The sequence below is a fragment of the Nuphar pumila genome, chromosome 9, assembly GCF_984573655.1.
Source record: "Nuphar pumila chromosome 9, dmNupPumi1.hap1.1, whole genome shotgun sequence".
NCBI classification, from domain to species: Eukaryota; Viridiplantae; Streptophyta; class Magnoliopsida; order Nymphaeales; family Nymphaeaceae; genus Nuphar; species Nuphar pumila.
Window position 1 is genome coordinate 4,945,745 of NC_143257.1, and position 288,358 is coordinate 5,234,102.

At 37.6% G+C, this 288,358-nt stretch overlaps 4 protein-coding genes and 1 long non-coding RNA gene across 10 annotated transcripts; 4 read left to right on the forward strand and 1 right to left on the reverse strand.

The window, feature by feature from the left end:
* Positions 1–7,360: 7,360 nt before the first annotated feature.
* Positions 7,361–13,204, forward strand: APO3 (APO RNA-binding protein (DUF794)). The gene is made up of 3 exons (XM_090016799.1): positions 7,361–7,664; positions 10,597–10,958; positions 12,322–13,204. Exons 2-3 carry the CDS (start codon positions 10,597–10,599, stop codon positions 13,142–13,144), a joined length of 1,185 nt encoding a protein of 394 aa, XP_089872925.1. The 5' UTR covers positions 7,361–7,664; the 3' UTR covers positions 13,145–13,204.
* A 49,826-nt stretch (positions 13,205–63,030) lies between these two features.
* Positions 63,031–214,710, forward strand: LOC149828280 (E3 ubiquitin-protein ligase PRT6-like). 4 transcript variants are annotated; one of them, XM_090017492.1, is made up of 20 exons: positions 63,031–63,328; positions 78,639–79,760; positions 85,163–86,448; positions 86,554–86,694; positions 112,755–112,998; positions 113,087–113,863; positions 142,186–142,377; positions 142,482–143,110; positions 168,781–168,832; positions 168,939–169,083; positions 169,363–169,566; positions 178,153–178,358; positions 178,471–179,006; positions 179,112–179,216; positions 179,338–179,404; positions 179,515–179,592; positions 197,611–197,679; positions 197,779–197,886; positions 198,058–198,200; positions 214,287–214,710. In XM_090017492.1, exons 1-18 carry the CDS (start codon positions 63,266–63,268, stop codon positions 197,851–197,853), a joined length of 5,991 nt encoding a protein of 1,996 aa, XP_089873618.1. In that variant the 5' UTR covers positions 63,031–63,265; the 3' UTR covers positions 197,854–197,886; positions 198,058–198,200; positions 214,287–214,710. The 4 variants fall into 4 exon arrangements, with proteins under 4 accessions (XP_089873618.1, XP_089873617.1, XP_089873616.1 ...); XM_090017491.1 differs by having other exon boundaries at positions 168,939–169,566; positions 198,019–198,200; XM_090017490.1 differs by having other exon boundaries at positions 168,939–169,566.
* Positions 214,711–219,846: 5,136 nt separating this feature from the next.
* On the reverse strand, positions 219,847–257,955 carry LOC149828281 (uncharacterized). Of its 3 annotated transcripts, none has more exons than XR_016434268.1 (9): positions 257,519–257,955; positions 255,936–255,984; positions 255,505–255,562; positions 249,052–249,146; positions 248,854–248,957; positions 247,618–247,746; positions 232,839–234,776; positions 232,022–232,125; positions 219,847–220,079 (listed from the first exon to the last, which is right to left on the reverse strand). XR_016434268.1 is itself a non-coding variant. In XM_090017494.1 (8 exons), exons 1-7 carry the CDS (start codon positions 257,659–257,661, stop codon positions 232,859–232,861), a joined length of 2,496 nt encoding a protein of 831 aa, XP_089873620.1. In that variant the 5' UTR covers positions 257,662–257,955; the 3' UTR covers positions 231,856–232,125; positions 232,839–232,858. The 3 variants fall into 3 exon arrangements, 1 of the variants encoding a protein (XP_089873620.1); XR_016434269.1 differs by lacking the exon at positions 219,847–220,079 and adding an exon at positions 220,251–220,280; XM_090017494.1 differs by lacking the exon at positions 219,847–220,079 and having other exon boundaries at positions 231,856–232,125.
* A 23,833-nt stretch (positions 257,956–281,788) lies between these two features.
* Positions 281,789–285,676, forward strand: LOC149828282 (protein FAR1-RELATED SEQUENCE 5-like). Its single transcript, XM_090018150.1, has 2 exons — positions 281,789–281,921; positions 283,228–285,676. The coding sequence occupies exon 2, from the start codon at positions 283,265–283,267 to the stop codon at positions 285,674–285,676; it is 2,412 nt and encodes an 803-aa protein (XP_089874276.1). The 5' UTR covers positions 281,789–281,921; positions 283,228–283,264.
* Positions 285,677–286,125: 449 nt separating this feature from the next.
* On the forward strand, positions 286,126–286,498 carry LOC149828283 (uncharacterized). Its single transcript, XR_016434011.1, has 2 exons — positions 286,126–286,207; positions 286,286–286,498. It is a non-coding gene; the product is annotated as an uncharacterized LOC149828283 (long non-coding RNA).
* Positions 286,499–288,358: the final 1,860 nt, after the last annotated feature.

Genomic DNA, 288,358 nt, shown 5'->3' on the forward strand with positions numbered 1-288,358 from the left:
CCTTTGATACTTCTGCATGCTCAAGTTTTTAGTTCATGAAGTGGCCAACACTTCAGGACCCCCCCTTACAAGTATTCAACATTTGCTAACATCTGAGATTTCTTTTTTCTTTTCCAGTGTAAACATATTTTTGTGACTGTTAATTTTGTCCAACATTACATCTTGATAAATTAATTTTAAAATCACAAGTTATGTTTTTACGTTGAAAAAATAATTTTAAAATCTGTCTCAGTGAGTCCAAGACATCACACTCAACACTGATACCTGTATGTGATGAGGGAATGTAGCCATATAGTATGAAAAATCAGACGTGAAATAAAGAAATAGGCACACACCAATTTAACATGGTTCAGTTCTACATGAACCTACATCCTTGATTGAAAATCTCACTGTTTTTCTGTCCTTATTAATCACCTTTCAACAACTGAAGCTCACGAAGATAGGAGAGAGGGTCCTATTTTGTTGCCTTGATTTTAGGGCTTCTTTCCTTAATCACAGATCTTAGCTTATCTTCATTTCCTTTTGATTTTGATCCTGAATTATTTCCTCTTATCTTTGAGTTGGAATCCTTCCCATTTGTTGTTGTAAATCCTTTAGTTACCAAAGACGACTTCTCTTGCCTCATGCAGTTGGATTGTGATTTATTTGGATCCTTGACTGTATCCAGCGCATGGTTGTCAGTCGAGGAAGCGGGAGCGGGAAGCGAAGCGCTTTCAAAATTTTAGGAAGCGGGAAGTGTGGGACGACTTAGGATAGAATCAGGAAGCATCTCGAAACGACCTAGGAAGGTAGGGGGAAGCAAAAAAAGAGGAAAAACAAAACAAAAATATAAATACAAAAAAATGAAAAAATGGGAGAAGCGAAAAAGAAACGTACTTCCCATAAATGGGAAGCACACTTTCCAATGCATTTCGAAAGTGCGTCATTTTGCGCTTCCCCAGTTACCTAGGCGTTTCTGGTAACTCTGATTCAGCGTATCCAGCTTGGACTTATCTTTTCTATTTTTAACATTTGGCCTCAAGCTCAAGGATCTTTGGATGATGTTGAGCTTGCTAATTAGATAGCTAAATCGCTGAGATGCAAGAGTTAACATATTGGCAATCTGATCCTTGGTTGATATGTACTTTACATATAACTCGTTCTTGGCAAGTTTTTCCCGAACAAAGTGCATGTCTATTTCAATGTGTTTACATCGGTTGTGAAACATTGGATGTGCAACCAAGTATGATGCTCCTTTTATCACATCATAGGAGGTTTTTCTTCTGGAATACCAAATTCTTGCAACAAATATTTTATCCATGTAATTTCTACAGGAGTATTGGCAAGAGCTCTATATTTAGCTTTGGTACTGGATTTGGATGCAACTGGCTATTTTTTGGAGCTCCATGACACAAGATTTGATCCTATATATATTGTGTATCCTCCAATGAACCTTCTATCATCTGGGCATTCAGCTCAATCTGCATCGGAATATGCAGACACTATCCATAATTCATGAGGTTTAATGAGTAGACCATAATAAAGTGTATGATTCAAATATTTGAGAATTCTCTTGACTACAATCTAGTGATCATCTGTGGGATTATGCATGAACTGACAAACTTTGTTAACAATAAAGGACAAATCTGGCCTGGTCATAGCAAGACTCCCATAATACTTCTATACAGGGTTGGATCATGAAAGGTTGATCCAGAATGAGTTGAGAGAGGAGGAGAGGTGGCCATAGGTGTGGACATCGGCCTGAGTCCTGTCATTCCTACTTTCATAAGAAGATCAAAGATATATTTTCATTGGGTTAGAACAAAACCATCTTGGGTATACTAAGTCTCAATTCCCCAAAAATAGTGCAGTGAGCTCCCCGTGATAATTATATCATCAACATAAACTAAAACATACATGACAAGTTGAGTACTTTTAAATATAAACAATGATGTATCTATCTTGGCTCCGTGAAAACTCATTTTAAACAAGAAATAGCTCAATCGAGCAAACCAAACTTTTGGGGCTTGTTTTAAGCCATATAAAGCCCTCTAAAGTTTACAAATATGATTAGGGTGCTTAGGATTCTCAAATCTGGGTGATTGAATCATATAGACTTCTTTTGTAAGATATCCATGAAGAAAAGTATTTTGAATATCTAATTGCCTTACCACCCAATTCTTGCTTATGTCTATATAGAGAGCAATCCTGATGGTAGTGTGTTTGACAACCGGACTTAAGGTTTCGTTATAATCAATACTCTCTTATTGGAAATAACCCTTTGCTACGAGTCTAGCTTTGTACCATTCAAGGGTCCTATCAGCTTTTCTTTTTATCTTATATACCCATTTGCATCCAACAACATGTTGGACACTATGAGTCGGAACAAGTCTCCATGTATTATTCTTAATCAAGGCATCATATTATGCTTTCATTGCTTTCTGCCATTTTTGGCTTTTAGAAGCTTCCTTAAAAGTAATTGGCTCATTGTCTTGAATCAAGGTAATAAGCAAAGCTATGGAAATAAGATACTTGGTGGATAAAAGGCTCTTAGGGAAATACTTTGGATTGGGCTTCAAAATTCTGTCTAGATATCTTGTTATCATACTATGGGTTTGGACTGGCTGATTTTTGTTCTCTTGGTCAATTGACCTGGAATTGGGTGATAGGTTTTGGGTCATAGATGATGTGGATTCAGGGCTCTCATGAGTTTCGTCAGGAGGAGGAGGTCCAATCTCAATGGGAGAATATCTTATTTGATTCCTCTCTTCTAAGACTCTAGGAATGTCTAGAGATCAAATAGGTTCAATTTCTGCACCTCTCCTAGGTCCTTGCTCACAATTTTTTTATTCTCATTGACAAAAAATGATGGTGTTAAGACAATTGGCGTGTCAAGGAGGTTCAAGGAAGCATTTTCAGGCTTCACTCTCTGGACATTGAATGGAAACCTACCTTCATTAAAAACATGTCTAGAGATAAAAATCCTTTCAGTTGAAAAATTCATGCAATAATAACCCTTTTGATTGAGAGCATAACCAAGGAAAATACATCAGTTAGATTTAAAATATAACTTGTGCCTTCGATATTCCCTCAAACATGGAAACCATTCACAGACCAAAGACTTTAAGAAATTGATAATCTAATTGGATTTTGAATAATACTTCTATGGAAGACTTAAATTTGAAGATCTTTGTTAAAGTTTGATTGATTAAGTATACTGCTGAACTAAAAGCATATGACCAAAATTTTGATGGAACATGAGCTTGTGTCATCATAGATAATCTTTTTTCAACTATATGTCTATGCCTTTATTCGGCAACTCCATTTTATTGGGGAGTATGAGGGCATGAAATTCTATGCCCAATGCCATTTTCAACAAAATATTTTTATAAGACTTTAAATTTTCCACCCTATTCCGAATGGAAAAACGTTATTTTGTGGCCCGTGATATTTTCGACAAAATTTTTGAAGGCTTTGAAAACCTGTAATACATCTGGTTTGTTTTTAATTAAGTAAAACCAAATGTATTTTGAAAAGGCATCAATGAAGACCACATAGTACTTAAACCCATTTATGCTTTCAACAGGAGTTGGCCCCTAAATGTCATAATAGACTATCTCTAAAGGTGCTTGCACAAGATTAGATGAGTGATAAAAGGGTAAATTTTGAGAATTACCCTTTTGACATGCTTCACAAACATCAACTTCAAATTTTTCATAAGGCAAACCAAAAGAGTTTAAAACATGTTGAACAATAGTAAGAGCGAGATGTCCAAGATGTCTATGCCATTGACTAATTGAGGCTTTTCTCCACTAAGAGCTTCTTTATTTGATGCACCTTCCATATTTGTTGGTCCTATCTTCATCTTATAAAGGCCATCTTTCCTTGTTCTTCGCAGTATTCTCCCTGTAATTTGATCCTTCACAAAACAAGAATCTGAATGAAACTCAAAGAAGACAATATTATCCTTGGCAAATCGCTGAACAGATAATAGATTTCTAGTAATAATAGGCACATGTAAGATGTCATTCAATTTTAAATTATGTGAGACTTTAAAGGAACCAATGATTAGAATGTTCAAACCACATTCGTCTCCTATCTTCATTGCATCATTTCCTTGATATTCAAAATACACCGAAAGATTGTTGATATCATTCATTACATGAAGAGTGGCACCCAAGTCAAGGTACCAATTATCATCTCCATATGTTGGGAGAGAGGATCCAAATGCAACATGGTAGACTTGTGGTGCTGAGTTTTTGGTTGGAAGCAGATTAGTATATTGATAACAGTTGAAAGCAACATGTCCCGATTTATCGCATATTTGATAGATTGGTTTTTTCTATTGAGCTTGGTTCAGATTTGGTCTATTGTTGGGTCTGCATCCATCACAATTTTTGTAATGTGTTTGATAATTATTTCTTCCTCCGTGACCATGATTGTTGAAGTATTGATTTGATCTCTCAAAATTCTGTTTTGATGCTACATTGGTAGCAAGACTGATCAGATTCGTAGCATGATCATCACCATTGCTAAAATAATGTTCTTGAACTAAGAGCAACACATGGAGTTCATTTACCGTGATAGGATTAGATCACATCTCAATGGTTGCTTTGAATGCTAGATACTCACTCGGCAGTTCTCTTAGGATTTGCAAGACAAAATCTTCATCGGAGATCGGTTTTGAAGCGAAGGACAGTTGATGAGCAATGGCCTTCACTTTGTGAACATATTCATCAATAGATCTTGAGCCTTTCTTGAGATCCTAGAATAGAATTGAGACATAAGTTGCATGACTCTAGACCTAGAATGTGCAACATATGATTACTTGAGCGCATTCGAAATGACAGCAAAAGGGGTTAGTCCAATAATTTGACTATGGACTGATTCAGTAAGGGAGGACAATAACCATCTTAAAAGCAATTGGTCACGCCTCAGCCAATCAACAAAATTTGGGTTTATTTCAAGTGAATCACCTTTGAATTTCGGTGGTGCAGGTCTACTGCCATCGACAAAACCCATGAGATCATAGGTGATCAAAATGGATATGAATTGGGATTCCCATAATAAGTAGTTCTCACTATTGAGTTTAATAGATAAAAAATGTTGCACGTTATTGGGTGACTGCAGCAAACAGAGAATAACTCATACCAAAACTTTCATTACTTGAGGATGACATGGTTGAAGAACTTTGAGACATGTTTAGTGAGTGCTCTGATACCATATGAAGAATCAGACGTGAGAGATAAAGAAATAGAAACACACCAATTCAACGTGGTTCGGTTCTATATGAACCTACATCCACGACTGAAAATCTCACTGTTTTAATTCTTATTAGTTACCTTTTAACAAATATATATACAAGGCCAAGCTACAGTAGAAGCTCATGAAGATAGGAGAGAGGGGTCCTGTTTTGTTGCCTTGATTTTAAGGCCTCTTTCCTTAATTACAGATCTTAGCTTATCTTCATTTTCTTTTGATTTTGATTCAGAATTATTTTCTCTTATCTTTAAGTTGGAATCCTTCTCATTTGCTGCTGTAAATCCTTGAGATACCAAAGAAGACTCTTCTTGCCTCTTGCAGCTTGATTGTATTCAGAGTATCCAGCTTAGACTTATCTTCTCTATTTCTAAAACATAGTTTACTATAAAAATTAATATATATTTCCAAAACAAGATGTACAAAAAGGTTCGCAAGGAAAAATGCTAATTTAAGGGAGGATAAGTGAAATAGAATTGCATATCCAAAAACTCACTTTCTCTGAACAATTACAAGATTAGCAGCATTATATTGCTATACTGATTAGAAAAAGATCTTAAACACGAGGTTGATAACATGACAACATCCCGTAAATGAACATAAACTGTCATGAAAACATCTCTCACCAAACAACGAACTGCAACTGGAGCCCAATTGCTCTCAAACTCCTAACATCAAAAGATGGTCCAAGATTTTATTCTGTGAATTTTCAGAAAATTAAAAGGATCCTTGTACTCAACAACTAATGACACAAAACCTACCTGTGCAAGACATTTTTGATTTGATAATCTATTGGTATCTTTACAAGGATCTGCCTCATGACCACCCACCAGAAGCAGTTCAATGGTTTCTAATACTCTGAGTAGGTTTCACTGTAAAAAAGAATGCCATTTATTTCACAAACAATGCAAGCTTAATCAGTCAGACCAGATATATCCTCATACTATAACATATCCATAGTTGACATCAAACACGACAAGACAGTCATGAACATGGCAAAAAAAAAAATTAACCAGAAATGAGTGTAACCGGAGAGTGGACTCCGTAGAAAACAAACCGTGGGTAACATTAGGAATGTCAACCACCAACCGCAGCCATTAACCTCCGCCTGCTGGGTCCCACTTGAACAGAGTGGGCGGGGGTTAGTGACTGTGGTTGGTCGGTGACATTGCTCATGTCACCCACCGTTTTATATGATCCACATTCGTGTAACTGTAATCCTTACCTTTTGTTGTGAGAATCTGTAAGTGCTAACTTTCTAAAGCTTTAAGATTGATATGAGAGGCTCAATTCCCACTGTTTCCCTCAGTAGTATCTGAAATGAACTCTTATTATGAACCCTATCATAGACACACAAAGTGACCAACATATTGAATGTGCAAACCTGATTGGATTCATTATTGTGAAGGTGGTTGTTCAGTAACTCAATACAATCTTGTTTACCAATATGACCCAACCAATCAGGAGGAATGAATGTGTTTAATCTTGATGAGAAAAGGAAAAATGAGGGAAACAAAAAAGAAGGAATATTACAGAATTATTCCAAACTATAACTTAATTTGTACTATAGTGCACCTCAACCGAAGCCATCCATCACAGACTCAAGAAGATTGGAAGAAATACAAATGACACTAATTAATGCTTAACTGGCACAACACCATGAAGGCAATTCAAAACAAGTTCTTCACAAAGCAGTGACAGCTGATTTAATCAGGCAGTAGCCAATACATATTATTACAGGAATCGATGTTGACAAGGGCTAATATGGTGGCATATGAAGCCTTTAAAAAAAAAATAATTAAGGCCTGATAAAAGAAAATGGCATTAGAAGGGATGGAAAACCAGTCAGATTTGGATCTCATATTTGATCCAGCCTGAACAAATTATTACCAGATAAAAAATCAGGATCAGATTTAAACCTTGTCAGATTACTGGTATTATTTGATCAGCGCAACCCACAACGTACAAAAAATGTTCTAGACTTGAACTCAAGATTAATGTTTATCCCAAGCATTATAAACAACAATCCATTCAAAAAATGCTCAGTGTGTATATAATTATACATGAGCATACTTTTTTGTAAAGACTTAAAAAAAAAAAAACGGTGTTCCTATTTAAACCCGGGGAGGGGGGTTTCCCCCTCCCCGCTCCTCGTCTTCTCCCCCCGACTGTCACCAGAGGATCCCTCTCCGCTCCTCCCCACGCCGGACCCTCGCCGGCCACCCTCTCCCGCCTCCCTGCACTCTCTCTCTCTCCCCCTCCTCGACTCGACGGAGCCCCCCTCGCCCGACTTCTCCCCTGCGCAACCCCTCAGCCCGTCTCTCCCCTCTCTGCTGAATAACGCAGGGACCTCCTCTGCGTAGGGCACGACCCAAGCCCCCTTCGCCGGAGGCCCTGCTCGACGCCGGCGGAACCTGAACCCCCAGGTACGCTCCCTCTCGCCTCTCCTCCCCCGTTTCTCTCTCTATTGTTAGCTGCCGGCAGGAGGGTGCCGCCCTCCTGCTCCCTCTCTCTCACTCGCCGGTTACTGGCAGGAGGGCGCCGGCCCTCCTGCCCTCTCTCCGTCTCCCTGTTAACTTAGCAGAGGAGGGGCGCCGCCCCTCCTACTTCTCCACCGCCTCCGTGAGGAGCAGTCTCTCCCTCCTCCCGATGCAAATGCGCTCGAGAGTCTCGGGTCTTTGCAAAAGGAGGTCGCTATCGACGTCATCTCCGAGGTCGCCATCGGCAAGGGCAGCAACATCTCCGCCCGCATCATTTACGCGGCGAAGAGTCGACGGACCACGCAGAAATTCAACCTGCCTGGTCCATCTGCCACGCCGCCGGAGCACAACGGAGTTTTTTTGGCCTCCTCTGGTCTTTTGGTTTGTCTTCTTGGACGACACGAGTTGGAATTCTGTGGTGGGCGCTGGATTCCTCCTGATGACTGCTTCCCTTGAGTTTTACCTCATTTTTTTTCTTCTTCATTGAAGCTACAGAGTCCCCTTTTTGATCGGTGGCTCTTTTCTCCCGGAGCTTCGTTAATGGAGGAATACAGTGCTCAGTTATTCCTGAATTTGGGTCTTCCAACAAGATATATCTCAATGTCGTGTGTGTAACAGTGTAAGTGTACGAGGTCAGGTGGAGCCTGTGTTTTTTTAGTGGGTGTGATAAATGTATAGGAGTTCGAACGAGAAAGCTATTTTTGTTGTGACTAGAGGCTTCTCTACCTTTTCTGTTTTCCCTTTTAGTTATGTCGTTGTGAGTGTAGAGCCATTTGGTTCTTTTTTGAGTGAGAGTCATCCTTGCTGAGTGAATGAGATGCTTGTTGTATTTGTATGACATTTGGAAAAGTGATGAAATGTTTGGGGCCTCTGCAAAAACTCTTCCCTTTGAATCACTTAATACTCTTTTGTATGGTATCGTGCATTTGATTCGTCCATTTATGATCTTGTCAGTCCCTAATGTATTCTTTTGGTGATCATTCTTTGACTGCTGTGCATGCTCCCGTGCGTATGTGAGATCGCGAAGCTTGTGTATGCGTGCTTGAGAGTTGTGCCCTTACTAGCTCAAAGAATTAGGATATAGCAAGAGAACGAAGTCCATGAATAATTACTTAGTCTATCTTGATGCATATGATGACTTTCATGCCTAACTCACCGTGTGTATAGATGATTGGCATTTGAATTAGCATAGTTTGCTTGACCAGAGAGATGGTGCTCAGTGCTTTCTCTCTCTCATATTATTCTGATGATTTAAAAAGATTTTACTTACTAATTTTCATCAAGTACACAATTATGAAGGTTAACCACATTCTTGGAGTTTGAGAAAATGCAACGCAAGGAATTCTTGACAGCTTATTGTCCATTGTGTCCAAGTGTTGGGCTTGAATTAAGGCTAAAATGGGCATGACTCACTGGCCATGTGAAGAGTATTATGGCACTAGATCCTCTATGCATTTGAGAGATATGCGAGTTGTCGACTGTTTCTTGTATAGCACAAAAAAGGGTGGCAATCCACCAACCAAATTGGTACTCAAAATCATGTATTTGCCCGGTGAAACTTCTCAATTTAGTAGATATCTGAAACTTGGTGAATGCATTTAAGATTGGTTGGAATTCTTGAGGAAGGTATCCTCCAGTTTCCTATTTCATTGGCTGATTTTGCGGAGGCCTGGATTGTTACTTTTTGAAGCTCATGTTATCTATTATTGAGATGGTATTTTTTTTAACAAATAAATAAAATATATGTACAGAGGGTGTTTGAACCATGGAGGTGTAGTCCATTGTCTGTTTGATGAAATACTCAAACTAGCATGACTTATATAGAACCATTCACCAAACTTAGGGTTACCATTCAACTCTTCTTGAACCAATTGCATTATATTGTGTGGTTTATTGGTGAATTCATGCTATGCCTACCAATTGTTGTTGAAATGCCCAATCAAACCTCTGGCTTCAGGGACTTCAAGTGTAGTAGGCTGGTGCCATGCCTCCATGCGGATTGATCATGTTCCCTGAGATAGGGATGTGAAAGTTCGATTACTTTCTACAGATGCTTTAGTGGAGCCCCTCTATTTGAAACCATATCATCTAACTAATGGCTGCTGAAAATTTAGTGGATTGCATTGAGCTATGTCACCTGGGTACGTGTGCGGGTACGGCTACGGAGGGTACAACATGGCAATTCAAAAAAATGTGGGTACGGGGACACAGCTAAATATATACTGGAAAATATATATTATATATCTAAAATATATACTGAAAATATATATTATATATCTAAAATATATATTATATATTAAAAATATAATATATAATATAATGTTGGACACGCGAAATGCCGTGTCTGATACTCGTACCCGTGTCTACATGTGTCGACACAGGTATGACACCCAAAGTGCCATGTCACGGTATCTTAGGCATTGAGTTATTTCAGTTATACTTAAAGATTTAGAATGGTCTTTCTTATAGCTAGGGTATTAAACCTATAACGATGGTTGTTCTATGCATGCAATTGTATGTTCAAAATTTTTAATTAGTGTTATCAAAGAACAATCTTATTTGAAGATATATTTGGATCACATCAGGTTGTGTTACAACAAAACACACAAAATTAACAAAATTAATTGTGTGTGTTAAACACGCCGGTGTGCTTCGGTGTTTGCATGTGTTTGGTGCATGCATGCAATTGTGTATGCATGCAGATGTATGTGTGTGTTTGTGTGTCCATGCATGTACTGTATGCGGGTTACTTTGCCCTAGCCATTGGTGTTTAAATTTCCTACATAAATTTATCATTGAAAGATCATTTCTTCGAGTTTAAGATTTTAAGTTCTCAAAGGTGATTGGTGCTAAGAAACTGACTCACTATGAATTGCAGATGAGATGCCAAAACTGGTTTCTTGAAAGATTTGTAAGCAGCAGAGTGAAGTTTGTGCCATATTCTTGTTCTTTGTTTTCATCAGAAGCCCACAATGATTTGGAGTATGTTGACCTTCCTAGGCCAGCTCGTGATAAATCTGAAAGAAAGCCGTATCCAACACCCATGAAAGTGCTCATTCAAAGAGCAAAGGCAGAGAAAGAAGCAAGAAAATTAAACCCTTGTTGGACACTTGAACCTCCTGACAATGGTTTACTCATCCCAGAACTTGTACCCATTGCTCATCAAGTTTACAAAGCAAAAACCAACCTTCTTAATGGCTTGTCAAAGCTAGTGAATGATGTTCCTGTAAAAAAATGCAGGTAAACTTTTTTCTCATTGACATCTGAACAATTTGAGGAATTATTTTCAATGATTCTTCTTTTCTTTTCTTTTCCTTTTCTAATATGTGTGTTAATTCGTTGTAAAGTTGGATTATTGCATGCTCGGACCTACTAGAGATTGGGTTTGAAGTATTGGCTTTCATGCCCCCAAGTACCCAGAGATTATCTTCAGTTGATCTTTTTGTTGATATTTTATAATCTGTCTGTCAAATTTGTTGAAAGCTTTGTAAAGTTGTATTATTGTAGTGGTTGGTCAAGCCTGGTATACATTGGGTTTCACGTATTAGCTTTCAAGCATGGTCACAACTCACAAATATAAGTGATATTTTGAATTTATCACAGCAATTTTGTCATCATATTTTCAAAAGTTGATAAATACCCCCCAAAAGTGTTTTTTTCTTAAGTTTCCCACATTTAAATTATATCAAATTTGTTGTGATATTAACACAATAATGATGCTTTTTAATACTGTTAAAATTTTATTTATATTTTCCAAAAAATTCTGATTTTTAAAAATCTATATATGCTAACATTTACTTGAAAATTTTCTGATAAAACCAAAACTAAAATTTATTGTGAGAATTTCTTTCACTGAGAAAAATCCTTTTAACAAGATTATGACATTATTTTCAAGCCACCAATTAACTCATCCAATTATTAGGTTGATCGGGTGGCAGGAGCCCTTGTTCTTGCATTAAAGTAACCCATAAGCCGGCAAAATGGGTCCTCCTGTTTGAATTGTGGATATAAGTATGGTTTGAAACTTTTTTCATTAACACCTTAGAAGGAAAAATCTTCTTGAAAAATACCTGGCATGATTATGATGGTTTGCTTCATCTGTTTGGTTATGTAGTTTCAAGAAAATGGTGCCCAGAATCTGTCATTCTTATGTCCTGCTGCGACTTACACTTTATAGAGTATCTCTGTGAGAGTAACCATTCCTGAACCAGTCCATGATCCTCTAAAAGTGGTTGGTTTGTGATCTGAGCAGGTTATAATGCAGTTGTTGTTAGTACTCGAGTTGCTATCCATGTTTATCAGTGTGTTTTCAGATGTGCCATGTGACTGACTGGCTGAGATTTACAAAGAACAGATAAATGATTTTTTTTTCCTTTTTTTGGTTACATTATCCATTAGCTACTACAAGATTTCAAAATATTTGCTCTTAAGAGGATCTCTAGAACATTAAGAATCAAGGAACCATTATTGCACAATCTAGCTAGCAGTTAGTGCTATCAGCCAGGTGTTTATTGTTGTCCATGTTTAAGATGCACAGCTACATGTTTTGACTCATAGCAAACACTTTACAGCATTTTTGCTTATATTATTCCTTCATGTTCAGGTTTTGTTCAGAAGTTCATGTTGGGCGTGTTGGCCATGAAATCAGAACATGTACAGGCCCAAAAAGTGGTCTTAGGAGTGCCATGCATGTCTGGACCAAGGGTAAAGTTGAAGATGTTGTGGGTTTCCCCTGGTGTTTTCATCTTGATGACAGGGCGAAGAAGCCAAGAATTGTGCACGATGAAAGATCCAGAGTCAAGAGGCTGCCTGCTATTGTAGAGCTCTGTATTCAAGCAGGACTAGACCTACCAAATTTCCCAACTAGAAGAAGAACTAGGCCTGTCCACTCCATTGAAGGAAGAATTCTTGATTTTGATGATGATTTGACCGCAATCATTGACATAAAAAATGACTTGAACATGGATCTTGCTGTTAGTGAGTGCATCAATTCCGAAGCAATGAGAGATGACAAAAATGAATTGAGCATCAAGACCTTGGAGTCCTGGTTTATAATGAAAAATGGAGCAGTGGAACTTATGAAGAAGTATGCCGTCAAGACCTGTGGGTATTGTCCTGAGGTGCAAGTTGGTCCTGCGGGGCACAAGGTGAGGATGTGCAAAGCTGCAAAACATCAATTTCGCGCCGGTCTGCATGCATGGCAGGAGGCAACAATTGAAGATGTGTTAGGAATGAACTATGTGTGGCATGTGCCAAACCCCAATGGTCCTGCTCTGCTAAATGAGCTCAAGAGGTACTATGGTAAAGCTCCAGCAATTGTTGAACTATGTATCCAGGGTGGTGCTCCGATTCCTGATGAATACAGGAGCATGATGAGGTTGGATGTCATCTCTCCTGACCGGGATGAAGTGGACCTTGTTGCCTAATAGAGCCCATTCATGATTGTTGTTATTTTACCAGTTCAAATGAGAAGCTTATGTTGGCAAGAGTTGTGAATTGCCTTGATTCTTACTATGAGCTCACCTGCATAACAAATGCAGCAAAAGGTAAAGATTGTGTAACAAATTTGTAACAAATTTGTTTCATGCCTAAATGAACAAAATTGAACTTTTCTTTTGAGAAGTTATGAAAGAAAATAATTTAAATTTCCCAAGAATAATATAAAAAATCTTGAGAAGAGATTCAAATGTTTAACTCACACTTTTTTGTGAGTTCCACTTATTTTTGCTTTTGCATTCATTTAGAATTAAATATTAAAAAGTATGTGCATACATTCAGGTTAAACTGGAGTGTTGTGCGATCGTAGAATGCCATTGCGGTTAAAGGGAAAGTTTTATAGGACGACAATTAGGTCTGCTTTACTATATGATACGGAATGTTGGGCTGCCAAGAGACATCATATTCAAAAAATGAGTGTAGCTGAGATGCGTATGCTTAGATGGATGTGTGGAAATACAATAAATATAAGATTCAAAACGAGGAGATATGTAAGAAGGTAGGCGTTGCATCCATTGAAAATAAGATGAGAGAGAATCGTTTACGGTGGTTTGGACATATTCGGCGAAGGCCTAATGATGCTCCAGTTAGAAGGATGGAGAAATGGGAAAATATATTAGTTAAAAGAGGTCGGGGTAGGCCTAAGAAGACTTGGATGGAGATGATAGGAAAGGATATGAATGCTTTGAACCTCACAAAGGACATGGCATTGGATAGAAATGATTGGAGGAGGAGGATTTGACCCAGAATGGTTTTCTTTTTTGGTTCATATCGCCGACCCCAATTGTTTTGGGATGAAGGCATAGTTGTTGTATACATTCAGGTTAAAAAATATAGGTAAATAAACATGGAGGATAATATTGTAAATCTTATAAGTCTAAATATTTTGTATTTTCTTAATTTTTATTTTTTTATGTTGGTGAACTCAAATTTCAATAATTTTGACTGCTCAATGATCTTTTCTAACTTATGTGTGTGTGCATGCCTGTGTGAAGATGTACAAAAATTGCAAGAAGTAATCTCTATTTTTGGCCGGTGGATTGCTAACAATCTATGTCACATGAACTCTTCTAAGAGGGCACCGTGCCCTCGTCGCACCCGCACTCAGGTGGGTGCGACACTTGGACACAACTTCTTTTGTGTTAAGTGAAGTCAACTACATTGAGGTCCATTTCTATCCAAAAGTAGATTGAGTTAACCCAAATCAAGTCCATTTTTATCTATATTATATATATATATATATATATATATATATATATATATATATATATATATATATATATATATATATATATATAAATACATAAATGCACACAAATACACATAGTGTTAACTTAAAACTGTTATATATATCCTTCCCGCACCCGCATCCGCACCCGCACTTATGTGACATAACTAACGATTATATTGTCTGTTTTTAGTTCCTCCAACTTCTCGAAAATGAGCATAATACAGACGCCAAATGTTACCTTTCAATCATTTTGTACCATTTCATTGCCAAAAATGACTTTTTTTTTGTTTATCTACCCATACTATTTGTTAAGATACATGTATTATTTGTATAGTTTATATATATTCAAGTATACCAAGGTGTATTTAGGTATTTTTCTTGTATTTTTATTTTTGTTATATTTCCTTTTTCTTGTATTCAAAGTTTACCAAAGTATATTTTTTGTGTATACTTTTATTTGTTAGGTATTTTCTATTTGTACTTTTTAGGATTTAGGTTAAGTATACCTAATGTATACTTTAGGCTAGATTAAGTTTTTTTATCATTATTAAAATGAATAAATATTTTATTTTTGTATTTTTATTTTTTGGTCATTTTTGAATGACCAACCAGCTGTTGGGGTTTGTAGCCATTAGGATTTGCTTTAATGGCTAGCAGCTAGTTTGACTAGTCAAACTAGCTGCTAAGACTAGCTCTAACGGTCAAACTAGCTGTTATGCCTTTCTCTATATATTGTTCATCCTTTTGTTGTATAGGTGAGAGAGGATGAATGTAATATATGTTTGTGCTTGAGTGTATGTAGTGAGGATTTATTTTATAATTTTTATATTTTTTGTGATTAATAAAATTCTTTATTTTTTATCCATTGTTATTCTTTTGAATGTATGAGTTGTTTATTGTATTTAACTAAATGCATTTAGTATTTGTTTATTATTTTCATTTTTTGTCTCGAGTTTCGTGCCACGGTGTCCCATGGTATTAGAGTCATGAGATTTTTCTTGGTATAGATTTTTTTTGGAACCTAGGATTCTTTGGTTTGAGTTCGTGCTTCTTGAAGGAGTCATGATTGATGTACGGCTTGGATTCAAGGAAAATCTCAATCCAATATGTATCTTAACTTTTTTATATATATGATGATTTTTGCTTGAGTTATCTATCTCATGCCTTATGCATGAGAAAGCACTTATTTGTCATATCTTTGAAAAATTATTAAAAATTATTTGTTATTTTAAAAACCTTTTTGGAACTTCCTTGTTTTATGCTTATTAATAAGCTAATGTTTGAGCTCTTTGAAATTGTTTTGGTATATGTTTTCTTGGGTGTTATTTTTTGAAGTTTAAATGTTTCTTTTTCAATATTTGACTATTGTCCTTTTCTTGGATTAAAATGCATTCATATTGGTGTTGATTTAAAATCTTATTAAAGATTTTCATATGATTTATAATATATATTTAATTTTGTGAAATGATATTATGAGATACATGTATGTGATTCTATGAGACCTAGTTTGATTTTTATGTTTTTAACTCTATTTATTTAATATGCACTTGTGCGATCTAGTATCCTTGAGCGTGTCTTTCTTGTTGCGTTTGTGGCATTATTGTGAGATATACATGTATGTGATTCTATGAGACCTAGTTTGATTTTTATGTTTTGAGCTCTATTTAATATGCACTTGTGCGATCTAGTATCCTTTGCATTTGTGGCATTATTGTGAGATATACATGTATGTGATTCTATGAGACCTAGTTTGATTTTTATGTTTTGAACTCTCTTTATTTAATATGCACTTGTGCGATCTAGTATCCTTGAGCATGTTTTCTTGTTGCGTTTGTGGCACTTGGATGCCTTATTCAACAACAACAACAACAACTACGCCTTCATCCCAAAACAATTGGGGTCGGCGATATGAACCAAAAAAGAAAATCATTCTGGGTCTTCCACATGAATCCTTCTCCTCCAATCATTTTTATCCAATGCCATGTCCTCAGTGAGGTTCAAAGCATTCATATCCTTTCCTATCACCTCCATCCATGTCTTCCTAACTCTTTTAACTAATATATTTTCTCATTTCTCCATCCTTCTAACTGGAGCATCATTAGGCCTTCGCCGAATATGTCCAAACCACTGTAAATGATTCTCTCTCATCTTATTTTCAATGGGTGCAACGCTTACCTTCTTACGTATTTCCTTGTTCTGAATCTTATCTTTTATTGTATTTCCACACATCCATCTCAGCATACACATCTCAGCTACACTCATTTTTTGAATATGATGTCTCTTGGCAGCCCAACATTCTATACCATATAGTAAAGCGGGCCTAATAGTCGTCCTATAAAACTTTCCCTTCAACCGCAATGGCATTTTACGATCGCACAACACTCCAGTTGCACTTTTCCATTTCATCCACCCAACCTTTATCCTATGATTTACATCTCCATCAATTTCTCCATACTTTTGAATGATAGATCCCAAATATTTGAAACAATCATCCACCAGTATTTCTTGCTCACCAAGCTTCACTACACTCCCATTACTACTTCGTTGCTTACTAAACTGACATTCCATGTATTCTGTCTTACTCTTACTCAACTTAAAACCTCTTGCTTCTAATGTCCGTCTCCATAATTCTAACTTAGCATTAACCCCAATTTTAGACTCATCAGTCAAAACAATATCATCAGCAAACAATATACACCACGACACATTTTCTTATTCAAGTACCTCATAATTATATGTGTCAAAGCATGTCTTCTTTGTGTATGACTTCACAATCATGGATTTTTTTTCTTGAGGACTGTGATCTTCAGTTGAGGAGCTTGAAGCTAATTCTTTGTGAGTATGAGTATTTTTGTGGAATTTGTCTGTATACATACTCTTAAATTATCTTTTGTGTATGAGGTCTCTAGTGGTCTTATTTGATAATGTATGATGTTATGAGATTTTGTTTAAGTTTTGTATATGCATGTGGATATTTTCATGTGTGAGTATTTTATAATACTTAGTGATATCATGGGATTTTAATATTAAAAAATGTTTTCTTCATGCATAACATGTTTTCTTATGAAAAATCACACTCCTTGTGCATTTAATCCCTTAATAAAATTAATATTGTTAAGTGTTATGTGTGCTCCTTTGTGACTTTTCTTGGCACCCTTATTGGACCTTGTGCCCTTAGTGTCTTATTTGAGCACTCTTGTGCATTGTGATCGTGATCTTGGTATCGTTAGTCCTACTCTTTTGGTGATTGACTTCATTATGTGAGTGCTTCCATTGCCCTTGTGTGGCTTGTGTGTTTTCGCCCTAATGGCATTGTGATTATTTCATTCTTGACTATTTCCTTCTTAACTTGCCTTTCATTGCAATCCTTATAAGGTTTTGTCTTTTGAAATTTTGTTACATATATTTGTAAGGCTTATAAATGTCTTATATGTGGTCTCTCATGAGAATTTAAGTGATATGCTTGTATCTTGTCAGCTTGTTTTGCATATGATTACACCTTAATTCATTTGAGGTTTCAAACTCCTTTTGTTGGATTTGATTTGAAATTTTGCTTTCAAATCGGCTCTTGTTTATAACCTCCTTTTGCAAAATGTTTTCCGAGTTTTTTATTGCAATTTTGGCTTTAGTTTAGCTCATCATAGTGTCTGCTTTTGATGTGCATCATCTCTTTCTTTTGACCTATTAGAGGTAGGTTGTGTGCACCTCGTTTGTTGTAGAGCGAGAGATATTTGTTTGCTTATGTGAGTTGTGTGCATCTCGGTGTTGTGGCAGTTTACAGTGCTATGTTGACACTCGGTTTGGCTCGAACAATTGTTTGATCTCTGGCTCTGTGAGAGAGTTGTATCATCATTTATTTGGCCCATGTAATTTCTTATGATTATAAGCCTGGGTCGATCTTTATTTGTGATGGCTAAACTGTTTTTTGTGACTATGGTGGTTCATGTGAATTAAATCTCATATTATTGAAAGATTGTTAAATTTATTGTGCTTGCCTTAATTAATTTTTTTTTTCAAATCATCTTTTTTATCTTTGTGTTGACATAAGTTTGTTTTCATTACAGGATTTTTACCTCTTGTTTCTTCTCTCACCTCTTATGTGAATGACCTTTTTTTGGATGAGGGATCTTGTTTTATTAGTTTTACAACCATGTGTGTGGTGAGTTGTGTGCACTCATTATAGCTGATGGTGTTGTTTACAGTTTTACAACCATTTGTGAAGTGAGGTGTGTGCACCTCTTGTTGTTGTAGTTAGTGTTTATTGTTAGTTTAGATATCCGGTATTGTTGGTGCACGACCATTGGTATGATTATTGCTGACATTTGTTTTTGATCTCTTGCCTTATGTATTGATATACTTGGTTTTCGAGGTTGTTGAGATGGAGGTTAGTTAGGTGATTTCCTGTGGTGACCAAACTATTGTTTTTTCTAAAACCTTATTGGGTTTTGTGAACAAAATATTGAAAAATCTATGATGTTAAATTTGTTATATTTCTAAAATCCTTTTATTTACTTTCTAATCCTTTTTGCTGCTTTTTTTCCCTTGTATAAGGAATGGATGCTCTTGAGGATTTCATTTGCATGCATTAAAATATGCTTTGATTATTGGGTATGTTTCATGTTGATTATCTTGCTTCCATAATCTGTATTGGGCAATTGCTGTAGGTATTTAGAATTATCGTTGGTTCATATCTTTGTATAAAATGTTTGGCTGAGATGTTGAAATATTGTTTGTGCATGATTGTCTATAGCTTCTTGATTTTTTATATCAAATATTAATATGTAATTTTATTTAATCTTTGGTGATCCAATCTTGTTATCATCAATATTTTCTATGTTTTCTTGGAGATATATATTGATATTTCTTGTAAAATGTTGTGGTTATGATTATCTAAATTATTTGAATGGATATCGTCTCCTGCCTTTAATGGTTCATGGTTGTTATATTTAATTGATTTTTAAAATTATCCAATTAGCTTTTCTCTTGTTTATTTGTTTACAAATTAAATGGTTTATTACATTTTCTATATATTGTAATTTTCTTGTGCTTTTGGAGTGCTTGACCATCAACTATCCTTATATACTTTACCTAATATTATTATAACTATTTTTTGAGTTGTTTTTATGAAACCTACTTTATTTTTGCTATGATATCTCCTTTTGTGTAGTTGAGATTTTTTTGTGTCCACAGGTTCTTAAAAATGATCTGGATTGTGCAAATGATTGGTGGAATCCTGAAAATTTTATTGATGTGTCTCATCATGAAGATAAAGATGGCTGATGAAGGCATTTTTGTGAAGATAAGCAGTCAAGATCTATGAAGACTTGGACTTCTTTTGTATTTGCAAACTTCTGGTTAACCACAAGTTTGAAGGGGGGTGTTAAGATAAATGTATTATTTGTATAGTTTATATATATCCAAGTATACCAAAGGTGTACTTAGGTATTTTTCTTATATTTCTTTTTTTTCTTATATTTTTTTCTTGGATTCAAAGTATACCAAAGTATTCTTTTTGTGTATTTAGTTAGGTATTTTTTTTATTTGTTAGGATTTAAGTTAAGTATATCTAATGTATACTTTAGGTTAGATTAGTTTTTTGGGGTCATTATTAAAATGACTAAATATTTTATTTTGTATTTTGTTTTTTCTACTTTTTTGGTCATTTTTCGAATGACCAACCAGCTGTTGGGGTTTGCAACAGCTAGTTTGATTAGTCAAACTAGCAACTAGGATTTGCTTTCATTGCTGGTTTGAATAGTCAAACTCTAATGGCTAGTTTGAACTTTGACTAGCTGCTATGTCTTCCACTATATATTGCTCATCCTTTTGTTATATTTGTGAGAGAGGATGAATGTAATATATGTATGTGTTGAGTGTATGTAGTGAGGATTTATTTTGTAATTTTTGAGATTAATAATTTTTTAATTTTTTATCCATTGTTGTTCTTTTGAATGTATGAGTTGCATTATGATTTAGTATTTTTTATTATTTTCGTTTTTGTTTGTCTTGGGTTCTGTGCCACTTTGTGACAATATCAATGTCATGGCCCAACAGTTCTGCAACCATGGGATAGTCAGAATATATTTAGCTTACCAAAAAAGCTGCACTTTAACCAAAACATATATTAATGAAATTTCAGGTTTTGATATGTTGCCCTCAAGTAATGTCACTAAGAAAAAAGAAAAAGAAAAAGAAAACCCCTCCAGGAACCAATTTGAAGAAAGATTTTCACTTTTCATTTTCAACAATATATACACTTATTCTCATAGTCCTTATACTCGAGATATGTAAAATATCTTGTTATTGTTTGATAATTTATTGCTGCCTGGATTGAAAGATACGAGTGTTTAGAATTTAGATAGAGCCAGCCTCCCTGCTCAATTCCAATAGATGTTGGAGCTTGTGTAGACCTGAAAGGCGAAGGATCTCCTGAGGACATCCTTGTCGCCTTTGATGTTAAAGCACGTGCTGACCAGACCCCCACTGCAAAGTTGCACCACGTTTGTGACCTGCAAATCCTTCAGTCAAGTAATCTCCCGTCATTTGAGAAAAAGGACCGGGGACAACCTGTCTCACCTTCACTAGTTGTCTTTCTTTCAAATCTTTGCTGTGAAAATTCATCTCTTAAATCTTCTTGTTTTTTAGTGAGAACCTAATGTGATTTGAATTTGTTAAGCACATGTTTCATTCAGCTGCATCTCTAATGAATTGAATATAAAAACTTGATTTGTTTGTGGGTAGTTAACCTGGTTGTGAAGCTTCTTCTTGACCTAGTGTACCCAACGTGGTTATTTGCAACTTTAAGGCTATAATTGGGAGCCTTGCAATGGGATGGAAACACGGTTTCAGTGTGTTGCCAACATGTCGTTTTGCCAATGTGTGATGTTGAGAGATGGAGTTGCCAAAACATCCTCTCTTGAAACATCTTATCCAACACCAGCCCAACGCATTGTTTAAGCAACACCACTGCTCCCAAACAGCAAGAGAGTATGGGAGTATGGCCAAAACCAACAGAACCACCGATTCAAGGCTCCCAAACATGACCTAAATGTTGTAGCATTTGGTTGTGTTTGGTGTTTTTGAACACTTTTTGCTTCTAAAAGACTTTCTAATATTGCTGAATTACATTCTTATAGACTTCCAATACATGAATGAGTGAGTGAATATTTTATATATATATATATATATATATATATATATATATATATATATATATATATATATATATATATATATATATATATATATAGTGTGATTGCATATTAAATTTCTTTTGATGGGTGGTTCCTGTTGGATAAGATTTTCATATATTTAAACAGGATTGATTTTCTTTCTTAAATTTTCTATGAAAGTATTATATGTTAACAATATCATTAAAAGTTCTTGGTTGAATAAATGGCTAGGTTATTACCACATCTTGCCATGTCTTTAGGATGGTCAGTAAATTCCATTTCCAAGAGGAAAAGTAATAAGCTCTTCAAGGATTAAAAACTTGAAAGAGGACTTCCATTGTGGGACATAGCTTGTCCCCACAAACGTGAGCAACTCCACAGACTATTTCAGATCCAATTAAATAGTAGAGATTATAGGCCTAACCCAGCTATTCAAGCTAATTAGATTATACGACCCCTCTCTCAAACTAGTTGTCAAACTGCTAAATCAGTTCAGAAATAAGTTGTGAATGTTGTGTTGCCACTTCCAAATTTGTAGCTACTTTTTTTTGAAAAGTCATCTCAGCCTATACATGAACTTTTTTTATTACTCCTACGGCCATATACACACGGCTGAACCACAATGTTTTGCTTTACCTTCATATCCTTAAAACATTATCAATTTTTTCTTTTGTATAAACATGCAAGATTCATGCAAAAAGACATACACAATGTATGAATGAGATTGGTCTTGGCAAACTTTGTTTTCATAATGAATATGCTGATAGGCTGTTGAACAATTCTAAACTTTTAATACTCATTTTAAAATTTGGCCTATTATAGGTCACTTCAAGTTAATATGCCGATTGGAAATAATAGGCTTAATGCCAGCTTATCTCCATTATGCAGATTTATTAACAATTTCTCATGTAACAAAGAATGGTTGGGGTTGGTGTCATCATTGTTGTTTGCTCAAAAGTAACGTTTGTGAATGTTTTAATTTGGAAAGAATGTACTGTAAAACTGAATTTCCATTTGTTCTATTTTGCTAGATTTTGAGTGGCGCCCATATTAGCAATTATAAGTCCTTTCACCCATGTTCTCTGGAACCACAAGCCTCATCTTCGCCTTGCTTGAAATTTCTGTCACATTCATTATTGTGGTGATATTTCTCATATTTTCAGTTGCTTGGAATTGCTCAGCATTCTCAGAAGCTATTGAAATAACAAGGTCCTTTCAATTGTTTGCATTTGCGTATCATCATTGGAATCAAAAGAGAATCACCAATTAAAGCAAATACGAAGCAATTGGCTGGAACAGTACAAAGGGCATGATTTTCATGTTATCCTTTGTTGTGTACAACAGTGTTCAGTCCTTTAAAGATACAATTTAAACTTTTGGGACTTCCTAGGCTTCTTGTATGTTTTCAAAGAGGTGGTATTTAGCCTGTCATTTAAGAATCAGTTGGTTTCTATGTTATACTAAGATTTTTTTTATAGCCTCATGCATGGTAGTTGATTCTTTCCGTGTGAAGTTGTGGTTGATGGTAATGATACCTAGAATAATGAAAACTGTTGTATACTTTCAGAGTTTGCACCTGATTTATGTAACGACCCCAACTCATCCCCTTTGAAAATGCGGAATTTTTTTTTTTTTAAACAGTGCGGAAAACTTCCTAGAGATCCGGGGTCCTCATAGTTCCAATTCCAACTGGATAGCCATAAACCACAAAAGAACTCGCAATTAACATCCATAAAACTAACCAATACCTTTATTCAGGAATTAAGAACTAATCTCAGAACAAAATGTTTGACTCAACAGAACGTAACGTAACAACTGATGAAAATAAGCAAATGTCAAGAATACTAGACTGAAAAACCAAAATAAAGAGCCACTCTGTCCACAAAGAAGACTGTCAAAACTCATTGTGACTCCTACGCCCTCACAGTAGCTGTCGACTTCACTGATCACCTGTTCCTGCGAAAAACCAATGAAGTAGGGTGTCAGAATCGAAATCCTGAGCACAACTACTTCTTAATGAAACAAGTGAGATAAAGAGTTAAGATGAGATATCATGCAACAATTGAGGGAAATACATACAAAACAGTTTATAGCATTTGGAAATTTATTCATGCAACAATCATAAATGCTAAACATACAAAGACAGTAAAGCAGTAGCATGTAATAAAACTTCAGCATGCAACAAGAAATAAACATTCAACACTTACCGTCATGTATTGATTAAGGGAACCATTAAGGTATGCATGATCTAATGCATAACAAGAAAATGCATGTCTTTTGTGCAATGCATGAATCATTTTATTATCTTCCATTTAAGTCTTTTGTTTCCTTATGCATGCCCTATTAAATGCATACAGTTTAAGTTTCTCTTTTTAATTACCGTTGCCTGCGGATACACCAAACGGGTACAAACTCCGAGGTCAAGTTAGGTTCTCAGGGTAGCTTAGCACACAATTTATATTTTATTACTAGGTTTCAACTTAGCCCTCGACCGAATCACCTTCGGAACATTAGACCTCCACATCTAATGTCGGGAACACAAGAGACACCCCACGCCCACAAGTGCCACTTCCTTGGTACCAAAAACAACAGCTGTGTCAAAACACACCACCCTCAGGTAAAGTGACAGACTCTCCCTAAAATCGTGGCAAGGAGAAGGAACCTCAATATCGGGTTCATGGGACCAAAATAAGCACACGGAGTTTTGTATCCTCACAGTCTCCCCAAGACCGGATTTTCAAGATCCCCATTCTCCAGATGGGTGATCCCAAAAGGTATATTACACTGTGCTTTATTATTACTTTTTATTAAAAATTAATTTCTTAAGTTTTGCAACATCATATGCAAAAAGAAAGATAAAAGCTCGCATCTATCTCGCGAGAGCCATCACAGGACTCCGGCCTGTGGAAACATATAGAACAGTGCAATACAACTGAAATATTAATAAAACATGATCTTTGCGATGCATTGAAATGAATAAGGGAAAACAATTCCACAGCTCGGGTTTATCAAACCCTCGATGATTCATTATGATCACCGAAGCACTAATGCAATGATCATAATCATATGTATGCAGTGATATTAACATGCCTGCAAGCTATAGTCATATATGTACCAAATTAATCCATTGAAAATGAACATGAAATATGACATTCCCATATGCAAATTGAACTGCCCACGTTATACCCCCTTTTCCTGTGCATATGCATGGTATGTGCATGCATGCATCTTTATGCAATCATTACCACATATGCTTCTAACCATGAACCGTATTGAGATGGACAAAGGAGCATTCATGTATTTATGTAGATGCAATAACACACGTTAAGTTCATCAATGTGTAAGCATGTTCTAACAGGCATGTAAACCACTTCAACTCCTAACATATAGAGAATTAAAAATGTAGGTACATAATTCATTCATAAAATTTATCATGCATCAAGGGATTAAAATTCCAAACTTTACTAATCACACAACCAGGCCCTGTTTTCATATGCCAACACACTTCTGTTACTAACATGATACAATTTCCAACATGAGAGAATTTTGTATTTAACAGCCCAGCCCAGCCGACCCTGTAGGCTGGGTTTGACAGCATATACACAGGCCCAAAACAGGGTCTGTGTATGCTGTCCGGCAACATACCACGAAAGGGGAGTCATGTGTTCTTCTTATATAACTTTTTTTTTGTAAAACATCCCCTATATGTTTATACATATATATATATATATATATATATATATATATATATATATATATATATATATGTGTGTGTGTGTGTGTGTGTGTGTGTGTGTGTGTGTGTGTGTGTGTGTGTGTGAAATGATCAAACCCAGCCCAGCCGACCCTGTCGGCTGGGTCTGACAGCATATTCACAGGCCCAGTTTGGGCCTCTGTATGCTGTCAAGAAACCCCCGCCTATACAGAAAAATATATATATTTTTTTTCAATGCCCAAGGCTCCAAGCCAGCACCCAATCGACTGGGTCGACTGGGCCTGCCCCGGTCCTGCCAAAACCAACACCGCACCCAGCCAATCACTTGGCTGGGCCTGTCGGCTCGGCCAGCAGCTGGCAGTCAGCCGAGTGCCACTTGGCTGGCTGCCAGCCAACCAACCAATCAGCCGAACCCCAAAAACAGATTTCACAAATATTTTTTTTTCTGTTACAGCCCTACCCAGCCCAGCCGACCTTGTTGGCTGGACTTAACAGCATATACATAGGTCCAGTATGAGCCTGTGTAAGCTGTCAAAACGACATCATAAAAAAAAAATACGCAGAACTGCCTATTAGCAATATCATATATATATATATATATATATATATATATATATATATATATATATATATATATATATTTTTAGGGAAAACACCCAGCCTAGCCGACGACCCTGTCAGCTGGGTCTAAAAGCATGCACACAGGTCCAGTTTGGACCTGTGTAGGCTGTCAAAAACGCCAGCAAAACAGATCGCGCAAGAACTGATTTTTTTTTTGAAAGGAAAAATACCCAGCCCAGCCGACCCTGTCAGCTGGGTCCAATCAGCATGTACACAGGTCTAGTTTGGACCTGTGTATGCTGTCAAAAACAACAGCATACAGGTTGCGAAAAACTTTTTAATGGATCTATCCTCTACCCTTTTTTTTTGTTTGTTTATATTTTATTTTATTTTTAAACAATAAAAATACAACATCTATGAATGGGTAACAGTGGAAATCGAGGGTCCACTGTTCCTTTATGGATTTCCATTAAAAGATGCATGGAAAATCCAATCTTTACCCTATTTCTCATTCGTTTCAAGGAGTACTCGTACCTTGACCACAATCGTGATAATGGAGGCTGCCAAAAGCTTGGGCTGAAGATCAATGGCCTCCTCTCCTTCTCTTCCTTTCTTTCTCCTCTCCTTCCCTGTTTCTCTCTTCCCTTTTTCCTGTTTCTTCTCTCTTTTTTTTTTCTACAGCCAAATGAGGGAGGAGGGCTGCCCCCCCCCCCCTTCCTTCTCTTATTAATAGCTGGAAAGTCTTTAGAGAGTTTCCAGAATTGGGTCTCTCACTTTAGGGAGTTTCCAGATTTTTGGACTCCTCTACTTAACAATATTTTATTGACTTTTTGACCTTCCTATTCTAAAAGGTATGGAAACCTCTATACCCTTTTTAATTAGGGAAGAGGGTTAACCCTAAACCCTCTTAACCCAAATCCCGAAATTAATAAAAATCATTAAATTAATAAATTTATCTTTTTGAATTTACTTATTCTTAAATATTCAAAGGTTCCCAAAATTGGTCATGTTGACCAAGGAGACTTTTTATAAGCTAATAATCCCAATTTAAAGCTTCTAGCTGAATTTAAAGTCATAAAGATGTTGAGCTTGGATTTGGATCGGATTCGGATCCAAGATCCAAGATCCAAACTCATACTCATACACAAATTTGGATTAAGACTTATATCAACTCCAGATTTTTGTAGGACCTAACTAGGACCCAAATCCATAAAAATTTGGATCCTACACCTTGGATGCAATCCGATCCAATTTCGGATCCGTTTCAACAAACTGCTAAAATTTTAGAAAAACGTGATTTCTGAGCCAACCGGAACTCAAATCTGAAAAAGTAAAATACCATTGCGCTCAGAATTTTGAGGCGCATCCAATGATATATTACATGAATATCAAATTCCGAATTTCGCCCGAAAATAACCTGAATTTTGCTTGAATTTCGCTTGAATTTAAAGGTTGAAATTAAAACTCTTTGCCACACATCGATTGGCTTGTCTAGACCCAGATGATGAGATTTGGGTCAAACCCAAACTCTAAGACCTTGGTCTAAAATTCGAGCCTCAAACGATTTTCTTACCAGACTTAGCCAAATTTCAAAATTTTCCTGAATTGACTAAGATCCGAAAACACGAGATCTTACATTTAGGTGTCATTTTTTACATAAGAGGATTGAATTTTCATTCTGGTTGCAAAATTATTTAATAAGTTTAGTTGCATGTTTTTTGCTTGAGTGTTCATGTCACCTTCCTTTTTTTGCTTGCCTTGTTCAATGGGAGCTTTTTTTTCATAACAGAGCTGGGGAATTACGGTGCTCTTCCTTTCTTGAATTGCCTTACAATTTTTGAAATTCGCTTGATGTCTAAATTCATGAACTTTTGGCTGTAGAAGGACCTTTTTACTCTTTGTACAAGCGAATTTTCTCAAATATGTGTTTTCTCTTAAATATGTTAATTTTCTTTCATATATTTGTAAATGTCCTCTCAAACATGAGAATATGTAAGTTTTCTATCAAATATGTGAATTTCTTTCTAAAGGATTTAGCAACTCTTTTAAAACATCGTTAAAGGCTTTAGCGGAACTTTTGAAGCATCATTAAAGCATTGGTGCTTTTGAAGTGTTAAAGTTTTTTTTACCTTTAGCAGCACTTTTGCAAATACCAAGGCACGAGGACCTTTGCTTGACATTCACAAATATAGTACGACATTCACAATCATGAGTTGCAAGGGTCTTCAAAATATGTGAACTTTTACTAAAATTGCATAAAGGGAACATGCACGATGTTCATAAATGTGCGAAAACATTTGCATTTAAAGATCAGGATATTCAAATGTATCAAATGTGCAATGACATTTGCATGTCAGGACATTCAAATGTGTGAGGACATTCACAAATGTGAGAGTTTAATGGAAAAAAATCACATATTTAGATATTTAAGATGAAGTTTGCATATACGAAGGAAATTCATTTGCGCAAAGGATAAAATGTTTTTTTATAAATAAAAAATTGTGAATTTGAACATTTGATGGATTTAAAAAATTGTAGGGCATTTCAAAAAACATGAGTTTTGTTGTACAATACAATCAGTTTTCATTAACGAACAACCGTTATGCTAACCTAGACCTTAGGCTTGTTCTTACAACCACGTCATTATTCAACCACTCATATACCAGTGGTTGAATAACGACATGACATTCGCAAATGTGAGAGTTTAATGGAGAAAAATCACATATTTAGATATTTAAGAGAAAGTTTGCACATAGGAAGGAAATTCGTTTGTGCAAAGGATAAAATGTTTTTTTATAAATAAAACATTGTGAATTTGAACATTTGATGGATTTAAAAAATTGTAGGGCATTTAAAAAAATACATGATTTTTGTTATACAATACAATCAGTTTTCATTAACGAACAACCGTTATGCTAACCTAGACCTTGGGCTTGTTCTTACAACCACGTCATTATTCAACCACTCATATACTAGTGGTTGAATAACGACAGGACATTCGCAAATGTGAGAGTTTAATGGAGAAAAATCACATATGTAGATATTTAAGAGGAAGTTTGCATATACAAAGGAAATTCGTTTGTGCAAAGGATAAAATGTTTTTTTATAAATAAAAAATTACGAATTTTAACATTTGATGGATTTAAAAAATTGTAGGGCATTTCAAAAAACACATGATTTTTGTTGTACACTACAATCATTTTTCATTAAGGAACAACCGTTATGCTAACCTAGACCTTAGGCCTGTTCTTACAACCACTTCGTTATTTAACCGCTCATATACCAGTGGGCTTCGAACTTGCACCACAAGAAAAACCCTAATTAGCGACAGACCTTTGCGATGGAAAAAATCTGTCGCAAATTTCTGATGGATTAGTGAGAGAAAGATATTCATCACTAAAATATCGATTATATACGATTTTAGGGACGAAAGTATTTTGTCGATAATCCGTCGTTAATTAGTGACAGTTTAGCGACAGAATTTATTTCGTCGCCATATCCTTTGCACTATAGTGACAGATCAATGACATAACTATTTCGTCGCTACGTACTCGCCCAATAGCGACGGCGTAGCGACGAAAATAGGTCATCGCTAATTTTCCCGTAAATCCTTAATTTTTTTTCCCATCTTTCTCTTTTTCTGTTTCCTCCTCTCGTCGGACCGCCTCTCGTCGCCCCCTGGCCATCCTCTCGTCGTGGCTTGGCCCTCCTCCCGTTGTCGCCCGACCTGCCTCCCGTCGTCGCCCGACCTGCCTCCCATCGCCCCTCGGCCATCCTCCCATCGTCGCTTGGCCATCCTCTCGTCGTCGCTCGGCCCTCCCGTCGCCACTCGACTCGCCTCCCGTCGCCCCCCAGCCATCCTCCCGTCGTTGCTCGGCCCCTGGCTGCCCTCCAGTTGCCCCCCAGCCCTCTCTCTCTCTCTCTCTCTCTCTCTCTCTCTCTCTCTCTCTCTCTCCGCTATATTTTTCGACTGCCACCACCTCCTCCCGTCGGCCTCTGTCTAGTGACCTCTCAAGTGGAGACCCCCCCGCCCCCTCTCTATTTTTCTTCTTCCTCTTCGCTCTTTCAGTCCGACAAGGGCCTCTGCCCTGTCGTTCTGGATTTTTGGCAGGCAGGGCCCTTTGCCTCCTCCCGTCAAGCAGGGGCATCGGACCCTACCGCTCGGGTCTTTCCAGCAGGCAGGGCGAGGCACTGCCTCTTCCCGTCTGGTGGGGGCTTCGGCCCTGCCGTTCAGGATTTTCGACAGGCAGAGCGAGGCCCGACAGGGGCCTCGGCCCTTGCCGCTCGTGTTTTTCGACAGGCAAGGGGCGAAGCCCCCTGCCTTTGTGTGTTTCTGACAGGCAGTGGGGGCTCTGCCCCCTGCCTCTTTGTTTTTCAGCAGGCGGGGACCTTTGCCTCCTCCCGTCAGGCAAGGGCCTCAGCCCCTGTCGCTCGGGTTTTTTGACAGGCAAGGGGCGAAGCCCTTTGCCTCTGTGTGTTTCAAACAGGCCTCCTACCTCTTTGTTTTTCGGCAGGTGAGGACCTTTGCCTCCTCCCATCAGGCAGGGGCCGAAGCCCTTGTTGCTCGGGTTTTTTGACTAGCAAGGGGTGAAGCCCCCTTGCCTTTGTCTGTTTCTGACAGGCAGTGGGGGCTCTGCCCCCTGCCTCATTTGTTTTAATTTGTTTTGATTTCTTACTTTATTTATAGCATTCAACTAAGTTTTTGGTGTGATTTTCAGCAGGTTTTACTGTTCTTCAGTAAATATAAGGAGCTCTGAGCACTGTGCTTGTAAAGGATTTTTGGTAAAAAAATAATTCAAATCGGGTAAATTCCCGTGGTGAGTAAGTGATGCAAGTGCATCACATGTTATTTAATTTTTGGATGCAACACTTTTCTGTTCACACACTCACTTAGTTGTTGATATCTAGGACTGTTTTGATGGAGTTTGGAGATCATGTTGAGCATGATTTTAATGTATGTGAATAGAAGTGTTCTTATTTTTTTAGTACGGATTTTATGCTAGGCATGATAGTAGTTAGCGAGATATTGGAGTGTGTTTGCTGTAGGTACATGTTAGACTTTTTTTGATATGAATGATTTGGATGTATTGCAATGTTAGATGTGATTGTATTCATGCTTACATGTAGTTACTTTCAATTTGATTATAACTTCCATGTGAAATTATATAATGAATGCATGATTCAAATGAATGTATTGTGTTATAAATAGTTTGCACATGAAAATATTAAGTTATCAATGCATGCATCATAGTTTTTGTGATTGTATGACATTATATATATATATGTGTGTGTGTGTGTGTGATATATATATCAAATATATAGCATGCATCATATATTGCATGATAAATTTGCTATTTTCTTCATCATAAGATTCTGATGATTCTCTTTTAATTGGTTAGGATACTATTCGTAACATCATATGATAAAATGACTGCAAACCGTGAATGGATGTACCAAAGGATAGTTGACAATGAGGTATCGCGTGAATATATGGATGGTGTTGAAAGTTTTATTGAATTTGCAACAACAAATGTCAGTACAGTGGATCCCACAGGTCAGATTAGGTGTCCCTGCAAGATTTGTAAGAACAATCGATTTGTAGAACCTCATGGCGTTAGACATCACCTATACAAGAAGGGTTTTGTGAATGATTATCAGAATTGGACCTTTCATGGTGAAGAATTTAAGAACAATTTTGGCGCACGGGTGGATGTGATGCACTATAATCCATATATGGATTTGATATTTGATGTCGCAGGAACAGAACTGAGTTCTGCTATGGGTCCTAGCGATGTAACAATTGGGTAGATGAAGAAGCACCAAACGATGCAGCTAGTAGATTTTATAATTTACTTAGAGATGCTGATGAGCTACTTTGGAATGGTTGCGAGAGTCACACTATCTTGTCTGCAGTTCTTCAACTACTGAATTTAAAGTCTGAGTATAATTTGAGTCAATCATGTTTTGACCGTTTGTGCATGATAGTGAACAGTATGTTGCCCAAAGATGATAAATTGTCATAAAATTTCTATCGTGCGAAGGTTATGGTCAACGCTCTAGGTATGGGGTATCAAAAGATAGATGCTTGTCCAAATCACTGCATGTTGTATTTCAAGGATCTGGAAAACGGCATATCATGCCCATCATGTGGGCATCCTCGGTTCAAGCCAAAGACAAGAGGCAATGGTAGCACAAGATCAAAAGAAGTTTCATACAAGTCGCTCCGCTACTTTCCTATCACCCCTAAATTGCAATGATTGTATATGTCTTCAAGGACAGCTAAACACATGAGATGACATGCAAATAAAGTTCGACATGATGAAGACAAGATCATGCATCATGTTGACGCGGAAGCTTTGAAGCACTTTGATTGTACTCATCAGAACTTCGTAATGAAAGTGAGAAATGTTTGACTCGGTCTATGTACAGTTGAATTTAATCCATTTGAAAGTAGATCAACTTCATACTCATGTTGGCCAATATTTGTAACTCCACACAATCTTCCACCAAGCTTGTGTATGAAGCGTTAGAATGTATTGTAATACTTGATGTGAATGATTTGAATTATTTGAATGTATTGAAATATATTGCAATGATGTAAATGATTTGAAGGTATTCCAATGTTTGAATGTTATACAAAATTATTTTTTATTCTTTGATTATGTATCTTCGATTCATATCGAGTTATGATTTAAATGTATTGTAACATGTTTGAATGATTTTTATGTATTACAATATTTGATGTGAATGATTTTAAATTATTTGAATGTATTGCATGACATTTTTTATTTGTTAGAATATAGTTCATGGAGGTTACAGTGGTCGTTCATCCAGTGTTAGTCAGTCTCAGCCTTCATCTTCACAGGCTGCTTTGATAGGTATATCATTTAACTAATTGTATACTTGATTAGTTTAAATGTGTATTCTAAGAATTTTTAACATATTTTTTTATAGATGATGTTTCGCCTATACATGACCCACCTACACCAGTTGTTCATACAAGTCACTAGCCAACGCAGGATGTAGGGTCTTCTCAGTCTGACACAAGAAGACTCATTCAAATAGTGTATATCGATAATCGACCATAAGTATTTCATTTTCACTTATTACTTATCTTATAAATATTATATATTGATAGTTTATGTGTACCAATTCATGTGCAATGCGAGGTACGAGCCACAAGAAGTAATATGAGATATTAGAAATTCACTACTTCAACATCTACCAGGACCAGTCGCTCAATGAAAAGAGTACCCGAAGGAGGTGTTGGACAGATTGTGGTCCTCATTCACAGTATACAATTGTTTCTTATAGTTAATGTGTTTCATATTTATTTATTTTTTATAGTCATGTCTACTAACTTTCTGAAAATATTTATAGGCTTCGAATCGCTTCATGACTACGATGGAGGAACAAGATGCAAGAAAGGTATGGCAGAAGGTGACTGTCAATCGATTTGCAGACATGCTGCACAATATGAAGACTGCAACAAGAAAAACATCTGGCGGGATAAATCATCCACTACAATAGAAGGGTCATGGACCTCCTACTATCAGGTCAGATGTTAGGAATGCAATGTGCCACAAATGGGCGGGGCATGAATTTTGAAACTGCTCAGCGAAGGCTGCACAAAACCGAGCGAAAATGCCTAATGCCCATCTACACATAGGTGGATCTAAGACTTTTGGGAGCCACCTGAAGAAAATGATAACTCATCAATATATATTGTCAATTTTATAAGTATTGTTGCAAACTTGTTAAATAATTCTTTTCTCATTTAACTTCGCAGGAAGCAGAAAAAGGAGACATTGTGCCATACAAGGATGTGTTTATTGAAACTCATAAACATAAGACCACAGAATAGTTCGTATCAGAGAAGGCGAGAACGACAACGGTATGTATTTATTGTATTAATAATCATTGTAATATACAAGTTATCATAAATATTATAATTCTTAATTATTAATTCATATTGTAATCATTACTTTGTAAGAGTCATATGAGCAACAGATGATAGAGCGATATGGCGATGACTCCACTCAGCATCCACCTTTTGATCCTGCAGCATTGGTGATTGCAACAGGTGAACACAAAAAAAGTCATGTGTTCGGGTTTGGGAGTAATATGAACACCTCACCAGTCGTTGCTTTCTCCAGTCACTGCTCACAGAGTTCTCCCGTCAGCATCAGCTCCAAGCATCCGACTGACCTGCCTAATTCTTGGGATGGTATACGCCATCTCGTTAAGGACACAATGCGTAACTACTTACATGAAGCAATTTTCGACGTTGTTCGTACTGAGTTGAGTAATTTTTTTCAGAACAGGGGAACTTCATCTGCAGGTGAATCTCAGGTATGAAAGTTTCATGTTATGTATTGTATGTCGTTAGATTTCATGTTACTTTGATTGCCTTAACTTAGGTGCATTGCATATAATTTATTTCAGTATATTTTTTTTATCAATACTAACCTTTCTTTTCTTTTGTAGGTTGTTGGCGCTAATCAGCGCAGTGGAGCTGAAGGCGCAGATCGAGACAATGAAGAAGAGGACGCACAGAATCTTGGCGATGATTAGATTCATGTGTTGTATTTGTTTCACCTTCTTTTTGTTTAAAAATTTTAAATATTCAATTGTAAATAATTAGAACTTGCGAATTTTATAGTGGATCGATTAATTGTTTTAATTTCCTTTTATATGTGTTTTGATGTGTACTTTGTATTTTATTCACAGGAAATATAAATTGTACAGGAAATAAAAATTGTATTACGAGAAATTTTTTTGCAATATTTATGCTTTAAACATTTTTTTTTATTTTTTTTCCTTTTTTGCGATGGATTAGCGACGGAAATATTCGTCGCTATTTGGTACCGGTATGCAATTTAGCGATGGATTAGGAACGGATGTTAATTCGTTGCTATTTACTAGCTGGTCATTGTTTTTGCGATGGATCTTAATTCGCCATTGGGTTCATCGCTATATTAGCAATGAATATTAATCTGTGGCAAAACCAAAATCTTCGTATAGTAACGACGACTTTGTGACAGAACTTGTTGTTCGCTAATTCATCGCAAATTAGCGATGAAACTGGCGATAGATAGTTTTTGTCGCTACTTAGCGACTATAATTTTGCGATGAAAGACATCCGTTGTTACTCCGCCGCTAAACACATTAGCGACTGAGTGGGGTCGTCGCTAATTGATTGATTTCTTGTAGTGTTACAACATCTCATCACATGGTGACTTGCACAAACGGATCTTACCAGATGGTGGGAGCCCCATTGGTTGTTCAATCGGAGCATATTTCATATTTTTATAGAGCAATTTGCATATGGAGACCAAAGATATAGTGAATTTACTTTTAGCTGCCTTAGGTTTCAGATATTTAAATAAAGCACTTTTTTCAAAATTTTCTTGATTGGCCTACTTTCTAAAATTGCTTATCTCTCTCTCTCCTTTTATATATATATATATATATATATATATATATATATATATATATATATATATATATATATATATATACACACACACACACTAAAACCCATTTCTTCGGATGGGTTTTTCGTCAAACTTGGTTTGGATTCTTAGCTTTGCACTGCGCATCCAAAAAAATTGAATTTTGGACCTTTAGGTCAAAAGTGCTGCTAAAAGTCAAAAAAGCAAAAAATTGCATCGCTGATCGTGCACAAAAAATGTTCGGACACTTTACCTGTTTGAAGATACGGGTTATTGTGTGTGTGCAAAAGATGGGTAGTGCACTATGGCTGCCCAATAAGCAACCAAATGTCTTCTAAGGCCTTTATAACCAAACCTATGCAAACCTACAAAATGAAAGCCTAAATACTATTTTTTCACACACATATATAGGAAAACCCATAACTGTCACGGGCCTATTTCCTTCAATGGGCCAGCGCGGCGCGACGGTCCTTCCTTACCGCCGCAAGCCTACTCGTCAGCTCGCTTGCCGGTCGTGGAAGCTTGTAATCAGAGTGCAAGAGAGAATAGAGGGAGAGAAATTGCAATCACAAGAAGCAATCACAACGAGGGTGAACAAAAGAAAGCTCAACGCATTTAATTCATTCACAATTTTGCCCGCAGGCTATTACAATTCAAGTATACGGGCTGCCCCTTCGGGGTATTGATTCACCTGAACCGGGCAGCTTACATTAGACTCAACAAAAGCAAAACAGACTCTAAGCGCAACTGTACACTGTAAGTTGCAAGGGAACATGCTCCCCCCTTCAAATCATGCGCCGTCCTCGGCGCCATCTGTTTCATGGTAAGCCCTGACTTCAGCCGGGTAGCGGCTGTTCATTCGAAATGCAGGCTCCCACATTGGTTCCGCTGTTTCCTCCCACTGCACCAAGTATTTCTTCGCTTGCCCCAAGTAGTTGACCTTGTGGCGAAGGATCTGACTGAGGTGCTTCTCGGCCCGTTGTGCTGCCGGGGCCCTCTGCATGATGGGAGCGCGTTGCGGCACATTGCGTTCCGGGTCTCCATCATCTGGATGGAACTGCTTGAGGTTGCACACGTGGAACACTGGGTGCACCTTGAAGTCTGGGGGCAACTCCAGCTTGTATGCCAGCTTGCCCACCTTCTTTGTGATGGTGAAGGGTCCCTCATACTTTTTGAGTAGTCCGCGGTGCCGCCCGCGGAAGATGCCTGTGCGACCAGGATATAACTTCACCAACACTTGGTCCCCAACTTGGAACCCTGCGGGCCGACGGTGTTTGTCCGCCCACTTCTTCATTCTCTTTGCCTCTTTGTGTAAGAATGCCTTCGCTAACTCATTTTGCTCGTGCCAGTCGCGAACAAACTGATAGGCGAATGATGGCCTTCCCTTTTCCTGTGTGGCAAGAGTGCGCGGGGTCAGTGGTTGCTGCCCTGTGGCTATCTCGAACGGACTTTGGCCTGAAGACTCGCTCTTCTGCAGATTATAACAAAACTGTGCCACATCAAGGAGCTTCACCCAATTTTTCTGATTGGCACTAACAAAGTGCCTAAGGTATTGCTCCAGGATCCCGTTGATACGCTCTGTCTGCCCATCTGTTTGCGGATGAAAGCTAGTTAAAAACAGCAACTCAGAGTCAAGTAACCGAAATACTTCACGCCAGAACTTGCCCGTAAAGCGAGCATCACGATCACTCACAATGCTCTTTGGTATGCCCCAGTGCTTCACCACATGCTTTACAAACAACTCTGCAGTCTTCTCTGCAGGGCACTCCTTAGAAGCTAGGATGAAGGTGGCATACTTTGAGAAACGATCCACCACAACCAGAATAGAACTGAGGCCCTCTACTTTTGGCAGACTAACAATAAAGTCCATGGAGATGCTATCCCAAGGACGTTCTGGAATTGGTAGAGGCTCAAGGAGACCGGCAGCCTTCTGGTTTGTCCCCTTATCCTGCTGGCAGATGAGGCATGTCCACACATACCCCTCAACGTCGTCTCTCATATGCGGCCAATAGTAGCCGCGCTCAAGGAGTGCTAAGGTCCGCTCCTGACCAGGATGGCCGGCCCATAGTGTATCATGGCACTCCTTGAGTAGCTCTCGGCGAAGGCTTCTCCACCGTGGTACAAAGATGTGTTCCCCTTTTATTACGAGGAGGCCATCTTGTAGCCAAAATCGCCGAGTCTTCCCTGCCTGCGCCAGAGAAATAAGGTGTTGTGCGGTCGGATCCTGCTGCGTACTCTCGCGGATGCGGCTCAGCAATGCACCCTCCAAATGCACTTCAGAAGACTCCGCACGCGCGGCTGCCAGTTCAGCCCTACGGCTCAGGGCATCCGCCACAACATTGGTCTTTCCAACCTTGTACTCCAAGGCAAAGTCGAACTCAGCCAAAAACATCTGCCATCGAGCTTGTTTAGGCGTCAACTTATTTTGTGTCTGAAAATAGCTCGTGGCCACATTGTCCGTCTTGACGATGAACTCGGCACCCAAAAGGTAGTGCCGCCAGGTCCTGAGGCAATACACAATGGCGGTCATCTCACGTTCGTGCACTGTGTAACGCCTCTCTGCATCCTTCAGCTTGCGACTCTCATATGCGATCGGATGACCATCTTGCATAATAACTCCGCCAATGGCAAAGTCTGAGGCATCAGTGTGGACTTCGAAGGGTCTCGAATGATCAGGCAGTCGCAGCACTGGCTCCCTCACTAAGGCTTTCTTCAAGCCATCAAAGGCATCTTGGCACGCTCCTGTCCAGAGCCATACCCGATTCTTCTTTAACAAATCTGTGAGGGGCGCAGCAATGAAGGAATAACCTTCGATGAAACGCCGATAATAGTTTGCCAAACCAAGGAATGACCGCAATTCTGGCACTTTGTTTGGCGGAACCCATTCCTGGATCGCCCTTATCTTCTGCTCATCCATACGCAGCACACCACGCCCCACAACGTGGCCAAGGAAGCTGATCTCTTCCTGCCCGAAGAGACACTTCTCTCGTTTGACACAGAGGTCATTATCCTTCAGCACCTGAAACACTGTTCGCAAGTGCCCGACATGTTCCTCCATGTTGCTGTTGTAGATCACGATATCATCCAGGTAGACTACCACAAACTTGTCTAAGTAAGGGTAGAAGATCTGGTTCATTAAAGTCGTGAAAGTGGCTGGAGCATTTGTCAACCCGAATGGCATTACTAGAAATTCGTAAGCACCATAGCGAGTGATGCAAGTTGTTTTCGGCTCATCACCTTCGGCAATCCTCACCTGCCAGTAACCCGATCGCAGATCTAGCTTGGAAAAGATACGGGCACTGCCTAGCTGATCGAACAAGTCTGCTATCAATGGCAATGGGTACTTGTTCTTCACCGTGACCTTGTTCAAGGCCCGGTAATCCACACATAACCGTTTAGATCCATCATGTTTCATCTGAAAAAGGACTGGGGCACCAAATGAGGCTTTTGATGGACGAACAATGCCTGCGTCCAACATCTCATCTAACTGCCTGCGCAGTTCCTTCAGCTCAGCTGGCCCCATACGGTATGGAACCATAGCAGGAGGCTTCGCTCCCGGGGTCAACTCAATCTTGTGGTCGACCTCGCGTCTTGGCGGAAGATGCTTTGGCAATTCCGGGGGCATCACCCCCCGAAACTCCTCCAACAGTGGGGCTAGGGTCGGTGGCACTGTTGCTTCCACCTTCTCTTCCTCTGCGCGCACTGCCACTAAGAATGTCTGCTCCCCATGCTTGACACCCTTCTTTAGTTGCATTGCCGACAACACTGAAGACTTGCCTTTCTGCGTAAGGCACTGCACTGTGTGGGACAGGTCTGACTCCATGATCGTCAGCATGTTGAATTTTGGCAACATCATAACATTCTGGCTTCGCAGAAACTCCATACCCAAAATCATCTTGAAATCGTTCAGGGGCACCACAGAGAAGTTGGCTTTACCGACCCAACTTCCCACTTGAATAGCCACATCTCTTGCTTCACCAAGGATGGGCTTGGCCTCAGAGTTTACCGTTTTAATGGTCATCTGCTTTGGCCCATGCTTCAAGCCCAACCGCTCTGCCTCTTCCCGCGAGACAAAGTTGTGTGTGGCCCTGGAGTCTATCATTGCTGAAGTAGACTTTCCATTCATAATAACTTCAGCGTACATGAGTTCCTTACTGACCTGCATGTTTTTAGCTGCACAACTTTTGGCTGCATTAATCGATCGCATGGCGCCCATTCTCGGTTGCATGGTCTCAGTGTCGCTGCATTCAGTATCGTTGCATTCTTCCTGTGCAGCATTGGCTTGCCCGTCGTCCTTTACAAGGCGCTTTGGGCATTGCCGGGCGATATGTCTATCACCACAGAACCAACATGTCACAACCGCACCTTTGTTGCTGTTGTTATGCTTTGTGTAGTTCTGTTTCTTTTCGGATTGATGGCGTGTCGACGCCTCACCTTTATCGTTGCGCTGCTCATCCTTCTTGCCTCCGTGGTCAAGCTTCTTCCCAACTTTGGTTGATGGGGTGAAAGGCTTGCGCTGAGTGTCAACTAAGCGCTCAACCGCCACATATGCATCTTCCAAAATACGGGGGTTACTCCTTTCCACTTCAGACTGTGCTCATGGTTGAAGTCCCACAATGAACCAGTTGAGCATGTCGTCTTCTGGCATGTTAGGTATCTCCAGCATAAGCTTCTGGAACGTTCTGACATAGTCTTGCAACGAACCAGTATGTTTGAGCTCACGAACCATCCGGTAAGCCTGTCTCTGCGCATTTATTGGCATGAAGTAGTTGCGCAACTCTACTTTGAAGTCGTCAAAGGTGTCTATCACACATTGACCCCTCTCCATGTCATTGCGTTTCCGCCTCCACCAAGCGATAGCATCACCATCAAGTAAGGCCGCTGCAGCCTTGATCCTCAGATCTTCGAGGGTCACATTCTGGATATCCAAGTAGTCTTCTACTTGGAACAAGAAGTTCTCAATGGCCTTGCTGTCGCGAGAACCATTGAATTTTGCGGGTCTAGGTACATCAATCCTTGATGGTCTCTCACCATTTCCGCCATTCGGGGTCACCGTCCGCTGCAACGTACGGTTCCTCAACTCAAGATCGGTCACTGTAGTCGTCAACGAAGTAACCTGCCCCATTAGTAAGTTCACCTGCTCTTGCAGGCTCGCCACCATATCATTCAATCCATTGAATGATTCACATGCGCGTGAAATCGCTTCATCATGCGAAGTCACATCTTCCACCAGCTTGTTAACAGTTGCAGCCAACTCTTCTTGGCCCCGAGGTGAACCCATCTCCTCAGTTCCGGCAACTGCCTTGCCCTTGGTGTTGCGCAAGTGTTGATAAGGCGCCACGATGTCTTGCTCACAAATCGCAGCCTGTCGGCGTGTCTGTCGACACCGACTCCGGAGTCCCTTCCCCAGCACGAGAACGGGCTCTAGTATCACTTGTCACGGGCCTATTTCCTTCAATGGGCCAGCGCGACGCGACGGTCCTTCCTTACCGCCGCAAGCCTACTCGTCAGCTCGCTTGCCGGTCGCGGAAGATTGTAATCAGAGAGCAAGAGAGAATAGAGGGAGAGAAATTGCAATCACAAGAAGCAATCACAACGAGGGTGAACAAAAGAAAGCTCAACGCATTTAATTCATTCACAATTTTGCCCGCAGGCTATTACAGTTCAAGTATACGGGCTGCCCCTTCGGGGTATTGATTCACCTGAACCGAGCAGCTTACATCAGACTCAACAAAAGCAAAATAGACTCTAAGCGCAACTGTACACTGTAAGTTGCAAGGGAACAATAACAATGAACGGAATAAACATTGAACAACGCTCGGACGCACGTCAAAAAAAAGATATCTTGATAGCTAACTGAACTAAAGGCTTTTAACTAGTATTTTTTTTTCTTCACTCGAGTACTTTTGTGTGATGCTTCCCGTAACTTGCTACAAAATGAAGAAGACCTTATAAGCACGCTTAGATTTGGTAGCATGGAGTGGCGAAGTTGGAGACACCAGATCTGAGGCAGACGGAAGGCGAGAAAGACAACCCATTCCGACTGATGAGAGGAGCACAGGCGTAAGATAGCCAAATCTTTGCTAGCTTAGTGCAGCGTCATCCACATCCTTTGCTTGTCTTTCAGAAAATAATTGTCTGACTTATGTCTTCTTCCCTTTGCTCCCTCAATTATAAGGAAAGCACTCACCCTTTCGATCTTTTCTTTGAGTTAAGAACCATTTGATATTGGAATGATTCAAAGCAGCCAAAACCCTTAAAGGTTTGCTTCCTCCTCACCTGCGCTCTTTGGGTCGTGCCCCGGAGCTCTATCAAGAGCAGAGGGTGCATGGAGTTGAGGGGGGCAGGTTATATGTTCCCCCCCTCCCGAACATTCATTGTAGCTACAATGCGTGTTTGGGGGCCAACTGAGCACCGCGTGGTGCTCAGTCGAGTGTACAGGATGCTCCGTATACTCCCCTGCAGGTGTACAGCGGTGAATGGGACATCCTGTACACCTGACTGAGTGTCACGCGATGCTCAGTCCCCCCAAAACATGCATTGTAGCTACAGTGCATGTTCGGGGGAGAAGACGCAACACCCTCTCGGAGTTGAGAAGCTGCTTGCAACAAGTGAGAAGGGGAAACCTTGATAGTCAAAGGCAAGCACCAGATTCAAATTTTGTTTTAGAGAAAGAGTTTGTCAATGTGGTTGCTAAATCAAATTCGTCCACATAAGAAGAATAATGAAAATGAGAAGCTCTATCGGCCCTTTCTTATCCATATCTATATTTATATATTGATAATAAATGTATAATTATGCTTCTAGAACAGAAAGGACAGATGATAAGCCTAAAGCAGATGAACCAAGCAAGGGAGTACTAGAGCTAAACTAACACGTGTAGCCTAAAGGGGGATGGTCAAGAGGTAGTCCTTGGCACCCATACTAGATCTTCGGGTAACCTTATTGGTATATGGATTGGATGAAGTCAACCTCACTCCATCCTTTCAGTAATGATGTTGCAGGTTGACTGTGGACTTAGACATTGATACACATGCCTACTTTATAGAATCTACCATGATCAACAAAAGAAAAGTGACAGTTTGGTTACTGACAAATGCTTCCAAAGGGTGACCTCTCGAGTTTTCAGCTCTCTCCTAGATGGAGGTAGCATTTTCTTTAGTCGCCCAAACCAAAGAAGTCACTCACTATTAAACTGCTCGCCCTAAAGAAGTACCAAAGGTGTGCTCCGCCTAGCAATGGGTGTAGCCTACAACTCAGTCAAACTTTTTTTACGTGACATGTTGTGGATCCTCTTTTTGAAAACAAAAGTGAGGTTTTTGTGAGAAAAATATTTACAAATGGATCTGAAATACGATATTCAGATTTTAGAAATTATGGGATTAGTTTTTCAAGGTCGTGTGTCTTTTGTCCTTCTTTTAAAAGGGATCAGCCAAACCAGGAGCTCCAGATCTTCATTTTGAGGTGGCGGCTTACCTCGTATGGTATGCAGATCCTATAAGAAAAAGTGAGCTCAGCGGCAGAAGCCACCGATTAGGGCAGTTTTATCCAAATGGTGCATGTAAAAAAAAGGTGGTTGATAAACTAGGATTATCGTCAAAAAAAAGTGTGGATGACAAACCCAAACTACTAATGATAAATAGTGTTAATGATAAACCCAAACTTCTATCGAAAGATAGTGTTGATGACACATGAAAAACTACTAAAAATACATCATAAGTGCTAATGGTACATGCAAAAGTGTTAACAACACATCAGGAATGCTAACAAACGGCACATAGAAAATTGTTAATGGTAATTCATGTGTCGTCAACACTTTTGGTCAATTGCTAACAATACATGGATTAACAAAATTTGGTAAAATAGGTCCAATAGGTTAACTTGTTTCGGCCATAACTACATATCTTGGTGTTAGTGTAAGACAAAGTTTGGTGCATTGGAAACCTAACATCCTATACTTTAATTCGTCTTTTAAGTTTAAAACCAAAATTTATAATTTTGGTAATAAAAAATAAGCTATATTTTGATGTCGTATTGACCTGATTTGTGGCTCGTTAGATCATCTACTTTAATTTATCTTTTAGACAAAAAAAAACTTATGAATGTAGTTTTGGAAAAACATTGGATTTTGGTATGTGACACTTGACATAAAATGTCTTAGTCAAAATTGGGGTGTTTATATATGCCCCTCTTTGTTGTCGAGCATACGAAGTTTACCACATATTATTCCTTCTCTTCATGGAAATAAGATAATAAGGGGTAGATAATCTCATCACCCTTTCTTGGTTCTCTTTTAATAGTTATTAAGAGAGGCAAGGTGCCAAACTCTTCTATGAAAATGTAGTACCTAATGCGGAGGTCATATTTTTCTATTGGGTGAATGCCATCTAATGAAATTCATAGCTTGTCTATTTCCATTATATGTGTGCCACATTTTAAATCCCTTGTTTGTTCTTTCACAATATTTGCCATCTTGGTCTTCTACTCCCACTATAGGGGATTGGCTTTAGTTGCTTCATTTGAGTCGTTTGTTGCCCACGGAGACCACCACACTCTTCAAGATTGACCCAAGAGTGGAAGGTGGTGTGTGCGAGTTAGTTCTTTTTTTGAAAGCTTACATTCTCTACCTCTAGAAATCACGGATGGATGGTTAACCCTTGCTCATAAGTAGGACCCGTGTAGCTAGGAGTGGTGTCACAACTTCTTAATGGTGAATAGAAATGATAACGCTAGGCATTTCTATCTTTTGTTTGGCCAATTAGTGTTTAAGAGAAAAAAAGGGTAAGGTTCGCTTGAAATATCTAAAAACAAGGGATGGTTCACCGTCAAGTGTACTCTACTAAAAGAGACTACATGTTAATAAAGGTCTTTAAGTGGCCATTGTGATTCCTTCGTTATTCATATAACAAACTATTCTTGTTTTATTGAAAATCCGCTAAAGATACATTCTCATCAGGCTTGATAGAGATTTTTTCTTTTTTGGTTTTGAATTTTCATCTTGGACAACTTACTCAATGAGATGGGTTTTGTTTCAAACTCCTTAGATGGGTATGGGGAACCCCAAAATTTTTAAAACAAAATACGGATTTTCACAAAATATTTTTAGAAGAAGCAGTCTGATAATAGAATCTAAATTTGAGATTTGTGGGGTTCGTTCTGCAAGGTTGTGCACTTTTACTCCTTCGTTAAGCAGAGATCTGTCGAACAAGGAGCTCCAAATCTTCGTTTTGGGGTGGCGGCTTGTGAGTGTTCGTACCTTATACACGATCCTATAAGAAAATGAGACCTCGATGGTAGAAGCCACCAAGGCTCAGAAAAATATGAAAATAAAGAAATGTATAAATGTTAGGGCTTTCAACACTTATAAAAAAACAATAAATAGATAAAATAATTTTAAAAAAATAACTAAATCTTAGCTTGGGCTTAGGAATCTCTTTTTACATTGTTGACAAGAACAGAGAAGCAAGGATGACACTTCAAGTAGGTGTGGGCTCCAAAAAGAGGGTGAAATAACAGATCCAAGTTATAAGCTGAGTCGTTCAGAGATTTTGGCAAAGTAGGGGTGTGACTAAGGTTTGAATTCTAAATACTAAAATAGGGTGGGTGGTCTCCTATTTATAGTTTTTTTTTATCTATTTCAAATATGTTTTCAAGATATGTCATTTCATACCGAGTCCAGATTGTGATGAGTGGCTCCTAGTGGGCGGTTTTGAATGAATGGTTGTGAATTAGTCAAGGTAGGTTGCCTCAAATATAGGCCTTGGTTTGGGGAAAGAGGTTTGGGACTCAAAAAATTCTATTTTAAGTTTGGAAGGCGGGTAGGACAGTTTTCATCCAAAGAGCGCATTAAAAAAGGCAGTTGATGATAATTTTGCTTACGACAATTCATAAGTGCTAACTACAATTCATGATTTTTGGACTCTCCTGACCATACATCAAAAAAATTGTTGACAATACATTGATTGGCAATCTAAATGATACCCCCTTGGGATTTGAATCAGAGGTAGTGAGATCTAACCATTCGGCCATCTCATTCAACCCACATTCGGATCATTTACTAGCTTTACATATATGTAAAAGTAAGATTAGCTAAACTTGACTATGCTGCCAGAAATAGGGAGTGGTTGTCCCCCCTTATAAAAAGGGGGAGCCACCCAATTAAAGAGGGGGTTAAAATGTGTTGTAGGCTAAAAGTAAAGGCCCTCGTGACATGCCTCAGTGTACCCCAACATCGGAATGACCATTCAAACATAGAATGAAAATTGAGTTGATCATCACTCGTTAAGTGTGCGAGAGCACAATCGCACATGCACATGTGCACAATCACATAAAGAGAGCGGTGAGGTAAGAGAATAGGAGAAGGAAAGAATGCAAAAACTTCTATTAGTATAAGTTAACAAGTATAAATGGGACTCCAAATTCACCTTTTACCTCAAGGTGCTTGGGGCAATGCCTTTACAAGCACTTAAAGAAAGGAAAGCAGTATTTACATCAAGTAACAAAAGTGAAAAACACGGCGATCCATAACATGTTCTCCTACCTAAGTTGAAATTTCCCTCGACGATAATTGTGAGTGATACTCCTCTACAAGTTGACGATACTTCTACATGTTAGTTGCTTTCTCCCAAGTAGCTTTTACTGCAAGAATGATGGTCAATATTGTTGACTCTATAGTGGTGACAAAAAAAGTCAGCATCGTAGACTTAGCAATAATGGCGACTTTAGATATTCCTATGAATGCCTTGGCCCCGCACAAATATTGTTGTTAAAGACATGTCTATAACGTTGCCTTTAGATATCACTATTAAAGTATATTTATAACGACAATATTATATTACCGTTATATATGTCACCATTATAAACATATCTATAATGGCAACTTTAGATATCATCGTTATCGGTATATTTATAATGATGACATTATATGGCCGTTAATTATCGCTGTTAAAATTTTTTTACGGCAATATTTAATGGGCATATAATATCACCACTATTGATATATAATGGTGAGAAATAAATCTTGTCGTTATAGCCTTTCTCTATAACAATGACATTTTTGTCGCCGTTATAACCCTTCTCTATAACAACAATACTTTGTCGCCGTTATAGCCTAATATTTTAAAAGGGCTTGACGAACCCTTTTTCTTTTTCCCTCTTCTTCTCTCTCTCTGCACTCTCGTCGGACCACTGCCCGACCGCTGCCGGAGTGCCTGCTCTCTCTCTCTCTCTCTCTCTCTCTCTCTCTCTCTCTCTCTCTCTTCTCTTTTCTTTCTTCTTTTTCTTCTTCTTCCTTCTCCCTTCATCCTCCTCCCCTCGTTGTTGCCGAACCAACCCTCAGAGGGGTGGGTTGGGCTTTGCCAAACCAACCCTCAGAGGGGTGGGTTGGGCTTTGCCAAACCCTGTCTTGATTGGTCAAGAACATTTTGCTGATGATTGTAACAATTTCTCTTATATTTTCATTCTTCTTGTTTAAGAAATTGAACTTCTTTCTAGTTTATTTAACAATTGCATCATGAATTTTATCTTTCTTTGAACGATTGTGCAACTAGATTTCTATTACCTTTTCAAATGTCTCCTGTGCAAGAAAAAATCAATATGATAGGTCTCTCTCTTTTCTGGACTGAATCAAGGATCGTGGTGTGGAATTTTATGGAAGGGCAAACCTTGAATGTTCTAATTATGATTGTTTAACTGATTACCTCATTTTACTAGTTTTTATTATAAAGTATTCTTTGATTGTGTGCTTTATCATATGCACATGTTAACTTGTGATTAGTTAATTAAGCATGCGATTAATTATTTAAACTTGTGATTATTTGTTTGATTAGGTGATGATTCATTATATGCTTTTTTGTGAGTTAGAATTGTGATATGCAATATAGTGGTTTTTTGTTACTTATTCCTCTATGTCATGCTTAGTATCATGCTTTATTGTCCATCATTATTCAATTGCATTGCATACTTTTTACATAGTATATCTGCAAAAATTATAGTATTCTTCTATGCAAACTGATTGTAGTCTGACACAAATTATTTTATTATTTTCAGGAGAAGAGTAAAAGATAAAAAGCGATTGCAAGATGGTGTGTGGATCAGGATATATGATTTATTGTGTTTCCAGGATGTTAAAATATAATTTAGTTATGGTTAATTATGTCATTCAGTTATTTTGAACTCTGATCTTATATTTTAAACTTTTATTAGAAATAAAATGAATGTTAGTTGCTTCGATGATTCATGTGACGTGCCTAAAATGTTTAACCCGGTTAATTTGAATGATTCCGTTGTTATATAAAAAAATCTTAAAAAATTGGGTTAAATTTTAGGACATTACACTAGAAGCAGCAAAATCATTGTCATTGGACCACAAGGGTGGTCTGTATATCTTATGATAAAAGAGTTCATCATGAATCTAAGTGATAACTTGAATAAACGACCACTCTTTTTGCATTTATTTTTCTGATTCTTTTTCTTTTCAAGTTGCTCTTGCACTAGTGAGATCACTAATTTTTTCTTTTATGTTGCTGATGTGGTACTCTATTATTTCTTCTAATTTGCTACTGGAAACAACTATATGCAGAAACCACTTTCTCCCTTGGATGCTACATATGTACTTGATATATCTATGTACTATTATAGTGTAGTTGGCAAAGTACTTGAGATCCAGTTTTGTCGATAATATCATCATTCATAATAATAAATAAGAGAGAAAATTTAATTGCTAACAATAGAAATTTCTCATATTTTGCCAGAGAAAAAAATTTATGATGCTTAGTAGAAGCATACAGTTTTGAAACCAATGCTTCACATGTAGTATATAGGCTAAAATATGTAAGGGTTCAATTGCTTTCATCCTATTTAGCGATTCATTGGTTTTTCAAAATAATCATTGATATTTTTAGTAGTTGTTGTAATCCAAGTATTGTGATTCCTTGAAAATATTTAGAAGCAGTTGCCCCTAGTTTGGAACACAAGGCTCTTCTGGGCAAACAAAAGTATCTTCTTACACATGCTACAGTTTCTTTCTCCTTGGGATTCATCAAATTTGTGAGGGCTTGCATTATATTAAACAATGTATGCCCCATTATGATTTGGCAAATCTACTACTATCTTGAATCAGGCTCATGATTTCGTTCATGATATGATTTGGTAGAATCAGAGGCTTGTATCCTATTTGAAAGACATGTATGAGGGGTGTAGGTTCTTATTTGAAATCTGTTTACTGCATGCTTGGAAAGGATGTAAGGGGGTTGAAGATGATGCATATTTGTTTTTTGAAGTGTATGTTTATATTTGAATGTATGTTTTAGGATGCATGTTTAAAGTTAAAATATTTGAAGTGTATGTTTATATTTGAATGAATGTTTGAAGTGTATGTTTATATTTGAATCTATGTTTGAGGATGTATATTTGAAATGCATATTTAAAGTGTATGTTTGAATGGATGTGTGAGGATGTTTGATGTGTATATTTAAATTGTTTTGTCATTTTGTTGAATGTAATGTAAACAAAAAAACTAATATAAAAATTTTGTAAGCGTATTGTAAGTGCATGTGTTATTGCTTTGTCTTTTGCCTTTCTGTTATAATGAGATGTTGTAGTTAGTACAAAACTGATTATATATATATATATATATAAATTAATTTTAAATATATAAACTTATATATATATATATATTGAATTGAAGTTGATATCCTCTTGAACGTAAAATAATGTTTTATTAATATTATCTCAATGTTTTTAAGATTCTCATGGAAGTGCACGAAAAGGTGAAAGCATTATCGAGTCATCAAATGATTAAAATATATGTAAGTTATCAGACTAAATTGTCATATTGCTATAATCATCATTAACATTAGCATACTTGTTTTTTTTATAAATTTTCTTTTTGAATTGTAAGATTGTACTCATTATTGAAGTGTGTTTGTTAAATGTTTGAAAAGAATGTAGGGGAGGGGGTTCGAGAGAATGTATGTTTGTTTTTTGAAGTGTATTTATTTTTTGAAGTGTATGTTTATATTTGAATTCATGTTTGAAATTGAATGTTTGAGGGGGTTGAAAATGATGTATATTTGAAGAGGTTGAAAAAATGTATGTTTATATTTGAATGTATGTTTCAAGATGAATAAACACTAGTACATGTTTATATTTGAATTGATGTTTCAAATGTATGTTTATATTTGAATAGATGTATATTTGAAGGGGTTGAAGAAGATGAATGCTTGATGAGGTTGGAGAAGTGTATGTTTATATTTGAATGTATGTTTCAGGATGTATAAACACTAGTATATGTTTATATTTGAATTGATGTATGTTTGAGGAGGTTGGAGAGGATGAATGTTTGAGGACATTGAAAAAGTAAATGTTTATATTTGAATCTATGTTTCATGATGTATAAATACTAGTATATGTTTATATTTGAATTGATGTTTGAAGTGTATATGTTTATATTTGAATGAATTTATGTTTACGATATTTGAAGTATATATTTGAATTGTATTTGTTATTTTGTTTAATGTAAAGTAAAAAAAAAATGTAAACTAATATAAAAAAATATTTTTGCAGGTTTAAGGCTTATAACGTTGATATTTTTATGTCATCGTTATCAACCTTAACCCTATGTCATCATTACAACCTATAATATTGACTTAATTGTCTTTGTCATAGCATAGAATAGTGACTTCTTATTGTTATCGACTATAATGACAAGTTAATTCTCCCAGTTTTAGGATATAACGGCGACACAAAGATATCATCGTTATAGGGTGGGTATTTGTTATTGGTGTTCCCAGTTTCCACGAGATTCTTTGCCGGTATTGAGGCACACATTAACGACCTATAAATGTCATCATTATTGCTCAACTAAGGCAAAAAATTGGGATTGTTTTTATGTCGCTATTATAGACCTATAGCAACAATGAATAGGGCAATAGCAAGGAGAAAAGTCATCGCTATTGACCCTCATCCTGTAGTGTTCACTCTCTCGTAGACCTTTATATTATACCAGGTACTTCTTCACTTCATCAAGGTAGTTGTTGGAGTGGTTGAGGATGACTTTCGATTCTTTGTCTAAAATGTTGATTGTTGAAGGCGTGCATTGTGGGGTAGGAGCACACTGAGATATGCTATGTTGTAGATCTCTTTCATCATCATGGAACGACTTTCGGTTAGATACATGAAATACTGGAGAAAGCTGAAAATCTACTAGCAAGTCCACCTTTTATGCTAAGTTCCCAATGCACTTTGTGATGGTGAAGGGGTCATCGTATTTGCGAATGAAGCCTCAATGATGTCCATGAAAAATAGATGTGTGTTAGAAGAAGAGCTTCACCAACACCTTATCTCTAGCATGAAACTTTATAAGTCAATGTTTCTCATCACCCCATTTCTTCATGAACTATACCACCTTGTTCATATAAACTTTCATCATCTCCACTTGGTCATGTCAGTTTATGACAGACTAGTATGCATAAGGTGCCTTCTCACATACTCAAAAAGTAAGAGAGTGTGGAGTTTAAGGTTGTTGTCCAGTTGTAACTTCAAACGGACTATAACTGGATGATTCACTCTTTTGGAGGTTGTAGGATATCCACCCAATCTCTATGGTTGGTAGTAACAAAATGTCAAAGATACACTTCTAGCATGTCATTAATATGCTCAGATTGCCCATCTGTTTGGAGATGAAAACTAGTGCTAAAACACAAGTTTGTTCCCACCAATCAGAATGTCTCATGCAAAACTTTTTAGTGAAGTGAGCATCACAATCGCTGACAATGCACATTGAAATGTTCCAATACTTCACCACATGTTGTACGAACAACTTTGCAGTGTTGACAGTTGATCAAATGACAAGGGCAGGTACAAAGATAGCGTACTTCAAAAACATATCCGCAACCATAAGAATTAAAGTGCATCATTGTGCCTTCGATAGACAGACAATGAAGTCCATGGTGATACACTCCCATAGATGGCTCAACGCTGGTAATGGATCCAATAAACTTCTTGATCTCTGGTTGATAGTCTTGTCTTATTGACAAATCAAGCAAGTGCACACGTACATATTAACATTGTCATGCATCTGTGATGAATAATATGTATGCTCAAATAACGCCAATGTCCTCTATTGCCTTAGGTGCCCAGCCCAGCCCAACACGTGCTATGACACTTGCATAAAGCACCTTCGCAAAGTATCCACCGCATGATGTATAAACGACCCTTAGTGGTGTGGAGCAATTCATCTTCCAACTAGAATCTTCAAGTTTTTTCTTCTTTCACCAAAGTGATAATATGTTGAGCCATCAAATCATTCTTTAATCTTTCTCACACTAGCTCTTGAATATCACTCGTCAATTGGCTAGTGTTGGTGGCTTCCCCTTCGTGCAACATTGCAAATTTTGCCTTTCGATTTAAGGCATGACAAATGATATTGGTATTGCTTGGCTTATACTCAAGGATCATATCAAATTCTGCAAGAAATTACTGCCAACAAGTTTGCCTTGGACTTAGCTTCTTCTGGGTCTGAAAATAATTTGTCATAACATTATCAATGCACACAACAATTTGTGACCCCAAAAGATAGTGTCGTCATATACAGAGGCAATTCAAGAAAGCTAACAATGCTCGCTAGTGCATAATGTAGCGTTGTTCGACACTTTTCAACTTGTGGCAATCAAATGCAATGGGAAGTCTTTTCTGTAGTAACACTCCTCCAATGATGAAGTCATATGCGTCAGTCTACACTTCGAATAGATTTTGAAAATCTGGCAACTTTAGAATAGGCGTCTCAGCTAATATGTGCTTTAGCTTCTTGAAAGCTTACTGGCAAGCATCAGACCACACCAATGGTATGTCCTTATTCAACAAATCAGTAAGCATGGTGGCAATTAAAAAATATCCCTTAATGAATCACCAATAATAGTTAGTAAGCCCCAAGAAAAAACGCAAACTTGGGGACTTTGGCAGGCGGCTCCCACTCTTGAAATGTCTTAACCTTCTGATGATCCATTATCACCATGCTTCCTCTCACAATATAACCAAGAAAGTCTACCTCCTAGCCGAATAGACACTTCTCTCACTTTACATACAACTCATTATCCTTTAGAGTCTGAAACACAATTTGAAGGTGCTGAACATGCTTTTTTATTGAGTTGTAGTACACCATTATATTATCCAGGTAAACCATGACCAACTTGTCAAGGAATGGATAAAATATATTACTTATCAAGGTAGAGAAGGTTGCAAGTGTGTTCTTAAAGTCGAATGGCATAACAAGGAACTCAAATGCCCCATAGGAAGCCACACAGGTGGTCTTTGCTTCATCCCCTTTAACAATTCTAACTTGTTAATAACCTCATTGTAGATCCAACTTCGAGAAGACACGAGCCTTACCCAACTGATCAGACAAGTTTGCAATAAAAAAAGCATATACTTGTTCTTTATAGTCAAATTATTTAGTACTTGATAGTATACACACAAGCGCTTTGATCCATTGTGTTTCTCCTAAAATAGCACAGGCACTCTAAAGGATGCTTTGGAGGGTTGAATAATCTCTACTTCTAGCAAGTTGCTTCCACAATCCTGCTAACTTAGTAGTCGTCATGCAGTATGGTGTCATGGCAAGCAGTCGTGCACCCAACACTAACTCAATCTCATGATCTACCTCTCTCCGTGGAGGTAGCTTTCTTGGTAGTTTAACAAGCATTACATTATCAAACTTCATCAACACTAGCACTAAGGCCACTAGAATGTCAACAATGTTCCTCTCTTCCTCAATCTCATGGATAGTCATGAGGAGAGTATCATCACCTCTCTTAAGTCCCTTCTTCAGTTGAAGCATAGACACCAAATGCTCACAAAGCTTCACCACAGACAATGTGTCGATCATGCAAGGCTGCTTCTCATCCTCAAAACTCACAACATTCAAATGAGGTTTTGGCACTTGTTGTTTCATAGGAATTTCATTCTAAGGATTACTCTGAAATCATCCATCAGAGCTACATAAAATATGGCCCTTCGAGACAAACTCAGGATTTGCACTGGCACATCGCGAACAACCCCATAGATAGATTTGGCTTCAAAGTTGATTGCCTTTATCTGAGCCTCTATATTCTACCAACATTACCTCAATTGCTTTGCCTCTTCAAGAGAGACAAAGTTGTGTGTCACCCATGTCTACCAATGTCTTGATGAATCTCTCATTTATAAGTACTTTCAAGTATATCAACTTTTTGCTCATGAGTGGGTCAATGGTAGGAGTCACTTTCACCACATTTATCATCTCTATTGCTCCAACAGTTGGCGCTTATGTGACGGTGTACCTATCTTCAGATTGGATGACATTCACAGCTCTGAGCTCATGATTATTTGCATTTTCCAAATTGTGGTTCTTGTTAGAACATTCATTCACCCACTGGTTACCATGACAGACATAACAGTCACGATGACGATAATTTTGTCCCTTGTTATTTGTTTCTCTGACGATTATTATTCTACTAATTCTGTAGGCCACAATTTTGCTAGTTGTCACCTTGCTGGTTTCATTAGCAACATTATACCCATGGTCATTCATTCGGTTGTTGTTGTTGTCATTGTTGAATTATCTGCCTTGAAATATCATGTTGTGCCTATCGACCTCGATAAGCTTCTCGGTAATAGCTAGCGCTGCAATAAGAGTTGGAGTGTCATGCTGGTTTAGTTCAGTAGCGGCCCACCCCTACAATCCATGCATGAAGTGGAACAACTGATATGTATTACTCATGACCTTGATGTCTAACATCAGTGAGGTGAAAGCCTTGACATAATCATGAATCAACTTTGTTTGCTTCAATGTTGGCATCTTGTTGCATACTACTCATTCCTCATTCTTGAGCAAAAGGTAGTTGCATAGTTCTCTCTTGAGGTCCTTCCACAAATCTACTATGACAAGCTCACGTTCAACATCGCCTAGGCAATGTCTACACCAAAGCATAGCTTTATCCGCAAAGTATATCGTTGCAGTGCACAAAGTATATGCATTCTATATGATACCTCCAGCCTTGGGGTACTAGTTCATCAAGTAAATACAATTTTCTAGATCTCTTGAGTTATGAGTGCTCTTATACTTTGCAGGTTCAGGCAACTTGATATGCAACAAAATAATGATAATATTTTATTGCGATCCTAGTGCGAACATCGTTCGGGCTGACCCAAATCCAACAAAATAATGCATGGACTAAATTTTCAAATATGGTTTTGCCTGATACCGGACTTAATGATAATATTTTATTTGTTTTTTAATGCAAAAAAAATTTATTCCTAAGTCTGAACACTTTAAATTATATGGGTCGTGTAAGGCTTTATGTTTTCAACCATGCATAACTTGAACTTGAGCCCAACTACTTGTCATTTGGGCAAGTTTGAGTGCACTTTGTTGAGTCAAATATCAGGCCTGTTGACATCCCGATCCATAAGTAGACATCAAAGAGATTAGGGATGTCAACTGATCAGATATAGGTCAAATATATGACCCAAAACCGAATATGTTTAATCAGATTTGGTAGAACATATGCCATCTTCTTAATAATCGGATTTGGATCTCATACACAATATTAGATCCAAATTTGAAACCAAATCCAAATATGATGTAAAATCTTAATCCAAGCAGCATACATGAAATATATTTAGGGACTCAAACAGGTCGGATCCGGAACAGCTAAAAACATGGGAAAGTCGGATGCGGTTGGATCAGGAACAACCAAGAATTGTGAAACCACCATCCTGGGTCCAACCCATTTGCATCCCTAAATATATTTGACTAACTAGTAAAACCTGAATTAGGTAATACCTTTTCCCATCCAACTCTAAATCCAAATTTTAATCTGACTAGGGAATATCCCATTGGGTTGTCAGCAATGCCAACATCAGAACCGAATCCCACCTGTTAATTCTTTAAGAACAGATGACAGTTGTGGGAAACCACACTGATTTGCTTTCATACTTTTTAGATTATTGATGGGTCTGGATCCACATGAGGTCTTGGTGGTTGTAGTTACTGACCCACAACTGCCCTATATTGAGTGCCATCCACATCAGATGAATGAGAATGGACCCAACCCCACCAATAATGTGGTGGATCTCCTACCATATTCCTTTCTCCAGCACCCTAAGAGGCCCAGCCAACATATTCAAACCCGTGTAGGTAAGAGGGTTAAATTTGGTTTGGATATATATATTTTACTGAATCTGGCCTAATTGGATCCTGGCTAATCAAATAGGGATGGTAAGACTGAATTTGGATCTGACTAGCATAAAATAGCTATTCAGGTACATATTTACAAATAATCAGTTTCAGATTCGGCTCAGACTTGGATGTGAAACTTAAAAGTGAATCCAGGTCTGACTGTTAATCTGGTAATCTTTTATTTACTGAAACCGCTAACTGGATCTGGAGTTCTAATAGGTACCCAACACAAACCACCCTGGGGTTCGCCCGTGTGGCCAGCAGAGTGGTTGTGAGGGTGCTGAGATGAAGGCATCAGATCAAACCCCACTGGTGGATGGGTGTGTCTGTAACTTTCATAGGTGCGCCATGTAAGGCAGGGTGATGGCCCCCACCCAGGTTTTCCTTGCTTCGGCGAGGGTTCTTCGACATCAAATAAAAAAATAAAAACTGGCACCCAACACAAATCTAAATGGTGACATCTGACCGCACATTTGACCGCCTAGGCGATCAAACATCAAAATCAGACTTATAAATTATAGAGGGAGGATCAGATACAATGTAATTGCATACTTTTATTGTGCTGCTGCACCTGATCAACCACCATCTTTAGTGTGCAGCCTGTCAGCTGTGGTTCCCAACCCAACAGCAGATGATAAGTGATATGGGTTTAGGCCAAGATTCAAGGTAAATGTTTGCGACATGGACATGCATAAAAGGATATAGGACATCATTTTTGTGTTGTTTTCGACTAAAAAGAGTTTGTATCAGGCATTGGTTGGATGGCTAGGATTGAATGTAGGACGAAACTCATTCTACGTCAAATGATGGATTCCTTCAGCTAAATATATAAGAAATTTTGATCCTAATCGGGTCAGAGCAGCGAAAAATCATAAAATGCTTTTACTGGATCAGGTCCATTTGCATCCCAAAGCATAAGGGTACATGGTCGAAATGTAGGTAAGTTTACCTCCAATGCACTGGTTTTAATGCAAATTTGACTGTTGGTTGGGAGATGGTAGTTGAGTCTGAATTTTTGGAAACAGTTTGGTTCAATTCTTCATGAAGTTGTAAAAAAGTTTTTTTTTTTTAAGTTAAGCGGGTGTTAGGCAGACCCCACCAGTTATACAACATACCATTGGGTTTTGAACTTGCAATGTCCCTACACATGGTGACGTGCGCGCTAACAGCTCCTACCAAACAAGCGGAGGGCCCATTGGTAGTTGTTCTAAGAAAGGTGTTTGGGAAATGTTTGAGGAGTTGACAAAGTAATCAAACTTCTACTCCCTTAATTGTGCACTTGAAAATGCAGTTGACAAATCATATTTTAGGCTTTGTTTGAGAGTTTGGTGGCTGAAAAAGAAAAAGAAAAGAAAAGAAAAGAAGAGTTGAAGACTATTTGAAAGGTGTTAAGGTGGTAGTTGAAGATCTATGTCATAAAGATACGTGCAGGCAGGGGCGTAGCTAGGATTCATGTGTGTGTGTGTGGGGGGGGGGGGGGGGGTGCAAACAGGGTTGTAGCAAAAAAAAAATTGGCGTGATAGTCCTGGGGTTCGGGGGTAGCGCCCTCGAATTTTTTTTTTAGATAAAATAAAAATTAACTACAATTATTAATAAAAATCTAATTCATATGGACAAATCAAACTATTTGCTGCAGTCAGGACTGGGTTAAAAAAATGGATAAAAATCTATTTCATATGGAATCAGGGCTCGGCTAGGACTAGGCTTTTAATTTATTTTTTTTTTTTAACTGGGCCGGGAGGCAGGACTGGGCTACAGCACAGTTCTGCGCCCCCCCCCCCCCCCCCCCCACAAGAGCGTGCAGGCATCCCTTGCTAAGACTATTACTCAATTTACTTCTTAATAACAAATTGCACAATAGTAGCATATGCAATGTTGTTTTAAGTGTGTCCATGTGACAAATTATAAAACTGGTCAACTTAGTATATTTCAGGGACAAGTAAACACATCCAAATTTAAAGAGTTTTTTTAGATTTTTTTTTACTCTAAAAAAACTGTTTAAATTTGGATGTATTTACTGTCCAAACCGAACCTGCTCAGGGTGTGTTTTACTAGCAGGACGTGCCCGGGTACGGACTGACCCGTGCTTGCTGGAATGCTGTTCGACATTGTTTTTTTGATTGGCAAGCTGGGGTTAGGCAGACCCTTACTAGTTATGTACAACTATACCATTGGGTTTTGAACCTGTAACATCCCATCACAAAGTGACGTGCACTAGTGCTCTTACCAGACAAGCGGAGTGTGGGACACATCCCAAACAGGACAAACAGACGCCCCACCTCCCTTGTCTTCAAGGGAGCATGGTGGGACTAGGGGTCGGACCCAGTGGAACCAGATCTGGCCTCGATTTTCAGGTATGGTATCGGATCCAGATCGGGGTCTAATCGGACTCACCATAAGAAAAGCCATATCTGGTAAAATATTATTTTTTATCATTTTTACAATGAAATTTTGTGGGTCTTAATCGGAACTTAAGTCTAGGCCGAGTCTGGTATAAAAATTTACAAAGTATACCTGGGTTCATGTATTAATCGAACCTACGGGTCCAAACCCAGTTTTAATTGGTTCTTCTTATTTATCACCATACCCAGAGCCTATAGGGTTTGATACGGGTCAGGTCTGGGTAAACCTTACCCATTGACACCCTTAGGTGGGACTGGCACACCCTTAGGGCTGCAACTCACTGGTCCTAGAGAAATGTCACCTGGCATGTCCTGGTGGCATTTGTCCAACGAGTCATTGGACACCCGTTTAGGGTTTGATTGGGAGGTGGTATTTGGGAGGAATCGATGACAATGGCTTGTAGAGGATCTATGATCAATCTATACGAAAGGAATGGCCCAGTCTAGCAGCACTTTGCGTGTGAGTGTTTCACAAAGAATAAGATCCTTACAAGAAAAGGTGACCACAATTATCTGTTCCATGTGAAGGAATCCAAAACAAGGATTCTAAAAGAAATGTCTCATGGTTCTGATTCCACTAATTATAGTCTCAAGCAACCAACTGGAAAGCTCAGTTTTTTTTTTTTTTTTGGATAATCCAAGGTGAAAACCCCACATCACCAGCCATACATTGGTTGGCCTCTGGCCCTTGAGGTTCCTCCTGTCCATCAGGAGTATACTCAGCTTTGACCTTTCACCAAGAGATGCCACCCATGGGTTTTGAACTTGTGATGTCCCGTCAACTTGGTGACATTCACAAGTGCACCTTACCTTATAAGCTTCTTTCTTATTCTGCTTTTTAAAACCAAAGCTTGACAACACATGATGGCTATGCTCATCTGGTTAAGGGATAGATCAAGACCTCCCAAGTCTAAGGGGCATCACTAGACTTGGGAGGTCTTGATCTATCCCTCTGCCACGTGGAGCTTAAGAGATATTTGGTATGGGTCTGCCTAACCGCAGCTTGCCTTTCAAAAAAAAAATTTTGATTAAAGGGCATCATAAATTGAAATCTAGAGTGGGCCTCTTGACTGCAGGACCAAAATTGGGTGCAATGTTGTTAGCATCGGTATCGGCCTTGTATCGTTTGACCAACGATTTAGGTGAATTGGCCGATATCGATACTCAAGTGAATCATTTTGAATTGGCCAAAAAACAATTAAAAAATATTGCATGTCAATCAGAATATGTCACATGTTAAAACTATTAAAATAATATTAAAACATAAATTTATGCATTTTTTATAGTTATTAAAAAATAATTGATTCAAGAGTTAAGCGTATCGATTTTTTGCACAAAAAATTACTGTAATGTACTACTAATTTGACACATTTTTTGAAATGTCCTATAATTTTTTCCATTTTTTCTATATTCAAAATTGCAAATACCCAACTTCGTTAGGACCTTTTCACCATTTGCAATTGCGAATGATGGAATTGTTGCGATAAAATTGTATCGCACATAGACTAGTGCAAACTCCCATTTATATCTAGAATCAAACATCTTCTTATGCAGACTTCACAAAACTTGCATAAATTTATTTGTAAACATTCGGTGAAACTGATACTCCACACATCACAAATATCCTAGTTATTCACATATATAATACAAACCTCACATAAATTTATTTTCGATGATTCATAAGCAACACTTCATCACGACTATGCTATCGAGGTATCAGTTTTATATTATGCGAGGTTCATATTATATATGTGAATAAGTAGGATATTTGCGATGTTCGGAATATCAATTTCACCAAATTTTTGCAAATAGATTTATGCAAGTTTCATAAGTTTCACATAAAAAGTGTACTGTTCTGGATTTAAGTGGGAGTTTGCACTAACCGACGAGTGTTATAATTTTATCACAATAACTCCATTATTTGCAATTGCGAGGGGTAAAAAGATCCTAACGAAATTAGGTATTTACGATTTTGGATATGGGGATAATAGCGAAAATTGTTGAGCATTTCAAGAAACGTGTCAAATTAGCCTTAAGTGCAGTCATTTTTTGTTTTCTTCTTATATCATTGTACTAACAACATTGGTTGGGTGTACTCCTCGGTAGGCAAAGGGTGTTTGAGGCTTTATGCCAAAGATTAGCGGATTCCTGCCTAGCTATTTAAAAAAAATGATCATGACCTTTTATTTGAAATGGCTTTACATTGAAATTTGAACCAAATTAAATTTTAGTGAACATCAAAATCCAAGTCCAAGTCTAAGTCCAATTCCAATAAGCCAATACCTGACTAGGCCATATTTATTAATGCCTACATCCAAACAGAATCTGAACCATTCTCATTCCCATATTCAAGTCAGAGATATTCAAACATTTCTTTTGGACCAGATACTGCACTTCAAAGTTAAATTCGGGATCAGACCCACATAAGTCCGAACCAGATTCGACTCATTGACACTGCAACCAAGGCCTACTCACTACTCATCCTACCACACACTGTCACATGGATTCTCCAACTTGCCCTCGTGTCGTGCTCCTCTGTATAATATTCTTAATAGAAGATTGCACAAAAATGGCGTACTCGTATCTTTTTACCCGTATCATTGTAACATATCTATCATACCTATTTAATCTAAACTTCGGATCCGAGACTCGAGTCAAAATATCTGGTACATGACCGACCCAGGTCCAAAAGATTGTGGCTCAGGCCTTCAAAGGCTGTGGGTCCTAGTAAAAAAAGTTGAGGTATAAAAGGCCGAAGCAAGTTATATGTTCCCCCCCGGAACACGCAAACACGTGTTCTCGGGTTTGAATAAGCACCACGTATGTAAGCAAGTGGGGCTCGTTTCCCGTGTGTGTCGGCATTACTTAGCATCGGAGTCCGGTGTGTTTGCAAAGACTTAAGTACCCTTTTTCGCCATTAGCGCCATAAAATGATGTTTCAAGTAAAGGACAAAAAATACCCTCTCGCTAGAAAGGGTTAAAATCATCATCATTTTCGCCCTAAGGAGTAAACTCCTATGCTTTAACAGGACCTCCTCGCAATATGTCACCTTGAACATTTTTTATCACCCTTTGACGATACACCATCTGCTGTAACAGGAGCTCCCTTTAATGACACACCCTTTGCCATCGTCTGCTACAGCCGAAGCACCCTTTATCGTCGTCTGCTGTCGTCGGAGCACCCTTGACTGTCGTATGTTGTCGCTAGAGCACCCTTTGTCGTCGTCGTCATCTATTATCGTCGGATCACCCTTTATCGTCATCTGTTAATGAGAAATAGTTGAACTACCGGATGAATCAACATTCTGTCTATTGTTCATCATGATATCAGGGTGCAAGCGTCGAACTGAGTAGATAAAGAAGAGTGATTTACAACAGATATAATGGTGGTAGCGTTGAACTGAGTAGAACAATAATTTACAGTAGAAATCAGATAAGAGAATAACGATTTACAGTAGAAACTAGATAAGAGAGTAACGATTTACAATAGAAATCAGATCAGAGAGTAGCGAGTTACAGTAAAAATTAAATAAGAGAGTCGATTTACAATAGAAATTAAATAAGAGAGTATCAATTTACAATAGAAATCAGATCAGAGAGTAGCGATTTACAGTAGAAATCAGACAAGCGAGTAGCGATTTACAATAAAAATAAGACAAAAGAGTAGCGATTTACAGTATAAATCAAATTAGAGAGTAGCGATTTACAATAAAAATCAGATGAGAGAGTAGCGATTTACAATATAAATCAGATTAGAAAGTAGCAATTTACAGTAAAAATCAGATCACAGAGTAACGATTTACAGTAGAAATCAGATACGAGAGTAGCGATTTACAGTAGAAATCATATAAGAGAATAACGATTTATAGTATAAATCAGATAAGAGAGTAGTGATTTACAATACAAATCAAATCAGAAAGTAGTGATTTACAGTAGAAATCAGATTAGAGAGTAACGATTTACAATATAAATCAAATCAGAAAGTAACGATTTACAGTAAAAATCAGATCAGAGAGTAACGATTTATAGTAAAAATCAGATAAGAGAGTAACAATTTATAGTAGAAATCAGATCAAAGAGTAGCGATTTACAATAGAAATCAAATCAGAGAGTAGCGATTTACATTATAAACCAAATTTCTAATGTAAATTGCTACTCTCTTATCTGGTTTGTACTGTAAATCGCTACTCTCTGATCTAATTTGTATTGTAAATCGCTACTCTCTGATCTAATTTGTATTGTAAATCGCTATTCTCTGATCTGATTTATACTATAAACCGCTACTCTCTAATTTGATTTATACTGTAAATCGTTACTCTCTTATCTGATTTCTACTGTAAATCCCTACTCTCTGATTTGATTTATATTGTAAATCGCTACACTCTAATCTGATTTCTACACAAGGCAGTGTTAGGAAACGCTCAAGCAAGAAAACAAAGAAACAAGAACAATCAAACCACAAAGAAAAGAGACACAAATTTACGTGAAAAAACCCTCTCCTCAAACTAGAAAAAGAGTAAAAAAACCCATGACCACCAAAAGAGAAATCTTATTGAACTTTTCAACAGTTACAAGAGAGAAAGAAAAGAATTTATACAAGGCAAGGGCGACAACCCTAAACCTAAATAAGTCGGGTCCAAAAAAAAATTCTTCTGGGGGGCATTGCCCCCCCCCCCTCAGAGACCCCTCGCCAAGGGCGCCCCCCCTTGACCCCCGCCCGCTGACCGCGCAGTGGAACTCGCATCGGAGAGCCCCCGAACCTCCCTTTCTATAAGAGAAAAAACTATGAATCAGGCTCCACGACTCATCAGGCAAGAACAAAAAGGCGGTACATGTTCAAACGAGGAGCGAAAAGACATTTTTGTTCAACACATATCTATCTTACGAGAAGACATTTCCTTCAAAAACATATATAAAGTCATCCTCGGCAATATTGGGACATGAATTATCCCAAGATATTCCTCCGTAGAAACAGGAACACGCTAATTTGTGTTTCGGGGAGAACACACAACACCCTCTTGTAAAACGCGGGGAAGGCGAGCTTGTTGGTTCTATGGGTAATGCAAAGCTCGCCCGCAGAACGCTTCTCCTTGTTGTTCCAGACGTCTCTAACAGAGAGAGAGAGAGAGAGAGAGAGAGAGAGAGAGAGAGAGAGAGAGAGAGATGAAAACCTTCCTAGGGCATCCCTGAGCAGCCATCTCTCTTGATTCCCTTTCTCCCCTCCGGCAACGCTGGGGCGGCGAAGGCACAGGACCGGGCAGTGGGGTTGTTGTTGGTGGCTGCGCTTCATAGTCGGGATGGACGTCGATTCGCCTCCGCCGCAGATTATGATCCCCTTGCCAACCGAACTGATCGTTCGGGTAAGCCGCCGACCCGATCGGATAAGCGATTTCTTTCTATTCGCGTCTTCCTTTTACTTTCTGGTTTCTAATCTTCTGCTTTCGATTCCTGCGATTCATTTCTGCAATTTGTAGTATCGGAATTCGGTTTCAGTGCATCTGCTTCTGTGGGGGGCGTTTTATTTCGTATTTGAGGGTTGTTTCGGCCCTATTGCGTAGTTTGAAGACGTTATCTGGTGCGAATTTGATAAATTCACGTTTGTAGAAACTGAAAATTTAGGGTTTGGTGATGGGATGGTCAGCAGAATTACTTGTACTCGCATGGTCTGCCGTTAGTTCTCGCCGGGTTGTACTGTTTCGGTGCAGCATTTGAGCGGACTGAATCGAATATGTATGTTCTGAGTGGTTCCTAGATGTAGAATTGGACATGATTTTAGAAGACTTAATTACAGAGCAATCTTTTGCTAACTTACAGTCACACCCTTGTTTTGGAACAGCGGATCGACTAGGTCTGAGGGTGAGGGTGTCTCTTTCGTTGCCATACTTGCCTTGTGTCAAGGGTGTCTTAAGCATCGAGGTCAATGCTATGTGCGGAATGTGCGCGAGCTAGATAACACGGTAAAATGTTTTTTTTTTCCGTTGAGATAGAGCTGCATAAAACTTTCCTCTCTAAGACTCAAAGAAACACAAATAGAAGATAAAATATCAAAGGAAAATTTAGGTGTCCTTATTATGTAGGGGCTGTGTTCGGGTGAGGAAAATTGTCTCCAGATGGGGATTGTGTAAAAAGAATACAACCCTAAATATGGTTGTTGCAGTCTCTGGTTGATATATGCTAGAGAAGAAACAATTTATTTGGACAAATTCAATCTTAGTGTATCGCTTTGATTTTAATACAACATTGTATATTGAAGATAAAATGCAAGGCTTGCCCGGAGCATCAAGAGGATTTGAACGTGCCACTGAAAACTGGGAGTTTATCATCATCCCTTGAGTTGGTAACACAAAAGTCTGATCAATTATGTTAAAGGAAGATGGATTGATTCATGTTACTAATAATCACTAATCCCCAGTGGGAGAGATGCGGCACTCTGCTATGCTGCTACGTGAATGCACATTTATGTATGTAAACATATAGGTATTGCTTCTATGTTTTTATGTATATATGTTTGCATAGGTTGATTCATCTTAAAACATCACCAAGTCCCACATATATGATGCCTACTGCATGCTCAGAACTATTAATTCATTGTGTTCATAATAACATAATTTTGGAACAAGTTTCATGTTCCAATAAATTTCAATGAGACATACGTTCTTCTCATGGTTAATAAAGGACTGGGAGACTGGGAGTCATCAACTATAGAATAATATGGATAATTTGAAGCTCTTTCTCCCTTCTCCTCTAGTTGCTAGCATATGCATCTTGCACCAAATCAAGAGAAGACCAGTTAGCCACTTATTTAGTGGCTGTCTAAATTTCAGGTACTTGTCAAAATACATGGTCTGTATTTGTCATTAGCTGGTTAGTAATAATCACTATTTCTGCCTTGGATCTCACCTTTGTGGAAAGGTGATAGGTGGCTTGGAGTTTTAGGATAGTTGGTGATTCTTATGGCTGCGGTATAAGTCTAGGTCCTTTCAAGGGATTGTCTTGTTCTTTCAAAATACAAAGAACAACATGATCTACAGGTGCACGTGATTGGGGTCCTGGGAATTTGATTTCTACCTTATATTCTTGAGTTGATAAATCTAGTTATTTATGTAATGGCTTGCTTATCCGTCTGCCCCTTAAGTCCTTGTTATCTTTTTCTTTTCTTTCTTTTGAAAATCCTGACTTCTTTTAAGATAATTATTTGATACTTTGGTTTTCTTTCCAGAGATTGTGTTCCCTCTTCTTCCTCTTTGATCTCTTCAGTCCTACCTCAAGTGTATGCTTGCTATCTAGTTTCTTAATCTTCTTGCAGTGCTCTCACTCAAGCATTCCCTTTTCTTTGCTAAGAATCCTTTCAGGCCTGCCTCTGGTTTCACTTCTTGCTGCAGGTATGAAAATTCCTAGTTGAAGAAAGAATTCTCTAGTTTACTGGTTTACATTTCGACTGTGTTCCCTAACACAATTTGGTTTTACTAAACTCCGTACTTTTCATCTCTCCATCACATGTTCCTTTATTTTTTCCTTCTCTTTTTTAGATGACCAGCCCCATTTTGTGGTACTTATGGATAGAGAATTGCATTCTATGCGATGAAGATCCATGGGAATTTTTGTTTGTTATATTCAATGTGACATGATCTTGTAGTATATACTATATATACTGTGAATGCCCCATCATTAGGGAAAGTAATATTGAACTGATGTATATCGATTATGGACCAGAAGAAGACCCAAGTGCAATTGGATTGATGCTTGGTTAACAGTTTGAAACATGTGATTTATAACATGGTTAAAGAGCCCGATTGGGTTGATATGTTTTGATTAGGTTGCATTTATTCCTATCTGTACAGATCAGGCTAGTTCATGAACCAGGTTATATCAATATACATGTCTATAGAATATTATATGTGTCCATGTCCAGAAACATATATATGAATACATGTATACTTGCATGCATTTACAGTCGCAGATACATTTATGCACTTTTTGCATGTGTGTTTGTTATGTTTATGCTCATGCAGATATATGCGTGTATGTGTGTCGGTGCACACACACAAACACGTGATGCACACGTACACATCGTACATGCATAAAAACACATTTATGCATCTCTCTCTCTCTCTCTATATATATATATATATCTGTGTGTGCATATATAAACGTATTTTATACATACATATAAATGTATTTATGCATGTATTGGTACTATTGATCAGAGTTACCGGAAGCGCCTAGGTAAGTGGGGAAGTGCGCTTCGGAAGCGTGAAACGTCGCGCTTCCAAAACGCTCGTGGAAGCGCCACTTTTTAATGGGAAGCACGCTTCCCTTTAATGCGAAGCACGCTTCCCATCACACTTCCCCCATTTTTTAAATTTTTTTGTATTTTGTATTTTTTTTCGCTTCCCCCTCGCTTCCTAGGTCGCTTCTGAGACGATTCCCGGTATTAGAATGTGAAATATGGATTGGATATGGATCCGATAAAGGATCTATATCCATTCACGAGTTTTGCTTTAGTTGTATTATATTGTAACATGTGTTACTTATAAGGGGCACTTTTGTCCTTGTAAAAGATCATTGTAATCCTATTAAGACTAATGAAGCACTAGTGCAACAACTAAGAAAGTTTAGGGCTGCCGATTTCCCAAGAAGAGTTCTCTCTCTCTCTCTCTCACGTGTTTTCTCATGGTATCAGAGCACGCTGTATTTCTGGGCGAAAAAGGACCTTCCTCTAGGACGTGAAAAGCCAAGATCTGCTGCAACAAAAGCCGAGTTCTCCTCATTCCTTTCAGAACTCGTGAATCTGGTCTTCCTCAGCGACGTGATTTAGTTCACGTGAATCAGCCACATTTCTGTCATAACCCTACAAATGGATACTTCAGGCAATTCTGGTCTTTCCTCTAATTTCCTGGGGCAGCTAGTTTCGAAAAAACTGAATACAAATAACTATTTGACTTGGAAAAGGCAGATTACCCCTTTTATTCGCAGTCAAGATCTTTCAGGTCACTTGGATGGCTCCACTCAAATGCCTCCGGAATTTGTCACAACTGAAGCAAAAGGGGATGGAGAAATGTCAAGCACCATTCGCAATCCTGTATTTATTTCTTGGATGAAACGTGATCAGGCTCTCGTCGCGTATATCACTTCCACATTGTCGCAAGAAGTTTTGGTTTCTATCCCTGATGATTGCATATCTAAAGTATTGTGGGAAACTTTAGCTCAAACCTACTCTCAGATATCAGAGGCTAAGGTGTTGTTTCTCAAGCGTGAATTTCAGCTTTTAAAGAAGGGAGCAATGATCATTATTGAATTTTTAAATCAAGTCAAAAGCATCACAGATCAATTAACCATTGTTGGATATCCAGTGTCCGATAAAGAAAAGGTGCAACAAACACTGAATGCCCTAGGATCAGAGTATCATGTACTTGTCACCTCTTTATTATGGTTGCCTTCGTTGCCCAATTTAGAGGAATTACGTGCTAAACTCTTCCAATACGAGATGTCTTTAAAAAGCATATCTGATGCTTCAGCAGGGCAATCATCTACGCATGAGATTGTTGTCACAGGGACGTTTGCTGATCGTGCACGAGGAGGGCGTGGCAGAGGCAAGGGAAATCCAATCCAGGGTGGACGTGGGATACTACCTACACCAAATTCTAATGCCAATTTTTCAAAGAATGTTCCCACATGCTATCAGTGCAACAAGCGAGGTCATATCAAGGCCAACTGCTGGTTCAACCCACAAAATCGGAATAGAATGCAAAACACCAGAAATGTTGGTATATCAGGAACTGCAGGTACATTTCGAGTCAGTGAAGATGCTAAGGATCTCCTTCTATCTACTATGGCCAACTTGAATCTGAAGCAAAATGATGATGGAATATGGTATGTTGACTCTGGGGCAGCAACCCATGTCACTGGTAATGCAGGTAAGTTCTCTACTCTGACTCCCTATTTTGGAAAATCTAATATTGTAACCGGAGATGGGACTCACCACCCTATTTCAAACATAGGCAATGTCGTCATTTCTTTGTCTAAGTCATCTATTCCTTTATCTGATGTTGTTCATGCACCAAATATAAAGAAAAATATTGTATCTGTTTCCAAGCTTGTTGATTCTACCAATTCTTCTGTGGAATTTACTCCTACTTCTGTCTTTGTCAAGGATCTTCAAACGAAGGAGATGTTCGCTAAAGGAGAGCGACGTGGAGACATGTATGTCTTTAATGAAGATCCAGCCTCCAGTGTCCTGAAGCCCCAGTCTGATCTCGTCTCCAAAAGTGTCCTAAGTACATCCAAATGTAATAAGTCAGATCTCTGGCATTCTCGTCTTGGTCATTGTAGTCAAGTCTTTTATTGAAAAGTTAGTGTCCGATGGTCTTCTTTCGGAGTCTGTTTCACCTTCATTGAGGAATAAAATATGTCCCAGTTGTCAGGTCTGCAAAAGTCATGTACTTCCTTTTCATCAAATAAATAAAAAAGCTTCTATACCCTTTGAGATAATATGTTCAGATGTTTGGGGCCCAACTCTTAATCCTTCCTCTTCTGGAAGTAAATATTATGTATCTTTTATTGACAGTTTCTCTCGTTTTACTTGGATATTCTTTATGAAACACAAATCAGAGGTCTTTTCCATTTTCAGTCACTTTCATGCCTATGTTAAAAATCAATTCTCTCAAAATATCCAAATTCTCCAATGTGATGGAGGTGATGAGTATTCCTCGAAAAAATTTTTAGATTTTCTCCAAGATAATGGGATGCATCGTAGAGTTTCTTGCCCGTACACTCCACAACAAAATGGAATTGCTGAACGTAAACACAGACATATTGTGGAAAGTGCAATGAGTATGATGCATGGGAGTAACTTACCCATTAGTCTTTGGACTGAAGCTTTTCACACTGCCACTCATGTGATAAACCGTCTTCCTATGCCTATTCTTGAAAATCAATCTCCTTATTATGTTCCCTTTGGTGCACATCCCGATTATAATGAGTTACGAGTTTTTGGATGCACATGTTATGTTCATATTGACAAATCCATGAGGACTAAATTCCAGGACAAAGCCTCTATATGCCAATTTGTAGGTTATGCAGATGAACACAAGGGTTACAGATGCTATGATCCTGCCAATAAGAAGATTAGAATTTCCAGAAATGTTTTTGATGAAAATAATTTTCTGGGAAAAGAAGCAGAGGTCAATCGTGAACCTACTGGTGCAGTTGCTAATTGGTATGATCCATGGCTTAGTGCTGAACTTATTTCACATGCTGCTGAGCATACTATTCTGTCTCCTTAAAGCATACATGGTTAGACAGTTTCAGATGATGCATCACAAGCAGAGTGTCTGAGATACAAAGGAAATGTGTATACCAGGAGATCTAGAGAGCAAACGAATGTACCTGATGAAGAACACATTGCATTGTCTAATGACAGAGAAGCACCAAGAAGATCAGGTAGGATAAGGCATCCTATTGAAAAGTGGGTTAGTTATGACAACTTTTCTATGGACTTTCAGATTTTTCTATCCCAGATTGAAAAACACGATGAACCACTTGGTTTTCATCAAGCTATCCAATCCAACAAATGGATTGAAGCGATGAATGAGGAGATCGAGGCACTTCATGAGTGTCGAACATGGGAGATAGTTGGCCGTCCTCCAGACAAAAATATTGTTGGTTCCAAATGGGTTTATAAAATTAAATATAAACCGGATGGTAGCATTGAACGGTATAAGTCGCGTTTTGTGGCCAAGGGTTTCACTCAAGAATATGGTCAGAATTATGATGAGACATTTAGCCCAGTAGTGAAAATGGAAACTATTCGCATTATACTTGGCTTGACAATTGAACATGGGTGGATCCTCAGTCAGCTTGATGTTAAGAATGCATTCCTTCATGGGGACTTAAAGGAAGAGGTCTATATGGAGCAACCTCAAGGTTATGCAGAGGGAAGCTCAAAAGAATATGTATGCAAGTTAACCAGAGCTTTGTATGGATTGAAGCAAGCTTCTAGGTCATGGTTTGAAAGCTTTTCCTTAGAAATCCACAAACATGGTTTCTTTCGTTCCCAACTTGACCATTCTCTGTTCATATATAGGAACGGTACCACTATGGTTTTCTTACTCATATATGTTGACGATATTGTTATCACTGGTAATGCTCCAGACCATATTTAGCGAATTAAAGTTCTATTGAGTATGCAGTTCAAAATGAAAGACCTTGGGGAGCTGAGATATTTTCTTGGAGTAGAGGTAGACAGACAAGGTGATAAAATGTCATTAACTCAACATAAATACACTCTTGATCTTCTGGCTAAAGCAGGAATGACAGATTGTAAACCTCTACCCACACCCAATGTTGTTAACCAAAGGCTCAGTATTTGTGATGATGAGTTATATCCTGATGCAGTCAAGTATCGGAGTTTAGTAGGTATGCTACAATACCTTACCTTTACTAGACCAGACATTGTGTATTCTGTCAATCAAGTATCTCAATTCATGCATGAACCAAAGATTGGTCACATGGATGCTGTCAAACGCATCCTTCGCTATCTAAAAGGAACGGTGGGTGATGGACTCACATATACTCAATCTTCATGAAAATCACCAAAACATGACATACTGGCCTATACAGATGCAGACTGGGCAGGGGATCCAGATGAGAGGAGGTCTGTTTCAAGATACTGTGTTTTCATTGGAAGAAATCTTGTCTCATGGAGTAGCAGAAAACAGAAGGCTGTGGTAAGATCTAGCACAGAGGCAGAGTATAGATCTATGATAGCTACCACAACAGAAGTGACCTGGATTAGGCATCTTCTTTCAGAGATTAGAGAGAATATCTCAAATTCGACACTTATGTGTGATAATAGAAGTGCTATACAAATTGCATTCAATCCTGTTCATCACAGCCGGACTAAACATATTGAAATCGATCAACATTTCATCAGACAAAAGATAGCCGACAAAGAGATTGAACCAGTTTATGTGCCTTCAGAAGACCAAGTTGCCGATATGTTTACAAAAGATCTTACAAGTCACCGCTTCTGGTATCTGAAGAACAAGTTGCACATGGTTCAACCCCATGCACAACTTGAGGGAGGGTATTAGAATGTGAAATATGGATTGGATATGGATCCGATAAAGGATCCATATCCATTCACGAGTTTTGCTTTAGTTGTATTATATTGTAACATGTGTTACTTATAAGGGACACTTTTGTCCTTGTAAAAGATCATTGTAACCCTATTAAGACTAATGAAGCACTAGTGCAACAACTAAGAAAGTTTAGGGCTGCCGATTTCCCAAGAAGAGTTCTCTCTCTCATGTGTTTTCTCACCCGGTTCGCTCCTAAGTGGTCCCACACTTCCTGCTTCCTAAATATTTGAAAGTGCCTCGCTTCCCACTCCCGCTTCCCGCATCGCTTCCCGCTCCCGCTTCCTCAACTGGCAACCATGCTATTGATAGTTCCATGCATTATCTACTCAATTGGACCTTCTTGTGTTTTTCATCATTTGTTTACAACAAAACATGCTTTGGGCTGAGTTGTTTTGGTGAAGAAACCTATTTTTTTTTATCATAACCATTTGTCAGCAACATACACATCTTTGCTTTTGCAAGTTCTTGAAAAATCTGTTAACACACCAAAGTTACATGCTCTCCGGTATTTCTCGCCAAGTGAATCATCTAGATTACATCTGCAGATTCTGAATCATGGGATATCTAGTGGATGTAAGAAGAATGACAGGATTTATGCAAGAACTTGGACTGCCAACTCTACTAAATGATCACTCTATAAACAAACATAAATATGTGTGCGTATGTGTTGCATATGTCCGTGTCGCCTTTGTCCTTATTTTGTGAATTTCAAAGGTCCTTTTGTCGTTCAGATTGTCCATTTGGAATTTGCTTGTGTCTTAACTTCTGTTCTTCTTTTAATCATGTTTCCCTGTTCCTTGCTTCCCATCTGTTTGGTCCTATAGAATCTGATTTCTTATTGCGGAAGGTGAAAAAGTCATTAGGATTGAATTTTCAATCAAAAGTACATAGCAAAAATCTTTGGCCTATCTCCTTTCTCTCTCTATGTATCTCATAGGTTGAATGTTCGAGTCAGTTTTATTCTGAATGAATTATACCATTGCGTTGTATTTTTTCCTGAATGGTTGTGTCCTAAATTGGCATGTTCACGGGAGTGCATGTGCATGCTTGAATGCACAGCCACCTATACAGTTTCATGTGTTTGTGCATGTGTGTGCCATTCCAATACCCTTAGCCAAATGGTGATGAGGCCCACATGTCTGATTCTGCCCAACTTCATTTTGTCTTGGTAAATCAGTTAATCTTGTCTAGTTCAGTTTTCCTCATGTGGTCAGTACTTACAGATCAACTTCCAGCCCTATCCATAGTTTCTCTTAAAGAACACCATTTTTCTCCTCAATGTGATTTAAGTAGTAAGTACTCTTATGTTATTGTTAAATTATATGGGTCTTTGTTCATATATATATATATTCTGTTTTATGTAAACTGAAATACCCATCAGGGGTATTTCAGTCATTTCCTATATGTAATAGGTGTCAGCCTAGTAGAGACTGACTTTCTTTTATTTCTTTCTTTATTTATTGTTGTTTTCATGACTGTTGGGGCAGCAGCCTAACTAGCTGTTGGGCTACCCCCATTATCTTTTGGCTGTATTACTCTGCCCTCATTGTCTCTTGGCCATATTATAAATAGGGCCTTCCCCCTTTGTATTTTTTAATGCTTTCTAAGCATTTTCATAAGTGAAGATCTATGTTTTTTTTATGTGTTGTGTGTGCCCTTCATGGCTTTTGTATGCATATATTGTGCCTTGGTGATTGTTCTCATTTGAATGTTGTATTGTCCCATAGTGGACTATTTTGCTTGTATAATCTCTTTTGTTTGTTGTAATCCCTTTGTGGATTTGCCATTTGTATTTTTGCTTGTTTCATTACACGGTATCAAAGCCTACAACTCTTGGGATTGTGTGAGACTTCTCCAAAGATTGTGATTGCAAAAAATGTTTATTCTTCAAAGATCGTGATCACAAGTAAGGTCTCTTCTCCAACTTCTCTCTATTAAAATGGGCGTAAAAGAATCCATGACGGTAGTTGCATTCCAGCTAAATGACTCCAATTATTTGATGTGGGCTGCCGCAATGGAGCACCATATCAAGGGAATGAAGTTATTGGGGCATGCTAGTGGTATTTCATTTGAACCTCAACTCTCTCTCACCAAAATTGCTGGTGAAGAAGCAAGAGTGAAAGCACTCAAGGTTCATCTCATCAAAGTGTTGAATTGGAAAACCTAAAATGCCCAAATTCTCTCTTGGTTCCTTAATAGTATGAAACTCAAAACTGTAGCAACTATAGTTAAATTCAAAAGGCATGTGAGGATTGAAGTTTTCTCAAGAAAATGTTTATGCAAAAAGATTTGACACAAAAATATTTTCTTCAAGAGAAATTTCGTATTACTATGGTACTCTATCACCTCTTTGGGATGAGTTAGCATTACTAGAGCCCAAGTGTGATGGTCTCGCTATTGAAATGAGGCAAAAGAAACTTGAGGAAGAGCATTTGTTTTCTTTCCTATTTGGGTTAAGACCCGAGTTTGAGAAAGTTAGATAAAAAATCTTACATAGGACCGAAAGTACCTCTATTGATGATGCTCTTCGAGAGATATACCAAGCCGAGACCCGACTTGTCTTGACTACGGAAAGCGAGGAGGTTCTTGCCATGTGAAAACCGGGTAACAATGTCAAAGCATATAAACCTCCTCAAATTTGAAAAAATAACAATGGGGGAGAACATATAACCATGCAGGAACAAGATGAGTTATTTGCCATAATTACCAAGAAGCGAGACATATTAGACTGTATTTCTCCAAGCTTAAAAGAAAGGTAGCAACCATTGAAGAAACACCACCCAAAAAAGGCAGTGAAGATAACATGAAAGAAGGAGAACTTAAGGATTCTATTAAATATCTAACATAAGTATTTCAACTATTCCTTAAGAACTCCTCCAATTCTACTTCCGGTGTCGCCGTGTCTACTTCCTCTCCTCTAGGTATGCTTTCTTGGATTCTTGAATCTGGTACCTCCTTTCACATGACTCCTTTAGAATCCCTAATATCCGATTTCACAGTCTTTTTATGATTCTTGTGTTTCTACGACCGATAGAACTAATTTAGAAATCAAAACTATTGAAACTTTTTCAAATATTTCAAAAAATTTTCAAATTCCTAAAGTTAGAGTTATTCTAAAACTCGATTTAGATTTATTATCTGTTTCTCAAATTTCGGATTATGGGTATGAGGTTTCCTTCTCATAAAAAACTGTTGAGTGCCGGATCGCCAGTCAGGGAGGCTCATTGGGGAAGGACATAGGAGTTGAAACTTCTGCTACATGGACTTTGTTCATCTTCCTAAAGAATCATTTTGTAATTTTGTTAAGGAAAAAGATATTTTTGTGTGGCATCAAAGATTAAGACATCCTAATATATCTAAGTTAGCTCGTTTTCCTTTTTTGAAAAACTCTTGTTCCAAAGAGTTCACATGTAATGAATGTATTCTTGTATAAATGAAGAAAATTCCTTTTGATTCTAAAACTTTTATCTCAACCAAACATTTTGAACTTGTGCATTTGGATGTATGGGGACTGATTCCGGTCATGTCAAAAGGAGGGCTCTCCTATTGTGTTGTATTCATTGGCGATTATACTAGGTATACTTAGATCTATTTCCTTAGGCAAAAATTTGATATATTCTCTTGTTTCAAAGAATTTCATAAAATTGTGTAAAATTGTGCAAAATTAATTTCGAAGTAATATTATCATCTTTCGATCAAACTCAGGGAGGAATATTTCTCCAATGATTTCAAAAATTATTTGAAACAAAGTGGGATTTCACATAAAAAATCTTGTCCAAATACCCTTCAACAAAATGGTTTGGCTGATAGAAAGCATCGTCATATCATTGAAACTACGAAAACTTTGCTTATTTCTAAAAATGTTCCAATTTTTTTTTTGAGCTGAAGGTGCCTTAGTCACGGTATATCTTATCAACTGAATGCCTTCATCCTCTTTACAAAACATTTTCCCTATTAAAAAACTTTATCAAACGTCTCTAAATTTAAAACTTCTAAGAATTTTTGGATGTAAGTGTTTCATACTTATAGAAAAGAGAGAAATTATCTGCCAAAGCCATCGAATGTGTGTTTCTTGGTTATGCAAGTAATAAAAAAGGATACATATGTTATGATAAGAAAAATGACAATCTATATGTTTCAAGAAATGTTAACTTTCTCGAAAATGAAAATGGTTTTGATAAGACTAAGGATGGTCTTTATTTTTCCTTTTTATTTGATTTGCTGTCAAACAAAGCTTCTAATGAAGTTATTCATGTTGATATTGATCTTGATGATATGCATGTTGATGACTTTGGCGTTTCCATAGAAGATACCCAGAATCAAGATATTCAAAGCTATTCTAGAAGAATCGTTGAACACCCTCCATATGCACTAGATAAGTATTCTCAAAACCAAAATCTAGGGGAAACTAGCACTAGGAAATCTAGTAGAACTTCTAGACATCCTGAAATATTTGTGTCATATGAAAACTTTTCACCTAGACATAGAGCCTGTTTTATGTCTATCCACTCATTCTATGAACCGTTAACCTAAAAAGAGGCTAAAGAAATTCTCGAATGGATTAATGCTATGAACCTAGATTTAGGGGCACTCGAGAGAGCCAAGACCTAAAAAATTCAATCATTACCTATAAGGAAAAAGACTATAGGATGTAGGTGGGTATATAAAGTTAAAACCAAAGAGGATGGATCATTAGAAAGATATACGGCTAGGTTAGTGACCAAAGGTTATTCCCAAGAATACATGATAGACTATGAGGAGACCTTTCCTCTCGTAGCTCGTATGACTAGTGTTAAAACACTTGTTTCCTTAGCATCCATTAGAAAATGACCTATTTACCAGTTTGACGTTAAGATTGCCTTTTTGAATGGTGACTTAAATGAAATAGTGTACATGAATCCTCTTCCCGGTCTTGAGGTTGAGAGCGAGAAAGTTCCTCAGTTAAAAAAAACTTTGTATGAGCTTAAACAAGTTCCCAAAGCTTGATATGATAGGTTTAGTAATGTTATGTTGAACGTGAGATATAAGTCATGTTATTACTGACACTACTTTTTTTTGTTAAAGATACATGTACAACTATTGTCATACTTCTGTTATGTGTTGATGATATGATCATCATAATGAGTGACAAAAAGGAAATTAGTGACATTAAAAATTTAAAAATATTTTGATATGTCTGACCTTGGTTTTCAAGATATTTTTTAGGTATTGAAGTGACCTACTCACTTAGAGAATATATATTGTCTCAAATGAAGCGCACTGCAGATATTATTGCCAAATCTGAAATTTTTGATGATAGGAAGGTTGACACCAGAAGTTGTAAATGCAAAACTAAGATTGGAGGATGGAACTCCTCTTGAAGATCCAACTCCATATCGGCAACTGGTTGGATCCTTGATCTACTTATCCATCACAAGACCAGACATTGCCCATGCGGTACACTCAGCCAATCAATTCCAAAATGCACCCTCTACAGTGCATATGAGTGCTGTTTTGCGTTTTTTCAGACATATTAAGAATTCTATAACCAAAGGACTATTTCTATCCTCCTCTACTTCTTTAGATTTAATTGTTTATACTGATCTATGTCATAGGGACTCGACAAACCGGGTGTTGTCAACCCGACCATGGGTGCGTTGACCGCACCTAAGGTCATTTGTGTCCAATTTTTATATTAATTTTTTTCTTCTGAGGGGCGCTGATCCGCGCCAGGGGGGGGGGGGGGGGGGAGAGCCCCCGGACCCCCCTTTTTGCAAGGGCAAAAACTCTGAATGAGGCTCCACAACTCATCAGCTCAACCCCTCTCTTGCACAAAGAGGGCGCAGGGAGGGGGCTCGACCCCTCCCCTATATATATATATATATATATATATATATATATATATATATATTGCCGCACCCGCACCCATGTGACATAGATACTGATGTAGATTTGCGAGGTAATCCTGATGATAGTCTCAACTACTAGTTTGTATGTGTTTCTAGGGACTCTCTCATATCTTGGAGGTGTAAGAAGCAGCAAAAGATCTCTTTGTCATCCACCAAAGCTGAATACCGAGCAGTGACAACGGCAACTATGAAAATTATTTGGTTACAATGTCTTCTCAAAGATATGGGCTTAGTCATCTCTAGTTCTTCAAAGATGTGCTGCGACAATAAGGGTGCTATTTACATTGTAAGCAACCACACCTTCCACGAACGAACCATGCACATAGAGATGGACTGCCATTATGTCCGACATGAACACTCGAGAGGAACTATTGAGTTACTTTATGTGACTTCAGAATGTTAGCTGTCGGATTTTTTCACTAAGGCCTTGCCTTCACCTCGTTTTCTGTTAAACTTTCAGTGATTACACTGCAAGTTTGAGGGGAAGTGTTAAATTATATGTATCTTTGTTCATATATATATATATATATATATTATGTTTTATGTAAACTGAATTACCCATCAGGGGTATTTCAGTTATTTCTTATATGTAATAGGTGTCAGACTTTCTTTTTCTTTTTTTATTGTTGTTTTCATATGACTGTTGGGGCAGCAGCCCAACTAGATGTTGGGCTAGCCCCCAACGGTATTAGGCTGTCCGCATTATCTTTTGGCTGTATTAGGCTGCCCCCATTATCTCTTGGCTGTATTATAAATAGGGCCTTCCCCCTTTGTATCTTTTAATGCTTTCTAAGCATTTTTCGTAAGTGAAGATCTATATTTTTTTTTGTGTTGTGTGTACCCTTTGTGTCTTTTGTATGCACATATTGTGCCTTGGTGATTGTTCTCATTTGAATGTTGTATTGTCCCATAGTGGACTATTGCTTGTGTAATCTCTTTTGTTTGTTGTAATCCCTTTGTGGATTTGCCATTTGTATTTCGGCTGGTTCAGGTTGGCAACTATTGCTCAGAATAGAGAACATTTCTTTAGAATGTTCTGAAATGAAGATATTCCCCACGTCCTTCACTGTTAACCATCAGATACACAAAACCAAGTTGGCAGTTAGTCTTAATTTTGAATAGTGATGGTTTGAAGAACGCCAGTTTTTCCTTTGCTTTCACTTGGTTTAGTAAATGAACATGTGCGGTGTGCCGGTAAAGTATGTGCATTTTTTTACTTCCCCATCTTCTCTTTATATGGGAAATAATTGTTGTGCATGGTGGAGGTCTTTTCTATCTCTTAGATAGAAGGTAGCTGGTTTCTTATTTTATTAGGTTTACTATCAATAATTTGATGAGAGAGAGAGAGTACTTGCAGCCCTGCCTTCATTCAGACATGGGTAGATTTTTTTCCCTACATGTCAATGCATGTGTGCTGATGGAGTCCCCGTTTTGTGTCCTTTTACTGCTGGAAACTTGATTAATGTGTGTCAGCATACATTTATTCCTACCTTGAATTTTTTCTTCCTCATTCTTTCTTGTAGTGTTTGTGTAGGTTTCTTTCGCTTTTATGGTTGACAAAAACAATTTTCTGTAAAAATTGATCATTTTGGTTTCCAGCTATTTTTCCCTTTGAAACTTTTACTGTTTGCTTTTAACAGAGACTTACTCAATTTGGAGTTCCTAAGGAGCTGTTGGAACAACTACAACCTGGCCTTGTAAGGTTCGCTGTAAACAACAAATGTCAGTTACTTGAGTTGGTTGATGCTATCTTACCCACTGATGGGGAGATAATGGATCTTTATTGCATAGTCAAGACACAGGGTTCTCCAGGGGTCATGATGAAGAAAATTATAAAGGACCATTATCATGAAAGCATGCTGTGGATGCAGTGGCTGATGTTTGAAGGTGAACCAGGGGAGGTGCTGAAGGACTTGGCAAGGAGTAACAACAGCCGTGGTGTATGTGGAACTGTTTGGGGAAATAATGATATTGCATACCGGTGTCGAACGTGTGAGCTTGATCCAACATGTGCAATTTGTGTGCCTTGTTTCCAGAATGGGAATCATAAAGATCATGATTACTCTGTCATACAAACAGGGGGGGGATGCTGTGACTGTGGTGATGTGACTGCTTGGAAAAGGCAGGGGTTTTGCTCCAAACATGGAGGTCCTGAGCAGGTCCAAGCCCTTCCTGAAGACATTGCTAAGTCAGTAGGGCCTGTTCTTGATGCGCTACTCCTGTTGTGGAAAGATAAGCTATTGCGTTTAGAAACAGAGCTTCATGAGAATTCTGGACGAGGGGAACCCAACATGGAGTTGGAACTCTCAAAGTGGTTTTCTTCCACTGCTATTGACATGCTTCTGGAGTTTTGCAAGTGCAGTGAAAGTTTGCTCCGATTTATTGCGACTAGAATCTTTTCCGTATCGTTGGACTTATTGGGTATAGTTGTCAGAGCAGAAAGATTTTTGCCTAAAGATGCTGCAAGTGAGCTCCACGAATTGATCCTGAAGTTGCTGGGGGAGCCAAGATTTAAATATGAATTTGCTAAGGTATTTATAAAAAATTATGCTGATATTGTAAGTGAAGCTATCAAAGAAAGTGGCGAAGGGAATAACCTGGATGTCTCTGAGAATCCATTGTTATCAAGTTTTTCAGTGCAAATCTTTACTGTGCCAACCTTGACCCCACGGCTTGTGAAAGAAAACAATCTTTTAGGCATTTTATTGGGATGCTTGGAGGAACTTCTTCTATTTTGCATCAGCATCGATGGTCACATACAGGCAATTCTCCACCTGTTCCTATATGGTCGACTTCATTGTCCTCATTTGAATCTCTTTTCAGGTTAAGCTGTTGATTTTTGTTCTTTTATTGTTAATCATCCTTTTGGATTTCAATAATTGAATTTGTCGATGTTGATTAAGAGCATACAAGGCTAAAATTCAACAATGGTTCTCCTGGTCACATTGATATGGTTTCTCAATGTGAATGGTATAACAATGTGTTGGATTAATTTGCTTTGACTTTGAATGCTACTTGTCCTTATTAGTTTAAAAGACAACAGATTTTCTCATGTTATAGATGTTAGGCTGGTTAAGACTCAACTGATGATTTTGTGTAAGAAGATAAAAGATGCTCTAATTTGCAGATATTGGATCCACCAATGTGCTATCGTCATCCTATTCTCACTTGATCTATTTTGACTTTTGAGCATTTCTTGTGATATATGATATCATTTTCCAGCATTGACATGAAGCTTGTTTGTTTCAGCACTTGCATATGCCATAGATACAGAAGATGGAAAAATTACATCACCAACAGCTTTCTACAAGATCATTATCCAAACACCAGCGTGAAATGGGACTTATTCAGAATCCAGAATCCTAATCAATATGCTTGTATTTGGGTCTATGTCACATGGATACGACTACAGATACAGGGATACAACCATTTTTATGAAGTTTCTAATATAACTTGTATATAAGGGGGATACAAAACGAGAGTCAAAATGGAGTATCCATGTGACATAGATTTAGGTCTTAATGTGGCCAAAACATTCTCTTTCAGCTTAACAAAAATTTGAAACTTGGGATGAAAAACTTATTTCCATGTCACTTTGGAAAAAGGTAAATCTGTGAGGAATCATGGGCCATGTCATAGGGTATATGGTCAGATTCAAGATGTAACGACCTCAAACCGACCCTTGAAAAATAAAAAAATTTCTTTTTTATACAATTGCGAAAAACCTCGCAAGGACTAGGGGCACATTACAGATTTAATGTTCATAAACCATCAACCATGAACTGAACTTTATTTATTTAATCAAATATATCAATAAGTTCTAAATAAATTTCAAAATGAAGTCCAGCCAATCTCGTGTATGTCAGAACCCGGACCACCAGACCATAAACCTCGAGTCCTCCAGCCAGCTAATCCCATCATCACAAAGCATCATTACCTAAAAAATAATTTTTTTGAAAACGGGTAAGAACTGAAGTCTTCGTGCAAGATCCTCTAAATTTCCAACTTTAAAAAAATAACATAAAGTAAATCAAGCATAGACTTAAGAGAAATCACAAGTAATATATTATCCGAACAACTTACCATCTAAGCAGTTCAAGCAAGCAAACCACAATTTCATGTTAAATCAAACATTTAGGGATGCATGAATCAATGCAACATGCATGAATACTTTTTTAAGTTAATTTATTAGAATTGCTTTTGCATGCATGACCCTATTTAATGCACACACATTTAATTTTCACTTTCTTTCCAACCCGCGGATATTCAAAACGGACAAAGTTTCCGAGGTTCAAAGCAGTTCTTAGTCGTAGTTTAATACACATTTTTGTATTTTAATTATTGGGTTCCACACTTGTTTCCTAACCGATATCAGTTTTCATCACCATCCATTGGAACATTAGGAATTATCACATAATGTCGGGACATCAAGAAAATCATCATCCATTGATGCCACTTTCTTGGTATACCAATAATTACAGCTGAGTCAACACCACCACCTCCGAGGTAAAGTTGCTGAAAATTTCCTACAACGGTGACCGAGAACCCGAACCACATATCGGGTTCTTGGAGGGAACACATGTACACGGGTGTTTAGTATGCTTACGGTCCCTCTTGACCGCTATCTAAGGTTCCCTTCTTTTCAGAGGGACACAAGAGAAAATTTCAGCCATGATTAAAGATGCATAAAATCAATTTTAAGCATCAAGAACACAAAAAATACATAGTATATGTATGGAGAAATTTGCAGACATGTTAAGGGATGCAAAAAATCAATTTTAAGCATCAAGAACATAAAAAATACATAGTATATACATACAAAAATTTGCAGACATGTTCAGGAATGCAAAAAAATAATTTTAAGCATCAAGAACATAAAAAAACATAGTATATACATGCAAAAATTTGCAGACATGTTCAGGGATGCAAAAAATCAATTTTAAGTATCAAGAACATAAAAAATACATAGTATATACATGCAGAAATTTGTAGACATGTTAAGAGATGTAGAAAATCAATTTTAAGCATAAAGAACATAGAAAATACATAGTATATACATGCAAAAATTTGCAAACACGTTCAGGAATGCAACAAATCAATTTTAAGCATTAAGAATGTAACAAATACATAGTATATACATGTACAAATTTACAGACATGTTCAGGGGTGCAGAAAATCAATTTTAAGCATCAAGAACCTCATAAATACATAGTATATACATGCAGAAATTTTCCGATATGATCAGCCCTTAAACCCATATGATTTAAGACATGCTAAACCCTCTTTTATCGAAAAAAGAGAAGAACCCATACCTTGCTTTGTTGAAATATGTGAAAAGAATAAAAGAGGAAGAAGGTGATGCCCTTCCTTTCTCTTTCTTTTTTTCTCTCCCTCTCTTTCTTTCTCTAAATGACGTTTTGGAGTCTCTTTATATAGAAAAAGGTCCCTCCTTTTAGATAATCTTATTTGGGGTAGAGTTCTTAACTCTACCCTATCTTAACTACTTTATATATATATATATATATATATGTTTCTTAAAGTTTTAATTTTTTTTTGTTTTAAATAAGTTATTAATGAATTATGGGTTTAGGTTGGACCCATGATCCACATTCATATCCATTTGGATTTCATCCTATTCATGGGCACTAATCAATATGGATCCTGAACTAGGTCCATATCTATATTGACGTCAACCTATATATATATACCGATCTAATCCGATCCAAGTGAAAAAGTCCCAAAATAGAGGCTGGTTTAATTTGAAAAATGCATTTTTTGAACCAACACATCCAAAATCGCCAAATCAGATCTCCTATGAGATCTACGGTTCATAATGGATCTAACTAGGGTCCTAGTTCCATTTAAACTCTTGAATTTCACTTGAATTTTGCTTGAATTTAAAAATTAAAAATGAATAAATTCGTAGATGTTACATATCATATATGAATCTCTTCAATGGGCCTTGGACCATGTCTAGGTTATTATTTTCAATTTAGACATATAAAATATAATTATTAAATTGAAAATTGTATTTACAAACTTGAAATATAGGGAAACTTACAAGATATTACAGAAGATGCTCTCAAGACCTTTGCAGGAAATAAAGTTTTTTGATTGAGCTTTATACCTATCGAGCCAAAATGTAAAATGGTACTCAATGGCAATTCTTCTAGTGGTGTTTTCGCTAGTGGCGAAGAAGATAAAGTGCACATGGCTATATGTCAAAGTACAAATAAGGGAAGAACCCTGAATAGGAAGCTAGTTATATTTTAGACTAGTTATGCACTGATCAAAATTCAAGTTTGGATATCAGAATAGTTTGTTTATGTGATATGAACACCTGAAACGTATGTCATTAAGACAAATAGGAAGCTAGTTATATTTTAAGCTGGTTATGTGCTGAGCAAAATTCAAGTTTGGTTATCAGAATAGTTTGTTTATGTGATATGAATACCTGAAACCTATGTCATTAAGACACGAATCGGAAAACATATGTGGCGTGTGTGCAGGACACAGGTTTGCGAAGATTTTAAAAAGAAAAGATTAGGGCGATATATATATATATATATGTATATATATATATATATATATATATATATATATATATATATATATATATATATATATATATATTAAAGGGATATGTTTCAGCCAGTATGTTTGGGACTGGGTTGAATCAGTGCCGTGTGGACTGTCCAATTGCGCAAATCAGAAGGTCCATGTTTTCAACTTCAAAAATGCTTTTTAAGCCCTCATAAAAGTGATCCTGCCTAAAATATGGAAGCCACTTGCTTTTTGCCCTCATAAAATGAAGCCTGTCCAAAATGGTGTCCTCAGTACAAGGAACCCCGTTGCATTTTGGCCATTGTAAAACAAAGCCCACCCAAAATCTCTCTCTCTCTCTCTCTCTCTCTCCTTTGCTCATGCACCATTACCATCACCATCACCATCACCATCAGTGGGATTATCATGCGACACCAGCCTGGCTGGAAAATGTCCTGCCTTATTTTTTTTATTATTTCTTTATTTTTTTTACAGTTTTTGGTGACCAAAATCCTGAAAACTAGGTTTTGGTCACCCATGGTTGGGTTTTGGCAAACCAGTTTTGCCCCTTCATCCAGACAGGGCCTTAAGGGGTGATTTGTATCTGTTTTTGGAATTTTGCTGGTACCATGACAGTCCAGCTGTCATTCAAGTAGAAATGCTTGTTTCTCCAAAAATAGACCAGTCGTTCATGTCATATGATAACTTATCCTTCAGCTCCTTAATGTCTTGTATATAAGTTGATGTAACTTGATGTTATTCTATAATGATCCTTTTCCACCTTGTCTTGGTTGAGCATCAGAAAACAAAATGGGATTATGGTAATCAGGTAGTTTCTTATTTCATAGCTGTAAGTTCTCTTTCATCTCTAGTTTATATTCCTTTCTGCTATCAGCCATGGTTCCTTCTGGTACCCTTTTTTACAATCTGATTAATTTTTGTTATAACTAATGACTTTAGTTATTTTTCTTTTTTCTTATAACTAACCTGTCATTGTTTATAGTTACCTATGTCACATGGGTGCGGGTGAGGCGCAATTTCAAAAATTTTGGACACGGGGACTCAGCTATATATATATATGTATATATAGTTTAAAAAAAATATATATAATAATAATAAGTCGGCTATAGCCCATTAAGGGACACGGCTAAAGCCCTGTGCAATGCAGTTGCACAGACTGTGCACAGTCTGTGACTGTGCAACTGCATTGCACAGTCTGCCTATATATATATTTTAAAAAATATATATATATATATATATATATATATATATATATTTTAAAAAAAATATATATATATATATATATATAGTTTTTTGTCCTAAAAATGGACCAAAATAGACTCAGTCAAAGTTGACCGAGTCTAAAAAGTGGACGGACTCGGCCCAGGTGCGCTGACCGAGTCCGACACCTGTTGACCGAGTCCGCCCCGTGTCCGAAGCCACACCTGTGTCCGCACCTGTGTCGGGGCGTGTCGATGCGGGTGCGTCGCCTCCCCAGCCGAGTCCGTGTGACATAGATAGTTACATTTCAAAGCTGTTGACCTTGCTCAATATAAAAAGTATTCTCTGAACTCTCCTCTTATCTGCTGGCGATATAAGTTGATGTTAACTCTTTTGCCAGGGAAATAGGTGGCAATGTGTATATGGACTTATTTTTCGCGTGGTTAACGATGTGCGCTTTGTTATGAGCCATAGTGAGGTGCCCAAGTTTGTTTCTCGACAGCGTCAAGATATCTCCAGAACATGGATACAAATTTTATCTCTTGTGCAAGGGATGGATCCTCAAAAGAGAGTGACAGGTCTCCATGTGGAGGAGGAGACTGAGAATTGGCATGCATCTTACATGTTGGAACAGTTAATGGGAAATATACACCTATTGTTTGTCGCTGGTGCATTTTCATCAGTTGATGTTGATGAGATTAAGGATAAGGCTCTGTTTTATGTTGGCTTGCAAGATATAGATGATGACAGCCTTCGGCATTCAAAAGTTGGTAGGTTGTCTGAAGAAAGTTCTGCTTGTAGTGTGACAGAAAACAAACTGGGTGTTACTCCTTCGGTGGCCAAAGACATTGCTCAAAATATGGATCGTGATTTTGTTCCATGTTCTGTAACGTGGCTGATGTTTGAATGCCTAAGAGCCATTGACAAATGGTTAGGATCACCTAATAGATTAAGATCTCAGTTGATTGCAGCAAGTGCTGAAATGTGTAATGGTAATTCACTTATTAGAAGGACAGCCAGATCAAAGATAAGGAGCAGAGGTGTCATGAGAATATTTCAGTCTTCTGCTGCGAATTCCCAGGTGCATGCAGCTGGTACATCAAGTCTGTCTAGTTTGAGGTCTGGTTCTTCTTCTGGTTATGGTGAACTGACAATAAACTGTGATGTGGATGGTAACAGCAGAGCTGGTATAACAGTCATTGATGCTGGGCTGGATAATACGGATTTTGGACGTGCTGGTTTTAGCAGAGAAGTACAAATGGACATGAATAACTTGCCTAGAGATGATACTGCAGAGTTGAACCGTGAGAGTGGGGTGGAAGGATTAGTCCTTCTAAGTTTGAGAGAGTGGCCTGATATGTCTTTTGATGTTGATTCAGAAGCTGTATCTATTCACCTTCCTATGCATCGACTATTTTCTTTGTTATTGTATAAAACAATAAACAAATATCATGAGGAATCTGAAATTCTGGAGACTTCCGATAAAATTGCAACTAACTCACCTGGAAGTTTACAGAAATTTTTTGGGCTTGTATTGGGTAGTTGCCATCCATGTGGATTTTCTGCCTTCATGATGGAACATCCCCTTCGTTGTAGGGTATTCTGTTCTCAGGTTCGTGCTGGTATGTGGCGAAGAAATGGTCATTCAGTTCTGTCCCTGTGCGAAAACTACCATAATGTTCGTTGGTAAGAGGATGCATGGGTTGGTTCTTTTCGCATCAATGCATCTTTGTTGCTTTTCTTTATACATACATGGAAATATACAATTGGTTGTTTGGTTTGTTTTGTTAGGTGTGAACAAGGTTTGGAGCTTGATCTATTCATGCTGCAATTTTGTGCTGTATTAGCTCCACCAGAAGCATTTGTTCGAAGGATCATAGAAAGATTTGGACTGTTGAGCTATCTTTCTCTAAATCCTAGACGTTCTAATGAGTATGTTTTTAGTTTTGTGCTTGATATTTGTTTTTGTTGTTACTTGGTAATTCTTTTACTTTCATGTATGTAATACTTTTTAGCCCTTGGCTCTGCAAGGGTTGAGATTAGTGAGTGTTCTCTTGAGAGTGAAGGTCGGAAAATTTTGGTAACTTGCTTTTGAAGAAAACCCACATGATAAATATTTCTAGAGCTGGAGAGGTATGGTTTTGGGGATGAGCTTATGGTTGTGATTGTAGTTGTAACTTGTAAGGGAGGGCATTCCACTTTCCCTTGAGTCAATAGGGAAAATAGTCGCCAAGGTGCCCTAGACATATATGCCCAGAATCTGTCCAGGTGCTCTGGATATAAATGCTAAGAAATGTGCGGAGGAATGTGATCTTTGGGTCATAAAATGTTTGAAGTGGGTGTTACCTTTGACCTCCTTTCCATGAAATGTGGATTCAAGCTTTATCTGCCTGTTACCTGGGCATTGATATGAGTGTTGGTATTGGACATGGGTAGAAAGTTTTAAACGCATAAAATTTTCAAAATGTTGATACCTAGACACAACACACACACACACACACATATGTATAATGGGGCGCATCCAAACAAAGGAAGGTCCAAAATTTGCATCCAATAACTTACGGCGTTCCTTCTCAATTTCTCCATACTTTTGAATGATAGATCCCAAATATTTGAAACAGTCATCCACCAATATTTCTTGCTCACCAAGGTTGGGTGGATGAAATGAAAAAGTGCAATTGGAGTGTTGTGCGATCATAGAATGCCATTGCGGTTGAAGGGAAAGTTTTATAGGACGACAATTAGGCCCACTTTACTATATGGTACGGAATGTTGGGCTGCCAAGAGACATCATATTCAAAAAATGAGTGTAGCTGAGATGCGTATGCTTAGATGGATGTGTGGAAATACAATAAAAGATAAGATTCATAACGAGGAGATACGTAAGAAGGTAGGTGTTGCATCCATTGAAAATAAGATGAGAGAGAATTGTTTACGGTGGTTTGGACATATTCGACGAAGGCCTAATGATGCTCCAGTTAGAAGGATGGAGAAATGGGAAAGCTTTGAACCTCACTGAGGACATGGCATTGGATAGAAATGATTGGAGGAGAAGGATTCATGTGGAAGACCCAGAATGAGTTTCTTTTTTGGTTCATATCGCCGACCCCAATTGTTTTGGGATGAAGGCGTAGTTGTTGTTGTAACTTATGACATTCCTTCTCTAACAATCAAGTTTTTCATCGATCAACATATTGGATTTTTATCATTTATTTAGTGAGCGACATGTTTTGGATTATGAATTTTTGATGTTTAGATGCGTTTTTGAAAGCGCTAAAAATCAATGGTCCTCAGTACTTTGTATTGTAAAGTTCTAAATGCATTGTGAGTTGTCGATTTTTCACTTTTAGAAAAAATGTTTATATGTCCTAAAGTATTCATGTAAAGCATATTTCTTACTAAGTAAATTATAAAGAACAAATATATGAGGTTCGATCGATGAGATGCTTAAGCATTGGAGAAGGCAAGCCGTTCAATCGTCATTGGTTGTAGATTTTGGATTTTCTTTTGGTTGGATGGTCCCGCTTCCCTATATATCCTTTGTAGTGAAGAGGGAAAAGGTGTGATGACAGAGACGGGACAAGCTGAGATTAGGGTTTTACTTGGGTTGAGTTCGGGTCAGTTCTTGTCAGACTCATTTTGGATTGGGTCTAAGACCTGGACCAATATAGTTGGTAGTTGGGTCTGAGTCTAGTTCTTGTTAGTGTAGATCCATACTCGTATAAATTTGGTCAGGTATAAGCGAGTTAGTTTTTGAACAGACCTTTTTTTTGAATTGGTCTAAAAATTAGACTCGAAACTTGACCCAATTTGGTTCAAGTTTGGGTTTGGGTCCAGTTCTTACTAAAAGTATAGGCCCATACGGTAGATGGGCTTGGGTATTGCTCGGGTAGGGATGGGTTGGTTTTAATAGACCCATTTTCAAGTTGGTCCCAAATAGGCCATATGGGTTAATAACTTTGGGTATAAATGGGTCTAAAATTATATTCATATGGGTTAATAGGTTTAAGCATGCTTTGTTATGTCCTCTCATAACCATCACTTAGTGCCAATGTTTGAAATGCAAATGATCACTATATTTTGAAATTTGTAGAGTTCTCGCATTTGTATCAAGAAAATCCTGGCAACATAAAAATGAAACCTGAATAATTTGAAAAACATGTTTTCCTTATATTTTACCATGACATTTGTTAAATTGTGTATCTCAAAATTGTAATTATATATATATATATTTATATATATATATAGAGAGATACATATACATATATACCATGTATGTATGTATACATATCTCCATATATATATATATTGATTATAATACCTGAAAATGGTATTTCTGTAATTTTACCTTTTACGCATATTCCACTTGGAATTATGCTTGTAATTTCTCTTTTTATTTTTTCTTATTTTATTTCTTTTTATTATTTGAAATAACCTCACATTGGGGGCCTCCCATTAGAGTCGTTGGGGGCCCCAACGACTCCTTTGGGAGCCCCCCATGTTGCTCCTTTTGTAAGTATAAATAGGGGTGTTCCCCCTTGTAAATTCTTAAGCTTGAGAGTCTCAAGCATTTGCTCTTTTATATTAAATACATGCCTTAGTGCATGCTTGATATTTTTATGCATTTGTGCGTATTTGTTCAAGTGTTGTGTGAGTGCCTTTCTGCACATCTTTTGTGAAGTATTTGTGCTTGTATGCGTATTATCTTCTTGAAGACACTTTCACATGGTATCAGAGCCTCGTTGAAGGAGGATCGTGCATTTCTTCATTTTTGAGTGCCTTGAAAAACGTCACCGAGGACATGGCATTGGATAAAAATGATTGGAGGAGAAGGATTCATGTGGAAGACCCAGAATGATTTTTTTTTGGTTCATATCGCCGACCCCAATTGTTTTGGGATGAAGGCGTAGTTGTTGTTGTGTTGTTGTTGTTGTTGTTGAAAAACGTGCCTTCAAGCTATTGGAGTTTGAAGTGGATCATCTTCTTCGGGCAATATTTTAGAAGCCTTTTGTGTCAAGAAGGACTTGAAAATCTTTTGAGGTACGTATTACTTTTCAACCTCTATCCTCTCTAATGGGCGAAAATGACTCCCACTTCTCCCTTTGGTTTAAATTTAATGATTCAAATTATCATGTTTGGGCCGGTAATATGGAAGCCCATATTAAAGGAAAGGGGTTTTGGGGGTATGTTCAAGGTTCGATACCGGAACGCGAACCAAAAATTACAATCGTTGAAAAGGGGGATATTAAGATCCTTGAAGGGGAAGAAAGACAAAAGGCTCTTGAAGAGTATTCAAGAAAGCATGATGAATGGGAGATGAAGAACTTCAAGATCTTGTCTTGGATTTTTTCATTCGTTGAAGCCAAGATAAACGCCAACATCATCAAGTTCAAAAAAGCCTCCAAAGCTTGGTTATATCTTGAAAAAAATGTATACTTCAATACATTTGTCACACAAGTACTATCTCCAAAAAAGGGCGTTGACCCTTCAACAAAATTAGATGACTATTCGGGATTACTTTGCCGAATTATCTTTTATTTAGGACGAGCTAGCTATGTTTAAACCAAAATGAAGTGGAGAAACGATTGAATTAAGGCACAAACAACTAGAGGAAGATCGGTTCTTTAATTTTCTAAATGGTCTTAGACCCGAATTTGAACAAATTCGGTCCTCCCTTCTCTCCGCCTTCACATCTCTCTGAATTGAAGATGTTATCACTAAGTTAAGTGGTGAGAAAACCTGTATGGAGATTAATAAGAGTAACCCTAACATTCTTGCTACCTCTTCTACTCAAGAAGATTGTGAAGGAGTAAATGCCGTGTCAAGACCGGGGAATAATGTGAAGGCCTATAAACCTCCTCACTTCAAGAATCAAGGTCAAGGAGGAAACAATCAATATGACAAAAGAGACTATAACAAATTAAATTGCCACTTTTGTAAAGAACCGGGGCATATTAAACCCATTTGCCCTAAATGAAAAAAATTTATTGCGCTGGCTATGACATCCCAACCGGAGGAACGACCAATCATCAAATGAGTCTCTTTCTCTTTAACAAATTGTGGAAGCTTTACAACCTCTTCTCAAGGGAGGCATTTTCGGAGCCGCTATGTCAACTCCTTCTCCTCCCTGTAAGGCATCTTGGATTTTAGATTCCGGTGCTTATTTTCACATGACCCCAAGTGCTTGTTTTCCTTCCGATTTTTCTAAAAATTCTCTTCCATCTTTTGTTTCAACGACTGATGGAACACCTCTTGAAATTAAAGGAATAGGCAATTTTGAAAAACAAGATTTATTTATTCCAAAAATTTGCCTTATACCAAAATTAAATTTAAATTTACTTTCGGTCTCTCAACTCTCAGACCATGGTTGCGATATAAAATTCTCCTCTAATAAATGTTGGATACAGGATCGCCAGTCCGGGAGGTTGATTGGGGAAGGCTGTAGGAGAGGAGACCTCTACTACGTTGATTTTCTCCAAGTTCTCAAGAATCAATTTGGTAACGTTGTTCAAAACAAGGATATTCATGTATGGCATAAGAGATTGGGACATCCTAACATTGTTAAAATCTCTTACTTGCCCTTTATTAAACATCTTTTAATTTTTTTTTTATGTAATGAATGTATTCTTGGGAAGATGAAAAGTCTACCTTTTTCTTAAAGATCCATGTTTACGACAAAACCCTTTGAAATTGTTCATTCCGATGTATGGCGTCCGACTCATGTGATATCTAAAGGAGGATTCTCATATTATGTGATTTTCGTGGACGATTACACAAGGTTTTGTTGGATATACTTTCTTTAACATAAACCTGAAGTGTTTTCAACATTTAAAACTTTTCATATGATGGTTTTAAATCAATTCAATGGAAGTTTAAAAATTCTTAGGTCTGACTCTGGAGGCGAATACCTCTCAAACGAATTCAAGGGTTATCTTGAAAGTTTTGGTATCCTTCATAAAAAAACTTGTCCAAAAACTCCTCAACAAAATGGGTTAGCTGAACGAAAACATAGGCATATCATTGAAACAACAAGGACCTTGTTCATTTCGCAAAATATTCCAAAGAAACTCTAGGCTGAGGCAACTCTTACTTCAGTCTATCTCATAAATAGACTTTCATCAAAAAATTTAAACAAGATTTCCTCATTTGAAAAATTATACGAAAAAGAACCTGATTATAGCAGGTTAAGGGTTTTTGGATGTAAATGTTTTGTCCTTATTGATAAAAATGACAAACTTTCTCCAAAGGCCATTCATTGTGCCTTTCTTGGATATTCTGAAACCCAAAAGAGTTTTCGTTGTTCTGATGCTAAGAATAACAAATTGTATGTTGCCAGAAATGTGGGTTTTTTGAAAAACCTCAGTGGCTTCGAAAGTCTTGAATCTCATGATGAGAATGTAGATTATTCCTTTCTATTTGATCTACTAGGTGAAGACGATGATTCTAGTGATGATGAGTCAAATCAGAATGACTCAAGTGATATTGAAACCGAGAAAATCATTCCTCTGATCTCCCCATCTCATCAACATATTGATGAAAGACCACCTAGAGATCCCATCACCTATATTCATAGAGATAGAAACACCTTTAGGAGTGCTCTTGAAAGATATGATGATACTAGTAGGTCTGTTCCTCAAAATGAGGAGAACCTTCGTAGAACCGAAAGAAGCAGAAAAACTCCCTTTAGGTTCGTCTCATATGACTCTTTTTCACCTAAATATAGAGCCTGTCTTAGTGCCATTCACTCTTACATAGAACTTAGAAACTTTGAGGAAGCACGTAAGTGTCCTGAATGGATACTTGTGGAAAATGAACTTGGAGCTCTGAGAAGAGCCAAAATGTGAGAATTTCAAGACCTTCCTAAAGGTAAGAAAACAATAGGGTATAGTTGGGTATTTAAGGTTAAGACTAAGAGTGATGGATCTCTTGAAAGATATAAAACTCGATTGGTTGCAAAGGGATATAGTCAAGAATATGGTATTGACTACGAAGAAACCTTTGCTCTTGTAGTTCGAATGATCACTGTCCGATGTCTTATAACTATTACTTCAAATAACAAGTGGAACATCTATCAAATGGATGTTAAAAATGCCTTTTCTAAATGGAGATTTAAATGAAGAAGTTTATATGGATGCTCCTCCAGGAGTGGAGACTCCTCAAGGGAAAGTGCTTCGTCTTCGAAAAACACTTTATGGTTTAAAACAAGCCTCAAAGGCTTGGTATGATAGGTTCAATTCTGTAATGATAGAAAATGGTTTTTCTTCCTGTTTTACTGACACTGCTTTGTTTATTAGAAAATCCAATGCAGGGATTGTGATCTTACTGTTATATGTGGATGATATGCTCATCACTGGTAGCGATTCTAATGGGGTTAAGAGTATAAAATCAGTTTTGAAAGATAAATTTGAAATGTCTGACTTGGGTTTTCTAACTTATTTTTTGGGCATTGAAGTAGCTTATTCTCATAGAGGGTATTTCTTATCGCAAACTAAGCTTGCTTCTGAGATCATTGACAGGTCAGGTATTACAGATGAAAAGGTTTGCGAAACCCCTGTTATAGTAGGAGCTAAAATGAAGATTGATGTTGGTGTTCCTCTTTTTGATCCTACTCCCTACAGACAACTTGTAGGATCATTGATGTATCTGAGTATTACCAGACCAGATATCTCTCATGCAGTTCATACTGCAAGCCAGTTTCAGCATGCACCAACATCAATCCACATGAGTGCCATCTTGCGAGTCGTAAGATATATAAAGGGTACTCTAAATAAGGGAGTTTTCTTGTCCTTTTCATCTGATTTGAAATTAATTGCTTATATTGACTCTGATTGGGGAGGTGACCCAAATAACCGTCACTCCACCATTGGCTTTTGTGTATTTTTAGGAGATTCGCTGATCTCATGGAGATGTAAGAAGCAACAAAAAGTATCTCTATCCTCGACTGAAGCCGAATATCGTGCCATGACAACTACTACGATGAAAATTGTATAGATCTATCAGTTGTTAGAAGACATGGGGATCACAGTAGAAGGGCCCACCAAGCTGTGTTATGACAATAAGAGCACAATCTATATTGCTAAAAATCATACTTTTCACGAGCGGACCAAGCATATAGAGACGGACCGTCACTATGTTCGAGAAGCTTATCTGAAAAGAGTCATAGATCTTTCATATGTAACTTCAGAATATCAACTGACAGATTTCTTCACCAAAGCGCTGTGTGCTCTGCGTTTCAACTTTCTTCTTGGCAAACTTTCGGTCATCCTGCCCTAAGTTTGTGGGGGGGGGGGGTGTTAAATTGTGTATCTCAAAATTGTAATTATATATATATATATATATATATAGAGAGAGAGAGAGAGAGAGAGAGAGAGAGAGATACTATGTATGAATGTATACGTATCTCCATACATATATATATTGATTATAATACCTGAAAAGGGTATTTATGTAATTTTACCTTTTACGCATATTCCACTTGGAATTATGCTTGTAATTTCTCTTTTTATTTTTCTTATTTTATTTCTTTTTATTATTTGAAATAACCTCACCTTGGGGGCCTCCCAATAGAGTCGTTGGCCCCCCCAACGACTCCTTTGGGAGCCCCCCATGTTGCTCCTTTTGTAAGTATAAATAGGGGTTTTCCCCCTTGTAAATTCTTAAGCTTGAGAGTCTCAAGCATTTGTTCTTTTATATTAAATACATGCTTTAGTGCATGCTTGATATTTTTACGCATTTGTGCGTATTTGTTCAAGTGCTGTGTGAGTGTCTTCGTGCACATCTTTTGTGAAGTATTTGTGCTTGTATGCTTATTATCTCCTTGGAGACACTTTCACAACATTTTCATTTAAGCGATTGTATCATCATATTTTAAAAATATTACAATATATTAAACTTTTTAAATGGTAACATATTTTTAGTATGCCATTGTTATATGTGACTGGTTATTGGGGGTAATGTGTTGGGTCCATAACATCTTATAGTTACTTCATGCTGAGGTTATGAGGAAAGCATGTCTAATGAGATCTGTGCTGATGAGAAAAAAAAGGAAAGTTTTCTTTCAAGCCTTCAAGATCTCTTTCAACCATGTTGCCTGTGATGTTTTCTTGAAAATTTGTACTGCAGAGGTAAGAGGAATTATGAGAAAACATGACATAATCTCTCTCCTCATGCATTACATCCTATTGGCAACATCCATGGGGATTTTAGTTGTGCCTACTATGAAAGCTATTGCAAGAAGAAGAGGAAGAGAGCAAACAAAAAAATACCCCTATAAGAAGAAGAGACAACAATATATGGGATGGTCCCCTCTACTACACAAGACAAAAATGGTTGACTTCTACAACTAACTGAAAAATACAAGAATACCCCTATAAATAATGATATGTACATCAAAGGGGTATGACAAGAAAAGTAGAACACATATTACACTCTTCAACACTTCCTTTCAAACTTGAGATAATACAAGATAAATCTTCCCAAGTTTGGATAGAAATGTTTGAAAGTGTAATGGATCAAGGCTTTGGTGAATGTATTTGTGATTTTCTCTTTTGAGCCCACATGCTCCAAAGATTCCATCTTCATATGCCCTTCTAGTGAAGTGACAATCTATCTCAATGTGCTTAGTCCTCTCATGGAACTTTGAATTCCTTGCAATATGGATGACACTCATATTATCACAATACAAGAGGTCCTTCTACAAACTGAAACACTTAACTACTTCAGAAGCCATATGATCCATGACCCTGTACTCTGCTTCTGCAGTTGACAATGCAATTCTTTACCACTTTTTACTATTCCATGATATCAGAGAGTTCCCAACAACAACAACAACAACAACAACAACAACTACGCCTTCATCCCAAAACAATTGGGGTCAGCGATATGAACCAAAAAAGAAATTCATTTTGGGTCTTCCACATGAATCCTTTTCCTCCAATCATTTCTATCCAACGCCATGTCCTCGGTGAGGTTCAAAGCATTCATATCCTTTCCTATCATCTCCATCCAAGTCTTCCTAGGCCTACCCCGACCTCTTTTAACTAATATATTTTCCTATTTCTCCAACCTTCTAACTGGAGCATCATTAGGCCTTCGCCGAATATGTCCAAACCACCGTAAACGATTCTCTCGCATCTTATTTTCAATGGGTGCAACACCTACCTTCTTACGTATCTCTTCGTTCCGAATCTTATCTTTTATTGTATTTCCACACATCCATCTAAGCATCCGCATCTCAGCTACACTCATTTTTTGAATATGATGTCTCTTGGCAGCCCAACATTCCGTACCATATAGTAAAGCGGGTCTAATAGTCGTCCTATAAAACTTTCCCTTCAACCGCAATGGCATTCTACGATCGCACAGCACTCCAGTAGCACTTTTCCATTTCATCCACCCAACCTTTATCCTATGATTTACATCTCCATCAATTTCTCCATACTTTTGAATGATGGATCCCAAATATTTGAAATAATCATTCACCGGTATATCTTGCTCACCAAGCTTCACTACACTCCCATCACTACTTCGTTGCTTACTAAACCGACATTCCATATATTCAGTCTTACTCTTACTCAACTTAAAACCTCTAGCTTCCAATGTCTGTCTCCATAATTCTAACTTAGCATTAACCCCAGCTCTAGACTCATCAATCAAAACAATATCATCAGCAAACAACATACACCACGGTACATTATCTTGAATTGATCTCGTAAGCTCATCCATCACTATCGCAAATAGGAAAGGGCTTAAAGCAGATCCTTGATGTAACCCAACCGTTATCGGAAAATTGGTTGACACCCCTCCACAAGTGCGGACATTGGTTACTACTCCTTCATACATATCTTTAATTATACTAATGTACTTGAGAGAAACACCTTTCTTCATCATTGTCCACCAGAGAACGTCCCTAGGTACTCTATCGTATGCCTTCTCTAAATCAATAAAAACCATATGCAAATCTTTGTTCCTCTCTCTATATCTTTCAATAAGTTGTCTAAGAAGATGTATAGCTTCCATAGTTGATCTTCCAGGCATAAAACCAAATTGATTCTCCGATATCATGACAACCTTCCTCAACCTAGACTCAATCACCCTCTCCCAAAGTTTCATAGTATGACTCATGAGTTTTATACCACGATAGTTTGTGCAATCTTGTATATCACCCTTATTCTTATATAAAGGCACCAAAGTACTCTTTCTCCACTCATTAGGCATCTTATTTGTTCGCCAAATCAAGTTAAAAAGATTTGTCAACCATTCTAAACCTTTCTCTCCCAAGCATTTCCAAGCCTCGATAGGTATACCATCTGGGCCAACTGTCCTTCTTGATTTCATTTTCTTCAAAGCCTCTGCAATTTCTTTCTTTTGAATCTTGCGCATGAAGTCACGATTTATCTCATGAAAAGGAATGGAGAAGTCTCCAAGATCTTGAGCATGACTATCATTAAATAGCTTATCAAAATAATCTTTCCATCTCTCCTTAATCTCCTCATCTTTGACTAAAACCCTTTGCGTTTCATCTTTGATACATCTAACCATACCCAAATCCTTCGATTTCCTATCTCTCATCTTTGCAAGCCTATAAATATCCTTCTCGCCTTCTTTGGTATCCAACTTGTCATAAACCTCCTTATATACCTTAGCCCTCGCGTTTCGAACAACTTTTTTAGCTTCCTTCTTTGCTATCATATACTTCTCCAAATTCTCATTATCACGACTCTTACTTAGATTTCTATAACACTCTCTTTTAACCTTAATAGCTAATTTGACATCCTCATTCCACCATGATGTATCCTTAATATCAGAGAGTTCCCAACAAAACACAAAATCCCACAGTGAAGAGCCTGTCTCATGTAGATCCTCCAAAATCTGCATCATAAAAGGCTCTAAGATTTGAAGTAAAGGACAATGAGAAAAAAATCCCATGATGCATACTATGCCTCACATATCACATGATTCTAAGAACAACAAGGTGAGAAGATTTGGGAGAGCTCATAAATTGTTTGACCACTTGAACTGCATGTGATACCAGACCTTGATGCTGTCAAGTATATCAAACATCCAACCGGTTGCCTATATACAACAAGATCCTTAAGCTCAACTCCGTCTATGGCCCTCAACTTTATATTTGCTTACACAGGAGAATTGACCTTGGAGTCCTCTGCTAGCCTCACTTTAACAATAAGATAAGTTGCATACTTGTACTGAGACAAATAAATTTCTCTTCTCGAGTATGCAAGCCCAAACCAAGAACATATCTCAAATTTTCTGGATCTTTCCTCTCAATATGCTAGCTAACCTTCGTTTAGTCTTCCACCTTCTATAGATCATCCTGTAATGATCGTATCATCCACATATAAAAGTAATATACACTTTCCTTTAGAATAAGAGGAAACAAAAAAGGCAGACTCATGATTGTTCTGCTCGAATCCAAGAGTCTTAATTGCTGAACTACATTTTTCAAACCGTGCTCTTGGTGCTTAAGACATATATAGCTCTTCTCAATTTACTCACTGTACCCTTTGAGTCAGCATAGCTTTGAGGTAACTTCGTGTAAGCATTCGTCATATCCAATTGCCACAAATTCCATTGCTTTATAACAACTACTGCAAGTGAAGTCCTTTTGGTGGTCATATGAGAAACAAGAGCAAACGTCTCAGCAAAATCAATTTCAATTTGCTAACTATACCCTTTTGCTACCACATCCCGCCTTATACCTCTCAACTAATTCATTCGCCTTGGTTTTAATCTTGTAGACCCATTTGCACTCAACCATATTTTTTCCAGGTAGAATCTTTAAAAGATCCCGTGCATGTGTAGGAGTTAGGCTCAACATAAGAATAGATTAAAGCCAACTATGCATGATGTTTACGAGAGAAAAATCATAGAACACAAAACAAGTAGGAGAAACAAAAACTCTTGAGGTCCTATGTACTTGAGAAGGGGAGGATGTGGAAGGAGATTATAAACTTGCGTGCTCTGAATCAGTTGGGAGGGGATCAGAATTGGTCTCTAAGTCACCTGACTCTTCTAACACTTTGATCAAAAAATGGTATCTCAAACATTTTTCTTCCCTCCTAGATTAAGTTTGTCTAAATCTACTCTCTCTCCTTTGAATTTCCTCACCCTGCATTGCCATACACTTATTTATTTTTTCTTTCCATAGGGAATTGTACCAAGAATGAAAAATCAATTGGAACTTTCTCCTTGATTTCAAAATTACCAAAATAAGGTGTCATCATGAAATACAACATGCATAAATATCCAAATCTACCTTTCAATAGGGTCATAGCACTTATAACCTTTTTGCCAATTAGAAAATCCCAAGAAACAACATTTAACAAAGCACGGCGAAATCTTGTGTCTTTATCTACTAGGCAAGAGTACAACACAAGTGCATCTGAAAGCTTTCATCATCTTATAATTTGGAACAACTCCATACAATTTATGAAAAGGGGATATATTTATAAGAATTTTGCATGACATGCGATTAATTTGATAAATGACCATACACACTGCATTTGCCCAATAATCTTTAGGTACACATTCACCAAAGAGTAAAACTCTAGTAGTCTGTAGAATATACCTATTCTTCCTCTCAGCTACATCGTTTTGTTCAGGCGTATAAGGACATGTCTTTTGATGGTTTATTTATTTTTTCTGCAAAAAGCTTTCAAACATACCACTAATGTACTCTCCCCCAGAATCAATATGAAGAACTTTAATCTTAGTCACAAATTGAGTTTCAATCATGGCAAAACTTTTTGAAGATCTCAAAAAGTTCACTTCTATTTTTCATGAAATACATCCAAGTATATCTTGTACAATCATAAATAAAGTGACTAAATATGGTGAATCTCCCTTGGACATAATTGGTGAGGGACCCCACACATCAAAATGTACAAGATCGAAAGGACTCTCAATTTCCCTATCTCTATAGCCAATTTGACCCTTTGCCAACCTACAACTCTCACATTCCTGTAGATGACTTGATACCACTAACTTGGATCCACCTAAACTTCTTGCATACACCAAATGTTGCGACCTAGACCTGAAAATATGGCCGTCTTTGGTGTCACAAAACTGATTCATCCATGAGTGTTGCTCCTCGACAAACTTTAGATCCCCTCTGCGAACTCATATCCAACAAGTCCAGGTAATACAAGTCTCCCCTCCTATGGCCAATCCCAATCTCGTCCTGTATGATGATCTTGCACAACACAATCAACAATTGAAAATGTGACATTACAGTTAAACTTAGTGATTTTACCAACAAAAATAATATTCGTTGCAAGAAAATGAACATGATAAACTTGAGAAATGTTCAATTTACTCTCAACGCAAGAATTGAGAGTAATGGATCCAACTTTGGATGCAACCATGGGGGAGCCCTTTGTAGTGCCAAAATGCCATTGCAGAGCTGACAATTGGCTAATATGGACTTATGAATAGTCATGTGACATGATGCTCCTGCATAGGCAGTATCTGAAAAGAAGCGGTAACAAAAGAGTGGGCAACAATGGCTGAATGAGTTAAAAGCTGCAACTGCTGCATTTGCAGCAAAATCTGCAATTGGCTCCTGCCAGAATGCTCAGAAGAGCTGCCTACAGACAAGATAGAAGACTGAGTATATCCACTGTTATCTATTTGCCCATCCTTGGGCCTAGAACTGTCTCCAGTGGAAGGAGCCACAAACACTCCACCTTTCTTTTTCTTCAGGGCTGGACATGAATTTTTCATATGTACATATATTTTACAATAATGACACCGAACCGAGCTCATGTCACCTCTAATACCTCCAAATCTACCACCTCTATCCCTCCTTCTCTACCTATTGCCTGCCTAGCTACTGCAAGCACAACCTTCTCTGAAGCCTGAGGGCTGAGAGACTTGATCTTAGTCTCTTTTTTCAATAACTCTGCGAATGTCCGAACTAGAGTAGGAAAGGGCAGTGAAGAATACTGCTATGAACACTTTCAAACTCAGGGCGAAGTGCGGTCAAGAAGTCAATAACGTGTTGCTCGTCTCTTGCCTAACTATCACGATCCTTGCTATGCACTCATCACACTTGGTGCACTTAGAGTCGGGCATCATCAAGGCTAAGTCATCCGACAACTGCTGAAATCTGGTGAAGAATACTTGATTGAATCATTTCTTTACGTTAATGCTGTTAAAATGTAATCTGTAATATATATTATTTAATATTATTATATTTTCTTTTTTTATTTTCTTTTTTTATTTTTCTTTATTTTCTTTTTTAGCATCTAGTTCAATAGAAACTAGATATTTGATCCAGTCAAGTTCCTGTTGGAACTTGACTGTGCAAATAGCTGTTGGACTGTAGTCCAACAGCTATAATAAATGCTGTTGGACTACAGTCCAACAACTATAATAATAAATGCTGTTGGACTGTAGTCCAACAGCTATATTAAGAGACGTTGGAATCCAACGTCTTTTTTGGAGAGCTCAAAATGAGCTCTCCTCTCTCCCACTTTTTTGTATATATAGGGGTGAACCCCTTCAATGTAAATAACCATGCTTCTTAAGCATTTTGTTCATGAATAAAGTATTATTTATTTTTCAAGTGTTCTTCCTTTTATACCCTTTCAAGGGTCATGCTTGTAGTGTCTCCAATAGACACTTGTTTGTGAGTTATTTGTGCATTTGTTGAAGACCACCATTTCATTACATGGTATCAGAGCTACGAAATCCTTAGATCTTGAAGTGCTTCCTCCTCGATTTCTGTGCCACATTTACAAAAGGTGTTTCATCACCTTGTTCTTGGCTCAAGAAGATTTGTTTGAAGAAAGGCGAACTTGTGCTACAAAAAAAATTTGGTTTTGTATCCTCTCTTATTCTTTTGTCTACTCTTTTTCTTTTCTTTTTATTTTTTTTTCTCTCTCTCCTCCTATTTATTCCTCTCTTACCCTTGTAAAAGATGGATGACAATGATAAGATCACCATCATTCCTATGAAGCTAAATGATACTAACTATGTAATGTGGGCTTCGATTATGAAGCACCACATTTGGGGAAAAGGTTTATGGGGTATAGTGGATGGTTCCGATTTGAAACCTAAACTATTTCTTACCAAGAAAGAGGGTGATAAAGAGGTTCCTCTAACGGAAGAAGAGAAGAGTAAGGCGTTAGCCACTTATGAAAAGAAATGGAAAGAATGGAGGATAGGGTATGCAAAAATTATGTCATGGCTCATCAATAGCATACAACAAACAACAACAAACAACAACTACGCCTTCATCCCAAAACAATTGGGGTCAGCGATATGAACCAAAAAAGAAATTCATTTTGGGTCTTCCACATGAATCCTTTTCCTCCAATCATTTCTATCCAACGCCATGTCCTCGGTGAGGTTCAAAGCATTCATATCCTTTCCTATCATCTCCATCCAAGTCTTCCTAGGCCTACCCCGACCTCTTTTAACTAATATATTTTCCCATTTCTCCAACCTTCTAACTGGAGCATCATTAGGCCTTCGCCGAATATGTCCAAACCACCGTAAACGATTCTCTCGCATCTTATTTTCAATGGGTGCAACACCTACCTTCTTACGTATCTCTTCGTTCCGAATCTTATCTTTTATTGTATTTCCACACATCCATCTAAGCATCCGCATCTCAGCTACACTCATTTTTTGAATATGATGTCTCTTGGCAGCCCAACATTCCGTACCATATAGTAAAGCGGGTCTAATAGTCGTCCTATAAAACTTTCCCTTCAACCGCAATGGCATTCTACGATCGCACAGCACTCCAGTAGCACTTTTCCATTTCATCCACCCAACCTTTATCCTATGATTTACATCTCCATCAATTTCTCCATACTTTTGAATGATGGATCCCAAATATTTGAAATAATCATTCACCGGTATATCTTGCTCACCAAGCTTCACTACACTCCCATCACTACTTCGTTGCTTACTAAACCGACATTCCATATATTCAGTCTTACTCTTACTCAACTTAAAACCTCTAGCTTCCAATGTCTGTCTCCATAATTCTAACTTAGCATTAACCCCAGCTCTAGACTCATCAATCAAAACAATATCATCAGCAAACAACATACACCACGGTACATTTTCTTGAATTGATCTCGTAAGCTCATCCATCACTATCGCAAATAGGAAAGGGCTTAAAGCAGATCCTTGATGTAACCCAACCGTTATCGGAAAATTGGTTGTCACCCCTCCACAAGTGCGGACATTGGTTACTACTCCTTCATACATATCTTTAATTATACTAATGTACTTGAGAGAAACACCTTTCTTCATCATTGTCCACCAGAGAACGTCCCTAGGTACTCTATCGTATGCCTTCTCTAAATCAATAAAAACCATATGCAAATCTTTGTTCCTCTCTCTATATCTTTCAATAAGTTGTCTAAGAAGATGTATAGCTTCCATAGTTGATCTTCCAGGCATAAAACCAAATTGATTCTCCGATATCATGACAACCTTCCTCAACCTAGACTCAATCACCCTCTCCCAAAGTTTCATAGTATGACTCATGAGTTTTATACCACGATAGTTTGTGCAATCTTGTATATCACCCTTATTCTTATATAAAGGCACCAAAGTACTCTTCCTCCACTCATTAGGCATCTTATTTGTTCGCCAAATCAAGTTAAAAAGATTTGTCAACCATTCTAAACCTTTCTCTCCCAAGCATTTCCAAGCCTCGATAGGTATACCATCTGGGCCAACTGCCCTTCTTGATTTCATTTTCTTCAAAGCCTCTGCAATTTCTTTCTTTTGAATCTTGCGCATGAAGTCACGATTTATCTCATGAAAAGGAATGGAGAAGTCTCCAAGATCTTGAGCATGACTATCATTAAATAGCTTATCAAAATAATCTTTCCATCTCTCCTTAATCTCCTCATCTTTGACTAAAACCCTTTGCGTTTCATCTTTGATACATCTAACCATACCCAAATCCTTCGATTTCCTATCTCTCATCTTTGCAAGCCTATAAATATCCTTCTCGCCTTCTTTGGTATCCAACTTGTCATAAACCTCCTTATATACCTTAGCCCTCGCGTTTCGAACAACTTTTTTAGCTTCCTTCTTTGCTATCATATACTTCTCCAAATTCTCATTATCACGACTCTTACTTAGATTTCTATAACACTCTCTTTTAACCTTAATAGCTAATTTGACATCCTCGTTCCACCATGATGTATCCTTACCTAGTGGTGCACCGCCTTTAGACTCACCCAATACCTCCTTAGCTACTTTTCTCATACCACCCGCTATCTTATTCCACATTGATTCTGAATCCTCCTCGAGACACCAATCAACTTCCTTAACTACCTGCGCTACAAACATTCCTTGTTTAGCTCCTTTCAGTGCCCACCACTTAATTCTAGGATCTATCCTATGTCTATCCCTTTTGCGGCATTGTCTAATTCTAAGATCTAAAATTAAGACTCTATGTTGTGTAGCTACACTTTCTCCTGGTATAACCTTACAATCGATGCAACAACCCCTATCACTCTTTCTAAGTAGGAAAAAATCTATCTGACTCGTATTAACCCCACTTTTAAATGTTACTAGGTGAGACTCCCTCTTCCTAAACCAAGTGTTTGCTAAGATCATATCATAGGACAAACAAAAATCTAAAATCCTTTCTCCACTTTCATTTCTTTCTCCTATACCATAGCCTCCATGGATATTCTCAAATCCATCCCTACTAATGCCTACATGTCCATTAAGGTCACCGCCGATGAAAAGCTTTTCTCCATAAGATGTCTCTTGTACTACTCCATCTAAATCTTCCCAAAATTGATGCTTAATGGAATCATCTAAACCTACTTGAGGTGCATAAACACTAATAATATTAATAATATCCGTACCTAATACTAATTTAATAAGTAAAATTCTATCACCCTTCCTACGGACCTCAACTACATTATCTATAAACTGACGACTCATAGCAATCCCTACTCCATTCCTATTCCTATTTATTCCTGTATACCAAATCTTATATCCCCAAGGTTCTATCACTTTAGCTTTCTCACCTACCCATTTGGTCTCTTGAAGACATAAAATATCAATCTTTCTCCTACACATAACATCTACTAACTCTACCAACTTACCAGTTAAAGACCCTATGTTCCAAGTGGCTAACCTAATTTTATGGTCTTGGACTAACTTCTTTACCCCCACCCGTCCAACAAAGTGAGGGAACCCTTGCCTATTTGACACCACACCCGGGCGCCGGTGTGACGCGTCGCTTCTGGGCGACGACCTAGCAACCCTTGCACATTTATCACTGCCTCCGGGCCTAGAGAGTACAGCGCGTCGCTCAGTAGGGAACGCCCCAACGAAATTCTCATATTGGTTCATTTTCATAGGATATGACAAAGTTTTTATGCTGGCTGTCACAGGCCTACCGCAACCCTCCTCCTTTATCCGGGCTTGGGACCGGCAGTGTATAACTACACAGGCGGAGTTATGGCTCATCAATAGCATAGACATTAAAAAATGCTCTAGTCTAGCTAAGTTTGAGCATGCCGATAAGGCTTGGGAATACCTCAAAAACATGTATTCCCTTAAAGATATTGCACATGTATGCAATTTACAAGATAAAGTTCGGACAATGACTCAAAAAGATAAAACTATTCGAGAATATTATAATGAGTTGTCCGAACTTTGGGAAGAGTTGGCTCTTCTTGAGCCCAAATGGCATTGTGCCGAAGACATCGAGCTTCGTCAAAAGCAACTCGATATGAAACATTTCTATCAATTTGTGAATGGTCTAAGGCCGGAGTTTGAATCCACCAAATCGGCCCTTTTACATCGTGGAAAAATTCCTTCTATTGTTAATACTATAGAAGAACTCACTATGGAGGAAAATAGACTTAGAAAAAGTACTCCAAAAGTTGATGATGACTCCGTTTTAGCTGTATCTAGACCGAGGAATCATACTCGTACTTACAAGCCGCCTCATTTTGGAAGGCAAAACGGCGACTTTGATAAAAGAAAAGTTATTTGTCATCATTGTCATGAACCGGGGCACTATAGGCCTCAATGTCCAAAGTTAAAAAGAAGAGAAGAAAAAAAAGTTGCATCTGTTGAATCTGAGTCAAAAGATCAAGATGCACCTGTGTCTATGGCTCAACTGATGGAAATCCTTCAACCTCTTCTCAAAGGGGTATCCTCCTCAACCGAAGCCTCAACTGGAGCGGCAGTTGCATCTTTCTCCGGTTTAGGTAACTTTCCTTGGCTTTTAGATTCTGGTGCTTCTTTTCATATGACCCCAAATGTTAATAGTCTATCCGAATGTCTTAAAAATAACTCAAGTGTGTCAAAGGTTTTTACAGCCGATGGCACATCTCTCGAAGTAAAAGGAATAGGATGTTTTGAAAATCTTCAAAAATCCAAAAGATTTTTTATCCCAGAAGTTAGATATATCCCTAAACTTAATTTGAATCTTTTATCTGTCTCGCAAATATCTGATTATGGATGTAATATCTCCTTCTCTTCTCATGGTTGTTGGGTACATGATCGCCAGTCAGGGAAGCTGATTGGGGAAGGCCATAAAGAAGAAGGACTTTATTACATGGACTTTTTGGAATTACCCAAGAATGCATTTTGTTATAATATTCAGAAATTAGAATTGGATTTATGGCACAAAAGGCTTGGCCATCCTCATATGTCTAAAATTCAATATTTTCCAAGTTTGGAAAAATTTTGTAATTTTGAAAATTTTTCTTGTAAAGACTGCATTCTTGGCAAAATGAAAAGGTTACCATTTCTTAGTAGAACTTCTGTTTCCTCACGACCACTTGAGTTAATATATTCGGATGTTTGGGGCCCCGCACCAGTAATTTCCAAAGGTGGTTATACATATTATGTCATTTTTGTTGATGACTTTTCTAGACATACTTGGATTTATTTTCTTAAACATAAATCTGATGTCTTTGCTAACTTCCAAATATTTCATAAAATGGTTAAAAATAAGTTTCAAAATGATATTTCTATTTTTCGCACTGATTCAGTGGGAGAATTTATGTCCAACGAATTCAAAGATTATCTCAATTTACATGGTATTACACATCAAAGATCATGTCCACAGACTCCACAACAGAATGACCTAGCCGAACGCAAACATCAGCACATTATGGAAACTACTAGGACATTGCTAATTGCAAATCAAGTTCCAAAAAGTTTTTGGGCTGAAGCGGTCCTAACTGCCACCTACCTCATTAATAGGATGCCATCTTCCTCATTAAAGAATACAACTCCAATAGAAAAACTTGTTAACCTAACTCCGGATTATTCTAGATTAAGAGTCTTTGGATGCAAATGTTTTGTTTTCACCAACAGAAATGACAAACTCTCTCCTCGTGCAATCCCATGTGCCTTTTTAGGATATGCTGATAATAAAAAAGGCTACAGGTGTTTCGATTTTCAAAATGACAAATTATATGTGTCAAGAAATGTATCTTTTTTGGAAAAAGAAAGCTTCTTTGAATTTGAAAAATCCAAGGATGTCACTGAATACTCGTTTTTAATTGATCCAATTTCAAAATCCAATGAATGTGATGTTGGATGTGACCTTGACAATGATCAAAGTCCTATTGCTGTTGAAAATGATGATAATGAAGAGCAAATCCATAGGGATGTTAGTCTACAATATTCAAGACGTAGAGAGCAAAATCTTCCATGTGCATTACAAAAATACTCTGAAGTCTCACCTAGAAGAACGTCTAGAATCTCTAAACCTCCAGAAAAATTTGTGTCTTATGAATCTTTTTCACCCACGTATAGGGCCGCCATTACATTAATACAATCATATGTTGAACCATCATCCTATTCTCAAGCAAAAAATCATATAGAATGGATAAAAGCCATGAAAATAGAATTGGATGCACTAGAAAAGGCCAATACTTGGAAGATACAAGATATTCCTCCGGGTAAGAAACCTATAGGTTGTAGGTGGGTATACAAAGTCGAAACCAAAAGTGATGGGACCCTGGAAAGATATAAGGCCCGTTTAGTAGCAAAAGGATATGCCCAAGAATATGGCATCGATTATGAAGAAACATTGGTCCTGTGGCCCGTATGACCACTGTTAGAACTTTAATAGCCTTGGCCTCCATTAGAACATGGCCTATCTTTCAATTAGATGTCAAAAATGCTTTCCTGAATGAGAATCTCGTTGAAGAAGTATACATGGAAGCCCTACCTGGTATTAGTATCCCTAAGGGTAAAACTCTTCGTCTAGAAAAAGCTCTTTATGGTCTTAAACAGGCTCCAAAAGCCTGGTATGACCGATTTAGTCATGTTATGCTTGATATTGGTTTTCAACCTTGTTTAACTGACACTGCTTTGTTTGTTAAGAAATCTGATGCAGGCATCATTATTCTTCTTCTCTATGTGGACGATATGATCATCACCGGAGGCGACAAACAGGGAGTTGCGAATATCAAATCTCTTCTTAAAACTCACTTTGAAATGACTGACTTAGGTTTATTAAGATATTTTTTAGGCATTGAAGTTGCTTATTCCCCTCGGGGGTATTTGATATCTCAATCTAAATTTGCTCTTGATATCGTTTCGAGGTCTGGAATTACAGATGATAAGAAAGTAAACACTCCAGAAGTTGTCAATGTTAAAATGAAAATTGATGATGGAGAACTTCTTGATGATCCTACTCCTTATAGACAGCTTGTTGGAGCTCTTTCTTATCTTTCTATTACTAGGCCAGATATAACTCATGCGGTTCATACAGTCAGTCAGTTTCAGCATGCTCCAACCTCCGTGCACATGGGAGCGATTTTGCGTATTATTAGATACTTAAAATCCTCTCTTTCACGAGGACTCTTCTTGTCTGCTTCATCTTCATTAAATTTAATTGCATATACTAATGCTGACTGGGGAGGTGATCCCAATAATAGACACTCAACTACTGGTTTTTGTGTGTTCCTAGGTGAAACCTTAATTTCGTGGAGGTGCAAGAAGCAGCAGAAAGTCTCTCTTTCCTCCATCGAAGCTGAATACAGAGCCATAACAACTACCACTATGGAGGTTGTTTGGCTCAGACGATTGCTAGCGGATATGGGAGCTAAAGCAACGCAAGCTTCAAAGATGTGCTGTGACAACAAAAGTGCGATCTACATTGTAAGCAACCGGACATTCCATGAGCGTACTAAACACATTGAGATGGACTATCACTATGTCAGAGAGGAATACTTACATGGAACCATTGATCTGCCATATGTTACATCAGAATATCAATTAGCAGACTTCTTCACCAAGCCTCTCGCTGCTCCTAGATTTCACTTCCTCTTAGACAAACTTTCGCTCATTGTACCGTAAGTTTGAGGGGGAGTGTTAAAATGTAATATGTAATATATATATATATATATATATATTATTTAATATTATTATATTTTCTTTTTTTATTTTTCTTTATTTTCTTTTTTAGCATCTAGTTCAATAGAAACTAGATATTTGATCCAGTCAAGTTTTTGTTGGAACTTGACTGTGCAAATAGCTGTTGGACCAACTATAATAAATGCTGTTGGACTACAGTCCAACAGCTATAATAATAAATGCTGTTGGACTGTAGTCCAACAGCTATATTAAGAGACGTTGGAATCCAACGTCTCTTTTGGAGAGCTCAAAATGAGCTCTCCTCTCTCCCACTTTTTTGTATATATAGGGGTGAACCCCTTCAATGTAAATAACCATGCTTCTTAAGCATTTTTGTTCATGAATAAAGTATTATTTATTTTTCAAGTGTTCTTTCTTTTATACCCTTTCAAGGGTCATGCTTGTAGTGTCTCCAATAGACACTTGTTTGTGAGTTATTTGTGCATTTGTTGAAGACCACCATTTCATTACAAATGCTTTAAGCTCTTGTTCCAATTGATACCTTCGAGCCCAATTGGATTGATCCTAAATCTGCTTCAAGTATCCCCATGCATCCTTAGCTATCTCATATTTCATAATATATTGATGACAATGTTTTACTCCACAGATCCCAAGAGCCATGCCTTCACTTTGGCATTGTACTTTTCCCACTCTATGATATCAACATCATAATTCACATCCTCTTTCTTTGGTTTGGATTTGGTACCGTCTAGATACCCTGTATACCCAAAACCATTAACCACCTTTCTTATGAATTCTTCCCAATATGCATAGTTTGTGCCATCCAACTTGACATGGATAATCTGAATAGTTTGTTTCTTCTCCATTTCACACCAAACCCCGAAACTACAATTGAAATTGAAAGAACTTGCACAAGTAAACTGCAGCAACTTCCACCGCGAATGCGCCAAACAAGATGCAAATACAGCTATACATACCAACACACACATATATGTTCAGTCGATACCAAGAAACATCAACAAAAACCCCAAGTATCTCTCTATGGCGCCTCCTAACAGCCAGCAAGAGTTTGAAAAATCTCCAAAAATCAAGAATAACTCCGATGCCTGTGATTCTTGATTCAATAGTCTTCTAAAATCAAGGACTGATGAATCCCTACCATCAAAGGGGTAGCACAAAGAAAAGTAAAACACATATTGTACTCTTCAACACATACAAAATTTTTGAACATGAAATATCTTTGGCTAGTGGTATTTCTGTATATTATTTGAGGAATTTTAATTTTATTTGTCTCAATATAGGTGATGTGCTTATTTTAAAGTATATGCTTGTATGCTTAACATAGCGAATATTGGTGCATATGATTCACTACTGTTTGCCTGAAATGGAATAGATGCCTTCTACTGTATGGAAAAATCCGATTCTCAAAACATTGTCATGTCATTCTCATTGGTAAATTTCATAAGAGAAGCTTCTTAAAATTTGGAATCCCTTTCTTTCTTAACTAGAAACCACACACCATACATACCGAGGAGTTAGAGGCTATGCCACATGGGTACTCCATTTTGACCCCCACTTCATGTACTAGTTATAATAAAAAGAGTCATATCTCTGCACCCCTGAGACAAAGGTTAGAGGGCAGATTTAGCATCTTCTATGTCACATGGGTACGAGTGCAGGTGTGGGGACACGACTATATATATATAGAAAGAGTGGTAGCTGCTCAACCCTTAGGTGTGCAGCTACCTATAGGATCACGCTGCATGATGGATGACCAGCGCAAAAACTGTTAAAAAGCGCTAAAACATGCTTTGTGCGGGTTTTAGCGGCAGTTTTTGACCTTGCTAAAGGTCCCAGCGGAAAATGGAACCTTTAGCAGCGGTCAAAAACCACCGCTAAAGGGCAAAAACACCCAAAAAGCGCAATTTTCGCCTTCATGTTTTTTTTGGATGTCCATCACGTCCTATGATGGACGGCCAGCGTGGTTGCATAGGTAGCTGTGCACCTAAGGGTTGCACAGCTGCCACTCCCTCTCTCCCTCTCTCTCTCTCTCTATATATATATATAAAGAAAGAAAGAGGGAGTTTGGATATGGATCTATATTAAGATCCATATCCAAACCTCTCTCTCCCTTTCAATGCAACGAGAAGAAGAAGAAGAAGAAGAAGAAGAAGAAGAAGAAGAAGAAGAAGAAGAAGAAGAAGAAGAAGAAGAAGAAGAAGAAGAAGAAGAAGAAGAAGAAGAAGAAGAAGAAGAAGAAGAAGAAGAAGAGGAGCGGAGGTAGGTTCTCTATTTTGCTCTCTCTCTCTCTCTCCCTCTTTCTCTCTCTCGTTTTTGCTCTTTCTTTCTCTGGGGTTCTCACACTCTCTCCTTTTCGGTCTCTCTCTGCCAAGGGTGGGAAGGAGAGGGTTTCGAGTCTCCTTCTCTCTCTATTTCTCCCTCTTTCTGTTTTTCTTCTTCTTCCTCCTGCTCTTCCTTTTCTTCTTCTTCTCTTCCTCCTTCTCCTCTTTCTTTTTCTTCTTCCTCTCTGTCTTTTGCTCGAGATACGAAAAAAAGAAAAAGTTAGGTTGTGTGAGGGTTGGCCCTGACCCGACTCGGACCAGCACGTACCTGTGCTGCATCCGGTACCAACACCCATCTCGACATGGGTACGACTGACAATATGGTGTGTCTATGTGACATTAGTTTTATTCAGAAACAGGATATTCATTTTTTTTATCATTTTTTGATACTTTGAGATACAAAGAAAGTTTAGTAAGTTTTATAGCTGTCTTGTCTCAAATGTTGGATATGTAGTTTTTGCTTTTGAATGTTGCACATATATTTTCAAGGTTTTTTTTAGTGTTCAAGGGATTTCTTAATGTAACTTATGGATTAGTGCATGTGTTATCATAAAGTTTTCTTTTTGACTCCACACTTCCCAATTACTTCACAAACCCTACTTCGCTTCCCAAGTGATTTCTGTGCATTGTCACTTCCCTTGCTTCTCGAATACTCTTAAAATTTGAATCTGTCAGTTGGTGCTTTTGAATGACTTCCATTTCGATATCTGTGCTTTACGGTCTTGTACAGCTTCTCACCACAAGGATGAGGGTCAATAGTGGCGACTTTTCTTGCCGCTATTGCCTATTTATGGCCTCTATAGGTCTATAACGGCGACAAAAAATGGCCGCCAATTTTTGGCCTCAGTTATATGCCCGTTAAATATTGCCGTAAAAGTTTTTTAATGGCAATAATTCACAGCCATATAATGTCGCAGTTATAAACTAACCTATAACGACAATATCTAAAGTCACCGTTATAGGTGTGGGTGACATATTTAACCGCCATATAATGTCGCCGTTATAAACATACTTATAACGGCGATATATAAAGGCGCCGTTTCCTGCCCCTTCTTTAACGACAACATTTGTGTGCGGCCAAGGCATTCATGGGGATATCTAAAGTCACCGTTATTGCTAAGTCAATAGTGTTAACTTTTTTGTCGCCATTAAAGAGTCGCCGCTGTTGACTTTGTTCCTTGTAGTGTTTGTCATCAGTTCTATGTTCTATTAAGATGTCTGCTGAATTAGAAGTTCTCAGACTGTTGTTATCTGATTTCAATTTTTTTATACTAATACATTCTTTTTTTGTAGATATGAATCGGTATTGATGCGGGACATGCTTACTCTTATAATACAAATTGTGAAAGAACGCCAGCTTTGTGGATTAAGTACTGCAGATAAGTTGAAGAGAGAATTGATTTACAGGCTAGCTATTGGAGATGCAACTCACAGTCAGCTTGTTAAAGCACTTCCTCGAGGTCTTTCTATGAGTGATCAACTTCAGAACACCATTGACATGATTGCAGTTTATTCTCACCCATCTGGCATGAAGCAGGTTAGTTTCACAATAGCCACTTCTCTCTATCTCACATAAGTCCGTTTGAGTTGGGTGTACTATAGCTATACCTTTTTCCACATTTCAGGGAAGATATTCATTGCGGAAAACATGTTGGAAAGAATTGGATTTGTACCATCCTCGTTGGAATTCAAGAGATCTGCAATTAGCTGAAGAAAGATACTTGCGATTTTGCAATGTATCTGCTATGACTGCTCAAATACCTCGCTGGACAAAGATTTTTCATCCATTAGATGGAATTTTTGGAATTGCTGTTTCTAGGATAGTGCTTGAGATTGTACGTGCTGTAGTTTATTATGCTGTTGCTGCAGAACAATCATCATCTTCACGAGCTCCTGATGGGGTTCTTCTTAGAGCACTGCACCTGCTCTCTTTGGGTTTAGATATCTGTGTGGTTCATACTCTAAAAAATGGCAGTAAACTCAACCTTATAACACATACAAGTGACTCTTGTCTGTCAATCGATGAGGGAATGGTACTGCCTCTTCTAGCCTATGCTACAGAAGTTGTTGTTGTAGATTGGATCGATCCACATGTGGCATCAGAATATCAAAGTTTGCTTTCACTTTTGGTGCTGTTAATGAGAAAGTGTAAGAAAGATTATGAAGTTAATGAGCTGGGGATATTTGAGTCAGGTTTTGGTAATATTGCTACATTGATTGAGAGCTTGTTGATGAAGTTTGCTGAACTTGATGCTGGATGCAGGGCTGAACTGGAAAGGCTAATCCCTGATATGATACTGCGTTTGTCAGAAAAGTTGCAAAAATTTGATGGAGATCATGTATTGCCTTCTGATGCGGAGAAGAGAAAGGCAAAAGCTCGAGAACGCCAAGCTGCTATTATGGTGAGATGCAATTTCCTGCAACTATCAGCCTTTTTTGTTTCATTTGTATTGTATGTCATCTAGTTATATCTGTTTTCTTGGACTTGTATTGATCAAATACCGCATATCTGCATTCTTTGTTACCATGTGTACAAAGATTTTCGTTTTTGTCATCCATCTCTTTCTTTTCCTGGGGATGTACTTGTCCTCTGTAGAACTTGTAATTCTGATCGAGACATTTAGAAAGTGGCATTCTATCGATTCTCTGTTAATGGGAGAATGGTATTTAGTTAGGAATTGCCTACTCTGGCAGGGTATTTTTGTCACTGTACCATTAAACTGTACTTTCATGTTATTTCTTGTATCTTACAGGGGCAATTTTGTCCTGCTGGAAGATTATGTAAATACATGCCTCAATAGAATGAAGAATCAAATTGTATAGTTGACGACACTCTCTCTCACCCGATAATCTTATCTTCTTCATTTCTTCTCTTCATGTTTCTTCTGAATTTCGGCATCTACATCCAAAATGTAGCCTTGACGAGCTTAATATCCACAACTTTCTAAAGTCAGTTGAGGTAGCACTTTCACTAGTTTTGTGTTAAGATTCAAACTATTAGCACGACAGATATGCCGTATTTAATTGCAATAGCTTGCCTTTCTGGTATCTTGGCTTGGTTTTAGTATGAATTGCTGGTTTTTCATATCTTTTATATGGGGAACTTGACTACTTGGATAATTGTAATTTGGGGAGCAGAAAGACAAAAATGTTGTTGGAAACATCAGCAGGAATGGAGTAAATTTTAGTTGCATATAAAGTGAGGCTGAAAATGACTAGCTAGCTATCGAGGAATCAATTTGAAAGGAGAGTTACAAAGTTTTTAGAATGTCAATTGATGGTATATGGATGATGTAAGAACAAGTTTCCTTTCATGTATACATACCATTTAATTCTCCCTCTCTCTCTCTCATAAATGCCTTACTATTAATATTCTTTCCCTCATGTCATGACAAGGAAAGTTTTCATGAAAACTTTTAGTCCTATATCGATCAATGTAGAGAGGTGTGCCTCCATGCAAAGCATATAAATGGACACCCCTCCCTCTTTATACATAAAAGATAAAACACATTGGTCTATTTTCAGACTTCTAGGTTGGTTTTCCCTTGAGAGATAGAATGCAAGAGAATGCCTCTTATGGGATTACAAGAACACAATATTAAATAACACCAAGACCACTTATGGGTCAACACAAAAGCACATACACATAGGCCAGACAAGGGCCAAGATCACACTTAAAAATATAGGATTTTGTATAACAAAATGCTTTAGAAAGCATAGCCTTTACAAAAGGGGGAATACCCCTATTTATACACAGCAAAGGGGCCATAGAGCCATTGGGACACTCCCCAATGACTAGAAATAGAGCCGTTGGGGAGGTCCCAACGACTCCATGGAAGGATTACCTCAATTCCGTCAAAGACAAACTAAATTCCTAGTTTGTACAAAAATAAATAAAAAGACTATTGTGATACTAAGTCAACTGGGCCGATAGTCCCAATGACAAGCCACATGAGCTGATTAGTGATTACACTTATTCAATAAAGAGACCATGGGCCCCATACCCTGATAAGGTTGTCCGGGGTCAATATACCATCTGCCCGACCCTCCACTTGCATTTGTCTGTATGGGTGCTTCAATTTCAAATACTTCTAAATGAAACTTTTATTTGACTTTCAATGTTAAATCTGATTGTCTGAAGAATACAATTTCAAATAAACTCAAGATGGTGATAACGAAACAAACATGATATTTAGACACTATTAAAACAATGATCAAATTTATGAGAGCGGTAGCTAATTACTTTTAAAGCAAATGTGAAAATCTGATGTCTTTGTAAAAACATCTAGAAAATCAGTTTAACTTGAAGGATGTTTATAAAAATCAGTAATTTGAGAAATATTGAATCTGAAATCAATTATTGAGTTCATCAGATTAATTACTAATTCTTAAACAAAGACTAGCTTTTAAAACATTCAAAACAGAAGTAATCTAAATTCAAAAGCTCTAACAAAAATCAATTACTTACAAGAAATTAGCTTATGATGACCTTACTATGATTTTGAGAATTATTGCAACCAGTCTAATGAAGCTTAATTAAGAAAACTAGGTCTAATTGTGTAATTGCACACAACAAAATAATTCATGACCAACTCAATCTTGATAGTTAAAACTTAAAACCTTAATTACTTACAAAACTATTATACCTCTAATTTTAGAAAGCCATAGCTACTAAGCTACAACTACTTTTAAGAAAACTTAACTTTAATTATGAAAGCACACCTAATTACTCATAAGAAAGTAACCAAGGCTAATCCTAATTATTAAAACCGTAATTGATCACTTGGCTATGGGAACTATTGAGGCTCTCCTTGCCTCCCCTCCTTAGCCCCTCTTCCTTCCTTTATTCTTTTTCATATACCTAGGGAATCTTCATAGAGAGGCTAAGGCGGCAAGGGGTGGGGGGTGATAAATTTGCTTATGAACAGACGTGTTCTGCTGCAAGTACGAAAAATGATGAAGGGAAAGGAGAGAGCTTTCAGAAATCGGCAGCCACCATTAACTTAATGGCTGCAGTAATGCTACATTAGTCTTAATAGGGTTACAATCATTTTACAAAGACAAAAGTGCCCTGCATTAGTAACACATGTTATAGTAGAATACAAAACAATACTCGTGAATGGATATGGATCCTTTATTGGATCCATATCCAATCCATATTCTAATAGGGGGTAGGTCAGTTGGGCCATGACTCAAAATTACCATTTTGCTGTGAGCCTTTTATCTTATTTATTTTTATTTTTTATTCTCCATTCACTTAAGATATTACATGTAAATTAAGCAAACACTTCCTATTTGAATCCACTAAAAATAGTTTAAAATCCAAAATTTTGAAGAATAAAAAAATCAACTTCAGGGTTTCAATACAAATTTTAGAAATTTTCTGATGGGTTCAAAACTATGTCACATGGGTGCGGGTGCGGGGATGCGGCACTTCCAAAAAACTCGGGTGTGGGGGTGCAGCAATATATATATATATATATATATAAACGAGCCTATACAAGTCAAGCTGAACCCACATATTTTTAATCGGTTACTTGAACCCGATAAGAACTATATGAACCAGACCCGAATGATATTCAGTAAAAACATATTTTTTATTATTTTTACATTAAAAAATTGCAGGTCTTAATGGAAACTTAGGTCAGGGTCTGATATAAAATTTCACAAACTATACCTACGTTCTTGTATTAATCGGATCTTCTGGTCGAACTCGACTCTTAATCGGGTCTTATTATTTATCACCATACCCGGATCTTATAGGGTTTGGTTCGGGTATGGGTAACGTTGAATGCAATAATAAAAAATATGGTATTTTTCTTATGTAAAAACTGACACGATAGGTGTCCGTATGTAATTTCACATTATATAAAACGAAACTCAGTTCAGAAAATATCTTCACCGAGAGAGAGAGAGAGAGAGAGAGAGAGAGAGAGAGAGAGAGAGAGAGAGAGGCTGGGAGATTAGGGTTTGCTGCTTCCTAGTTCTTGAATTAGCCTTTTTTTTTTGCTCTATCACGTGCATCCAAAAGCATCGGCTTGGGTTCTTTTTCTCAAGGGATGGCTGGAATCGGTCCGTTGACACAGGATTGGGAGCCGGTTGTGATCAAGAAGAAGACGCCCAATGCCGCAACCAAGAAGGATGAGAAGGCGGTGAACGCCACGAGGAGCGGTGCGGATATCGTGACCATCAAGAAGTGTGAGTCCCCGCTCGCCTTTTTTCCCTTTAGAAATCGGAAGAAATACGAGTTCCTCGTCGATCACGTTCGTGTTCTGTCTTTCCTCTTTTTTTCTCACCCGTATCTTCTGATCACCTTTTTTTCCCCTTGGAAATCGTATGTCTCGTTGATATTTTCTCTTGTTTTTGGCTTCGTTAGCTCAAGAGTTAGACAATTCCATTGATAATTCTTGAATTTATTGGTTATATTCATCTTTCCAACCTCCTTTCCCCTGAAATCCATGGAACATGCTCTAATGATCCAAGATCTTTTTGTCCTTGATAAAAAATTTAATTTTTTTCAATAAAAAAATTAGACAAAAATGACCCTTGGGTTGATCGCACCCGGTGCCGCACCCGCACCCCCGTCGAGTTGCGTCGATGCGGGTGCGGCACCCTGCTAGCCGAATCCCTGTGACATAGGTTCAAAATTACACTTCTAGAAATCTTAAGTATTTCTTTGGTCATATATTTTAAAAAATTCTATCTTTACATATTGATACTTTGTGTCAAAAGTTTGAGAAAAACTATTTCCCAATTTAATTATTAAAAATATGTTTCCGTTAGGGGCATCCTTCAAAGCACATGGACAAATAAGGACCTCAGGTTGACTTTTATATAAATCACTATATTCGAAGTAAAATTAAGGCTTATAATCTAAGTCACACAAATTTGGCAAAGTAGGTGCCGCACCTGCATCGACGCGATGCATGTGCGCGTGCCGGTGCGGCACTTGATGCAGTCAACATGACTCTGGGTGCGTTGACCTCACCTAGGGTTATTTTTTGTCCAATTTTCAGATGTATTTTTTTTTTGTTTTTGCCTGATCAAAAGGGTTGCCAAAGAGGAATTTTGCCCTAATCCTCTTTCACAGCTCTCCTCTCCCGCGCAGCTGTGCTCTCTCGCTCGCCTCCTCTCCTCCCGACGTCTCTCAGGGGAGCCCGACGCCACCTCCTCCTCTCCCTCGTCGCAGACCTCCGGCGATCGGCGACGTCAACCCCACCCGCAACCCTGACGACGCCCAGAGCCACCTCCTCTCCTCTCAGGTAACCTCTCCCTTGTCCCCTTCTTCTATCTTTTCCCAACCCTTCCCCTAATCGCTCTCTATCGTTCTCTTGTTGGATCGACAGGGGAGGGGCCAAGCCCCCCTCCCTGCTCCCTCTGATTTCAGGTTGAGGGGCCGAGCCCCCCCCCCCCCCCCCCCCCCCCCCCCCCTCTAATTTCAGGGGAGGGGCCGAGTCCCCCTCCCTGCTCCCTCTGATTTCAGGGGAGGGGCCAAGCCCCTCTCTGCTTCCCTGTTTTCGCAGGGGAGGGGGGTGAGCTCCTCCCTGCTCCCTGTTTTTCCGACAGTCAGGGGTGGGGTGAGGCCCCAACCCTTCCCCCCCTCCTTGTTTTCCCTGGAGGGGCCGGGAGCTGGGCTCAGCCTGACAGACCGATCCTAACCCTCAACCCTCCTTTGTGAGTCAGAGCTGGACTCGATATTATAAATCTTGATTGTCTGCATAATTGATTTTAATATAATTTTTTTTGTGTTTTCAGGACAAAAATGAAGGATAAAGGGAAAAGACTTGCATCATCCTCATCCTCACATGTGAGTTTTGTTGCTAGTTTTGTTGATAGTTGTAGTGGGAGTGATGATGTGGGGCAACTATGGGTACATGTAGATAAGCTTGCAAAAACTGGAGAAGGAGGTAGTGGAAACAAGAGATTTCGATGCAAGCTTTATGAAAGAGATTTTGTTGGGTCTTACACAAGAGTGAATGCTCATTTGTTGAAGATACCAGGATATGACATTTCAGGATACAGAAAAGTTGATGAGGCAATGCGAAGACAATACAAGAAAATACAAGAAAAATATGAGAAGAGAAAGACAATGAGTGATTCTTGTGCAATTAGTGTTCCATTTGGAAGCCACCAAGAAGATGCTGAAAAAAAAGAAAAGTCAATGTAAGAGGTAGATGAATGATACAAGCAACATTCAATACATATGGAAGGGAGGATATGAATAGAAAAGTAGGGAGACATTTTTATTCTAGTTCACTCCCATTTAATGCGGCTAGAAATCCTTATTGGAAGGATTTAGTAACATCTTTGGCAAATTATAATTTGAGTGGCTATATGCCTCTAAACTCATAAAAACTACGAACCACACTTCTTGCAAAAGAGAGGGCAAATGTGAAGAGGTTGCGGGAGATTAAAAAATATTCATGGGAGCAAAATGAAGTTTCTATTGTTTCTGATAGATGGACAGATATTCAAAGGCGTCCATTGATTAATTTCATTGCTTGTTCGCTTAGTGACCCAATATTTTTGAAAGCAGTTGATGCATCTGGGGAATATAAAAATGCAGAGTATTTGAAATGGTTGTTTATAGAAGTCATAAAAGAAGTGGGTGATCAGAAAGTAGTATAAATCATTACAGACGACGCTCCAGTTTGTAAAAGTGCAGTGTTGAGTTTGGAGAGTGAGTACCCTCATATTTTTTGGACTCCCTGTATAGCACACAACTTAAATCTTGCCTTAAAGAGCATCTACAACCCCAAAGAAGAAAAAATTCACAAGCATATGCTTTATGTTCATGGATTGAAGATTTAGAAAGAAATGTCAAAAGCATTAGAAATTTTGTTGTTAACCACCATCGTGCTAATGCTATATTTAATAGGCATTCTGATATGAAATTATTGAAGGTCGCTGAAACACGTTTTGCGTCCATCATTGTGATGGTGAAGATGATTAAAAAAGTGAAGAATGCTTTGGTTAGCATGATGACTGATGAAAATTGGACATTCTATCGTGCTAATGATGATATCAAGGCTCAATAAATTAAGAAATTCATTATTGATGATAAGTTTTGAGACAGAGTGGTATACTTCCTTCAATTTACGCAACCTATTTGGGAAATGTTAAGAGAAGTTGATAAGGATGAGCCCATGCTTCACAAAGTTTATGAAATGTGGGATAATATGATTGAAAAAATACAAGTTATAGTTTTCAGGCATGAAGAAAAAAAATCCTACATTGGATGATTCAAAATTTTTTAACCATATTCATTCAATTTTAGTCAGAAGATGGGATAAGAGCAACACTCTTTTGCATTGCATGTCACATTCTCTTAATTCAAAATATTATGCAAATAAGTGACATGCAGGTGGTATTGGTCGTGTTCCTCCAAATTTAGACCCAGAGCTATCAAGACATAGAAATATGTATATGATAAGACTTTTTCCATAAGCATATCTTCTAAATCAAGTCACACAAGAGTTTGAAAAATTTTCATCTTCGAGATTATATGATCCGGCGTTATTCGTGAGAGAGGAGGATAATATAGATCCTATCACATGGTGGTCAACATTTGGATCAGAAACACCTCTTCTCCAACGTCTTGCATTAAGATTAAGGTTTTAAAAGCCGTGACTCGGGACTCGACTCGTTCTTTATTGACTCGTAACTCGGCGGGTCAACTCAGTGACTCAGACCGGGTTTTGTTAACTTTTGATTTTAAAAGAAAATAATATATAATTTGTCTCAAACCATGTTTTTCAGTAAACAAGAGATGATAAGCTCATATACAGGGGCTCATGTTAAGCAAAATATGTTTATAGTTGAGACTTTTTAAAATGGTCCATGCTTGGTCGGTACTGAAGTTGATGAGACCTGACCAACTCATAAATGTTGTAATGGCCAGTTCACCAGGTTCTACCTTTTGTAGGCCCAATCCACTTCAAAATCAGAGTTTGATCCTTTCTCAGAAAACATTGGACTTGTGCTTTATGAAACATGCCCACATATCAAAAGTAACCATGCACAATATAGAATTACACTTTTAAGCTGCACTAGGATGACTGCCAGAAAAAGTTGGCCACAGTATCTGATTATGCAGAATAGACTCACAAGGAAATCATCTAATAAAAGACAATATTGAACAACAGAATGAGGGGCCGAGGCTTATAGTTTTTGAGATGAAACTATGAAGGATATCCAATGTGCTTTGTAAGAGAAATTCAGCCATACTATAGGCTCAAGAATCACAGTCACAACAAGCACATGAAACTTGCTCATGTAGTGTACACTTCCAACTACACATAGCTAAAGACAAGTTCTTTTTAAAGTCATGATCCTATTCAGTCATAAAAAATAAATTAACATTATAGCCATTTCAGTAATTTGAAAAATAGAAAGATATTTGAGAGAAAGTATGGGTTACATACTATGTGAGAAAATCCATAACAAAATCAAAGAAGAAATTCTCAAGACAACCGATCAAATTATACAAGCCAATTAATTATTCCCTATTGATGCAAGAAACAATTTTTTTTTATTCTGAAATACCCAAAAAAATCAAATTTCAAACATCCTAGAACTCGCCCGAGTCAGGCCCGAGTTTTGGCAAACCGAGTTTGCCTTGTCGGGTTGACTCGCTGGAGGGCCGAGCCGAGCCGAGTCAGCCGAGTCAACGAGTTGACTCGTCGAGTTTTAAAACACTGATTAAGATTGCTATCACAGCCTGCTAGTTCATCTTGTTGTGAAAGAAATTGGAGCACATATTTTCAAATCCACAACATGAAGAGAAACAAACTCACCAGTTAGCGTGCAGAGGATTTAGTATATGTTCATTCAAATCTTCGACTACTTTCGCGAACCAATGATGAATAAAGGTACTAATTTTCTCTATTAGTTATTTGATTATTTCTTAGTTTTTCATTTAAATATACTTGTATTGTATTTAACATTTTCAAATTGGGTTTGTAACGCAGACAAGGAACATCCAAATTTTGGGATGTAAACTCAGAAGAGTGTGACTTCGAGGGAAAGCATGATTTAAACATGACAAACATGGATTTATTTGAGCCCAGTATTCCTTTTAATGATGCATTTGATGATGAAGAAGAAAATTATTAAGATCCATTACTTTATCGTCATATACATTATAGGATATACTTTTGGTATGTAATTTAGTTCTTTTTTGCTTTACTTATTTGATTGATATTTAGGTTGATTTATGTAATTGCTTTACTTATTTGATTGATATTTAGGTTGATATATTACATGAATGATATTATGACAATGTTAACTGTTTAATTATGACAATGTTAACCGTTAAAACTTCAATATATATATATATATATATATATATATATATATATATATATATATATATATATATATATAATTTTTTACATTTTTGCCCTGCCGCACCCCCGCACCCAAGTTTTTTTAAAGTGCCGCACCCCCGCACCCGCACCCGCACCCGCACCCGCACCCATGTGACATAGCTTATAATTGGGGAAAATAAAGTGTTACAGTACAGGTTTCTTGGAAGGGGCATGATTTATTTGTAGCACCTAAAGTTGCTATGGTTGAATTTGCATCAGGTGGATCATTTCCTTAGCTTTCTGCGCTGTTGGATAAGTGATAGCTAGAAGTGTGAGTTTGAGAAGAACGCCTAAAGTCCATGGAGTGCTCATTTTGTTAAGTAGGACACACGAACTTGTAAAGCAGACATACTTCTTCTATTGGTACTTTGTAAATTCTAACCTGCTGGAAATTACTATGTAGCCAAATTAATTAGAATAAAAATCACAGAATTCTCAGGCTGCCAATTCCTTATGAACAATTTATTCACAAGTGCTGAAGAAATTTTCTGCTGTTAGGTGGCTGTGGATTTGTGGTCAGGTTATGGAAGTTTGTTATAAAGCATCGTTTGACTGAAAGTAGCTGTATGCTGGGATGGTATGAAAATTCTTTTGTGCTTCGAGAAATCCTTCTTATGCTCACAGATATTGGCAGGACTCGGCTGTTTCATAGTCAAAAGTGTTAAGATGCCAATCAAGTGCTCTTTCTTAGCTTTATTGAGACAGTGATTTAATTTATCAAATTGTGCACTCAAATGAATCATTTCATAAGTTAATCTTTTAAAATTTTGAGAAAAATAGGAGACCATACAAAAATGTTAAGTTGCAAAGAAAAAAGAGAGAATACAAGTGAGACAATGGCAAAAAAATGTTTTGATTAAGAAAAAAATTAACCAAGCAAGAAAAATGGGTCGTTTAATACCTTTTGCATAAAAAAAATGATGATATAGTAGAAGGGAAAGTGATGGTCTGGGGCTTTTAGGGTTTTGAGGGCATGGGACGTATCAATTAGATGTTTTAAATAGAGGAAAGGATCGAATCATATGGTTTAATGGTGATAGGATAAAGGTAATGACCTAAGTAGTCAAAAGCGGTAGGCGGTGCGATGGTGAGCCCCTAAAAAGATTAGTCTAGGACTAGGCAGTATCCCAATTAAGAAAAACAACCCAAAGTATGCAAATGAACTGCTGAAATTAATAACAAACATGTATGCAATATAAAATCAATCAACAATAAGCAAGAGATAAAAAATAACATGTCGTTGAACACTATAAAACCGTTATATTACATAACCTACTAAAAAGAATTAAGAATTGAATAAACAAACCACACAACTGTCAATGTAAATAAAAGACAACTCTCTAAGCACAATTAAAGTCTTAATGATATTAAGTTTACATCCAAGTCATTAAAATGTCATATTAACAAAAAATCAGGCTTTTATAGAAACATGCATTCAAAGCAACATGGTATATTTCAATAGTATATGTATATATATATATATAGTGTAAGACTGTAACAACCTGAACTGACCTTCGAAAAGTAGTGGATTTTTTTTAAAGCATTTGCATAAAACCTCCCAAGGACATGGGGTACATCAAAAATTTAATATAACCAGACCACAAACCATTTTATGCATTGAATCAACTCTTAGTAATAAATCAAACTTCATTAATTTAATCAATAAGTCAAAATATTCAAAAACATAAAATCGACTATATCAATTCATGTGCTCTGGTCAAAACCCAAACACCAGTCACAAGTCTCTCATATTCTCCAGCTAGCTAGTCCTAGACAATCACCGAGCATCTATGCCTGTAAAACAATTTTATGAAAATGAGTAAAAACCAAAGTCCTCGTACGAATTCTTCTAAAAATTCAACAGTAAAGGAAATAACATAAATTAACTCTTGCATAAATTTTAGAGGAATATCACAAACAATAACTTACCACAATTATCTTACAAAGTGTTATGAAAAGCATTGAGGCGTAGCGAGGTGCTCCACCAAAAACTGAGGCGAAGCGTAAAGTGTAAGCCTCAATTTTTTTTTGAAAACGTTAAAAAATTTATAAAAAAATATCTAAAAATACAAATAAAAAAAGAAATGCTTTATTGATGAAATAACAACCAATAAGAAATAAAAAATCTCAAATAAGTACTAAAAAATATGAGATTAACATATAAAAGTAACTAAAAACTGATTACATAACTGGAAAATATATGAGATTAACCAAAAAAGATAAAATATACTAAGAAACTGATTATATAACTGAAATAACTAAAAAATATATGAGATTAACCTACAAAAGTTAAAATATATGAGATTATTCTAAAAAATATGAGATTAACATATAAAAGTAACTAAAAAAATGATTACATAACTGGAAAATATATGAGATTAACCAACAAACGATAAAATATACTAAGAAGCATATTATATAACTGAAAAATATATGAGATTAACCAACAAAAGTTAAAAAATATGAGATTAACATATAAAAGTAACTAAAAAACTGATTACATAACTGGAAAATATATGAGATTAACCAACAAAAGTTAAAATATACTAAGAAACTGATTACATAACTGAAATAACTGGAAAATATATGAGATTAACCTATAAAAGTTAAAATATATGAGATTGTTCTAAAAAATATGAGATTAACATATAAAAGTAACTAAAAACTGATTACATAACTGGAAAATCTATGAGATTAACCAACAAAAGTTAAAATATACTAAGAAACTGATTACATAACTAAAATAACTGGAAAATATATGAGATTAACTTACAAAAGTTAAAATATATGAGATTATTCTAAAAAATATGAGATTAACATATAAAAGTAACTAAAACTGATTACATAATTGGAAAATATATGAGATCAACCAACAAAAGTTAAAATATAGTAATATATTGAGAAACTGATTACATAATTGAAAAATATGAGATTAACGTACAAAAATCTTGTTGATTATGTCTCAGAAATCTTGTTATAAATTTTTTTTGCGCCTTAGGCCTGCGCCTTGAGGCACAGAGGTCCGCGCCTCAAGGCGAGCCATGCCTTTTGCGCCTCAAGGTGCGTTTTTTATAACAATGATCTTACCATTCAAGCATTCAACCAATTATCATGCAAAATCAGATATGCAAAGATGCATGAACTAATGCTGAATTGTAAAATATGCATGATTCAATGCATATATATGAATAACTTATTAAGTTATTTATCAAAGTTGCTTATGCATGCATGTCCCTATTAAATGCACACAAGTTTAATTTTCATTTTTTCTTAAACCCGCATATACTCAAAATGAGTACAATTTTCGAAGTTCAAGTTAAGTTCCCAATCATAGCTTAACACACAATTTGTATTTTAATTACTGGGTTCCACACTTGTTCCTTGATCGATATGAGGAATCCTCACATTCCATCAGAACATTAGAAATCCTCACCTAATGCTGGAACATCAATCAAAATCCTCAACCATTGATGCCACTTTCTTGATATACCAGTAACTACAACTGAGTCAGCAACACCACCCCCAGGTAAAGTTGTAATGACCCCAACTTATTCTCGTTGAAAAGTAAATTTTTTTTTACAATTGCGGAAATCAAAACCCTAAGATTCGGGGCCTAACAGACTTAACAAAATTTCAAACCACAATGGATCTCTACATTGAACCAACCAATAAAAAATAACTAACTTTATTAATCAATATTCAAAATCTAAGAATAAAATTAAATTAAAGTATAAAATTATAGAGCTACACTGTCCAAAAATAAGGGTGTACTAGGTAAGAATGAGCTCCAGATCCTGTGAAAAACATAGGGTGTACTAGGTAAGAATCAAAGATTCTTTGTACAAATCCCTTTAAAAATCCAAATAGGCAAGAAAAAATATAAATCAAATTCATGCAAGTTTTCAGAGGAATATAACTACAACAATCTCATAATTCAATCGCCATTCACGTATTTTAAAAGCAATTATCAGATAATAACAATATATCACATGAAACAGAACAAGTAAGAATGCATAAACTAATGCAGAACAATAAATATGCATAATTCCAATGTACATGTATGAATAACTTATTAAGTTATTATCAAAGTTTTTTTTTTGCATGTATGTCCCTATTAAATGCACACAAGTTTAGTTACACTTTTCATTAAAACCCTCAAATACTCAAAACGGACACCACAAATTCTCGAAGTCCAAGATAGGTTATCAGTTGTAGCTTAACACACAATTTATATTCTAGTACTGGGTTTCACACTTGTGCTTCGATCGATATCAGAAATCAACACCATCCATCGGAACATTAAAAATCAACATATAATGTCAAGACACTAGAGAAATCAACATCCACTGATACCATTTTCTTGGTATACCAATAACAACATATGTGTTTACAACACCGCCCCTAGACAAAGTGGCTGAAAACTCATGAAAATCGTGGCCGGAAGGCGAACCATCGTATCGGGTTGATGGGCACAATCACACACGGAGTTTTAGTATCTTCTCGGTTTTTCCAAAACCGCCATCAAGGGTTTGCACACTGTGAAAGAGACATCTAGGAAGAAAAACATTAATTACACTGTATGTCTCTTTTATCTTTTTTAACAAAAGTCAAATTCTCTACATGAGAATCGTTTCGCAAATCAACATGCAAAACACAATACGAAACTTTGCCCGTTACAAATTTAACAGTGCAATTAATTTAGAAAGTCAATAATTTCAAAAGTGAATTTTTGCAATGCTAATCTTAGAGCCACACATGCTCCTGACCCACATGGTCTATAGTGGTTCACATCCGACCATCGATGCATCTTAAGCAAAATTCTGACTGAACATGCACACACACAACTATTGAAACATGTTCACAATGCACATTCATTCTCACACATTCAAGAATGTACATATAACCCCGATTGCATATGTATATAAACAATTGTTTGCAACATGCATTTTTCTTTCATGATTCATCCCAAACATGCACATGTTCATGTTAATGCAACCTCAAAATAACTTTAGAAATTTCGTGCTCGTGATACGCACAACTATGCCAACATAATATTCAAATGCATGGGCATACATAGCCACTATGCACTATTACCATTCACATGAGCAAAATACACGAATATATATATATATATATATATATATATATATATATATATATATATATATATGTATATATTTGCATAAGACAACATGAGATAAATCTCAAAGCTATCTTTCTGGATAAACCCAAGTTCATACATAACCAAAAGAATCCTATCCTTAACATAGTAAAAGCAGTCAGATTGAACAGTTTACTAAAATCAAATCAGATTTATAAACAAGGTTCCAAAACAAGAATCTAGCTTTAACATTTCGGATGACAAATCATTTAAAAAAAATCCAGAATTAAGTAACACAAATTCTAGGTTTAGACACATGTTTAAACTAAGCTTAACTCACTTGATCAACTCAGATTTAATTAATTCTATCCAGATTTAAACCTACTTTCAAATTAAGCTTAATCTCACTTAATCAAACTCAGATTTAATAAATTCTGTCCAGATTTAAACCTACTTTCAAATTAAGCTTAAACTCACTTAATCAAACTCATATTTAATTAATTATGTCCAGATTGAAACCCACTTTCAAATTACCGATTTGAAGCCTGTTCAATATAAACCTAAAATCAAACATTCAGTTTTAAGGCAAACCAAGAAATCAGCTTCATAATGGTGAAAAATCGGATTTTATCTATCAACCAAAAATCAAATTTGACCAGTTAAGTAGAACTAAAAAAAAATCCTTTTTTCCTAAAGCCAGATTTAGCAATCAAATAAAAACTCAGATTTTTATTAACTCTAAAACCAGATTTAACGGTCAAGAAAAACTGAGATTTTTAATATTAACCATAGTGAAGAATCTCCAAAACACAAGGTGGAAACAGTTCTTTATATATATATATTTCCAAACCTACCAAAAATAAGACATCCTGATTTCTGTTATGGGTCAGTCCGAATCCAACGTGAGTCTGGGTTTTGGACAGATCCTGGAGTTCAATTCATACCCGCAAGAAAATCAGTCCAATCCGATTCTTAGGTTGTGTTGGACATGAACCCTCAAAACTGATTTGAAGTTCAGTCCAAGAAAACCAAACGCGGACCCTCAACCGGCAGGGCGTATTGGATCAGAACTCGGTACTTGAACCACTAGCAAAATCGATGTATAATCAATCCAAACTGCACATACACCATCCATAAAAGAATCGATGCACGAACAAATCGAAACTCTGAACATGCTTTCCTTAATAGAAACAATGCATGATAAAAATAAAAAATTGCTATGCATCTAAATCTGAAGATGCTTCCTTAATAGAAACGATACATGATAAAAATAAAAAACTGCATATGCATTTAAATCTGAACATGCTTATCAATCCAAGCAAGTTATCATGTTCATTATGCGATTATTAAAACCTGCTTAGTCACATCTGTACATACACTTAACACGAAAACTCAGTGCATGAACACATAAAATCTAAGATCTGAATCATCAGGCTATATCAAATTTGTACATGCACTTAACAATAAACATTAGAATACAACAAACAACAACAACAACTACGCCTTCATCCCAAAACAATTGGGGTCAGCGATATGAACCAAAAAAGAAATTCATTTTGGGTCTTCCACATGAATCCTTTTCCTCCAATCATTTCTATCCAATGCCATGTCCTCGGTGAGGTTCAAAGCATTCATATCCTTTCCTATCATCTCCATCCAAGTCTTCCTAGGCCTAGCCCGACCTCTTTTAACTAATATATTTTCCCATTTCTCCAACCTTCTAATTGGAGCATCATTAGGCCTTCGCCGAATATGTCCAAACCACCGTAAACGATTCTCTCGCATCTTATTTTCAATGGGTGCAACACCTACCTTCTTACGTATCTCCTCGTTCCGAATCTTATCTTTTATTGTATTTCCACACATCCATCTAAGCATTAGAATACATACATATTTTTAAACTCCGAGATTTATGATTTCCAAAACCAAGCATACATACTGAACTCTATTAAACTGAACATCCAACCTAGAAAAACGCAGATTCAAATAACTGAACGTCAAACCAAAAATGCAATTGTAAAATAAACTGATCTACAATCAGAAAAAAACAGATTAAGTTAAAACATGATAAACCCAATCTAGAAAAGAAATCTTGTTTAATTTACATTCATAACTAATACAGATTTAGATTTAAGGCCTATTAAACCTAATCAAAGAATCTGTATATGAACCATCACATAAATATGATTTAAAGTGTCTCTTCCCATTTGAATCAGAAGAGAAACCCATACCTTCGATCGGAGATGGAAAAATACCAGAAAAGTATTCGTCGGACGATCAGAATGGAAAGGGATCCTCCTTTCCTTCTTTTTTCCTTTCCTTTTCCTCTCTTCTCTTTTTTTTCCCCTTCTTCCCTCTCTCTCTCTCTAGAAAATGAATTCTAGAGAGAGGGGGCGAGTTAGCCCCTTATATATATATTTTTTTGGTCTTCTAGAGAAAGGGTGACGTCCCTTCTCTAGTTTCCCATTTGGCTATGAGATAAAGTTCTTCTAACGTAGAATTCTATCTCTAACCTCCTCTTTCCTTTTTAACTATTTTTTTTTCATTTGGTATTTTATTTTGTTTTACTGTTTTACTTTAACCCCATTTGGGCTCTTTTAGAATCCCTACATATTAGGTAGAGTTGCACAAATGTAGAATTCTCCTGCACAAAAAATAAAATTTCAAAATTAATTAATTAAATAATAAATTTTTAGAAATTTTCAGAGGGTATCTCACCCCTTTAGGAGTCTTTTTAACTTGGAAATTCACTCAATTAAACCTTTATATTGAATTTAAAACATTAAATTAGATGGACTCGAAGTTTGTATCTAGATCCGGATCTAAGATCCAAATCCATATCCAATATCCATATAGATCTTAAACTGGACAAAATCCTAATTAATATGGGTCTTGGATTGGGTTTAGATCCACATTAACTTGGATCAAACGGATCGAATCAGATCCAATCAAATCTAGAATCAGTCACATTGAGGCAGGTCATTTTTGAAAAATGCGATTTTTGGGCCAACCGTAGCCCAAATTCAGAAAAACAAAATATCAATGGTTTCAAAATTTCGAGACGTATCTAATGGTATATTACTTAAATTTCGCCTCCAAATTTTGCTTGAATTTAACCTGAATTTCGCTTGAATTTCACTGGATTTTAAAGGTTAAAAATAAAAAGTTTTACTAAATCTTAATTAGCTTGTTCAAGTCTTGTGAATGGGTCATGGGTTACGCCCAGACTCGGTTGACACCACCTAAAATCGAAGATTTCTATCGACTTTGAAAGTACTTAGTCAAATTTTCAGAAACCTCAAAATTTAAAATGATAGAAAAACACACGATATTACAAAAGTGGCTGAAAGCTCCTTAAAACCGTGGTCGAGAAGTGAACCACTCATCGGGTTCTGGGGACACAATTGCATACAGAGTTTTAGTATCCTCATGGTTTTCTATGACCTCCATCCAAGATTCACACAATGTGGAAGAGACATCAAGGAAGAAATTAATTATATTGTTTGGTCTATTTTACCATTTCAAATCAATTTCAAGTTCTTTACGCAAGAACCGTTTTGCAAATCCATATGCAAAAACAATTTCGAGCCTTGACTCACAATTTAACAGTGTAATTAAATTTGGAAAACCAATAATTTTCAAAAATTATTTTGCAATGCATAAACAATTCAACAATATTGGAGCAACACATGCTCCTGTCCTATATAGGCCCGCAGTGGTTCACACATAACTACTAACATAGCTCAACGAGTGATTTATGTCAATTTCAAAATTTCAGTGAACATGTGCACACACACAGTTTTCAAACATGTTCACAATGCACATTCAAAATACAAAAAGAATGCGCATTTAGCCAACCTATACACATGCAAATAGAAAGCTTGCAGACCATACCATTCATGATCAATTTATGCATACAATCAATAGAACATGCATATGATCACAATCATAGCAAACATCTAATCATATTCAGATTCATGTGTATGATATGTACAATTGCAAACTGATCGGTTTAGGATCAGATTCGTGTACATGATCATCTTTATGTACATAAATCAGCTATGCAGAAATTTTTCAAGTGCCGATCAGATTTATGTGCATGCTCAAATCATGTGCACAAATCGGAAAAACAAAAAATATCAATGTGCTGCTCAGGTTCATGTACATGTATCAACCATCAGACAACTATCCACAGCTGGTCCGATTCATGTACATGATCAAAATCATGTACATGTATCGACCATATTAAGAAATATGCAATCCACAGATCAGATTCATGTGCATGGATCAACCAACACCATCATAATCAATGGCTTGCCAGATTTATGTACATGTATCGATCATGCAGAAATTGCCAACCATTGGTCAGATGATTTATGTACATATATCAACCCAACAGAAAAAAAATCACTTCTGGTCCGATTCGTGTACATGGGTCGCCAGACATGTGTATACATCTCAACAGTTGTACATGATCAGATTCATGCACATGGGTTAGCCAGACATAAATACACATATTAACAGCTGGTCTGATTCATGTGCATGATCAAATTCATGGATATGGGTTGGTCAGACATCTCTTAAGTGTTAACAAAATCAACTGGGCTGATTCGTACATGGATCAACTAGACATGTATTAACAGTCGTTGGTCTAATCCATGTACATGATCAGATTCATGTATATGGGTCGGCCAGAGCTGAATCAACAATTCAATAGCTGGTCTGATCTACGTACATGTTCAGATTCATGTACATGGATTGGCCAGTCAATATATAAACATCATCTCTGCTAAAAAAAATTTAACAGTTGGTCAACAATAAATTACATCAGTGGGGCTCATCCTGTTAAAAGATGGTGTATCTTTATCCTAGACTCGATAAGGGTAATTCTGTCATTTTCCCCTTTTACGCATATTCTCATTTGAGAATATGATTGTAATTTTTATTTTCTTTTTCTTTTTGTTTTTTCCTTTCCTTTTATTCAATGTGTATCATGGGGGGGTGGGGGGTGGGGCACAACATAGACGTGGGAGCCCCCTCCAACGTATATATTGGAGCCCCCCCTTTCTCCAACTTGTATATATAGGGGGTGCTGCCCCTTATTTTTTCTTATGCTTTTGTAAAGCCCCTCTTGGGATCTCATTTATTGAAGTTCATATTTTTCATGCCTTTGTGCATGTGTATCCGTGCCTTTGTGCACTTGTGAGTGTTCTCCTTTGTGCCTTTGCGCACTCGTTGTTTTTCTTGTTTGTGTTGTTACTCAAAGTTTTTTTTGTAAGAGATTTTCACATGGTATCAGAGCCAAGTTGGTGATAGAGGATTGCGGGATTCGTAGCTTTTCGAGTGTCTCGAAAAGCGTGCTTTCAGTGATTTGAAGATTGAAGTAGTGGGTCTTGTTTCTCCAATATTTTAGAAGAACCTTGCACAAGTAAGATTTGGAAAATATCCTTTTGGTACGTATTTCACCATCTATCTTTACTCTCTAATGAGCGAAAAAAGACTCCTCCTTTGCTCTCGGCTTCAAACTAAATGACTCCAACTATCATGTTTGGGCAGGGAACATGGAGGCTCACATAAAAGGAAAGAGTTTGTGGGGTTATGTGCAAGGCACAATTCCGGAACCCGAACCAAAAATTACTATTGTAAAAGATGGAGAAATCAAGATTCTTGAAGGAGAGAAAAGAACCAAAGCGCTTGAGGATTACTCCAAGAAACATGACGAATGGGAAATAAAGAATTTTAAGATTCTTTCTTGGATTTTTTCGTCGGTTGAAACCAAGATTAATGCCAATATTATCAAGTTCAAGAAAGGTTCGGAGGCATGGCATTACCTTGAAAAAATGTATACCTCAAGAGATCTATCTCATAAATACTACCTTCAAAAGAAGGCTCTTACTCTTCAACAAGGCGACATGACTATTAGAGAATATTTCGCCGATCTTTCGTCCATTTGGGATGAGCTTGCTATGCTTGAACCTAAATGGAGTGAAGAAGCAATTGAACTCCGTCACAAGCAACTTGAAGAAGATCGGTTCTTCAATTTTTTGAATGGGCTAAGGCCCGAATTTGAGCAAATAAGGTCATCTCTTTTATCTTCTTTTACACCTCCCTCTCTTGAGGATGTTCTCATCAAATTAAGTGGTGAAGAGACCCGCATGGGTATAAGTAAACAAGGAACAAATGTTCTTGCCGTTCCTTCCAATTATGAAGAAAATGATGGGGTCAATGCCGTATCAAGACCCGAAAACAATGTAAAAGCCTATCGTTCTCCTCACTTTAAACCACAAAATCAAGGAGGAAATAGTGGGCAAGGAGGAAAGATGGACTATAGCAAAGTTTTTTGCCATTTTTGTAAAGAACCCGGGCATATCAAACCCATATGCCCCAAGTGGAAGAAGCTTCTGGCCATGGCCACCACTGGTATACCACAAAGGGAGGAGGCATCTTCAAGTGGATCTCTTTCACTAAGTCAAATAGTTGAAGCTCTTCAACCTCTCCTCAAAGGAGCTACATCCGGTGCCGCCGTGTCTACCTCTTCCTCTCCAGGTAAAGTTTCTTGGCTTTTGGACTCCGGTGCATCTTTTCGTATGTCCCCAAACATATATTCTCTTTCCGATTATTCAAAAACTATTTCCCCATCCTTTGTTTCCACTGCGGATGGAACTTCGCTTGAGATTAAATGAATAGGTAATTTTGAAACTCAAGATTCTTCTATTCAAAAAATTAGATTTATACCTAAGCTAAACTTAAACCTTCTCTCTGATTCTCAACTCTCGGACCATGGTTGCGATATTAAATTCTCCTTTGATAAATGTTTTATACAGGATCACCGGTCCGGGAAATTGATTGTGGAAGGCTTTAGGAAGGGAGACTTATACTATATGAACTCTCTTCAAGTTCCAAATTTTTTTGTAATGTTGCCCGACACAAAGATATAAATGTGTGGCACAAAAGACTTGGTCATCCTGATATCACCAACTTATCTTACTTACATTTTGCAAAAGACCTCTGTAAAAGCCCATTCTCTTGTAGTGATTGTATTCTCGAAAAAATACGAAGTTTGCTTTTTGAACAAAGAACTATGTTCTCTTCTAAACCTTTCGAAATTGTTCATTTAGATGTCTGGGGACCTGCACCAGTTGTTTCAAAAAGGGTTTTTTCTTATTATATAATTTTTGTGGATGACTTTTCTAGATATTCGTGGATTTATTTTCTCAAATATAAACATAAAATATTTTTGTGCTTTAAAACTTTTCATATAATGATCAGGAATCAATTCAACAGTAACGTAAAGATATTTAGAAGTGATTTTGGAAGAGAATATCTCTCCAATCAATTCAAGGGATATCTTGAGGATAATGGTATTGTTCACCAAAGGTCTTGTCCTAAAACTCCTCAATAGAATGGGTTGGCCGAAAGGAAGCATAGGCACATCATTGAGACCACTAGGACTCTTCTTATATCCCAAAATATTCCTAAAAACTTTTGAGCCAAAGCAACTCTTGCTTCATTGTATCTTATAAATCGTTTACCATCTAGGAATTTGGGAAAGATATCTCCTTTTGAAGTATTACATAAAACAAAACCTGATTATAATAGGTTACGGGTCTTTGGTTGTAAGTGTTTTATACTTACAGATAAGAATGACAAACTCTCTCCCAAAGCTATTCCTTGTGTCTTTCTTGAATATTCCGAAACCCAAAAATGGTTTCGATGTTATGACCGTAGAAATGATAAGTTATATGTCTCAAGAAATGTGACATTCTTAGAAAATGAGAGCGGTTTTGAAAGAAATGTTTCCCAACAAGAAAATGTTGATTAGTCTTTCTTATTTGACCTTTTGTCTAGTAATGATGATATGTCTAGTGATGATGATGTATCATCAAACCATGATGGTGAAAATGGTGTTGATGTTGGTGAATTTAACTCACCCAATATTCAAGAAGGTAGAACTTAAGTGATCTAATAACCTATTCTCGTAGACATCAAGATACTTTTAGAAGTGCTATTGATCAATACAGTGAGTCTGTTCCCGACCCAAACCACAGAAGATCTGAAAGAAATAGGAGACCTCCAACTCGATTTGTCTCATTTGATTCGTTTTCACCCAGATATAGGGCTTGCCTTAGTGCTATTCATTCTTACTTTGAACCAAGAAATTTTGAGGAAGCTAAAAAATGTATAGAATGGTAAGAAGCTATGCAAAATGAACTCACTGCTCTTAGGAAAGCTGAGACATGAGAATTTCAAACCCTACCTATTGAAAATAAAACTGTAGGTTGTCGTTGGGCATTTAAGGTTAAGACTAAGAGCGATGGATCTCTGGAGAGATACAAAGTTTGCTTAGTAGCTAAAGGGTATAGTCAAGAACATGAGATTGACTATGAAGAAATTTTTGCACCTGTCGCCCGAATGGTCACTGTTAGATGTCTCATCACTGTTGCATTAATCAACAAATGAAACATCTATCAAATGGATGTCAAGAATGCTTTCCTGAATGGTGACTTAAATGAAGAGGTATATATGGATGCTCCACCTAGAATGAAGACTCCCAAAGGGAAAATACTTCGTCTTAGTAAATCTCTTTATGGCTTAAAACAAGCCCCTAAGGCTTGGTATGATAGGTTTAACTCAGTAAAAAACAACAACAACAACAACTACGCCTTCATCCCAAAACAATTGGGGTCGGCGATATGAACCAAAAAAGAAAATCATTTTGGGTCTTCCACATGAATCCTTCTCCTCCAATCATTTCTAACCAATGCCATGTCCTCGGTGAGGTTCAAAGCATTCATATCCTTTCCTATCACCTCCATCCATGTCTTCCTAGGCCTACCCCGACCTCTTTTAACTAATATATTTTCCCATTTCTCCATCCTTCTAACTGGAGCATCATTAGGCCTTCGCCGAATATGTCCAAACCACCGTAAACGATTCTCTCTCATCTTATTTTCAATGGGTGCAACGCCTACCTTCTTACGTATCTCCTCGTTCTGAATCTTATCTTTTATTGTATTTCCACACATCCATCTCAGCATACACATCTCAGCTACACTCATTTTTTGAATATGATGTCTCTTGGCAGCCCAACATTCTGTACCATATAGTAGAGCGGGCCTAATAGTCGTCCTATAAAACTTTCCCTTCAACCGCAATGGCATTCTACGATCGCACAACACTCCAGTTGCACTTTTCCATTTCATCCACCCAACCTTTATCCTATGATTTACATCTCTATCAATTTCTCCATACTTTTGAATGATAGATCCCAAATATTTGAAACAATCATCCACCGGCATTTCTTGCTCACCAAGCTTCACTACACTCCCATCACTACTTCGTTGCTTACTAAACCGACATTCCATGTATTTTGTCTTACTCCTACTCAACTTAAAACCTCTTGCTTCCAAAGTCTGTCTCCATAATTCTAACTTAGCATTAACCCCAGCTCTAGACTCATCAATCAAAACAATATCATCAGCAAACAACTTACACCACGACACATTTTCTTGAATTGTTATCGTAAGCTCATCCATCACTATAGCAAATAGGAAAGGGCTTAAAGCAGATCCTTGATGTAACCCAACCGTTATAGGAAAATTGGTTGTCACCCCTCCACAAGTGCGGACATTGGTTACTACTCCTTCGTACATATCCTTAATTATACTAATGTACTTGAGAGAAACACCTTTCTACATCATTGTCCACCTGAGAGCGTTCCTAGGTACTCTATCGTATGCCTTCTCCAAATCAATAAAAACCATATGCAAATCTTTGTTCCTCTCTCTATATCTCTCAATAAGTTATCTAAGAAGATGTATAGCTTCCATAGTTGATCTTCTAGGCATAAAACCAAATTGATTCTCCGATATCATGACAACCTTCCTCAACCTAGACTCAATCACCCTCTCCCAAAGTTTCATAGTATGACTCATGAGTTTTATGCCACGATAGTTTGTGCAATCTTGTATATCACCCTTATTCTTATATAAAGGCACCAAAGTATTCTTCCTCCACTCATTAGGCATCTTATTTGTCCGCCAAATCTTGTTAAAAAGATTTGTCAACCATTCTAAACCTTTCTCTCCCAAGCATTTCCAAGCCTCGATAGGTATACCATCTGGGCCAACTGCCCTTCTTGATTTCATTTTCTTCAAAGCCTCTGCATTTTCTTTCTTTTGAATCTTGCGCATGAAGTCACGATTCATCTCATGAAAAGGAATGAACAAGTCTCCAAGAACCTGAGCATGCCTTTTTATTAAATAGCTTATCAAAATAATCTTTCCATCTCTCCTTAATCTCCTCATCTTTGACTAAAACCCTTTGCGTTTCATCTTTGATACATCTAACCATACCCAAATCCCTCGATTTCCTATCTCTCATCTTTGCAAGCCTATAAATATCCTTCTCGCCCTCTTTGGTATCCAACTTATCATAAACCTCCTTATATACCTTATCTCTCGCGTTCCGAACTACTTTTTTAGCTTCTTTCTTTGCTATCATATACTTCTCCAAATTCTCATTATCACGACTCTTACTTAGATTTCTATAACACTCTCTTTTAACCTTAATAGCTAATTTGACATCCTCGTTCCACCACGATGTATCCTTACCTAGCGGTGCACTGCCTTTAGACTCACCTAATACCTCCTTAGCCACCTTTCTCATGCCACCCGCTATCTTATTCCACATTGATTCTGAATCCTCTTCGAGACACCAATCAACTTCCTTAACTACCTGCTCTACAAACATTCTCTGTTTAGCTCCTTTCAGTGCCCACCACTTAATTCTAGGATCTATCATATGTCTATCCCTTTTGCGGCATTGTCTAATTCTAAGATCTAAAATTAAGACTCTATGTTGTGTAGCTACACTTTCTCCCGGTATAACCTTACAATCGATGCAACACCTATCTCTCTTTCTAAGTAGGAAAAAATCTATCTGGCTCGTATTAACCCCACTTTTAAATGTTACTAGGTGAGACTCCCTCTTCCTAAACCAAGTGTTTCCTAAGATCATATCATAGGACAAACCAAAATCTAAAATCCTTTCTCCACTTTCGTTTCTTTCTCTTATACCATAACCTCCATGGATACTCTGAAATCCGTCCTTACTAATGCCTACATGCCCATTAAGGTCACCGCCGATGAAAAGCCTTTCTCCATAAGATATCCCTTGTACTACTCCATCTAAATCTTCCCAAAATTGACGCTTAATGGAATCATCTAAACCTACTTGAGGCCCCTGCACAAGGATGACATGCACAAATCGAGAAATAGTCAAAATTTTTGAACTCCGCCTGTGTATAACTGTTTAGTTATACACTGCCGGTCCCAAGCCCGGATAAAGGAGGAGGGTTGCGGTAAGCCTGTGACAGCCAAAATAAAAACTTAGTCATACCCTATGAATATGAACCAATAGGTTTAACTCAGTAATGTTAGAAAATGATTTTTTTTCTAGCTTTACTGATACTGTTTTATTTGTTACAAAATCTAATGCATGGATTGTTATTTTGCTTCTATATGTGGATGATATGCTTATAACCGGAAGTGATTCTAAAGGTGTTAAAAGTATAAAATCAATTTTAAAGGATAAGTTTGAAATGTTCGACTTGGGATTTCTAACTTATTTTTTGGGTATTGAAGTAGCCTACTCTCATAGAGGGTATTTTTTGTCCCAAACTAAGCTTGCATCTGAGATTATTGACAGGTCAGGTGTTACAGATGATAAGGTTTGTGAAACTCTTGCTATAGTAGGAGCTAAAATGAAGATTGATGATGGTGTTCTCCTCTCAGATCCTACTCCCTGTAGACAGCTTGTAAGATCGAAGTATTACCAGACCAGATATCTCACATGCAGTTCATATGGCAAATCAGTTTCAGCATGCATCAACCTCAGTTCACATGAGTGCCGTCTTACGGGTCGTAAGATACATAAATGGTACTCTAAATAAGGGAGTTTTCTTGTCCTCCTCCTCTGATTTAAAATTAATTGCATATATTGACTCTGACTGGGGAGGTGACCAGAATAATCGTCACTCCACCACTGGCTTCTGTGTGTTTTTAGGTGATTCACTAATTTCATGGAGATGTAAAAAGCAGCCAAAAGTGTCTCTGTCTTCCACTGAAACTGAGTATCGTGCCATGGCCTCTACCACGAAGATTGTGTGGATCCATCTGCTTATGAAAGATATGAGAATTGTCATAGAAGGGCCCACCAAGCTATGTTGCGATAACTAAAGCTCCATCTACATTGCCAAAAATCATATTTTTCATGAGCGGACCAAGCACATTGAGATGGATTGTCACTATGTTCGAGAAGCTTATCTGAAAGGAGTCATAGATCTTCCATATGTACACATATTCACATGATGTCTCCACCATATTGCATCTCTGTCTCTGTTTGTTTGCTAAAAATGAGGAAGAAGAAGAAGAGGGTAGTGGAGGGACGAAGATAAAAAGGAAGAAGAAGAAGAGGGAGCGGAGGGGAAAAGAAGAATAGGGCAAGCAAGAAGAAGGGGTGAGAAGAAGAGTGAAGTGGAGGGAAGAAGAATATGGAAAAAAAGAAGAAAAGAAGAAAAAACAGAGGGGTGAAAAGGAGGGAAAGATTTCCTCCCACCTTTTTATTCTCTTTTTTTAATACAAAAAGTTGCTAGGCTTTCCCTGCACCTAGTTGGGGACAGTCTAGTCGTCGACTGGGTTACCTAGGGTTGACCTATTTGACGAAATTGGTACCTTCAGTGGTCCAGCACCTAGATACACTTAACTAGGCGCTGGACCTGTACCTAGGGTGACTAGGCGCTTAGTTGCCGTCTCTGACTCCTTAGGTAATGACCATGTCTGACAAGGTTTATTTCAGTCCAATGAAAAAAGAGAAAAACTTGAGAAAATACTACAACAACAACAACAACTACGCCTTCATCCCAAAACAATTGGGGTCGGCGACATGAACCAAAAAAGAAAATCATTCTGGGTCTTTCACATGAATCCTTCTCCTCCAATCATTTCTATCCAATGCCATGTCCTCTGTGAGGCTCAAAGCATTCATATCCTTTCCTTTCATCTCCATCCAAGTCTTCTTAGTCCTACCCCGACCTCTTTTAACTAATATATTTTCCCATTTCTCCATCCTTCTAACTGGAGCATCATTAGGCCTTCGCCGAATATGTCCAAACCACCGTAAACGATTCTCTCTCATCTTATTTTCAATGGATGCAATGCCTACCTTCTTACATATCTCCTCATTTCGAATCTTATCTTTATTGTATTTTCACACATCCATCTAAGCGTACGCATCTCAGTTACACTCATTTTTTGAATATGATGTCTCTTGGCAGCCCAACATTCCGTACCATATAGTAGAGCAGGCCTAATTGTCGTCCTATAAAACTTTCCCTTCAACTGCAATGGCATTCTACGATCGCACAACAGCAGGTGAGAAAATACTAATTATCTGTTAATTTTCTTGATGGCTGCCAATCAACTTCTGTTTCTGCTGCCAGTTATTCTGGGCTAATTGTCTGGTCATTTGGGAAAGGGACTGGTTTGATGGTTTAGGCTTTTAAGAGATCTGAGGGCATAAAAAGCCTGAAGTGCTTTAGCATATGGAAGGTTTGGAATCACATGGGTTTGGCCCCAAAATAATGGCAATGATCAAGTCACGGCTTACTTTAGCCCAATGCTAATTTATGGTTCCCACTTTTGTCCACTAAATCAACATGTTCTCTCATATATTTAATGTGAATTAGAGTTGATTTTGTACATATAGACATTGCAGATGCTATATATGTATGTGTTATGTACGGAATGCTGGCTATGTGGGTGTGGTTAGTTCCATGCTTCTCATCAAGTCTTTACAGACTTTTATGTATCTAGTCAGTCTTGATCCTTGGTGGCAGTATTCTGTTGAGTGCAGGTAAGATTTTTTTTTTTTGGTAAAAACTGCCTCCTAGTATTGTGAAAGCAGGTAGGTATGGCGACTACCTCTATGTGCACTGACTGTTTCAGCTAAAGTCTGACAAACCATGTTGTAAGTTTGAGAGACTAGTTTTAGAGGCTGTAGAAGCTCTTTGTAGCTACTTAACAACAGCAGAGAAAAGCAACACTTTAGCAGTCAGCTCTAATATTCTATGAATTGCAACTACAATGTTGTAAAATGTCCTTAATACTGCTTTCTGTTCAACGACTTTCTCTTGCTTTGCATATGTTCTTGGTGTTTTTTTGCTGATTAATTTTTTAATGTCCTTCACTTGCAGGCATGGATGAAAGATGCACAGTCCAAATTTCTTGCAAACCTAAGTGCATCAGCTGTTGATGAGTTAGATTTGTCAAACACGAAACAAGAGCTAACTTCTGATAAAAGTTCCCCTGAAGAAGCGGTTGCTGTCTGTTCTCTTTGTCGAGATGCTAATTCAAGAAGCCCTGTATCATATCTGGTACATCTCCAGGTAAGCAGTCTTTTTGTCTTAACGTTCTGATTTTGTTCCAGCTTTGAACTAACACATGCTATTAAGTACCTAAATAATGTTGCTATCACCTTAATGGAAAACAGAAATCCCGCTTGACAAGTTTTGTTGAGAAAGCCCCACCTTCATGGGATGAGCTTTGTCGAAAGGACGTGGACAATTTACTAGTCTCTAATCATATGGTAGACATGTCTAGTGGAAATATTGGCACCAACATCATGGATATGAATCCATCGATCCACTTGGAGCTGATCCGGGATTCAGTAAACGTGGTTATTCGTGGTGGAAGACGAACTGAAGTTGAACATTTTCCTGTTCTTTTAAGTATGGAATATTATGATGCTGACATGTCTTCTATTGATGTGTTGGCTGATCTCAACGATAATCCATTTCGGGGCAATACTTCTGACAATACAATGGAGCCAAGACATTTATGGGAGGGAGATCAAAATTTTTCTATTTCACATTCTGAAGAAGGTACTGCAGTTTGTTGGGATGCAGATTTGGCTTTGTTAAGAGATTATGTGCAGTCTGTATCACGATGGATTTCTGATATCCGTGAAGCTGGGAGCTATGGTTCTGCGGCAAACGGAGATGCCACTTCAAAATTTGGTGCATTTGGTCCTTTAGGTTGTGATGGGATTCATGTTTCTTCGTGTGGGCATGCTGTTCATCAGGAGTGTCGGAACCGTTATTTGCTTTCTCTAAGGCAGAGGTATATTCTTTGCTGATATTAATCCATATATTCTGTTCTTTGATATGTTGATCCTTTTATGTGCACATCTGAACTGCTATCAGAGTGCATTTTATCAACTAAATTTTAGTTTGCCAGTAATCATGTATACCCTGTGAAGGGAAATGTCAAATATATACTACCACTTCTCATAGTTTGACTATCTCTCTGTTGCTTCTTTTTTTGGCATTCTATCTTCGTGTATGCTCTGAAAGTGAACCTTTTTCTTCAATATCTGACGTTGTAAGTTGCAAGCCAAACAGGGGAACTGACAGGGAGTATCAGTTTAAATAAGTATTATGTTGAATGTTGTAGGCAAAATTTGGACTTAGAAAATGCCAACAGTTAAGACATTTTTTGGTGCATAACTAAAAGAGTGAAGGTGCCAGGAGTGAGCATGATCAACGTGCATGCTTGTACATCAGTCTGTATATGGTTGTTTTGTGCCTATCCAGTTGGAGGAAAAACTTGGCTAATCTACTTTAAGATTGTCTGCTCTGCTGAAACTAGCAACTAATGTAATCTCTGTTCTTTAAAAAGAACTACTCTGACAAAGGTGAAAGTGGTCCAAAGTCCAAACATTGTTCTGCAGGTCTGTGCAGAACTGTCACAAACTCGAAACTTGAGAGGTTAAAAGAACTTTATTTACTAGATGGAGCAGTACCTCGATGCTACCAGAGTTGAGGAAGACACAAACATATTACGTACCACAACAATGTACTTTGCGGATGAAGCAACCCTTTGGTGGACACGCCTCTTAGGCGATGTTCGATGAGGGTTTGTCGTGGTAGACTCATGGGAGGATCTCAAGAGAGAGTTATACGACTTCCTTTTGCCTGAAAATGAGGAAAAACTGTCCCACTTAGGAGAAAGAGAGAGTGGGAGAGGAGCTTGTTACCGAAGTATACGGGGGGTTGCTTAGGCCAAATGCCATTTATATAGCACTGAAAAGTGTCAAAGAGGTATACACATCAGATGCAAAAAGTAAAAAGGATGGCGGTTCAAAACACTCTCCCCCGCCTAAGTTGGTGTCGTTTTTTATGCCATTCGTTCATGGTAGTCCTCCATAAGTTGATGATGCGGAAACATGTGGGTAAATTTCTCTCAGGTGACTTCACTTTCTGGCATACCTTTCCATTGCACTAGATACTTATTGATTTCGTCGTTATAGTTGTTGGAGCGATTGAGGATAACTTCTGGTTCTCTGCTTGGGATGATGACTGTTGATGGTGTGCATTGCGAGATGGGAGCATGTTGAGGCATGCTCCGTTGAGGGTCTCCTTCATCTTCATGGAATGACTTCAGGTTGCACACATGTAAGATTGGATGCAGTTGAAAATTCAATGGGAAGTTTAGTCTATACGCCAAGTTGCCAACACACTTCATGATGGTGAAGGGGCCATCATACTTGCGTGTGAGGCCTCGGTGGTAGCCTCGAATGATGGCTGTGCGGCCAGGAAAGAGTTTTGTCAACACCTTATCTCCAACACGAAATTCGTCTAGCCGATGCTTCTCGTCCGCCCATTTCTTCATACGCTTGGTCACCATGTTCAGATACACCTTGGTCAATTCTTTTGATCCTGCCAGTTTCTAACAAACTGATATGCATAAAGTGCTTTGCCACGTCCTAGCGCGACTAGGGAGTGTGGAGTCTACGACTGTTGTCCTGTTACAACTTCAAATTGACTATGACCCGATAACTTGCTCTTCTAGAGGTTGTAGCAGAATTGAGCGACATCAAGTAAATCAACCCAATCTCTTTGGTGGACACTAACAACGTACCAAAATTATTCTTCCAGCATGTTGTTGATCCTCTCTGTTTGCCCATCAGTTTGGGGATGAAAACTTGTGCTAAAATGCAAGTCCATCCCCATCAAGCGAAATACTTCTCGCCAAAATTTTTCCGTGAAATGGACGTCTCGGTTGATGACGATGTTCTCGGATATTCTCCAGTACTTAATCATATTTCACACGAACAACTTTGCGGTATCGGCAGCTGAGCTGGTGACAGACACGAAAATATCATACTTCGAAAACCTGTGCACGACCATATAAATTGAACTGCAATCTTGAGCTTTTGGTAAGCTGACGATAAGTCCATGGAGATGCACTCTTACAGGTGACTTGGCACTGGTAGCGACTCCAATAATCTTGTAGGTCTCTGGTTGATGGGCTTGTCTTGTTGACAGATCAAGCAAGTCCACACATAGGCGTCCACTTTGTCGCACATTTGCGGTCAGTAGAACGCACATTCCAACAATGCGAAAGTCCTCTGTTGTCCTGAGTGACCCATGATGCAACTTTTTGATAAAGTATTTTAGAATAGGTTTTTCAATGAAATTCACTTGTGTAAACCATGCATCAAATTTCAAATTCCGGTTCACACTAGTGGTGAAGTCTGGGTCGAACACATGGAACATGTTTAAAAAAACTTTTGTACTCCACACAAATGCAATCTTTATTGCCTTGAATAACAAGTAATTAAACTAAAGTGTACTACCCTCTGCGGAGGGTTCAATTTTTTTTTATTACAACCCGACTTAAAATAAATGGCCATGTGGTCCTAAAAAAATAAAAAAATAAGAAAAAGAAAATTCTGCATGGCTTCTTTTCCTCGCGATCTAGCCTTCTTCTCTCTTGGATGCGACAATTGAATCTTCAGGCTTAAGGGTCCCTTTCTCAAGGGGTATGTCCCTGGGGGATCTTTGGAGGGCCCTTCGCATAAGAAAACTTACCTGCAAAACACAAACCAAAAGCATGGAACTATTTCTAAAAACAAAGGTTAGTTATATAAAGATAAGAAACAAGAATCAAAATTAAGTAAATGGAAACTAGCTAACTGACATGATCTACCAAACTAACTACAATGTAACCAACTAAAAGATTGTAACTACTACACAACAAATTAAATCAGACTTGAGCTAACTAATTAAAATCGAAGAAACAAATCAGATCTAACTAACTAATTATAAAATATTAACTGCTAACTATGAAAAATCGTTAAAACACATTAACTAGCCTATAACTTAAAACAATAACATAACACCTACTCTAATAAAGATGCAATAATAATAAAACTATAAGACAATCTAGAATAAACTAACTGATTGTAAAACAAATTCAAAACTAACTCTAACTAATTAACTATACCATTCTAAACTTATCAACTAACTATAAGAAAACGTAAATCAAGCTATCTACTTAATGACATGAAACAATAAAAAATATGATCTAAGCTACTTACTGAAAATAATTAAAAGCGAAACAACTTTAACTACTAACAATGCAATATTAAATTAACTAATTAACTACGCTAAGAATTTAAACTATTCTAACTATCTACTATAAAACAAATCAAAACAAGCTAAACTAAATAAAATGTTGAATCGATTTAACTAATTGATTACACAAATTAACTATAACAGATTCAGAGCAAGCTAACTAATTTCCGAAGAATGGAAATAAAACACATATATAATCTAATTGACCGCACACAAGGTTAAAACAAATCTGCCTAGTAAAAAACTAAGTGCCTAACACAACAAATTAAAATATTCTAACGCATGCAATTCAGATATGCAGACCTGAAGCAATATGTGATCAGCGTGATCTTGCTGAATCGCTGATCTGTCAACCAGCACGTTAGCGTGATCTGGGAGTCCCACGTGCGTGCATAACAAAAATTTACTGAAAAGAAAACTTGATACCGCACGCTATGATGCAGTCTGTGCTAGCCTGCGTGTTTCGCAAAGACTGCCGAACAGATAGACTGACAAATCAGGCTGCACTGTGATTTTTAAATCACGCTAGAACGTGATCTGCAACACCCAAAGAGAAAGCACCTCGTTGAATAAAAAAACCCAACAAAAACAAGTTGCGCAGATCGGTAGGGTTCAACCCAGAGTTACCGGAAGCGCTTAGGCATACGGGGAAGCGCGTTTCAGAAGCGCTTCTGAAACGTGCAGGGAAGCGTTTACCTTTTTTGGGAAGGACGCTTCCCCGTGCTTCCCCCACGCTTCCCCCTTTTTTTCCCAACAACAACAACTACTACGCCTTCATCCCAAAACAATTGGGGTCGGCGATATGAACCAACAAAGAAAATCATTCTGGGTCTTCCACATGAATCCTTCTCCTCCAATCATTTCTATCCAATGCCATGTCCTCGGTGAGGTTTAAAGCATTCATATCCTTTCCTATCATCTCCATCCAAGTCTTCCTAGGCCTACCCCGACCTCTTTTAACTAATATATTTTCCCATTTCTCCATCCTTCTAACTGGAGCATCATTAGGCCTTCGCCGAATATGTCCAAACCACCGTAAACGATTCTCTCTCATCTTATTTTCAATGGGTGCAACGCCTACCTTCTTACGTATCTCCTCGTTCTGAATCTTATCTTTTATTGTATTTCCACACATCCATCTCAGCATACACATCTCAGCAACACTCATTTTTTGAATATGATGTCTCTTGGCAGCCCAACATTCTGTACCATATAGTAGAGCGGGCCTAATAGTCGTCCTATAAAACTTTCCCTTCAACCGCAATGGCATTCTACGATCGCACAACACTCCAGTTGCACTTTTCCATTTCATCCACCCAACCTTTATCCTATGATTTACATCTCCATCAATTTCTCCATACTTTTGAATGATAGATCCCAAATATTTGAAACAATCATCCACCGGCATTTCTTGCTCACCAAGCTTCACTACACTCCCATCACTACTTCGTTGCTTACTAAACCGACATTCCATGTATTTTGTCTTACTCTTACTCAACTTAAAACCTCTTGCTTCCAAAGTCTGTCTCCATAATTCTAACTTAGCATTAACCCCAGCTCTAGACTCATCAATCAAAACAATATCATCAGCAAACAACTTACACCACGACACATTTTCTTGAATTGATCTCGTAAGCTCATCCATCACTATAGCAAATAGGAAAGGGCTTAAAGCAGATCCTTGATGTAACCCAACCGTTATAGGAAAATTGGTTGTCACCCCTCCACAAGTGCGGACATTGGTTACTACTCCTTCGTACATATCCTTAATTATACTAATGTACTTGAGAGAAACACCTTTCTACATCATTGTCCACCTGAGAACGTTCCTACGTACTCTATCGTATGCCTTCTCCAAATCAATAAAAACCATATGCAAATCTTTGTTCCTCTCTCTATATCTCTCAATAAGTTGTCTAAGAAGATGTATAGCTTCCATAGTTGATCTTCTAGGCATAAAACCAAATTGATTCTCCGATATCATGACAACCTTCCTCAACCTAGACTCAATCACCCTCTCCCAAAGTTTCATAGTATGACTCATGAGTTTTATGCCACGATAGTTTGTGCAATCTTGTATATCACCCTTATTCTTATATAAAGGCACCAAAGTATTCTTCCTCCACTCATTAGGCATCTTATTTGTCCGCCAAATCTTGTTAAAAAGATTTGTCAACCATTCTAAACCTTTCTCTCCCAAGCATTTTCAAGCCTCGATAGGTATACCATCTGGGCCAACTGCCCTTCTTGATTTCATTTTCTTCAAAGCCTCTGCATTTTCTTTCTTTTGAATCTTGCGCATGAAGTCACGATTCATCTCATGAAAAGGAATGAACAAGTCTCCAAGAACCTGAGCATGCCTTTCATTAAATAGCTTATCAAAATAATCTTTCCATCTCTCCTTAATCTCCTCATCTTTGACTAAAACCCTTTGCGTTTCATCTTTGATACATCTAACCATACCCAAATCCCTCGATTTCCTATCTCTCATCTTTGCAAGCCTATAAATATCCTTCTCGCCCTGTTTGGTATCCAACTTATCATAAACCTCCTTATATACCTTATCCCTCGCGTTCCGAACTTCTTTTTTAGATTCTTTCTTTGCTATCATATACTTCTCCAAATTCTCATTATCACGACTCTTAGATTTCTATAACACTCTCTTTTAACCTTAATAGCTAATTTGACATCCTCGTTCCACCATGATGTATTCTTACCTAGCGGTGCACTGCCTTTAGACTCACCCAATACCTCCTTAGCCACCTTTCTCATGCCACCCGCTATCTTATTCCACATTGAGTCCGAATCCTTCTCGAGACACCAATCGGCTTCCTTAACTACCTGCTCTACAAACATTCTTTGTTTAACTCCTTTCAGTGCCCACCACTTAATTCTTGGATCTATCCTATGTCTATCCCTTTTGCGGCTTCCCCCTTTTTTTCATTTTTAAAAATTTTTATTTTTATTTTTATTTTTTTTCCTCTTTTTTCGCTTCCCCCTCGCTTCCAAGGTCGGTTCCGGTTCGCTTCCTAGGTCGCTTCCGAGACAGTTCGTGATTCGCTTCTAAGTCATCCCACGCTTCCCGCTTCCTAAAATTTTGAAATTGCCTCGCTTCCCGCTCCCGCTTCCTCGACTGGCAACCATGGTTTAGCCTGATCGGGCTTGGCAACCTATTGAGCTGAATGCACAGGCAGATCGTGAACTTGGTTGATAGATCTGATTGCAGATCTGCTGTCGCCACCTGATGAGATCTAAAAAAAAATGTATAAAACAGATCTGGTCTGATTTTGCAGGATCAGGGCTCGGCAGATCCAATCAATCTGGGTTGGCTGATCAGGTCGTGCCTGATCAACGTAACTGGCAGATCAGTTGGATGACTCGTAGATTCGACCTGAGTTAATCTGCTGATCGGATCTGCGCTGACAGATCTGATTAGCAGATTAAATCTGGGTTAACAGATGGATCTGTCAGCCAGATTTGATTGACAGATCTGGAATTAAATTCAGCCCTGTTTTCCCTTTTTTTTTTCGTTTTCAATTAGACAAATAAAAAAGAAACTAAACTATATGCTGAAATAAATTAACTAGCAAGACTAACCTATATGCAACGAATATAAGAATAAAACCTAATCTAGATGTATGTAGAAATTCAACAAAACTAGTCTATGCTGAAAACAACTAGAATTACCTTATCAAACTAAGATGTGATGCCGAAAAATGATATGCACTCATAACCAAAACTACTCTATGTGCAAAACAATAAAGAGAAGAGGGAGAAGAGACATACCTCTGAACAGTTGCCTCCGATGGATGGGTTGAATGAAAGAGTGGTCTTTCACATTGATTGCGCATCGCGTCGCCCTCCGACGAGAGAAGAAAAGGAAGCCGGTGATGAGAAAGGGAAAAGGAGGAAGAAGAAGATAAAAAGAAAGGAAGAGAGAGAGAGAGAGAGAGAGAGAGAGAGAGAGAGAGAGAGACGTGAATTCCATGAGGAGAAAGATGCCCCTCCCTCTCTAAATTATTCTATTTATAATGAGGGCTTTAGGTTTTGGGGTGTGTTTAATAAAATTTCTAAAACACCCCCAAATCCTCAATAATTTCAAAAGGGCCTATATAAAAATAAACTATTTACAAAAACAAGGTTAGTAAAAATTAAAATTCTCAGAAACACTCAAGTGGCTCACTTTAATCAATTTTTTCTCTTATTTGAAAAATAGAAAGTAACCTACCAAAAGTTGATAAACAAGGGCTATTATTCTTGTTTTTAACAATAATCATGCATATAAATTATATATAAAATGCATAAAATTATGCATGATTAACCCACCCAAATGGTATCATGGCACTCGTGCATTAAGCGCCTTCATAAATGATCCTATCGCGTAATATACAAACGATCTCCAGTAGAACAGAGCTAATTGTCCTCCAACCAATATCTCCACGTCTTTCCTTCCTTTACCAGCGTGATCAGTTGTTGGGCTGCCGGATCATTCTTCAATGCTTTCCGAACTTGCTCGAGAAGATCGTTCGTCGGTTGGCTAACGTTGTTGTCTCAAGCGAGCAATGTTGCAAGTTCCGCCTTCCGTCTCAAGGCGTCAACAACAACTTTGGTCCTGCCTGCCTTGTACTCAAGAACCATATTAAATTCCGCTAGAAAATCTTGCCAGCGGGCTTTTCTTGGATTCAACTTCTTCTCAGTTTGAAAGTAACGTGTTGCAACATTGTCAGTGCACACAACGAATTGCGACCACTAAAGATAGTGCTTTCGTGTGCGGAGACAATGCACGACTACTAACATTTCATGCTCGTGCACAGTGTATCGTCGCTTGACGTCATTCAACTTGCGGCTCTCAAATGCAATGAGATGTCCTTCCTGAAGCAACACTCTAATCGTGAAGTGAGACGCGTCAGTCTACACTTCGAATGGTTGTTGGCAATTTGGTGACCTTAGCACAAGTTCTTCTGTTAGGGCACACTTCAGCTTTTCAAAAGATTCCTGACATGCATCAAACCATAGCCTGTCTTTAGCAGATCAGTGAATGGGGCAGTGATATGAGAATATCCTTTGATTAATCGCCAGTAGTAGTTGGCAAGTTCCAAGAAAGAACGTAATTCGGGAACCTTAGTAGGCGGTTCCCACTCTTGAATAACTTCAACCGTTTTGTGGTTCATTTTCAATCTGCTATCTTCCACAACATAGCCAAGGAAGTGAACTTCCCCCTGACCAAATAGACATTTTTCCTGCTTGACATACAATTTGTGATCATTCAGAGTTTGAAACACAATTTGAAGGTGTTGAATATGCTCCTCCATAGAGTCGTCGTACACCACTATGTCGTCCAAGTAAACCACGACAAACTTATCAAGGTGCGAGTAAAAAATCTTGTTCATCAAGGTTGAGAAGGTTGTTGGTGCGTTCGTTAGGTCGAATGTCATAACAAGAAATTCAAATAACGCGTCATACAAGTGGTCTTAGCTTCATCTCCTTAAGCTACTCTTACTTGCCAAGACCCTGATCTCAGGTCCAACTTAGAGAAAACCTGAGCTTTTCCTAGCTGATCAAACAAGTATGCGATCAAAGGAAGCCGATACTTGTTCTTTACTGTCAATTTATTCAATGCTCTGTAGTCGTCACACTGACGCTTCGACCCATCGTGCTTTGCCTGAAATAACATAGGTGCTCCAAAGGGAGTTGTGGATAGTTGGATGATCCCTGGTACAAGCATATTTCAGTTGCTTGCGTAGTTCCCTCAGCTTAGGAATTGTCATACAGTGTGGAGCCATTGTGGGTGATCGTGCATCCAGCATTAGGTCAATTTGATGGTCTACCTCGCGCTTCGGAGGTAGCTTCTTCGGCAGTTCGACATGCATAACTTTACCAAACTCCTTCAACACGGGCACTAGGGCCCTTGGGACATTATCAACTTCTTTTGTTGCTCAGATTGTGACAAAAAAAAGTCTCATCACTACTTTTTATGCCCCTCATCAGTTGGAGTGCAAACATAAAACGCTCATGAGGCTTTTCTACAAGCAACATGGCTATCATGCAAGGTTGATTCTCACCCTCAAAGCTAATAGCGTTCAGGTGAGGTATCAGCACTGCCTTGTTACTTCTCAAAAATTCCATCCCAAGGATGACTTTGAAATTATCCATCGGTGTTACTGAAAATGTGGTCCTTCCCGACCAGTTATGCATTCGCACTGGTGTATTACAGATAACACTGTAGATGACTTTTGCTTCAGAGTTCGCCGCCTTCATGCGACTCTTCTTCTCCGACTATAATCCAAACATTCTTCTTCTTCGCTAGAGATGAAGTTATGCGTAGCATCTGTGTCTACTAACGCCTTAGTGAGTCTCTCGTTAAGTAGGAGTTCCAAGTACATCAGTTGTTTGCATACAGGTGGTTCTGAAGAAGCTGTCAGCTTCACTGCATTCATCATTTGCATTGCCTCAACAGTTGGTGCCTGTGCAGGTTGACAAACTTCTTCACTTGAACAATATTCACAGCTCGGGGTGCACAATTATCTACATTTCCTTGACCACAATTCCTGTTGAGACACACCCAAGCCCAGTGATCACCGTGACAGATATAACAATCACAATTATGGTAGTTTAGTTCTTGAGGATTGTTCTTGTTCTGATTATTGTTGTTATTTTGGTCATCTTGTCAATAAGGATTCTACTGGTTTCCACCGCCAGCATTGTCCCATTGTCATTCCTTCGATTATTGTTGTTGTTACATTCATTTCTATATTGTCTACCTTGAAATGCAGTGTTGTGCCTATCGAGCTAGGCAAGCTTCTCGACAGAAAGCACAACGAGAGTTGGAGGGTCATACCGAATGAGCTCCTAGTTGCCCACACTTGCAATCCATGCCTGAAGTGGAACGACCGATCTATGTTGCCCATGTCCTCCATATCCGACATCATCGAGGTGAACGCCTTGATATAATCATGAATTGACCGTGTCTACTTCAATGCTAGCAGATTGTTGCTAGCCAATCTTTCCTCTTTTTTGAGCAAAAAGAAGTTGCGTAACTCTGTCTCTTGAGATCCTCCCATGAGTCTACCATGACAAGCCTTCGTCAAACATCGCCTAAGAGGCATCTCCACCAAAGGGTTGCTTCATCCGTAAAGTACATCATTGCAGTACGTAATCTGTTTGCGTCTTCCTCAACTTTGGAAGCATCGAGGTACTACTCCATCTGGTAAATAAAGTTCTCGAGATCTCTCGAGTTTCAAGTGCCCCTATACTTTGTGGGCTCAAGTAGCTTGATATGCAACCTATCCACATGCGTTGTTGCTCTACTAGCTGGGACAATCCTCAACTGTCACTCCAACTGATTATTCTTTCGTCCAATAACATCCATTTCTGCAATCATTATGTTGAACCGTTTAAGCTGATCATCAAGCTTGGCGGTAAGAACATCCACCAAATCCCCAAATCTAGTGTCAAGACTTTCCACGGAGTCCTCTACTCCCTCTACTGCAGTCTTGATCTCATAATCAAGCGTCACAAAAGAAGCATTAGTCACATTAACCAACTTTTCTACATTGGTCACAGTCCCTGTCAGCTGGACGACATTGCGCACGACGGCTAACACGATCATCAGACGTGAACTCTTCTTCGAGAGGAACCTGACTACCTGAATGAGTCATGTTTTGTTTCTTCGGCAACATTGTCAATCCCAATGTCAACAAGACTTTGGTACTAACTTGTCACGGGTTTAGAAGCGAAGACTCCCGTGACGGCACTTCGGTAAATCACAAACACCGAAAGCAGGCCTTTTAAGCTCACATGCAAGCTCTCAACACGCGCATGCACAAATACATAGAGAGCAAAGAGGCAAGGATGCATACACTTTCTTTATAGCAAGCGGAAGTAAAGTACGTAGAAAAAGAAAGATAGATAGATAGAGAGGGGGAGAGGGTCCCGTTACCGAAGTTCATAGGGGTGCTTAGGCCAAAGACCATGTATATGACACTAGAAAGTGCCAAAGAGGTATACACATCAGATGCAAAAAGTGAAAAACATGGTGGTCCGGAACACCCACAATGCTTTTATATAATTTCGGGGTCTTTGAATGCTTTCCCTTCAGCCGTTTTCAATGGGAATAGCAAATAAGACATGTTTCCAATCTTTCATTCTGCTTTTGTTAAATAAGTCCAAAGCATATTTTTGTTGTTAAAGAAGCATCCTTTCACTATTCCAATCAAGTTCTATTGCAAGAAAATACTTCAAATATCCTAAATCCTTCACATGGATTTTTTTCTGCATTTAGCTCTTCAAATCATTTATACGGTTGAAACACATCCCGATTATCACAATATCATTCACATATATCAACAATATGGTAATGCCATGATTTCCATCACTAATCAATAGGGAATAGTCAATTTGACTTCTTTGAAAACCATACTTCCGGATTTCATCAGAGAACCTTTGAAATCAAGCCCTTGAAGCTAGTTTTAGTCCAAATAAGGACCATTTTAATCTACACACTTTCTGAATAGGATCACCTTCTACGTATCCTTGTGGTTGCTCTATATATATTTCTTCTTTGAGGTTTCCATGTAGGAAAGCTTTTTTGATATCCATTTGAAACAACTGCCAACTATGCATCATAGCCAAAGATAATACATGCTTAATAGTTTTTATTTTGGTCATTGGACTAAAAATCTCCTCATAATCAAAGGGCCTTTCTGGTACAATGGGCTTGTCCAATAAAGGAGTGTGGGCACGAGAAGTGTACAATCACACGATGTAATGAAAGACAAGAAAACAATCAAGCACACAAGACACCAAATTTATGTGGTTCGGCCAAATCAAGAACCTTCAAAGTCTTCTCATTAAAAAATCCCATGTTGGAACCACCCTCTTATATGGGTTGTTTCAAAAACAAAGAGGGAAACCCCCAATACATTGGGGTTTCCTTGGAGACATAGGAAGGGGACTCTAAGTTGGTCCCATGTCCCATATCCCATGTGGAAAGTCAGAGCCACATTACCCAACAAGGAGCTAGTGGTTGGACGTGATAAAGAAAAAATATGAAGTAGAGTGGTTGTTGTCCACTTGGAACTCGAACTTGGTTGGAGATAACTTATCTAGAATTTGGGGAGGTTGGTGAAAGTGAATATGAAATAGGTAACTCGAGGTTGTCTGTATCGTACGATACAATATGGTCTATGGCAGAGTTACCAGTCGAGGAAGCGGGAGCGGGAAGCGGGAAGCGGGAGCGGAAAGCAAGGCACTTTCAAAATTTTAGGAAGCGGGAAGCGTGGGATGACTTAGAAGAAAATTACGACTCGTCTCGGAAGCGACCTAGGAAGCAAACCGAAAGCGAGGGGGAAGAAAAAAAAATAAAACTAAAAATAAAAAAAAATATAAAAAAAATGAAAAAAATGAAAAAAATGAAAAAATGGGAAGCGTGCTTCCCAAAAAAAAGCGCGCTTCCCTGCATGTTTCGGAAGTGCGATGTTTTGCACTTCCGAAATGCGCTTCGGGGAAGCGCGCTTCCCCATACGCCTAGGCGCTTTCAGTAACTCTGGTCTATGGTACCCGAACACTCCATTTTGCCCTCCGTACTCGTGTTGACATGCGGCGACACTCGGACACACCATTTTACCCTCTATACATACAAGTTTGTATTTAATTTATAATTATATTTTTAATTTATAATTTTATATTTTTAATATATAATATATATTTTAGATATAACATATATATTTAGATTATATTTAATTTATTTTGTATTTATGTGATATTTAATATATCTATATATCTATATCGATATATATATATAGTTGTCCCCACACCCACATTTTTTGGAATTGTCGTGTCGTACCCGCACCCGTACCCTGGTGACATAGGGTACAATACATATCGTTACTATTTAGAATATCGATACGATATGCACTCGTATCATGATACAAGTGCATATCATAGTTGTATCGTTTGCATCGTACAATACATGCATGTATCGTACCATATCATACAATATGGGGTGTATCGAATGATACATGGTCAACACTCTTGAAAAATGGCCAAATCATAATTCTTTAGTTTTGGGTTTTAAAGACATCTTGAGTAGTGACTCCCTAATTTGTGTAGAAGCCATTAGAGAGGTATCCATGCACCCTAGGACTCGTGAGAGCGACTTGGGGGCCAATATGTGTGCAAGGGAGATGGCTTTTGCGGTTTACTAAAGTAAAAGTGCATTTTCACCATTTTTCCACTTAAGAAAATGGGTTAAGGTAAAAAAATCTTTATTATGAGTAAAATTACAAAGCTACCCTCCGCCTCGAAGGACGCTGCCCCCCCCTTACAACCCCCCGCCAACTTTTGCAAAAATTAAAGATTTATATCAAGGTAGAAATCAGACTCCACACTCCAACAAAGTTGACATCAGATGATGCGGCATGACAATGAGGCACTCAAGTAATGAGTGATAACCGATTGAAAATCGAGTGCAACTATTGCAATGAAAGTACAGGTCTTGTGGCATATTCTTAATTACAAGATATTTAATATTTTACATTGTTCTTGTGAGATAGTTGATGTTTGATGATGTCTTATGCAGCTTATAGAGACACAAATACTTCATATGTGATTTTCTGGTTGTATTTTAAGCAATTCATCATTGTTTCACATGTTATAATTCTATTAGATTTTTTTCTATTTTTTATGATTTTTTAGAATTTTTTTTTCAAAATTTATGATTTTTTACGATACAATACGTATCTTATTTTGGGTTCGATTGATATGGGTTACATTACGATACAATACGTACAACCTGAAAAAGGTAAATAGTGTTTCGGGTCTGGATCCTGTACTAGACCCGAATTCACTCATGCATTAGCCCAGACCCGAGTTCATTCTTGTATAAGCCTGTTTTTTATTTGTATCCGGGTTCGGATATTACACCAGATCCGACCCGACCCACTATGTACACTTAAGTGTATTAATACAAGCATTAGGTCACAACCGCAATCGATCTTTTGGGTTCTCTCTCTCTCTCTCTTCTCTTTCTCAATACAGGTACAGATGAAAAACTTTCATGGTATCAGAGCGTAGTTCCCCTAAAGGCTGAAAAGGAATTTCGGTTGCTTCGACGATCTGAAAATCCAAGGTTCTTCGTTCCTCTCTTACTCCCCTCCCTTGTCTACCTTTTCTTTTCCCCCCTTTTTCTGAAGTCCCCTGCGTTCTCACATCTCGCGTGGGACTACCTCTGTCAATCTGTGATTCACGTGAAATCCATTCACGAGAACCCAGATCATGAAAAAGGGGGGCTACATGATTCCAAGTGTATAGATTCACGTGAAAGGGATTCCAGGTGAACCGATTCACGTGAACCGGTTCACGAGAACCACTATTATCCATTGTTCGATAATGTTTTGCTTGTTGCCCTATCTTTTAAAATCTATATATACATATTCGAATGCTACAATTTGCAGTTTTCCCATGATTTCATATTCGAATGCTACAGTTTTCAGTTTTCCCATGATTTCTCATTGCTTCGTTGTGCAATCTATCCTTTGATTACTCGTTTCTACGTTTGTAAAAAAGGGAGAGGTATATTTAACGTGTGAAGGTGTTTTTTTCACACGTCGTTGAATATCAGTTTTCACAAGTTGAACATCAGTTCCTGCATCCTTCGATTTTGTCAATTTACGACCCTCTGTTAAAAAAAAAAGGGGGGATTAAAATTTTTCGTGGATACTCATGTTGATTCTTATTCTCAATGGATCCTTATCACACTCAATCAAACCTTTCTTCAAGTTTTCTCAACCAGCTTGTTTCTAAAAAGTTAAACACTTCAAATTTCTTGATTTGGAAGAGACAAATTATTCCTTTCACAAGGAGTCAAGGCCTCTTAGGTCACCTGGATGGAACCACTTCAGTCCCACCAGAATTTGTCCCAAGAGAAGAAAAAGATGATAAAGGGTCGAGTTCAATCGTGTATGTCAAAAATATTGAATTTCTCAATTGGGAAAGGAAAGATCAATCAGTTGTTGCATACATCGCATCAACTTTGTCTCAAGAGATTCTCGTTGCCATTCCTAACAACTGTACAACGCTACAACTATGGGAACGACTGGTTCAAACGTATTCGCAGGTTTCTCAAGCAAGGGTTGTTTTTTTGAAAAAAGAATTTCAGTTGCTAAGAAAAGATTCTATGACCATCATGAAATATTTGAACAAGATAAAGATCATCACAGACCAGCTTGCAGTTATAGGGTGTGTCGTTAGTGATAATGACATGGTGCAACAAACTCTGAGTGGATTGGGATCTGACTACAATATGATATTTACTTCACTATTGTGCCTTCCTGTTCTTCCTACCTTCGATGAGCTACGAGCCAAATTGATCCAGTATGAAATGACTCTGAAGGGATTTTCTGAAGAAATTCATAATGATCCAAATACTCAAGAAGTTTTGACCATAGGAGTGACTTATGGTAGAGGTCGGGGACGAGGAGGATAAGGGCGAAGTGGGCACGGAGGGCGTGGTTTGCTTCCCACTCCAAACATGTTAACTCTTGTGCAGGGACCAAGACCCATTCCTATTTGCTTCCTTTATAACAAGAAGGGGCATATCAAGGCGAATTGTTGGCATAATCCAGAGAATAAAGGAAATGGTCCACAGACAGAAACCAAAAGAAAGTTCTCAAATACCAGAGACAGTGGAGAGATTAAAGAATTGTTGATATCTGCCTTGTCAGAGTTAAAATTGAAGCAGAGTGATGAAGGCACCTGGTTTGTCGATTTAGGGGCAGCAACTCATGTAATCGGCGATGCAGGTAAAATTTCTAACCCTATTCCTTATTTCGGAAAAAGTAAGATTGTCACTGGAGACGGATCCCACCATCATGTTTCTCATGTTGGAAAGACTGTCATTCCCATGTCACATTCCACTCTTACTCTTTCTGACGTTCTTCATGCTCCTGACATTAAGAAAAATATTGTTTCCGTCTCCAAAATTATTGATGATAATAATGCTTCAGTTGAATTCACTCTCTTTTCTGTGCAGGTCAAGGACCTATGCACGAGGGAAACATTCACTGAAGGAAAGAGACGAGGCAACATGTATGTCTTTGAAGAAGCTCCATGTCATGATGTTCGCCCTTCTCACCTGATTTCGAAGCCTTCATCAGAGTCGTGTTCATCCTCTTCTGCCAGTGTTTTTAGTATCTTTGAATGTAATAAGCCCTTCTTATGGCATAGTAGGTTAGGACATTGTGGGAGTAATTTTATTGAGAAACTTGTTTCTAATAATCTCATTCCAAAAGAAAGTCTTAATGGGGATGAAAGCAGTCATAAATGTTCTAGTTGTCTTTTATGCAAGAGTCATGTATTGCCTTTCCATTCCATTAATAAGAGAACTTCAAAACCTTTTGAGATTATTTGTTCTGATGTGTGGGGACCCGCCCCAATTGTCTCTGGGTCTGAAAGCAGATATTATCTAATCTTTGTTGATAGTTATTCTCGATACACTTGGATATATTTCATAAAAAATAAGTCAGAAGTCTTCTTTTTTTTTCAAAATTTCCTTTCCTTGGTAAAAACCAATTTTCTGAGTCCATTCAGTTTTTTCAATGTGATGGAGATGGGGAATTTTCATCCCGTGATTTTATTTCTTTTCTTCGAAATAACAGAATAGGAAGAAGGGCGTCTTGTCCTCACACTCCTCAACAAAATGAGATTGCTGAACGAAAACATAGACATATCATTGAAAGTGCCATGAGTATGCTTCATAACAGCAATCTTCCCATCAACCTATGGACAAAAGCTTTTCATTCTGCCGTGCATGTGATAAATAGATTGCCGATGGTCGTTCTGGAAAATAAGTCTCCTTATCACTGTCTCTTTGGAGCTCATCCTAGTTATCATGATCTGCGTGTTTTTGGATGTGTTTGCTATGTGCATATTGATCGGTCCCTGAGAAACAAGTTTCAAGACAAGGCCCAGAAGTGTAGGTTTGTGGGATACACAGATGACTACAAAGGATATAGGTGTTATGATCCCACCAACAAACGTATCAGAATCTCAAGAAATGTTGTCTTTGATGAAAAAAAATTTGATGACAAAGTTGATGCAACGAATATACCAACTGAAGTTTACTATCCTTGGTTGAGTTCAGAACTTTTTGCTGGCTCCAGTGAAGCATGTTCATCAGATTGCATGTAGCAAGAAGAGATGTCTGAAGACACTAAGACGTCGGGGCCACAGAATTCAGAAAAAGTACCGGGCAGATACAAAGGCATTGTCTATTCTAGACAGAGACCGACAACATCAAGCCATTCGGATCATGTCTCAGTCAACAATCCGACTCCTTCTCACACTCTTGATGTCAGAAAATCGAGCCGCATATGACATCCCATTGACAGGTGGGTTAGCTATAACTTCTCCTTGGATCTTCAACTTTTTTTAACTGCTCTCAATAAGGAAGATGAGCCCACTATGTACTACCAGGCAGCCACTTCTACCAAGTGGGTAGAAGTCATGAATGATGAAATGCAAGCTTTGCATGAATGTGGAACTTGAGAAGTTGTTCTCAGACCGCCTGACAAAAATGTTGTCGGATGTAAATGGGTCTACAAGATAAAGTACAAGCCAGATGGAACCATTGAACGATACAAGGCAAGGCTCGTGGCAAAAGGATTCACTCAAGAAGCAGGGCAAGACTATGATGAGACTTTTAGTCCGGTTGTAAGAATGAGAACAATTCGGATTATTATCTCTCTGGCTGTTGAACATGGATAGAAGTTGAGTCAGCTTGATGTAAAAAATGCTTTCTTGCATGGGGACTTGAGGAGGAAGTGTACATGGAGCAACCCTCTAGATATCAAGAACAAAATTGTAAAACTCATGTGTGTAGGTTAAAGAGAGCTATCTATGGTCTGAAGCAAGCATCTCGCTCTTGGTTTGATAGCTTCTCACTAGAGATTCAGAAACATGGATTTTCACGTTCCATGCTGGACCACTCATTGTTTATTTTCAGAAGTCAGACTGTGACCACTTTGTTATTAATTTATGTCGATGATATTGTTATCACAGGAAACTCTGCGGCCCACATTCAAGAAGTAAAAGACTTACTAGGTCAGAGGTTCAAAATGAAAGATCTTGGAGCTCTACGCTATTTTCTTGGTGTAGAAGTTGATAATCAGGCTCATGGTTTGACACTCACTCAGCACAAGTACACCGTAGATGTTCTCCGCAAGGCAGACATGAAAGACTGCAAACCTCTGGGAACTCCGAGTGTGCTTCATCAAAAACTTAGCGTTCATGATGGAGATCTGTGTGATGACCCCACCAGGTATCGAAGCATAATAGGGATGTTACAATACCTCACATTCACTAGACCTGATATTGTTTATTCAGTCAATCAAGTGTCTCAATTTATGCATGCGCCACGTACTGGACATATGAAAGCTGTCAAGAGGATCCTTAGATATCTGAAAGGGACTATTGGGGATGGATTGACATACTCACCATAGCCATATGGCAAAGATGAGCATAGACTCACTGTATATTGTGATGCAGACTGGGCAGGAGATCCTTATGAACGAAGATCTACATCAGGATATTGTGCCTTCATTGAAAGAAATTTAGTCTCTTGGAGCAGTAGAAAACAAAAGGCTATCGCTAGATCAAGTACTGAGGCTGAGTATAGATCTATGGCTGCTGCTACTGCCGAAGTTACATGGATCAGACATCTACTGACTGAAGTAGGAGAAAAGATCTCCCACACTATCTTGCTATGTGACAACCAAAGTGCTATAAACATGTCATTCAATCCAGTACATAACAGTCGTGCTAAGCACATTGAGATTGACCAACACGTTGTGAGACAGAAAGTTGAAGAAAAAGAGATTGAGCCTGAGTTCGTCAATACTGAAAGACAAGTTGCGGACCTATTTACGAAAGGGTTAAGAAAGGATCGTTTTTTGACGCTTAAAGGCAAGTTGTGCATGGTCCATAACCATGATCAACTTGAGGGGGGTGAAAAAGGTAAATAGTGTTTCGGGTCTGGATCCTGTACCAGACCCGAATTCACTCATGCATTAGCCCAGACCCAAGTTCATTCTTGTATAAGCCTGTTTTTTATTTGTATCCGGGTTCGGATATTACACCAGACTCGACCCGACCCACTGTGTACACTTAAGTGTATTAATACCGGCATTAGGTCACGATTTCTAATATGAAGAAATCGTGACAGCCGCAATCGATCTTTTGGGTTCTCTCTCTCTCTCTTCACTTTCTCAATACAGGTACAGATGAAATACTTTCACAACCTTGACTAAGATCATAAAAGAAAATAGATAAATTTTTTTTGAGGGGAAAAGAAAATAGATAAAGTTAATGACACAATATCGACTGTGTGAAACTAATTTGATTATTTCCATGAAGTGTCTTATCGTGTCCGTAAAGTGTTTGATGTTGTGTACTCGAGATACACATGCTAAGTGAAGTGTATGTGTGACATAGGTAGAATGCAAGGGATGGGCCAGCCTAAAATTGGTGAATGGAGTAAGAAAGATTTTGGCTGGTTCTATGGGTCAATGGATGACTTTAAAGATGAGATTTGCAAACTTGTATCAACTTGCAATTAACAAGTGTTTGTAGCTGGCTACTAGTTGGGAGGAGGATTCACATTCCATAGATGCATATCTTCTGACAAGCTTGAAGCTTGAGAACTTTCATGATTTTGTAGTGTAAGAATTAAATTCTTTTCAAAATTTAAAAATGATGGTTACCAATTTAGAGAAAGTACATGGGATGTGTGTGAAGTGTGCAAGAAAGCACATGGAAAACATGAAAGATGCATGAGAGAAGCCCATAGGAAGTATGTAGTGAAGCCGGAAAGAAACATGTGGGAAACATAGAAGAAACGTGGGCGAATCAAGATTCCTATCAAGTTTTGGAAGCGAGGAGTATCATGCTTCGGAAGCGAGTTTTCAATAAGAGCACTTTCCACCTATCTATGAAGGTTCTGGTAACTCTGTCCTTGACCTTCTTTGAAGGATTCTATTTTATGGAGCTATTCAACAAATGGAATCTTTGCATAACAGGACATTTCCTCCTTTTGGCACATTATACTGGCCCCATGGGCTAGGAAAAAGCTTGTCTTATCTGGAAATGGTGGATTTTTCTGGCATGGTGGTAGGAAATGGGCAGGAGCTGATATCTGATGGATTGGGGCAAGCATATTAGGATTATCAGCAGTACACTAATTAAATGAAATAATATTTACAACCTTTAATTCATAAAAATATTTACAATAGTAGTTGGAAAGGGGGGCAAAGCATGTGCATTTCTTGTTCATCCAAAAATATGTGAGCTTATATTACAACTCCTCTCTCTATCTCTCATATGGAATACAGGTGTCTTCCTATGATATTTGAAAGCCCAGGACATGCTTAATGTCTTTTTTTGTTTTGTTTTTTACAACTATACACTGCCGGTCCCAAGCCCGGATAAAGGAGGAGGGTTGCGGTAGGCCTGTGACAGCCAGCATAAAAACTTTGTCATATCCTATGAAAATGAACCAATATGAGAATTTCGTTGGGGCGTTCCCTACTGAGCGACGCGCTGTACTCTCTAGGCCCGGAGGCAGTGATAAATGTGCAAGGGTTGCTAGGTCGTCGCCCAGAAGCGACGCGTCACACCGGCGCCCGGGTGTGGTTTCAAATAGGCAAGGGTTCCCTCACTTTGTTGGACGGGTGGGGGTAAAGAAGTTAGTCCAAGACCATAAAATTAGGTTAGCCACTTGGAACATAGGGTCTTTAACTGGTAAGTTGGTAGAGTTAGTAGATGTTATGTGTAGGAGAAAGATTGATATTTTATGTCTTCAAGAGACCAAATGGGTAGGTGAGAAAGCTAAAGTGATAGAACCTTGGGGATATAAGATTTGGTATACAGGAATAAATAGGAATAGGAATGGAGTAGGGATTGTTATGAGTCGTCAGTTTATAGATAATGTAGTTGAGGTCCGTAGGAAGGGTGATAGAATTTTACTTATTAAATTAGTATTAGGTACGGATATTATTAATATTATTAGTGTTTATGCACCTCAAGTAGGTTTAGATGATTCCATTAAGCATCAATTTTGGGAAGATTTAGATGGAGTAGTACAAGAGACATCTTATAGAGAAAAGCTTTTCATCGGCGGTGACCTTAATGGACATGTAGGCATTAGTAGGGATGGATTTGAGAATATCCATGGAGGCTATGGTATAGGAGAAAGAAATGAAAGTGGAGAAAGGATTTTAGATTTTTGTTTGTCTTATGATATGATCTTAGCAAACACTTGGTTTAGGAAGAGGGAGTCTCACCTAGTAACATTTAAAAGTGGGGTTAATACGAGTCAGATAGATTTTTTCCTACTTAGAAAGAGAGATAGGGGTTGTTGCATCGATTGTAAGGTTATATCGGGAGAAAGTGTAGCTACACAATATAGAGTCTTAATTTTAGATCTTAGAATTAGACAATGCCGCAAAAGGGATAGACATAGGATAGATCCTAGAATTAAGTGGTGGGCACTGAAAGGAGCTAAACAAGGAATGTTTGTAGAGCAGGTAGTTAAGGAAGTTGATTGGTGTCTCGAGGAGGATTCAGAATCAATGTGGAATAAGATAGCGAGTGGTATGAGAAAAATAGCTAAGGAGGTATTGGGTGAGTCTAAAGGCGGTGCACCACTAGGTAAGGATACATCATGGTGGAACGAGGATGTCAAATTAGCTATTAAGGTTAAAAGAGAGTGTTATAGAAATCTAAGTAAGAGTCGTGATAATGAGAATTTGGAGAAGTATATGATAGAAAGAAGGAAGCTAAAAAAGTTGTTCGAAACGCGAGGGCTAAGGTATATAAGGAGGTTTATGACAAGTTGGATACCAAAGAAGGCGAGAAGGATATTTATAGGCTTGCAAAGATGAGAGATAGGAAATCGAAGGATTTGGGTATGGTTAGATGTATCAAAGATGAAACGCGAAGGGTTTTAGTCAAAGATGAGGAGATTAAGGAGAGATGGAAAGATTATTTTGATAAGCTATTTAATGATAGTCATGCTCAAGATCTTGGAGACTTCTCCATTCCTTTTCATGAGATAAATCGTGACTTCATGCGCAAGATTCAAAAGAAAGAAATTGCAGAGGCTTTGAAGAAAATGAAATCAAGAAGGGCAGTTGGCCCAGATGGTATACCTATCGAGGCTTGGAAATGCTTGGGAGAGAAAGGTTTAGAATGGTTGACAAATCTTTTTAACTTGATTTGGCGAACAAATAAGATGCCTAATGAGTGGAGGAAGAGTACTTTGGTGCCTTTATATAAGAATAAGGGTGATATACAAGATTGCACAAACTATCGTGGTATAAAACTCATGAGTCATACTATGAAACTTTGGGAGAGGGTGATTGAGTCTAGGTTGAAGAAGGTTGTCATGATATCGGGGAATCAATTTGGTTTTATGCCTGGAAGATCAACTATGGAAGCTATACATCTTCTTAGACAACTTATTGAAAGATATAGAGAGAGGAACAAAGATTTGCATATGGTTTTTATTGATTTAGAGAAGGCATACGATAGAGTACCTAGGGACGTTCTCTGGTGGACAATGATGAAGAAAGGTGTTTCTCTCAAGTACATTAGTATAATTAAAGATATGTATGAAGGAGTAGTAACCAATGTCCGCACTTGTGGAGGGGTGACAACCAATTTTCCGATAACGGTTGGGTTACATCAAGGATCTGCTTTAAGCCCTTTCCTATTTGCGATAGTGATGGATGAGCTTACGAGATCAATTCAAGATAATGTACCGTGGTGTATGTTGTTTGCTGATGATATTGTTTTGATTGATGAGTCTAGAGCTGGGGTTAATGCTAAGTTAGAATTATGGAGACAGACATTGGAAGCTAGAGGTTTTAAGTTGAGTAAGAGTAAGACTGAATATATGGAATGTCGGTTTAGTAAGCAACGAAGTAGTGATGGGAGTGTAGTGAAGCTTGGTGAGCAAGATATACCGGTGAATGATTATTTCAAATATTTGGGATCCATCATTCAAAAGTATGGAGAAATTGATGGAGATGTAAATCATAGGATAAAGGTTGGGTGGATGAAATGGAAAAGTGCTACTGGAGTGCTGTGCGATCGTAGAATGCCATTGCGGTTGAAGGGAAAGTTTGATAGGACGACTATTAGACCCGCTTTACTATATGGTACGGAATGTTGGGCTGCCAAGAGACATCATATTCAAAAAATGAGTGTAGCTGAGATGCGGATGCTTAGATGGATGTGTGGAAATACAATAAAAGATAAGATTCGGAACGAAGAGATACGTAAGAAGGTAGGTGTTGCACCCATTGAAAATAAGATGCGAGAGAATCGTTTACGGTGGTTTGGACATATTCGGCGAAGGCCTAATGATGCTCCAGTTAGAAGGTTGGAGAAATGGGAAAATATATTAGTTAAAAGAGGTCGGGGTAGGCCTAGGAAGACTTGGATGGAGATGATAGGAAAGGATATGAATGCTTTGAACCTCACCGAGGACATGGCGTTGGATAGAAATGATTGGAGGAAAAGGATTCATGTGGAAGACCCAAAATGAATTTCTTTTTTGGTTCATATCGCTGACCCCAATTGTTTTGGGATGAAGGCGTAGTTGTTTTTGTTGTTGTTGTTTTTTACAACTATTTCATTAGCAGTTAAATCACTGTTTATTATTGATCTAGAACATTGTTCTCTAATTGGTTAGTGGTTGTGGTTAACCACAACCATTGACTGCTATGGTCATGGTGCCCAATTGCATATTTGGTTTCTCGAGGACTCAATAGCTAGTATTCTCATGTGCATGTGCTTAGATGATGGTTACCATTGAAGGGTCCACTTACATGTGTTGAAATGTCTCACCATAACTCAGCCCATTTGATAGCCGAAGAATGCATGTGCTTAAGCTTGACAACCCACTGCTCACTTTTGTTGTCCTAAATGGCAAGCATAATTACCAATATCATTGATATTTTGAAAATATCATGATATTATCAACGATGGTCAACGAATAATATCGGCAAAATATCACAATATTTTCAAAATATTACTAGAATTCAAAATAATTTAAGTATGCCAGATACGAGGGGGGACTAGGGATGGCAGTGGGGCGGGGCGGGGGGCAAGGTCTCCACCCCCGCCCCGCCTCAAAATTTTATCCTCCACCCCCGCCCCGCCTCCGTGGCGGGGATGGATTTTATCCTCCACCCCCGCCTTCATCCCCGTTTCACGTCTTCCACCCCCGGTTCAAACGGGGATGAGGCGGGGCGGGGCAGCGATATTGCGGGGAAAAGTGGTCGGGGCGGGGATGAGGCGGGGATCATGGTGGGAACGGGGCGGGGAAAAGTGCACGTCCATCCCCGCCTCCACCCCCGGACGGGGATGGATTTTAACCTTCGTCCCCGCCTCCATCCCCGTTTCATACCCTTCATCCCCGGTCCAAACAGGGCGAGGCAGGGCGGGGCACCGCTTTCCCCCGGTCCACTGCCATCCCTAGGGGGGACCCAAACCAATGATTTCCCATATTCGTGCATCAAAGGGGATTCTTTCGCTGACTGTGCCAGTGAAACTTCCGTCGAGGAGGTAGAGGCATCGTGGTGGTGCATTAGGATTCCAATGTACTGTGTCCAAGAAGATTAGAACAAGCTTGCTGGCAGACCACTGTCATCCCATTCTTGAGTGAGCTGGAGCTGCTCTTTCATCGACACTTCATCTCTCCATCTGTCCCAGAACAAGCCCTCATGATATTGTGATATTTTTGGACAAAAAATATTTTTATATATTTTAGTCCAGTTTTTTGTATTTTTTTGTTTCTTTTGTATTTTAAAACTTTTTCAAACTTACTTCCTTATACTTTTGCAAGAAAAATGATACAAAACTATTATTTTCCTTATCTTTCTTATTATTTTTATTTTTTAAAGCTCCCAAGTTTTTTTTGAGAAAAACTACTTATTGAAAATAACTCTGAGAAAAACCTTCACGTGAGAAATTACCTTGAACAATATAGGTGACTATATTGGTAAGTCATTCATGAGGCTTTATATGGATGCTGTAACCTTCTATAGTTAATTATGCACTGGAAGATGGTTACCAATCCATGTTGATGTTGAAAACAATATTTTCAGATAAATTTAGAGTGCCATAAAGTACGAAAAGAAGTGCAAAACACAAGTGAACAGAGAAAAAGAACCAACTGGCTTTTCCTTGCATATTGGGCTGTTTCCTTATTGATGCTTCCATAAGTACTTATGCATTGTTCGTTTTCAAAAAATTGTGTACCCTGTTGCTCTAGAGTCTTGACTGTCTAACAACAGTCATTAATTGCTGCAGATATGCTAGCAGAACGGTTTTTGAAGGAGTACACATTGTAGATCCAGATCAGGTATTGTTTTAAGTTTATTTTCAGCATTTAGTTGTATTTTAATTCACCTTCTCTTTGTGTTTTGGTTAATGTGCTTATCTGAATGCAAGTCTTTATCTTTTTTCAGGGAGAATTCCTCTGCCCTGTCTGCCGAAGATTTGCAAATTCTGTCTTACCAGTACCACCTACTGGTTCTGGAAAGATTGAGAAGCCTATAATGCTATTTGACAGACAATCATCAGGCACTAGTTCATCAACTCCATCAGCTTCAGGTAATTGCAGAATTATGATTCCACAAGCTTTGTCTCTTCTGCAAGCTGTTGAGAAGTTGGTCAGAAAGAGTGGGTACTGTAAAGTGTTATCATCACGACTTGATGAAAGCATGAAGCCAGCCTTAGAGCCTTTTTTGCAAACTCTCTTCAGATTGTATTTTCCTGACAGAGGGAATGCATTGTTGACATCTGGGAGGGTAAACCATTCACTGATTCTATGGGATGTGTTGAGATATACTCTTCTATCAACTGAAATAGCTGCTCGTCATGGGAAATCAGATTCTGTTTCTAGGGAGCGAGCTTTACACAAGGAAATGGAGTCAACTACGGGATTTATATTGTCCTTGCTGCTCCAACTTGCCCAAATAAACCATAATCAGAATCATATTCAGCTGCTTTTGAGGTTTAGAGGCATGCAACTCTTTTCTCAGTCTTTAAGTTCTGGTGTTTCTCTGGATGAGTTCTCTGATGGTAGCCGAAAAGGTAACAAATTTTTTTGGTCTTCTATTTTGGTTGTCTAGTTAATCTTTAAGTTTGAGAATATGTAGACATGAGTACGTCAATGAGGTTTGATTTTTGAAGGCGACTATAGATTCAGTAACCCTCACAGTAAAAGCACATGTTGTAGAATTTGGTATAGCATGCGCAAGGCTTGAGCTCAGCTTGTGCTGGAGCAGAACTTGAACACCTTCACTAGCCACGTCTAAGTCCAAGCTTGAGCCAGGATGTTTTCTAATTGAAAAATATGTATGCTTAAATGCTTAAGTTTATCAAGAAAGTGGACATGGAATTTCACCTCAGGGGCATACTGATAATATCCTCAAAGAACAAGGGCAACATTGTCATTTTTACCTGATGGCACCAAATCTGTGGCTTGGTTGAAATATTGGCTGTTAAAAATTAATTTATTGTATTGAGTATTGCAGCATGGCAGTCATGCAGTTATGTACAAATGTATTCCTATTGTGTTAAGCCCTTTTTTATGGAAACTTTGGGATTTTGGCTGCAGCTTATCCTTCTTCTCTCTGTTCTTTCCTTTCTAACCTTTCTCTCTTGGAAATAGCTGACCAGATTTACATGGTAATCAGAGCCATTTGAAACCTTTCTCATCTTGAAAGGAAACAAGATCCCCCAAAGATGTTCACCAAATCAACAAAGTGGACACTCAAAGAGTTCCAGCAAAGCACCAAAAATAGCTCACACAAGCCGCAAAATGGGCTCACACAAACACCCACTAAAAGGGTAACCACAAGGAATAAAAAAATCATATTTTATTCATCAACACACATGTAAGAAGCATACATTATAAGGGGAGTCATTCCCTATTTATATACACAAGAGAGAGTCTCTAAGAGACGTTGCGTCTCTTTTGATTAGTCAACTTTGTGTTGACTAGTCCAAAAAGAAACTAGACAACAACAACAACAACAACTACGCCTTCATCCCAAAACAATTGGGGTCGGCGATATGAACCAAATAAGACAATCATTCTGGGTCTTCCACATGAATCCTTCTCCTCCAATCATTTCTATCCAATGTCATGTCCTCGGTGAGGTTCAAAGCATTCATATCCTTTCCTATCATCTCCAACCAAGTCTTCTTAGGCCTACCCCAACCTCTTTTAACTAATATATGTTCCCATTTCTCCATCCTTCTAACTAGAGCATCCTTAGGCCTTCGCCGAATATGTCCAAACCACCATAAAAGATTCTTTCTCACCTTATTTTCAATGGATGCAACGCCTACCTTCTTACGTATCTTCTCGTTTCGAATCTTATCTTTTATTGTATTTTCACACATCCATCTCAGCATACGCATCTCAGCTACACTCATTTTTTGAATATGATGTCTCTTGGCAGCCCAACATTCCGTACTATATAGTAAAGCAAACTTAATTGTCGTCCTATAAAACTTTCCCTTCAACCGCAATGGCATTCTACGATCGCGCACAACACTCCAGTTGCATTTTTCTATTTCATCCACCCAACCTTTATCCTATGATTTACATCTCCATCAATTTCTCCATCCTTTTGAATGATAGATCCCAAATATTTGAAACAGTCATTCACCGGTATATCTTGCTCACCAAGCTTCACTACACTCCCATCACTACTTCGTTGCTTACTAAACCGACATTCCATATATTCAGTCTTACTCTTACTCAACTTAAAACCTCTAGCTTCCAATGTCTGTCTCCATAATTCTAACTTGGCATTAACCCCAGCTCTAGACTCATCAATCAAAACAATATCATCAGCAAACAACATACACCACGACACATTTTCTTGAATTGATATCGTAAGCTCATCCATCACTATAGCAAATAGGAAAGGGCTTAATGCAAATCATTGATATTCCCCAACCGTTATAGAAAAATTGGTTGTCACCCCTCCACAAGTGCGGACATTGGTTACTACTCCTTCGTACATATCTTTAATTATACTAATGTACTTGAGAGAAACACCTTTCTTCATCATTGTCCACCATAGAACATCCCTAGGTACTCTATCGTATGCCTTCTCCAAATCAATAAAAACCATATGCAAATCTTTGTTCCTCTCTCTATATCTCTCAATAAGTTGTCTAAGCAGATGTATAGCTTTCAGAGTTGATCTTCCAGGCATAAAACCAAATGGATTCTTCGATATCATGACAACCTTCCTCAACCTAGACTCAATCACCCTCTCCCAAAGTTTCATAGTATGACTCATGAGTTTTATACCACGATAGTTTGTGCAATCTTGTATATCACCTTTATTCTTATATAGAGGCACCAAAGTGCTCTTCCTCCACTCATTAGGCATCTTATTTGTCCGCCAAATCTTGTTAAAAAGATTTGTCAACCATTCTAAACCTCTCACACCCAAGCATTTCCAAGCCTCGATAGGTATACCATCTGGGCCAACTGCCTTTCTTGATTTCATTTTCTTTAAAGCCTTTGCAATTTCTTTCTTTTGAATCTTGTGCATGAAGTCCCGATTCATCTCATGAAAAGGAATGGAGAAGTCTCCAAAATCCTGAGCATGACTTCCATTAAATAGCTTATCAAAATAATTTTTTCATCTCTTCTTAATCTCCTCATATTTGACTAAAACCCCTTGCGTTTCATCTTTGATACATCTAACCATACCCAGATCCCTCGATTTCCTATCTCTCATCTTTGCAAGTCTATAAATATCCTTCTCGCTCTCTTTGGTATCCAACTTGTCATAAACCTCCTTATATACCTTATCCCTCGCATTTCGAACTACTTTTTTATCTTCCTTCTTTGCTATCATATACTTCTCCAAATTCTCATTATCACGACTCTTACTTAGATTTCTATAACACTCTCTTTTAACCTTAATAGCTAATTTGACATCCTCGTTTCACCATGATGTATCTATACCTAGCGGTGCACCACCTTTAGACTCACCCAGTACCTCCTTAGCCACCTTTCTCATGCCACCCACTATCTTATTCCACATTGATTCTGAATTCTCTTGGAGACACCAATCAACTTCCTTAACTACCTGCTCTACAAACATTCCTTGTTTAGCTCCTTTCAGTACCCACCACTTAATTCTAGGATCTATCCTATGTCTATCCCTTTTGTGGCATTTTCTAATTCTAAGATCTAAAATTAAGACTCTATGTTTTGTAGCTACACTTTCTCTCGTTATAACCTTACAATCGATGCAACAACCCCTATTTCTCTTTCTAAGTAGGAAAAAATCTATATGACTCGTATTAACCTCACTTTTAAATGTTACTAGGTGAGACTCTCTCTTCCTAAACCAAGTATTGGCTAAGATCATATCATAGGACAAACCAAAATCTAAAATCCTTTCTCCACTTTCGTTTCTTTCTCCTATACCATAGCCTCCATGGATACTCTCAAATCCATCCCTACTAATGCCTACATGCCTGTTAAGGTCACCGCAGATGAAAAGCTTTTCTTCATAAGATATCCCTTGTACTACTCCATCTAAATCTTCCCAAAATTGATGCTTAATAGAATCATCTAAACCTACTTGAGGTGCATAAACACTAATAATATTAATAATATCCGTACCTAATACTAATTTAATAAGTAAAATCCTATCACCCTTCTTACGGACTTCAACTACATTATCTATAAACTCACGACTAATAACAATCCCTGCTCCATTCCTATTCCTATTTATTCCTGTATACCAAATCTTATATCCCCAAGGTTCTATCACTTTTGTTTTCTCACCTACCCATTTGGTCTCTTGTAGACATAAAATATCAATCTTTCTCCTTATTAGAATATGGACTGGATATGGATCCGATAAAAGATCCATATCTATTCACGAGTTTTGTATTCTAATGTAACATGTGTTACTAATACCTTGCACTTTTGTCCATGTAAAAATTATTGTAACCCTATTAAGACTAATAGAGCATTACCGCAACCATCAAGTGAATAGTGGCTGCCGATTTCTGAAAGCTCTCTCCTTCCCCTTTGCTCTCTCTCATATTTTCAACAGAACACATCAGTCCATAAGCAAATTTATCATGGTATCAGAGCGGCGAAACTTTTGGACGTGAAAGGCTTTGCTTAGTTGACGTGAAAGTCGACTTCCCCTTGCCGTCAACAAGCAGTGAAACTTCTGGGCGTGAAAGGCTTGCTCAGTCGACGTGAAAGTCGACTTCTCCTTGCTGTCAACAGGTCACGTTCTTCTTCCTTCTTCTTTATCCTATTTCTTCTATCTTTGCCTGCTGTGTGTTCCTGTCGCAGATCTGAAATCTTTTCAGATCTGCTGTCTATCTTTAACAGATCTGAACTTTATCTCCTGCTGTCTTCTACTTCTTCTATTTTTGCCTGCCGTGTATTCCTGTTGCAGATCTGAAATCTTTTCAGATCCGCTGTCCATCTTTAACAGATCTGAAATAAAATTCAGATCTATTGTCGTTCTCTTATCTTCAGATATTCTCTCATCGCAGGTCCGAAATTTATTCAGGTCTGCGATGTATTTTCGACAGGTCTGAAATAAAATTTAGATCTGCTGTCGTTAAAATCTGTCGTGAACATCTCTATTCTCCTTCTTCATACTGGTCTAAAAATCAACAACTACAGTTTCTCCTTCACCAATCACATGTCTTCATTCTTTCTATCACAGCCGACTGTCTTTACTCTCCATATTTCACGTTTTCTTCCTTTTTTTTTGGCCCTATACTCTATCTAAAATCAGTCAAGTCGAGCTTCCTTCACTGATTCGATTTCAGATTTATTTTCAGAGTCATTGTTCTTGTCCTTGATTCCTCTTAACTTCAAGTATTAATTTTCTAAATTTACAAATGGATACTTCTATCAACTCTGGTCTTTCTTCCAATTTTCTGGGACAGCTAGTCTCCGAAAAACTAAATACAAATAACTATTTGACTTGGAAAAGGCAGATTACTCCTTTCATTCGAAGCCAAGATCTTTCAAGCCATTTGGACGGCTCAATTTCAGCGCCTTCAGAGTTCATCACTCAAGAAGCAAAAGAGGAAGGACGATTGTCGAACATCATTTGCAACCCTGCATTTGTTGCCTGGATGAAGCGAGATCAGGCTCTCGTCGCGTACATCACTTCCACATTATCACAAGAGGTATTGGTTTTCATTCCTGATGATTGCACAACTAAAGTATTGTGGGAGACTCTAGCTCAGACCTACTCTCAGATATCAGAGGCTAAGGTGTTATTTCTCAAGCGTGAATTCCAGCTTTTAAGAAAAAAGGAGTCGATGAGCATTATTGAATTTTTAAATCAAGTCAAAATCATCACATATCAATTAGCAATTGTCGGATACCCAGTGTCAGATAAAGAAAAAGTGCAGCAGACACTAAGTGCTCTGGGGGCTGAGTATCATGTTCTTGTCACTTCTTTATCGTGCCTGCCTACGCTGCCCAGTTTTGAGGATTTACGTGCTAAATTGTTCCAATATGAGATGTCTTTGAAAAGCATGTCAGATGCTTCAACAGGGCAATCATCTACGCATGATGTTCTTGCCACATGCATGATTGTTGATCATACACGAGGAGATATCTCCTATAGAGGGGGACGTGGTAGAGGCAGGGGAGCACAAATCCAAGGTGGACGTGGGTTGCTACCTACACCAAATTTCACTGTCGGTCCTTCAAAGAGTGTTCCCACATGTTACCAGTGCAATAAACGTGGTCATATCAAATCTAACTGCTGGTTCAACCCTCAAAATGAGAACAAAATGCAAAACCAAAGAAATGTTGTCACAACGGGAACTGCAGGTACATTCCAGGTCAGTGATGATGCTAAGGATCTTCTTTTGTCTGCAATGGCCGACTTGAACTTGAAACAGAATGATGATGGAGTATGGTATGTGGACTCTGGGGCAGCAGCTCATGTCACTGGCAATGCATGTAAGTTCTCTACTTTGACCCCATATTTTGGTAAGTCTAATATTGTAACTGGAGATGTGACTCACCACCCTATTTCGAACGTAGGCAATGTCCTTATTCCTTTATCTGAGTCCTCATCTATTCCTTTATCTAATGTTGTTCATGCACCAAATATAAAGAAAAACATTGTCTCTGTTTCTAAGCTTGTTGATTCTACAAATTCATCTTTGGAATTTACTCCTACCTCTGTCTTTGTTAAGGATCTTCAAACGAAGGAGACGTTCGCTAAAGGAGAGCGGCGTGGAAACATGTATATTTTCAATGAAGATCCAGCCTTCAGTGTCCTGAAGCCAAAGTCCGATCATGTCTCTAAAAGTATTCTCAGTATATCCAAATGCAATAAGCCAGATCTTTGGCATTCCCGTCTTGGTCATTGTAGTCGAGTCTTTATTGAAAAATTAGTGTCCAATGGTTTTCTTTCAGAGTCTGTCTCACCTTCATTATTGAAGGACAAAGTGTGTCCTAGTTGTTAGGTCTGCAAGAGTCATGTATTTCCCTTTTATCAAATAAATAAAAGAGCTTCTATGCCTTTTGAAATAATATGTTCTGATGTTTGGGGGTCAACCCCCAATCCTTCATCTTCTGGAAGCAAATATTATGTATCCTTTATTGACAGTTTCTCTCGTTTTACCTGGATATTCTTTATGAAGCATAAATCAGAAGTTTTTCTTATTTTTCGTCATTTTCATGCCTACGTTAAAACTCAGTTTTCCCAAAATATTCAAATTCTCCAATGTGATGGAGGTGGTGACTATTCCTCAAAAGAACTTTTAGACTTCCTTCAAGATAATGAGATACAACGTAGAGTTTCTTGCCCGTACACTCCACAACAAAATGGAATTGCCGAACGTAAACATAGACATATTGTGGAGAGTGCAATGAGTATGATGCATGGTTGTAACCTGCCTATTAGTCTTTGGACAAAAGCTTTTCATACTGCTACTTATGTGATAAATCGTCTTCCTATGCCTATTCTTGAAGATCAGTCTCCCTATTATGCTCTATTTGGTGTACATCTTGATTATGATAATTTACGAGTTTTTGGATGCACATGTTATGTACACATTGATAAATCCATGAGAACCAAATTTCAGGACGAGGCTTCTATGTGCCAATTTGTAGGTTATGCAGATGAACACAAGATCTTTCAACCAATACTTCAAATGAATATCACAAAGGATCTTTCTCAATAAACACAACAACCAAAATGCTCAAAGGCCTTTACACAAAAAGGGGCAAAAATAATATTTCATTCAAGTGGGATGAAACCCACACAAAAAGTAATTTTACAAGGGGGTTTTACCCCATATATATAATGCTCACAAGATGGAGCCAAGAGGGAGTCGTTGGACTCCCAACAGCTCTTAATAGAGCCTTTGGGGGTCCAACAACTCTCAACTACAGGTGCTTTTTGACTTTGGTCAAAAAGCACATGTTACTAAAGAGGTCTAAAAATGTCTAAAAAACAGAAATAAATCCTAACCTAACCTATCCTAATTGCAATCTAACTAGAATATAACTAACTGTATTACATTACATTTTAACAAGCTTAGTCAACTCTAGGTTGACTATGTCAAAAAGAACAAAATAAAATAAAATAAATTATTTACAAGAGACTATATATATATATACAATACGTATACATACATAGGTATGTACACACACACACACACACACATATATATATATATATATATATATATATATATACAATACGTATACATACATAGGTATGTACACACACACACACACACACACACACATATATATATATATATATATATATTATGTGCATTATTTGTATATACATTTTTAACAATCCCATCATTGGCTATCAATCTTAGTTTGGTTAGAAAATTGCCTGGATTTCCAGCCATGTGATTCATAGTGACACTGTCAACGATCCATGCATTAGTTTCTGAATGTGAACTAATGGACATTTCCTCCATCAATGTGGTCCTTGCCCCCTCATGCTAAAAGTTTAATGTGTGGAAGTATACATAGCATGCTGTCCTGTAGCAAATCTTGCAGGATTGCAACCTTGTTCCTCGCAAGGCAAATTCAAGGAATGACATTTTCTAGGATTTTTATGTTTAGAGTAAACTTATGTACTGACTTAGGTGTGTGAGAAAATGCATCTTAGAAGGAGGCCTTGATCTTAACCAGCATGCATATGCCAGGGTTTAAAACTTTAAATGGTTGCAAGTGTTATGGATGGAGGCTGAAGTATATTCTGAGTTGACCTTTTCTCTTTGGAAGCAAAGAAAGAGAAGTTTCTTTAAACATTAACCAAGCATTGGGTGCATGAGTAATGAGATTAAAAGTAAACTGTCTAATCAAATGATCAATAGTTCCCTCAAAAATCCCAATTTGTGCTGATTATTCCCCCAATTAATGAACAGATCTTGGTAGTCATATGCTTGTGGCCAATATGCTAATGTTCAATCCATGAGAGATCTTCATTGGGGTCAAACAATTCAAACATTAAATGTTTCATATGTTGGAAATAGTAGGAGTACTCAACTAGTTGTAAAAACATTCATTAACCTCAGCATCTTCTAACAATAACGGTATTAGAGTTTGAAGGATGTAACATGTACATGATTTTTCATCTAATTTATGTTTTTCAACATTTTGTTTGGCAGGTGATATGTCACGACTGTTGCAGGGTGGAAAGGGAAAGTTCTTCCCTGACATCCAATTTTGGAAAAGAGCTGCTGACCCCGTTCTTGTACATGATCCATTTTCTTCCTTGATGTGGGTTTTATTTTGTCTACCAATTCCTCTTTCATCATGGGTGGAATCATTTGTGCCTCTTGTTCATTTGTTCTATGCTGTCTGTGTACTGCAGGTAACTCTGCTAGCCGTCTGTTCTCTTGAAATTTTTTCTTTTGTTTGAAATGTTTTTTTTTGTTTAATTTGCAATGTATGTGAGAATAGTTACCATATTTGTTGTGATGCAGGCACTGATAACATGTGTTAAATATGGTTTTGACCTATCAGAACTAGTATCTGGTCACCGTCTTATCAGTTCTGTTCAAATGATTATGGTTGAGGCTGCAGTTGGTCAACAATATTTTGCATCCAATTATCTGGATTTTTCTTTGCCACCTGTTGTCATGGTACATCGGTTTACCCTTCCATATTTGCGGAGATGTGCATTATTATGGAAATTACTAAGACGTTCTCCATCAGCACCTTTTTGTGATAGCTATCATGGATGGGAAGAAATATCTCGAGGGATGAATGATAATATAAAGGAATCTGTTGATAGTATTTCTGTGGAGCTTGAGGAGGTACATAAGCTACAAGACTTGTTCCAGATTCCTGCAATGGAGGTTGTTCTTGAGGATGAAACACTAAATGTTCTTGCCCTCAAATGGATTGAGCACTTTCGCAAGGGGTTAGGTGTTCGTGGCTATGGATGTATATACTCTTGCCCTGGTGTTCAGTTTCAGTTAATACGTTTGCCTCATCTTTACCAGGATCTCTTGGAGAGGTTTGTTGTCCTCCTGAAAGTGTGTTCACTGTCTTGTTCTGCTACATGAGGAACAAATTTGTGAGGTTTGGCTGTTGTCCCATAATAGTGTGTATGTTGTTTTAGGTATATAAAGAGTCAATGCCATCAATGCAAATCTAATTTGGAGCAACCAGCACTATGCTTGTTATGTGGTAGATTATGCTCTCCCAGACGTTTCTCTTGCTGCAGGTTCTTTTTCTTCTTTTTTTTACTCTTTTACGTTTTCATGAAGCAGTTCTCTCGTTGGAGACTCTTGTATGGATTGTGCATCATGGTGGTTACTTACAGTTGTAACTTCGTTCTTGACTAGGGAGAGTGAGTGCCAACAGCATGCGATGTCTTGTGCTGCTGGTATCGGCATATTTCTTTTGATCAAGGTTTGATTTTGAATATGTTACTGTCATTTGGCTTAATGTTTTCCCTGAATTGTGTTTTGCTGCTTGTTGTTGCCTCCATTTCAAAGTTATGATTATTACTCTTTAAACAGAGGACCACCATCCTACTGCAAAGATCTGCTCGTCAATCACCATGGCCTTCACCATATCTAGATGCCTTTGGGGAAGAGGTTGGTGTCCTACTGAATTTTGGTTGTGATATTTTGTTTTAGCAACCTCGTGAATATGTGATTCAATCTTTCTTTTTTTCTTGTCATGCGATCAATCAATTATTATTCATCTAGTAGTTGTGTATATATGACTGTTGAAGTCAGCGGAATTTGATTTTCATTGCAATTTGTAACAACCTTTTCCTTTTGAATTCACTTATCTCCATTGTTAATGTTTGTACAATGGGCATTTTTTTTCAATAAGTGTGGCATAGCATGCATAGAGAGAATTTCAAATAGAGGAATGTCTTAGTATATTGGATCATTTATAAATGAATTAGACATGTAAACACAGACAATAATATTATGATGAATATAACATAATATGAATACTAAAGATAATCAGAAATTCATATTTGACTACTAGTATGATGAACTGGTCATATTCAGCATTATTTTGGCCTTATCACAGAGTATCATTTTATAGGCGTTGTAGAAGACTGTTGGCTAATGATTTAAGTCAAAGCACAATCTTAATATTTGTAGAATAACAGAAAATCATCACGTCTGATAAGACATTTCACAATATAATCAAAGGATAAATGAATGTCTAGTTTATTAGAAATTATAAACCTAATATACAATCCATTTTCTTGACAAGATCTGCAGAATGTTCTTGATTTTTTTCACTCTTGTTCTATTATTGAGAGTTTTCCCTTGTTTCACTTGTGCGAGAATTTTATGTTTCTTGTGGTGGTGAAGGATGTTCGTACCTACCTTTTTAGTGGAGGGGAATTTTTGTCTATTCCTCTTTTGGTGGTGATCATCTTCTTCAATTTAGTACCTCAAAGATGACAACAAAAGAACACCACACTATCTTGTTTCCCCTTGTACCTCACATTTAACAGTTCACGTGGTCTCTGTCATTAGCAGGAGGATTCAGCTTTTGTATAGCAATAGGATTGTCATTATATTTTCATGATCAACTGTTTTATCCTTTTTCCCTGTTGGATTTTCTCATCTCTTTTACAGGTAAACTGTCTAGTCTATCACCTTATTTCGGTAGAGGGAATATGGTAGAGGGAATATAGTCACTGGTGATGGAAAAACTCACCCCATTACTCACATTGGTAGTGCACACATTCCTATGTCATCTTCTTCTTTGTCTTTGTCTAATGTTGTCCTTGCTCCAAATATTAAAAAAAATATTATTTCAGTTTCTAAACTTGTTGACGATACAAATTCTTCTGTCGAATTCACTCCCTTCTTTGTGTATGTCATGGATCTTCAAACGAAGAGGACGTTCGCTAAGGGAGAGTGACAAGGAAACATGTATGTCTTCAAGGATCCTCCTGACAGTCCTTCATCGTCTTCATTGGAGTTAGCCTTGGAGCCAAGTCATCCTTCATCTTCTTGGTCATCAGTTCATAGTTCTTGTCTTCAGTCAGATGTTGATAATTCTCTTCGATGTAATAAGCCAGATTTATGGCATGGTCGGTTGGGTCATTGTAGTCGTGTTTTTATTGAAAAGCTTGTGTCAGAGAGTCTTATTCCAGTGTCCAGTTTGTCTATTTATTTGAATGTCAACAAGTGTTCAAGTTGTGAACTTTGCAAAAGTCATGTGCTTCCTTTCAATGTTCTAAATAAAAGGGCTTCTGAACCTTTTGAGCTTATACGTTCTGATGTATGGGGACCAACTCCCATTGATTCTTTATCTGGTTCTCGATATTATGTCTTGTTTATTGATTCCTACTCTCAATATACTTGGATTTACTTCATGAGGCATAAATCACAAGTGTTCTAATTATTTCGAGAATTTCATGCAATGATTCAAACACAATTCTCGTCTAAAGTTAAGCGCTTTCAATGTGATGGTGGGGGGGAATATTCTTCAGATGACTTTATTGCTTTTCTACGAGATAATGGAATAACTCGGTAAGTTTCCTGTCCTTACACTCCTCAGCAGAATGGAGTTGCCGAACGTAAACATCGACATATTGTTGAAACAACCATGAGCATGATGCATGATAGTAATGTGCCCATATCATTATGGACAGAAGCTTTTCATACAGTTGTTCATATAATAAATCGTTTACCCATGTCACTCTTGGAGTTCAAATCTCCATATTACACTTTGTTTGGGCATCATCCTGATTACAGTGAATTACGGGTGTTTGGAAGTATATGTTATGTTCATATTGATACTTCATTGAGGAATAAATTTCATGACAAAGTTGATCAGTGCAAATTTGTTGGATATGCAGATGAGTATAAGGGGTTTAGGTGTTATGATCCCGCAGCCCGGCGGATCAAAATCTCTAGAAGTGTTGTGTTTGATGAGAAAAATTTGGGTACGTCTATAGAACCTTCACAATTAGTTGAAGTGTATGATCCATGGATGAGTGTTGAATTATTCGCAGAGAACACTCATGGAAATGAGATCAGCAATTCATTATCATGTCCTTCAGATGATATAAAAGATTTGCAATCTAATGCAGAGGGAAAGGATAATGCGATGCCTCATCGTTTTTCAGGATTTGTATACACTCGGCGAGAAGGGAGTAGGATTCTGAAAGTGATAATAATAGGAGTCAGGAACAACAACAACAACAAAATAGGAAATCTGGGAGGACACGACATCCTATACATAGATGGGTAAGCTACAAAAACTTCTCTTTGGATTTTAAACTTTTCATGACTCAAGTTGCAAAGCAAGATGAGACCATTTTCTTTTAGCAAGCATTTCAATCCCGAAAATGGATAGAGGCAATGAATGAAGAAATGGATGCCCCGCGTGAATGTCAAACTTGGGAAATTGTTCCTAGGCCTCAAGGAAAAAATGTAGTAGGCTCCAAGTGGGTTTATAAAATAAAATATGAACCCAACTGGAGCATTGAGCGTTATAAGGCGAGACTTGTGGCCTGAGGATTTACACAACAGTTTGGTGAGGACTATGATGAGACATTCAGTCCCGTGGTTAAAATAAGCATTATTCGAGTAGTAATATCTTTGGTTGTAGAACATGGGTGGAAATTAAGTCAAATGGATGTTAAAAATGCATTCCTTCATTGTGATCTAAAGGAAGAAGTATACATGGAACAACCTCGTGGATATGCAGAAAGAGATCCTCGGCTATGGGTTTCTAAATTGCGGAAATCTCTCTACGGTCTCAAACAGGCCTCGAGATCGTGGTTTGACAGTTTTTCTCTCAAAATCCAAGAATGTGGATTTTGCAGGTGTGCCCTCGATTACTCCCTCTTTATTTTCAAAAGTGAAAACGTAATCACTGTATTGCTCATATATGTGGATGATATTGTCATCAGTGGGAGTTTAGAGAAACATATAGAGGAAGTGAAGACTCTTCTAATGAAAAAATTTAAAATGAAGGATCTTGGAGACCTTCGATACTTTCTTGGGGTAGAGGTTGATAGGCAGACCGACTCTCTTATTCTGCTGCAACAGAAATACACTCTTGATTTGTTGAATAAAACAGGTATGACAGATTGTAAACCTGTTGGGACTCCTAGTGTTTTAAACCAGCGATTAAATGCAGATGATGGAGAGTTATGCACCGATCCCACTAGATACCGAAGTATTGTTGGGGTTTTACAGTATCTTACGTTTACTAGGCCTGATATTTCTTACGTTTACTAGGCCTGATATTGTTTGTGCTGTTAATCAGGTCTCTCAGTTTATGCATGATCCAAGAGAGACTCATATGGATGCAGTTAAAAGGATATTACGTTATCTGAAGGGAACAATGGGAGATGGTCTTGTCTATCGTAAGAGTGAGGGAGGTAGGATAGGGCATAAGCTTATTACTTATACATATGCAAATTGGGCGGGAGACCCTGATGAGAGGAGGTCTACATCTAGTTACTGCTTATTCATTGGGCAAAATCTTATGTCATAGAGTAGTCGTAAATAAAAAGTTGTGGCTCGATCTAGCACGAAAGCTGAGTATCGATCTATGGCAGTCGGTATTACTGAAGTGACTTGGATTAGACACTTGCTTGAGGATCTTGGAGAAAAGGTCAAGGATTCAATGTTAAAGGTAGATAATCAAAGTGCCATTAACACTGTCTTTAATCCTATTCATCACAGTCGCACAAAACATATTGAGATAGGCCAACATTTTATCAGACAAAGGGTGGAGACTAAGGAAATCCAACCATTGTATGTTTGTACAAAAGAACAAGTTGCAGATCTTCTCACTAAAGGATTAACGAAACATCCGTTTTGGTTTCTCAAGAGCAAGTTGTTCATGGTCCAGGACCATGTACAACTTGAGGGAGGGTGATAAGAGGTGCTGCATTAAGTATGGGAACGATTGGGTCTAGATCCAAATGTCTGATGGATCCAAACTGCTCACTTATATTGTTTTCAGCATGTGCTATATTCTTTTCATTAATCAGTGGCATTTTGTAATATTCACATATTGTAAATCATGTACAAGTAATCATATTAGGGTTGAGAGGTGTTAACGTGTGTGCAACCTCCTCCCTTTTTCCTGTAAGTCTCTCTCTCTCTTCTCTTCTTTTATTTTCTGCAGAATAGGGCTGCGGTGGAAATCTTTCAGTTTCTACTAGAAGTGGAGATGTAAAAGAAGATAGAAGCGATGATCTAGTTTGCTCAAATTCGGATCTAAGCCCATTCAAGAAATTGAAAAAATGATCATTTTTCAATTACTTATGCCTTAGTTAATAGATTCTCCACTCCATTTGGGTTCAAGGAGTGCAAGTTCATCCCAAATGGATGATAATTCGGCAAAGTACTCTCTAATGGACATTTTCCCTTGTTGAAGGGTCAATGCCTTTTTTTTTGAAGATAATACTGTAAGGAAATAGAACCCCAAACAAAACTTCAAAAAGAAACTCACAAAAGATCTTTCTCAATGAACACAAAGGTTCATTCAACCCACTCACAAGAACCGAAATATTCAAAAGAGTGCACACACCAAGAGAGAAAAATATATCTCATTAAGATGGGATAAACCCACACAAAAAATTATATAAACAAGAAGTAAAAGCCCATATTTATAGGGCTGAAAAGGAGCTTAGAGAGGGCGAGTCGTTGGGCTCCCAACGGCTCTAATTAGAGTTGTTGGGAGTCCAAAAACTCCAATTAATGTTGTATGCTTTATTGACTTTTCAGTCAATAAAGGCATAAGCCTATTTGAGTGTCCTAAAACAAACAATGCTTTATGCTTTATTGACTTTTCAGTCAATAAAGGCATAAGCCTATTTCAATGTCCTAAAACAAAAAATAAAAGTTATTCTAACTAGTCTAATTCTAACTAAACTAAGAAGCTAAATTAAAGGATAAGATTACATATGATAGAGTTAATCTCACATATGAGATTAACTATGAGATTACAATTTTAACAAATACTTATGGGATAAGTCTCTTGAGCTATACATCCTCTCAAGATAATCCCAAACTTGAAATGCCTTTTTAAATTTCAAAATGTTGGCAGTTATTCTTGTTTCTACCGTAGAAAAAATTCATGAAAGGATTTTATAATTCTTCATTTTTCACTCTTCATGTTTCTTATTATATTCTTCAAATGCATTTTCTCTTTCTTCCCCATCAAGAACCTTAATTTCACCTTTTTCAATAATGGTGATTTTTTGTTCGGGTTCGGGTTCGAGAATTGTGCCTTTGACATAGCTCCAAAGGCCTTTTCCCTTGATATGAGCTTTTATATTGTCCCAAACATGATAGTTGGACCCATTGAGTTTAAATCTTAGGGAAAAATGGGAATCCTTTTCCCCCATGAAAATGCCTCTATGAGAAAGAAAGAGTCTTTAAAAATTTGAAATCTTACCACAACGGATTTTCTTTGAGCTTACTTGATGTATTGCGCTTCCCTTGAAAAAATTTGAAAGAGCTTTTTATGCCAAAAGAATGAGAATGAGGAGTGGGCACGTTTTCGAGGTGACCACCGTGATGATGCAATACTCAAGCTCTTCTTCTAGAGACCTTGTTTGATACCATGTGAAAATGTCTTCAAAGAGACAAAGTGTATAAAAAGCACCAAGTGCTGAGAGTATAATGTCTGCACAAAGGCACAAGAAGAACACTTGAAATAAGTGTGCGCAAAGGCACAAAAGATACAAGAGATCACCAATGCACAAAGGCATAAAAAATAGAATGTTTATTAAATAGGAGGGAGCTTTGACTCAAAGCTTAAGCAATATAATGGGGTTGAGCCCTTATTTATAGCACATGAAATGGAGGCCTTGGAGGGGCTCCATGTAGATGATTTAGACTGTTCGAGGGGCCCGACGTCTATATTGTGGGCCCCCTAAAGGCTGAAAAAAGAAAAGAAAAAAAGGAAAAAAGAAAAATTTCAAGCATATTCAAAGGAGAATATGCGTAAAATAGGAAATGATGATTTTACCCTTTAGGGCATTATAAGAAATATATATATAATATATATCCATATATATATATATAATATATGTATATGTATCTCTATATATACGTATATATATATATGTGTGTGTGTATATATCGATTACATTTTAACACACATAACTATTTTATTATTATATGTTATATGTTGATGACATGATCATCACTGGGAATGATAAAAAGGGCATTGAATTTATTAAAAATATTCTTAAAAGTAATTTTGATATGTCTGACCTTGGATTTGTAAGGTATTTTTTAGGGGATCGAAGTTGCATATTCTCCTTGGAGATATATTTTGTCTCAGATGAAGCTTATATAAGATATTATTGTTAAGTCTGGCTTAACCGACGGAAAGAAAGTAGAGACTTCAGAAGTAATCAACGGTAAGATGAGAGTCGATGATGAAACTCTTTTATAAAATCTTACTCCTTATCGTCAATTGATTAGATCACAGACATATCTGTCTATTATCAGGCTAGATATTGCTCATGTTGTTCACAGTGCAAGTCAATTTCAAAATGCTCCTACTACTATTCACATGGATGCCGTCATGCGAATTATCAGATATTTGAAGAAAACCATAACCAAAGGACTATTTTTATTTTCTTTTTTATCTCCTAATTTAATTGTTTATATTGACTCTGATTATGGTGGTAACCCCAATGATCGTATTTCTACGACAGGTTATTGCGTTTTTCTTGAAAAATCATTAATCTTTTGGAGATGTAAGAAACAACAGAAGGTATTTCTATCTTCCACGGAGGTTGAATATTGGGCGATGGCCACAACTACCACTGAACTTGTCTAGGTGAGAAGTCTCCTCAAAGATATGAGAGTCATTCTCTCTACTCCTTCGAAGTTATGTTGCAACAATAAGAGTGTCATTTACATTGCTAGCAATCACACTTTCCATGAACGAACAAAGCACATCGAGATGGACTGTCATTATGTTCGTGATGAATTTTTATGAGGCACTATTCCACTACCATATGTCACTTCAGAGGATCAACTCGTAGATTTCTTCACCAAAGCCTTGCCATCACCCCGTTTCTACTTTCTCCTAAGCAAACTCTCGGTGATCTCACCATCAGCTTGAAGGAGGGTGTTATATATATATATATATATATATATATATATATATATATTCATGTCTTTTATTTTTTTCTTTTCTTTTTGGTTTGTTAAAGGGATAAAAAGGGGCGCCCTTAAGAATCATTGGGGAGCTTCCCTTGGCCCCCCTCTTGTGGTATATTTAAAGGGGACTTCTCCCCCATTATTTTTAATGCTTGTTTAAGCATTTCAATAAAGGCTCCTATATTATTTCAAGTTATCTTCTCCCTTGTATATGTTTCTTGTCCATTAGAGACATTGTGTTTATGTGATTGTTCCTTCTTGTAGCTACTTTGTGATATTGTTTTTGGCACTTGTATTTCATTACAAATCAATCCCAAATTGTTGATTGTAGCTTTTTACAACACGCCTCGCTTCATACCTTTTTATGTTGCCATCTGCTTTTGTCTTTTATCTTATACACCCATCAACATCCTATTGCTTTTTTTTCGTGCAGGCAACTTGGTCAAGTCCCATGCATGTATCCTTTCTAGTGTAGTCAATTCCTCTACCATAGCTTGTTGCCACTCCGGTTGAAGAGCAGCTTTATCATAAGTGTTTAACTCAACATAAGAATGAACTAAAACAAGAAATGGTTGATGTTGGACAGAAAAATGACTCATAAGAAACAAAATGGATAGGAAGAACAAAAGGACGTGAACTGCACCTTACTTGAGTTACCAATATCTCCTGTGGTGTCTCATCATTATCATCATAGGTGGATATGGGCTAGATATCAAAAGGACCATCTGGATCATGCATGAGTCTATAAATAAAAAGGACACAATCAGAATCTTGTGATCTGTGAGTGTACACCTGAAGTGGTCAACTGTAACGCCCCGAACTTTTAACCCATATTTTTCAGGATTTTCTTTTCTTTTTTTTTATAACAGCAGAAACAAGAAATACTATAGGGTTAAGCATTTCAGAACATTACAGTGGAGAGAAAACCCAAAACAATTATTTTATTTCATTATCAATGAAAATTAATATTAGAGTTTTAAATGATATAAACAATTAAATTACAATAAACCCAAGCGATCCCTGGAACAGTAAATCCAAAATCTCGATCTGATGCCTCATCTTGCAGTCGCTTGTAAATGCTACCATTCACCTGAAAATAGTAAAATTATAGGAATTAGACCATAACTATCTAAGTAGGGAATTTGTAACTTTTAATGCAGGTATATCATGAATCTAGTATGTGATGAGTGTCATGTGTGAATCTTTAGCATATACAATAGCACGTATAGTAGACTATGCAACAACAATAACAGACATATATCTAAGCAAGTAAGCAGATTATGCAACAACTATAATTAAACAAGTAAAGCATATTTTGTAACAACAATAACAGTAACATGCATAATTTTCATGTAACAGTAACAATATGAATTCAATTATCTCATATCTACGCATTTCAGGATTTGCATTTCATCACAAGCTCAGAATATAAAGCATGTTTGAAAGAATATGAAATTGTCTCTATAGTAACTCCACACACTGTGATACCTAATTGTTCTAAATAGTGTTTATATTATCTTATTCGGCGGGTACACACGGGCCAAGGCAACCATCTCAGAAGAGAACGTTCGATGGTATATTATTCAAGGTTGTTTTATTAACCCGAACATTTTAACTGAGACTGAAATCTTAAGGGAGCGGACAGTGACCGAGAGAACCTCGCAAAAGCCAAAACCAAAACAGGATGCATCCCTAACTTCTGCAGAAGACGTGAAACTACCACTTATGACACATAGGTAGTTCGGGTCTCTGACTCCGAGGATAGGGGACCAACGAGTCGCTTTACGCTCGAAACCAAAACACAAGTCCTCGAAGTTTTGTATCACCTACCCTCTCCAAGGTAGGCCCAAAACTGAGTGGGTTGATCTTTTCATTTAATTAATTTTCCCGAAGTACAGGGCATTTCCCCAACTTCCTTCTACTACCATAGTAGTAGAAGTCCCAACCTTAGTCATTTACCAAGGTGTATAAAACAGTCCCAATCCTTTGTCATATTGATTGCATAAACCCACTCAAAGTGCTCCGGTGCCTTTAAACCAGTCAAGCACACAAGCCCCGGGTACCTTTAAACCAGTCAGGCTACATAAATTAAATTTAAGTTTCTTATCAGTGTTATGATCATTATTCTTAGTGCTTCGGTACCTTTAAACTGTCAAGTACCAAGACCCCGGTACCTTTAAACCAGTCGGTCGCCCAACATTCATGATTAAGTTTTCATCATTTTTATTGTCATAACACACAGGCTAATAGCCCAAATACCCGCATCGGGTAATCAATCCATATTGCCCGCTAGGCAAAGTTTTCCCAAGTGACTGCCTCGCGGAAAGGCACTTATCCATATGTCACTAAGTGCACCATCATATATTTGAAACCAATATATCAATCTCACTCGTCAACCACAACTAACATACTGCATTCAAGCAATTCAAATAACACATTTTCTGACAAAAAAACGGTTTAAGCACGTGGTATTTCATGTAAATCAGTCATAGCACTAAAGAAACCTGGAAGAATGAAATTTAAAGAACCCTATAGAGCCCAAACAACAACTGGGTGCAGCATCTATAACTATAGATGTAACCCACTTAGTATCATTATTCACGCAGGTGCAACTGGTTAAATATATAAGAGCCTAAGACATTCAAAAAGTTTGATCCAAGGTTTTGACCTCATAGTTGTTTGTCTATATCTATAAATGTCTGGTTCATCAACCTCAAATCAATTGGACCAATTCATTAGACATTTCGAGTTCAAATCAATCTCTCTCTCTCTCTCTCTATATATATATATATATATATATTATTTTAAGTATATGTTGATCATTTGAAATCAAAGCACTCAAAGATATCAGTTCACAAGGCTGATCGACTTATACACTATTCGACTGTCCTGAAATGAACATAAAGATGCCATGCTTTACAAAATGTAATAATCACAATTGGTTAGCAGAAATTAAATTAACATGTTTATATTTAGAATAAACAGACACAAGACTCGGTTAACAGGATTTAAGGTAATTAGGTTGAACTTTTCAGCATGAAATATACACATTCAGCTAATTCAAGAATTCATATAAGAATGTTCTGTTTGTCCAAATGAAATGAACACATTCGGTTGTCCAGAACTAACATAAGGATGTTATTTACTGTTAAATGAAACAGGCTCCAGAGATCGGCCAACAGGTATTTAACAGAAGTATGTTAAAACAGACTCCAATTAGGACTGACAAGAATTAAGCAGGTTATGTCTTTCTAAATGAAATTGATGCAGATTAAGCTAACAGAAACTCTATATCAACATGCTATGGGTTACCAATAAAAATCAGAAACAACCTTCAACGTTCACTTTCATGGAACACTTCCCCCTTCCCCCCCCCCCCCCCCCTAATCTGGTTATCCAGCATCAAGATCGACAGAAAAACCCCAAATTTGGGGTATTCTTTTTTCTTCTTTTCATGGGTGAGTTTACCCATTGCTTTAACCAAGCACCCCCAAATCTATTGGATTTGAGATCTTCCCAGGTTAGGGTTAGGTAAGAGAGAAAAAAAAATATCCAAATCAGTGTAGTGGCCACCGAGATCCCGACACCGCATTGGAGCACACCATGCGTACCTTAAGTTTCGGCATGACAGAAACACCCACAGCCGGAGATCAATTGATATCTAATCAGAAAGGGTTACAAATCAAAAGAAAAACCCCTTTCTAATCTTCCCACAGAAACCCAATCCCATTCAAGAATCACTCAACTCTTACAATAGTAGCACAGGATCCTACAACAAGGATCACCGCTGCTGGAAACCTCCACTTACCTGTTAGAGTTTTTCAGCAGTCAAGACTCCCATCATCATCTTGGAAACACACCCAAATCGGGGTTTGACATGCTCGTGACGTGAGGGAAAAATCGGGGTTCCCCTGGACCGACCCAAACACAACCGGATGCAATCAACACCGGACAAGAAAAGGTGTAGAATCCTACCTTTTTCCGGCGACTGGAGGAGGAGAATGGTGTGGCTGACGCTGGCTATGCGAGAAATGCTCGGCCGAACTCCGAGGGTGCTGCCGTGACGACCAAGATCGGGAGCAGGGAGGTTGCCCATGTTGCAAGAACAAGGGTCGTTGACGTCGATGGCTTGCAGCAGGTGGTCGGGAGGCTTGCTGACGATGGAGTTCCCGCCAGCGTGTGCAAGAACGATAGAGAGGGAGAATAATGGAGGGAGAAAGGGAGTGAAACAGAGAGGGAGACGAGAGGTGAGGGTGGGAGAGAACGGAAGAGGCGATCTCCGAAGGGCGAGGTCCTCTCGCCCTTTTAACGAGAGGCGACCCCCGACGGCTGCGCTCCGGCCCACCCCCTCCCATGTGATATTAGTTAGGGTTCACACTGAACCCTAACTTCCTTTTTTTCCGTTTTTATCGGGCAACCCATATCGGGTTGCCTTTTCTTTTCTTTTTTTTTTTCATTACGCAGGGTGCGGGCCGGGTCTGGGTCCGAACTGCGACCCGTGACACTGGATCCGATCGCGATTTGGATCCGGATGTTTAGAAATGTGGATCCGGGTCGCGTAAATAACAGTGGATCCATGGGTTGGATCCATTTGGGTCCAACTGTGGATTCAGCCCATCGTACCCAATTTTAATTAATATTTTTCTTACAATAAATAATATTAGTTATTTATTATATATACTTTAATACATATTTGCAGGTTTCTTATGGATCCAGGTAACGGATCCTAAGCCCAAATCATATAGAACCGCTTAAATTTTTTGGGTATTACATCAACTCTCTCTATTTGTTTCAGTATGCTTTTCTTTGGAAAGAAAGGGAACAAGGAATGAAATGGTTGATTCATCAGTTTTCTCCCCAATGGAAGAATCTAAATAAGGGAGATGCTCCAAAAATGTGACGTGTCTGGAGGTCCCACAACTTTTTTTATACAAGATCGTAACAACGATATCCCTTTTGACCCTTTGGGTAACCAATAAAGCAACACTTGACAGACTTGGGACGCTTTATTCACCAGTTTGTCCCTCTCACGGGCAACAATACATAACAAGTATATCCAAAAACTCGCCTGGGCGTATAGTCAGGGGTATGACCATATAACCTGTAAACTATGTCACACGGACTCAGATAGGGGGTCGATGCACCCGCGTCGACACGCCCCGACACGGGTGCGGCTTCGGACATGGGCCAGACACGGTCAACGAAGAGTCAGACTCGATCAACGCACCGGGGCAGAGTCCGTCCATGTTTTGGACTCGGTCAATGTTGACCGAGTCTATATTCATCCATTTTTAGGGTAAAAAACTAAAAAATGATTATTTTATATATATATATAGCCGAGTCCCCGTGTCCAAAAATTTTGAAATTGCACCGCACCCGTGTCGCACTCGCACCCATGTGACATAGCCTGTAAATTGATGTATCTCTAGCTAAAACATGAGAAAGCATGAAATTGATTAGGTAGACGACAACACATGTTGTTTCAACCCAAAATATTTTAGGGACACATCCAGAAAACAGAAGTGCATGAGTAGTCTCAAGAATATGCCTATTTTGTGCTCAGCTACTCTATTTTGTTATGGAGTATATGGGCAAGATTTTTTTATGTACTATTCCTTTTCCACTAAGAGGTTGAGTACTGATGTACTCTCCCCTTGAATCAAAGCATAAGATTTTTAACTGAGTCGAAAACGGTCTCAACCATAGCATAAAACTATTTGAAAATGTCAAACAATTCACTACGCCTTTTAGTGAAGTAGATCCAAGTGAATGTTATGCAATCATCAACAAAGGTAACAAAGTAGATAGATTCTCCCTGAGACTGAACTGGAGAAGGCCCCCACACGTCAGAATGCACAAGGTCAAAAGCATGCAAGTACTTATAACTACTAATACCAAATGGCAAAGCATGACTTTTGTCTAGTTTACAACTTTCACACTCCTTGACCTAATTAGATATAACTATCTTTGACTCATCAACTAAACCAGTAGACAACATATGCTGAAGTCTAGAACTAGATACATGACCCAAACATTGATGACCTAGAACTGACAAATCTAAGGCTTCAGTACTATACCCAAAAGCAGTGTGTGACTAAGGTCTCAAATCCAATGAATCAAGATAATATGGATGTCCTCCTCTGTGCCCAGTCCCAAGTGTCCTCCCAAATTGCTGATCCTGTATAATACAACCATTAGGATAAAATACGACATCACAGTTATGACGAGTTATTTGTTTAATAGAAATCAAGTTCATAGCAAGAGATGGGGCATGGTATGCATCAGGAATATGCAAATGATGTTCAGAATCAAAATGTGATTAGATAGATCCTGTTTGAGAGACAAACATAGTGGCACTATTCGCAGTGCGAAATGAGCCATGGCAAGGCACACAATTGGTTAACAAAGATTCATTTGCAGTCATATGACATGACACTCTTGAATCGATCAACCAAACAGAGTGAGGTTTAGATACACCTGTTGGGGAAATACAAGATGAATAAGAAGGTGATGATAGAGTAACTGATTGAGCAAGGAGGTGTCGGTTCTGCTCTAGCACCGGAGTATACAAATCAACTTTGGCATCAACAAATGTAACTGCACTAGGTACCGATGATACTTGGGCAGACAAATGACTCTTTCTTGCCAACTTAGAACAAGTGTACTTCATATTGGCCAAACCTCTTGCAATAGTTGTGTTATATTTTGCCTGCACTTCTTCCCTTCTCCATTTTTTCACGACAACCACAATCAGCCAATCAACACAAAATGAACACCCCCTTCAAAAATAATATCCACACCACTCAACATACTATCTAGCTATGTCACATGAGTGCGGGTGCGGGTGCGGGGATGCGGCACTTCCAAAAAACCCGGGTGCGGGGGTGCGGCAATATATATATATATATATATATATATATATATATATATATATATATATATATATAGGATTTATAACCAGTTTTTTTTTTGCTGGTGTGTTTGTTTGAAGACTTCTAACCCACGTTCTGCTTGTTGTGTACTTTGGCGCAACGGGACAAAATTGATGAACCGAAAGGATTGGCAATCTGATCAACCTAGCCTGCTGCATTCTGCTGACTGTCATGATTCAATCATGTCTGAAACTCCCTGGTCTTCACGAAAAAAAATATAAGCGAAAGGTTTGATGTGGTTTGTTGGAGAGAGAGTCTTCACGAGGCCTACGGCTCCACCACCACTGCGTAGGGTTCTTCAAATTTCATTTTATATACAATTGCACACAGATCTCCAGTCTGGACTCTGGATGACAGCTAAAAGAAATTTATTGGATTTGACATGTGGAAAAGAGAGGTCTACACCAGGCTACGGCTAGAGCACCCATCTCAGATCTCCAGTCTGGACTCTGGATGACAGCTAAAAGAAATTTATTGGATTTGACATGTGGAAAAGAGAGGTCTACACCAGGCTACGGCTAGAGCACCCATCTCAGATCTCCAGTCTGGACTTTGGATGACAGCTAAAAGAAATTTATTGGATTTGACATGTGGAAAAGAGAGGTCTACACCAGGCTACAGCTAGAGCACCCATCTCGTCAGGAGAAAAGTGAATACTAATAGCCACCAAGGCTACCACCACCATTATCATTTATTATGGAGAGAGAAAATCCTTGACGAAGAAAGATCTGGATGGTTGAAGGATAAAGACTTCAAAAGGCTCTTGAATTTTGGTTTTAATTTTTGAGGAAGATGGATCATCATTTCCAAGTTAACCAACGCTGCAAATTCATTGTTTGGAGGCAGGAATAGCATGGGATGCCAACAAAGCTCGTCAGATGTTGTGGACACAAGTGCCCCCCTTTATAAAACAAGAGCAGCAGCAACAAGCAGGCATCGGTTGTTCCGTCCTTTCATTCCCTCATCACTACCTGCAGGGATCCAGCAAGGGGTGGGGAGAGGTGAAGAATCTGGAAGTCCTCGTCAGGGAATAGGCAACTCTAAAGAGACCGAAGCTATCAAAGCCAAAATCAAAATCTAGCAAGGGGCGGGTCCCGTTGCGCGGTCAGCTGTCAACAGATTTTTTTTTTTAAATTCCGCAGCCCATTTCACAGGGCAATTTTTTTTTAAAAATAAAAAAATAAAAAATTTGGACCAAAATGGCCCTGGGTGCGGTCAACGCACCCAGGGTCGTGTTGACCGCACCCGGTGCCGCACCCGCATTGCGTTGCGTCGACGCGGGTGCGGCACCTGTCTGGCCGAATCCCTGTGACATAGAACCACAAGTGAATGGAGTAGACAAAGTACTAATCAGTTATTGTGCACACTACTCAAACCAAGCACAAAAACTCGGTGTACAGATCACTCAAACAAATTATCAAACACTTGATATGCACATGCACATTAAGCAATCTAATTCTTCTCACCAAGTATCTGTCAATATCCTACATAAAACACAGGCAGAACACAACCTTCAACATGCATTTCAAATCAACAGTCATTACCACTCACTCAGACAACTGAACGAACACATGGTATGCACATATTTCAAGTCTCATGTTTCTTCAACAAGATACTAAGCTCCCACCTCTTGACTCCCTCAAAAGCTTCCGGAACCTTCAAACCATAGTATAGACTACCTCAGCAACACAAATATTATCCACAACGCCCATATGGCACCAAAAAAGACCAACCAAGACAGACTTAGACAAAGAAACAAAGAAACAGGCTGCTGCCAGCAAGTTACCTTCACAAACAATGTCAAATCTCAAAGAATACTGCTCCAACACTCAAACCAACTGTTTCTGTAGCCTTCTAAGGAAAACATGATCCAAACCCCAACAAACCCCAAACTTAAAAATTCCCAAAATCAGGTTTGAAACTGAGTTTCTTCAAAATTGGCCCTATTTTCTCTTAAGAGAGCAGAAAATATTAAAAATTCATAACTTCACTTACAGAGCTCCAAAATGACTGGGATTTGTTTCTAAAATCATGTTTTTAGGAGTTCCACCAATAGCAAATGGTCCCAGATGGAATCCAACACAATATTGGAGGAGTGTCTCTCTAGTAAGTGATGTCAGCTCTATCTCATACCCTTCACTGGAACAAGGCTCTCCAAACAGCAGCCTCCACGATCCCAATCTTCTAGTTCTCTTCCAACATGGCTCTTATACCATGTGGAATATGAAACAAGAGATGCAAAGAAGCTATGTGGAGGGCCAAGCTCTCAAAGATATTATTCAAGGAGCATATATTACAAAAGTGAGTCAGACCTCTTTATTGAGTCTTACAAAAACAAAAAGAACGACTATGACTAGAATACTCCTAAAAAGAAAGAAAAATTAACTGCAAGGCATATTATGTACAACCATGTACAATAAGATACATAACAAATACAATAAGGACCATTATGTCCCTAAGGCACGACCAACATATCTATTATTTTCACAACAAAAACTAGGTATTCCTTCTTTTTCTTACAGTGGATATGAAAAGGTGTCAAAGATGTCCTACTCAAAGTCAAGATTCTGGTGAAATTGGGAAAAGAGTTCAGTAAAATCCTTTAATTCAGGCAATTAAAAAAAAGAGTTGACACGGATAACATGGCTTCTACTTATGGTAAGGCTAGGACCCATTTTCTTGGTATAAAAGATTTTATTGTTTCACGGGTGTGCAATAATATGATATGTTATCTCCTGTCATGATTTATGCAATACTTGTGAAGCCTTTCACAACATGAAATCTTATTAACTTGTGTGTTCAATTTCTTTGGATCCAGTGCAAATAGCTTGCATGTTCAATAGTATACTTGATTGCATTTGATATTAAATTCAATGGTGCATGTAAAAAATATGCTCCCTTATTACAAAGTCAATGAAAAAATAGTCTGAGGAGGTTTCAGGTATTCAACTACTCACGGATCCCCTAAGGAAAGTGGTAACCTTCTTAACCATATGGTATGCGTGAAATCGGAGGAAAATACGAAAGAGGAAGAAGTAAATGAAAAGATATAAGGGGACACGATACAGGGGGCCAAAATGGAGAATCTGTGACAGATTTTTGTTCAGTGGATTGATTTCTTAATGTTCCTTGTGCTGATTCAAACTACTTGGGGAACTGATTATGACATACTATCTAACCTTATGGTATTTCTTGTTACATATTTATTAGGGTAATGTGTAACATCCTTAAAGTTGGCACATGCTTTTATTTTAACTTTTAGTTGATCTTTCTGCCCCCATGCCTCCTGCCTTCATCGTCCAACCTAAATCAGCCGCCCCCCTGAAGATGATTGTAAAGCTTGTCTGTTGCTTTTGTGCATTTGATGTATCACATGGTGTTGTAATCTTGTTATGAGTTTTGACCCAATTTTAAGTTTTCTTTTGACCTTTTATTTTGGTTTTAAAAGGAAAGTGTCCTTAAAAGATGGTAACGTCTTGTATTTTTAAATTTTTATCTTCTGCATTGTGATTTATGGGAATTATTGAAGGTCCTCTTTTTCTTGTCCCAATTGCAGGATACTGATTTATTAAGAGGAAAGCCACTGTATCTGAATGAAGAGCGCTATGCAGCACTGACCTATCTGGTTAGTATTATTATAGAAATGTTTACATCTTGTAGTTTCTCATGGGAGTTTATTCTTTTGATATTTAGCTGCATTAAATTAACAACCAGGTGTTGTCAGGTTGTTTCACATGGTCTTGACTGGAGCTCTGAAGTGCTTAGGCAGACAACTGTTGAATCTCTATTTGATCTTTAGAATATAGTATCCTACTGCCAGCAACACTTTCAGGTCAGGCTCGAAAGAGTTCAACTTGGTTAGGTTGACCTTCCTTTTTCACATTATATGCAAAATGAAGTCGATGCCTGAATTATATCATCAATGCACTTTTTTTCTTTCATTTCATGTATGGAATTGAAACAGCTCCATATTTTAGTTCTAATGTTCTGCATAAACCTTCAGAAGATAACAAAGAGCTGGAAGGCAGCATAGCCCTTCCTTCAAGTCAGACAGATATATGATTTTCATATGATAGCTGCACAAGGTGGCAGAACAGGAGAAAGGGGAGAGGGTTTTTTTCATCTCTTATATGTTTGACTATTCAGGTTTGTATTTTCTTTCCTGTTAGTTTAAATATTTGATATTTCTCGAAGTCTTGTGGCAAGAGCGCTCCTACAGCAGCCTATGTAGGATTTTAACTTTATTACTAAAATAAAATAAGCATCATCAATTCATCATCACCCGAACCCAGGCCCTGCTGCGCGAGTCTGTGTTCACTTGATCCCAAATGAAGAGGGGAAGAAGAGAAGAAGAATAGGAGAAGGGGAGAGAGAGTGGAGAGGGTTATCGTGCCCAAACCCTTCTTCTTTTTAGCGTTTTTAATACTAGAGAAAAGGACAAAAATGGACTTGGTTAACATTGACCGAGTCCATTTTTGTCAAACCCTCACCTGAGGTGTGTTGACCACACCTGGTGCGGCAACACCTGTGTCCTGCCTCATCGGATGTCGCATTTGCACTCACAGTGTGTGTTTTAGGCTATATGAAGTGTCCATGTGACATAGACTATATGATCTGGCGATATTTTAAACATATCACATTTTTAAAAAAAAAAAATTTGCTTGTTTGAAGTCATGAATATCATGATAATTTCAAAATATGACAGGACATTAATAACATTATATATATATATATTTATGTATATATTTATGTATATATTTATGTATCTGTATCCCCATTTCCTAATTTTAGGGAACTCACATCGTGTACCAAGTGTGGTTTGCGTCATGTCTTGTACCAGTATCCTTATCTATGACATAACCCAGAATATCATTTGAAAGAGGTAAAGGTGAAACACCTATTCGTGGTAGAATTGGAGAGCTCATGGGTGGAGATGACGAAAATATATTGAAGCATACTCATTATTGCAAGATGAAACATACTAAGGAGAACATTGGAATCTTGTTGTGAGACCCAACTATCTGGCGAATAAAGCCTTCCATTTGTTTATCTTGGAGAGTTTTCAAAATGAGAGTGTTGAAGGTGAAAGTGAAGTACTAGGAAGCTCGAAGAAGATTGAAGAGTTGGGAGAGATTTACGTCCACTTCCTCCATGGCAACCATAACATACTTCTCTCACACCATGCAGGGTAGTTGCACTTACTTTCTAGAGGGATGTATTCTCGGTATATGTTCATTCCTTACTAATAGCTCAATCAAATAATACCATAGTTCCACCAATCCTATACACTTGAAACAATAGCTGTTAAAACCTTCATGTTTTCTGTCCTTAGTATGGCATGTTCCTGCCTTTTCTGTGAACTTACTTTCTATAGCTCGTTACAAAAACCCTGAATTGCTTAGTAACTTTTCTGCTAATCATTGCATCTTTCACGATCTGATGACAGGAAAATATCTTTGGTTGTGGTAGTGAGAGCAAAGAGCTTTACATTCTTCATGAACCTTGGGTCACGATATCAGTGAGACAGAATTTTATCCTCAATTTTGGCAGATGCTTAATTGTGGCATGATAAATTAGGATATTTATCATTGTAAAAAATGAAAAATAGTGTCATTAGGATAAGGGATGAGTTTATATTAAAATATAAAGTGTGTTAAAGGGTGAAGCATGATCCTGTTAAATCATATGTATGTAATTTCCTTTTCGAGTCAGGGGTATTTTGATCTTTTCCCCTTGTAATAAAATATCCGCTAAGGATAATAGTTTTAGTAGTTTTATTTTTATTTTTCCTTTTTTTGTCCTTTATTAAAAGACTAGGGGCTCTTTGGGCATTAGCCCAAAGAGTCGTTGGGGGTGCCCAACGGTCATAAATATGACCGTTGGGAGCTCCCAACGACTCTTTGGAGCTCCCAACAGCCCCTCCTACTTGGGGTTCTTTGTGTATAAATAGGGGTTAAAACCCCCTTGTTCTCAATGCTTGTGTTAAGCATTTGATGAATAATATCCTATATTTTTACTCTTGTTATTGTCTTATTGGCTTTTGTTTAGTTCCATAGTTGATTTGTGCATGTGCATGTGCACATGTGTAAGTGTGATCTTGTAAGCCCTTGGTGGCTAGTATTTTTGCTTTCGCGTATTTTATTATATAGTATCAGAGTCATTGTGCTCTTGGACTTGTGGAAAGTTGCTATCAAGTGTTTATATTCATGACAAAGTTTTTTAAAATTGTGCTCTCATTCTCTCATTTCCTCTCTCTCCTCATCATTGGAGATCAAAATAGACCTCTCCTTCAAACTCAATGGAAAAAATACATGATCTGGGCTTCCGCCATGGAGAATGATCTCAAGGGAAAGAAGCTTTGGGGTCAACTCAAGCTCACAAAACTAGGAGAACAAGAAAAGGCTCTGGAGGAAAATGCTCATGTCAAGGCCATTGAGGATCATCATAAGCAAATAAAAGATTGTGAGAGCAACCATGCAAAAATTCTTGCATGGTTCATGAACAATATCAAACTTAAGATATGTGCTAATATTGCTAAATTCTGAAAAATGAATGAAGTTTAGTTTTTCATGAAGGGTATGTATACCCAAAAGGATCTTGCAAGAGCATTTGCAAGAAAAAATTAGAACTACCAAGAAGGGCACTTAAGTATCCAAGATTTTTATAGTGCAAGGGTTCCGAAAAGCAAATGGAGCTTGGTTTTTCATGAAGGGTATGTGCACCTAAGAGGATCTTGCAACAACATTTTTTTTGCAATAAAAAACTAGGACTGCCAAGAAGAGCATTTAAGTATCCAAGATTTTTATAGTGCATTGAATCCCCTATGGGATGAACTTGCACTTTTAGAGCCTAAGTGGGTTGCCATTGAAGATGTGAAACTTAGGCAAAAACAAATGGAACAAGCGAGATTCTTTAAATTTTTCTATTGGCTTCATCCCAAATTTGAGCAAGTTAGATCTCTTATATATAGATCTACTCTTCTCCCTCTTGAAAATGCTATTGCCGAAATTGTCCAAGAAAAAACTCATCTTGTAATGAGTAATAATAATAACTATAATGGTGGAAGAAAAATTAATTTTTGTCATCATTGTAATGAGTCGGGGTGCATTAAACCCACTTGTCCTAAGTTAATATAACCTTCAAGTATAAGGTTACTTCCGTTGAAGAATCTACTCACTAGAAGGATGAATAAAGCAAAAGTGAGGGTGATCTTAAAGACACACTTGGTCAAATTTTCACGGCGCTTCAATAAATTCTTAAAGCCACATCATCTCCATCGGGTGCTGCCATTGCCTCATCCTCTTCACCCGTTTCGTATTCTTTGATTCTTCGGAAGCATCTTTTCATATGCCCCTCATGAGAATGCTTTTTCTGATATATGCACCAATTCAAACATGTTTTATGTTTCTACCGCCAATGGAACCTCTTTGGAAATCAAAAGTATAGAAACTTTTAAAAAATTTCAAAATTTTCTTGTTCCAAAAGTTAGGGTTGTCCCCAAATTAAATTTAATTTTTTTTCGGTCTCTCAAATTGCCGACCATAGATGTGAAATATCTTTCTCATCTAAGGCTTGTGTTGTGCAGGATCTTCGGTCAGAGAAGCGGAATGGGCAAGGCCATAGAACATGAGATCTTTACTTTATGGACACTTTGTCTCTTCCTCTAAAATCTTTTTGTAACTATGTCCAAGATAAGGGTATCGAAACTTGGCATAAAAAACTTGGACATCCAAGCTACTCTAAAATGTATCTTTTTCCTTTTGAAGAAAATTTTTGTAGTGAAAAAGATATAAATTGCAAATATTGTATACTTAGAAAAATGAAATTCATACTGTTTTCAAATAGACATTTGTTTCAACAAAACCTTTTGAATTGGTGCATTCAGATTTATGGGGTCCTTCTCCGGTCATATCTAAAGGTGGTTACTTATATTATGTTATTTTTATTGATGACTTTACTAGATATGTGTAGGTTTATTTTCTTAACTTTAAATTGAATGTTTTTTCTTTTTTTAAAGAATTTCACATCAAAGTTAAAAATCAATTTCAAAGCAATATATCTACTCTTAGATCCAATTCGGTTGGTGAATATCTATCCAATGAATTTCAAAACTATTTAAAACAAAATGGGATTTGCCATCAAAGATCTTGTCCTAAGACACCTCAACAAAACGGACTAGCGGAAAGAAAACATAGACATGATAGAAACGGCTAGCAACTCTACTTATTTCAAAACAAATTGCTGACCATAGATGTGAAATATCTTTCTCATATCAAATATCTGATTTGAGAAAACAAGTTTCAAATCAAGTCCAATAAAGTTAGATAAAAACCTCATAAAATTTTATGCAATCATATACATAATAATATGTCAATTGATGCAAATACATACAATACATGATTTCTTATGATAATTTTTCACAATATTGAATAAGCAAATAACAAATCATGCCTAATATAGGCCCTCTACAGGGTTATGAGGATTGAGAATCTTTCAAAAGATCATAAATCCACCAACGAGAAACAAGTGCACTAAGCTCATCAAATATAAAAAAACTGAATAAGTCTCTTTAAAAAAAAACACATGATAAGAGGTTAGATCTAAATCATAAGTCTACTATGAGACAATTGAAAGCAAGCATGTAAAAATTCATAAAGATCTACATATAGAAATAACATACATAATCATCTCTAATAATGAACCCACATATGTCATGCAAGAAATTTTATCATAACACAACAAATATGAAATTTTAAGAAGCATGATACACCATGAAATGAAACAAAATCCTCCGAAGATGTTCACCAAGAACAACAATGTGGATACTCAAAAAGAGTTACACCAAAACACACATAAGCCACAAAATGAGCTCACACAAAATACCCACTAAAGGGGGGTATTTTTGTCTTTTTATTTTGCGCATTATCCAATAGGAATGTTGTATTTATTTTTATTTCTTTTCTTTCTTTTTCTTTTTTTATTATTTTCTTTTTTATTTTGGTCAAACCTTGGGGGGGCTCCCAACGACTCCTTTGGGAGCCCCCCTAGGTGGCTCCTTTAGTTGTGTATAAATAGGGGTCTTCCCCTTGTATTTTGTGTGGCTTGAGAGTCTCAAGCTTCTCTCCTTTTATTCAATATATTCGTTTTACATGCATTTGTGCATGTTTGCATTATTTTACGCCTTTTGTGTATTTGTTCAAGTGTTCTTTGAGTGACTTTGTGCACATCTTTTGTGAAGTATTAGTGTTTGTATGTGTATTGTCTCTTCGTAGACATTTTTACATTGTATCAAAGCTTGGTCAAAGATCGAAGATCGTGTGATTCTTTGTTTTTCGGGTGCCTCGAAAAATGTGCCTTTGGCTTCTTGGAGATTGGAGTGGGGGCTTCTCTTCCTTCAATATATTAGAAGATTCTTACATTAAGACCAAAAATCTTATTGCAGTACGAGATTTTTTCTCTATTCTCTTCTCTCTAATAGGTGAAAAAGACTCCCATTTCTCTCTTGGTTTTAAACTTAATGGCTCCAACTATCACTTTTGGGCAGGAAATATGGAGGCGCATATTAAAGGAAAAAGGGATTTGGGGCTATGTCTAAGGCTCGATTCCCGAACCGGAGCCTAAGATCACCTTGATGGAGAAAGGAGAAATAAAAATCCTTGAAGAATATTCCAAGAGGCATGAGGAATGGGAAATGAAAATTTTCAAGATTCTTTCTTAGATTTTTTCATCGGTTGAAATTAAGATCAATGCCAATATTATCAAGTTCAAGAAAGCATCAGAAGCTTGGCATTATCTTGAGAAAATGTACACATTAAGAGACTTATCTCACAAGTACTATCTCTAAAAAAGGGCTTTGACCCTTCATCAAAATGAAATGTCCATAAGGGAATATTTTGCGGAATTGTCATCCATATGGGATGAACTCACAATGTTTGATCCTAAATGGAGTGGAGAAGCTATTGAACTTAGGTACAAACAATTGGAAGAGGATCATTTTTTCAATTTTTTGAATGGTCTTAAACCCGAGTTCGAGCAAATTCGGTCTTCTCTCCTCTCTTCTTTTGTTTCTCCTTCGCTTGAAGATATCATTACTAAGCTAAGTGGGAAGGAAACTCGTATGAATTCTAGCAAAAACAATTTGAGTGTTCTTACAACTTCATCTAATGAAGAAAGTGATGCCGTTAATGGTGTTTCAAGGCCGGGAAATAATGTACGAACTTATAAGCCTCCTCACTTCAAAAATCAATATCAAGGATCAAGTGGTCAAGGAGGAAAAAGGGACTACAGCAAACTTGTGTGTCATTTTTGTAAGGAAACAGGGCACATCAAACCTGTTTGCCCTAAATTGAAGAAGTTGCTTGCCATGGCCACCACTTCTCAAAAGAAAGAAAATGTGACTTCCTCAAATGGGCCTCTTTCTCTTCATCAAATCGTGGAAGCACTTCAACTCCCTTCTTAAGGGAGTTGTTTCTGGAGCAGCTACATCTACCTCTCCTTGTCCTTGTAAGACCTCTTGGCTCTTAGACTCGGGTGCTTCCTTTCATATATCCCCCAACATATATTCTTTATCCGATTTTCTAAAACATTCATCACTGTCTTTTGTTTCAACTGCGGATGGCACTTCTCTAGACATTAAAGGCACTGGTAATTTTGAAGAAAAATGGTTTTTTATTCCGAAAATCAAATTTATTCCAAAGTTAAATTTAAACTTGCTTTCTGTCTCTCAACTCTCGGACCATGGATGTGATGTTAAATTCTCATATGATAAATGTTGGATATAGGATCGTCGGTCCGAGAAATTGATTGGGGAAGACTCTAGAAAAGGAGATCTCTACTATGTGGACTTTCTTCAAATTCCAAAAGATTCTTTTTGTAATGCGATGCATCACAAAGATATTAATGTATAGCACAAACGACTTGGTCACCCCAATGTCACAAAAAAAAATTATCTTCCTTTTGCCAAACATTTATGTAAGAAAAATTTTGTTTGTGATGATTGCACACTTGAAAAAATGAGAAGTTTGCCATTTTATCAAAGATCCATGTTTACTACAAAATTGTTTGAACTCATTCACTCGGATGTTTGGGGACCGACACCTGTTATTTCAAAGGGAGGGTTCTCCTATTATGTGATATTTGTAGATGATTTCTCTAGATTTACCTGGATATATTTCCTCAAATATAAACATGAAGTTTTTACAACATTTAAAACTTATCATATGATGATTAAGAATCAATTTGATGGCATGCAAATCTAAAAAAGTTTAGATCTGATTCTGGAGGAGAATATCTCTCAAATGATTTTAAAAGCTATCTTGAGAAATATGGGATAATCCATCAAAAATCATGTCCTAAAACACCCCCAACAAAATGGTTTGGCCGAAAGGAAGCATAGGCACATTATTGAAACAACCAGAACTCTGCTCATTTCCCAAAACATCTCGAAAAGATTTTGGGCCGAAGCGGCTCTTGCATCTGTTTATCTAATCAACTGCCTTCCATCAAAAAAATTGGATAAAGTCTCGCCATTTGAAATTTTGTATAAAAAGGATCCTGATTATAGAATGTTAAGGGTTTTTGGGTGCAAATGCTTTATTCTGACAGTTAAAAATGATAAATTTTCTCCTAAAGTCATTCCATGTGCTTTCCTTGGGTATTTTGAGACCCAAAAAGGATTTCGATGCTATGACGTCAAAAATGATAAATTATGTGTCTAGAAATGTAAGTTTTCTAGAAAATGTTAGTGGATTTGAAATTTCTGAATCTCATGAGTAAAATATGGATTATTCTTTTTTATTTGAGTTTTTATCAAGAAATGATGACATTAGTGATGATGAATTCACACCAAGTGAAAATGAAGTAGAAGAGAATAACCATCCTCCTCAACCTTTCATCTTTCAGGAGGCTGATGATCGAACTTCTAGAGAGCCTGTTGTATACAGACATAGAGACCAAAGCAGTTTTAAAAGTGCTATAGAAAAATATAGTGAGCCTAATGAGACAATAAGTTCTCAAAGAACTGAGAGAAATAGGAGACCTCCCTCTAGGTTCATATCCTATGATTCATTTTCTCCCAAACATAGGGCGTGCCTTAGCACCATTCACTCATATGTTGAGCCCAAAAGTTTTGAAGAAGCCCAAAAGATGGATGAATGGGTAGAAGCCATGGAAAATGAACTAAGGGCTCTTAGGAAAGCCAGAACATGGGAATATTAGTATCTTCCTAAAGGAAAGAAAAGTATAGGATGTAGATGGGTTTTTAAAATCAAAACCAAGAGTGATGGGACTCTTGAGAGATATGAGGCACGTCTAGTTGCTAAGTGATATGGTCAAGAATACGGAGTAGACTGTGATAGAACGTTTGCTCCAGTTGCTCGGATGGTTACCGTTAGATGTCTTATTACCATCGCTTCAATTAAAAAATGGAATATTTATCAAATGGACGTTAAAAATGCTTTTTTAAATGGGGATTTAAATGAAGAAGTTTATATGACTGCTTCTCCTAGCATGGATTGTCCTAATGGTAAGGTTCTCCATTTACAAAAAGCTCTTTATGGTCTAAAACAAGCCTCAAAGCTTGGTATGACCGATTTAACAGTTTAATGATAGAAAATGGATTTATCTCATGTTATACTGACACTGCCTTATTTGTAAAGAAAACTGATGCAGGGATTGTGATCTTGCTTCTATATGTTGATGACATGTTAATCACAGGTGATGATATCAAGGGAATTAAAAAAATTAAGTCTGCACTAACTGAAAATTTTGAAATGTCAGACTTAAGTTTTCTGACATATTTTTTGGGCATTGAAGCCACTTTTTCTCATAGAGGATATTTTTTATCCCAAACTAAGCTTGCTTGTGAGATAATTGACAGGTCAGGCATTACTGATGACAAAATCTGTGAAACACCTGAAGTTGTGGGATCCAAGATGAAAATAGATGATGGGGTTATTTTGGATAATCCTACTCCTTATAGACAACTAGTTAGGTCATTGATGTATCTTAGCATCACTAGACCCGATATATCTCATGCAGTGCACATTACCAGTTAATTCAAACACGCTCCCACGTTTGTGCACATGAGTGCAGTCCTTCAAATCATCAGATATATAAAAGGGATGATAAATAAGGGAGTATTTCTTTCATCATCCTCTGATTTAAATTTAATTGCATATACTGACTCCGATTGGGGAGGTGACTCTAATAACCGTCACTCTACCACTGGTTTCTGTATCTTTTTAGGTGAATCTTTGGTCTCTTGGAGGTGTAAAAAGAAACAGAAGGTCTCCCTGTCTTCCACCAAAGCAGAGTATAGAGCCATGGCCTCCATAACTATGGAAATAGTATGGATTCAGCGTCTGCTAGAAGATATGGGAGTTTATATTCAAGAACCGACAAAGTTATGTTGTGACAATAAGAGTGCGATTTACATTGCCAAAAATCATACATTCCATGAGCGTATGAAGCATATAGAGATGGACTGCCATTATGTTTGGGAAGAATATTTGAAGAAAATCGTCGATCTTCCATATGTGACATCGGAATATCAACTAGCGGATTTCTTCACTAAGGCGCTTTATTCCCCTCGGTTTCATTTTCTTTTGGGCAAACTTGCGGTTATCACACCGTAAGTTTGAGGGGGGGTGCTAAATGTATTCAATTTCGTCATATGTACGTGTGTGTGTGTGTGTGTGTGTGTGTATATATATATATATATATATATATATATATATATATATATATATATATATATATATATATCTTTTCTTTTCTTTTTACCCGAAAAGGGTATTCTTGTAAATTCTTATTTTATGCATACTCCATTTAGAATATGATTGTACTTTTTTTTATTCTTTTATTTTTCTCCTTTTTCTTTTCTTTTCTTTTCTTATTTCTTTTTCATTTTCGTATTTTGGGCCACCTAGGATGGCTCCCAAAGACCGTTGGGGGCTCCCAACGACTCCTTTGGGAGCCCCCTAGGTGGCTCCTTTAGTTGTGTATAAATAGGGGTCTTCCCCTTGTATTTTCTGTGGCTTGAGAGTCTCAAGCTTCTCTCCTTTTATTCAATATATTCGTTTTACATGCATTTGTGCATGTTTGCATTATTTTACGTCTTTTGCGTATTTGTTCAAGTGTTCTTTGAGTGCTTTTGTATACATCTTTTGTGAAGTATTAGTGCTTGTATGCGTATTGTCTCTTCGTAGACATTTTTACAAATAATAGTACGATTTACATTGCCAAGAATCATACTTTTCATGAGCGCACAGAGAGATGGACTGCCATTATGTTCGAGAAGAATATTTGAAGAAGGTTATCGATCTTCCATATATGACATCTGAATATCAACTAGTAGACTTCTTCACCAAGGCGCTTTGTTCCCCCAGATTTAATTTTCTTTTGGGCAAACTTGCGGTCATCACACCATAAGTTTGAGGGGGGGTGTTAAAATGTAGTCCCATATTTGTATAAATATATATATTCATACATATATAGAGAGATACATTTACATATATACCACGTATATATGCAAATGTATCTCTCTATATATATAGTAAATCTTGTAAAATCTGACAAGGGTATTTTTGTCTTTTTATTTTGCGCATATTCCAATAGGAATATGTTGTATTTATTTATATTTCTTTTCTTTCTTTTTCTTTTTTTTATTATTTTCTTTTTTATTTTGGTCAAACCTTGGGGGGGCAATATAGTCGTTGGGCCCCTCCAACGGTCACATTTGTGACCGTTGGAGGGGCTCCAACGACTATGTTGGAGGCCCCTCCAAGGCCTCCTTTTGACTCCTTATAAATAGGGGTATTCCCCCTTTGTTGTATTAAAGCTTGAGAGCTCAAGCATTTCCTTTTTCTAATATATTGTGTCATTTTCATGCCTTTGTGCATGTTCGTATTGTTTTATGCCTATGTGCCTATTAGTTCAAGTGTTCTTTGAGTGCCTTTTGTGCACATCTCTTGTGAGGTTTTATCCCTTGTATGTGTATTCTCATTGAAGACAATTTTACAAACGTGACCCAAAGATTTTAAGGAAGAAACACAAGAAAGTTTTATAGGGATCAAAGTTAATAAAATAAATCAAGAATAATAGAGGAGCAAAAATGCAAATATAAAAAAAACACAGATTTCTGGAAAAACGCAGATTTGAAGGGAACTTGAGAAAGGAGAAAAGATGTGAAGAAGGAGATATACTTGGAGAGAAAATCTGATCTTGAGGATCACAAAGACTTACCAGCTTTGATCTGCATCATTGCTCTGATACCATTTTGGATTTAGGATTCTTGAGTTTCCTGCAAGGAGAGAAGGAAGATAGCAGCAGTTTGAGGCTAAATGCACACGATTCCCTCTCATAGGGAAAATTGTGCCTCTTACTATTCTTTTATAACTATTATAATAAAATACATGCTAGAAATACCCTTGTTTACATATAATACAAAAGAATTCTAATAAGGGGTATTTAAGACACAAGAAGAAATAACAATAAACAACATAGATCCAAAACTCAGCCAACTCACACTAATAATAACCCATAGTTGGTTTGTCTTCACTGTCAACCAATCAAAGCACTTTCATCAAAGGTATAGTTATTCTCAACAACTTGACGCATGAATCCAAGAATTCACTTTTGAATAAAATATCTACAGTTTCTTTGGGCTTTCTTTTTTGTGCACGGGGATATGCATTCTACTCATCTGATGAAAACATTTTTTTTAGTGCAGCTCTATTCTTTACTAGACTTTGCACTATCAAAAAATTTGTAGTAAATCTAGTAACTGCACTACGATTCAACTCAACACCACCAGTGTACTTTCTCATTAGGCTCAAATCTCATGCATGATTGTAAATAAATTTAGTAATTTCTTGGCTGCATTCAACTGTTTGATGTACCTTATCCATGTTGTCGATGTCCTCAACTAAGAGGTCTATGCAATGGGCAACACACAAGGTTTAAAAGAATGACCCAAAAATTTTCGCCAATTCTTTATTGCTGCCCTATAATTTGTTGCATTATCGGTAATAAACTGTACAATGTTTTGAGTTTGAACCTCTTCCACAACTTGGTCAAAAACTCTCAGCAATACATATGTTGTCTTGAGCGTATCAGACAAATCAATTGATTTAAAAAACATAGTTTCTTTGGGGCAAAAGACAAAAAAATTGATCAAGGTCGATTTTTTATATGTTCACTCATCTGCCATGATGCTACACCCAATTTCTCTTCATGATTGCCTCATATCATTATAATATGCCTTCACTTTTTTCACGTTAATATCTAAAACTTTTTCTCTCAAAGCATGATATGAAGGCATTTTATATCCAAGCTCGATACTGGTTATGGCATCTGCCATGGCCTGAAAATAAAACAAATTTACCACATTGAAAGGAATGCAGGCATCATAAAACCATCTCTCAACTGTGACATCCGTTTGCTCAACTAAATGTTGAGGAGTCGTTGCAGTATGAATGTCGGGCTGCACCCTAGGGGTAGTCTTAGGAGGGAAAAAGTTCCTAATAAAGCCTCTATCTCTACCTCTTGGTCCTCGCCTTTTTTCTCCCCTTCCACTTCTTTTTATGCCTATGGTGGCAGTCGCGACACTACTACTGGCACCTGCCACATCTTTTCCCTTCGCTGTCAAACTTTCTGCTTTTGATTCTATGCTATGGGTTGTAGGATTAGAAGGAGCTCATATTTATAATACACATCTTCCTAAGGCTCTGCATACCCCATTTTTGCCTCATTCATCTCTCTTGTTTTTTTTTCTCTCAGATCATCAAGTAATTGCTGACATTGCCTTTTTACGGCATCCGGCAATTTCCTTAACATGCATACTTGCACATTATGATGTGCCCCGGCTAAATGATGCTTTACTACCCAAAAAACTATTTTGGCAATAGTTGTATTTGATTTTTAAGTGGTTTTTACTTGTTACTTGAGTGCACCATTGTCATGTCGAATTTTCTGATGCCATCTTCCCAAAAAACACTCAATAACAAGCAAAGAATAGAGACTTTTTATCTTAACCCGCTTCCTTGAGTAAAAAAAATGGGTGAAAATGTGTTTTTGAGAAAATTGCAAAATCTCTCTCCCTTTGCACAAATCGGCCCCCAAATCCATCTCACGGCTCTTAGGGTGTGTGGGTTACCTTTTAACAGCCTCTTGAGAAATGGAGAAGTCGACCCTCAAGAGGCTTTTAAAACCCAAAACTTAAAAATTGAGTTTTGGGTCATTTTAAAGTGCGCCAGACCCATATTATAACGATATGGGGTGTATCGTACGATACAGCACAATACAAGGGGTGTATCACATGATACACCCGATACAGGTACGATACACACTTGTATCGTGATACAAGTGTGTATTGTATCGTAAACCCCAAAAGTAACGATATGTATCGTACTGTATCGCACGATATGGCACGATACGGACAACCTTGCTATGGATGGTTATAGTCATTGGCTTTGATTGTATGCATTGCACATCTTTGACTTTGTTCTCAGCTTCATTTCTACTCTTGTGCTGTGTAGTGGATATCTTTATATATAAATCTATGTTCTGTTCTTGCTGGCAGAGCCTTAAGGAGTTAACCTGTGATCTTTGATGGTTTAAGGAAGTTTGCTAAGGTGTCCCATCCGTCAGCACACAATGACCTTTTCTATGCTTTAGCACATGCAGTTTATATTACTATAGGGTGTTTGTGCAGTGTTGATGGTTCGTGAATCCTTGTGCTTTGCCTTGAATCTCTAAGGTTACAGCAAAACCTATGACTTATCTTGGTGATTAGTGGCTTAGTTAGACTACCTGGGGGCAAGCCTATCTCTTAGAAGCACCTAGGTGCCTAACCGAGTGCTTCAGTGGAAGGGCACCTTTGATTGGTATTTTATATTTGTTTTTTCATAATGTTTAAGACCTTACCACATGGTTTCCTGATGTGCTTTAAAAAATATAAGTTTTTCAGTTTTTTATTTTATTTCAAATAAGTTTGTTCGTTTAAGACTCTAGGTGATGCAACTAAACATATATTTGTTCAGATGATTTTCAATGTTAGAAATAAAATTATGTTAATTGTTTTGTTCCACTCATGAATAGTGTATATCTTCATAAATTGTGTTGAATATGTATTTTTATTAATGTTAAGAATTTATTATAAATTTTTATTTATTTATTTATTTTGGCTTTTGGTCGTCATTAGGCAGGCTACTCTCGCAGGTGTAGGCTGGGTCTTTTAAGAGACTGGCACCTAGATGCCGACTAATGTTTTTTATTACTTCCGCCAGAGCTGAAGCCACTGATAGTGGGACAATGCGAGCCAATATAGCTCAATATCAGGTCTACTATAGTTCACAAAGATCAAGTAGACAAAACAATGATTATTGAAAGACTAACATACGGAGTCAATGATGCCAGTATTGCAATAACATCAGTGAGAGTTTTCTTAGAGGAATTAAAAATAAGTTGTTTTTATTGGGAAAAGATCTTGCCTAGACTTGGCGATTTTCTTGAATAAAGAATCATAAAAATAAAAAATTCAAGCATTTAACATTACTCAGTTTCTCAAAAAAGAAAAAAGGTTTGTCAGCTTTTTTCAGTAGAACATGATATATATAGGGTTAATCTACCATTAAACCAGTTAGGTTTAACATTAGATGGATTCAACCTTATAGAAATGGCTAAAACATACTAAAAATGACATTTTTTAAAATGCAAGGTTACTTTTTGAGGTAAAAAAGGTAACTTTGATCGCTTCAAAGGTGTTTGACTTTTCAATTCCCTTCAAGTTCAAAAGACCTATAATGCCCAAAAAAGTAACCTTGCATTCTCAAGAATACCATTATTTTAAGGGTGTTTTAGTCATTTTCATAAGGTTGAATCCATCTAATGTTAAACCTAACTATTTTAAAGGTAGATTAACCCATATATATAGAGAGAGAAACTGAAATATGTTTACTAGCAAAACATGTTTGCTGCTATGAACTAGGAATTTTTGACGTTTTTTGTGTGAATCTAACCCTGCAGATGCATTCGGTGTGATCCATTTGCTTGGAATCGACGGTTGGATCATGTATTTTTTATCAAGACGTGATTTTTTATACTTGAATATTTACAAAAATTCTGAGTTGTTTGTTTTCAAGCATTAAAAGATCCTTCTTATACATCGTAATCGGATGATCCAAGAGTCTGTTTTTATAAAACCAAGCATCTAGATCACATTCGTAGGGTGAAATTTTAGAAAAAAAAAACTGAAAATCTCGGTTCATACCAGAAAACATGTTTTGCTTGTAAATATATTCCAGTTACCCTATATATATATATATATATATATATATATATATATATAGAGAGAGAGAGAGAGAGAGACGAAAGTGCTTGCTTGCTTCCTGACTCGTGTTGAGTGATTGTAAGCGAAGTGCCAAGATGCTGCTGTGGTGACATTTATCCATTGAAGTAGGGTGGGCCTCCTTCCCCACCATCCTGGCCTCTTCTTTTGGGATAAGGTTGACCAATGTGGAAGTAGGTTGCTTACCAGCCAAGCAACCAAATGGAGAATCTAGTTGCTGGAAGAGTGTCACGAGGAAACACAGCTGTATATGGAATTTTGCTCCCCCTAGATTTTGTAATATTCAGCTCATCGCTACTTTGATTCAAAAAATAACTGGTAGTTCTCGCTTTTCTCCGGTTTTTGCAACCAACCAGGTGATCTGTCACTCTGATTATCTTCATCCATCCACCCTTGTGTGTGGCTTTCCACATTATTAGATTTTGTAAGGAACATATTGAGTTCCATCTTTATTACCTGTATTTTGGCTTGATTCTCGTGTAATTTGTCCAAAGCATGTATACCTAGCAATACAGATCTTTTCTTAAACATGCACATTTTCTGGTCATGCTGAAATGTTTTTCATCACGGGTTGTAGATACCCGAAGTAGGGAACCTGATAAAGTATGGTATTGCCAACTATGGCCATGGGATTGATCGGCTCAATTAACTTCCCAATTCATGTCTGGTGCAATTTTTATGATTGAGCAGATTGAAAGTAATGTGAGAGCTTTATGATACATGATATGGCCTAGCTTCTTTCTTGCTGTGGTTATTGTGTTGGTTGCACTTGCTTTTTTTTATTCTTCCAATTAATTCATTGTTGTTTATATGATAATCCATGAGTATGAGCAAGCGTGCAATACATTCAGATCTAGCTACTGAACTGTTGTTTTTCTTTATAGTGTACTATAAACCAGAGCAGAGATGGTTTAAGTAGTCCAACTGCCATTTTTTTGCCCATCCCGGCATTATTGTTATGGTGCATATGAGCATGCCCTTCCTGCAATGACTAGAATCTGCCGGCAGTTTTCAGGTCTCTTCAATAAAGGAAAGGCGATATCAGTGTAAAGCATCTCTGTGTTGTACAGTTGTCTGGTGAAAAATCTGTTGTGTAAATTTTTCTAAAGAGTGTGGCATGACTTGTGCTTTTGCTTCAAGTAGAAAGGAATGGGTAAATTGGATTCCTAAGGTAGATCTCATTTAGATGTGACAATGCATGATGTTTATGCTGATGTATGTAAATTTTGGCATCTTATGTAGGTTGCTTCTGTTGTAACTTTCTGTATGTTATGGAATATACAATTGCGCCGGTGGTACCTTTGTTTCATCTTCAGATCTATATCCCATGATCGCAATGAAATTTATAGATGTAGTAATGTACTCCTGGGGAAAAGAAGCAATTTTTGTTTTCTCCTAGTTGAGTTTTTCTTTTTATAATAATTTTCTGCATTTTAAAGATAACTATGGTCTTGGTCAGTGACACTCACAATTAGGGATGTCAAGGGGTCAGGTTTACCCGGATCCAATCCATAGCAAACCCTATAGGGTTTCGTGATAAATAAGACCTGATTAAGACCCGGGTCCAGATATGAAGGTCCAGGTATAGCTTGTGAAATTTTATACCAGACCCGGGCCTGGCCCGAGTTCTGATTAAGACCTGCATTTTTTCAATGTAAAAATGATAAAAAATAGTATTTTACCGGGTATGGCCCAAGTCTGGTTCATGTAGTTCTTATCAGGTCTGTGTATGATTTCTCTTATGGTGGGTCCGATTAGACATGTCTGGACCTGATACCATACCCAAAAATCGGGGTCAGGTCTGGTTTCACCTGGGTCTGAACCAAACCTGACAGTTACACCCTAGTCACAGTGATACTTCAATTTCCTCTGGTCTCATGTACCTTATAAGCTATTATTAATGTGAAATTACACGGCACCCTTTAGGCTTTAGCTATATCTGAATTTTCTTTTGATTTGGAACATGAAAATATAAGATTTTAAGATGCAAACGTTGGAGGGCCCCATAGGGGTTTGGCTTAGTGGGATGTGGCCTGGACTGCTAGTTAGGTCGTCCAGGTTCAAAACCCATGGGCATCACCCCTTAGCCTAGAGATGGTTATGCTGTTAAAGTGCTTCTAGCTTGCTTTGATCGGCAAGTCTGCGAAACCATTTTTTCCCTTTTTGTTTTTTGAGAAATTTTCAAACACACCTAAAGTTAGTTTGGGAACTAATGAAAAACTCCAAATTTTGGATGATTTTAAAAGCATCTAAAATTGTGCACTGTTAATCAAAAACAAACTTCCATCCATTTAACTTAGGTTATCACTAACCCAAAATGAGTTAAGGGAGTTAAATTACTAGTTAACCGTTCTGAGCTTTTAGCCAAGGTTGGTTTTCATGTGTCGCCCCTCTCTGCAAGCCAATGTGTAGCATAGGCCCCTGGGGCAGGGATCCTAGACCGTAGGTATGGTGCGGTGCGGTTTCTTTGGGTTATAAAATTTTAAAAAAGCTCCTGAGCTTTTTTAATTAACCACGATATTTTTTAGGTGTATTTTCAATTTTTTTGAAAATTTTGGTGCCTTTTTTATTAATGCTCAAACTTTGGGTGTGTTTTGGGTTAGGGGGCCGTTTGTTTCACATTGTTTTGACAGGAAATAACTTTGAGACGACTCCTGTTTTTGTTTGGGGTTTGTTTGTTGGGTTGCAGAAGGCCTGTTTCACTCTATGGTTGTTTGAGGAATTCATGAGGGCTATCTTATGAAGGGGACTGCAAACAAACACGAGTGTGAGTCTCACTCATGTTTCTCACATGAAACAAACATACATGTGAGACTGTGATTCACCTTTCTCGGGTGAACATCCTACAATAATATTGTCACATGAAACCCATTTCTCTTTCTCAAGCATGAGAAGAACGTGTTAATTTTTTGGGATAGGCAAATTGGGGTGTGGCTGTTACTTGACACGTCTCAAAATGTTGCTTCATCATTTTGGAGTTTTGCAGAGTTTTGCCCTTACCACAAGTTTACGGGAGTTAGAGCCAAGGGGTTTGTCGTAGTGGGATGGGGCCTAGGCCGTTTGATGGGCAGCCTAGATTCAAATCTCATGGGCTGTGTAAGCCGGAGCTTGGTGACTTCCTTGGGTCGAGGGGTAAGCTCTCGGAGTTTTATGCCGACAGGACAGTGAGCCAGTGTGGCTAGGTCTATGCGCCTGGGGCGGTTTCTCCGTCAAAAAAACAAGTTTATGGGAATTATCCAGAAAACTGATCCATTTGATAAGTTGCAGCATATAACTTAACATGCAATACATTAAGGTTGAGCAGCATGCATCGCACGAGAACTTGCTGCTTCAAAAGTTCATGATTGAGGGAAAAAAATAAGTACCTTTGAGAACACATCAATCGAGATGATGTAGGGCCGTCAATGGTTGGATTTGGGCAGGAAAAAAAAAATCTGATGGAAAAAAAAGAACTGGGTTTAGGAGTATGTTCAGACCCAGCTGAATGCAGGCTCTGTGACAAATATCACGAGATTTATAAAAATCTCACGATAATATCGCGAAAAATTGTTTGAAAGTTTAAAACGGCAATTTCTCGCGAGATTTTCAAAGTGTGATAAATATTGTGAAATTTACATTTTTAACAGATATTTATCCCGAAAACTCCCAAGATTTTTATTTTTAAATGTATTTTATTTATATTTTCTTATAAAAATATTTATATTTATTTTTTATTGCCAAGATTTTGCCAAAAAATGCGAGATTTATCAAAAATTTCAAAATCTCACGAATTTTTGATAGCTGGTATTTTGCCGTTTTTAACTTTTGTCACTATGGATGCAGGTCCTAATTTGGGTCAAATTATATGTTGTGTCCAATACCAGATCCAGTTCATATCGGGTCTCAATTCAAACCACATTTTATATACAAAAACGATTGGGAACTGAACTGAACACATGGTCGGATGTGGGTTGTCCTATATGTACCTGATAAATACTTGAATCCAAACCCAAACCGACAATTGTATGTATGGGCCTAATGACCTCGATCCGACCCATTGGTGGGCCTTATCTTTATTAAGAAAACAAAGAAAAAAATTCATTTGTCAATGTTTGCTAAATATGCCCACAAGGGCTCCGCTCATCTGGTAGGGGCAACTTGTGAATGTCATAAAGTTAACGGGTTGTCACAAGTCTGAAACCCACTGGTGGCATCCCTTGCTGCAAGGTCAAAGCTGGGTGTACACCCCCGGCGGGCAGGGGGGACCTCAAGGGGTTTACCAACTGGAGGGTTTTCCTTGGGCTATCAAAAAAAAAATGCTAAATATGTTCATGCCAAGGTCAGCTCAAATCAAGAGAAACAGCCTAGAAATGCAACTGAGACTGGATGCCAGTAGAGCAGTCAGTGATTTGGGAACCAGAAACAAGAAACTTCAAATTGTTTAATGATTAGCCAACTGGGTTTAGTTTCAGGATTTGGTCAAATTAGCAACTGTTAGTTTACCTGTCACAATGATTCGTTGGACTGGAGGACACTAAATTCGGATTCAACTAGAAAGTTTGTTTTTTTGTTTAAAAAAATGGGACACGACAATGCAGAATTTTTTAATTTTTAATCAATAAAAACTGTTTTTTGAATATTGTAACATTAAAGAATGGGTTTTCATTAAAATATTATTTACAAATATGAAAATAATGATGTACGTGCCAGTATCCGTGTCACCAAGGACATGCTTTGGTAACCTATTGCTATTTGTTCCCAAAGATGTCTCCAACATGCTTTGGCATTTTTCAAATTTTTAATGATGCTTTTTGTGACCAAGTCATGCTTCTACTCCAAAGCCCGCATGCTGTGTTTGGATTTGTCGAGTGGAATTGAATTCCAATTCCATCAAAGTTGTCTTTTTCCCTGTTCTGATGGAACAATACTCATTAGAGTCGGGTCCCACCCAATTCTATGAATTAGATAACATCCTACAACAGTGGTGGAATTCATGGGATGGAATGGAACTGGAACCGAGTTGCAATCAAAATTCTTTCACTAAAGCAAATAAGGCTCTGTTTGGAAACTAGTAGTTGTGGTGGGAGTTAATGCAATTGGTGAAAGCTGGGTCAAACTACCTTGGTGGTGGACGTTTGGAAACTGGTAGCTGCGATGGGTGTTTATGCATTTGGGATGGGAAGTGAAGTCCTCTCTTCTTTGTATTTACACTAGATAATGGAACTGATAGCTATCACCTCATAGAGGAGGTGGTAGCTGCCAAATCCAAGATTTGATAGCTGCCACTTTTTCAAATGCATAATCTCCATCTAACTGTCATTTTCCAAACGGAGACTCAAAAGCAAAGTTTGGTCGAATTGAGTTCAGATTTACCCAATTCCGTGATGCCAAACCCAGTCCCTGAGTGATTTTCGTAACAGAAATATCATCATTGCATGATAAAATTTATTCAAATATGTTTGTTTGTAAGCTCATGTCTGGTTGGCTGGTACTACGGCCTTGTTACTTTACAGCCTAACGATCAGCCCAGTTGCTAAAGGAATACTGTTGGTGGTGGTGTTAAAATAAAAATGAAACTGCAATTGTCATTACTCAAAGGACGATATTGGCCACACAGAATTACTGTGTTTCTTGACAACAAAGATAGTGCTGCTCATAACCAACGGGGGGGCTCCGCTTGTCTGGTAGGAGCCGCTAGTGCATGTCAGCTTGTGTTGGGACGTTGCAAGTTCAAATCCCAATGGTATCATTGTATAATGGTAGGGGTCTGCCTAACCCCAGCTTGCCTGTCAAAAAAAAAAAGATAATGCTGCTCATGACAATGGCCTGCTTTCCTCCACCACACATTTCCCCTTTTCTCACCTTTGCAATGATTCCCACTCCTTTCCCTGTGTTGAACGAAAGGCCATTTCCTGTAGATGTGTTAATCTAGTGTTTTCCTTTTTGGACCTTGTAGTGGCCTAGCCTCAGTCAACTATGCAGTCTGTTTTGTGCATAGTAATGAAAGGTAGGGTTGCAAATGGGTCAGGTCCAGGAAGAGGAATTGGTAAAATTTGGTTGTTTCAGACCAAACTGATTAGACTTATATAACCCGACCCATTTGCATCCCTAATGAAAGGGTCAGTAATTTTAGGACTTGCTTGTTACACAAAGTGAGGAAGCATTTTCGTGTGGGAAAGGGCTGCAAGAAAGTCCACTGGCATAATTGATGCTTATGTTTTTTGACACCCCCTATATCCATCATTGGCCAGTATCTCTGTCACATGGATACGGCCTCAGACGCGGGGATATGAACATTTTTATGAGGTTTCCAATATAAGTAGTACATAAGAGGATGCGGAATGCGAGTCAAAATGGAGCATTCCTGTGACATATTTGCTCATGGAACATGTAATGTTATGGTTATAGCATGAAGGACATGAACAATGGAGGCCTCAAACCGTTTTTATTGGAACTCCTTCACTCTGATTTCAATACAGTGGTAAGGACTATACAGCCTAGAATACAGTTTTGTAAACTAGCTATCAGTCTTTGGTCACCTTTTGCATTGGTAGGTCAGTTTGACACCCTTATTTTTTAAAAGGAAACCAACGTCATTATTGAGTTATCAAATCTTCTTCTCTCCTTTCAAGTCATCCTTAGTTAATAAAATTTAAGATGTCAAACATTTCTACTTACATTTAGCTTCCCTCCGGTACCTGCAGAAAGAACAAGGATTAGATTGATTAACAATAACTATACAACACGGGACGCCAAAAGGAAACTTTCCATATCTGTAAACATATAACTTTTTAATACATTTTTTTACACCAAAATATGCTACATACTCTAAGCCAAGAGCAACAAGGAACCTTGACTCATAAAGCATATTCCCAACAGTCATCAGAAATGCAAAAGCCCTAAGGGTCAAAAGCAAAAGAAAATTATCCTTTTTAAGTAATGACATATAGGTAGAAATCAGGCATGGTACAACACGGATACGAAGATTATGACATGAAATTTCTGAAAAGATGGATATAAGGGTATGCATTTGTATACAAATGCATACAACGAACTGCACAATTGTGCAACATCTTACAAATTCCTCTATGTATGAAGTCACAATCTGTTAATCATGAACTAAAAATCTAAAACATGTCAAAGATATACAACTAACTAATAATTGATAATCAACAAATATACCTAACATTAGACAGTTTTTAGCATTTTCATTGATCACAGTTCACTGAATCTTAAAACGGACAATATGGGTTGACTGAGGCCCAAAACTCTATTGAATTGCACTTAAAAGTACCCAGTACCGCTATATATATATATATATATATATATATATATATATATATATATATATTATGTCGTTGCAGTACAACACGGGTATGAGGGTCTAGTAGAGTAGCCATTTTACATAGTTTTTTTAATATTTTTTGCAGAATCTGAGACAGGCATAGCTTTAAAACAAGCATCAAACTTCAATTTAGTGGAAGAAAAATGAAGACAACAAAAGAAAAACTATGAGAAATTCTTGATCGATTACAGGCTTATAATAATGATATTAGTCATCTACTCGTTAATAAAATCCAAAGAAAGATCCACCACATCCCAGGAGAAATTTTGGCCAACTCCTGTGAGAACCACATCCCAGGAGACGTTTGTTTAATTCCTGTGAGAATCACTCACCCAGAATGATTCTCATTAAATCCATTCTCTCACGACAAAGCAAATGTGAGAGAATGGGACATAAGAAAACGAGTTGTTTTCTCATTTGCTGCCAGGATCAAAATCACAAGGGCCCCTTGTGGTTCTTATACATATGATTCCAAATCACATTTCATTTGGAATTGTATGGCTGGTGGCAAAGCGGCAAAGCAATGGCACCCCCAGAGACAACTCACACTGCTATGAAGCATGACAATCCAAATACCGAATAACATGCACAACTATCATTTCCATCAAAATAATTCCTATAGATTAATGATGATGTAGCTGATAGAGGGAAAAGAGAGCTTTAAAATAGTTTAACATAGAAACCTCACATCCAGAAAAATGAAAGAAGTTATACCACCAGTTAGGGAACCATAAAGTTAGGGAACACAGTTTATCAGAACATGAAAAAAATATATAGAATTCTAACTCAAGGTTGTAAGTAGTGTATTGTTACCTATGTCACATGGGTGCGGGTGCGGGTGCGACACGGGTGCGGCACAATTTTAAAATTTTTGGACACGGGGACTCGGCAAAAAAAAAAAAAATATATATATATATATATATATATATATATATATATATATATATATATATATATATATATATATATATATATATATATATATATATAAATTAATTTTATTTTTAAAATGCCACAGGTGTCTGTGCAGTCACAGACTGTGACTGTGACTGTGACTGTGACTGTGCACAGGCACAGCACTGTGCACTGTGCATAGGCACAGCACAGTGCACACTGCAAAGACTGTGCACAGTCACAGACTGTGCACTGTGCACAGTCTGTGACTGTGACTGTGCACACTGCAAAGACTGCACAGTCACAGTGCCTTTTTTATATATATTTTTTTAAATAAAAAATATAAAAAATTAGTTTTTTAGGGACATTTTTGGACTCGGTCAAAGTTGACCGAGTCCAAAATGTGGACGGACTCGGCCTGGACTCGTTGACCGAGTCCGACTCGGCGTTGACCGAGTCCGGGCCGAGTCCGAAGCCGCACCCGAGTCCGCACCCGTGTCGGGGCGTGTCGACTCGGGTGCGGCACCTCCTTAGCCGAGTCCGTGTGACATAGATTGTTACCCATATTTGCCGGGCCTAAAGTTACATCGTGTCATAAAAAAGCATAATTTTTTAATAAAAAAATTCAAAATTTTCAAAAAAATAGCAAAAATTCTAAAAAAATCATAACACATGAAACAACGACGAATTGCACAAAATACAACCATAGAATCGCATATGAAGCATTTGTCTCTATGAGCTGCATAAGACATCATCAAACATCGACTAATATAGATAATATCACATGCATATCTCACAAGAACAATGCAAAATATTAAATATCTTGCAATTAAGAACATAACACAAGACTCATACTTTTATATTACATAAACAAAAACAAAATAACAGAGTTTATGAACACTTAAGTGTTAAATAACCAAGTTTTTTGAAAATATAACATCAATCATCATCATAATTATCTTATTCTTCTTCTTTTTCTCCTGATGTTATGCTATGGATTGTAGGATCAGAAGTAGGGAGCTCATATTCGTCATATACATCCTTTGAGTGTTGCATATACCCCATTTTGTCTCATTCATCCTTTTTTCTTGTCTTTTTTCTCTCAAACCAGTGAGTAATTGCTGGCATTACTATTTCAAGACATCCGGCAAATCCCTTGACATGCAAAGAGAAACAGTTTGAAGTGTCCCAGCTAATGATGATTCAACCAAGAGATACCACCCGAAATAATATGATGACAATAGTTGTACTCAATTTTCAATCGGTTTTCACTCACTACTTGAGTGCCCCAATGCCATGCTGGATCATTTGATGTCATCTTCCCCTTAAAAAAAATCAATGGGAAGCAAATAATACAGATTTGTTACCTTAGCTCACTCCCTTGAGTGAAAAAGAATGAAAATGCACTCTTGTGTGAGATATCCGCAAAAGCCTTCTCCCTTGTACGCGAATTGGCCCCATATCGCTCACACCTCTTAAGGTGTGGGTTCTCCTCTAATGGCCTCTACACAAATGAGAGAATCGGCCATAGGGAGGTCTTTAAAACCCAAAATTAAAAAAATCGAGTTTCGGCCCTTTTAAAGTGTGCCAGACATGTATCGTACGATATACCCTTTATCGTACAATGTGGTATGAAACAGGGTTGTATCGTATGATACGAATACGATACACACTCATATCGCGATATGAGTGTGTACTGTATTGAGATACGCCATAGTTACGATATGTATCATACAATATCGACTATACAGTACGACAATTATAACATTGTTCTAACTAGCCTTGTCATTGCCATAGCAAGCAATGGCATAATTGCATCTAGCAAACTGCATTAGGGAAAGGTCAGGCACAGGACTAAAAAATGACAATCTCTAAAGAAACATTTGGAAAGGTTGAAGATGGCACTCTTCACATGCCGAATAAATGAAACACGAAAAGCATGTGACCATAAACCAATATAGCATTAACAAGCAGTAGGGTTGAAAATGGGTCGGATTCAGGAAGGGGCTTTTGAAAATTTTGGCTGTCCCAAATTTGAACCGGTCCAACTCCCCATTGTATTTTCTGATCTGAAATCCGAACCATTTGCATCCCTAACAAGTAGGTGATGGAAAGCTTGGATACAATCTAAAATTACTCATATGGACATGGACATGTGTATAGGATATCAAATCCTAATCAAATATGTTACACAAGAGAAATAAGTACAATCAAATAAAAACAACAACATAGATACCAAAAATTCTATCAAAATAAAGTGAACTTTTCATATGCAGCATCTTAACCTGAACAAAACTCAACCAACTGGAAACTGTGTAAAATATTTGCATAGGAACCCTATAGTGCTCATCAATGCAATAAAAGGAAGCAAATCCTCACACTCGTGCAAATCAGGTCAGGAATATCTAAGAGCATAGCAGTATCATTGGATCATTTTCATCCTCAAGATAAATGGCACCAAAAACCAATGGTTAAGGTCCATCCTATGTATGGACCCACAATTGTTTCTCAAATTGCAAAGAATATGCTGTGGGTGGTTGGACTTTTATTTATCAAAATGAACTGGTTAATTTTATTCCCATATACTAAAAACTGGCTTTTATGGTCACATGTTAAAAGTATGTAACAAGGCCAAAAATGCCCTAGTACAGTGTGTTAAAATGTATCTCCTAAAATCGTTGATGTAAATATAAATATATATATTTATATACATAGAGATACATATACATATAATATTTATATATATATATATATGTATCTCTATATATATATAAATATGTATATTTATATATTTTTCTTTTTATTACCCGATAAGGGTATAATTGTAATTTCACCTCTTGCGCATATTCCATTTGGAATATGTTGTATCTTTTTCTTTTATTTTCTTTGTATCTTTTTTATTTTTTATTCTTTTTACCTTTTTCCAAAAAGGTGCATTGGGGGTCCCCCAATAGAGTCGTTGGGGGGCCCCAACGGTCACAAATGTAACCATTGGGGGCTCCCCAACGACTCCTTTGGGAGCCCCCTTGCACCTCCTTCTTCTTGTATAAATAGGGGTGTTCCCCTCTTGTTTTCTCTAAGCTTGAGAGTCTCAAGCATTTTGGTTCTTTCTATGAAATACATGCCATAGTGCATGTTTATTATTTTTACGCTTTTGCGTACTTTGTTCAAGTGTTGTGAGAGTGCCTTCGTGCACATCTTTTCTATAGTATTTGTGCTCGTATGCGTATTGACTTATCATAGACAATTTTACATGGTATCAGAGCAAGGTTGATTATTGAAGATCGTGGGATTCTCCATTTTTTGAGTGCCTCGAAAAACGTGCCTTCCGATCTTTGAAGTTTGAAGTGGTGGATCTTTCTTCTCAAATATTTTAGAAGAATCTTGTGCAAAGTTGGTATTGGAAATATTGTGTTGGTACGCTTTTTCCTCTACCTCTTTACTCTCTAATGGGCGAAAAAGAGTCTCATTTTGCTCTTGGTTTCAAATTAAATGGGTCCAACTATATGTTTGGGCCAGAAATATGGAGGCTCATATAAAAGGGAAGGGTCTATGGGGATATGTACTTGGCACAATTCCGAAACCGGAACCCAAGATTACCGTGGTAAATAGAAGCGAAATCAAGATTCTTGAGGGAGAAGAAAGAACCAAAGCCCTTGAAGAATACTCCAAGAAGCACGATGAATGGGAAATGAAGAATTTCAAGATTCTTTCATGGTTTTTCTCATCCGTGGAAACCAAGATTAATGCCAACATTATTAAATTCAAAAAGGCATCGGAAGCTTGGCATTATCTTGAAAAAATGTACACATCAAGGGATCTCTCTCATAAGTATTACCTTCAAAAGAAGGTTATTTCCCTTACTCAAGATGAAATGACGATTAGAGAATACTTTGCCGATCTTTCCTCTATTTGGGATGAGCTTGCAATGCTTGAACCAAAATGGAGTGGAGAGACAATTGAGCTCCGTCACAAGCAACTTGAAGAAGATCGGTTCTTCAACTTTTTGAATGGGCTAAGGCCCGAATTTGAGCAAATAAGGTCATCTCTTCTTTCCTCCTTTTCTCCCCCCTTCTCTTGAAGATGTTCTCACCAAATTAAGTGGTGAAGAGACTCGTATGAATTTATGTAAACAAGGACCAAATGTTCTTGCGGTTCCTTGTAGTATTGAAGAAAATAGTGAGGTTAATGTCGTATCAAGACCCGGAAACAATGTAAGAACCTATTGTCCCCCTCACTTTAAATTTCAAAATCAAGGAGAAAATGGTGGACAAAGAGGGAAAAGGGACTATAGGAAAACTATTTGCCATTTTTGTAAAGAACCGGGGCATATCAAACCCGTTTGTCCCAAATGGAAGAAGCTCCTAGCCATGGCTACCACTGGTGTACCACAGAAAGAGGAGGCTTCTTCAAGTGGGACCCTCTCTATAAATCAAATAGTGGAAGCTCTTCAACCTCTCCTCAAGGGATCTACCTCCAATGCGGCCATATCCACTTCTGCTTCTCCAAGTAAAATCTCTTGGCTTTTGGACTCCGGTGCATCCTTTCATATGTCCCCAAACATTTTTTCACTCTCCGATTACTCAAAAAATGGTTCCCCATCTTATGTTTCCACTGCGGATGGAACCTCTCTTGAAATTAAAGGAATAGGTAATTTTGAAACTCAAGAGTTTTTTATTCCAAAAATCAGATTTATACCTAAACTAAACTTAAATCTCCTCTCTGTTTCTCAACTCACGGACCATGGTTGTGATATTAAATTCTCTTGTGATAAATGTTTAATACAGGATCGCCAGTCTGGGAAATTGATTGGGGAAGGCTTTAGAAGAGGAGATTTATATTATATGGAATCTCTTCAAGTTTCAAAAGTTTTGTGTAATGTTGCCCGACATAAAGATATAAATGTGTGGCACAAAAGACTTGGTCATCCTAATATCACCAAGTTATCATATTTACATTTTGCAAAAGACCTATGTAAAAGCTCTTTTTCTTGTAATGACTGTATTCTTGGAAAAATGCGAAGTTTACCTTTTGAGCAAAGAACTATGTTCTCTTCTAAAACTTTCGAAATTGTTCATTCGGATGTTTGGGGACCTGCACCTGTTGTTTCAAAAGGAGGTTTTTCTTATTACGTAATATTTGTGGATGATTTTTCCAGATATTCGTGGATATATTTTCTTAAGTTTAAACATGAAGTATTTTCATGTTTTAAAAATTTTCATTCAATGATTAAAAACCAATTCAGCAGTAACATAAAGATTTTTAGAAGTGACTCTGGAGGAAAATATCTCTCCAATCAATTTAAGGTATATCTTGAGGATCACGGTATTGTTCACCAAAGGTCCTGTCCTAAAACGCCTCAACAAAATGGATTGGTTGAAAGAAAACATAGGCACATTATCGAAACAACTAGGACTCTCCTTATATCTTAAAATATTCCTAAAAATTTTTGGGCTGAAGCAGCTCTTGCTTCTGTTTATTTGATAAATCGCTTACCATCTAGGTTATTAGGTAAAATATCTCCCTTTGAGGTATTACATAAGCTCGAACCTGATTATAATAGGTTAAGAGTCTTTCGATGTAAGTGTTTCATACTTACGGATAAGAATGACAAGCTCTCTCCCAAGGCTATTCCTTGTGCCTTTCTTGGTTATTCCGAAACTCAAAAAGGTTTTCATTGTTATGACCTTCGAGATGATAAGCTATATGTCTCTAGAAATGTAACTTTTTTAGAAAATGAGAGTGGTTTTGAAAAAAATGTTTCTCAACAAGAAAACTTTGATTACTTCTTATTTGACTTATTGTCTAGTAATGATGACATATCTAGTGATGATGATGTATCATTAAACCATGATGAGGAAAATGATGGAGATATTGGTGAACATAATTCACTCAATGAACCAGAAAGTAGAGTTTCAAGTGAGCCTATAACCTACTCTCGTAGAAACCAAGACACCTTTAGAAGTGCTATTGATCAATATAGTGAGCTTTCCACCCCTCTTGACCATAGAAGATCTGAAAGGAATAGAAGACCTCCAACTCGTTTTGTCACTTTTGATTCTTTTTCATCCCGATATAGGGCTTGTCTAAGTGTCATTCACTCTTATTTTGAACCGAGAAATTTTGAAGAAGCTAAAAAATGTATAGTATGGCAAGAAGCCATGCAAAGTGAACTTGGTGCTCTTAAAAGGGCAGAAACTTGGGATTTCCAAACTCTACCTATAGGAAAGAAAACTATAGATTGTCGATGGGTCTTTAAAGTTAAAACTAAGAGCAACGGTTCTCTAGAAATATATAAAGCTCGCTTAGTTGTTAAAGGGTATGGGCAAGAGTATGGAATTGATTACGAAAAAACCTTTGCTCCTGTAGCTCGAATGGTTACGGTTAGGTGTCTTATTACTATTGCATCTATTAAAAATTGGAACATTTTTCAAATGAATGTTAAAAATGCCTTCTTAAATGGTGATCTCAACGAAGAAGTATATATGGATGCCCCACCAGGCATGATAATTCCTAAAGATAAAGTTCTTCGTCTTCGAAAGGCTCTCTATGGTTTAAAGCAGGCTCCCAAAGCCTGGTATGATAGGTTTACCAGTGTAATGCTGGAAAATGGTTTTTCCTCATGTTATACTGACACTGCTTTGTTTACTAGAAAAACTAATGCAGAGATTGTAATTTTGTTGTTCTACGTTGATGATATGTTAATTACAGGAGATGATGTTCAAGGAGTCAAGGGTATTCAGTCCGTCTTGACTTCAAAATTTGAAATGTCAGACTTAGGTTTTCTGACATATTTTCTTGGAATTGAGGTTGCCTATTCGCAACGTGGTTATTTTCTATCTCAGTTTAAACTTGCCTGCGAGATTATTGACAGGTCAGGTATTTCTGATGACAAAGTATGTGAAACTCCTGAAGTTGTGGGAGCAAAATTGAAGATTGACGACGGTGTTCCTCTAACTGATTCTACTCCTTACAGGCAGTTGGTAGGTTTTTTAATGTATCTCAGCATTACTCAACCTGATTTGTCACATGTTATTCACATCGCTAGCCAGTTTCACCACGCTCCGACAATCGTTCATATGAGTGTTGTGCTTCGCATCATCAGATACTTAAAGGGAACTGTGAATAAAGGAGTATTCCTATCTTCTTCTTCTGAATTGAAATTGCTTGCTTATACTGACTCAGATTGGGAAGGTGACCCTAGTAACCGTCACTCCACCACTGGTTTCTGTGTTTTCTTAGGTGAGTCTTTGATCTCATGGCGATGTAAAAAGCAACAGAAAGTCTCCCTATTATCCACTGAAGCCGAATATAGAGCCATGGCATCTACCACCATGGAAATTGTATGGATTCGACGCCTTTTGGAAGATATGGGAGTATTTATCAAAGAACCAACAAAGTTGTGTTGTGACAACAAAAGTGTAATTTATATTGCCAAGAACCACACCTTTCACGAGCGAACAAAGCATATAGAGATGGATTGCCATTATGTCAGAGAAGAATACTTGAAGAAGGTCATTGATCTACCATACGTAACGTCTGAGTATCAGCTTGCCGACTTCTTCACCAAAGCTCTTTGTTCGCCCAGATTTCATTTCCTCCTTGGCAAACTTGCGGTTATCACACTGTAAGTTTGAGGGGGGGTGTTAAAATGTATCTCCTAAAATCGTTGATGTAAATATAAATATATATATTTATATACATAGAGATACATATACATATAATATTTATATATATATGTATCTCTATATATATATGTATGTATATTTATATTTTTTTCTTTTTATTACCCGATAAGGGTATAATTGTAATTTCACCTCTTGCACATATTCCATTTGGAATATGTTGTATCTTTTTCTTTTATTTTTTTGTATCTTTTTTATTTTTTTTTCTTTTTACCTTTTTCCAAAAAGGTGCATTGGGGGTCCCCCAACGGTCACAAATGTGACCGTTGGGGGCTCCCCAACGACTCCTTTGGGAGCCCCCTTGCACCTCCTTCTTCTTGTATAAATAGGGATGTTCCCCTCTTGTTTTCTCTAAGCTTGAGAGTCTCAAGCATTTTGGTTCTTTCTATGAAATACATGCCATAGTGCATGTTTATTATTTTTACGCTTTTGCGTACTTTGTTCAAGTGTTGTGAGAGTGCCTTCGTGCACATCTTTTCTATATTATTTGTGCTCGCATGTGTATTGTCTTATCATAGACAATTTTACACAGTGTTAGATCAGCACACTTTCCTACCAAATGGGAATGTGGTACTCGTGCAAAGAAATATCTCTTTAAAAAGTCCTACCATTACAAAGAAGAATAAATGATCACCCCGGCTATATTTTTCACATCTGCTTCTGCTTTCCAGGAACAGAGAACAAAAAGAAAGTGCTCTATTCTAAACAATCAGATTAATGACAAGACATGGCAGGCAAAATGTCAGTGTTAAACACTGCCTGGCTATGTCACAGGGATTCGGCCAATCGGGTGTCTCACCTGCGTCGACGTGATGCGACGCGGGTGCGGCACCCGGTGCGGTCAACCAGACCTTGGGTGCGGTCAACGCACCCAGGGTCATTTGTGTCCAAATTTAGGACTGAAAAAAAAATTGTCTGATGTTTTATTGGTTGAGAGGAGGAGGATTAGGGCAAAATACTTTTGCCCTAATCCTCCCGAGCCTCCCTCCTGAAGCCGACATCGTCTCCGACGCCGACAGTCTAAGACTCCTTCCGGCCGCTCCTCCTTAATTATCAGGTGCGTCTCCTTCCGACTCACTCACTCTCTCTCTGTCACTCTCACTCACTCTCTCACTCTCACTCTCACGAGCTCTCTGTCACTCTCACTCACTCTCTCTCTCACTCTCACTCTCACGAGCTCTCTGTCACTCTCACAGTCTCTCTTCTCTCACTCTCAATCACTCTCTCTCACTCTCACTATCTCTCTTCTCTCTGTCACTCTCACTGTCTCTCTCTTTCTCACTCTCAGTCGCTCTCTTTCTCACTCTCACTCGCTCTTTGTCACTCTCACAGTCTCTCTTCTCTCTGATTTGTATTATGTGTGTCATTAGCATGATCTAGGATTTTTATTAATATGTTTTTTGGACATTTCGAAACTTTTTCAATAATGTTATTTGGGGGTTTTGGGCATTCCAAAATTTCTCGATGAATTGATGATGCTATAGAGGTATATAGTTAATGAAATTTGTATTTATGTTTTGGGGATCTTTGACTATCTATGTCACATGGGCGCGGGTGCGGGTGCGGGTGCGGGGATTCGGCACTTACAAAAAACCCGGGTGCGGGGGTGCGTCAGGGGCAAAAATGTCAATATATATATATAGGGGGTCGGGGTTCCCCTCGATTTTTTTTTTAAAAAAGCAGCTGTCTGCTGCTTTTTTTTAAAAAAAATAGAGCAGCTGTCAGCTGCTGCTGTCAGCAGCTGTCTGTCAGCCAGCTGACAGAGTTGCTTTTTAAAAAAAAGAATCCAGCTGCTGTCAGCCAGCTGACAGAGCTGCTTTTTAAAAAAAAGAATAGCAGCTGACAGCTGTTGTCACAGCTGACAGACAGCAGCTGACAGACAGCTGCTGTCAGCTGCTGTCAACAGTTTCTTTTTAAAAAAAAAAAATCGCAGCATAGGTGATAGGGCAAATTTTTTAAAAAAAAAAAATCCAAAAAAAAAATGGACTTAAATGATCCTGGGTGCGGTCAACGCACCCAGGATCATTTGACCGCACTCGCACCCGCGTCGAGTCGCGTCGACGCGGGTGCGGCACCCTGCTAGCCGAATCCCTGTGACATAGTTGACTATTTGATTTTGGGGCTTTTGATTCTATGCTAAAAATTAAAATGGGTTTTGTGGAGCTTGATCAAATGAATGGATTTTGACTATTTCATGCTAACTGTTAAAACTTTAAAATTATATATATATATATATATAATTTTTTACATTTTTGCCCTGCTGCACACCCGCACCCATGTGACATAGCTGCCTGGAGTAGGATGTTTAAGGATTTGGGCTGTTGAAAAAATCAAGGGCATCTGAAATGGGATTCTGCAAAAATCTCCCATATAGAAGAGTTAGTTGGAATCACTTTTTCACTGTGTAAACAAAGGCCAAAAACCCTCAATGTCCCCAAGCCCTTTTCCAACATATTTGTCCAAAAGAACACCACCCAACAGAGTTTTGACCCAGATCCTTTTTCAAATCACCAGCTTCCCTGAAGTGTGTCCTCACAAATATGAAACCTTATATACTACTACAAAGCATAAAGATTCACACACATTTGTTTCACTATTATTGTCATAAAGGCAAAAAGAATAAAACAGTAGACATAAACTTCAAAAGTCTATCAAAATACATGGCAAGAAGAAAGAATTCATCCAACTTTGATGCTAAAAAACCTTGATAGTTTACCATGCTGAAAAATAAATGCTTTAGGATCTTTCTTCAGTTCCGCACCAAAATCATCTTTGTTTATTCCTCTTCTCAGTTGCAAGCCACTGTTCTGCAAGCATAACCTATGGCATGTAACCAAGAAACAAAAAAAAATTCAAGGGAAATAAATATAAGAATTGAACAGCATGAAACAAAATAAACAAATTGAGTGCAAGGTACAGACAAATTCAAAGTTTCACAAACACCAAGCCCCCAATTCTCATACACATTGTAGGGAAGCACAAAGTTTTGTGCCAAGTGATTTAAAGACAAAAAGCTACATCAATATACCATACATAACATAAGTCAATAACTTCACAAGCCATAATCAGACAATAAAAGATTTGTCATCAACAAGAACTTTTGTGTGCATAATATGCCAGCTTAGCAACATATTCTTGTCAACCATGAATATGGAAGATCGATTCTAGAATGATATATGCATCTGAAGTAGTTTCTATTGTGTTCTTGATTCTCTCCTTGTCTTCACCTATGTGTTGGCAGACTTAGCAAGCAGAAAGGCCGGTGTCAGTTTTTGTTAAGACTAGCTCACTTAATAGGAAGAAAATACTTTTTCAACTTAGATGAAGAAAGCTGGGCCATCCTTGGCAGATACAAGTCAAGAACAGGAATAAATAATGAGTTGAACAATTATATATAGACATAGAGAAACAACTTATGCTCCTGTACTAATATAGAATATTAATGAACTCAAAAGAAAAGATGTTAGCTACATTGTTACATTCCAGAATTGACCAGATTAGCAGTTTCACGTTGTCAGGTTGAAAATATGTACCTTCTGATGCTTCCACAAGATCATTTGACTTCCTCGCATATATCTTCTAGGTTTGAATTCCAGCTAGTCCCACATGGATTCGCATTGTCCATAAGGCTAATAAATCTGCCATTTCTATTATGATTTCCTTCACCCGAAATGAGCCTTTTCTCTACAGCCTTGGCAATTGCTCTCCGCTTCATTCGTGATAAATATGGTGGAGAGACAACAAAAGAACCTATACTAGAAAGGCCACCTTCGTCATCTGCATATGTACTCTTTACAGAGTATGCATTTTCATCTATTAATGTTTCTGTATGAGCAACATTTCTACTTTGACTCCTTTCATTAGGAGTCAGTATCCTCTCCTGCATGTTTTGGTTCCCAGATATATTCTCATCGCATTTTAATTCCACATGTAGATGTGGTTCCCTCTGCCTTTTTCTTAAAATAGAAGGTGTTTTTTTGAAAGTTTTGGCTGCCTCCTTCAATATAGATTCTGGGCTACGTTGAACCAAATCAACACCTTTACAAACTGAAGGAGAAATCCCATAAATGGGCGGGGCAACCATCTCGGGGCTGTAAGCCTGTTGAACACAAGTAAAGGGACTGAAATTTGTAGGCAACCCCGAACTCATTGTCTGGAAAGATTCATAGCAAGAAAAAGTGCATGGAAACTCAGCATGATGTGCAGATTCAAGAATTCTGTTGGCTTGACTGATTTCACCATTTTTTGGGCATGACAAACTACAAGATGGAATCTCAGCATGAGATGATGATCCAGGAACTCTGAAAATTAGATTTGCTTCACCACTTCTTGAGCATAACAACCTAGATAATGGAATTTCAGCAAGATTTGTTGATTCCGAAATTCTACTAGCTCCATTTGTAGCACCATTTTCAATCGGCCTGATTTCACCATTTCCCATACATGTGAAACTAGGGGTCGGGATCTCAACCTGATTGCTTGATTCAAAAATTCTTTTGGATTCACTGATTTTATTTTCTGCACATGGTAAACTGGAGGATGGAATATTAGCATGATTTGCTAATACAGAATCTCTGTTAGCTTGATTGATCTCACCATTTGGGAGGAACTTCCCTGACTTATTTCTTGAGCTTGATTTCCTGTAGCAGAGACCGAATTTAGATTTCTGAAGCCCTGGTTCAGCTAAAACAGAAAGTTGGCTTCTGTCTGTAATGCCTGCAAAGGTATCCTGGCCAAGAACTTGTGTTGCATGTTGTTCAGACTTGTAATCAGAAAATGTTGTAGTAGTAGAATGCTCCAACTTGGAATTAATTTCACTCTCTGGCCCAATTACATTTGCAGATAGATCAGCAGGTTGAACGATGGAAGCTACTGCCTGATCTACACAACAAATCTCTGTGTCTGATTTTGCTTTTAAATCTTCAGCAGCTAAAACTGGCACATCCGTGGGACCAGTATTGGTGCTTGATATAGGACCTAACAGTGGTTGTATGTCTAATTCCTCACTGGATGGTCTTGCTACATCCTTGGAACCATAATTGACACCTAAAACAGGAGATGATGAAGGTTTAATATGAAATTCCTCCAAGGCCAGAAGGACCATGTTGTTTGATCCATTATGTCTATCTAATACAGTAACAGGAGCTGTTACTGGTTTTACTTCAAAAATTTCACCCGCTGGTCTTGCTAAATCCTTAAATCCATTATGTGTACCTGACGTGAAAGCTAATGATGGTTTTACATTTAATACTTCACTGGCTGATCTCGCTGCATCCTTTGACCCATTATCTGTACCTGAATTGGAAGCTGATGGAAGTTTTAAGCTTAATTCCTCACCAGCCAGTCTTGCTACTTCCTTGGATTTATTATTGGCACCTGAAGTTGAAGCTGACAGGGGTAGCCCAGCTAGGTAAGCATCAATCTTTTTCTTCAAGGAACTGTTCCAGTGATTCTTGATTGAGTTGTCAGTCCTGGATAAGCAAGGAATGGTAATGATTAAACAAAGCAAGATGCAAAACAAACTCATGAAACAGAATATAATAATGGGATTCTTTCACTCACATGGGGGGTTCACAGGTCAAAAACATACATGCTTGTGATCAACATTTCTAATATCTCAAGGAGTTAAACCTACAAACTGTATTATGCATATTATAGAACATGACACCACCGCAAAAAACTTGTGGTCATTTCTTTAACAAATCTACTGTTACACATATTATAAAACTATAGCCGGAATATGTAATCACAGACGCATCCCCAGCAAACTACATACCTGGTTATTATTGATAAAATTGCTGATGGACTGTCGTGCTCTGTTGAAAATATAAGAAAGAACAAGGAGGAAGGAGAGAGCTTTCAGAAATCGGCAGCCAGAATTATCTTAATGGCTGCGATAATGCTTCATTAGTCTTAATAGGGTTACAATACTTTTTACATGGACAAAAGTGCCCTGTATTAGTAATACATATTACATTAGAATACAAAACCCGTGAATGGATTGTAATGAAATATGCGGAAAAGAAATGTATGTCCTACAATGGACATTCATACATAGAAATCAAAGAACAAGTCCAAAAGAGGACATACACAAAAGCCAATAATGGCTAGAAAGCATAAAATCTTATAAATGCACTAAAGGGCTTGAAGAAGCCACACATTACAAAGGGGGAGACCCCACTTATTTATAGGCAAGAGAGGAGTGAGGGAGAGTTAGAGAAAAGCAAGAGAGAGGGACCATTGGGAGTCCCAACAAGGAGTCGTTGGGCTCCCAACGGTCACAATTGTGACCGTTGGGGGCCCAACGACTCTTTGTTGGGGCCTCCAATGGCTGTGCATTAATTGCACAAAAAGAAAAATAAAAAAATAAAAAAAAGACAAAAAGAAATGGAAAAAATAGAAAAAGGTAAAAGGAAAAAAATAGAAAAAGAAAAAAGACTAAAATGCCCCTATTGGGCGAGTTTACAGAACTACCCCTTATCGGGTAGTGAATGACAAATATATTTTTATATATATATAGATATATATATATATATAAATATATTACATATATTTTAACACCCTCCCTCAAGCTTTACGGGGATACAACGAAAAGCTTGTTGAGAAGAAACATGAAGCGAGGAGCAGCAAGAGCTTTGGTGAAGAAGTCCGCCAACTGGTACTCGGATGTGACGTAGGGCAGTGTAATGGTTCCTTTTAGGTATTCATCTCGAACATAATGGCAATCCATCTCAATATGTTTAGTACGCTCATGGAAGGTGTGGTTGCTTGCAATATAGATAGCACTCTTGTTATCGCAACACATCTTCGAAGGAGTTGAGATGACGATGCCCATATCACAGAGGAGACTCCTAAGCCACACAAGCTCCATGGTTGTAGTGGCCATTGCACGATATTCCGCTTCAGTTGAGGACAATGATACTTTATGTTGCTTCTTGCATCTCCAAGAAATCATAGAGTCACCTAAGAAAACACAAAAACCAGTGGTTGAGACTCTATCATTGGGATTTCCTCCCCAATCAGCATCTGTATAGGCAATTAACTCAAGTGATGATGAAGAGGAAAGAAAAACTCCCTTAGTTATGGTGTTCTTAATATATCTGACAATCCTTAAGACTGCACTCATGTGCACAGTTGTAGGTGCATGTTGAAATTGACTGACGGAATGAACTGCATGAGCTATGTCCGGCCGAGTGATAGATAAGTATGTCAGAGACCCAATGAGTTGACGGTAGGGAGTAGGATTCTCAAGAAGTGTCCCATCTTCCAGCCTTAGCTTTGCATTGATAACCTCAGGGGTTTCTGTCTTTTTATCATCCGAAATTCCAGACTTGGCATAAATGTCAGCAGCAAGTTTCATCTGAGAGAGAATATACCCTCGGGGTGAATATGCAACTTCAATACCTAGAAAATATCTTAAGAAGCCAAGGTCAGACATGTCAAAATTTTCTTTTAAAATTTTCTTAATATCATGGATTCCTTGCTCATCACTTCCCGTGATGATCATATCATCAACATATAGTAGTAAAATAACTACAGAGGACCCTGCACTTTTCACAAATAACGCAGTGTCAGTATAACATGAACGAAAATTTAAGCTAGTCATCACATTCCTAAATTTGTCATGCCAAGCTTTTGGAGCTTGTTTTAACCCATATAGTGCCTTTTTTAGTTTAAGAACTTTGTTTTCACCAATGGATACTCCTGGTGGAGGATCCATATAGAGCTCTTCACTTAGTTCGCCATTAAGAAATGTGTTCTTAACATCCAATTGATAGATAGGCTATTTTTTAATGGATTCAACCGCAATAAGAGTCCTAACACTAGTCATTCTAGCTAGCAAAGGTTTCCTCATAGTCTATTCCGTACTCTTGAGCATATCCTATGGCTACCAACCTAGCTTTATAACGTTCTAATGACCCATCACTTTTAGTTTTAATTTTGAAGACCCATCTACATCCAATAGACTTCTTTCCAGTGGGTAATGAAGTTATTTCCCAAGTTTTAGCTTTTTCAAGGGCACTAAGTTCTAGTTTCATGGCTTCAACCCATTGAGGAATGTTTTTGGCTTCATTATAGTGTGATGGTTCATGATAAGAGTGTAATGCAATTAGACATGCCCTATATTTAGGTGTTAGGGATTCATAGGAAACAAACCTATTAGGAGGGTTGGAGATTCGGCTAGATCTCCTTAAAGAGGTTTCTTCTATGTTGGAATTTTGAGAATATTTTTCTAAGGCACTTATGGGAATTTCTTGACCACGCCTAGCATAGGTTTGAATTGACCTATTTTCAACATCATTACTTTCAATTTCATCATTACTAAGAGGAGTATCCTCTAAATCATTGGGAACATCCTCTAGGTGAGGAGTCACATCTTCTTGAGAGAGAAGATCAAATAAGAAAGCATATTCGCTTTCATCAATATCTTTATTTTTCTCAAAGCCGTTTTCATTTTCCAAAAAGGTAACATCTTTGGATACATATAGTTTGTTGCTTTTGGGATCGAAGCACCTAAAACCTTTTTTATTTTCTCCGTATCCTAAGAATACACATTCAATAGCTTTAGGAGATAATTTATCTCTTTTATGTGTAAGGACAAAACACTTACACCCAAAAATTCTTAACCTATTAAAATCGGGTGTTCTTTCAAAAAGTTTTTCATATGGAGATATATTTTGAAGGGATGAGGATATCATTCTATTTATCAAATAAGTGGAGGTTAAGGCGGCTTCGGCCCAATAGCATTTAGGAATTTCTTTGGAAATGAGAAGAGTCCTAGTGGTTTCCAAAATGTGTCTATGCTTTCTTTCGGCTAGACCGTTTTGTTGGGGAGTCCTAGGACATGACCTTTGATGACAAATTCCATTGATTTCCAAATATTCTTGAAATTCATTTGATAGATATTCTCCACCGGAATCGGATCGAAGAATGGAGATATTAGTTGAAAATTGATTTTTGACAATCATATGAAATTTTTTAAAAAAGTTAAAAACTTCGAATTTTAAGTTGAGAAAATAGATCCACACATATCGAGTGAAATCATCAATGAAAGTAACATAATATGAGTATCCTCCTTTTGATATGACCGGAGAAGGACCCCAAACATCCGAATGAATTAATTCAAAGGGTCTTTTTGACACAAATGTTCTCTTTGGAAATGGGGTGGATTTCATTTTTCCAAAAATACAACTCTTGCAAACAAAATGTTTCTCATTACAAAATTTCTTTCCAAAGGGAAAGGAGTACATTTTTTAGAAGCTTGGATGTCCAAGTCTTTGATGCCAAGTTTCTATATTTTTATCTTGGACATGATTACAAAAAGAGTTAGTGGGAAGTTTCAAATTGGTCATGTAGTAGAGTTCTCCCCTCCTATGGCCTTGCCCAATCCGCTTCCCGGACTGGAGATCCTGTATAAAGCAATCCTTGGTTGAGAAGGAGATTTCACATCCATGATCATATATTTGAGAGACAGATAAAAGATTTAAATTAAGTTGAGGTACTACTCTTACATTTGGGACAAAAAAATCTTTCGAAAAATCTAAGGTTCCAAAACTTTTAACTTGTAAAGAGGTACCATCGGCGGTGGAGACAAAAGAGTTTTTGGAGTTGCTACATACATTGGATAGTCCATTTTCGATAGGGGTCATATGAAAAGATGCTCCAGAATCAAGAATCCAAGAAGGCGTACCTGGAGGAGAAGAAGAGGCAATGGCGGCTCCCGAAGTTGACGGCGATTTGAGTAGAATTTGAAGTGCTTCGGATAGTTGAGCAAGGGAGAAGGACTCTTTCCCTTTCATTGGCTCCTCCTTTTGGGAAACTTCTTCAATAGTAGCAACTTTACCTTTTGGAGGCTCATTTATCTTTGGACAATTAGGTCTTATATGACCCGGTTCTTGACAATGATGGCAAATAGCTTTCCTATAATTGCCATTATAGTTATTTTGCCTCCCGAAGTGTGGAGGCTTATATGCTTTCATATGATTGCCGGGTCTAGACACGGCAAGAACTTCATCTCCTCCTTTAATCATGCCAAGACGCGTTTCTTCTTGGCATATTTCGGCTATGGCATCTTCCAATGGAAGTGGTTTTGATCTATGAAGGAGGGAGGACCTAACTTGCTCATATTCGGGCCTAAGCCCATGTAAAAATTGGAAAAAGTGTTCTTTCTCCATTTGTTCTCTTCTCATTTCAACATCTTCACTTGATACCCATTTGGGTTCAAGAAGGGATAGCTCATCCCATAACGGTCCAAGAGTGCTATAGTAATCTCTTACACTCATTTCACCTTGCTTAATGGTACGAATTTTTTCTTGGATAAAGAATTGACGAGCAAGGTCTTTTTGGGTATACATACCTTTCATAAAGAACCATGCTTCATTCGCTAGGCGGAATTTAGCAATGTTGGCGCAAATCTTTAGCTCCACATTGTTCATGAACCATGCAAGAATTTTTGCATGCTTACTTTCCCAATCTTCTACCTTGGATTGGTGATCTTCAATAGCCTTCATGCGAGCACTTCCTTCTAGAGCCTTTTCTTGATCACCATCAATTTTCGTAAGTTGAGGTTCCCTAATGGTTCCCATCACATATCCCCAAAGCTTTTTACCTTTGAGGTTGTTTTCCATGGCGGCGGCCCACATCATGTAGTTCGTACCATTAAGCTTGAAGGAGAGATCAATCTTTTGTTCTCCTTCCATTATATAGTCAAGAATGGAGGACAAACAAAAGAGAGAGAGAAAGCTAGACAACTAGCTATATGAATCAAGAGCACAACCAAGGCTCTGATACCATGTAACGAAATATGCGGAAAAGAAATGTATGTCCTACAATGGACATTCATACATAGAAATCAAAGAACAAGTCCAAAAGAGGACATACACAAAAGCCAATAATGGCTAGAAAGCATAAAATCTTATAAATGCACTAAAGGGCTTGAAGAAGCCACACATTACAAAGGGGGAGACCCCACTTATTTATAGGCAAGAGAGGAGTGAGGGAGAGTTAGAGAAAAGCAAGAGAGAGGGACCATTGGGAGTCCCAACAAGGAGTCGTTGGGCTCCCAACGGTCACAATTGTGACCGTTGGGGGCCCAACGACTCTTTGTTGGGGCCCCCAATGGCTGTGCATTAATTGCACAAAAAGAAAAATAAAAAAATAAAAAAAAAGACAAAAAGAAATGGAAAAAATAGAAAAAGGTAAAAGGAAAAAAATAGAAAAAGAAAAAAGACTAAAATGCCCCTATTGGGCGAGTTTACAGAACTACCCCTTATCGGGTAGTGAATGACAAATATATTTATATATATATATTACATATATTTTAACATGGATATCGATCCTTTATTAGATCCATATCCAGTCCATATTCTAATACCCTCCCTCAAGTTGTGCATGGGAGTGAACCATGTGCAACTTGTCCTTCAGATACCAGAAATGGTGACTTGTAAGACCTTTTGTGAACATATCAGCAACTTGGTCTTCTGAAGGCACATAAATTGGTTCAATCTCTTTGTATGCTATCTTTTGTCTGATGAAATGTTGGTCAATCTCAATATGCTTAGTCCGACTGTGATGAATAGGATTGAATGCAATTTGTATAGCATTTCTATTATCACACAAAAGTGTCGAATTTGAGATATCCTCTCCCATCTCTGTAAGTAGGTGCCTAATCCAGGTCACTTCTGCTGTGGTAGCTGCTATAGATCTATACTCTGCCTCTGTGCTAGATCTTGCCACAGCCTTCTATTTTCTGCTACTCCATGAGACAAGATTTCCCTCAATGAAAACACAGTATCCTGAAACAGACCTCTCATCTGGATCCCCTGCCCAGTCTGCATCTCTATAGGCCAATATGTCATGTTTTGGTGACTTCCATAAAAATTGAATATATGTGAGTCCATCACACACCGTTCCTTTTAGATAGGAAAGGATGTGTTTGACAGCATCCATCTGACCAGTCTTCGGTTCATGCATGAATTGAGATACTTGATTAACAGAATATACAATGTCTGGTCTAGTAAAAGGTACTGTAACATACCCACTAAACTGTGATACTTGATTGCATCAGGATATAACCTATATCACACGGACTCGGCTAGGGAGGCGTCGCACCTGAGTCGACATGCCCCGACATGGGTGCGGCTTCGGACACGGCCCGGACTCGGTCAACGCCGAGTCGGACTCAGTCAACGAGTCGAGGCCGAGTCCATCCTTGTTTTGGACTCGGTCAACATTGACTGAGTCCAAAATGTCCATTTTTAGGGCAAAAAACAAAAAAAAATGATCTTTTTATTATTTTTTTAAAAATATATATATATAGCATGAGTCTCAAACATAAGCCCCAGGAAAAAAAATCGGGGGGCGCTGCCCCCCTGGACCCCCGCCCGCTGACCGTATAGTGAGACCCGCGCCGAGGGAGCCCCCGGACCCCCCTTTCTGCAAGGGCAAAAGTACAATTTGCAAAGTTTGTAAAAACACTCATGCTGGTGCCAAACTTTAGAGGACAATATCCACATATATGCACACACTGGATATATTATTATATATATATTTAAAATATCTATATATATAGCCAAGTCCCCGTGTCCAAAATTTTTAAAATTGCGCAGCACCCGTGTCGCACCCGCACCCATGTGACATAGGATATAACTCACCATCATAAATACTGAGCTTTTGGTTGATAACACTGAGTGTGAGTAGAGGTTTACAATCTGTCATTTCTGCTTTAGCCAGAAGATCAAGAGTGTATTTGTGTTGAGTTAATGACATTTTTCCATCTTGTTTGTCCACCTCTACACCAAGAAAATATCTCAGTTCCCTAAGATCTTTCATTTTGACCCGCATACTCAATAAAATTTTAATTTGTTGAATGTGGTCTGGAGCATTACCAGTGATCACAATATCATCAACATATATAAGTAAGAAAACCATAGTGGTACCATTCATGTATATAAACAGAGAATGATCTATTTGAGAACGAAAGAAACTGTGCTTCTGAATCTCTAAGGAGAAGCTTTCAAACCATGACCTGGAGGTTTGCTTCAAACCATATAAAGCTCTGGTTAATTTGCATACATATCCTTTTGGGTCTCTCTCTGCATAACCTTGAGGCTACTCCATGTAGACCTTTTCTTTTAAATCCCCACGAAGGAATGCATTTTTAACATCAAGCTGACTAAGGGTCCACCCATGTTCAATTGCCAGGCCAAGTATAATGTGAATAGTTCTTATTTTCACCAGTGGGCTGAATGTCTCATCATAATCCTGACCGTATTCTTGAGTGAAACCCTTAGCAACAAGACGTGGCTTGTACCGTTCAATGCTACCATCCAGTTTATATTTAATCTTATATACCCATTTTGAACCAACAACATTTTTATCTGGAGGACGGTCAACTATCTCCCATGTTTGACACTCATGGAGTGCCTCGATCTCCTCATTCATCGCTTCAATCCATTTGTTGGATTGGATAGTTTGATAAAAACCAAGTGGTTCATCATGTTTTTCAATCTTGGATAGAAAAATCTGAAAATCCATAGAAAAGTTGTCATAACTAACCCATTTTTCAATAGGATGCCTTATCCTGCCTGATCTTCTTGGTGCTTCTTTGTTATCAGACAATGCCACGTGTTCTCCAGCAGGTACATTTGTTTGCTCTTTGGGTCTCCTGGTATAGACATTACCTTTGTATCTCAGACATTCTGTTTGTGGTGCATCATCTGAAACCGTCTCACCATGTATGCTTTCAGGGGCCAAAATAGTATGTTTGGCAGCATGTGAAATAAGTTCAGCATTGAGTCATGGATCATACCAATTAACAACTGCATCAATATGTTCACGATTGACGTCTGCTTCATTTCCCAGAAAACTATTTTCATCAAAAACAACATTTTTGAAAATTCTAATTTTCTTATTGGCAGGATCATAGCACCTGTAATCCTTGTGTTCATCTGCATAACCTACAAAATATAGTGGCCTTGTCCTAAAATTTGGTTATCATGGATTTATCAATGTGTACATAACATGTGCATCCAAAAACTCGTAAATTATCATAATCAGGATGTACACCAAATAGAACATATCTGTCCAAAGATTAATAGGCAAGTTACAACCATGCATCATATTCATTGCACTCTCCACAATATGTCTATGTTTACGTTCGGCAATTCCATTTTGATGTGGAGTGTACGGGCAAGAAACTCTACGTTGTATCTCATTATCTTAGAGAAAGTCTAAAAGTTCTTTGGAGAAATACTCACCACCTCCATCATATTGGAGAATTTGAATATTTTGGGAGAATTGAGTTTTAACGTAGGCATGAAAAAGACAGAAAATAAGAAAAACTTTTGATTTATGCTTTATAAAGAATATCCAGGTAAAACGAGAGAAACTGTCAATAAAGGATACATAATATTTGCTTCCAGAAGAGGAAGGATTGGGGGATGGGCCCCAAACAACAAAACATATTATTTCAAAAGGCATAGAAGCTCTTTTATTTATTTGATGAAAGGGAAGTACATGACTCTTGCAGACCTGACAATTGGGACACACTTTGTCCTTCAGTAATGAAGGTGAGACAGACTCTGAAAGAAAATCATTGGACACTAATTTTTCAATAAAGACTCGACTACAATGACCAAGACGGGAATGCCAAAGATCTGGCTTATTGCATTTGGATATACTGAGAATACTTTTAGAGACATGATCGGACTTTGGTTTCAGGACACTGGAGGCTGGATCTTCATTGAAAATATACATGTTTCCACGTCGCTCTCCTTTAGCGAACGTCTCCTTCGTTTGATGATCCTTAACAAAGACAAAGGTAGGAGTAAATTCCAAAGATGAATTTGTAGAATCAACAAGCTTAGAAACAGAGACAATGTTTTTATTTATATTTGGTGCATAAACAACATTAGATAAAGGAATGGATGAGGAATCAGATAAAGAAAGGACATTGCCTACGTTCGAAATAGGGTGGTGAGTCTCATCTCCCGTTACAATATTAGACTTACCAAAATATGAGGTCAAAGTAGAGAACTTACCTGTATTGCCAGTGACATGAGTTGCTGCCCCAGAGTCCACATACCATATTTCATCATCATTCTGTTTCAAGTTCAAGTCGGCCATTGCAGACAAGAGAAGATCCTTAGCATCATCACTGACCCGGAAGGTACCTGCAGTTTCTGATGTGACACCATTTCTTTAGTTTTGCATTTTGTTCCGATTTTGAGGGTTGAACCAGCAGTTAGATTTGATATGACCACGTTTGTTGCACTGGTAACATGTGGGAACACTCTTTGAAAGCCCGACAGTGAAATTTGGCGTAGGTAGCAACCCACGTCCACCCTGGATTTGTGCTCCTCTGCCTCGTCCACGCCCCCCTCTATAGAAGATATCTCCTCGTGTACGATCAGCAGTTATGCTTGTGGCAAGAACATCATGCGTAGATGATTTCTCTGTTGAAGCATCTGATATGCTTTTCAAGGACATCTCATATTGGAACAGTTTAGTACGTAATGTCAGAAATATCCACCTGCAAGGGTTCGAGATGAGGTAAAGAGAGAAGAGAGGAGTCGGCGACAATAGGGTTTTCCCTCTTTTCCTTTATTATTTATAAGAGTTGTACAGGGTATAACATTACACAAGTAGTAAAGATAAATTACAAACATGCCACCACCCACGCATCCCAAGATGGATCCTTGGAATATGGTGCGGGTCGGATCCATGATCCAAAACTAACAGCCTCCCTCAAGTTGAGTATGGTCTTTGATCATGCTCAACTTGCCTTTGAGTGCCCAAAACTGATGAGTAGATAATCCCTTGGTAAAGATGTCAGCAACTTGCATATCTGACCGAACATATACAGGTTCAATTTCTTTTTCTTCCACCTTTTGCCTAACAAAATGTTGATCGATCTCGATATGCTTCGTGCGACAATGAAGGATGGGATTGAAGGCAATATTAATAGCACTCTGATTATCGCAAAGAAGCATAGAGGACGAGATTAGTTCTTGTAATTCTTGCAGTAGATGTCTCACCCATGTAACATCGGTGTTCCTGCTGCCATTGCACGATATTCTGCTTCAGTACTAGATCGCGCCACTGTTTTTTGCTTCTTGCTACTCCATGTTACAATATTATTGTCGATAAGAATGCAATACCCCGAAACCGATCTGCGCTCGTCAGGATCACCAACCCAGTCCGCGTCTGTGTAGGTGAATAGTCGATGCCCTGACATATAAGTTGTGTCCTTGGTGTACATCAAGCCATCTCCAATCGTACCCTTTAAATACCGAAGGATCCTTTTTACTCCTTCCATATGTACATCTGTAGGAGCATGCATAAACTGTGAAGCCTGATTGACAGAGTATGCTATGTCAGGCCTAGTGAATGTTAAGTATTGTAACATCCCTACAACTCGACGATACAAAGTAGGATCATGATAAGTAGTGCCTTCTTTAGCACTTAGCTTATGATTTAGAAGGCAAGGTGTGCTAATTGGTTTACAATTCTCCATCCCTGTAGTAAGTAAAATATCAATGGTGTACTTATGTTGGCTCAATGTAATAGTCTCATGTCGACTATCAACTTTCACACCCAAAAAATATCGCAAGGGACCCAAGTCTTTCATCTTGAATTTAGCCATCAGCATAGACTTAACCCAAGATATGTGAACCTCATCACTCCCGGTAATAATGATGTCATCAACATATATAAGCACCCAAGCAATAGCTGAATCACTTTTGAATATGAACAATGAATGATCTAGAACACTTTTAGTGAACCCATGATGCTGGATCTTCCTTGCCGTTCTCAATCTTGGTGAGCATAAGTTTGGGTTCCCTTTCGATACCATCAACCAAACCCCGTAGACCCTTTTCCAATATTTTGTGTTTTATTATGGATGCCCACATCACATAGTTTGTATCATTGAGTCTCATGGGAATAGATATGACTTCTGTTTCATCCTTCAATTTTACAAGAGATAGAGAGAGAGAACAAGAGCAACAAGGAGACAAGAAAAAGCTAACAAGAAGTGAATTGAAGAGGTTTGATGGTGTGCTTCCCGAGGCAACAAACAAACGACCCAAAGCTCCACTCACGGTCCTCCTCTTGATCTTCACGTACAAGCCATAATCCAAGAGATCCAATAGCTCGGATACCATGTAATGAAACAAGAAATATAACAAGAGAGTGTCTCTTATGGGCTTACAAGAACACAAAGACCACTTATGGGTCAATCACACAAACACATACATATGGACCACTTAGGGATCAAGAACACCATAAAAAATATAGAATTTGTATAACAAATATGCTTGAACAAGCATTAGTTTACAAGAGGGGAATCACCCCTATATATACACAAAGGCTCACACTTAGAGCCATTGGACTCTCCCCAGCGGCTAGAAATAGTCATTGGGGAGGTCCCAACGACTCTAAGGGCTGATGACCATAATGCTCTCAAAAGAAAACTAATTTCCTAGTTTACAAAAAATGTAATAAAAAGGACAGTTGTACCCCTAATGAGCACAACTTATTACAAGGCTATGAAAAGACTAAAGTACCCCTATTGGGTATTTAGCTATTACAATGACAATATATATATAATGTATATACGAAAATATGCATATCTTAACAGTGAGCACCATAGGGGAATATTTGACATTTCTTGAGCATAGGAAAGAAGGGATGGGGGAGGGGGTTGTAGGAATTAGTATAAGAAATGGGTGGAAAATGCAAACTTCAAATGATGCAACTCTCAAGAGTAAACCCATTACTTCACTTTGGTGATTGATCATATGAATATAAATAAATGAATAAACAAATATAATCTTTTATATAGAGAGAGAGAGGGGGGGAAGTCTTTGGTGCAGATGTTTATATGGTATCAATGAGTTTGTAATGAGCAATATCTCATTGCTCATGCATTTTTTAGTGAATCTAACTCAACAGATGTAATCATGTAATCTACATGGTCCATTTAGTGGGGATTGGCTTTTGAATCACCAGATTCCAATGTTTGTGTAGGTTTTTCCAGAGATTCAAAAGTTGACAGCTCTATGCCATATGAATATGGCCATCCCGATGATGACTTGTATTCCATTATTAAAAAACAAGCCAAAGAAATTATTCTGATGTGACTTTCTAAAACCAATAAGAATTCAGACAGCAATCAGTGTGATCTAAACAATTCCATGCTGATGTAGTTAAGAACAAAATGCCGTCACACTACTAAAGCACAAATAGCAGCAGGCCATAACTAATTATCTACTTCATTTCCATCACTTCATGATAAAAGTCTAACAGTACCTTCCAGGGAGAACCTTTGCTATTTCAGCCCATTTGTTTCCATGCATTCTGTGGGCATGAATAAGTGATAGCTCTTCCTCCTTCGTCCATGCATCCTTCTTTATAAGAGGATTCAAATGGTTATGCCACCTAAAATATAAATGAAGCACTAGCTCAACACAAAACACAACATCTAAACTGACAAAACGCTTACAGTAATTGGATGTGAAAAACTTAGTCATGAACAATTTCAGAAAGTTTGCATACAGAACAACATAATAATCATACAATCACAAGCACAAAATGCTTCAACTTGACATACTGGAAACGGATCTAAATTTCTATTGGCTGTATACCTACATACAGTGCTTATAAAGCACCAAGGCAAGACTTAGATAAGAATTTTCTGTGTATCAATCTACCGCCACATCAGTGCCTGGTTTTCCTGGGTTCTGAGGCAGATAAGCACTCCAGACTTAGAGATGATGGCTGGATTTAGTGTACTACTTCTTAAAAGTGTCTCAAAATGGACATGGGACATGATATTATGGTCGAGTTTGGAAGCATGTCTTGTGAGATAATACAAGCATACAAAAAAATTATTCCAAAATTTTTTAGATAAATATTTGGGGTGTTACAATGATAGTAAATGCATGCAAAAATATTATCTGTGCTATTGTTAAAGATTTAAAGGCATTTCCTTTTCTTATGGCACCCATGTATTTCTAATCAGGTCATAGTCCCTTAGATATAGTACTGGTTGCTCATATCTAGACAACAATTCTGCCACACTTCCTCACTGTTAAACTGAAACAAGTTGAAAATATCCAACTTCGTCTTCATTTTGTTTGCCACCCTCACCAGCCTTCATCTCTTGGCCTTCATTGTAGCCACAATTAAATCAAACTTATATTCGAGATCCTGCACCGAATGGAAGAACTAAAAACATTTCCTCAAATACCATTGCATATCCTCTATCTTGATTCTAGGAAATTAAAATTAAAACCATCTCTTCCATAAACTATTCCATGTGGCATGTTGCAATAATACTTTAAAAAGTTTCCTCCAGAAAGCATATACAAATGGAGAAACTTATCTAAATGAACCTGCCATTCAAAAATCAAGAATGAAATACTATTCAAATGCTAATAACAATATAATGGTTGTAAAAAAGTTCAAAATTTCTAAATGAAAGAAAAAGAAGAACCTACCATAACAGTATAAATAAGAATGGGTTTAAAGGCCTAGTCACATTACCTCTCTCGGCATTGCTTTCCTATACGTCCTGGCAAGGATTTGGCTATGACAGACCACTTAGCTGGCCCAAACTTTGCAACCAGTTTGATTATGATATCATCTTCCTGTACAGAAAATGATGGAGAGGAACCCACATTAGAGATCATAATATTCAGGTATGTATCTGAACATCAAAAGATTGTATGGTTTCCGTGGAACCTCCTTAGTCCATGGTCCCTTCACTAGCTCAGGGTCAAGAACCTTCTGCCATCGATGAAGACATTGCACTTCTGTCCTCTCTGTGAAAAACTCAGCTGCATATTAACAAAATAAATACATATATCAGTGTTACGGTTAACTCATTATAGATAAGAACAGAGAGGAACATGTTTTCTTATGCCATATAAAACTGGCAACACTTGAAACATTATGCATTCACAAAGCATGGCTTGCTTTACTACTGAAACAAAAAGCAGTAAATCTTTCAGACTCCTGGAAACTGAAAAGCTCTTGGAGCTCATATCACGGATGTAAATTTCCTAAATATGCAAAAATCCTGATGCTCTACATGAAAAGATCCAAAACCCATCCATCTTTGCTATAGGGTTAAAGAAAGCAGCAGGTCAATCTTTGCCTGACTGCCTGTATAACAAGTCCAAGCTACAGTAAACCTAGTCTAGAACACTGCAGGCCCACCAATTGTATCAAAAAAGCCTGAGCCAGGTGGAATCAATCCTGCAAACCAAGCATGGATCTAGCTGGAATAGGTTTACAGATATGTCTCTTGCTGGCCTTGGAACAAATCAAAAAGAGAATTCCTCCCACTTATAGCCTTTTCCAACGTAAAAAAAAATAACAATAAAATGATGAATGAAAAGAAATATGCCAAATGAATGGGTATATTAATTTTGGAACAAAAAAAGAACCTTAGGCAATGAGCTGTAATGAGATATACGGAAAAACAAAAAGTGCTATAAGCACTTACAATGTCCACCAATGGACAAACAAAAGAGATGACACCCAAATCCACAAAGGGACAACACAACATAAAAATATAAATGTCTCTTATTGAAAAGAGAGAGAGCTCTCAAGAGTGAAGAATACAAGAGGGGTTCACCCCTATATATACAAAAGGAAGGAGAGTGAGGGGTGTCGTTATGGCCTTAAAAGAAGAGCCACAAAGGGGCCCCATAGAGTCGTTGGGAGCCCCCAATGGTCAAAAATGTGACCGTTGGGGGCTCCATCGACTCAATGGTGGGCCCCCTTATGTGGGTAAAAAATAAAATAAAAAAAGAAAAAAGAAAGTGCAAAAAATAAATCCAAAAAAGAGGAAAATAACAAGTACCCCTATCGGGAACTTGTGAAATGATGAAAATACCCCTATTGGGTATATTAGACTATATATATAAATATATATATATATATATAGATTACATGTATTTTAACACCCTGCCTCAAGTTTTACGGGGATATAACCGAAAGCTTGTTAAGGAGAAACATAAAACGAGGAGCGGCAAGGGCTTTAGTGAAGAAGTCCGCCAACTGGTACTCGGATGTGACGTAAGGTAGTGCTATGGTTCCTCTTAGGTATTCATCACGCACGTAATGGCAGTCCATCTCGATGTGCTTAGTACGCTCATGGAAGGTGTGATTGTTTGCAATATAGATTGCGCTTTTGTTGTCACAACACATCTTCGAAGGAGTAGAGATGACAATGCCCATATCACTGAGGAGACTTCTTAGCCATACAAGCTCCATGGTTGTAGTGGCCATAGCACGATATTCTGCTTCTGTTGAGGACAATGATACTTTGTGTTGCTTCTTGCATCTCTAAGAAATCATAGAGTCACATAAGAAAACACAAAAACCTGTAGTTGAGACTCTATCATTGGGATTTCCTCCCCAATCAGCATCAGTATAAGCAATTAAATCAAGTGATGAAGAAGAGAAAAGAAAAACTCCCTTAGTTATGGTGTTTTTGATGTATTTGACGATTCTTAAGACTGCACTCATATGCACAGTTGTAGGTGCATGTTGAAACTGACTGACTGAGTGCACGACATGAGCTATGTCAGGCCTAGTGATGGATAAGTAGGTCACAGACCCAACAAGTTGGCTGTAGGTAGTAGGATCCTCGAGGAGTGTTCCATCTTCCAACCTTAACTTTGCATTGATAACTTCAGGGGTTTCGGTCTTCTTATCATCGAAGATACAAGACTTTGAACAAATGTCAGCAGCAAGTTTCATCTGAGAGAGAATGTACCCCCGAGGAGAGTGTGCTACTTCAATTCCTAAAAAATATCTTAAGAAACCAAGGTCAGACATGTCAAAATTTTCTTTTAAAACTTTCTTAATATCATTAATTCCTTGCTCATCACTGGATCATATCATCAACATAAAGTAGTAGAATAACTACTGAAGGCCTTGCACTTTTAACAAACAAAGCAGTGTCAGTATAGCATGAACGAAAATTCAAACTTGTCATTACATTGCTAAATCTATCATGCCAAGTCTTTGGGGCTTGCTTTAAACCATATAATGTCTTTTTAAGTTTGAGAATTTTATTTTTACCAATACATACTCCCGGTGGAGGATCCATGTAAACCTCTTCATTTAATTCACCATTTAGGAATGCATTCTTAACATCTAATTGATAAATAGGCCATTTTTTAACTGACACAATGGCAATAAGAGTCCTAACACTAGTCATCCTAGCTACGGGTGCAAAAGTTTCTTCATAATCTATACTGTATTCTTGAGCGTATCCTTTTGCTACCAATTGAGCTTTATAGCGTTCTAATGAACCATCACTTTTAGTTTTAATTTTGAAGACTCATCTACATCCAATCGATTTCTTTCCAGTGGGTAATGAAGTTATTTCTCAAGTTTTTGCCTTTTCAAGGGCACTAAGTTCTAAGTTCATGGCTTCAACCCATTGAGGAATGTTTTTTGCTTCATTATAATGTGAAGGTTCATGAAATGAGTGTAACGCAATTAGACACGCTCTATACCTTGGAGTTAGAGACTCATAGAAAACAAACCTATTAGGAGGATTGAAGATTCAGCCGGATCTCCTTAAAGAGGTTTCTTCTATGTTGAAATCTTGAGAGTATTTTTCTAAGGCACTCATTGGAGCTTGTTGACCACGCCTAACATAGGTTTGGATGGGTCTATCACTTTCATTTTCAACATTGTTAAGAGGAATATCCTCTAGATCATTCAACAAATCATTAGAGATTTCCTCTTCTTGAGGAGTCTTATCTTCTTGAGAGAGAAGATCAAATAAGAAAGCATATTTGCTTTCGTCAATATCTTTAGTTTTTCTCAAAACCATTTTCATTTTCCAAAAAGGTTACATCTTTGAATACATAGAGTTTGTTATTTTTAAGGTCAAAGCATCTAAAACCCTTTTGATTTTCTCCATATCCTAAGAAAATACATTCAATAACTTTAGGAGATAATTTGTCTCTTTTATGTTTAAGGACAAAACATTTACACCCAAAAATTCTTAATCTATTGAAATCGGGTGTTCTTTCAAATAGTTTTCATATGGAGATGTATTTTGTAAGGATGAAGATATCATTCTATTTATCAAGTAAGTTGAGGTTAAGGCGGCTTCGACCCAAAAGCTTTTTGGAATTTCTTTGGAGATAAGAAGTGTCCTAGTGGTTTCCAAGATGTGTCTATGCTTTCTTTTGGCTAAACCATTTTGTTGAGGAGTCCTAGGACATGATCTTTGATAACAAATTTTATTTGTTTCTAAATAATTTTGAAATTCATTTGATAGATACTCTCCACCCGAATCGGATCTAAGAGTAGAGATATTACTTGAAAATTGATTTTTGACTATCATATGAAATTTCTTGAAGAAATCAAAGACTTCAAATTTTAAATTGAGAAAGTAGATCCACACATATCTAGTTTAGTCATCAATGAAAGTAACATAATAGGCGTATCCTCCTTTAGATATGACCGGAGAAGGGCCCCAAACGTTCGAATGGACTAACTCAAAAGGTCTTTTAGACACAAAAGTTCGATTTGGAAAATGAGTGGATTTCATTTTGCCAAAAATACAATTCTTGCAAACAAAATATTTCTCATTACAAAATTTTCTTCCAAAAGGAAAAGAGTGCATTTTTTAGAAACTTGGATCTCCAAGTCTTTGATGCCAAGTTTCAATATTTTTATCTTGGACATGGTTACAAAAGGAGTTAGTGGGAAGTTTCAAGTTGCTCATGTAATAGAGATCTCCCCTCATATGGCCTTGCCCAATCTGCTTCCCGGACCGGAGATCCTGTATAGAGCAATCCTTAGTTAAGAAGAAGATTTCACATCCATGATCACATATTTGAGCAACAGAGAGGAGATTTAAATTAAGTTGAGGTACCACTCTTACGTTTGGCACAAAGAAATCTTTGAAAAAATTTAAAGTTCCAAAACTTTTTACTTGTAAAGATGTACCATCGGCGGTTGAAACATAGGAGTTTTTAGAGTTATTACACAAATCAAAAAGCTCATTTTCAAGAGGGGTCATATGAAAGGAAGTTCCAGAATCAAGGATCCAAGAAGACATACCTGGAGGAGAGGAAGAAGCTATGGCGGCACCTAAGGTTGATGGTGATTTGAGTAGAATTTGTAGTGCTTTCGATAGTTGAGCAAGAGAAAAAGACTCCTTCCCTTTGATAGTTTCCTCCTTTTGAGTAGCTTCTTCAACGGAGGCAACCTTATTCTTAGGTGCTTCATTCAGCTTAGGGCAATTAGGTCTTATATGACCTGGTTCTTGGCAATGATGGCAAATGGCTTTTCTATAGTTGCCATTATAGTTATTTTGCCTCCCAAAGTGTGGAGGCTTATAGGCTTTCACATGATTGTCGGGTTTAGACACAGCCAAAACGTCATCTCCTCCTTTAATCATGCCAAGACGAGTTTCTTCTTGGCATATTTCGGCTATGGCATTTTCCAAGGGAAGAGGCTTAGATCTATGAAGAAGGGAAGATCTAACTTGTTCATATTCGAGCCTAAGCCCACGTAGAAATTGGAAAAAGTGTTCTTTTTCCATTTGTTCTCTTCTTAGTTCCACATCTACACTAGAAACCCACTTTGGTTCTAGTAAAGATAGTTTATCCCATAAGGGTCCAAGAGTGCTAAAGTAATACCTTACACTCATTTCTCCATGCTTGATAGTCCGGATTTTTTCTTGGAGGAAGAATTGACGAGCAAGGTCTTTTTGAGTAAACATACTTTTCATAAAGAACCATGCTTCATTAGCCATCAGAAATTTAGCAATGTTGGCGCAAATTTTGAGCTCCACATTGTTCATGAACCAAGCAAGAATCTTTGCATGCTTACTTTCCCAATCTTCCACTTTAGAATGGTGATCTTCAATGGCCTTCATGCGGGCATTTCCTTCAAGAGCTTTTTCTTGATCACCATCCATCTGGGTGAGTTAGAGTTGTGGTTCCGGAATGGTACCCATAACGTATCCCCAAAGCTTTTTACCCTTGAGGTTGTTCTCCATGGCGATGACCCACATCATGTAGTTGGAGCCATTAAGCTTGAAGGAGAGATCAATCTTTTGTTCCCCTTCCATTTAATCTCTCACAAGAAGACAAACTAAGAGAGATACAAAATAAACAATATATAACTACTTAACTAGCTATATTAAGAATCAAGAGCATACACAAGGCTTTGATACCATGTAATGAGATATGCGGAAAAACAAAGAGTGCTATAAGCACTTACAATGTCCACCAATGGACAAACAAAAGAGATGACACCCAAATCCACAAAGGGACAACACAACTTAAAAATATAAATGTCTCTTATTGAAAAGAGAGAGAGCTCTCAAGAGTGAAGAATACAAGAGGGGTTCACCCCTATATATACAAAAAGAAGGAGAGTGAGGGGTGGCCTTATGGCCTTAAAAGAAGAGCCACAAAGGGGGCTCCCCATGGAGTCGTTGGGAGCCCCCAAATTTGTGACCGTTGGGGGCCCCATCAACTCAATGGTGGGGCCCCTTATGTGGGTAAAAAATAAAATAAAAAAAGAAAAAAGAAAGTGCAAAAAATAAATACAAAAAATAGGAAAATAACAAGTACCCCTATCGGGTACTTGTGAAATGATGAAAATACCCCTAATGGGTATATTAGACTATATAAATATATATAGATTACATGTATTTTAACATGAGCCTGAAGTATTATTACAAAACTTCACATGATTACTACTGTTATACAAAAACTTTTGCTGCTTTTTCACATCATGTTTTTATGTCTTAAGAGTTGTCCAGATTTTTCAAGAAAGCAAATCCTTTGAAGATCTGATTTACTAAAAGGTTCATGACAATGATATTTGTGTGATACAGACAGGCATACAAACATGCATGAAAATGCATGTATGCATTTGCAAACAAGTGTGCGCACACACACACACACACAAAAAAAAAAACATGTATGCATGTACACAAATGCATACACGCACATATGATGAATGATAATGAAGGCAATTTAATTAAGTGCACATTTTGATGATTACAAGACAATCACAGTAAAGTTTATTGACATGTCATGAAGTTTGCTGTCAAGAGATCCCAGAAAATATGATGCATGAATATGAAGGTTGTAGTATACAATAAAAAATAATGTACAATCATAATCAGGAGGAGATGGAAACCTATTTTTTTCCAATTTTTTCCCTTGAAATCTCTGACAGCATGGCGCAGTGTCTCATCCTGTAGCATCCTCGGGACATTAGTAAAATAAAAAATACATTAGCAAATGATGGAATTCACGAATTTTGCTTGGAAACAACAGAAGAGCCACTAATAGAGCTGGCATAAATCATCAGTAATACCACCTTAAAGTGGAGTAATATAGTAATTTTTATTGAATCCAGTGGCATCTTCCAATTGATGACAATGTTAGCAAAATTGAGCAAAAAGAAAATTATTGTGTTACTTAAGAAAAAAATAAAAAAACTTAAGCCATGGTAGCTTATCATTTCATGTAAAAAACAAGATTATGCCCATACAGAAGTAAAAGCTATTGTCTACATAGAATTTTTTTGAGTAATAGTTACAGCATGAGACTGCAACTTTTTCTTACCTCTTGTGGTGTCCAACCACCCTTTGCTCTCCGAATTGGTCCACTCCTCCTAAATTAAAAATTCAGTAGGCATCAATAAAACAAGTTGCTCAAATAAATAGCTAACTTCTTGCGATCCAGAAAAACAAAATACATCTACCAATTGAACATATAACAAAGGCATCAACACTTCAATAAGACATTGTAAAAGAAGATGGAAGAAAAGGTGCATTACCAGAGACATCAAACTGCAAAAAATGAAATCTGACATTTAAGACCACAATGAATGTCAGACAAAAAGTGAAGAGAGCTTTGAAAAAATGGAATTCACATTATCATTAAAATGGTATCATGATTAAGGTTCCAAAACTCATTATGCATAGGAAATTCATAAGTTACATGGAGCAACCAAATTTGGCTCATTTTTCATCGTGGTGTATTACTTTAGCTGCTGATTCAGGATGGAATAGATACATTCTTCCAAAATTCTGGAAAAATAAAAAAATGACAAGAATGTCATGCAAGATGGCATACCAGGGAAAATAATCAACCAAACAATGAAAAAATTATAACAAATAACCGCAAACAAAATTAAACAGAAAATAAAATGGTTACCCATTAGATTCTACTAGAAGAGGACGTGATTTCATATTTATTATTCAAATGATATAAGGATTAGGGTTGCAAAACCCATTAGGCAGAGGATGTTCAGAAGTTAAATGCAGCACCAAATTTGGCTCATTTTTCATCGGTACAAGGCCATGTTGCATATCCGCTTTGCACATGTGGAAATTTGTTTTATTACAAACTCAAGACACGAGTTACATTCTTCCTAAAATATAAAGAACCAAAAAATGACTAGAATGTCATGTAAGACGGATAAAAAGGGAAAATAATCAATTAACCAATGAGAAACTCAAAACAAATAAGCAACAACAAAAATAAAACCAGACTGATAAAGTTGAGTTCTTTTTAGATTCTACTAGAAAAAAGACATGCAAGAAATCTCTCTGTTTTGCTCCTCTTTTTTTATTTGATTTTTCTTCCTTTTACCAAAAAAGTTAGGAGGTTAAGCCAACCTTATTGGTCATATTTCTTCATTCCTCCCAACCAGTGTCTAATCATGCCACAGTGAACATGGAATCCAACTATCATTAACATACAGAAATCCTAACCAGCTACAAAGATAAAATCATACTCACATGGCGACAGTTCTATGATGAACTCACTACTATCCCAAGTTCCCAACAACAATCAAACAAGGCATGCAACAAAAAACCCCAAAAGATATTCTGAATACCAACAAAAACCCGAACCAGCTACCATGAGCAAACCCAAAGCAATTTTAGCTACCAACCACATCGACCCAAGACTATTCAACACACAACAACCAAAGTCACACCCATACTTTCCGTGGCCGCACCCGATCACACAATCAAAATCAACTCGCATAACATCGAAACAGCACGAAATTAAGCATCTCCAAGCCATGAAAAACATCAAGAACGCAAATTAGATAGAACCAAGTAAACAACCACCATGATATTCCGCAAAACCACCAAGCCAGAAGAGCCAAAGCGCATACGAAGAAGCGAATCCCGTACCTGTGTGACGGAGATGCTGCCGCGGGGCTCGGGTAAAGATCGGAATCGGACGAGAGAGAGACCGCCACGGGCTGCTTGTTCTCCGCGCACTCGAGCTCCTTCTCCAGCGTCACCATCGCCCCTCCCAGGGAATCCTCGATCATCCCTGAACCCCCAAAGAAACTCAACCCACCTCCGAAACCCTATAAACACATCGCACCCCTCGATCGAGAACCGATCTTCAACGCCAAAACGACGCTCGATTCAGATCTTTCCCATCCCAAACTCCACGAATCCCACTTCACACGATAAGGAAAAAGGAAAGAGAAAAAAGGAAACCCCAGAAAAAACCTAAACCCAGAGGTAGAGAGAAAGAGAATTCCCACCGTCGGGGGATCTCGGGAAATTTGGCGGGAGACGAAGGAAACCCTAAGAGAGAGAGAGAGAGAGAGAGAGGGAGGGAGAGAGCCGTTGTGGGGGTGACATGAATGAGAGGAAACGTTCATTTAGCTAATGGCGTCGTTAGGAGCCGTTTTGCCGCGCCCTCGGGATGGAGCGGAGCGGGATCTTAACGGCTAGTGACGGTCGCCGTTAGTGGGAAAGTTTGAACTCAGACGGCACTCTGTCGTGAACACCCGCAGCCTCTGGGGGAGATCCTGGCCGTCGATTCCGTCGCGCCTCTGGAATATTGACCGTCGAGATCGACCGGCTGTTTCTCTGTACCACCAGTCAAGGACGGGAATGATCGTTGACTCTTATGTCAATGCCATTGACCTTTTATCTCTTTTTATGAAATGACTGATTTACCCTTAATCAATGGGTCGAAGCTTTGTCACATGGACACGTTAGTTTGGCTGGTGACATAACCGGACATTTATGAACCTTATTTTAATAATATATCAATAAAATATATTTTTTGTATTAAAACATCCAAATTTTGATTTATTAAAATTCAAAAATTGCATCCTCGTGTCCTAATTTTCAAACAGTTTGCAAACGTGTGTGTTGAACCTGCGCCACGTGTCGGGTCGTATCTGTAACCTTGCGACATAGGGGCGAAATGCCATGTAAATGCAACCCCATCCATGCAGATCAATGGGTATGTGCTAGTTTGGATATTGGATATCATAACCACCAGAATCCATTTAACAGGATTTGGTTAGTGTGGGTCTTCTATGTATGATCGAATATGGTAATGAGATATTGGATCCGTATCCGATAAAAATCTTGAATTATTTGACATGATATTAAACGTGAATTTGGATCTGATAGTGATTGGGAGCTAATTGGATCTCTACTTTGTGAGGTATCTTTCATTCCAAGAATTGGGAGCTAATTGGATCTATACTTGGAGTTAACCACACTTCTAGCTAAGCGTTATCTAACTCGATTTTTCAAGAGTTTTTTCATATTTTCTATAAATCTGACCGTACTGATGTGTTCTACATGTTTGATTTTAAAGGCGCGACTCTTGAATTATCTGATTATGATACAAAGCTAGGATTATATTCATAAATATCTAGGGTTTAAAAGTTCATGTTTTTATCAAAAAACATTATCCAAGTGTCACTCTCTAGTAAATTGACCATATCGAACACATTTGTATTGTCAAATTTAATTAAAATATGAAAAAAAAAACTTCAAAAACCTAGTTAACTTGGCACTTGGCTGGAAAAGTGATTAGTTGGGCTTTTCAAGGTTGTTTTCATGATTTTCTTAAATCTGACCATATAGGTGTGTTCTAAATACTTGATTTTATAGGAATCCACTCTTGATCTGATTCCGATATACAAGTAGGTTTTTATAAGATTTAAAATTTGACGATTTAAGATTTTTATAAAGATTCAAAGCTTAAAAAATCATATTTTTTTATCAAAAAAACATAAAATTGACTTTGTTGAACACATCTGTATGATCAAATTTAATGAAACATGAAAAAAAAAACTTCAAAAACCTTATTAACTTTGTAGTTAGCTAGAAACGTGGTTAGCAGCTAACTACTCTTCTAACTAATCGCCAGCCTACCAGGTTTTTTCATGTTTTCCTTCAATCTATCAGTACAGATATGTTTTATATGCTTGATTTTATAGGAATCTACTCTTGGATCATCTAATTCTGATATGCATCCAAGATTTTATAAGATTAGAAAATCGATAATCTAATAATTTCATAGATATTCAATGCTTAAAAAATCATGTTTTTTATCGAAAAGACAATATTCAATTTATGTTCCCTATTAATCGGTCATGTCAAATACATATGTATGATCTGATTTTAAAAAAAGCATGGGAAAAATCATTCAAAAGCCCAGTTAGTTGGGTAGTTGGCTAGAAAAGTGTTAGCAGCTACCACCTAGCTAAGTAGGCTTTTGAAGTTTTTTTTTTATATTTTTCTTAAATCTAACCATACAGATGTGTTCTACATATGCTTGATTTTACTGGGATCGACTCTTGGATCGTCTGATTCCAATATGCGTGTTGGTTTTTATAAGATTTAAAAATTGACGGTCTAAGGTTTTCATAAATATTCAAAGCTTAAAAATTTATATTTTGTATTAAAAAAACATGATCCAAGTATAGTTCACTAGTAAGTTGAACATGTGAAACACATCTGTATGGTCAGATTTTAAAAAAAAAACATGAAAAAACCCTTTAAAGCCTCTGTTACCGAGAGCTTGGCCAGAAAAGTGATTAACAACTGCCACCTTCTCATATATATATATATATAGAGAGAGAGAGAGAGAGAGAGATGTGCTTGCTATGCCCCATTTTCTCATTCTACGTAGTTGGCCTCTTAAAAAATCATAGTTTTTGGTATTTTTTCTTATATTTAACACCATATATGTGATGATTGATCTATAGGTTTTGTTTAGTGGAAACCAGCATTTGGATCACTAGAATCTGACCTGTATATAGGTTTTTCCGGTGATCTAAAATCAATGGCCATGAAAGCATCAATTTTTTCTGGCTCATAAAAATATATTGTTCATCAAAAAACATGATTCAAGAGTTGATTCTCACTAAATTGAGCATGTTAAACACAGCTAACGGTTCAAATCTATCATAAAACACTTCAAACTATAGGGTCTAACGGGGTATGTTCAGTTCTCATATATATATATATATATATATATATATATATATATATATATATATATATATATATATATATATATATATATATATATATACACACACAACAACAACTACGCCTTCATCACAAAACAATTGGGGTCGGCGATATGAACCAACAAAGAAAATCATTCTGGGTCTTCCACATGAATCCATCTCCTCCAATCATTTCTATCCAATGCCATGTCCTCGGTAAGGTTCAAAGCATTCATATCATTTCCTATCACTTTCATTCATGTCTTCCTAGGCCTACCCCAACCTCTTTTAACTAATATATTTTCTCATTTCTCCATCCTTCTAACTGGAGCATCATTAGGCCTTCGCCGAATATGTCCAAACCACCGTAAACGATTTTCTCTTATCTTATTTTCAATGGGTGCAACACCTACCGTCTTATGTATCTCCTCGTTCTGAATCTTATCTTTTATTGTATTTCCACACATCCATCTCAGCATACGCATCTCAACTACACTCATTTTTATAATATGATGTCTCTTGGTAGCCCAACATTTCATACCATATAGTAAAGCGGGCCTAATAGTCGTCCTATAAAACTTCCCCTTCAACCGCAATGGCATTCTACTATCACACAACACTCCAGTTGCACTTTTCCATTTCATCCACCCAACATTTATCCTATGATTTACATCTCCATCAATTTCTCCATACTTTTGAATGATAGATCCCAAATATTTGAAACAGTCATACACCGGTATTTCTTGCTCACCAAGCTTCACTACACTCCCATCACTACTTTGTTGCTTACTAAACTGACATTCCATGTATTCTGTCTTACTCTTACTCAACTTAAAACCTCTTGCTTCCAATGTCTGTCTCCATAATTCTAACTTAGTATTAACCCGAGCTCTAGACTCATCAATCAAAACAATATCATCAGCAAACAACATACACCATGACACATTTTCTTAAATTGATCTCGTAAGCTCATCCATCACTATAGCAAATAGGAAAGGGCTTAAAGCAGATCCTTGATGTAACCCAGCCGTTATAGGAAAATTGGTTGTCACCCCTCCACAAGTGCGGACATTGGTTACTACTTCTTCATACATATCCTTAATTATACTAATGTACTTGAGAGAAACACCTTTCTTCACCATTGTCCACCAGAGAACGTCCCTAGGTACTCTATTGTATGCCTTCTTCAAATCAATAAAAACCATATGCAAATCTTTGTTCCTCTCTTTATTTCTCTCAACAAGTTGTCTAAGAAGATGTATAGCTTCCATAGTTGATCTTCCAGGCATAAAACCAAATTGATTCTTCGATATCATGACAACCTTCCTCAACCTAGACTCAATCACCCTCTCCCAAAGTTTCATAGTATGACTCATGAGTTTTATACCACGATAGTTTGTACAATCTTGTATATCACCCTTATTCTTATATAGAGGCACCAAAGTACTCTTCCTCCACTCATTAAGCATCTTATTTGTCCGCCAAATCTTGTTAAAAAGATTTGTCAATCATTCTAAATCTTTCTCTCTCAAGCATTTTCAAGCCTCGATAGGAATACCATCTGGGCCAACTGCCCTTCTTGATTTCATTTTCTTCAAAGCCTTTGCAATTTCTTTCTTTTGAATCTTGCGCATGAAGTCACGATTCATCTCATGAAAAGGAATGGAGAAGTCTCCAAGATCTTGAGCATGACTTTCATTAAATAGCTTATCAAAATAATCTTTCCATCTCTCCTTAATCTCCTCATCTTTGACTAAAACCCTTTGTATTTCATCTTTGATATATCTAACCATACCGGTCCCAAGCCCGGATAAAGGAAGAGGGTTGCGGTAGGCCTGTGACAGCCAGCATAAAAACTTTGTCATATCCTATGAAAATGAACCAATATGAGAATTTCGTTGGGGTGTTCCCTACTAAGCGACGCGTTGTACTCTCTAGGCCCGGAGGCAGTGATAAATGTGCAAGGGTTGCTAGGTCGTCGCCCAGAAGCGACGTGTCACACCGGCGCCCGGGTGTGGTGTCAAATAGGCAAGGATTCCCTCACTTTGTTGGACGGGTGGGGGTAAAGAAGTTAGTCCAAGACCATAAAATTAGGTTAGCCACTTGGAACATAGGGTCTTTAACTGGTAAGTTGGTAGAGTTAGTAGATGTTATGTGTAGGAGAAAGATTGATATTTTATGTCTTCAAGAGACCAAATGGGTAGGTGAGAAAGCTAAAGTGATAGAACCTTGGGGATATAAGATTTGGTATACAGGAATAAATAGGAATAGGAATGGAGTAGGGATTGCTATGAGTCGTCAGTTTATAGATAATGTAGTTGAGGTCCGTAGGAAGGGTGATAGAATTTTACTTATTAAATTAGTATTAGGTACGGATATTATTAATATTATTAGTATTTATGCACCTCAAGTAGGTTTAGATGATTCCATTAAGCATCAATTTTGGGAAGATTTAGATGGAGTAGTACAAGAGACATCTTATGGAGAAAAGCTTTTCATCGGCGGTGACCTTAATGGACATGTAGGCATTAGTAGGGATGGATTTGAGAATATCCATGGAGGCTATGGTATAGGAGAAAGAAATGAAAGTGGAGAAAGGATTTTAGATTTTTGTTTGTCCTATGATATGATCTTAGCAAACACTTGGTTTAGGAAGAGGGAGTCTCACCTAGTAACATTTAAAAGTGGGGTTAATACGAGTCAGATAGATTTTTTCCTACTTAGAAAGAGAGATAGGGGTTGTTGCATCGATTGTAAGGTTATACCAGGAGAAAGTGTAGCTACACAACATAGAGTCTTAATTTTAGATCTTAGAATTAGACAATGCCGCAAAAGGGATAGACATAGGATAGATCCTAGAATTAAGTGGTGGGCACTGAAAGGAGCTAAACAAGGAATGTTTGTAGAGCAGGTAGTTAAGGAAGTTGATTGGTGTCTCGAGGAGGATTCAGAATCAATGTAGAATAAGATAGCGGGTGGTATGAGAAAAGTAGCAAAGGAGGTATTGGGTGAGTCTAAAGGCGGTGCACCACTAGGTAAGGATACATCATGGTGGAACGAGGATGTCAAATTAGCTATTAAGGTTAAAAGAGAGTGTTATAGAAATCTAAGTAAGAGTCGTGATAATGAGAATTTGGAGAAGTATATGATAGCAAAGAAGGAAGCTAAAAAAGTTGTTCGAAACGCGAGTGCTAAGGTATATAAGGAGGTTTATGACAAGTTGGATACCAAAGAAGGCGAGAAGGATATTTATAGGCTTGCAAAGATGAGAGATAGGAAATCGAAGGATTTGGGTATGGTTAGATGTATCAAAGATGAAACGCAAAGGGCTTTAGTCAAAGATGAGGAGATTAAGGAGAGATGGAAAGATTATTTTGATAAGCTATTTAATGATAGTCATGCTCAAGATCTTGGAGACTTCTCCATTCCTTTTCATGAGATAAATCGTGACTTCATGCGCAAGATTCAAAAGAAAGAAATTGCAGAGGCTTTGAAGAAAATGAAATCAAGAAGGGCAGTTGGCCCAGATGGTATACCTATCGAGGCTTGGAAATGCTTGGGAGAGAAAGGTTTAGAATGGTTGACAAATCTTTTTAACTTGATTTGGCGAACAAATAAGATGCCTAATGAGTGGAGGAAGAGTACTTTGGTGCCTTTATATAAGAATAAGGGTGATATACAAGATTGCACAAACTATCGTGGTATAAAACTCATGAGTCATACTATGAAACTTTGGGAGAGGGTGATTGAGTCTAGGTTGAGGAAGGTTGTCATGATATCGGAGAATCAATTTGGTTTTATGCCTGGAAGATCAACTATGGAAGCTATACATCTTCTTAGACAACTTATTGAAAGATATAGAGAGAGGAACAAAGATTTGCATATGGTTTTTATTGATTTAGAGAAGGCATACGATAGAGTACCTAGGGACGTTCTCTGGTGGACAATGATGAAGAAAGGTGTTTCTCTCAAGTACATTAGTATAATTAAAGATATGTATGAAGGAGTAGTAACCAATGTCCGCACTTGTGGAGGGGTGACAACCAATTTTCCGATAACGGTTGGGTTACATCAAGGATCTGCTTTAAGCCCTTTCCTATTTGCGATAGTGATGGATGAGCTTACGAGATCAATTCAAGAAAATGTACCGTGGTGTATGTTGTTTGCTGATGATATTGTTTTGATTGATGAGTCTAGAGCTGGGGTTAATGCTAAGTTAGAATTATGGAGACAGACATTGGAAGCTAGAGGTTTTAAGTTGAGTAAGAGTAAGACTGAATATATATGGAATGTCGGTTTAGTAAGCAACGAAGTAGTGATGGGAGTGTAGTGAAGCTTGGTGAGCAAGATATACCGGTGAATGATTATTTCAAATATTTGGGATCCATCATTCAAAAGTATGGAGAAATTGATGGAGATGTAAATCATAGGATAAAGGTTGGGTGGATGAAATGGAAAAGTGCTACTGGAGTGTTGTGCGATCGTAGAATGCCATTGCGGTTGAAGGGAAAGTTTGATAGGACGACTATTAGACCCGCTTTACTATATGGTACGGAATGTTGGGCTGCCAAGAGACATCATATTCAAAAAATGAGTGTAGCTGAGATGCGGATGCTTAGATGGATGTGTGGAAATACAATAAAAGATAAGATTCGGAACGAAGAGATACGTAAGAAGGTAGGTGTTGCACCCATTGAAAATAAGATGCGAGAGAATCGTTTACGGTGGTTTGGACATATTCGGCGAAGGCCTAATGATGCTCCAGTTAGAAGGTTTGAGAAATGGGAAAATATATTAGTTAAAAGAGGTCGGGGTAGGCCTAGGAAGACTTGGATGGAGATGATAGGAAAGGATATGAATGCTTTGAACCTCACCGAGGACATGGCGTTGGATAGAAATGATTGGAGGAAAAGGATTCATGTGGAAGACCCAAAATGAATTTCTTTTTTGGTTCATATCGCTGACCCCAATTGTTTTGGGATGAAGGCGTAGTTGTTGTTGTTGTATATATCTAACCATACCCAAATCTCTCGATTTCCTATCTCTCAACTTTGCAAGCCTATAAATATCCTTTTTGCCCTCTTTGGTATCCAACTTGTCATACACTTTCTTATATACCTTATCCCTCACGTTCCGAACTACTTTTTTAGCTTCCTTCTCTACTATCATATACTTCTCCAAATTCTCATATTCACGACTCTTACTTAGATTTCTATAACACTCTCTTTTAACCTTAATAGCTAATTTGACATCCTCGTTCCACCACGATGTGTCCTTACCTAGCGGTGCACCGCCTTTAGACTCACCCAATACCTCTTTAGCCACCTTTCTCACAATGAGAGTTTATGTTTGATACCAAAGATTTGAATCTCACAATGAGTGTTGTTTTGACACAATCTAACTTCATAGATGTATTCAACATGCTCTACTTAGTAGGAATCATGTCTTTGATTAGTTTTTTTTTACTAAAAAACATGTTTTTATTAGTAAAAAAATTTGATTTCATAGCCGTTGATTAAAAAAAGACCTATATACAGGTTAGATTCCGGAGATCTAAAAGTGGTTCTCAGTGGACAAAACATGTAAATCACATCTACAGTGTGTGTATATATATATATATATATATATATATATATATATATATATATATATATATATATATATATATATATATATATAAGATGATAGTTGTTATCTACTTTTTTAGCTACTTGCATAGTTCCAGTTTTCTTTAAATCTGACCTTTCAAATATGTTCTACGTGTCCAATTTACTAGGGAATGATATTTAGGATCATGTTTTTTGATAAAAAAATATGATTTTTTAAACCTTGAATATTTATGAAAATGATACATTATCGATTTTTTAAACCTAATAAAAAAATACCTATATATAGAAATTGGGTGATAAGAGTTGATTCCTATAAAATTAACCATGTGTAACACATTTGTGGGGTTAGCTAAAACGCTGGTTAGCAGCTACCACCTTCCTTCTCTCTTTAGTTGTATATGTATATATATGGGTTTATATTAGGTACCATCGATTATATCTACAATCTAGCTTGAATCTCACGATGTGAGTTGTATCGAGACAATCTAACCTCATCCATGTGTTCAATACGATTGATTTAGTAAAAACTGATACTTGGATCATGTTTTTTTTTTAAAAAGCATGTTTTTTTTTTACATAAAAAAACATGTTTTTATGAGTCAAAAAAAATTGATGCCTTTATTGCCATTTATTTTTTTATCACTGAAAGAACCTATATTCAGGTTGGATTCCGACGATCCAAAAGCCAGTTCCCACTAAACAAAACCTAAGGTGTTAGATGTGAGGAATAAACCCAAACAAGTGGGTTCTGCCCATTTTCCAGTTCATTTGCACATAGAAACAATTGCAACAAATCTTTATATATATATGTATATATATATATATATATTCTAGTTAATCTAGCTTTTTCATATTTTCTTTAAATCTAGCGATATAGATATGCTCGACATGGTCAATTTACTAGGGAACGCCACTTGGATCATGTTTTTTTGATAAAAAAATATGTTTTTAAAACCTTGAATATTTATAAAAATCTTACACCGTCAATTTTTAAACTTTATAAAAACTTACCTGTGTATTGAAATGAGATGATTCAAGAGTCAATTCCTATAAAATTAAGCATGTAGAATACATTTGTATGGTAACATATGAAAAAAACCTTCAAAAGCTCAGTTAGTTGGCGGTTAAAAGCTACCATTCCCTTTATATATATATATATATATATATATATATATGGGGGCAGGGTAATATTTTGTCATGACTTAACCATTTGAATGAGCTAGAAATCATATATTTTGGTCGTGACGGCCTAATTAAACCTTGTAGATGGAGAAGCATGATTTTTATAAGCCAAGAAAATATCACATATTTTAGGCTTAGTTTTTCAAAACTCATAAAATCATGCCTACATGTGATAATAGGATGATCCAAGATCGTTGATTCCCACTATCTAAACCATGTATAGATCATATCTACGAGGTTAATTTCAAGAAAAACAACAAAAAAAACACTCTTCTATAGGCAATGGCAACCTGACGAAATGTTAACACACACACGGGCCGAGCACCAACAATGGGTCATCCCAAAGTGGGCCCTTAGGCCCTGCACATCAATAGATGGGTTGAGCTGGCCCGTTGCCCAAACCTGTGTATCATGATTTTGTGGGTCAAATTTGTACCATCGTTATAAATGACTCCAATATCTCAATTATTTTGTGGATTGTTTTTACAAGGATATATCATTCGTTATCTATCGTAATATTTTGAAAACACTGTCATGTTTTTATATACGATGGTATTGATACAAACCACAAATTGATGCAGGAGCAGGCACGAGACATTACTGGTTCTTTGGGTTCATTTGGGTCAATCTTAATTATTCATGTTTTCTTTAATTATGCTAGTTAGATATTGGGTTTTTGGATTTTGATCAAATCTTAGTTGAGTTTTGGATCTATCTTAGATCCAAAGTAGGATTAGTGTAACACCCTAAAATCTTAACTCGAAAATTTAGGAAAAAATTCAAACTTTAAACAGTGAAAAATGATATTTTCATGTGGGGTTGAAAGACTTTGGGACGAGTTACAGATATGAATCAACAAAATAAACTCGGTGAACTATTCACGAATAAAAAACCAAAATAATTTATATCTCTAAAAGTATTCATTCACAAAATGCAGTAAGATAGATAAAATGAACGGAGCAACAATTATACTTACACTTAGGATCAAAATGAAATAAAACCTTAAGTCTAGTCCTAGATTCTTAAAGGTTATGGTTCTCGATGTCGCTATTGCATCTCCCCATCCACTGTCCATCATGCCAATCACATGTAAACCTTTTAAAATGTCAGACTCGTAAAAGCATGGTATGTCTACACCAATCATCGGTAATTACATAATATTAAAATATTCATTTTCATACAAGATGTCACAATTTCATCAATGCATGATTTAATTCTAAGATAATTTATCAAGACATGTAATAGTTGACAGAAAATTGTATGACGTTTTTCAAAGTTAATAATTGTGTATGCATATTTTCATTCCAAAACTATGTGAATAAGAATCTTTGTTTCTCTTTATTACAGTCCCCTCGGCTACGCGAGGGAAATGATCACCTTAAATATCCGTGACATTTCAAAGGTATATTATTCATGAGTTGTACTTCTATCCAGGTGTCGAACTAAGCAGGACCTAAAGCAGGCAGTCTGTGACCGAAAGAAGACATGCTATGGCGTATATATGATATAGGATGCATCATAAACTAGTTACAGTAGTTGGGAATCTATCATCTAAGACACATGGATATTCTGAGTCTCCTAACTTTCGAGTTACTAGAGACCCTTGGGATGCATCGCTTCCATAAAATAATATTGTCACTCAAAACTTGTATGTACCACCTACTTTCACAGGTAGACCACATATCGAAATGAGTTATAGGGTTCTTATTATGTGATAGCATCACTTCATGTGCCTCATATCATTAGGCGATTTTGGGTTCAGTAACCCAATACCCTTTTAGGATAATCATGATTCATTCGTAAGTACCCAACCCATTCAGATATCGATCGGGCACTTTTAGCCTATATGAGGACTTCGCCTATGAAGGTGATTCCAACATTATATGTGTACGTGTATATTCATGTATCCCCCATGGTATGGTGCCTCTTTCCCACTTCATGGGTTTATTTCAACCCAAGCTCATGTATGAGCCAACATAAGTATGTGTATGTCCATATTATATTACACGTTATACACACCACATGCCCAATGATATTGTATAGATTCTTTGAACTTCTAGGTCTAATATGAGCCAACATAAGTACAAATAATGCATCATTTCATGTGTCAAAAAGAGAACACATAAAATCATGTTTTCAGTCCTAACAGGTTTCATGAACCCTGAACTCCATCAGGAGCCATGCATACATTAGTACTAGAGTCATTTAATAACTTAATATGCAAGTATAGAGATCGCAAAGTCGCGGAAGCTCAAACACATGCGAAAGCTCATAATTATGCAAGAGCGCATACATACTTTAAAAGTTCATAAAAGCTCATAATTATTTCAAAATCTTGTAAGCATTTCTGAGGTTCGTAAATAATTTAAAAGCTCATAAACATTTTAAGGCTCATAAATATTTTAAAAAGCTCATAAACATTTTAAGGCTCGTAAATATTTTAAAAAGCTCATAAATATTTCAAAAGCTCATAAACATTTTTAGGGCTTGTAAATATTTCAAAAGCTCATAAATATTTCTTAAAGCTCATAAATATTTTAAAGCTTATAAATATTTCAAAAACTCATAAATATTTCAAAAAGCTCAAAAATATTTCAAAAGCTCGTAAGTATTTCTAAGGCTCGTAAATATTTCAAAAGCTCATAAATATTTCAAATGCTCATAAATATTTTAAAAGCTCATAATTGATAATTCTTGCATTTCTCACATTATATATAATGAACATATTTATATATATTATATAATTATCCAAAAATAACAACATAAGGATTCTACCTCAGGGTTTGTGTGAGACTTCGACGAGTGGAAAAGGGTTGTGGTAAAAATGGTGATGTTGGTGGCTTGATTCCCAACAAAGCGATAGATTCGATGATAGTGGCGGCGGTTCGTAGTCGACTATTTTTTTCCTTTTTCTTATTTCATCTTTCTTTCTTTCCTATTTCGCATAACAGAGGAAGAGGGAGGGGCGACACCCGAGTAGTGTTGTTGCTCCAGTAAGGTGGCAGCATAGGGGCAATGTCGTTGTCACCCAAGAGAGAGACTTAGGTGAGAGCAGAGAGAGGACAATGTGGGAGACTGAGAGAAGAGAGACTTGAGGGGCTGAGAGAGGGAGAGTGATCTGAGGCCTCTTTTATAAGAGAGAGGAGGCATGCAGGTGGCAGGGGAGGTGACCCCACCTCTTTTTTTTTTTTATTACCTAAACTTTGATTAATATATATCACATATATAACCTATACAATATATGATATACTGTATATAATTAGAGTGTATGGGCTGGTCGACACCCCCATGGGGGTTTCAACTTTTTTATATTGATTGTTGTCAAACTTGCTTGCAATGTCAAGCTAATTGTTTTTTTTTCTTTTTATTATTAATTTTTCTTTCTTTCATTTTCTTAATTCTTTTTTTTTCTTCCAATTTTTCAGCATTCTCATCCTAAAAAATTCTAGGATGGGATGTCCCCCTTTCTTGGGAGGCTTCCTAAGCAAATAGATAAGTTTTGACTTTAGGGGCTAGTGTTTTGATTTTTTGTAAATTTTAAAACTTTGAATTTAAAGTTTTGACTTCACCTTTTTTTTTAAGTTAGCAAAGAGGTGCCACATAGGATGGGATAGCCCACCTATGGACTCCTATCATCTTATTCAATTTAATTGAATTATATTTTTTCATTCTATTTAATTATTTTCCTAATTAATTTAATTTAGTATTTTGGATTTCAATTCCTTCAAAACTATAATTTAAGTTTTAAATATAATTACTCTAAATGCAAAGAGGTTGGTGGCGGGGGAGATGACTGCCCTCACCTTCCGTTCGGCAAAGCGAGGCAGAGGTGACCCCGTCCCACCACCACACGATGAAGGTGATAGGAGAGGGGAGGTTGGGCGACGTTGCGTCACCATGGGTCGTCGTTCGATGACCTCATTCACGTGAGAGGAGAGCAAAAGAACATGAATCTGGTGAGGGCAGTAGTGCCCACCAGAAGGGGGTGGTCTTGGTGGGGTGGCACTGCCGACAAGGGTGTCAACGATGGCTCTAGTTCATCGGAGGAGAGGAACGAACAATAAAAAAAACAAAAGAAAACTTTAGGAAATTTTAGCATTTTCCTAAGTTTGAAATGAAAACAAAAAAAGTAAAACAGGTTTTTGGATTGGGTGTGGGTCTGATTGGATCCCAACCCAGTCCAAATAGTTTGGGTTTCTGAGGTGCATTTGGTGAGACCTATTCGGGTCTCATCAAATTCGAACCCACTTTCATATATATATATATATATATATATATATATATATATACATATTGGATTTATTTGAGCTCCAAACTCACCCAAATCCTTCTTTGTTTGATGGAATCCATTTGGGACTCAAATGGGTCCACATCCTTGTTTTCTTTAGTATGATCCATTTGGATCTTTTAAATAGATCCAAATCTTATATTGCTTAGCGGGATCCAATTGGGTCTCCAAATGGATTCTAAACACTTTACTCACTTAGCGGGATCCAATTGGGTCCCCAAGTGGATCCAATATTTTGTTTTCTTAGTGAAAATCCATTTGAGTTTTTAAATGGATCCTAATAACCTTTTTTATTTAGTGGATCCATTTGGGTTTTCAAATGGATCCAAAACACTCTTTATTTAGCATGATCTATTTGGGTTTTCAAATGGATCTGAAAATACTTTTTTTTTTTGCAAGATCCATTTGGGTTTTCAAATGGATCTGAAAATACCTTTTCTGAGTGGGATCAATTTAGATCTTTTAAATGGGTCCAAATCTCTCCTAAGTCCATTTTAAACCTTGATATGGGTCTAAACCTTACCCGAATATAATTGGGTTGACCTGACTCATTCGAAGATCCAGATAGTGCTGATCAAAGTTTTTTTAGCCAATACAGATACATTTTTGTTCATATCTTCTCGTTGGATCCAAAGTATATTTTAAATTCTAGTATGTTTCAAGTGGATATTCTGAACTTGGTTCTCTTGTGAGTTGTTTTTTCTGGATCCCTTATCGAGATCTAAACCCAAATACCACTTTGAAAAGAAATCCATATTGCAAAATAATAACGATAATCATAAATTGTGTATTTATTCGAAGTCCATTAGCGAAGATCCATATTGGGTAGGTAAATCCCTCAAGTATATGTATTAAAATCTTTGAAAAAATTCTCAGATATTACAATTAAGGTTTTAATGTCCCTCTGGATTTGCTATATATATTCCCTGTAAAGTGAAAAATGGGAAATTGATGAATGAAAAATTCTTATTTTTGTTGAATTCATGCAATTTCTTTCAGTATTTCTTATACTTTTCAATTTTCGTGTATAGGCGTAGTGTAACATAATTTTCTCATAAATCAAGCTCTCTTGATTTACATCAATTTAGTATCAAAGCCTCAGGTTCGCTCTCCTCGTCCATCACTTGATTGTGAAGTTCGAGAGAGGAACTTGTCAGAGTGAATGGACGGTTCACCTCGATTTGTTCGTCTGTACACGTTTTGAGAGGACAATCCTACAAGATTTTAAATTCATCAACATATTCAACTCGAAGAATGGTGTTGATCAAAATAGTTACTCCAATGATGTCTCAAGAGCTCGATTCAAGGTTGAAAAAAATTGTGCAACTACAATAAAGATTGATTGTGTTTGATCAGAAGCTCAGAGAATACAAGTGCTATTTGAGTTCACATGGTGCGCCATCTTCGTTGTTGATAGTTAATCCACCAGAGAGCATGGAGCATCCATTTTGATCAAAAAACCCTTGTAGACCAACAATATCTCGAGCGTGGCTGAGATTATTTACAATCAGAGGAGCATCCATAACAGCGTCGGGTTCACTGGAGACGCAAAGTCGGATCACCGGCGTTCGAAGAGACCCTAAGGCAGGCCATTGAATCCGTCGTTTGTTCAGCCACTCAAGCCTTCTGCCCTGCAAATCAAGAGAATATTCTAGATCACGACGGCATTGATGACATCTTAGTCAGCTTTGCATGTCTCATTCAGCTTATGGAGTATTGTAAAGGTCAAGTTGTGTACTGTGGATCCATAACTTGAACAGTAAAGTGGAATCGGATAAGTTTTCTCCAACCCAGGGAGAATGATGCAGGAGTGAAAGCAAGACACTACTGGGTCCTTAGGGTCCATTTGGATTCATCTTAATTATTCATGTTTTCTTTAATTATGCTAGTTAGATATTGAGTTTTTGGATCTTGTTCATATTTTAGTTGAGTTTTGGATCTATCTCAAATCCGTAGTAGGTTTAGAGCTTCTAGGGTCCCTCTGAGTTTGCTATATATATTCATTATAAAGAGGAAAATGTGTAGTTGATGAATGAAATTTTTTTATTTTCGTTGAATTTATGCAATTTCTTTCAGTATTTCTTATTTTTTTCTTAGTTTTTGTGCGTAGGAATAGGGTAACGATCAAGCCCTCTCATTTTACATCACAAATTAACTCATATTAATACTTTTCCTTTGGGTTATAAATGCAGTTTTAATATAATATTAAAGGTTCATGTAACAAAGTACAGAGAGGGTTGTGTATGTTCGCCCCCGATGATTCACTGAATCCCACGTCCGTGTTCGGGGGATCGAATGAGCGCCACGTATTCATGCACATGGGGCTCATATTCCCGTGTATGTTGACATAACTTTGCATCGGACTCTGGTGTTGTTGCAAAGACTTAAGTACCCTTTATTGCTATTCTTCTCATAAAGTGATGGTTTGAAAAAATGACAAAAATGCCCTTTATTTAAAAAAGAAAAAACAAATAGTTCAAAAAAAGGACAAACATGTCCTCCATCCAGAAAGTCGAGGATGATGTTGACTCTTCAAAGTCTTCTTCTTTTTCTGTTCAAAAAAAAGACAAACATGTCTTCTTCTTCTTTCTCCGTAAAACACTGTAAAACCCTTTCTCTCTCTAGAGAAGAAATCAAGGGAAACAAAGAGTTCTTCCTGGAGAAGGCCATGAACATCAACCCTCTCACTCTCTCTCCCTTCTCTCTCTACTTCTATGCACATCCAACAGACGATCCTACATTGCTCCATCGTCATCTTCTTCTTCTTCCTTCTTCGTAAAACACTGTAAAACCCTCTCTCTCTGTAGAGAAGAAATCAATGGAGGTAAAGGGTTCCTCCTGGAGAAGGCCATGAACACCAACCCTCTCACTCTCTCTCCCTTCTCTCTCTACTTATGTGCCTGATTTAGAGTTTTTGCCCTTACAGGAGGGGGGTCCGGGGGCTCCCCCCCGGCGCGGATCCCGCTGCGCGGTCAGCGGGCGGGGGTCCAGGGGGGGCCGCTCCTGGCGGGGGGCTCGGGGGGCAGCGTCCTCCGGACCAATTTTTTTTGGGCCTTCTAACAATGATTTGTAGTATTATCGGGCTTTCCTACAGCAATTTGTAGTATTTGTAGTGTCTTCCGTAAATCGCGAAACGCTATAGCGATTTGTAGTGTCTTCCGTAAATCGCTATAGCGATTTGTAGTGTCTTCCGCAAATCGCTATAGCGATTCACAAATCGCTATAGCGATTTGTAGTGTCTTCCGCTTTGTAGTGTCTTCTGCAAATCGCTATAGCGATTCACAAATCGCTATAGCGATTTGTAGTGTCTTCCGCTTTGTAGTGTCTTCCGCAAATCGCTATAGCGATTCACAAATCGCTATAGCGATTTGTAGTGTCTTTCGCAAATCGCTATAGCGATTCACAAATTGCTATAGCGATTTGTAGTGTCTTCCGCAATTCGCTATAGCGATTTGTAGTGTCGTCCGCAAATTAGGACCAACTTGTCAGAGCCATATCTCCCTAACCGGAGGTCATATTCCAAATCCGTAAAAAGTGGTGTCTTCGTTATTGAGTCTAGTTTATTTTTGTAAATTTTCAGCAATTTCTATTGTCATTTCATTCCCCATTTTAACTTCAACGATACATTACAACCACAATCATCAAAAGAAAGATTGCCCAAGCTAAGAGTCACCGTTCTCACCCTCCTCCTCGACAGCAACCCAGTCGGTGTAGTCGCGCTGAGGATGGCCAGCAGAAGCTCCACCACGTCGTCTTACTCTCCCTAGCGAGGAGGTCTCAGCGGAGCCATCGTTCCGGTGACGGGTGTTCATCTCGTTCCGGTGACGGGTGTTCTACGAAATGTAAATCCCCCCTTCTGTAAGGGCAAAAGGCCATGAACACGCTGGGAGGAGCCCTCAGACCCCCCTTCTGTAATGGTAAAAGCTCTGAATCAGACTCCATAACTCTTCAAGTTGAATGATGCTACCCACACTGGGAGGAGCTCTCAGACCCCCCTTTCTGTAAGGGTAAAAACTCTAAATCAGACTCTACAACTCTTCAAGTTGAATGATGCTACCCACGCTGGGAGGAGCCCCCAGACCCTCCTCTTGTAAGGGTAAAAACTTTGAATCAGGCTCCACAACAGTAAATGTGCAGGTCAATCGGTGCTTGATGGAGCAATGTATGATCTTCTAATGGATGTGCACAGAAGCAGAAATAGAAGGGAGAGAGAGAGAGAGAGAGTTGAATGATGCTACCCACGCTGGGATGAGCCCCCAAACCCTCCTCCTGTAAGGGTAAAAACTTTGAATCAGGCTCCACAACAGTCAATGTGCAGGTCAGTCGGTGCTTGATGGAGCAATGTATGATCTTCTAATGGATGTGCACAGAAGCAGAAATAGAAGGGAGAGAGAGAGAGTAAGAGGGTTGATGTTCATGGCCTCCTCCAGAGGAGATTTCTTTCTCGGATAATCCTGCAGTGCAGAGACTGGGTCTTAAATAATCATCTTCGGGGCACTTAAGTCTTTACAACCACTCCTTTTCAAGAACCGTCATTTTTTTTTGCACCAATGGAGGAGAGGGTACTTAAGTCTTTGCAATCGCATCAAACTCCAACGCTAATTAATGATGACAAACATGGGGATACGAGACGCACATGCTTACATACGTGGTGCTCTTTGGAACCCCCGATCATGAGATGTAGCTAACTGCCCTGTTCGGGGGGGGGAACATATAACCTGCTTCGCAAAGTACAATATTAAAGGTTGATCACAACGTCACTAATAACCCGACTTATTATAAAACAAACTAGCTATATGCCCCGGGCCTTATAACTGAAATAATAAAAAGTTGACATGAAATACTTGTATCAAGAATGAAAGTAAAAATAATTTTAAATAAAACATATTGAGAAATTAAAATTATTTTAAGAGTACTTTTAAGAAAATGATCGTAGGTTTCATGGTAGTCTGTTATGATAAATAAGATGAATATATATATATATATATATATATATATATATATATTACAAATTAAAAAGACATTTTACTAGTTTTATTAAAAAACATCTAAAAATAATAATTCTTAATTATTTTTTGTGACAAATTAGGTAAAAAGAGACAAAATACAATCTCGTTGACACATTATAATCTATTTTGAAGTCAAAGCATGCAACGAAAAAAAAAGTTTTTTTTCAGAGAAAAAAAAGCTCCACGTGGTTGGTAGGAGCTGTTAGGGCACGTCTACATGCATCTAATAAGGAAAAAGAAAACTAATGGTTAAATGAAATATATTTGTCAATATTAAAAGGTGAATTTGCAAACTTTTTTTTTTATAAGAATGCTGAGTGTTAATGACCAACGGGGGCTTCGCTTGTCTGGTAGGAGCTAGGGATGGCAGTGGACCGGGGGAAAGCGGGGCCCCGCCCCGCCTCGCCCCGTTTGGACCGGGGATGAAGGGTATGAAACGGGGATGGAGGCGGGGGTGGAGGATAAAATCCATCCCCGCCGCGGAGGCCGGGCGGGGGTGGACGTGCACTTTTCCCCGCCCCACCCCGTCCCCGCCTCATCCCCGTTTGGACCGGGGATGAAGGGTATGAAACGGGGATGGAGGCGGGGGGTGGAGGATAAAATCCATCCCCGCCGCGGAGGCGGGGCGGGGGTGGAGGATAAAATTTTGAGGCGGGGCGGGGGTGGAAACCTTGTCCCCCGCCCCGCTGCCATCCCTAGTAGGAGCAGCTAGTGCACGTCACCTTGTGTTGGGATGTTGCAGGTTAGTATAGTGCACGTCACCATGCAAAAATCTAATAATTTCATGATTTGGTCAAGTCTAAGCAGGTCTACCTAGCTTGAGCTTGTTATCAGTCTACGTCACATGGACACAGACTTGATACGAGCATGGTTTTAAAAAACCTGTGACTCGTCACTCGGCTTGTCTTTGAGTGACTTGTGACTTGGTCAGGTCATGCTAACTTTATATTTTATATAAAATATATAAATATATGTATATAATATCTATATTTTATAGTATTTTATCAATATATTGTATATAATATGCATTATATGATATTGTTTATAATATATTTAATATATGATTTTGCTAATACATGTATAACCATATTTTAATATATAATATACATAATATTTATATTATATTTCATATAATATATGTAGTTATATATAAATTATATTATATATGTATATATATGCATGACTCACTCATGACTTGTCCGAGTTTTTGTAAAACCGAGTTTAACCAGTTTTTTGACTTGGGTGATCAAAGCCGAGTCAATCGAGCCACTGGGTTGACCCAGCAAGTTTTTAAACTGTGGATACAAGTATGAGATATGAATACACAGTTTTTTTTTAAACTAGGACATGAAGACACATTTTTTAATTTTATTAAAAAATATTCTTATATGTTATTATATAGAATTATATATGATTTTAAAAATATTATTAAAAGTAATAAAATAATATTAAATATTTGCTACATGTGCCATATTGTTTCACATGGTTGCCGCCTAGATGCAAAACCCTATGCAGCGTGTCCCTGTGATATATGTACAGGTAAATGCTTGATTATGTCAGTCAAGTAGGGCTGGTAAACCAGCCGAATGAACCAAACAGGGCATGTTCGGGATCAACTCGTTTACCCGTTGATCAAGCTCGTGACTTGGCTTGTGCTCGTTTTTAGCCGAGCCAAACTTGAGATCGGCTTGTGCCTGAATTATGTGAGCAAAACACAAACTTGTTCATGTAGAATAATCCATGTTAATTATTACATAGAATACATATAATATTTATAGATTACACTTAAAATTATATTTCTTTTATATTTTTCATGCAATTTTCTTTTTCTTTTTATATTTTATGCATTCTTATATTTGTATATTACACTACAAATATATATTACACATTTTATTTATACGAGGCTACGAGCTAAACTGAGCCGAACGCCTAGTGCTCAAGCTCAACTCGTTTAAGCTGAATGAGCTGCTCGTAGCTCGACTCGCCAGTTATACAAACCGACCATGAACGAGTTCATGACGAGCCGATCCAAGCCCAGCCACAAGTTGCTCAGTTCGTTTAGCAGCCCTACAGCCAAGTGTTCTAGGACGTACAGATCTAAATTTGGAGTACTTGACCAAAAAAAGTGTCAAGTTTTCGTATTTTCTTTTACCATTGCTGTGAAGAGCCATAGAAGACACGTTCAGGCTTGGCCATGTTCATCAAGCACTGACCAATTCAACTCTTACTCTTGAACAGAATGTGTCTTTGGTCCATAGTCAATGAGTCAGACTTGGCTTTGACCAAAGGCGACTAAGTCAATACTCGACAGGCTCGAGCCAGTCATGTGTCTCTCTTGAGTGTTATAGTCAAATGAGCCCGTTATACATAGAGTCCAAGTCAATCATATTTTACATATACTAATCTCTGCCCGGGCTTAGGCTCAATCGGTTCATCTATTTAGATGAATGGGGATGAGGGACCTACTCTCTGCCTAACAGCCCCCATGTCCAACTTTAGGAATCCCACACTAGGAGTGGGCATCGGGCCGGCCTGGCTCAGCCTGGCCCGCTAATGGATCGGGCTGCCATTGGAAAAACCCTGGCCCACGACCCGCCCATGGGCCTATTATATTATATAATATATCTTATATCATATATAAAATGTAACCGCTATTATTTAGGTAATGTAGTATATTATATATTATGTTATATATAATGTATTACGTATGTATTATGTTATATATAATATATATAATAATGAGCTAGATTGGGTCGGCCTGCGGCCCAGCCCATGTCGACCCGCTTAGGCCCAAGCCAGGGCCAAATATACTGGCCCAAGCCCAGCCCATGGCGGGCTAAGTTGGCCCCGCCCACTGCCCACCACCCACCTCTACTCACCTTTATTAAAAGTAATAATTTTTCCAATGCAATAATGCACCCTTTTGTTATATAAAATATGGGTTTATATTTAATACAATTGATTGTAGGTACAATCTAGTTGGAATTTCAATTGCTTCTAACATGTGTTCATCACTACTAGATTTAGTGAAAAAACAACCCTTGAATCAAATTTTTTTTTTAGTCGAGAAAAATTAGTACATTTACAATCATTCATTTTTGCATGGTCAGAAAAAACTATAGAGATTGGTTTCCGATGACTCAAAAGCCGGATGGCACTAAAAACAAGGGTCATTGGGATAAAAAAACAAAATAATAAAAAAGCTTGCTAAGTAATTTGCACGTATAAACAATTACAACAAAATTTAACTCATTAAGGGAGCATTTGCTTGTCACGGAAAACTCTTATTTATCGTAGAAATGCATTGGCAAGCGTGCATTTTCATGGGGCTCAAAATGTCAAAACAAACATGGGACAACCATTTTGTATCGATGGGCATGCCAAAATGCACGTTGGACCCCCCCCCCCTTGTGAAAAGCACTCTCGTGGAGGGTCTAAGATCTATTTCTACTTAGGGGTGGCAATCGGGTTCGGGTTGGCGGGTCAGCATACCTCAACCCGAATCCGACCCGTTTATTAAAAAGGTCGGCTGTGGCAAACACGAACCCGGCCCGTTTAATAAACGGGTAACCCGACACGACCCGCCAACCCATTTAATAAATGGGTTGGGTCGGGTAAACGGGTTCTCAGGTTGGTGGGTTGGCAGACGAGTTGGCAGGTTGACCCACCCACCTAACCCGTTTATTAAACGGGTCAGGCGGGTTGACATACCCCTAACACGAACCCGACCCGTTTAATAAACGGGTTAGGCGGGTCGACCCATTTATTAAACGGGTTCGTTTTTTCCAAACCCAAACCCGCCTAAGAGGCGGGTTGGCAGGTCGTGTCAGGTTTTGCCACCCCTATTTCTACGGCATAGGAATCCACAAAAGGAGTACTGCAACACCCCATTCTATGACAAACAAACACACTATAAAAGTTACCTCTCTCTCTCTGTATATATATATGGGTAGGTACTAAATGAAATATGTTAAATGATATCTGCTAAATGAGTTTTTTAGGTTTTTTTAGTTTTATTTTTAAATCTTGATCATACAGATGTAATCCACATGGGTAGGTTTTTATAAAGTTTTAAAAATTAACGGTCTAAAATCTTTGTAAAATTTTGAGGCTACGGATATCATTTTTTTTCATTGAAAACAAGTGATCCAAGTGTGGATTCCTCGTAAATTGACCATGCCCAACACACTATGGGGTCAAAATTGCAAAAAAAATACAAAAATAGCAGAAAACCCAATTTAGCATGCTTCATTTAGCATATTTTATTGAGCACGGATTTGTTACTCTCTTTCTCTATATAAAGTAATGCCTTCCTTAGGCCTCATTTTTCATTAGGTGCTCATTCAAAAATCATAGTTTTAAGTATTTTTTCTCACGTCTAACACTGTAGATGTGATCCATAGGTTTTGTTTAGTGAGAACCACCAACCTTTCAATCTTCAAAACATGACCTCTATACAATGATCCAGAATTAATGGCTATTAAGGTACCATATTTGTTTGGCTCATAAAATCATGTTTTTTTATCAAAAGAACATTATTTGAGAATCAATTTACATGTTGAACACATCTAACGATTTTGATCTATAGTAAAATACTTAAAACCAATAGCACATGATGGGGTAGAACGGGAAATGAAGCCTAGCCTAATATATTCAGTTCTCATAAATGCAAACTAGTAAAATATGTAAATTGGTATCAAATGAGATTTTCATGTTTTTTTTTGCAAATCCAAGCCGGCTCATGCATTTGACATGGTTTATTTGCTTAAAATTGACTATTGAATCATCATTGAATTAAGAAACGTGATTTTTTATGCTTAAATATTTATAAAAATTCCGAGCCGTTGGTTTTCATGCCTTAAAAGCTTTATAAAATTTTGAAAAAAATTAAAAAAAATTAGGTGCAGTTTTACATATATATATATATATATATATATATATATAAAAGAGGGGTGAGATCCAACGGCCCATATATAAACGCTCTCTCTCTCTCTCTCTCTCTCTGCAATCCCCCCCCCCTCTCTTTGCCCTTCGGTACCCACCCGCGCCGGAAGCCGCCTGAGGACCAAGCCTGAGACTCTCCCTGCATTTTCCCCTGTCCCAGCCCCTGAGACGAGCACCATCGAAAGAGCCTCCCCGGCTGATAAGAGCACCGCCGGGGGCCCAAGCCTCACCTGAGTCGAGCTCCGTCGGAGGAGCCGAGCACCGCCGGAGGCCCAACCCTCGCAGGTGTGCCTCTCTGCCTCCTTCTCTGTCTCTCTTTCCCGCCCTCTCTTTCCCTCTATCTGCAAACCTCTCGTCTCCCTCTCTCAAAACCCCTCTCTCTCTCTCTCCGCACTCCTCTCGTCTCCCTCTCTCAAAACCTCTCTCTCTTTCTCTCTCAAAACCCCTCTCGTCTCCCTCTCTCAAAACCCTACCCTACTATAGTTTTAATCGTCTACACGGACTTTTTTTTTCAGCTTCACAAGATAAACTTAAAAAGAGGAAAAAAATCTTCATTACATGGATGGTGTCATCCACAAGTATGAATTCATATTTCCTTTCAATGTTGCACGGAAATAGGTAGAAGTGATAAAGGGATGGAATGAAGATCCGAGTGGGTTGCCCATAACAATGGCTAGATACTTGGTGATTGGTGGAAATGCACGAATGGGAGGTAGAAGCGACGAATAAACAGACCACCCTTCCAAGTGGGCCAAACCCCAATTAAGGAGTCCCGTCCATACTTAGAAAAAAGAAAAAAAGTCACAATAATGAAACAGAAAAAGTGAGCTAGTTTAGGAACTTGCAGACGAAACAAGACAATCTCTTCCAAGCCCGACCCACAGAACCTTGACCAGCCACCAACCCACCGTTGTAATTTTTGGTTGTCAACCAGAAAATTCTGCCAGAAAAATTGCTTGAGAAAAAAAAAACAAAGAATGAACAGAAAATAAAAGGAAAACAGAAGGAAATCGAACAAAATCTGCTTTTTATCTAAATGGGTGAAAAAAGGTTGAAATAATTTTGAGAAATTTTGATCCTGTTCGGTTTCCCAACTGAATCCCCTAAAAAATCGAGAATTTCCTCAACCAATATCATTTGGAATACTCAGAAAAGTAAAAAAAAACTGAAAGTAATGTAGTTTTTTTGGAACTTATCATGATACCTTGTTTTTTGCCTAGTTTTTAGGAAAATTTAGGTTGTCAACTGAGCAACATATATCTTTGTGCGCGTGTGTGTGTCATTCTAGCTTTCATACTCTCTCTCATATCCAAATTCAACTCCATTCCTTTAATTGTACACTTTGCTTTCAATGATTTCAGTGTGAAAATGTGGAGTGACATGTTTGAAACAATCCAATTTAGTAGCTGACTTTGTTTTCTTTTTTCTAGGGTTTTTCTTTGTTTCCTATAGCGATTTTCTTTTTGTTTTAATCCTTGATTCCTGACTTTTGTTTGCATCCTTGACGTTGTTATTTGATCAGATTGTTTCATTTGGTGATGTAGATTTTATGTGGCTTTCCTATTTTCTCTCTCACCCTCTTGGTTTAAAGAGTTTGTCATTTTAAAAGGTTGAAAAAGGCTGAAGCTATGAACACAAGTTGCTGTTCTACAAATCTTAATGTGGCAAGGAATATATGTTTGGCTAAAGATGAGGGGAAATGTGATAATGTAGATATGTGTTTGGCTGAAGATGTGGGGAAATGTGATAATGTAGATATGTGTTTGGATGTGGATGGTGATTCAGAATTTGTTACAGAATTAGACGAAGAAGATGATGGTCTTATGTCTGAGGATGCAAATGCAGGTGATGTTATAAAAAACGAAAAAAGTAAAGAATACGTGCCAAGTGTGCCGTTGGAGAGTATACCTATTAAGGGCATGGAATTTGAGAGCGATGTCGATGCACATGAGTTCTACCGTATGTATGCTAGGATGGGTGGCTTTAATACTAAAACAAATACTTCTAGTAAAAAAAGGGGAGTAGTTGTTTGGAAACAATTTGCATGCACAAAGGAAGGCTTTAAGAAACCAACAGGAAAGTTAAAGAAGGAAAGAGTTATTACGAGATGTGGTTGTAAAGCAAGAATGACCATTGGATTACTTCCCAATAAAAAGAAGTGGGTTATTCTTAGTATTCGATTGGGACACAATCATGTATTGCATTCTCCATCTAAAATAAATCTGCACAAGTCGGCAAAAAGAATCAATATGCCTCAGAAAATGATGATAAATGCATGGACCGAATCTGGTATGAAACCTTCTCAAGTGATGCATGTCTTAACCGCTGAAACCAAAGGAATCGAAAACATTTCTTTTATTGAGGAACAAAGTGTGCATATTCAAAAGGAGAATAAAAAATATCATGGCAAAGATTGTCAAATTGCATTGCAATATTTTATGAAAAAGAAAGAAGAAAATGCAGATTTCTACTATGCTATTCAGGTTGATGACAATGGAGATATCGGCAATTGTTTTTGGGCTGATGCTAGATCGCGTGAAGACTACTATTATTTTGGAGATGCAGTTGTATTTGACACAACATATAAAACAAATAATTATCTGATGCCGTTTGCCCCATTCACTGGAATTAACCATCACAATCAATCGATCGTGTTTGGATGTGCATTGCTTCTAGACGAAAAAAAGGAAACCTTTGTTTGGCTTTTTCAAGAATGGTTGCGCGCAATGGGTGGCCGGCCTCCAGTCTCGATTATCACTGATTCAAATCCAGCAATGTTGGAAACACTAAAAGAGATATTTCCAGATACATTGCATAGGTTGTGCATGTGGCATATCATGCAAAAGGTTCCAGAATTTGTGAAAAATTTGTATAAAGGTTGTCCAGAATTTAAAAAGCATTGGGATGCATGGTTTTTCAATTCAAAAACAAGTGAAGATTTTGATGCTAGATGGTATGAGATGATATCCTTGTATCCTGAGATGAAAAATAGTAAGTGGATTATAAATCTTTGGGAAGATCGCGCTTTATGGGCTTCAGCATATTGCAGTGATACATTTTTGGCAGGATTGTCTACATCTCAACGCAACGAGAGTATGAATAACTTGTTTAAGAAGTGGGTTGATGCACATACTCCTTTGCACTTGTTTGTAAAAAGGTATGATGATGCACTGGAAGAACGTCGTCATGAAGAAAAAAAATCCGACTTTCGAATGATAGAAGAAGATCTACCCATTCATACATGTACTAGAATGGAGTTTCAGTTGCGAACAATCTTCACTCCAATAATATTTTCGAAAATGAAGGATGAATATTTGAGAGCACATGGTTGTTTTGCAAATCTTAAAAGTGCAGTTGATGTTAAAACATATAAGGTGACAGAGGAGATAAAAGATGAGACAAAATTTTGTGTTATTGAAAAAGAGTACATTGTTACATATGAGGAAAACACACAAGAATTAAGTTGTCAATGTCGCTTATGGGAATCATCAGGCATTGTATGTTGTCACATGTTTTCTATTTTTCACATGGAACATATTCGTGAACTACCTTCTAAGTACATCCTCAAAAGATGGACCAAGAATGCAAAGCATGGTGTTATAGATCAATTAGGTTGTTCACGACTATCGAGCAAATCATCCGCAATTATGAAAAAACATGTTCTTTTGTTAAAGGCAAACAAATGTATAAATGATGCAATGAAGTATGATAATGCTTACAACTATTTCTCAGATATCTTGGACAAGGCAGCAGACAACTTGGCCCAAATTAAGATTGAGTTTCATGCTAATGGTGAGAATGTTAGTGTTAATAATGAAAACACATGTAACAAAGGTGAAAACATGAATGTGTTGTGTTTCACTGATGATCTCGTTGATAATAACATTGTTTTGAGGGAACATGAATCTGAGTGTTCTAAAGGATGTGGTAAAAGAATCTCATCAGGAATCCATCAAAGTAAGCATGCTAGGAAATGTTTAACTTGTGGTTCGCATGATCATAATGCACAAACGTCCGATCTCAACATAAAATCAAGGTAATCAATTGCTAATTTATTTGTTGATATTTATTTATTTATTTATATGATGATTTATTGTTAATATATGTGAATGCAATTTAATTTTGATAGAAATTTTATGTTTTATAATGATAATTGATATAAGCTGTACATTTTTTTTGTAGAAACACTTCTACGGATGTTGCTGGTAAACCACGACTATGTCATATTTGTAAGGAGACAGGGCATAATAAAAGGAATTGTCCGACATTTAAAAAATAGGTCATAAATTATACTTTGAATTCTTTGTTGGCATTATGACTATGACATAGCTTGCATTCTTTGTATGTGGCTTCATGTGTGCAATATGGGATAAGGTAGTAGGAATGAAAACTTGTCTCAAATGTTCATAAGTTCAAAATTGGGTCAAATTTTTGTCGTACTGTATTCTTCAAGCTCCCTTGTAGATTGAAGTGGTATTTATCTTTACTAGAGAATGCTTTGGATGCAGATATGACAGTAGGAGCTCTGTTTTGTAGTGGTCTATCCTTTTGATTGATAGCTTAAACAAGAGGTAGGCAATATCAAGAAAAACTGTTAGAATAACTACCATTTCTTCTCAAATCATATAACTATTATTTGCACTTTGCAGTGGATCTATGGAATTTGTTGTTCCTCCATCAGATACTTGTGTGTTCTTCCCTATACATGTAAGATTCACTGCAGCTAAAACATTCAGCGATGTGAAGGTTGGTCCAATTAAACTTCACGTTTCTTTATGCATATTTCCTGTTTTCAGCCACATGTTTTCTTGATCTGTGCATGGTATAAAGGAACCAAAGAATCAAAGTTTAGTGTTGAACAAGTTGGTGTAACCGTTGATGAGCATGATCCCCCTCCTCTTTGTACATTTCACTAGTGCAACATGGCCCAGATTTGCAATTTTGTACAACCCTGTCACCTGGGTACGGGTACAGGTAAAGAGGGTACGACATGGCAATTCCAAAATATGTGGGTACCAGGACACGGCTATATATATATATATATATATATATATATATATATATATATATATATATATATATATATATATTAAATATCACATAAATACAAAATAAACTGAATATAATCTAAATATATATGCTATATCTAAAATATATATTATATACTGAAAATATAAAGTTATAAACTGAAAATATAATTATAAATTATAAATTATAAATTGAATACAAACCTGTATATATGTTAGGTAAAATGGCGTGTCCAGGTGTTGACGTGTGTCGATATGGGACACGCGTGTCGACACGGCTACAAAGGGCAAAAAGGAGTGCCCGTGTGACATAGGCACAACCCAACTTTGTCCTGACCTTGAAAAGTACAAGATATGGAGAGCCCACATAAGTTTATAGTTGGTTCAAGGGCCTCCAATTGACCTGATTTGTTATGAGCCTACACCGTGGATGTGAGTTTAGACTTTCTGCATTAATGCATTATGTCTCATGGAAGTTGCCAAGTGGTTAAATGTTTAACCTTTTCAACTTCTGCAGGTTAATATTTTGCCTCTGAAGGGAGGCCCTCCTCCAAAGTATGTCCATCGAACACAGCTTATTACAGAAAATTACCAACTGGTTTGATTTGGATCTCATCATCTTTGGTCACCACATGCATGAACCAGATTTTACCTTTTTGTTCAGGTTGCTTTTTGGTGTAGGTTGTTTTGAGATACCTTCTTTTTGATCTAATGTGAGTTAATTGTCCCTTTCATTGGTGTTCAGTATTGTCAAAGTGGAATTTGCTTCCGATCTGAAACCTTGATTTAAATGTATATTGCATTCTTGGTTTGCTCTCTCTCTCTCTCTGCACCGTTTCAATCAGACTTCATAGATGTATTCAGCATAGTTTATTAGTTAGGGATGGTAACTTGGATCGTTCATTGTACTCAAAAGATGCAATTTTTCAAGTCATGAAGTTTTGCTACATTGTGGGGCCATTGATTTGAAGATCTTAAAAATACCTACATGATCTTTGAAGGTCAAAAGACAAATTGGAAGTTGGATAACACAGACGATAATATTGACAGGGGAGTGCATCTACTCAATGCCTACATAGACATGCAAGAATAAATCTCGCCGTTTTCATCATATCTTCTGGGACGTGGGCATTGCCAAGGATACACCCTCGCTCGGTAAGTCTTTCCATTGAGTCGTTATAGTTTTGATTTGGGTGTAAAACTGTACACCAGCTTTGTCTGCAAAGTAATAACACCCATGAGCACATGGCTCCGTATGAATTCTAATCCAGAATACAAGAACAACTTACCGTACAAATTGAGGTCACCAGCAAAAGAGATGCCTTGGAGCCAGTGAAGGAAAAGAAGGGCAATGGTTGTTACTTGCAAAAACCTGATAACTGATTTAGGAACCAGAAAATATTGAGTTGGCACTGATCACAGGAACCAGACTCAAGTTCTGCAGAGACCAGATTTGCTTCTAAACTTCCAAATTTTTAGCATATAGCCTTTGAAACTTATTATTGGTTCATGTAAATGCAGCATGAAGCCAGCTCAATTGAAGCTATAGCTTATCAATTGGTTGTAGTTTCTTATTTCTTAATCATAGTTTCTCACCATTCCCTCTGTGATTACAAGTGTAACTGTGGCTTTATGGGTTCCTTTCCACCAAATCATTAATAAAGAAATGACAACATTTAGCCTGAAGCATTTGAT

Coding starts and splice junctions, on each gene's coding strand:
- LOC149828281 (XM_090017494.1), bottom strand. CDS start 257,661: ATGATCGAGGATTCCCTGGGAGGGGCGATGGTGACGCTGGAGAAGGAG. Junction 255,563..255,935: donor GTGGTTGGACACCACAAGAG/GTAAGAAAAAGT, acceptor AGGATGCTACAG/GATGAGACACTGCGCCATGC. Junction 247,747..248,853: donor GGAAAGCAATGCCGAGAGAG/GTAATGTGACTA, acceptor TTTATATTTTAG/GTGGCATAACCATTTGAATC.
- APO3 (XM_090016799.1), top strand. CDS start 10,597: ATGAGATGCCAAAACTGGTTTCTTGAAAGATTTGTAAGCAGCAGAGTG. Junction 10,959..12,321: donor GTTCCTGTAAAAAAATGCAG/GTAAACTTTTTT, acceptor CTTCATGTTCAG/GTTTTGTTCAGAAGTTCATG.
- LOC149828282 (XM_090018150.1), top strand. CDS start 283,265: ATGAACACAAGTTGCTGTTCTACAAATCTTAATGTGGCAAGGAATATA.
- LOC149828280 (XM_090017491.1), top strand. CDS start 63,266: ATGGACGTCGATTCGCCTCCGCCGCAGATTATGATCCCCTTGCCAACC. Junction 79,761..85,162: donor GCATCGATGGTCACATACAG/GCAATTCTCCAC, acceptor CTCTTTTGCCAG/GGAAATAGGTGGCAATGTGT. Junction 178,359..178,470: donor ATGCTGTCTGTGTACTGCAG/GTAACTCTGCTA, acceptor GTTGTGATGCAG/GCACTGATAACATGTGTTAA.